This window comes from Perognathus longimembris, chromosome 4, assembly GCF_023159225.1.
Source record: "Perognathus longimembris pacificus isolate PPM17 chromosome 4, ASM2315922v1, whole genome shotgun sequence".
Taxonomy (NCBI): Eukaryota; Metazoa; Chordata; class Mammalia; order Rodentia; family Heteromyidae; genus Perognathus; species Perognathus longimembris.
The window spans coordinates 83,595,143-83,883,500 of NC_063164.1; the positions used below are offsets into that span (position 1 = coordinate 83,595,143).

Consider the following 288,358-nt stretch of genomic DNA (forward strand, 5'->3'; position numbering starts at 1 on the left):
AATCCTACCTATGTCTTCCCGCATAGCTGGGATCATAGGTTCATACCACCATACCCATCTTGTTGATTGAAATTAGGTCTTTCTATCTTCCTAGGCCAGCTTCAAACTTAAGTCTTCCCAATCTCTACCCCCTAAATATCAGAAGCTCAACTTTTATGTCTGTTTTTTATATCCTGCCAGGGTGTATACAGTGTAGTAGACACTGCAGAAGTTTTTCCTAAATTTAATCCACGCTAAAAATACTATGGACTGCTTGCTATCATTTTTTTTAACATGGTGTATTTCCCAGTTCTAAAATAATAATGGCCTTAGTTATTGTCAATTTTATATAATTTTGGTTTCAAAATAAGTAGTCTATAGTCTCAAGATGATTTACAATATTATAAAACATTTCAAACATGCCAACCACATTAAGTCAAGATGAAATTGAGAATGTATATCTATGTTCACACCACTGAGCTTCATCAAATCTTAGTATTGCCATATTTGTTTCAAATAATTTGTTTTCTTTTTTGTTTGGGAAAGGGTTGGTAATTTTGTTGTTGCTGGGGGTCTAATAAAGGGATTGCTTGTTTATTTGTGGTAAAGGAATTGAACTCACTTGTTGATCAGGTACTTATCACTTCAAACATAACCTCCAGCCCTTCTTTCTCTAGTTAATTTTGAGATAGGGTCTCATTTATGGCAGTTATTTTTTGAGATAGAGTGTCATTTGTAGCTTTCACAATGATCTTCCTACTTACACTTTGCCTAACATAGCTGGGTTAATGGGCAGACACTGCCAAACCCACTTACTGATTGGTGGCGGTGGGGGGGGGGGGGGTCTCAAACTTTTTGCATAGGATAAGCTCAAATAATTCTCTTTCCAGTCTCTGCCATCCTAATTGATAGGTTTATAGCATGATGAACCTGTGCCCAACTTGTCTGCCTTTTGGTGGTAGTGGTGTGGTATGTGCACATGAGCATGTACATATGGTCTGAGGCTTGAATTCAAGATCTGGGCACTGTCTCTTGAGCTTTTGTGCTCAAGGCTAGCATTCTACCACTTGAGCCACAGCTTCGCAATTGGCTTATGAAAGGTAGGATAGAGGATATGGGCCCAACATGAGTTTTCACCTGTAGGGGATGGCTATGCCTTTAAGACCTGGGGTCACTCCCACTTCCTTCTGGTTTCTAAACCGGAAGCCGTGGAGAGCATGTGTGTCAGGATGGCACCGGTTGAGCCAGAGACCTGGTCTCCACCTCTGCGGGAAGTTCCGTGACATCACCGTAATGGACAAGCCTATCGTTGGCACCTGGCCAGCCCCTCTCCTTCGCAAGTCACTGCTGGTATAAGTGTATTTGCCCTCCCCCTTATTAAACCAGAACACCCTTGAGGGTTCTCCGAGAAGTCCACTTCCTTGGGAAATATAGGGAGGGGGCAGGACATGCTCGGGACCACACGCTGACCGAGGCTAGACGTGGCCTTCGCTCCAGCAGTTAATCCCTACTGGCCAGGGGATGCGTTGAGGGCAATAGAGGACCACACGGAAGAGGCAGAGAGGCCCAGGACCTCCACGCGGATGAAGGTAGAGCTAAGCCTGGCAAACTCACCTACCAACAATAGCAATCAGTTGTTGATCCCCAAGTATGGCACCATCCCTGGAAGAACCTAACAGTTTTTTAGGAAGTTGATAATAATGGACACTTCTAATCTGTAAGGGACAGACTAGACTCAACACATATTCGAGCTATAGGTTTTCTTTTCCTACCTATAAAACCTCATCTAGCAGCAATATCCAGAGGCTTACAAAACAATGTGCCATTGCAGAATCCCATACCAGAGTACAAACTTGAGTCTCAGTCTATTACAAGCAAGAGGCATAATGCTATCAGATGTACTGATTGAAGAACCCAGCTTTTGGCCAAACATTTGTGTGTGGTTTTTTTTAGGCTTGACCATAGATGATTACAAAGCCATTTCTTGACAGGTTTCTCAATGACAGTTGTTCTATCCACTACCACACTTGGTTCACAGCATGTGCACTATGGTCTTTGAAGAGGGTTGCATTCAAAGACTCAGGCTCTCCTGACTGGTCATGTTCTTTGGACACGTAACTTTGTGGCCCTGGGCTGGGAATGTGGCTTAGTGGTAGATTGCTTGCCTAGCATGCATGAAGCCCTGGGTTCAATTCCTCAGTACCACATAAGCAGAAAAGGCCAGAAGGTGCTGTGGCTCAAGTGGTAGAGTGCTAGCCTTGAGCAAAAGAAGCTCAGGGACAGTGCCTAGGCCAAGTTCAGGCCCAGGACTGGCAAAATAAATAATCGTGGCCCTGGTCCTTTGTCCCTGCATTTCCATCTAAGACTGGGGCAGAGGTCCTCTACATGCTTATCTGCTAAGAATTCCTTGTACAGGGAGAAGGAGGAATCTTTATGGCACTTTTCTCCACTGTAACTCAACACCAAGGATGTATCACTCCTAAATCCTCTCTTCTCACTTCCCTATACCAGAGTCAATAAAACTACCAGAGTATCTTGCCCAACTCCCATGTCTTTGCTGATTCAACTAACCCGGAACACTGCCATTCCATGGGAAATGGCTTTCTCTGACTAGACTGACTTTACTATCACAGTGATTAAGGGCTTTCTTCTTTTCGCTTGCTCCTTTTTGCTTTAATTAATTACTCTGACAGCTCTCTCCCAGCTTAACTGACTTGTGACACTTGATTCTATTACATACTGTACTATCCAGAATCATTATGCCTTAGAGAATGTTAGACCTTTTAAAGGCTTCCACCAGGGCACCGCCTTGAAGATGTTACTATGGAAGAAGACACCACCTCTTTAACCCAGCAACCACTTTAAGATGTATAGTCTTTATTAGGTAGAATACAAGGATCCAAGATGACAAGTAGAAAGAGTGGCCCTCTTCATCATCCCTTCCATTGAATGATCACTTGAGAAATTTGTTCTTTGTTCCCCACAACTGTTAGCTTGAGGATCTAGATGTTTGGGTTCCTGGAGGGTTAACACCCACCAGGAGATACAGACAGAGCACCTGAAAACTTGAAGCTACAGCTGCCATTTGAGGCTCCACTTGCCACATACCAGCAGGCAAGGAACAGAATCACTATACTTGAAGGTGTAACCAACTTAATCAGCAGGGAGAGGGTTGGAAGATGGAAGTAGGGGGCTGGGAATATGGCCTAGTGGCAAGAGTGCTTGTCTCCTACACATGAAGCTCTTGGTTTGATTCCCCAGCACCACATATATGGAAAACGGCCAGAAGGGGCGCTGTGGTTCAGGTGGCAGAGTGCTAGCCTTGAGCGAGAAGAAGCCAGGGATGGTGCTCAGGCCCTGAGTCCAAGGCCCAGGACTGGCCAAAAAAAAAAAAGAAAGATGGAAGTAGGGGTAAATATCTTAACACTCAGATAATCTAGTAAGGCTTCTTATACAACCATCAACTATTTTTGACAACTGATAGACCAGTACACTGTTCATAGCCTGGTTGATATAAAGAAGTCTCAAACTCTCAGGAATGAAAGCCCCCACCTCACCCTTTTTCCCTGTCTTTACTCTCTCTCCCTCTTTCTCCTCTCTCCCACCTAGACCAGGCTGGCAGAAATTAAGTCCTTTCTCCCCTCCCCCACCACACACACGTAAATCACATGTAAGGTGCTGTCTGGAAGTGAGAGGAATCTAGATTGTATCCATAAGTAAAGACGGAGATAATAGAGGAGAGAGTCACAATGATAGTAGTAGCCTCCATATTAACTCCAGTTGTGGGACCAGAACGTTCTATTAACTCTTTTCCTTTAAGTTTCTCTAGGAAAAGAGGCTAACCAGAATCCTAGAAGTGCTTTTCTGAAATGCAGTGGAGTAACTGTCAGGAGCAAGGGGACCTAAGAAGTACAAGGGTTGCCTGTATAGAATGCTATGATGTATCTGTAGGTGTCACAAAGATACCACTTTAGGAACTTACGAATTGCTGAGAGCGCACAGCCATATCTCTCACTGGGAAATGCCCTCAACAAAAAGATGAGGGCTGGGAATGTGGCTCAGTGGTAGAGTGCTTGCCTAGCATGCATGAAGCCCTGGGTTCTATTCTTCAGCACCACAAACAGAAAAGGCCGGAAATGGTGCTGTGGCTCAAGTGATAGAGTGCTAGCCTTGAGCAAAAGAAGCCCCAGGACAGTGCTCAATGCTGAAATTCAAGCCCCAGGACTGGCCAAAAAAAGAAGCTGATTCACGCTAAGAGACACTTCCTCCCTAAGAGCAGCCTATATCCATTGACAGTTAAAGCTGAGAAACCTTGAAGGTTTGTGCAAGGAGAGGCTACAACTGGATAGAGATCATCCTGTGTTCTCTGTCACTTGCATTGAGGAATTTGCAACAATTGCATGGCGCTAATTTCTCCCTCTAGGTATTGAGAGAACCTCCCAAGAAATCTGCACACAAATCCCCATCTGAGATTCCATCTCTGAAAGAAAGATGCCATCTCAGAGTTAGTACCCTTTGTGTGAAATGCAACAGAATAAAGCACATGGGTGAGCCATGAGAGAGCAACCCACTGAATTAAATTTATGCAAGCTGACAAGGTACCCTAGGAAGCACCTTGTTGTTGTTGGTTGTGGGGCCTGAACGCAGGGCCTAGGTGCTGTCCCTGAGTATTTTTGCCCACGGCTAGTGCTTTACCACTGAGGAGGCTACTACAATACACAGAAAATTTAACTGGGCTGGGAACATGGCCTAGTGGCAAGAGTGCTTGCTTCGTATACATGAGGCCCTGGGTTCAATTCCCCAGCACCACATATATAGAAAATGGCCAGAAGTGGCGCTGTGGCTCAAGTGGCAGAGTGCTAGCTAGCCTTGAGCAAAAAGAAGCCAAGACAGTGCTCAGGCCCTGAGTCTAAGGCCCAGGACTGGCAAAAAAAGAAAAACAAAAAATTAACTGTTCCATTTCATCCTTTTTTATGCTGACAAGGAAAAAAACATGGCATCAGCATTACCAGAATGCTGGTAAGACGGTATAGGCTTTCTGATTAATAGTTTGGCAATACGTATTAAGAATGTTAAAATAATACTTCCTGGCTCAATTGATTAAAAAAAATAATAAGCTTTTAGGAAGAGGAGAGGGGAACAGATCGAGTCAGGGACATAAACTCTCACTATATAGCTCAGGCCAACCTCAAATTATCCATCCTCCCCCAAAGCCTCTGGAATTAAAGGCATTTTCCTCCAGCTCAGAAATAAAATCTTACAATTTAAATTTAGCTGAGTACTGGTAGCTCACATCTGCAATCCTAGCTACTCATGAGGCTGAGATCTAAGGTTTGCAGTTCGAAGCCAGCTTGGGCAGGAAAAATCCATGAGACTCTGTGATTAGCCACAAAAAGCTGGAAGTGGTAGAGAATTAGCACAAAAACTCAGAGACAGCACCCAGGCCCTGAGTTCAAGTCCTAGAGCCAGCAATAATTAATTTATAAAACATACTGTATGAATGGTCTTTATAGTAATGTGCATTAGCCATTAAAACAATACAGAGGCTGGGAATATGGCCTAGTGGCAAGCGTGCTCGCCTCATATACATGAAGCCCTGGGTTCGATTCCCCAGCACCACATATATAGAAAATGGCCAGTGGTGGTGCTGTGGCTCAAGTGGCAGAGTGCTAGCCTTGAGCAAAAAGAAGCCAGAGATGGTGCTCAGGCCCTGAGTCCAAACCCAAGACTGGCAAAAAAAAAAAAAAAAAAAAAAAAGATATATTGGGGCTGGGGATATGGCCTAGTGGCAAGAGCACTGGCCTCATATACATGAAGCCCTCGGTTCGATTCCCCAGCACCACATATACAGAAAATGGCCAGAAGTGGTGCTGCGGCTCAAGTGGCAGAGTGCTAGCCTTGAGCAAAAAGAAGCCAGGGAGAGTGCTCAGGCCCTGAGTCCAAGGCCCAGGACTGGCAAAAAAAAAAAAATACAGAAATGGAAAGATGCGATATATATTGAGCATAATAATTATGGAAGGATGAGTGTCATCAGAGTATTAAGTAATATTTCTAGCTGATAAAATGTGTGGTGGTTCTTTTCATCTCTTTGCTTCTCTGTATTTCTTTGCTCCCATGGATATGTATTATTTGCGACTGTAAAGTTACACATTTCCTGGGCCTGACATGGCATGTACAGCTGTAGTTCTAGCTGTTTTGGAGGCAGTGATAGGAGGATCCCAGTCTAAGACCAGCCAGAGCAACATCTTGAGACCCCATCAGAAAATCTAGTTAAAGCAAAAAGGGATGGGGGCATTACTCAAACGGTAGAGTACTTGCCTACTCAGTATAAGTACTTGCCTACTCAGTATAAGACCCTAGTTCAAACCCTAGTACTTCCCAAAATATAATACTTTTCTATAAATGAACCAATGAGCTTTGCCTCCCAATGGATTTATCTTTTTTAGTATTTAATTAGAATCTTCCATTTATACTTTGTACATTTCAGTATAGTTTTATATATCACTCTGAAAATTATAGATACATTTATATTTTGCGTCACTATTAGATTCTAAGTTTCTAAGTAAGTTTTTAATAGTCTCATCCACAGCTGCCCACTTTAGAAGATACTCCAACACAAGATGCACTGACAGACAGATACACCCAGTGAAACATCATGGAAGGAGCCCATGGTAGCACAGAACTTTCCAGTCCTTTGATGGCTCCTGTTAATTAGAAACAGCAACAAAACATGCCTTTGGACATTAAGGTTATAATCACACTATGCAGCACACACTGCATCCAATGCACTCTGTAGTGTTAACATTCATGTAACCTTCTCTGGAATTGCAGAAAACCAGACAGGCTCTTTTTGGCTTTTTGTTAGTTTTCTGTTTTGTTTTATTTAGCTAATTCATAATAACTTGCACTCTGATCAAAAATTATTTCACTTCACTGTCCAACCAAACTGGTTATAAATGTGCCTTTTTTTTTTTGAGCTGCCTGTCAGCACACCAGTCAGTCAGATATACTTAGCATGAGTCTGAGTCTCCTGGAGCTAAAAAGATAGGACAGTCGATCCACAGTGCCTTACAGCCTGCTACATCTGCACATGAAGACTGGATCTCCTTTATGTCTCTGCCTTCTTTATATGAAGTTGTCCTTTTCAATCTCAGGCCTAGGACATGGATTTTATCTCTCTGTGAAATCCTGGGTAATTATTGAGCTCTATATTTTAATAGAAACAGGCATGAATTATATCAATGTCTTTACTGTACTCTAGTATGCCCAAGCCTCTTAGGTACTTTAAGCAGATTTTTTTTCACTGCCCCAGAGCAGGTACTCAGTAAATATTGTCACATGACTGAACAAATGAATAAATGGAGTGAAGTCTGCAGTGGCTGAGATTTTAGGGGCACCATGAAACTTCTAATGCCCAAGTAATTCTCCCCCAATAACTAACAAGCCTATTTAATTGTAAAGTTAGAACTTAATCCAGCACTACATGAAGCCCCACAGCAAGTCTGTGTAGAATGCGTTCTGGCACATCAGTTATTGCACTAAAGCCTCCTCAAAAACAAGTCCTGATGTGATTTGGGCCACAATTTTTCCCAAGTGTATAGCATTCTCAGTCCCCCAATAGGTGGCAATTAAGGTAACCTTCACAATACCCACCTTTCCTCAATCTCCAATTATGAGCCCTAAATCCAGCTGAGTAGCAGAATATATTCAGCAGATGGTAGAATGTGGTTTGTGTGGAGAGCTAACCAATTTTCACAGGTGTAGTGTACACAGTCCTGTGGGCTTCAGTGACTGGCTGATCACTGAGTCACTCATGTATAGGAACAAAGCATTCTGCTCCCTTACTGCCCTTCATTCCCCTTCAGTATGGCTTGTATGCCTACTACACCTCTGAAACTTCTCCTACCATATTCAGTTTCCTATTTGACTGCTCTGCAGCATTCACCATGGACAATGACTGGTTCTAGAATCTCCTCTTTTTTTTTGCTTTTTCTAATTCTCCTCTTACTTCTCTGACTGTTCTTTCCCAATCTTCCCTATGGCATTTTTCTCCTCAGTCTCACTAGAAATGCCTTCTCCCCATTCTGTGGTTTTTCAGGATGGACTTGTTTTCTTCTTCCTCAGAAGTAGATTGAATAATCTAAGCTTCTCCCCAAACTTCCCCATAATCTGTTGCCCAAATCTCTCTCCTAAACTTGAGGGAAACAAAGAATCCATGGATTTCAACATACATTTTTCAAATCATAAAATGCTTTTGTTTCAGCCAGGCGCCAGTGGCCCATGCCTATAATCCTAGCTACTCAGGAGGCTAAGATCTGAGGATTGTGGTTCAAAGCTAGCCCAGGTAGGAATGTCTGTGAGACTCTTATCACCAATTAGCCACCAAAAAACCAGAAGTGGTGCTGTGGCTCCAACACCAAAAAAAGTTCTAATTTTATAATATCCTTTAATATATTTTGGTCAAAACCTTAGAATAGAGCTAGGTGTTGCAGTGCATGCCTGTAATCCCAGCACTCAGAAGGCTAAGCTGAGAGGATCACCTGAGCCCAGAAGTTTGAGGCCTCATCTTAAAAACAAAACAAAGTGAGACAAAACAGCCTGAATATTGAGGGTATTTAATGTGTAGGAAATGCTCAGCATATAACCTAGTTAGAAACTTCTTTTCAGACAGGGAATATGGCCTAGTGGCAAGAGTACTTGCCTCCTACACATGAAGCCCTCAGTTCGATTCCCCAGCACCACATATATGGAAAACAGCCAGAAGGGGCGCTGTGGCTCAGGTGGCAGAGTGCTAGCCTCAGAGCGGGAAGAAACCAGGGACAGGTCCTCAGGCCCTGAGTCCAAGGCCCAGGACTGGCCAAAAAAAAAAAAAAAAGAAAAAAGAAAGAAACTTCTTTTCATTATACATGTTTTGCTAGAAACAGAAAAGTGACTTTGCTTTTTAGTTCAAGCAAACATTCTAATATTTGTTTCAAGGAACAGTCTGAGCCAGGTGCCTATGGCTCATGCCTGTATGATCTACTATACTACACTACCTGAGTAGCCTAGCTGCTACTCAAGAGGCTGAGACCTGAGGATTGCAATTGGAAGCCAGCCCTGGCAGGTAAGTCTATGAGACCTTTATCTCCAATTAACCACTAAAAAGCCAGAAGTGGAGCTGACATTCATGTGGTGGTAGAGCACTAGTCTAACTTTGAGCACAAAAGCTCAAGGACAGAGCACCTAGGCCCTGAGTTCAAACACCAGGATTGGCAAATACCCTCACACACCCCGCCAAAAAACAAACAACGTTTGGAATGTATTATTAAACTTAGCTGACTGCTAGTTTCCACAAACTTTAAACATCAGAAACCTATAGAAGAAATTCCTTGAGCCATGCACTAGTGGCTCAAGCCTGTAATCCTAGGTATTTGGGAGTCTGAGATCTGAGGATTGAAGTTCAAAACCAGCCTGGGCAGTAAAGGCCATAATACTCTCACCTTCAATTAACCATTAGAAAACCAGAAGTGAGGGAGAGGGAAAGGGGGAGGGGGAGGGGGGAATGAGGAAGGAGCTAACAAACAGTACAAGAAATGTACCCAAGGCCTAACGTATGAAACTGTAACCCCTCTTTGACAATAAAAAATAGAATAAAATAAAACAATGCTTATTGAGATGAAAAAAAGAAAACCAGAAGTTACACTGTGGCTCAAAGTGGCAGAGCACTAGCCTAGAGCAAAAAAAGCTTATGTACAGCACCCAGACTCTGAGTTCAAATCCCAGAACTGGCACAAAAAAGAAAAATTCCTTGGTCTGCTATAGCCTACCTACCTAATGATCCCAGCAATATATTTGGTAAATATATTGATTACTAACTTTATTTTTTTAATCTCTCCACATTTTAGTAGTGCATATGATTGTACTATATAGGAGGTTTCAGTTCCATCCATGCTGTCCTTGAGCTTTTTGACTCAAGGATAGCTTTACTAACACTTGTTCCACATCCAGCTTTTTGGTGGTTAATTTGAGATAAGAGTCTCACACAATTTCCTACCCAGGTTAGCTTCAAACCTTGGTCCTCAGATCTCAGCCTCCAGAGTAGATAGAATTCTAGGTGTAAGCCATCAGTGCCTGGCGCATTTCCAAAGTTTTGTTTTTGCTGGTCCTGGGGCTTGAACTTAGGGCTGGGGCTCTGTCCCTTAGCCTTTCTGTGCTCAAGGCTAGCACTCTACCATTTGAGCCACAGCCTTTTCTGTTTATGTGGTACTGAGGAATCAAACCCAGGGGCTTCATACATGCTAGGCAAGCACTCTACCAATAAGCCACATTCCCAGCTCCCAGTTTTAAGTAGTAGTCAAAAGGATGTTAAGTCAGATACTGAGAGAGATTGGTGATAAATGTTTAATATTTTGTGCTGGTAATAAACCATGAACTTCAGGCTTCTGCTCTCCTTAGCTTTTGTACAGGATAAACAGCTTTTGTAAGGATAAACTTTAGGGATATATGTTGATGGTTGTAGTTTCACTTCTGTCATTTTTCTGGTTAAGTGTGTTGTGCCAAGTCGCGAAACCACCACCAAGAAGACCACCGAGACTCAGACATTTCGAAATGCAAAAGCAAGGCAAGGCTTTATTTAAGCGAGCTGCAACTCGGGCCTCGTCCTACCCACCGACACAGCGGAGGTTAGGAGGGAGCCTCCAGCTGCGATTACACAGGGCTTATAAAGGCAAAGAACAAGGTTACAACAATCAGGTGTTCAAGCAAGATTAGGACACAGGTACAAATCTGATTGGCTCAGGGTTCGATTCTAAAATGGGGTTCATGTGGTAAAATGAGGCCTGACTTCAAAGTCTGGTACTTCATTTCCCCCTTTTTCTTTTTGTACCTTGGGAGCCAATCATGGCTCCATTCTGTCCATTTCAATGGCTTGCATGTCTAGGGGATGATATAGAGGTAAGGCATGGGCCAGTAGGGCCCAATGTAGTAACCAAAGGGCCTGTCACCATTTCTTACAAGTATAGTCTCTATACCTCTGTTTTGCATGCCTCTAGTTTATCCTGCCTCATCTTCCCAAAAACAACTCTGGTCCCTCGGTTTTAAAGGGGGGCTGATGGGTGAAGATAATCTTCTCTAACTTCTTCAGGCTGACTCAGGGGCGTTGACCTTACCTAGCCAGGAACCTATAACCTTAGTCTACTTTACCAAGGGACTGCAGGATTACTGCAAACTGAAAATTAACTTTCAGCTATACAGACTTACTATTAGCTGTATAGGGTTTAGTATCCAAATGTAAGCAACAAAATAATACATAAACTTCTCAGCTCTGCTCTAAGGGTCGGGTGGCTATACCCGTATTCCTGAGCAAGCCCAAAACTCCATAAAATAAGGGGGTCACCTCACTTTGGAGTGAGCTGCCAAAATAACATCAATACTAGCCAGGGTAGTAAGGAAAGAAGGCAAAAAGAAAATTATAACAGTATTCAGTCTAACTTTCTTTTCTTGAGGCGAAGGCGAAGTAGCTGAGTTGGGTGCTTGGAGACATCCCATGTTCCACCACGGTAGTCGTTGTCCAGGGCAAAGGGGTCAGCTGGCCTGGCGTGGAAGCAATGAACCCAAGTGGCGATGCTGTCTAGGGTTCCTTCTACCGTGGTTCTAAGGATTTCAGTCCCCTGGTCTGAATAAATGGGGGGTAGGGACAGAAGCAGAATCATATAATGCCTTAAGTTGGGGTCACATTCTTGTGCATGAGCTGCAAATAATCGAGTTTACACAAAAATTCAGCATCATCCAAATCAGCAAGCAATTCAGTCTGAAGGCTAGGGATAATGGGCGGGGTGTACCCGTACATTATTTCAAGAGGAGTAAAGCCAAGTTGATAGGGAGAATTTCTTACTCTAAGCAGAGCAAAAGGAGTGACACCCAGTCTGTGCCAGTCTCTAAGGCCAGTTTAGTTAAGGTTTCTTTTAGAGTCTGATTCATTTTCTCTATCTGTCCTGAACTCTGGGGTCTATAAGCACAATGCAATTTCCAATCCGTCCCCAGTGCTGCCCTTGTGGCAGGATAAGTTTCCCTTCACAAGTTTTCCACCAGTCATTGTTTCCTTCTCTCCGGGGTTTTGTGGGCCATGGGAATTTTCTTTATCCACTTCAAGTCTTCTTGGGAATACTGGGGCACAGGAGGCAAAGCTCATGGCCCTGGGTCTACTAGAGTCAATACCTCTGTTCATATAGAAGCTTGACCATCTCAGCAAACCCAGGTATCCACAGCCGGCAAAAGCCTGCTGTTGATGTTCCCAGGAACTCTGACTTGTCTGGCTGGTTTAGGCACAGGGATTTTTCAGGACAGTCTCTTTATGTGCATCTGACAGCCAACGCTTGCCCTCTCTTAATATGAAGCCCAGATAGGTGACTTCAGGTTTACAAATTTGTGCCTTTTAACATTCTAGTTTGTAAAAGCTTTTTCTTGACTGGCTGGGGAACTGATCTCTGATGACCTAAAAAAAATTACCTTTGCAGGCCTTTAACAGGTCTCAATAAGGACACAATCTCAGGTCTACAAGCTTTCTTTCCTAAACAGATGTATCAGCTTAAAATTCTCACTGCCAGTCAGAGCTTTGAGTAAATGCAGGGGGGGGGGGTGAGATTTTAATCTATCCTCTCATTTGACAAACTTACCCTTACTAACCACTATCACAGATGACTGGCAAGTTCCTGCCCAGTAGACAGACATGGGCATTGGAAAGGCATGCTTACGAACTATTCTTCTAGGACTTCTCGGCTTTGATTAACTTTTGAAAGGCCAAACAGGAGTGACTCTAGGATCTGAAACCATCTCTGCCATCCAAGCAGTGGCTTACTGCCTCTGGATGCTCCATCACTTTTGTCCCAGGAGGAGTGACTTTCCACTGGACTTGGACTCAGGGCCTGAGCGCTGTCCCCCAGCTCTCCAGCTCAAGACTAGCACCCTACCACTTTGAGCTCCACACAACTCCATTCCCAGCACTCTGCTGGCTGATTAGAGACAAGTCTCTCACAGGGACCTTTCTCTGCCCGGGCTGGCTTCGAACCGCAGATTTCAGATCAGTGAGTCTTACAAGAGGCCACTTTACTCCAATTAGAAGCAACAAGGTGGTCCGCACAGAAGTAGTTTTTAAGCATGCTCTCTTACCTGGAACTTATTAAGGGTCAGTATTAGATCTCGACAAAATTGTAGGAATCACCTGTGTTTCTCTGTGGGCCTGCTGGAAACTGTTACAAAAAACCTACAAAGAAGCTGGAATGGCAATTAAACATTTTGGTAGCCATAATTCTCCTTTTCTCACTTTGCAATAATTATTTAGGACAATTTTACTTCCAAATTTCTTATCTAGAAATGTATTCTTGATTTCCAAAGCCTTTTTAACACTAACATTAACACTTAACACTAACAACATTTTAGCTTTTATCTGCATCGGAAAAACTGAAGCTCACAGGCATTCTGAAACCAGGTGCCGCCCTTTGCCTACGGGCTGCTTGTTTCAAAAGAGCATCTTTTTTTTTTTTTTTTTCTTCAGTCCCAGTTACTGCATGGCATGAAGACCTTTGAATTTTTCCTTAATGCAAGAATTACAATTAGAAATACTTATTCATTCAGCTTTCCAATATATTAGTGAGAAACATTGGCCCATTTTGCCATTTCTTCCTACATACATAGAGTTAATGAGAGTTTACGTCTATCCCCATTAGTTTAGTATATATATATATATATCCTTTTAAATCCAAATTTCAGACACTTAGCTCTGATTTTTTTTAACTTTAATTAAAGGACCCTGAGAAATCATTTAAAGCATTTGGTAATGCCCAAACTTGATGACCCTTTGACTTTAAACTTAAACTTAGTTTTGCATCATACTGCAGTCTTGAACATGTTCACACTCACACCTGCACACACACATACATTTTCAAAAGATCTTAAAGCGCACAGAATAAGCATCGGCCGTACATTTTAAGACAAAAACCTTTGACAAATGATTTTAGCATTCTCCAGCCTCATTTTCCAGGGCTTGATAGTTTTTTTTGTTTGTTTAGTTGTTTGTTTGTTTTTTTTTTGGCCAGTCCTGGGCCTTGGACTCAGGGCCTGAGCACTGTCCCTGGCTTCTTCCCGCTCAAGGCTAGCACTCTGCCACTTGAGCCACAGCGCCGCTTCTGGCCGTTTTCTGTATATGTGGTGCTGGGGAATCAAACCTAGGGCCTCGTGTATCCAAGGCAGGCACTCTTGCCACTAGGCTATATCCCCAGCCCTAGGGCTTGATAGTTTTAGTAAAACATTTTTAGTCTTAGTAAAACATTTTAGCGCACCAAACAATTTTCTGCTTAAGAAGGCTGGGTGGGGGTCCCCCTAGAGTTCTTTTTTGCGGACACTCTCACTGATTGACTGATTGTGGGCTGTCACCTGTACATCTTTCCAGTGAGCTAAAGTCAAGTCCAGGGGAGTGGAAGGAACGTTCCCCATCATCCGTTTGTCAGTCAGGCACAGCGCAAGAAAGAAACACACAAAAATAATCACAGGCACAAAGACCAGACAACACTTACAGACAGACTTAGGGAGCCGCGGCTTATAGGTTCGACTGTGTCTCTCCTGCCCCTGTGATGGGACAGACCACACAGTCTCACTGTCTCTCTCCTGCCCCTGTGAGGGGACAGACCACAAAATCTTAAGGCTCTCTCGCTCCGGTTCCTGTGTAGGAGCGGACCAGACAACCCTGAATATAGAGTGGACCAGTCGGGCGCCCGTTAGAAGGGCCTCCCAGTCCAGTCCTTCAGGTTCAGGGTAGTAGTGGGAAGCCTGAGCCCCCTGTGGAGGGCTTGAGGTGTTCCCCAAGTCCTCCAGGACTGCTCATACGAGCGTGTCCACTCCGGCTGGTCCTTCACTACCTACAGGTTCAGATTCAGGCGGCTGATCAAAACAGAAAACAAAACTACAAATCACACAGACACAGACACACAGAATGAACAGCGCTATTTTCTTACCTTCGGAGTCTGGGGTCTCGGGGGTCTCTGGGGCCATCCCGGACGAAACCCCAAATGTTGTGCCAAGTTGCGAAACCACCACCAAGAAGACCACCGAGACTCAGACATTCCGAAATGCAAAAGCAAGGCAAGGCTTTATTTAAGCGAGCTGCAACTCGGGCCTCGTCCTACCCACCAACACAGCGAAGGTTAGGAGGGAGCCTCCAGCTGCGATTACACAGGGCTTATAAAGGCAAAAACAAAGTTACAACAATCAGGTGTTCAAGCAAGATTAGGACACAGGTACAAATCTGATTGGCTCAGGGTTCGATTCTAAAATGGGGTTCACGTGGTAAAATGAGGCCTGACTTCAAAGTCTGGTACTTCAAGTGGAGGTAAGAGTCTTAGATTTGTTTTAGATTTAAAGCCTGGGCTGGCTTTAAACCTTGATGCTCAGGTCTCGGCCTCCAGCTTAGCTAGGATGTCAGGGTGAGGCCATCAATGCCTATCAGTAAATTGCTAAAGATAAGTCCTAAAGCTAGCCTAAGCTAATTTTGGCTCTTCATCTCTTCACAATCACATTCTAGTCTTCCGATCAGTCCGCTGGATCTTCAACATAGGTGTAGTTTCCTCAGAGAACCTCATTTCACAAGAACAGAAAGTTAAATCAGCTTAGGAAAAAAAGAGAGAGGGCTGGGGATATGGCCTAGTGGCAAGAGAGCTTGCCTCATATACATGAGGCCCTGGGTTCGATTTCCCAGCACCACATATACAGAAAACAGCCAGAAGTGGCGCTGTGGCTCAAGTGGCAGAGTGCTAGCCTTGAGCAAAAAGAAGCCAGGGACAGTGCTCAGGCCCTGAGTTCATGGCCTAGGACTAGCCAAAAAAAAGAGAGAGAGAAGATGATATAAGTTCAAAGAGTAAGCATATGCTTCCTAGAGTCCTGTCTCTGAAAGTCATGTGGGATGCATTTCATTCCTTCCTAGCATTAAACTGTGACAAGTCTCCAAGTAGGCATCTTTTGCCTACAAGTTTCTCAAACTTTGAGAAACTACAAGTTTCTCAAAAGAGTTTATTCATCAAGTAGCCAAATAAAGCAACTGGAGAACAGGTCTCAAATCCACTTTCCTAAGGATAAAATTTAGGGATATATGTTGCTGGTGGTGGTTCTTCTCTAATTTGGGAAGAAGGCCAAAGAAAGATGCCACACATGAGACTGTTGTCATGTTTATAAGCTCTCAGTCTCAGCAACAGCAGTAGCAGTAGCACAGGCTGTGAAATAGCAGCAGACTTACTCTGTTCACATGCTCACATTCTGTTCACCAGCAACACCACCCACTGTCCAACAATGGTGCCTCTTTATATCCCCTTTAGACAAAAGTGACATCTGGCCAACCATGATCATAGAAGGCAGCATACGCACACCTAGTCTCAACATTACATGCAGGGTTACCTTGGTTAGTGCATGTATACATGATTTATTACATGAACTGCTAAATTGGCTAAATCACAGTTCTTGGGAGGGCCTAAGCCCTCGGGATGTTGATGGGATGAAGGCAGTGTGAGCTAAGGCGAAGGGAAATATGATTAGAGAAAAGGAAGATGTGTGTGGTGGTCAGCACATGTGTAATCAATCAATCCTAGCTCATGTTAAGGAAATAATGGGACTAGTATAATCTAGAAGTGTTTGGCTCTTTGAAGTCAAAGACATCACCATTAACTTTTAACATTTGCACAGGCCCAAGTGATAAGTTGGGAGTTTTAACCAGTATGAAGGCAGACAAAAGTGGCCTCCAAATTTCTGACAAATAAGGCAGGTATCTTCATCAGGGCCCAAATGTATGAGGTGTTACTTGCAGCAAACCTAGTGGTAAACATACATGATTACTTGGAAGACCTCTAAAATTGGTGATTGTTTCTTAGGCCCACAGAAAGCAAATGCAAGCTGAGCTCCAGTGGCTCACACCTGTAATTCTAGCTCCTCAGGAGGCTGAGATTGGAGGATCAAGGTTCAAAGGGAGCTCTGGCAAACAAATCCAAAAGATTCATCTCCAATTAACCAGCAAAATACCAGAAGTGGAGCTTTGACTAAAGTCCTAAAATGCCAGCCTTAAGTGAGATAAAGCTAGGGATAGTGCCCAGGCTATGAGTTCAATCCCCACTATTTGCAGGGGAAAAAAAGTCATCAGCACCCAGTCATTAATTAAAGTCAAATCAGTGAAGGTTCTCCCTAAGAGAGCCTTTGTCATGGCTGGGTGACAGTGGCCCACACTTGTAATCCTAGCTACTCAGGAGGCTGAGATCTGCAGATCATGGTTCAATGCCAGTCCGGGCAGAAAAGTCCTTAAGACTATTGACTCCAATTAACAACGAAAAAAGTCAGAAGTGGTGTTGTGGCTCAAGTGATAGGATGCCAACCTTGAGCAAAATAGCTCAGGTGGGGATGTGGGAAAATCAAAATCCTTATGTGGGCTGGAAATATGGCTCAGTGGTAGAGTGCTTGCCTAACATGCATGAAGCCCTGGTTTCGATTCCTCAGCACCACATAAACAGAAAAGGCCGGAAATGGTGCTGTGGCTCAAGTGTTAGAGTGCTAGTCTAGAGCAAAAGGAAGCCAAGGACAGTGCTCAGGCCCTGAGTTCAAGCCCCAAGACTGGCAAAACAAAACAAAACCCTATTGCACTGTTGGTAGGAATTGTAAACTAGTACAACCACTTTGGATAGCAGTTTGGAGGTTCCTCAAAAAATTAAACATAGATCTTTCCTACAAGCCAGCCCTACCATTCCTGGGCATCTATACAGAACATCACAATCCAGGTTGCACATCTATGTTTATGGCTATAACTATTCACAATAGCCAAGTTATGGGAACAGCCCAGATGCCCCACAATAGATGACTAGACCCCCCCAAAAATGTAGCATCTATACATAACGGAATTTTACACAGCCATCAGAAAAATATGTCATTGGCAGGAAAATGGATGGACCTAGAACAAATCATGTTAAGCTAAGCTCAGAGAGACACATGGCGTGTTTTCTCTCATATGCAGGACTTAGCTCTAATATACACTGGAACATAATACAGGGCTCTATACATTCACACACAATGAGACCAAAGGAGGATATTCTTAAGCAAGACAGAGGGGCACTGCCTAGGTGCATCTGATCATATACAATAGTATTTATTTAAATGAACTCCAGGAAATGAGGTTTTTTTCTTCATTTCTGTTTTGTTTTCTTTTTGTCATGTTGTTTATCTGTCTTTAAGAGGGTAAGAGGGGCAGAAATGGTGAACAAATAAATGCAGCAGTGGTACTCAGGAGACCCCCTGTACATCTCCTCTATAATAACAATAAAAAATAAAATTGGCAATAACTCTGTAGGTCTAAAAAAAGTGTTCCAAGAAACAATGGAAACAATACAGAAAAAAGGAGCAAAGAGCCAATATAGAACTGATGTTAAATTCCAGTGAAGAAAGTCCATTCTGACAGCTTGCAATATTAGATTGGAACTTTACCAAGGTTAATAAAAGGCATGGGAAATAATTTCAAAGGGAAGGGGAAATTTTAAATAATTTTCTCTGTTTTTAAGAATAATACAGAGTTCCGGCCAAGAGCGCGGAAAGGGACGAGGGACCGAGCTCGGCATGCTTCGGAGGGCCCTGGGGACCGGCCTAGACGCAGCCTTTGCCCCGCAGACACTGGGGCACTGGGCGGCAGCGAGCTGCCCGCATCCCTGCGCCCCACCTCGATGACTTGATGGCGGCGGTGGCCTCTGGGAGCCCGGGCTCCACCTTGCCGGGCCCAGACGAAGGCCTCGCCCGGCTGCTGAGGGCGTGGCGCCCTTAGGGGGCGGCGGCGGCGGACAAGGCGCAACAAGGCGAGGAGAATGGCGGAGGCTTTCGCGGGCTGGAGGACGGAGACCGCAGGCGGCCTTGGAAGCTTGCCGGTATTCTGGGCCGCGGAGCCCGCCGATTCGGGGTCTGGGGTGACCTCCCTGCCCCGTAGGGGGGGCGGAGAGACCTCACCTCGCGACCGGGACAGACGAAGGCCCAAACGGTCCTGGAAGATGAGCGGAGCCCCGGATGAAGGCAGGTGTAACGGTTGGCGGCCCGGGCGGTTGGGCTGTTGCCTGCGGAGAAACGGTAGAGTGACGACCACAGGTGCGCGCCGGAAGCCCCCGAAGATTTACTGGCCGCTCGCAGGCCTGTGTATATAATGTGAAAAAGCTGCTCTCAACTTCCCCCAACCTTGTAAAAGACGACTTTTAATCCATCTGGACATCCCAGATGTGAAGAGGTGGCCGACGTATGATAAAGTAGAGGTAGAAAGTCACACTTGTCAGTGCCCATTTGTTTGTAAATGCCCATAGAAATGTCTTCTGGAAGTGACTTGCCACGGCGATGTTAGACCACCGGCAGGCCAGACAGCCGGAGCGACACGTCCGCGTTTGTTCCGTGGATGGAGGGACGAGGAACCGAAGACCGGTCAGAAGGAAGAAGAGGCTATCGGCGAAGACGTTTTCCAGTGACAGCCATTTATCTGCATTCATCGGCATTCCCCTTGCTATATATAGCGTTGATTGTGCTTAAGTACCTTTGATGTTGAAGTGCCTGATGTGTTTTTAAAGTAGGAGTAGGAAAATAACACGTTTTTAAAATGTCTTTTTGTTAAAATTCTTTTTTTTTTTTTTCCCCCATACAGCAAAAGAAGTTTCTTGTTAGCAGGGGCTGACAAGGCCAATTCTCTCATGGGAGAGGGAGAAATGGCCTTTTCGTTAAACTTCTTGCATTTGGGGGAGAGGGGGAACGGTCCACCACTTGAGTTGTAGGCATGGTACTTGTGCCCTGGTTCCCAGGAGAGAGAAATGTAGAGGGCCACACCAGTGCTTACAGTGAAGAGAAACACTGTCTCATTTTGTTCTACTTTCTTGTGTACATAGTGTATATAAAGGACAAGGGAGTCCTAACTTACATCTAGTCTTTCTAGGTGTTAAGAGAGGTTGCCAGTGTATGACAAAAAGAGAATTAGGGGGGCTGGGGATATAGCCTAGTGGCAAGAGTGCCTGCCTCGGATACACGAGGCCCTAGGTTCGATTCCCCAGCACCACATATACAGAAATGGGCCAGAAGCGGCGCTGTGGCTCAAGTGGCAGAGTGCTAGCCTTGAGCAGGAAGAAGCCAGGGACAGTGCTCAGGCCCTGAGTCCAAGGCCCAGGACTGGCCAAAAAAAAAAAAAGAGAATTAGGAGACTTTGTATGTTTTGTGTTAAAATCCCTGGGAAAAGTCTTCTGAAAATCTGAGCATTCTAGCCCACTGGGTAGGTAGACAAAGGTTCTAGAATGCTCATATTTTGAAGACACTTTTCAGATTATAATTAGTTACATATGTGCAGCCAGTGAAGACTGCTCTGTATATAGTGGACAAACTGAGTCCTTACTTGAAAACATCTAGTCTATCTAGATGTTTAGAAGTGCCCAACGTATGTTAAATGTAGAGATAGTAAAAATGTCACTTTTTAGATATCTTTTTGCTAACATTCACATGAAATACTGTCTTCAGGAAATAGAATGGGGAAACTACCTCTGTAAGCAGAATGGCAGGTACTACCTGTACTCATTCATTGCTTTGGAGGAGGTGAAGGGAGCAATTGCAAGAAGTAATATGCTAGTGTGCTCATACCTGGACATCCGCAGATGCCATTTTTCTATATTGTGCATTTTGTTTTGCTGTGTATATAGTGTATATATAATGGACAAATAAAGTCCAAATTTTGTGACATCTAGTCTCTAGATGTTAAAGAGGTTGTCAGTCTATGACAGAGTAGTAAAATTAGCACATTTTGTGTACTTTGTGTTGAAATGTCATAAGAGGTTGTCAGTCTATGACAGAGTAGTAAAATTAGCACATTTTGTGTACTTTGTGTTGAAATGTCATAGGAAGCTTTTTCTCTATATATTTATTTATTTGGCCAGTCCTGGGGCTTGGACTCAGGGCCTGAGCACTGTCCCTGGCTTCCTTTTGCTCAAGGCTAGCACTCTGCCTCTTGAGCCACAGCGCCACTTCTGGTCACTTTTTATATATGTGGTGCTGGGGAATTGAACCCAGGGCTTCATGTACATGAGGCAAGCACTCTTGCCACTAGGCCATATCCCCAGCCCAGGAAGCTTTTTCTCTAAATGGCATTTGGATATGAATTTGTTTAACTATCTCTAAGCATTACATATGCCTGTACTTGTCCACTGGCTTGAAGGCAGAAAGAAGGAATTGAGGAGAGGATGGCCTAGGGCCAAAATGGCTACATTTAGAAGATACCTCGGTTCATAACCACTGCTGCGTGTGCAATTGTTTTTACCAGTGCTGTGAGCATAGCAGGCAAGTTCATATATGAAATAGCCAGTCCTACATACTTAGAAGTGCTTGCTGTACTTAAAAGTAGAAGTAGAATAACTCTGTAAATAGCTTTGCAAAATAGTGTGTTCAGAAATGTCGCATGTTAGGCCACCTCTATGAGCCGTGTACTGTCTGTACTTGTTCACTGCGTTGAGGAAAGTGGCGGAAAAGAAACTGCTGCGAAAGTTATTTTGTTAGTGTGTGTGAGAAACTTCCAGCTAATCCCTTACCCTGTATGTTATGTACATTTCGTGTAACTTTATTGTATACATTGTATATAGATGGGACAAATGAGTGCTACTTTTATAATATCTAGTCTCTAGATATTAAAGAGATTGCCAGTGTATGTCAAAAGTAGAGTTAGTAAACTAACACATGTTGTATGCATTGTGTTAAAATTCATTGAAAGGCTGTCTTCTGAAAAATACTTTAGAAGCAAATAACATCTGTACATATACTTGTGTCAGCTGTGATACTGGAGAAGAATTGGAAGAAATGAAAGGTTCTAGGCTAGAACGCTCCCACTTAGAAGACACTTTCAGATAGAACCATTGTTACGTGTGTGGTTTATTCAACACTACTGTGTATATACTGTGTATATAGTGGACAATTAAGTCCTTATTTGAAACATCTGGTCTCTCTAGATGTTTAGAAGTGCACAAAGTATGTTAAAAGTAGAGGTAGTAAATAATTCATTTTGTAGATACTGTTCTGCTAAAATTCATAATGAAATTTTGTCTTTTGGAAACTGAATGATGAATCACTTCTTTTTTTTTTTTTTTTTTTTGTCAGTCCTGGGGCTTGGACTCAGGGCCTGAGCACTGTCCCTAGCTTCATTTTTGCTCGAGGTTAGCACTCTGCCACTTGAGCCACAGCACCGCTTCTGGCCGTTTTCTGTATACGTGGTGCTTGGGAATTGAACCCAGGGCTTCATGTATAAAGGCAAGCACTCTTGCCACTAGGCCATATCCCCAGCTCCATGAATAACTTCTGAGCAGTACACGAGGTGTTTGTACTGACTCAGGAAGGGAGGAGAAGTGCTGAGGGCTTTCTACCAGTGGGTTTATGGTGAAGCAAGATTGACCCTTGTCTCTTGCATCTATTCATTTTGTTTTGTATATAGTGTATATAAAGGACAGATGTGTCCTAATTTACAATGTCTAGTCTTGCTAGATGTTAAAGAGGTTGCCAGTGACAAAAGTAGAGTTAGTAAACTAACACATTGAGTACATTAAATTTTAATGAAGTTATTAAAAATCTTCGTGAAATATTACAGATGCATAAATAACCCTGACATTGGATTGATGGAGACAGAAGGGTTCTAGGCCAGAATCTTCCTTTAAATTAGCTTTTGTTAAGTGTGTGTGCTTTATCTGGAGATACTTGTATGTTTGGTGGGAAACTTAAGACCTTACGAGAAACATCTAGTCTTTCTAGATATCTAAATGTGCATAACCTTGTAAAAGTAGAGGGCTAACACATGCTCTTGAAGTATTTTTTTGTGGTTGAATTTGGGAATGAATTGTAATGTTTTAGACTATGCTGTTCACTGGGTGGCAGCAGGGGTGGGGTTAAGGGAAGAAGTGTGCAAAGAGCGGGCTATCTTGTGCCTATTCTGTTAGTTCAGGTTGTCTAGACTTTGTTCTATATGTGTATTTTAGTTAATATTGCTAAGTATTAAGGGTTAAGTCTTAATGCCAAAAGTAAGAAGTAGAAAATAATCCCTATATAAATGTCCTTTTGTTAGTTTGTAGGAAAAACTGTCTTCTGGGAGTGAAGTTAATATTAAGTCTTTATCTCAGAGTTAATATCTAGAGTGACAGAGAAGAGGAAGATAAGAGAAGGGCTCTGCTAGTATCACCACATCTCGAAGATATGCATTTTTAGTAAAATACTTATATTCATACACAAAGTTCATTATTTCAGACCATCTAATCTTTATGTGTCCTGAGGTGAGCAGTATATGGTAAAAAGTAGAACTAGTGAGCTAGCTGATTTGTACATAATCGGTTACATTCAGCAGATCCATCCTGGATGCATTGTGCCATCTCTGGGCAATGGCGGCAGGACTTATTTAGAAGCTGGCAACAGGGGAGGAAGAGGAACCTGCAGAGAGGCTATGCATGTGTGCTTAGTTTTACACTTTGACTAGAGCCATTGATGTATATGGTTCTGGTTGTACCATAAGGATACATACACATTAGCAAGAAACATTCTTGCTAATATTTTGATAGTATACTATAAACCTACTAATGAGCTTAAAAATTGCTTAGTATATCTTGTTTTATATCTCATTTTAAATTGAAGGAAATGCAGCATTTTAATTGTAACTCTGCCAATACTTCTGTCTTAGAAGCCTGTTGCTGTTTATGTCTTCAGTGAAATTTTTATCCCTAAGAAAAGCAGGATTGCAATTTTTTTTTTTACTAAACAGATTGAGTTTGTGTAGTTTATTCTTGGTTATCAAAATATTCATGTAGCTTTGGGATTTTGAACTGTTGAATGCATAACATTTGGAAAAGCATGAGACATACCATGCGATCTCAGTTACCTAAAAGGGATTGGTGTGTGTACATGGAGGATCTAGACAGTCATGTCCAACTGAACTGCTATGGCAGTAATGCTTTGCACTTTGCTTATATGTTTTCTGTAATGCACGTTAAATAAAGGTTATTAAAAAAAAAGAATACAATCAAAGACCAAGGGGTTCTTGAGCATTGCCATGGAAGAAAAATAACACAAAATATGTTATTCACACAGATACCAGGGGCTGGGAATATGGTCTAGTAGCAAGAGTGCTTGCCTCCTATACATGAAGCCCTGGGTTCGATTCCTCAGCACCACATATATAGAAAACGACCAGAAGTGGTGCTGTGGCTCAAGTGGCAGAGTGCTAGCCTTGAGCAAAAAAAAAAAAAAAAAAAAAGCCAGGGACAGTGCTCAGGCTGAGTTCAAGTCCCAGGACTGGCCAAAAAAAAAAAAGAAGAAATCACAGATACCAGTTCAGCTAATGTTGTATTGTCAAGTTCAAGTGATTTGAAGTACTCAAGAAATACCTACACAAGGGGCTGGGGTATGGCCTAGTGGCAAGAGTGCTTGCCTTGTATACATGAGGCCCTGGGTTCAATTCCCCAGCACCACATATACAGAAAATGGCCAGAAGTGGCGCTGTGGCTCAAGTGGCAGAGTGCTAGCCTTGAGCAAAAAGAAGCCAGGGACAGTGCTCAGGCCCTGAGTCCAAGGCCCAGGACTGGCCAAAAAAAAAAAAAAGTTCTTCAGTAATTTCACCGATACTGAGCTGTAGGAGTAAGGCTCTATGGAAATGAAAAATGAATTTTAAAAACTCCTCCCAAACTGGTTGGAGGGAGTAAACTGTAGAACCACAGGATGTAGTCTTATAAGAGTGCAAGAGATGTACCACCTTGCTGGTGGGGGGGGGGTGGTTGGAGTTTCCAGGTGCTGTTGACTGAGCAGTCATGTTTGTTTTTTAATGAGGAAAGATCAGGTTTGTTAATCAGATATTACAAAACAATTTACACGCAAAAGTAAGAAGTATATTAAAGTACAGTTTGTGTAGGTATTTCTTTTCTTTTTTTTTTGGCCAGTCTTGGGGCTTGGACTCTGGGCCTGAGCACTGTCCCTGGCTTCTTTTTGCTCAAGGCTAGCACTCTGCCACTTGAGCCACAGCGCCACTTCTGGCCGTTTTCTGTATATGTGGTGCTGGGGAATCGAACCCAGGACCTCATGTATATGAGGCAGGCACTCTTGCCACTAGGCCATATCCTCAGCCCTTACTGAAGAACTTCTGACGAAAAAAAAATCACTTAAGACTAAGAACCAATCTTCATAACCTTGCCGAAAGCCCAGAGAACACTTAGGACGCGACCCGCGGCGCAAGCGCACAGGCAGAAGCCTGGCTTTCTTTTGGTCTTCGCATTTGGCGCGAAATCCACGCTCAGTCGGGCAGAGCTCTGAGTGAAGCCGTCATTTATTGGTCAGGTTTGGCGCGAAATCCCTCAACTCCTGCGCTACGATTGGCTCCAGCTGTCCCGTTCTGCGAGGGGGGCGGGACCGGAGCGGCGGCGGCGCGCGCAAAGCTGCGGCGTCCTAGAAGAAGCGACTCGTGGCGGTGGAATTTGGCGGCGCTGGTTCTGTAGGAGAAAGCAGCCATGGACCTCGCGGCGGCCGCGGAACCGGGGGCCGGCAGCCAGCACCAGGAAGTGCGCGACGAGGTGGCCGAGAAGTGCCAGAAACTGTTCCTGGACTTCTTGGAAGAGTAAGTCTGTGGCGCCCGGGGCCTCCCTGGTCGCCCGCCCGCCCGCGGTCTCGGGGCCGGGCGGGGCCGGCAAGCAGCCGCGCGTTCCGGAACCGAGGGGTCGCGCGCCGGGGAAGAGCGGCCCGGGCCCATTTTAGAACGCAGTCTAGGCCGCTGCGGGTAACCTGAAACTGGTGGGCTCGCTTCGGGGGCAGAAGCCATTTGGAGCCTTGTGGTTCCGTGTTTCATGCTCGCACCGCTGCCTTTTAGCTTTTCGCTCGCAGCCCTGCGAGACTGGTGTTACCGTGGTCCTGGTGAGGCGTGGGGGAAACGGAGGCTCGACAAGGCTAAGCAACCTGTTCGTCGGGCCTCTTGAGCTCCGCGTGGTCAACGGAGGCGGAACTGGCACGGATTCGTGGTGGAGCCGCTGTGCACCGCACGGTCTCTAGACTGGGGCTGGATTTTGAGGGTGCCGCAGCCCTTGGTGCCTGTCCGTTGATGATACTTACAGCCGGCACGTTTTGCTGTTCCGAAGGCCGACCTCTGCACTGCTTTTAAAGAAAAGTAACTGAAAAACCACTAGCTGCTTTCGCCACCTCGTTGTCACCTTTTTTTCCCCCCAGTTAAATGGTTAGGTTCCCGGGCCACTTACAGCTCCTCTTCACCTACACCACTTCCCAGTTCTCCCGATGCAGATAAGCTAGTGCTGCCCTTCGGTGTGGGACTCTCCTGACGCCGAGAAGAAATGTCAACAGTTAAGAGATGCCTTAGAAATTCTATTCTTTTTAATTATGGCAGTTACATAACGTGTGTGTGTGTGCCACGTGCACATATTTGAAGCACAAAACTTTGCTATTTAACCATTTTTAGTGCGTATTAAAAAGCCTTAAGTGCGTTCACCAGGAACAACCACTCATGCCCAAAACTTAGCTCGGAACTCATTAGCCCTGTTACTCCCTTCTAGCTATCACCACTTTACCCTGCTACTATAAATATTTCTTTTTTGTGTTGGCTTATTTTGCTAAGCATGAAGTGTGTTGTAGCTTTTTGTCACCGATTTCTTTTTAAGAGTCAATATAGTTGATTATATAGCACCTTTTGCACATTCATCAGTCACTGGATACTTGAATTGCTACTACTCCTGAGCTATATTCAGCTCAAAGCTAGCACTCTAACACTAGAGACACAGCGCCACTTCCGGTTTCTGGTGGTTAGTTGGAGATAAGAATCCCAAGGACTTTCCTGCCCAGGCTGGCTTTGAACCTCGATCCTCAGATCTTAGCCTCCTGAGTAGCTGGGATTACAGGCATGAGCCATGGTCACCAGGCTCCTGTTTCATTTTTGAAAAGCAGCTTCAGTCTGTGCACACACCTCTCATTCTTTCCCTGAGTTTGCCACATACTTGCTATCATCTGTAGCCACTTTTAACCACCTGTTTTTCTTTTTTTTTTTGCCAGTCCTGGGGCTTGGACTCAGGGCCTGAGCACTGTCCCTGGCTTCTTTTTGCTCAAGGCTAGCACTCTGCCACTTGAGCCACAGCGCCCCTTCTGGCCATTTTCTGTATATGTGGTGCTGGGGATTTGAACCAAGGGTCTCATGTATATGAGGCAAGCACTCTTGCCACTAGGCCATATCCCCAGCCCTCACCACCTGTTTTTCTTTAAATTTTATTTTTAATGACTTCTAGACAGAATTGTAGTGCATCTTTTTTTTTTCTTTTTTTTTTGCCAGTCCTGGGCCTTGGACTCAGGGCCTGAGCACTGTCCCTGGCTTCTTTTTGCTCAAAGCTAGCACTCTGCCACTTGAGTACAGCGCCACTTCTGGCCATTTTCTGTATACGTGGTGCTGGGGAATCAAACCCAGGGCTTCAAGTATATGAGGCAAGCGCTCTTGCCACTAGGCCATATCCCCAGCTTCATGTAGTGCATCTTGTATATTGTATATATGTGAATCTTTTCCAGATATTCCTATCCACAGAATTGATTTATATTATATGAACACCTTTATTACAGTTCTCATTAGTGGGAACCTTTTTCTTCTTGGTAACATGACTACCACCTGTGTTATAGCAGTTTATATCTAGAAGAGTCAGAACATAGTATTGGAGAAGTTGGTTTTTGCCTCAGAACTAATCTGCATATTATGATAAAATGACAGTAAATTTGTGATGCTCTGCTGACCTTTTTGGAGGAAAAATCACAATTTTATTTTCCTGAGGTCTTGCAAGGTGACAACCCTTTTTTGTGTATTATTATTCTGCTTTTAAGATTTATTTACTTTTTTTGTGGTATTGGGGACTCTAAACCCAAGAGTCTTGATGTACATGGTATCCAGTCATTGGACTGTACCACTGAAGTGCATTTTTAAGCCCCCTTTCCACTGCTATATCAAGGATTAATGGAGACAGAATCTTTGTTTTGAGACTAGTAAGCTCAAAGACTCAACATTTTCTGATCTTATACAGATGATTTTATTTTTTTGTTTTATGTGCTACCAGGAAATTGAATCCACGACCTCATGCATGCTACGCAAGCACTGTGCCACTGTGCCACATTCCCAGCCTTGGAAAAAATGTTTTGATTGAAGGGCTTGAATCCAGGGCCTGGGCACTGTCCCTGAGCTTTTTCACTCAAGGCTAGTGCTCTACCACTTTGAGCCACAGCGCCACTTCCAATAATTTTGTTTTAAAAGACAGTATATTGATCAGAAAATGTTATAAAAAGTGAGGTTAAATCTGAAGCCTCAATTTTTCCAGTATCCCAAATATTTAATCTCCACAACAGTTTTATGACATATAGTGATGTCTTAATTTGTTTATTAAAAAGTGACAAAAACAAAGATTAGAAGGGTAACTTGCCCTAAGCTACAGAAGTACTAAATATGGGCTTCTCTAACCCTAAAGCTTACTGTCTTTAATGATGTACTGAATTTTCAAGTATTTGTATTCTTATTTTCACTGCCTAATTTCTCATTTTAATCTTATTTGCATATGTCTGTAGGTTCCAGGGCAGTGATGGAGAAATTAAGTACCTGCAGTTAGCAGAGGAACTAATTCGTCCTGAGAGAAATACACTGGTTGTAAGTTTTGCAGACCTGGAGCAATTTAACCAACAACTGTCCACCACAATTCAAGAAGAGTTCTATAGGTATGGGTGAATTAATCTCCTTTACTATGGATAGAGGTAGAGCCTGGGAAGCCAGCTGTACTTGAACTGGACTTGTACTTCAAGGGAAAAGGACAGATGGCTAACACAATTACTATTTCCTTCCAGAGAGAGACCTTTTGATAGTCAGTGGTCCTTTTAGTGCTTCTCTGAACTCCATCTAGGCTGAAAACTTTTGCTTTCTACACTCAGTTTGTGACAGGCATTTGGTGCTATTGCTTTGTCATTTGGTCCTTTTCTGTAATGGGGTCCGAGGGAGGGGATTCCCCGTCCCTCCAGGAGTCCACCACTCACTCAGAGACAGTCTCAAGTAAAAAGATGGATTTATTGGGGAAGTAGAAATCAAACTGACTGGCCAGAGCCACAGCCCAGACCTGGCGGCGTGCTCACGGCTGGGCTATGAAGACCAAGGCTGCATGGTCAAGCTCGCCACACACAGGTGGCCAGTAAGGTCACAACACCTACGGAGCATGCCAGGTCACACGCAGGTGGCCAGTGGAGTTAAAACCTGTTACAAAGTATCTCCTTGAACCAACTTATCACTCTAGTTAGAATTGGCACCGGATTTGGGGGGAGGATGGTACTATTGTTTACAGCGAGGGAGAATCTTCCCAGCATTCCTAGCAGACAGGAGCAGTCCAGATAGGAGCAGTCTGGTTGGGGGCCCTGCTCTGAGGCAGGGGAGATAGTGGAGATAGAATCAGCTTCTGCCCTCTTTAACTAATCTGAGATGGAGTCAATCTGACACCCCTCAACAGCCAATGATGGCCCTGGCCAGATCTGACCTCCATATTACATTTTCCACTAAGAATAAATGTTTTTTCAAAGTATTTAGTAGGTGTAGACATAGTTAAATATGAAAGTTACATATCTGTGTGAATATATATATATATATACATATATATATATATATATATATATATATATATTGCCAGTCCTGGGGCTTGGACTCAGGGCCTGAGCACTGTCCCTGGCTTCTTTTTGCTCAAGGCTAGCACTCTACCACGTGAGCCACAGCGCCTCTTCTGGCCTCTTCTGGCCATTGTCTATATATGTGGTGCTGGGGAATTGAACCCAGGGCCTCATGTATACGAGACAAGCACTCTTGCCACTAGGCCATATCCCCAGCCCTGTGTGAATATATTTTAAAATCAAATCTTATATATGCTTTCAATCCCACCACTTATGGAAAACCACCAGTGTTAGTTTGTTTTAACCTTCCAGGAGCCTTCCAAATTTGCAAGTGCAGTGTTGTGTAAAGACCTCATTCAATTTGCTTTATTATATGTATTTCCAGGATCATAATATAATTAGGAAAATACTCCCTTTTTCCCTTAACAGAATAACATACTTTCCCATGTTATAAAAATTATTTTAAAAATTGTAATTGGGGCTGGGCAATGGTGGCTCAACCTAGCTACTCAGGAGGCCGAGATCTGAGGATTGCGGTTCAAAGCCAGCATGGGCAGAAAAGTCCCTATGAGACTTAGTCCCTCCAATTAACCACTCAAAAACCAAAAGTGGTGCTGTGGCTAAAGTGGTAGAGCTCTAGCCTTGAGCACAAAGAAGCTCAGAGGCAGTGCCCAGGCCCTGAGGTCAAGCCCTACAACTGACAAAAACAACAAAGAAACTGTAACTGGGGGAATAGAAATGAGGTGATTAGACGTTAATATCAGACCCTCATTTTGTTTTTAATTATGTCAGGAAAATTTTCTTCATCTATAGGTATTTGTCTACATTGAATAAATGATAATCTAAGTACAAACAGATTAAATGAATATTGTACATAGTTGTGAGTAGAAATGAAACCTAGGATAAAGAGCACAGTCTTGTTTTCCTGTTAGATTAGAGATGAGAGGCTTTATATCTTTTCAGTGTTTCTAATCATAGTAACCATCGATAATGGTTATAGAGTAATGATGGTTTATTGTGAAAGCATACAGAGGAAAACTGTAGTACTGATAGATGAGGTACAAAATGAGGCCTGAAGTAGAAGCAGCTGAGCTGTAGCTGGTATACAAGACAAGTAGCTGTTCTCACCTGAAAGTAGCTGTTCTGTCAGAAGGTGGTTTTAATCAGGCTGCAGCACACACCTGTCTAACCAAGTAGAGTAGCATTTATGTCAGTTTGTTCTTAGATTTGTGCTACTTAGTTACATCACCTGGCCTCATCCATTTTTCCTCAGTTAAAAAAGTATATGGGCCACAGTAATGTAGTTCATGCTGCTGAAGAGTTGGAACTTAAGATGATCATGTTTTGATGCTCACCTGGGAAAAAATTTAGAATGATACTGTCGGGCTGGGGATATGGCCTAGTGGCAAGAGTGCTTGTCTCGTATACATGAGGCCCTGGGTTCAATTCCCCAGCACCACATATATAGAAAACGGCCAGAAGCGGCGCTGTGGCTCAAGTGGCAGAGTGCTAGCCTTGAGCAAAAAGAAGCCAGGGACATTGCTCAGGCCCTGAGTCCAAGCCCTAGGACTGGCAAAAAAAAAAAAAAAAAAAAGAATGATACTGTCTCAGCAAATAAACTGGACACGATGGTACATGTGTTTAGACACAACTGCATGGGAGGTATATCAAGTATGAGATCATGAGTTCACATACCAATGACCCCACCTACCAAAAAAATTAAACCAAGAAAGTGTACATTAGGACTTAACACCCTAAACCAGTAGTCTGCTTTACTAGATTGTAAGCAGCCCAGAGAAAACTCAGTACCAGGCAACTTGGTATTAGAAGTGCCTTGTGAAGTTAAGACTGTTAAGCTTGATTTTGACCAGAAGAAATTCTTTAGTCTCAGCTATTGGCAAGCATAAAAAAGGAAGGAGGCATTGATAGGATTTCCAGATATCGGTTGACTGTTTTTGTTTTTCAGAGTCTACCCATACCTGTGTCGGGCATTGAAAACCTTCGTCAAAGACCGGAAAGAAATTCCTTTTGCCAAGGATTTTTATGTAGCATTCCAAGACCTACCTAGCAGACACAAGTAAGAACCCTTTTAGAAGAAAAATAGCTCACCAAATAGTGTCAGTATCATTTAGTAGTCAAGAAGCCTTGGGAAAGCTCAACAGCTATGTATATATGATATAAGACAAGGATAAGCAAACTCTATTGTTGACATTATATTTAAAGTTCTAGGTGAATTTCCTTTGGCGTATGCCATGTGGCTACTGTATATGACTGGGTATTGTATATATGCCTACCTGATCTAGGGAAGGGAAAGAAAAATGAAGGTCTAAGATATCACAAGAAATGTACTCACTACCCTATTATGTAACTGTACCCCTTTTGCATAACACCTTGTCAACAAAATTTAATTAATAAAAAAATACTATTAGATCAGGGCCACACTCTTAAATCTTCATTTAGCTTTAATAACTTTCACTAAAACCCTGTCTTTAAATATAGCCACATTGGGAGTTAGGATTTGGACACAAAAATTTTGGAGAGACACAAATATTCGATCTGTAACATTGATCACTTCCAAATACAGAAAAACTGTTCAATAGAACTTTTGTAACAACTCACTTTCCTGGTGATTAAATGAGCATTGGAAAAGAATTTGCATTGGCACAAACATGAATTGGCCTACAAGACAAAATACAGTAGCATTTATATCATTCACTCATGGATTCTGATAGCCCTGTGTACCTAAAAGCAAATAAGTATGATAAGTAGAATGCCTTGATGCATATGTAATTTAAATTATTTAAATGAATTTTTCATCTGATCTTTCCTTTGTTTAATAATAAACTATTCATCAGAAAAAAAGCCTTAGGAAGCCAGCTTTTAGTGGCTCACACATATAATCCTAGTTACTGAGATCTGAGAATCAGGAGTTTAGAGGCAGACTGGGCAGACAAATCCTTAGGACACTTTATCTCCAACTAACCAGCAAAAAAGTGAACTGGAAGCTTGGCTCAAATGATTAGAGCTCTATTTCTGACTGGAAAAACCAAGCAAGAACTTGAGTATCCTGAGTTCAAGCCTCAATACTGGCATGAAAAAAAGAAAAGCTAGGAAGGTTGCCCTGATTTTGGGGGGGGGGGGGGCTAAGTATTTTTTTCCCTTTTTTTTTTTTTTTTTTTTTTTTAGCAGTCCTGGGGCTTGAGCTCAGGGCCTGAGCACTGTCCCTGGCTTCTTTTTGCTCAAGGCTAGCACTCTACCACGTGAGCCACAGTGCCACTTCCGGTTTTTTTCTGTATATGTAGTGCTGAGGAATCAAATCCAGGGTGAACATTTTACCCAGCCCTCTTGTTTTTCTAAAGATAGAATTAATACTTAAAAATTGACCCTGGGAATGTTGCTTAGTGGTAGAGTACACACTTACCATGCATAAAACCCTGAAGCTGATCCATGGTACCACAAAAACAAATAACTAGGAGGTTGGTGGGGATTTTGTTTTTGTGGGTTTTTTTTGGAGATAGAATCTTACCATGTAGCCAGGCTACCTCAAATTTCTGATCTACCTGCCTCAGCCTTATAAGTGAATTATAAGCATGTGCCACCATGTCTGGCTCAGGTGGTTGGCTTTTTTGAAAAATGAACACCTCTTTGCAACAAAAGTTTAGCTTTGGAGGAACTTGTTTTTCTGTGGAGATGTGATTGGAAGAAGGTAAAGTGAAGTAGGTAGATGGTTAGGGTTTTTTGTGTGTTTGTTTCTGTTTTGTGAATGATGTGTGCCAGTCCTGGTGCTTGAACTCAGCATGGCCACTGTCCCTGAGCTTTTTTGCTCACAGGTAGTGGCCTACCATTTGCACCACAGCTCTACTTCCAACTTTTTTTTTTTAAGATAATAGATATAAAAGTTTTATAGAATTTCCTGCTCAGTGTGGCAATGAACCATGATCCTCACATCTCAGTTTCCTAAGTAGCTAGGATTACAGGTTTGGGCCATTAGTGTGTTTGTTTGTTTTGCCAGTTGTGGGGCTTGAACTCAGGGCCTGAGCACTATCCCTGGCTTCTTTTTACTCAGGGCTAAGACTCTACCACTTGAGCCACAGTGCCCCTTCTAGCCTTTTCTAAATATGTAGTGCTGAGGAATTGAACTTAAGGCTTCATGTATACATATGAGGCAAGCACTCTACCACTAGGCCATATTCCCAGCCCCCCCACCTTTTTTTTTGTGGGTCGTGGGGCTTGAACTTTGGGCCTGAGCGCTGTCCCTGAGCTCTTTTGCTCTCATGGCTTGTGCTCTACTGCTTTGAGCTTTAGCCTCACTTCTGGCTTTCTGGTGGTTATTTGGAGATGAATCTCACAGAGTTTCCTGCCTGGGCTGGCAGATCTTAGCCTCCTGAGTAGGTAGGATTACAGGTATGAGCCACTAGCACCTGGCATTGGAGACTCTTGTCTCTAATAAATCACCAGAAACCAGAAGTACTGCTGTCGCTCAAAGTGGTAGTATGCTAGCCTTGAGCCAAAAGAGTTCAGGGATAGTGCCCAGGCCCCAAGTTCAAACACTACGACCAACTAAAAAAAAAGGAAAACTGAGAACAGCTGAAGAAATTCATGAATATTAGGACCTTTTTTCAGCTTTCATGCAGAACATTTAAGTGTCTTTTCAGCAATTATTTTAAAAATAAATTTATTTGAAGACTGAGAAATAAGTTCGTGGGGCTGGGAATATGGCCTAGTGGCAAGAGTGCTTGCCTCATATACATGAAGCCCTGGGTTCGATTCCCCAGCACCACATATATATAGAAATCAGCCAGAAGTGGCTCTGTGGCTCAAGTGGCAGAGTGCTAGCCTTGAGCAAAAAGAAGCCAGGGACAGCACTCCCTGAGTCCAAGGCCCAGGACTGGCAAAAAAAAAAAAAAAAAGTTCGTGGAAGAAATATTTCTGACCTGAATATAAAATTTTCTCATAGCTTTCTATGAAAGCAACTTGTTTTTTAGAAATAGTAGAAAATGGGGCTGGGGATATAGCCTAGTGGCAAGAGTGCCTGCCTCGGATACACGAGGCCCTAGGTTCAATTCCCCAGCACCACATATACAGAAAACGGCCAGAAGCGGCGCTGTGGCTCAAGTGGCGGAGTGCTAGCCTTGAGCGGGAAGAAGCCAGGGACAGGGCTCAGGCCCTGAGTCCAAGGCCCAGGACTGGCCAAAAAAAAAAAGAAATAGTAGAAAATAAAATACTTGCATATAAAAAGGAATCATATAATTTTCTTTTTTTTGCCAGTTCTGGGCCTTGAACTCGGCCCGGGCACTGTCCCTGAGCTTTTGATCAATGCTAGCACTCTACCACTTCAGCCACAGTGCCACTTCCAGCTTTTTCTGTTTATGTGGTACTGAGGAATTGAACCCAGGGCTTCATGTGTGCTAGGCAAGCACTCTACCACTAAGCCACATTTCCAGCTTAATTTTCATTTCTCTGATAGCTTCAAATTGTGATCCTCAGATCTCAGCCTCCTGAGTAGCTAAGATTACAGGCGTGAGCCACCAGTACCTACCTGGCTTTTTGATTTTTTTTTTTCCACTTCTTTTTTTGTGCTGGGTTTGGAGCTTGAACTCAGGGCTTGGGCTCTGTCCCTGAGCCTCTTTGTACTCAAGGCTAACACTCTACCACTTGAGCCACAGTGCCACTTAGGGCTTTCTCTGTTTATGTGGTAGTGAGGAATCAAACCCAGGGCTTCATGCATGATAGGTAAGCACTCTACCACTAAGCCACATTCCTAGCATCTTTTTTAAATTTAAGCATAATGAATACTTAAATTTTTTTTCCTTAAGTTTTCAAAACTAAGGGTGGGGAAAGGAATTTTTACTAATGGGCATTTGTCTTTAACCAGGATTCGAGAGCTCACCTCATCGAGAATTGGTTTGCTCACCCGCATCAGTGGGCAGGTGGTCCGGACGCACCCAGTACACCCAGAACTTGTGAGCGGAACATTCCTGTGCTTGGACTGTCAGACAGTGATCAAGGATGTAGAGCAGCAGTTCAAATACACACAACCAAACATCTGTCGGAATCCAGTTTGCGCTAACAGGAGGCGATTCTTGCTGGATACAAATAAATCAAGATTTGTTGATTTTCAAAAGGTACTTATTCCTGATTTAGTCAGGTTCAGTCTGCTATAATTCATCCCTAGGCCCTTGTAATGGCTTATTTAAATTTTAAACTCAATTTTAATGTAAGTCAAGCATCATTAAAAGTCACTAAATTGTACTCGCTTTGGCAGCACATATACTATAAATTGGAATGATACAGGGAGGATTAGCATGCCCCTGTGCAAGGTTGACACACCAATTTGTAAAGCATTCCATTTAAAAAGGTCCCTAAGTTTAAGCCCTAAGCTGCTGCTACTTTGGTGGGGGGGGGGGGCGGGGGGAAGGCGGGCATAGACAGCATTGGGGATTGAACTTGGCTTTATGTTTGATAACTATTACCACTTGAGCCATGCTGCTTGACTGTGCTCAAACTTTTTTTTTGGCCAGTCCTGGGGCTGAGCACTGTTCCTGGCTTCTTTTTGCTCAACGCTAGCACTCTGCCATTTGAGCCACAGCGCCCCTTCTGGCCATTTTCTGTATATGTGGTGCTGGGGAATTGAACCCAGGGCCTCATGTATACGAGGCAAGCACTCTTGCCACTAGGCCATATCCCCAGCCCTCAAACTTCTAATGTATATTTCATTGGTATATAATTGCATTTAAAATTTTTATTAACTTTAGATTGAAATTCCTTTAGAATAAAATTGTTCAAAAATGTTATAACAAATTGAAAACAAGAAAACGGGAGAAGTAACAGTGTATTAGTGTAAGACTTCAAATTGGTTTTTTTTTTTTTTTGGCCAGTCCTGGGCCTTGGACTCAGGGCCTGAGCACTGTCCCTGGCTTCTTCCCGCTCAAGGCTAGCACTCTGCCACTTGAGCCACAGCGCCGCTTCTGGCCGTTTTCTGTATATGTGGTGCTGGGGAATCGAACCTAGGGCCTCGTGTATCCGAGGCAGGCACTCTTGCCACTAGGCTATATCCCCAGCCCTCAAATTGGTTTTTGTAGAAAGGAGAAATTATGAAGGAAAGGACAGACCAGGCTGAAAGAAAAGATTTACCTTGATAGGAGTAGAGGTGGCAGATAAAAAAGATCATCTGAAAGGGGTTTTGATATTAAGTCTGGAAATACTTAGACCTTTTATTAATCTGAGGCTAAGAAATTATAAGCAGTGGGGGTATGTTTTGGGGGAAAGAATAGGGGCACAGGTGGGTTTAGGTTTTCTCTTTCTGTATTTTGAGTTGAGACAGGGTCTCACTGTGAAGCCTGTGCTGGCCTAAAAGTGAATCCTCCTGCCTCAGCTTTCCACATCATGGGGTTAGAGGCATATACCACTATGTGACTTTTGTTTTTTAAAAGTCACTTATTGGAACAGTGGTTTTATGGTATTAAAGACTAAATGTGAAGTTTTAGTTACCTAGGTGGTAAGTGGTAGGCGGTGGAGAGTACAGTGATAGAATAAAGGAGAATAAAACAAATACAGTTATGAGTATGCAAAGAATAAAGAAAAATTGGAGCATCCCACAAGCAGAAAAATAAATAATACTGAATTTAGTCCTTAGTATCTTTTTCTCAGTACTAAAAACTCAGTGCCTTACACTTGCCAGGAAAGAATTGTACCAATTCAGCTACACTCCCAACACCCTTACTTAAGTTTTCTTATATTAACCTGGCAGGTTATAAGAAGCATGTTCTACCAACAACTCTGAGCAAGAGATGTTTTTTGTTTTGTTTTTGTTTTTAAGAGATGTATCATGTTCTTTCTTTTAAGACTGTAAAACAACCAAATCAGTATGACTTTAGATTATTGGTGGGTCTTAGAGAAAACAGTTCTAATAAGGAGTATTTACAGTTGTGAACATTTAAAGATGGACTGGATGATTAAAAGACAATATTACTTTGTGTTTATTTTTGCATGGTTGGGCATGACAATCATGCTCCATTGCACACAGTGATTGTGTTTTTTATAGCTGGGATAATAAGCACATACCACCTCTGTATCCAGTCATTGAGGGAGTCTCTTGAAAATGGCCAGTACAAGCTTGAGCCAATTATTCTGAGAAATCCTAAAATATTTAGGTGTGTGACCTTTTTTTCTTTGCCAGTCCTGGGACTTGAACTCTGTCCCTGAGCTTCCCTTTGCTCAAGGCTAGTACTTGAGCCACAGTGCCACTTCTGGCTTTTTCATTTTATGTGGTGCTGAGGAATCAAACTCAGGAGGACTTCATGCATACTAGTTAAGCACTCTACTACTAAGCCACATTCCAAGCCCTATATTTGACATTCCTTGATGTTTACGATTTCCAAATACTATAGTTTTTTAATGCATGTGAGCCACATACTGATGGTTCATGTAATTCTAGCTACTCAGGAGGCTGAGATCTGAGGATCACAGTTAAAAGCTAGCCTAGGCAGAAAAGTTACTGTGAGACTCTTATCTCCAATTAGCCACTCAAAAAAACAGAACTGGAACTCTGGGTCAAAGTAGTAGAGCAGCTCTAGCCTTGAGCAAAGGAGTTCAGGAACAGTACCCAAGCCCTGAGTTCAAGCCCTATGAATTCCCCCCCCCCAAAAAAAAAAAAAACACAAAAAAGCGTGTAGCTGTGATATTAACAATTGAAAAATTTGAGGTGGAGGGTATGTTGAGTATAGTGTGAGGACTCATGCCTATAATCTTAGCTAGAGGTGGGGGATCAGGAAGACCATGGTTTGAGGCCAGCAATCTTCTGTCTAAACCAATAGCTGGACATGGAGCCAGGCATCTGTGGTTCCAGCTACAAAGTAGACCAAAGGTAGGAGTACTGCAATCTGAGGCAGGCCCTGGTTAAAAATGGGAGAATCTGCCAAAAAGTAAGGCAGAAATAGAACCATGTGTGGCTAAAATAGTAAGAAAACCTGTCTAGCAAATGTAAGATACTAAATTCAAACTCTAGTACTACCTTCCTCCCAAAAAGTATGTGTAAGTTTTTTGTATGTTTCATTTGAAAAGTTTAGGGGGAAAATGGAAAGAGAACAGGTATTTATATAGTCACTTTGAATAAAGGTTCAAAATATTTTTCCATGAGAATGAAAGTGATGTTTTAAGTATATGTAATCTGACAAAATTGACCTATTTGAAAAGTTCTAGGGTAGAGAACTTGGTTTTTGGTCAGTCATGGGGCTTAAACTCAGGGCCTCCGTTATGTCCCTGAGCTCCTTTTGCTCAAGACTAGTGCTTTTACAAAACTCTTTGAGCCACAGTGCCACTTCCAGTTTTCTAATGGTTAATTGGAGATACAAATGTCAGACTTTCCTGCCCTGGGTGGCTTTGAATCATGGTCCTCAGATCTCAGCCTCCTGGGTAGCTAGGATTATAGGCATGAGTCACTAGCACCAGCCTGGGTAGAGAACTTTTTAAGGTAAATGTTGGTACATGTCAAGTGCCTACAAAGGTTATGGTAATAGTTTTTACTGTACAGCATATGAGGGAGATGTCTTATTCTTTGTCTGTTACAGGTTCGTATTCAAGAAACTCAAGCAGAGCTTCCCAGGGGAAGTATTCCTCGAAGTTTAGAAGTAATCTTGAGAGCTGAAGCTGTAGAATCAGCTCAAGCTGGTGACAAGTGTGACTTTACAGGGACACTGATTGTTGTGCCTGATGTCTCCAAGCTTAGCACACCAGGTTGGTCATGTGTGGCCCAAATTTTAGTGTCTTGGTTGCCTGATCTGCAGGGTATCTAGTTTTTCACGTCTTTCCTGTCAACTTTTTGACTGCCAGTCACAGAATTACAAAATTGAAGATGCTGTTCTGATTGGAAATTTTTAAAGTTTGTAAACTTTACATATATATAGCTTATATATAGCTTTGATTTAAGCAATATTACTTTTTAGTAATTTTTAGTACTTTTAGTGTTTAAAATATGAAAAAACCTGCCTCATCTAATCATTTAATCTTGATCATTGAATCTTTTAGGAGCACGTGCAGAAACAAATTCCCGTGTTAGTGGTGTTGATGGATATGAGACAGAAGGCATTCGAGGACTCCGGGCCCTTGGTGTTAGGGATCTTTCTTATAGACTGGTCTTTCTTGCTTGTTGTGTTGCACCAACTAACCCACAGGTAAGTCTCTTTGTGTATTATGACACTGGAGATCAAACTCAAGGTCTTACACATGCTATTGTTAGGAAAACAGTGAGCTACATCTCCATCTGTGGCTCATTTTTATCTTCAGATATCTGTGGCTCATTTTCATCTTCATATTAGGAATTAATATTCTACTTTTGTTCACCTCTTGAGCATCCAGATACATGTACATACAGAATAAGCCAATATAATAATGATGGTTTGGGTTAGCTGAACCCTTAATATTTTTTCTTTTTTTTTTTTTTATTGTCAAACTGATATACAGAGCAGTTACAGTTTCATACTTTAGGCATTGGACACATTTCTTGTACTGTTTGTTACCTCTTCCCTCCTGAACCCTTAATATTTTAGGGAGTTTTGTGTTTGGCTTTTTTCTGGTTGCAGAGGAAATAGGGTTTGAACTCAAGATCTTGAATTGGCCTGGCTTGCTTGCTCCCTTGACCACGCGAACCGCTTCTCTGACTTGGCTTTTTGGTGGTTATTTGGAGATGTAATCTCCAGAACTTTTCTGCGTAGACTAGCTTTGATCCATTCATATCTCAGCCTCCTGAGTATCTAGAATTAGAGGCACCTGATGGTTTTTTGATGTTTTTGGCATATATTAGGTTTGCTGTTTTAGGGGGGAGGGATAGAGAGTATGGTTGGAATTTATTATGACATTTCTGTGCAAATACACACACAGTATATACCAATAAACTTTACCCCCTTTATCATTCTCCTTTACTTCCTGTCTTTTTTTTTTTTTTTTTGGCCAGTCGTGGGGCTTGAATTCAGGGCCTGAGCACTCTATGAGCTTCTTTTGCTTAAGGCTACCACTCTATCACTTGAGCCAAGTGCCACTGCTGGCTTTTTTTGTTTATGTGGTACTGAGGAACCAAACCCAGAGCTTCATGCATGCTAGGCAAGCATTCTACTACAAAGCCACATTTGCAGCCCTTCCTCTCTTAAAACAGGTTTGATTGTTCTGTTTTCATACAAGCAAACCTCCCACACTAGTCTCAAAGTTTTTTTTGGCTTCTGTACTAACTAGTTTTTTTTTGTTGGTGGTGGTGGTTTTGTTTTTTTGCCAATCATGGGGCTTGAACTCAGGGCCTGAGCACTGTCCCTGGCTTCCTTTTGCTCAAGGCTAGTACTATACCACTTGAGCCATAGTGCCACTTTTGGCTTTTCTGTTCATGTGGTGCTGACGAGTCAAACCCAGGGCCTCATGCATGCTAGGCAAGCACTACCACTAGGCTACATTCCCAGCCCCTAACTAGTATTTTTTTCTTTTTTTCTCCACTACTCAGTTTGGAGGGAAAGAGCTCAGAGATGAGGAACAGACAGCTGAGAGCATTAAGAACCAAATGACTGTGAAGGAGTGGGAGAAAGTATTTGAAATGAGTCAAGATAAAAATCTATACCACAATCTTTGCACCAGCTTGTTCCCTACTATACATGGTAAGAGTTATATTTGTTCAAAAATCAAATCAAAATGATTATAAAGAGCAACAAGTAGTTTCTTCTTTTGTTGACTGTGGGGCTTGAACTTGGGATCAGGGCGCTATCCCTGAGCATCTTTTGCTTTCAAGGCTGAAAGTCTACCATTGAGCACCACTCCAGCTTTTTTTTTTGAGTAGTTTATTGGAGGTAGAAGTCTCACAGATTTTCCTTCCTGGGCTGGTTTTTAACTGTGATCCTCAGATCTCAGCTTCCTCAGTAGCTAGGATTACAGGCATGAGCCACCAGCACCCAGCTAATAAATAGTTTCTTAATGCATATGTGAGATCATGAAAGTTTTAGCATTGGCTTAGAAAGGGTCACGTAAGAAAGGAAACATATCCAGGTTCTAGTGGCTCAGACCTATAATCCTAGCTACTCAGCTGAGATCTGAGGATTGTGGTTCAAAGCCAGCCCAGGCAGTAAAATCCCTATATTTATCTCTAATAAACTACTCAAAAGCTAGAAGTGGAGCTGTGGCTCAAGAGATAGAGTGTTAGCAAAAAAGCATGGGACCATGCCCAAGCTCTGAATTCAAGCATGAAAAGAAGAATATGCTTTAACCTCTGTGAGAGACCTAGACATATTCATGGAGACAGGTAGAATAGAAGTTATAAGCAACTGGAGAATTGGGAGAAATGGAGTTGTTTAATGTACAGAGTTACTGTGGTGATAAAAACAATGTAGAGGGCTGAGAATATGGCTTAGTGGTAGAGTGTTTGCCTTGAATGCATGAAGGCCCTGGGTTAAATTCCTCAGCACCACATAAACAAAAAACCAAAAGTGGCGCTGTGGCTCAAGTGGTAGTGTGCTAGCCTTGAGCAAAAAATAAGCCAGGGACAGTACTCAGGCCCTGAGTCCAAGCTCCAGGACTGGCAAAAAAAAAAAAGAAGAAAAAGAAAAAAAATTTACCCGAGAAGTGCTTTAAAAAAAAAAAAAAAGGCTGGGGATATGGCCTAGTGGCAAGAGCGCTTGTCTCGTATACTTGAAGCCCTGGGTTCGATTCCCCAGCTCCACATATACAGAAAATGGCCAGAAGTGGCGCTGTGACTCAAGTGGCAGAGTGCTAGCCTTGAGCAAAAAGAAGCCAGGGTCAGTGCTCAGCCCCAGGACTGGCCAAAAAAAAAAAAGTAGAAAGGCATGGTTTTAACAGTAAAATGAAAGAAAAATGCATGAGTTGGGCATTGGTGTCTCAGCCCTGTCCTAGTTACTCAGGAGGCTGAGACCTAAGGATTGAGGTTTGAAGCCAGACCAAAAAAAAAAAAAAAAAAAAGCTCTTACCTGCAATTAACCAGCAGAAAGTTGGAAGTAGAGGTTTTGATCACCAGCTGTGATCAAAAAAGCTGAGTGAGGCCAGGCGTGGATGGCTCATACCTGTAATACTATTCTCAGGAAGCTGAGGTCTGAGGACCACGGTTCAAAGCTAATCTGGGCTAGACAGTCCATGAGACTTTTATCTCCAACTAATCACAGAACAAGCCAGAAATGGCTCTGTGCCTTAAGTATTGTACCCAAGCTCAGAGTTTGAGCCCTACCACTTGCCCCCCCCCCCAAAAAAAAACCAAAAAAGGCTGAGTAAGGCCCCTTATTCAAGCCCCTGTGCCATTAAAAAAAGAAAATGTAACTAGTATAACTGAACCAAACACAAATCATTAAACTGGCTTAACTATGTAACCCAGGCTGTCTGTAGTCCTCCTGTCTCAAGCCCTCCCAAGTGTTAAAACTGTCTACCTGTCCTTGGTACTGGGGTTTTTTATTCAGTATCACACTTATTATGCCAGTGTTCTCTCACTTGTGCCATATCTTCCAGCTCTTTTTTTTTTTTTTTGGCCAGTCCTGGGGCTTGAACTCAGCCTGAGTACTGTCTGGCTTCTTTTTGCTCAAGGCTAGCACTCTGCCACTTGAGCCACAGTGCCACTTCTGCCTTTTTTCTATATATGTGGTGCTGAGGAATGAACCTAGGGCTTCATGTATGCAAGGCAAACACTCTACCACTAGGCCATATTCCCAGCCCCTCTTCCAGCTCTTTTTGCTTTATTTTTCAGATGGGTCAGCCTCATCGTGTGTGTGTGTCTGTGTGTGTGTGTGTGTGTGTGTGTCTGTGTCTGTGTCTGTCTGTGTGCGTGTACTGGGGAATTGAACCCAGGGCTTCGTGCATGCTAGGCAAGCACTGCCACTAAGCCACATCTCAGCCCATGATATTCTTGATGATATACATTCATATTTAGGGGAACTGCAAAACTGCATTGGAAAGACCTAGCAAATGAACTGGAGGGTGTAGTGCTTACAAATGTTCATATCTGGGGGCTGGGGATATGGCCTAGTGGCAAGAGCGCTTGCCTCATATACATGAAGCCCTGGGTTCGATTCCCCAGCACCTTGAGCAAAAAGAAACCAGGGACAGTGCTCAGGCCCTGAGTCCAAGCTCCAGGACTGGCCAAAAAAAAACAAATGTTCATATCTTTGTGGAGGGAAGTCTCTGAAGGCTAAGGCCTTGGGCAAGATTTTGTGTAAAAAAATTAGCACTTCAGGACAAAGAAAGGCTCTTAAAAGGGTGAGCATTAGCTTTTAACATCTATGATATGGAAGACATGGCCACTATGGCTAATAAGTCCACAGAGGAAGAACCAAGATCATCAGCCAGGTATTTTTGTGCCAGTCTTAATGCTTTGCTTGAGCTGTTTCTGCATTGTGGTTGGTAAACATGTCCTCTGTAATTTCCTTTGGAGTGACTTCATTTTAGTTTTTCATCTGTGGCTTTTCATTTCAGGCAATGATGAAGTAAAACGGGGTGTTCTGCTGATGCTCTTTGGCGGTGTTCCAAAGACAACAGGGGAAGGGACCTCTCTTCGAGGGGACATAAATGTTTGCATTGTGGGTGACCCAAGTACAGCTAAGAGCCAATTTCTGAAGTAAGTGTTTGTCTAATGGAGAAATGCAGTTCCAGGTTTGCTGTATTACTAAGAAAAGCTGACTGCCTATGTAACTCACTGATTAAATACTATAAAATTTTTTTTGTCTTTTCTTTTTTGGTACTGGGGATCGGACCCAGGACATTGCACTTTAGGCAAATGCTGTGTTTCTGAGCTACATCCCAGTCCCAAATTCATTTCTTAAAAGATGTAAAACCGCAAGTTTTTTGAGATAGGAAATTGCCTATAATCTCAATCCTACATAGAAGTCTGCTTTTGCCAAATATATATATGCCTTTGAATATATGCATTTGTATTTTCATTACTGTCAATCAGAGCACATGATTTTTAAGTTTACTTTGCTCTAAACATTTGAGAAATTTTGGGCTCAAAAGCAGTTTTGGAAAATCGGCTGTTTCCAATGCTGTGTTACATCTTATTCTGTTGACACCAACAAATATGTGATACATCTCAAGGAGGTGAACAAAACTTCTTGCCCAACTTCTTTGGTTTGTTTTGTTTTTTGAGACAAGGTCTGCTAGCTTGGAACTTGGTGATCTTCCTAGTTCAGTCTCACTGCAATTACACATGTATGCTACATGCCTAGCTTCTTGCCCAATTTATAGATGAGACGTGATTCTTTTATACTACATTAGCTGCTTTTTCCTGTAATTTTTTTTTTTTTTTTTTTTTTTTGGCCAGTCCTAGGGCTTGGACTCAGGGCCTGAGCACTGTCCCTGGTTTCTTCTTGCTCAAGGCTAGCACTCTGCCACTTGAGCCACAGCGCCACTTCTGGCCATTTTCTGTGTATGTGGTGCTGGGGAATCGAACCCAGGGCCTCATGTATACAAGGCAAGCACTCTTGCCACTAGGCCATATCCCCAGCCCCTGTAATTTCTTTAAATGATTTGTAACAAGGATTTTTGTGGGTTTTTTTTTTTTTTTTTTGCCAATCCTGGGGCTTGAACTGAGCCTAGGCTCTGTCCCGAGCCTCTCTGTACTCAAGGCTAGCTCTGTATCACTTGAACTACAGCACCACTTCCACCTTTTTCTGGTTATGTTGTACTGAGGAATTGAACACAGGGCTTCATGAATTCTAGACCAGCACTCTACCACTAAGCCATATTCCCATCCCAGCCCCACATGGTGCATTATTGTTGTAGAACTTGTTTTTTGTTTTGTTTTGGAAAAACTGTGATTTGAACTCAGGGTCTTGCACTTGTTAAACATGTATTCTACCCATTGGACCCGTGCTTTCAACCCTTTTTTCTTTAGTTACCTTTCTGGTGGGGTCTTGCTTTTTTACCCAGGCAAGTCTCTTACACTTTCTAAGTCACTATTTGACAGGTATGTACCACCTGTGCCCAGATTTTTAATGGTTTGAAGGGGTCTTGCACCTAGGCTGGCCTTAGGTAATAGAATCTTAGTCCTCTCCATCTCAGTAGCCACAATAACCTGTTGAAACAAACTTGGCGGATGGTAGCACCATGTCTAGCTGTTCTGAATTTTATGACTATTTCCTTCAAGTATATCACAGACTGGATTGTTTTGTCTTCGTGGTGCTTGGGATTAAACCCTATCCTTCTGCACACTGACTGAGTTTTAGATTTGAAAGTAACAGTTCTTTGTTTAAAAAAAACACTTTTAAAAGTCTTTTCATTTCCTATACCCCTGCCTTTCCAAAACAAACAAAAGATATTCACTGTATTGCTTCTGATAACAGTATTGTACTGTATATGATTTTCTTGGGCCTTTTATATATACATATACATATATGTACATATATGTATACATATGTATGTATATAGTGAGGGTTTTTTTAGCATGTTTACTGAAATACAACTTAAATTGTGTACCATAAAGTTCACCCCTTTAAAGCATATAATTTAATGTTTCCAATGTCATTACGGGATTGTAAAACCATCATTGAACTAAGTTTAGAATAGGATTTTTTTTTTGGTGGGCGGGGGCCAGTCCTAGGCCATGAACTCAGGGCCTGAGCACTGTCCCTGGCTTCTTTTTTGCTCAAGGCTAGCACTCTGCCACTTGAGCCACAGCACCACTTCTGGCCATTTTCTGTATATGTGGTGCTGAGGAATCGAACCCAGGGCCTCATGCATACGAGGCAAGCACTCTTGCCACTAGGCCATATTCCCAGCCCCTAGAATAGGATATTTTTATTACCCAAAAGAAACGCTTTCAATTAGTAGTTACTCCCCATTTTCCCTGGTAGAAACAGGTAATGTACTGTATCAACTTGGACGTTCCATGTAAGTGGAATTACAATATATGGTCTTTAGGCTTCTGCTTTACATAAAGCTTTCAGAGTTTCATCATGTTGTAAAATTTGTCAAAATTTTATTTCATTGCTGAATAATATTTCATTACATTGTTAGTTTTCTCTCACTATCACAAATAACAAATAAACAAAGGATTCAGTTTCAGAGGTTAGTCCAAGATCATTTGACTGCACAGCCTTGGGGCCTGTGGTGAGGTAGAGCATTGTAAAAGACTAATCAATTGATTAGGTCAGAGCCCTCATAATCTAATTCCTTCTTCATGATTGGAACCAGCAGTTAGGAATCAAGCCTTCGGGGCCACATAAGCCTTTGGGAATATGCTTCATACAGAACACAATTCTCATAGGTCACTCAGCCCTAGGGGTCAGTATTAGAGCTTGTAAGACTAGTTGCAAAATCTTGAAGTAGATTATTGTTCCTAAAGTGTTATAAAATTGGTATTTTTACCAGTTGTATGGTGTTCTTTATTTCCTGCTTGACAGTAATAGATCTATTTAAAAAGCCAAAGGAGTTGAAGCTTCCCATTTATCTGTGGCATGTCTTTACAAATTGCTTGAGCTTAACAGATGTTCTCACAGAATTTTGAATTGTTGAGGGACATAACCGCTATCAGAAATATTTTTGGAAAAGATGCTATGTAATCACATACTAATGAGTCTATTTGGTAATGTTGAACAGGCATGTGGAAGAGTTCAGCCCCAGAGCTGTCTACACCAGTGGCAAAGCATCCAGTGCTGCTGGTTTAACAGCAGCTGTTGTAAGAGATGAAGAATCTCATGAATTTGTGATTGAGGCTGGAGCTTTGATGCTGGCTGATAATGTAAGAACATTTTGTACTCTTGGATATAAAGAGTCAATACCCCTTACTCAACTCATAAGATTAAGTAAGATCTTTTGGTGGGAAAAAAAAGCAGCCTTTAGTACATAATTTAGTTTTATTAATCTAGAATTAATTTGTGATTGTCAACATTAATCAGTACTTTTGAGTATCTCTAGACAGCTTCTCTGAACTCTTAGTTTTTGTTTTGCAGACTAACGTCTATATAAATAATTCTGTATACTGGCATATATTTCATTATTGAGTAGACAGCTTCTCTGAACATGTGTGATGCTTGATTAGTGCTTCTCAGTTTTTGTTTTGCAGATTGACATCTATATATATAAATTCTGTACACTGGCATATATTTCATTATCCATGTATTTTGTATTGATCACTTTAACCTATGTATGCATGTAAGTTATGGTAATACAAGTTTATATTCATTATATTCCACTTTCATATCCGAAAAATTAATGTTGAAGTGACCCTGGCTAGGCTACTTTGACACTGAGGTAGTATCAGTATATTTATAGTTAGCTTTTGCTCTGAGGTCTATTGAACTAGCTAGCTTTAGCTCTGAGATCTATTGAACTATTTTCCACTTGTTTGATTGTCTGTGGAGATAAACTTGTTAGTCATTTTTACATCTTCAAGGCAGTTTTTAATGCTAGATGTGTTTGTTATAGGGTGTGTGTTGTATTGATGAATTTGATAAGATGGATGTGCGAGATCAAGTTGCTATTCATGAAGCTATGGAACAGCAGACTATATCCATCACTAAAGCAGGTGTAAAGGTATGTGTATCCACTTTTGTTCCTCTGCATTATGCTTAAATTTTGTAGATTAGTATAGTAATAGAGGATCTGTTGCTTCAACATTTGTTTTTTTTTGTTGTTGTTGTTTTGTTTTGTTTTTTGCCAGTCCTGGGCCTTGGACTCAGGGCCTGAGGACCATCCCTGGCTTCTTCCCGCTCAAGGCTAGCACTCTGCCACCTGAGCCACAGCGCCCCTTCTGGCCGTTTTCCATATATGTGGTGCTGGGGAATGAACCGAGAGCTTCATGTGTAGGAGGCAAGCACTCTTGCCACTAGGCCATATTCCCAGCCCGACATTTGTTGTTTTTAAGATGGACAGTATAACCCTTAGAACTATCCAAAGTAGAGATTAAGGTACTGTGTAAAAGTATTTACTATGTCAAAATAGTAGTGCTAACAAAATGTTTATTAGCATTTCATTTCTCAAAACTTGTTGTGGGGGAACTGGGGATATGGCCTAGTGGTAGAGTGCTTGCCTCATATACATGAGGCCCTGGGTTCGAGTCCTCAGCACCACATATATAGAAAATGGCCAGAAGTGGCGCTGTGGCTCAAGTGGCAGAGTGCTAGCCTTGAGCAAAAAGAAGCCAGGGACAGTGCTCAGGCCTGGAGTCCAAGCCCCAGGACTGGCAAAAAAAAAAAAAAAAAAAAAAAAAAAAAAACTTGTTGTGGACAAAAGTTTACATATTCTTTGAAGCATGTTTCTTGCAAAAATAACTCGTCAACATTGCTAAAAAAAATTGACATATTTAAATGAAAAAAATATTGTAGCCCTATTAGAAAGAATCTTAAACTTTTTAAATACAGCAATAAATTTGAGAAAGAAAAAATTAAGTATTACAATAAAGTATAAATCTAGTGACAATATTCCCCTCTAACTTTTTAGTACAGTAAACAGGTATTGAGTATATGTCCTACATATATAGAGAGTACATGTCCTATTAGGGATATTTATTTCATTTCTGTCAGTCTTTCCATATCAGCACATTCTAGATCAACTTTTTATTTGTTTGTATGCCGTGATATTCAAGTGTAATATATCATAGTTTCGTTCTTTAGATTTTGAAAGAGTGCCTTTCAGTCTTTTGTATTATGAACTATAATGAACATTCACAAACACATCTTCTTTTACCTAGTTGTAAGATAAATGCGTAGCAAAAGTTCTTGTTTAAAGGGTGCACATAAATACCACTAGCGTTGTTTGTGTAGGAGTGCCTGTTTGCTATACTGTTGATTTACCAGGCTTTAATTTTTATATTAGTAGGTAAAATATTACTCATTCTTTTAAACATCTTTTTTTTTTTTTTTCTTTTCCGGTCAGGCAACTTTGAATGCCCGGACATCCATCTTGGCAGCAGCAAATCCAGTCAGTGGACACTATGACAGATCAAAGTCATTGAAACAGAATATAAATTTGTCAGCTCCTATCATGTCTCGATTTGATCTCTTCTTTATCTTGGTAGATGAATGCAATGAGGTAACCACATTAGCTGTTAGTTTCCTTTTTTTTTCCCCTCCAATTTTGATAATTGAATGAAACAAGCCTGAAGGGTCAGTGCTCAACAGCTGGTGCATGTACATACATTGAGCTTTTATTTCCTTTAAGTAGCATAAGAGTGAGCAAAGGAGTTAGTAAACAACTCACAATGGTCATTTTAATTGATGCTTCGGTACAGTGGCATTGAAAATAGTGTTTTGGTTTTGTTACTGTTTTTAATTCTCAGAGAAAAGAAACTACAGTTGATTGCCAGCCACACTGATTCCCCGCCTTGTTTTTGTTTTGTTTGTGGGAGGGTTCAGTATAGGTCTAGGTAGATTCTCTGTGTAGTCCAGGCTGACCTCAAAGTTAAGATTCCCTTGTCTTAAATTATGAAGTCTTGGGATTATAAGTGTACGTTGCCACACCTGGATTCTCTGAATTTTTTGTTGTTGGTGGTTGTGGGGTTGAACTCTGGGCCCTGAGCTCTTCAGCTCAAGGTTAATGCTCTACCGCTTGAGCCACAGTGCCACTTCTGGTTTTCTGGTAGTTAATTGGAGATAAGAGTCTCATGGAGGACTGGGAATGTAGCTTAGTGGTAAAGTGCTTGCTTAGTATGTATGAAGCCCTGGGTTTGATTCCTCAGTACCACATACACAGAAAAAGACAGAAGTGGCACTGAGTGCTAGCCTTGAGCAAAAGAAGCTAAGGGACAGTGCCCAGGTTCTGCCCTGCTCTGAGTTCAAGCCCAGGACTGGCATAAAAAAGAGTCTCATAGACTTTTCCTGCCCGAGGTGGCTTTGAACTGCTGTCCTCAGATCCCAGCCTCCTGATGAGGTAGGATTACAGGCATGAGCTACTGGCATCCAGCTTCTCTGAAATGTTTATTTTTCATTTGAATTTCTAGTTAGCTTAGAAGAAATTAGGATATCAATTTCCTTATTCCAAATAATTAGTCATTCATCCTCTTATTTTTTCCCAAGCTGTTGGATATTACCTTTTCTTAGCTGATAATTCAGTACTTTTAACATTTAAATGAATTTCTTTATTCTCTCTTTCCTCCCCAAAAAACAAAATTAAATGAAAAATTCTAGGATTATTTTTACTTAAAAATAGAAAGTGCTAATGTTGTAAACTGTACTTTAAGTTGTTCAATGTGAAGATTTTCCATTTGAGCAGGCAGTGTAAAACATGGAATGGAACTTCAGATGCTATCTAAATAAAACCTGGCTTTCATTGTGTAAATGGAGGACTTTCTTTTTTAAGTACATAGATCTATATTAACCTAATAATGAAGAATTGTCTTTTCATACTTTTCTGTTCATAAATGAGTTATTAGAGGATCAATTCATAAACTTTCTAGTTAGTAATATTTTTCTCAATTAAAAAAATTTTTTTTGATTGGTTGTGAGGCTTGAACTCGGGGCCTGGGCTCTGTCCCTAAACTTTTCTCTCAAGGCTATAGTGCTCCACCACTTTGAGCCCACAGTGCCACTCTGATTTTCTGGTGGTTAGTTGGAGATAAGGGTCTGATGACTTTCCTGCCTGGGCTGATTTCAAACTGCCATCCTCATATCTCAGCCTCCTGAGTAGCTAGTATTACAGGAGTGAGCCACCAGTGCCTGGATGAGTGATTTTTTTTTAAGTTTTTTGTTTGTTTGTTTGTTTTATGGTAGCACTCTACCACTTCAGCCACAGTGCCATTTCTGGCTTTGTCTATATATATGTTTCTGAGGAATCGAACCCAGGGCTTCATGTATACAAGGCGAGCACTTTACCATTAGGCCATATTCCCAGCCCCCAGTTACCATTTTTTTAATTTAATTTTTTTTATCTTTTAAGTAGTTGTACAGAGAGATTTCAATTCAAAATATTTACAAGCTCAGTGCATCTTGATCTGTGTTGCCCTTAGTAGTTAAAAATACTGTAATCTTAGCTACTCAAGAGGCTGTAGGCTGAGATACAGAGGATCACTGTTCAAAACAAGCCTAGGAAGAAAAGTCCATGAGACTCTTTATTTCCAGAATAACCAGGAAAAATCTAGACTAGAGGCATGGCTCATGGGGTGGGATACCTACTAAGCAAGCACAAGGCACTGATTTCAACCCCAGTACCCACAAAATAATTTGTTAAATGTTGTAAGAAATGTATTATGTAGAACTGGTTTAGAAGAGGGCTGGGAATATGGCCTAGTGACAAGAGTGCTTGCCTCATATACATGAAGCCCTGGGTTCAATTCCACAGCACCACATATATAGAAAACGACCAGAAGCAGCACTGTGGCTCAAGTGGCGGAGCAAAAAGACGCCAGGGACAGTGCTCAGGCCCTGAGTCCAAGGCCCAGGACTGCCCCCCCCCCCCAAAAAAAAAAAAAAGAAAGAACTAACTTGGAAGAAATAGTGTATAGAAAACTAAGATGGGAATGTGGCTTAGTGATAGAGTGCTTGCATTGCATGCATGAAGCAAGCTGTAAGTTGCATTGTGGCTCAAGTGGTAAAGTGCTAGTCTTGAGCAAAAGAAGCTTAGAGACAGTGCCCAGGCCCTGAGTTAAAGTCCCAGGACTAGCCAAAAAAAGAAAACTTAGATGGCCTTTATCTGATTCACGTATTAACATTTCTCCCTGTTTTCTTATTTGCTATCTCTATATATTTTTTCCCCTGATGCTAACAGTTTTGGAATTGTCTTGTAATTATCTTTGTGATGTAGCAGCTAAAACTGAAGCAAGACTATTTAAATCCTATCTGTGCTACTTATTGTACCTGTAGATAAAATCAGTAAGCTTTTTGGCCTCAATTTACTTATCTATAAAGTAAGGTTACTATTATTTACTTAGCATACTAGAACATATAACAAGAGCCCAATAAAATGTTGGCTCTACAAAGGTTATTATTACTATTATTATTTTATTTTTATTTTTTGCTCAAGATTAGCACTCTGCCACTTGAGCCACAGCGCCACTTCTGGCCGTTTTCTATATATGTGGTGCTGGGGAATCGAACCCAGGGCTTCATGTATACGAGGCAAGCACTCTTGCCACTAGGCCATATTCCCAGCCCAAGTCAGTTCATTCTTTTGGTATATTTTTTAATTGAACTTTAAAAAGTTTCCCCAAGAACTTGATTCCTACTCATTTTCAGTGACATATTAATATTAGAGTTTGTTCTTATTGCCTGAGATAGTCTGGATTAGATAGTGCTGTGACCATTTTTCTTGTTTTTAAATTAGGTTATAGATTATGCTATTGCCAGGCGTATTGTAGACTTACATTCGAGAATTGAGGAATCGATTGATCGAGTCTATTCCCTTGATGATATCAGAAGATATCTTCTTTTTGCGCGACAGTTTAAACCCAAGGTAACTTGCCCTTTTGTACTGGGATAGGGAATAATACATATATTAAAGTTGGGTTTAAACAAATGGGTTATGTGGAAATTAAGTGAACTATACTGTTTGTCTTCTGTTTGGATTTAGGTTGGTTTTGGTTTTGAGATAGGCTTTTGCTATGTAGCCTTGGCTGGATTCAAACTTAATCATACCCTAGCCTCTTGAGATTACAGATGTACTGCCATTATAGGTGTGCTACAAAATCCAGCTATTCTGTTTTGTAAATCTCCCTAAGTTTGGCAAGGATTTTTTTTGTCTGTTTTATTTCTTATATTTTTAGAGCTTTTTACTAGATACTCAGTACTTCTATAGAAGAGTTTTGGGAAACTGAACAACATCCTTTTATTTCAACTATTAATACTAGGAATCTTGCCTATATCAATAGATTAAACAAATGATCCTAAATCTTTCTCTGAAGAAAACAGTGGAGACCTTTGGGATGCTATGGTGAATTTGAACTCTTATTTTATTATAAAATAGTAATTTTATATAATAGATTTGCTGAATTGAATTTGTATTGGGTCCAGGATACTCAACTAGACAGTTTTTTGCTTTTAAATGTTCCAGTTCTTGGTCTTAAACAACATCCAGGGCTTTTCTGCTAAAGATTAACAGGTCAGCTTCTAGCTTTTTTGGTGGTTAACTGAAGTTACGATCTTAAAGACTTTCCTTCCTGGGCTGGATTCTAACTGTGATCCTCAGATTTCAGCCTCCCAAGTTTCTAAAATTTCAGGCCTGAGCCACTGGTGCTGATTTAGAAATTTATTTGTAAAACTTCTACATTGTGCATCTGGTTCATTGCTTGGCATTTTTGGAAATTGAATATGAGGAGAAATTTTGCTTTGTTCTAATTAAGTTTTTACATTATTATCTGACTTAAATTTAAAGTTATTGTTAACTAAGGGTTGGCCAGGAGCTGGTGGCTCAGGCCTGTAATCCTAACTACTCAGGAGGCCGAGACCTGTGGATCACAGTTCAAAGCAAGCCCGGGAAGGAAATTCTTAGAGGCTTTTTTTCCCCCAGTAAACTCAGAAAAAAGCTGAAAATGGCTTTGTGCTCAAGTAGTAAAGCACTAGCCTTGAGAAAAAGAATCTCAAGGACAATGTCCAGGCCCTGAGTTCAAGTACCAGGACTAGTAAAAAATAATAATAATAAGGGTTGGGACAGGCAGAGTGGCTCAAGTAGTAAAGCACCTCCCCTAGCAAGTTCCCAAGTTTTGAACTCTTTGCTCTGAGAAACTAAGCATCTTTCAAATATAAGCCAAAACTAGCTTAAGGAAATAGCTGCTATAAAAACACATGCTGACATCCTTTTCTCCCAAAGACAACATGTACTTAATACTTTAGCTTCAAGAACAGTCTGACCATTGATTTGCTTAATGGTTTTTTACATCTTACTTTAGTTTCTTTAGACATCCTTTAGAAATGGTCCTTGGCTTAAGTCTGCTGTGTTCATATCCATAAACTTCTACATAAAATTCACAGGCCTCTCTAATATTTATTTTCAAAAATATTTCTGTAGTACTTCATTTCAAAAGTTTCAACCTTCTCAGTTCTTAAATATTTTCATCTGGAATATTCTTAATTGTATATTTAATACAGCTCTCCTGAAGTAGAAATGTTTCTCTACTTTGATTACTGTTTTGAAACAGATTTCCAAAGAGTCACAGGACTTCATTGTGGAACAGTATAAACGCCTTCGCCAGAGGGATGGTTCTGGAGTAACCAAGTCTTCGTGGAGGATTACAGTGCGTCAGCTTGAGAGCATGATCCGGCTTTCTGAAGCTATGGCTCGAATGCACTGCTGTGATGAGGTATCGAAGTCACTGTGACCTGATGAGAACAGAGAAATTGATTTCTTGGTTTGTAGGCATATTATCATCTTTGCCATGGGACATTCTATAATTAGTCATAGATTGTTTTATGAAACTGTTGGAATGCTCACAAAATATATGACATAATTCCCTTGGGGGGCTGCTATCAAGCATTTAATGTAACCTCAGGACTCAAAACTTCTCATTGGGTTTGTTACAGTGTGTCTTGGTTATTCTTTTTGTATGTGATGAGGATTTAACCCAGGACCTTTTACACATGAAGCACACATTGAACTTGAGCTATATCTGCAGTCTTGGGGTTGATTGGTTGGATTTTGGTTGGTTGGTTTTTGTCTGAGACAAGATCTTGCTATGCAGTCCAAGCTGGCCTAGAACTGAACATCTTGTGTATCAGTCTCCTGGTTGCTGGGATTCTAGATGCACACCATCATTCTCCATGGTTTTTATTTTCCTATATTTTTTACTATAATTTTATTGTTACTAAGCTGTTGTATAGAGGGGTTACCATTTCATAAGTGAGGTGATGAGTACATAACATTTTTGGGACAATGTTTCTAATGAGTCATTAAAATTCTGTTTTGTATATGCACCACATTTTATTGATCCACTCATCTGTTGTAGGGCAGCTGGGCTGTTTCTTTTTTTTTTTTTAAGTTCTTTTTTGGGCTGTTTCTATAACTTGGCTGTTGTGAATACTGCAGCATGAAAAAGCTCTATGGTTTTTAAATTGCTCTTAGAACTAAGAGTTTCACAGGCATATGTCAGTGAGTATTGAGGGGAAAAGGGATTGTAGAAGTCCTTCATCTGCTTCAACAAAAGTTGCTTTTCTTCCTTTAAGTCAGAAGAAAGATTTGGGTATTTTGTTTTTATGTGTGTGCATGTACATACATGTACATGTGTTCTAGTTGTCTTGCTTGCCTTTTTCTGCTTAAGGCTGGTGCTTTACCATTGCACCAGGTCTTCTCTCTCTTTTTTTTTTTTTTTGGCCAGTCCTGGGGCTTGGACTCAGGGCCTGAGCACTGTCCCTGACTTCTTTTTGCTCAAGTCTAGCACTCTGCCACTTGAGCCACAGCGCCCCTTCTGGCCATTTTCTGTATATGTGGTGCTGGGGAATTGAACCCAGGGCCTCATGTATACGAGACAAGCACTCTTTTTTTTTTTCCAGGCAGGAGAGAAAGTTTATTACCGAACTGCTGGCCTGTGGCCAAGATGATCCATGGCCAGAGAGAAGGGAGAGAGAGAGAGAGAGACCCCCACCCAGCCCTGCTTTATTTAGGGCAGGGGCAAGGGGTGTGGCCAGGTGGATTAGGAGGTGACCTCAGGGAAAGGGGAGGTAACTGCCTCCAGGTCTGCAGGTTACCCAGGTAACTGGGTGGAGACTTAATGAGGTGGGGGCATCTGCATGTAGCCCTCAGGGAGAGGACCTAACATTCCAGCCTTTTAATAGTAATGAAAAGGAACTGGGTGGAGACTTAATGAGGTGGGGGCATCTGCATGTAGCCCTCAGGGAGAGGACCTAACATTCCAGCCTTTTAATAGTAATGAAAAAGGACGAAGACTCTCTCTGGCTGCTTCCTGCTGACAAGGGGCGTCGGCATTAGGGGTAAAAGGCAGAAATGTGGCCTCTCCTGGAGAAGGCGAGCAGCAGGGTCCCTTGGTGGTAGATGCCAGTCCTTGAATGAAGCCTGGAAGAAGTCTCATGAGGCAGGGGATGGACAGAAAAAAAAATTAAGGCAAAAGGAAGGGTTTAGGGCACAAAATTAAAAATTGGATTACTTGGACAGTTCTTATACTCAGGCATGGACATTAGATGGACAAGCTACTATCTCTTGATCCCCCGGCTCTGATTAATTTTGAAAGGGCGAGACAAAGTGACTCCATTTAGGATGTGACATAATTCTCCTCTTACTCCTCTCCCTGATCCTTGTTCCCGGAACTGGCTGAGTCCCAGTGGTCTAGGTGCTTGTTGCTGGGGTGGCTTGCCCCCATTGGCATTCACTGGGTTTGAACTCAGGGCCTGGGCACTGTCCCTGAGCACTTCTGCTCGAGGCTAGTACTCTACCACTTGAGCTCCACTTCCAGCATTTGGCTGGTTAGAGATCAGAGACAAGCACTCTTGCCACTAGGCCATATCCCCAGCCTACACCACCAGGTCTTCTCTTAGCATTCCACATTAGGTTTCCTCCTTATTGGTAAAAGTTCAGCCTACAGTACAAGCAATCATGGTTTTAAGAGAGAGAGCTCTGAGCACATAAACACTAAACAGAACTTTTCACTTTAAGTTCTATTAGTATATAACTATCTCATACCTACTACCTATCATTGACTCCTCAAGGACTTGAAACCTTGAAATCTTAAGGAATGGAGAGTTGCAGTCTGTCTTTGTGCTGCCATAGGGTACAGCTCTGGGTCAAGAATCTCTAGAGCTTTCCTTTCTATTGTTGGGGACAACTGAGATCCCAGGTCATAATGATCCAGTGAACCCCATGTAGAGTTGCTGTAGAAAGAACGTCTTTTAGAAATTGTAACCATCATTAATGTTTTGAGGAAGAGAAGCCATACTCATATTAGTAGAGCTAGCTGGCCCTTGAGTCATATCATTTGTAGTTCTATATATAGCCTGGCATTCTGTAGGTGATAGATAATAGCCAAACATTTTGCTCAAATTAGTGTTAGAAGTTGTACTTGATAGATTTATTTTAGTATAAGGTTAAAGTCAGGAGAAATAGAGTTTTGACTAAATCTATGTCTTTTTATTTTAAATGTAGAATTAGCTCCCCCTTCCCCTTACCACTTTGTTACTGGTACTTAAACTCGGAGCCATGAGCACTTGCCCAGCTTGCTCTACCAGTTGAGCCCCACCTCCAGCCTGACTTGTGCTAATTAATTGAAGGTAGAATCTTGAGACTTTCTGACAAATTAGCTTAAAACCACAATCCTATACGTCTTCTAGGACTATAGACACGAGCCAGTGGTGACTCAAATCATTATTTTCTTTTCATTGTTACAAACGTGTGTGTGTGTGTGTGTCAGTGTCAGTGTGTCAGTCAGTCCTGGAGCTTGGAATCAGGTCCTGGGCACTGTTCCTGTGCTTTTTTGCTCAAGGCTGCCACTGGAGCCACAGCTCTACTTTTAGCTTTTTGGTAGCTAATTGGAGATCAAAGTCTCATGGCTCTCTTTGAACCTCAATCCTCAAGATCTCTGCCTCCTGAGTAGCAAGGAATACAGATGTGAGCTATGGTGCTTGGCAGTTTATTTGTTTGGGGTTTTTTTTGGTTGGTTGTGGGGCTTGAACTCAGTGAGGGCCTGGGCACTGTCCCTGAGCTCTTGTGTTCAAGGTTCATGCTGTACCACTTTGAGCCACAGCTCCACTTGGTGTTTTTTTAGTGGTTAATTGAACATAAGAGTCTCAAGGACTTCCCTACCCAGGCTCGCTTTGAACCTAGACCCTCAGATCTCACCCTCTTGAGGCAAAAGTCCTAGAATCCTCTAGGATTAGAGCATGAACCACTGGCACCTGTTTTTTTTTTGTTGTTGTTGTTTGTTTTTACCAGTCCTGGGGCTTGAACTGAGGGCCTCAGCACTGTCCCTGGCTTCTTTTTGCTCAAGGCTAGCAATTCTACCTCTTGAGCCACAGTGCCCACTTCTCGCCTTTTCTGTTTATGTGGTGCTGAGGAATCGAACCCAGGGCTTCATGCACGCTAGGCAAGCACTATACTGGAAGCCACATTCCCTGGCCCCTGGTTTTGTTTTTTCTGTTTGTGCCAGAGGCTTGAGCTTGAGGCTTCCCTCTCTGGCTTGACCTTTCCCATCCAAGGCTGCAACTTTAGCCATACCACCACTTCCTGCTTTTTGGTAGTTCATTGGAAGTAAGAGTATCATGAACTTTTCTTGGCTGGCTTCAAACCACAACTCTCACATCTTAGCCTCCTAAGTAGCTTGTTTCACAGGTGTGGGCCACCAGCACCTGGCTAAATTTGGTAAGATTGCTGTTGTTGTTTTGGGTTTGTTGTCCTTTTTGTTTGTGCAAGTCCTGGGGCTTGAACTCAAGGCTTAGATGCTGTCCTTGAACTTTTGTGCACAGATTTTTGCCTTACCCTTTGAGTCATACCACCACTTCCAGCTTTTTGGTGTTTAATTGGAGATAAAAGTCTTGGGCTTTCCTGATCAGGCTTCAAACTGTGATCCTCAGATATCAGCCTCCTAAGTAGCTAGGATTACAAGTGTGAGCTGCTGACACCTGACTAAGTTGGCATTTTTATTGTATAACACTCCTTATTATATCCAGACATGATGTGACATGCCTTAGCACTCCAGAGGAAGAGAGGGAAGAGGATTGAAACTTCAAGGTCACCCTGTCATAGAAAACCAACTGGTAGAGTATTTGTTTATTAGTATGTATAAAATCCTGGGCTCAAGCTCTAGAGTTACAAAAAAGTTAAATTCACATTTTTGCTTGCCAATACTTGATATTGTCAGTCATGTTATCCATTCTGGTGAGCTTATTGTATGTGTTTTTATTGACATGTCAAATGACTGAATTACCTCATCATTACTGGTTTAGGTCCAACCTAAGCATGTGAAGGAAGCCTTTCGGTTACTGAATAAATCAATCATCCGGGTTGAAACGCCTGATGTCAATCTAGATCAAGAGGAAGAGACCCAAATGGAAGTAGATGAGGGTCCAGGAGGAACCAATGGTGAGATATTAGGGACTAGTTTTTTGCAGTGTCTTGTAGTTCAGTTGAATTTATCAGTGGTTATGAGATGATTATAGCAAACAGAAAAAACTGGGTGTTGTGAAAGTATAATGTTTAAAAGTGAAATTAATGAAGTGAAAGTAGTTTATATAAAATACATATGCTTGAAAGATAAATATACCAAAATGGCATAGTAGGCTTAAGTCCTTTGACCAGCACCCTCATTTGTAGTATTTTGCTCTTGAAATATAAATATTTTTCAAGCGTATTATTAGAATTTTTTATTTAGTACATAATACTGCAAATTGATTTAATATTAAATCTCATCCCTCATTCTTCCCAATGTAGTTGTTTTTGCTAGTAGAGTTGATAAATTTGCTTCTAATTATTTGTAAAATTATTATATTTTACATTTCTGAAATTCATATTAAACATTTAGAAGTCGATGCTTGGCAAGTAGATACTAAAGCACAGAAACAACTGGTTAACTTTTCACACAGGTCATGCTGACAGCCCTGTCCATGTGAATGGAATTAATGGCTACAGTGAAGACATAAATCAAGAGTCTGTTTCCAAACCCTCCTTAAGGCTGGGCTTCTCTGAGTATTGTCGAATCTCTAATCTTATTGTGCTACATCTCAGAAAGATGGAAGAAGGTGAGGCTGTACTTTTATATTGCTCATACATGTTATATTAAATGGTATGTGTATGGCCACTTCTGATTGCTGAGTAGTGCATTGTTCTGTCAGAAGACCTGATAAGTTGTTATATAGGCTCATTTTAGCAAAATAGAGTTATGTGGGATGTCAGTGTAGCCTGACAGCCTAAAGATTTCTCCACCAAGTTAACTAATTGTCAGGTAAAGGTTAAGAGACCATTTTTGTTAGTGTCTTCAGCCTATTTTGACGCAGAATCTTTGGATCTGATAACGTATAAAGAAGCACAAATCTTTTTGCAGATACAAAATTACTACAATGGCTATATTTTAAAACAGGTGTTCTCCTAGAGTATTGATATTTCATTGGAGACTTGGAGTTGTGGTACATGCCTGTAGTTCCAGCTACTTGAAAGGTAGAGATTGAGACAATATTGGTAGAAGGCCAACAGAAAGTTAGCAAGATCCTAGCTTAGTGAAAGACCATAAGTAAGAGGATTGAAATCTAAGGCTACCCCTGGATAAAAATTCAAGATACTACATGAAAAATAAAGCAAAAAGTGCTGGGGACATGCTGAAATAGTAGAGTGTCCACCTATTAAGTATGAGGCCCTGAGTTCAAACCCTAGTACTGCCAAAATGTAAATAAATATATTCTCTAGGCACATTGAGTCCAAGAAATCTATACTTTCATTACAGGTTAAAATGAGTAAAAGTACAAATATTGCTTTTGGAGTCATTTGTCTTTTTATCCCTTGTCTCTCGATTTTGATATTCCCTTTCACTTCCCTAGTTCTAATACCAGTATATACAGTTTCCAGGATACTCAGATGAGATACAGTGATAGTGCGGGGAATGAGAAATAGACTCAGAAGAACTTAGGCATATATTTTTTTAATTGTAAAGGTGATGAACAAGGGAGTTACAGTTACATAAGTAGGGAAAACAATACATTTCTTTTTAGACATTGTTACCCCTCATTTTCTCCCACTTAACACTCCCTACTCCCCTCCCACCCAAGTTATAAAGTTCATTTCCAACATGATGTCTAGTGAGTATCATTGGTGCCTTATGTTCACTTGGTCCTGCTGTTTCTGTGATACCCTTTTCCTTCCACAGTTCAGATAAGCTTATATACAAGACAAAGGGCACAGAAAACAGAAAGAAAAAAATAGGGGGGCTGGGGATATGGCCTAGTGGCAAGAGCGCTTGCCTCGTATACATGAGGCCCTGGGTTCAATTCCCCAGCACCACATATACAGAAAATGGCCAGAAGTGGCGCTGTGACTCAAGTGGCAGAGTGTTAGCCTTGAGCAAAAAGAAGCCAGGGACAGTGCTCAGGCCCTGAGTCCAAGGCCCAGGACTGGCCAAAAAAACAAACAAACAAACAAAAAAATAGGAATGACTGCATACTAAGAACCTCTTACTTCTGATTCCCAGAGTTCATTTTGATATGCTGGTTTTTGGAGTTGTACCCAGGTCCTTGTGCATGCAAAACACATAGCTACCATTGAATTTCTCCCCCCTCCCCAACCAACTAAAATTTCTTTATTTTGATTTTACATTTTATTTGTAGTTGTTAGAATGTAAACTAAGTAAAATTTTCTGTTAGTATCTTTTATATCTGTGATAGCTAATACTATCGAGATTCCGGCTTTCTTATAAATGGAGACTTATACCTTGGACTTTCTAAAGCAAAAATTAAGTCAGTATGGCTAGACCTTGCCAGAATAAAATTTTAATTTGTTTATTTTCAGTAGCCATCTCTGAATTTCACTTGTGAGTTGGCTCTAGTTCCATAAAGCCTTTCCCTTCCCAAAGGGGGAAAGTTACATTTAAGAAGATTTGTTTTCTGTTGCTTCATTCCTAACTTAGGCTTTCAGTTGTTGTCAAATATTCTCATAAGCAATGAAATATGTGATGAAGTTCTTCACGATTTGTGAAATCTTAATAGCTTCAAGAACTTGTTTTCTACAATTTATTTTATTAGGGTTTTTTTTCCCCTCTTCCAGATGAAGCATGATGTACTTTTAGGTAATGTAATAGGTTATTTCAGGAACATTGCAAACCTTCTATGAGCAGATGTGCTGTCTGACAGATTGATGGTTATCTAATCTGTATGTTATCTTAATGTGTATATAAACTTCAAGGATGAGCAATACAGTTTACTGGAAAGATTAAAATATATTTTTTGTTGCAGAGGAAGATGAGACAGCGTTAAAGAGGAGTGAGCTTGTTAACTGGTACTTGAAGGAAATCGAATCAGAAATAGACTCTGAAGAAGAACTTATAAATAAAAAGAGAATCATAGAGAAAGTCATTCATCGACTCATACACTATGTATGTACATAATTGCATTTGCTTTCTAGTATTAATGAGGGAAGAAGTTGGATTTTTTAAGGATTGAGCATTAAGAATTTTTTCCTTTACATGAAATCTGGGAAGAAGACTTTAGAATCTTTTTGGGTAGGGCTGTTGTTGTTGTTGTTGTTGTTGGCAATCTTAGAGATCCAGCCCAGGGTCTAAGTGAAACTAGGGGAGCACTCTCCTATTGTGTTATATCCTATCCCTGTTTGGGCGTTTTTCTTTTCTTGTAAATGTTTGTATTATTATAAAGGTGTTGAACAGAGGGGTTACAGTTACATAAGGCAGATAAAGAGTACATTTCTTTTTGGACATGTCATCCCTGATGGGGTATTTTTAACCATTTACTTTTCCTCCTGATTAGCCATATGCATATAGTGAGCTTGTAGGCATCCTGCCAGTTTCACCTAATTTCTTTGTTTCATCTTCCTCATATTCTTATTTTTTCCCTTTACTAAGCCTCATAATCATTCTCTTATTTTTCAAACTTTACTCTCTACCCTTAGGTAAATTTAATTTTCCTTGTACCTATATCTCAACAGTTCAAATTGTTGAAGGGAAAGTGTGCAGCCAGGCTTGGAATGTGGCCTAGTGGTAGAGTGATTGCCTAGTATACATGAAGACCCGGGTTTACTTCCTCAGCACCACATATATAGAAAAGGTCAGAAGCGGCGCTGTGGCTCAAGTAGTAGAGTGCTAGCCTTGAGCAAAAAGAAGCCAGGGACAGTGCCCAGGCCCTGAGTTTAAGCCCCAGGATTGGCAAAAAAAAAGATGAAGAAAAAGTGTATAGCCACATGCCCAGTTCTGTTTAAATTCATGATGAATCCCAAGTGGTCAGTCCTGTACAAGTGCTATTCCTTAGTTGTTTTCATGCTCCCACTCTTACAGAACCATTACACCACTTTTCTCCATTGGAATTACCTAGCCTTTCTCCTACTCATCCTGTCAGTTGTATTTATCACAGCAGTTCACTTCTACAAAACTTCTTCACTTAGTTTTTTACCATGTTCTCTTGACTTCTGTAGCCCAGATTATTCACTCTTAGTCTCTTTTCCTGCATCTTTCTCTTATTCTAAGGTTACTCACATACATTAGTTAAGTTATTCATTTGATCTTATAAATTTATCCATCTGTGACCATTCCCAAATCAACTACTTGTAAAAAAATAACATACTAAAAGCCCAAGAGACTGATGTGGGATCCAGTGGCTCATACTTCTGTCCAGGCCAACCTCAGACCTTGGTCTTCCTAGTACTGCCTCCCAAGTAGTTGTCACTCTCATCCAAACTCTACATGTGCATAGCCAGGAAATTAATAGTTCTTTTATACTTAATTTGATCAAAAAGAGTGTATCTTTCTCCATGCTCCTATTTATTCAGTTCTTATTCCTTCTGTCTCTCTCCTAGTACCTTTACCAGCCCATCCAAGTCACCTGGCCTGTGTTCCCACAAGAGCTCTATGGGTACTCTTTTGTTTGGGCTTTTTGCCAAGTGTTTGAATAATAAATTGTTTTTTTCCTGCCCTAACTCACAGTGCTTTACTTCCATTTTGAAAAATAAAGTCCAGTCATTACTGTGCCCATCTAAACCCACTCCAATCTCTCATTTTCATTTCTTACTATTCTTCCTCATTGCATCCTGGTAATATTAGCCTTATTGTTCTACCACACAGCAACCATGGAGGGCTTTGTACTTGCCAAAGGCCACATATTTGTTGAGTGATTGGATTTTCTAGTTCAGTGACAGAGAGTCAGTCATGTCAATTCACTTCACAGGGCTCACAATGTAAATATTCCACATTCCATGTCAGGGTTGTATCACCTGAAAAACTTTACCTGTGAGGTTAGATAACTATGTAATTATCAGTGTTGGGGGGTGTAAAAATTGTAACTCAGACCGAGATATAAATATATGAGCCATGCTCCAGAGGCTCACACCTGTAATCCTAGCTACTGAGATCTGAGGATCTCTGTTCAAAGCCAGCCCAGGCAGGAAAGTCCATGAGACTCTCATCTCCAATTAACCACCAGAAAAACTGAAAGTGGTGTTGTGGCTCAAGTGGTAGAGGCCAGCCTTGAGCTGAATAGCTCAGGGACCGTACCCAGGGCCAGAGTTTAAGCCCCGTTACCGACTTAAAAAAAAAAAAAAAGTACAAGACAAGCTAAACTGAATTCGTTTGCCCCCTTCCCCCCAGCATGAGGTAAGCTCAGATGTTCATACATGCCTTACCACTTGAGTAGCAGCTCTAGTATTTCAATCTGTGTGTGTGTGTCTGTGTGTGCGCGCGTGCCCGTGCATGTGTGTGTGTCCTGTGGCTTGAATTGGTCCTTTGGCTTGAAACTGTCCCTGAGCTTTTTTGCTCAAGGCTAGTGTGCTGCTTGAACCATGGGTCTACTTACAGCTCTTTGCTGGTTAACTGGGGATAAAAGTCACACGGGCTTTCCTGCTGCCTGCCCTTCATGTTCAGATCTCAGCCTCCTAAGTAAGTAGGATTACAGAGCCACCAGCTCCCAGATCAGTCTCTTTGGCTTTTTTTTTTTTTTTAACTTAAGATTTCATGTATCTGTACAAGCCAACCTCAACCTTGGTCTAACTGGGTAAGTTCAATAAAAATTGTTCTTTCTTTTTGCCTGCCTGCCTTCTGCTTTCTTTGTTTTATCTTCCTCATATTCTTATCTCCTCGAGGCAGTTTCATGGCATAATAGCCTCAAAATTGCAATATAGCTCAGGCCATCTTCGACTTCCAATTCTGGATCCGTCTGCTTTGAGTTCTAGGCATGGTGGCACACACTTATAATTTCAACAATAACGAGGCTGAGGCAAGAGAATCTAGAGTTCCAGGCCAGGCTGGACTAAATTAGAAAAAATTAATTTTTGGTGTATGAAAATGTCCAGTGGTTAGTAATTAAGAATTCACAGATAATACTATATACTTTTAAAATATAGATAATAGAGAATATTTTGCAGTTGGCATAATCTTAAAATTTGAACAGTTTTTTGAAGGTATATTAGTGTAATATCAGTGTATTAAAATTACAGTATTAGCGCATATATTTTAAAGGAGGTTCATAGTGTGAGAAGGGCTTAAAACATTGGTAGTAATTTTAAGACAGTCTTCAGATTTTCAGTAGGGATAATGCTCAGAAGGGTCAATGTTTAGTGTATGTGGACATTTTTGTAACATTGTTAAGAGACTGAGGACAAATGCTTTTGTTCTGCAGGATCATGTTCTAATTGAACTCACACAAGCTGGATTGAAAGGTTCTACAGAAGGAAGTGAGAGCTATGAAGAAGATCCCTATTTGGTAGTTAACCCTAACTACTTGCTTGAAGACTGAAATACTAAAAGTAAATGACAAGAGCCAAAGAGCTTTGGCACAGCTTTCTTGTCTGGAACCTGTATGGAACTCTTAAGAAGAAAAGCTATGCTTTGGAGTTTGTTCCAAGAATAACAGTGGAGTCCTATGTGTCACATTCCTATCGTATGCATTTATACCAGCACAGGCTTTAGTGTGTTTATTGTCCCAGTAAAATTGGAACTGAGTAATGAGTAGTTTCTGTAAGTAAGGCCTTTGCTTTGTTTTCACAAATGTAGGAAAAAGCCTGTTACTTTTATGGTGGTATGCAGTATCTTATCCAATCAAGTTAATAAAACTTTCTTCAATTGCTAACTACTGCTTTTATTCGGGAAATAAAATAATTTGATCTGAAATTGTATATTGGATTTATTTCTGCACTCTGATTATTCATGTACTTGTGAATGTGAATCACAAGCTGTAGTAAAGGGGTAGAAATAAGATATGGATTTAGAATACAAAGCTTACTGGGTGCCAGTTGTTCATGCCTGTAATTCTAGCTACTCAGCAGGTTGAAATCTTAGGGTCAAAGCTCAAAGCCAGCCTAGGCAGGAAAGTCCCTGACACTTATCTCCAGTTAACTTAAAAAAAAAAAAGCAAGAGGTGAATATGTTGCTCAAATGATAGAATGCTAGCCCAGGTAGTGCCCAGGCCCAGAGTTCAAGCCCCACACAGCCAATAAAAACAATAAAACACCTCAGGTACAGTGCCTGGATTTTTTGAGTTCAAGCCTCAGAACTGGCAGAAACAAAAGTATTCTGAGGTAGAACACTGTTTATGGGGCGGGGGGTAGGGGTGGGGAGGGGAGGAGGCAGACAGCTATAGGACTGTGGCATTAAATTGTTTTGTGTTGAATACTTTTTTTTGCATTTGTCTAGAACTGCTTATCATGGAGCCATATGTAACATGTTAACTTGATCCTTTAATAGGGATGGTGAGGAAATGGGCACAAAAGGAGCTACTTTGCCACATGAGATTTGAATGTGTGCTGAAGAACCATAAAGCTGTGAAGGGGAAATGCGCATTGACAAAAGTGTCCTAGGAAGGGGAAGGAGGTAGACAAAAGGGGAATTTGAGGGATTTTTATGAATGTTCCTGTTTGAATTTTTAAAGATGTTAACATGTTTTCAAAGGAGTGGAAGAAAAAGGTTGGGGAGTAAACTATGTCTCTGCTACACGAAGTACATTTAAAAGTAATTCATCCAAGAAAAATGCCTTCAGACATTTTCCTGCTCTGCTTAAATCAGATGGAAAGTTGAAGTTTTTGTATTATCTGTTAAGGTGTTTGAACTTTTAAACGTTGCGTGAGTGAGCTATGTTGTGATTTCATTATCATAGATAACTGAGTTAAACAGTATATTGGTAATCAGTAACATTGCCTCAGCTGTAGTTATAAAAGCATTCCTCCTATGTACCTCTTAACAGCTCTTTGAAAATGGAGCTGTCTGGGAAAGTGGTCTTCATTGTCCTCCTAAGTTTTTCATGCCAGGGGGAAAAGTGGGAATCTGTTGATAGAAATTTCATTTCAGCTGCTGGTCCTCTAACCAATGGCTTACTGCACAACCTGAGCCACCCTCTGGGAAACCAGGGTTCTCATTTGGTAGCTGGCAGTAGTGACATTTATGTTTGTCAACAGCCCTTGCCCTCTTTCCTGCCAGAGTTGTTTAGCAGTCTTCATACCAATAAGATTACGCATTATAAATTATTCTTATCATGGGCACAACTTCTGCCATCAGGAAGCTCCAAGAATCCAGACGAGGAGGCAGTGCAGTGCTACCGGCACCTCCTTGAGGCCCTCAGGGCTGCAGAGCTTCAGCCTATGGTCATCCTGCATCATCAGACCCTACCTACCAGTGCAGTCCAGGGAACTGAAGTGTTTGTCGACCTCTTTGCTGACTATGCCTCATTTGCTTTCCACTCCTTTGGGGACCTTGTTGGGATCTGGTTCACCTTTAGTGACTTGGAGGAAGTGATCATGGCTCTTCCCCACCAGGCATCAAGAGCTTCCCGCCTCCAGTCCATCACTGATGCTCACAGAAAAGCTTACAACATATACCATGAAAAATACGCATCTCAGGGTAAGTATACACTGGCCCTGGTGGCTGGTCTGCAGTCAGCCTTCATCTACCTTGTCCTACACTCAAAAGTAGCTCTTGGCATTTCTTTGCTCACTTTGAGTAGGACCACCCCATCCCTGGCCTAAACATTAGTGGCAAGTCAATATTTTGTATACCTAGAGGAGGCAAGAAGGGATGGCTTACTTTGTATAATGCCTGTTCCTGTCAATCACTGTCACCTCTGTCTTTTCTTTTCCCCTTCCTGTCTCCTCCCAGGAAGCACTATCTGACAGTATCAAAATTACTTTTTCCTCAGACTCCTTGAACAAAATACTGGCAGGTAATGGAAAGACCATTTGTGTATGTGTGTTTGTGTTTGTTTCTAGGGATTGATACAAGATCTGTACATGATGGGAAAGTGTTCTGCACTACATCTGCAATCTCATAAGCCTATTGTAATTTTTACATTACAAATTGTTTTGCAGTAAAAATTCCCATATGTGGGCTGGGGATATAGCCTAGTGGCAAGAGTGCCTGCCTAGGATACACGAGGCCCTAGGTTCGATTCCCCAGCACCACATATACAGAAAACGGCCAGAAGCGGCGCTGTGGCTCAAGTAGCAGAGTGCTAGCCTTGAGCGGGAAGAAGCCAGGGACAAGTGCTCAGGCCCTGAGTCCAAGGCCCAGGACTGGCCAAAAAAAAAAAAAAAAAAAAAATTCCCATATGTAAATTCTGACCCACCTCAGGTAGTCTTGAACTTTCTTGAAATGAGTAAGTGCAAATAGCTGTGTTCTTTAAGACTTTATAAAGTATGGTGCTTAGTACCAGTAGTTGTAAAATCACTCTCTGCCAGTTGCAAATAATCAGTTGTCATTTTGTGCCAGTAGTGTGGCTTAATCCAGGTCCTAGGTGCTGTCTCATGTGGTAGAGTGCTAGTCTTAAGTGAAAAATCGAAGTGATAGCTCCCAAGCTTAGTTCAAGACCCATTACTAGCACAAAAACAACCATAATGGGATAACACCTCACTTCACTTAAGAATAGCTATCTTCTAAAAGACAACAGGGCTGGCATATAGCTCAGTGGTATGGCATTTGCCTAGCATGCCTAAGGCCATGGGTTTAAGCCCTACCACCCCAGATAGGTAAAAGACAAAAAGTAAGGGCTAGCAAGGATATGTTGTTTTTTTTTTTTAAGAAGGGAACTTTTAGGGGCTGGGGATATGGCCTAGTGGCAAGAGCGCTTGCCTCCTATACATGAAGCCTTCGGTTGGATTCCCCAGCACCACATATACAGAAAATGGCCAGAGGTGGTGCTGTGGCTCAAGTGGCAGAGTGCTAGCCTTGAGCAAAAGGAAGCCAGGGACAGTGCTCAGGCCCTGAGTCCAAGGCCCAGGACTGGCAAAAAAAAGAAGGGAACTTTTATACACTGTAAAGAAAATACAAGCCTGGGTCTGGGAATGTGGCTTGGCAGTAGATTGCTTGCTTAGCATGGATGAAGCCCTGGGTTCATTTCTTCAGCACCATATAAGCAGAAAAGGCCAGAAGTGGTACTGTGGCTCAAGAGGCAGAGTGCTAGCCTTGAGCAAAAAGAAGCCAGGGACAGTGCTCAGACCCTGAGTCCCAAACCCCAAAACAAAACAAAAATGCAAGCCTGTAATCCTAGCTACTCAGAAGGCTGACATCTGAAGATGGAATTTCAAAGCCAGCCCAGGCAGGAAAGTCTGTAAGATTCTTGTCTCTGGTTATCCACCAAAAAAATCAGAGGTCGCTCAAAGTGGTAGGGCACTAGCCTTGAGTGAAAAAGCTCAGGATACACACACACACACACACACACACACACACACACACACACGAGTCATCATGTCAGACATCTAACCAAGTTTATTGCAGCACTGTTCACAATAGCTAAGAAATGAAGTGTATGTATATACTAGCCATGAAATTCTGTCATTTGTGACAAAATAGATGAAAAACTTGGAGTCATCATGTTAAATGGGCTAGGTACATAGTTGAATATACAGTGGTCATCATTAGAGATGGGAGTGTAGAAGGAAGGGAGGTGAGGATAGGATTATTGATGGGTATAAGTTGTTTTTTTATCCTCATGTCCATTTATTCTTTTTAATTGTAAATGTGATTTACAGAGGGGTTACAGTTACATAATCAAGGAAATGAGTACTGTTCTTGTCAAACATTGACCCCCCCCTTAGAGATCATTTCAATATGCATCATTTTATATACTCATATGTACATAGCTATTATAGCATATACATAGCCGCCATTCACTTATATATTTTAAAAAACAAAGCGGAAATAATTTAGAATATCACTCTGAAGAAGTTAAGTAAAAAGCCTAAGTTTAAGAAATAACTTTTTTGAAACATATGAGGAAATGCTCAACATCCCTGCTAGTAAAGGAAATGCAAATAAAAACAACCCTGAGATACCACCTCACCCCAGTTAGAATGGCCTATACTCTGAACTCAGGAAACAACAAATGCTGGAGGGGCTGTGGGGAAAGAGGAACCCTTCTCCATTGTTGGTGGGAGTGCAAATTAGTACAACCACTTTGGAGAACAGTATGGAGGTTTCTCAAAAAGCTCAACATAGACCTACCCTATGACCCAGCCATACCACTCCTAGGCATCTATCCTAAACAGCAAAATCCAAGATATCAAAAAGGCATTTGTACTTCCATGTTTATCGCGGCACAATTCACAATAGCTAAAATATGCAAACAACCCAGATGCCCCTCCACAGACAAATGGATCCAAAAAATATGGTACTTATACACAATGGAATACTACATAGCGATTAGGAATGGTGAAATACTGTTATTTGCAGGGAAATGGTCAGAACTCGAACAAATAATGTTGAGTGAGACAAGCCTAGAACACAGAAAACAAAGGGGCATGATCTCCCTGATATATGACTGTTAAGAAAGGGAGACGGAGAGACAGTAGAGACCAAGTCTGTGAATACTGTATATGTTCTTGATACATTGTATATTGCATATATGTCAACCTGACCTAGACAAGGGATAGAAAAACAGGTCGTAAGATATCATAAGAAATGTACACACTGCCCTACTATGTAATTGCACCCTCTTTGCACAACACCTTGTAAAAAAATTTATGTCCAATTAATAAAATAAATAAATAAATAAAAGAAATAACTTTTTTCCAAGGCATTTCTCATTCTAATAAATAAAAACGAAAATCATTTAAAATATAACTGTTAATAGGGCTGGGAATATGGCCTAGTGGCTAGAGTGCTTGCCTCATATACATGAAGCCCTAGGTTCAATTCCTCAGTACTACATATATAGAAAAGGCCAGAGGTGCTGCTGTGGCTCAAGTTGGCAGAGTGCTAGCCTTGAGCAAAAAGAAGCCAGGTACAGTGCTCAGGCCCTGAGTTCAAGCCCCATGACTGGCAAAAAAAAAAATATATATATATATATATGACCAATGATTAAATTAATGCCTTAATCTTTTTTTTTTTGTCAAATTGATGTACAGAGAGGTTACAGTTTCATATGTTAGGCATTGGATACATTTCTTGTACTGTTTGTTACCTCCTCCCTTATTCCCCTCTCCCCCTCCCCGTTTCCCTCTCCCCCCATGAGTTGATGAGTTGTTCAGTTGGTTTACACCAAACAGTTTGCAAGCACTGCTTTTGTAGTCGTTTGTCTTTTTATCCTTTGTCTCTCAATTTTGATATAGTTTTGATGTGCTATGACATAGGTTGATAAAGATAATGGTATAGTACTATTTACTTTTTTATTTATTAATTCAACACAAATTTTTTGACAAGGTGTTGTGCAAAAAGGGTACAGTTACATAGTAGGGCAGTGTGTACATTTCTTGTGATATCTTACGCCCTGTTTTTCCATCCTTTCTCTAGGTCAGGTAGACATATATACAATATACAATGTACTGCATAGGCAGTAGCCACGTGGCCACGCCCAAGAAAGTTCGCCTAGGGCTTTAAATGTAATGTCGATATTAGACAATATGTTGACAGTAGTTATATGAACGTACATACATAGCTTTTGAGCTATTGTATTCCCCTGAGAGGTCAATTTTTGACCTTTATATGTTGAATAATTGTTTGGTTTTAGTTACATACTGTTGGGTCGCTGCCCCAATCCTGTGGGGAATACTATTTGACAAGCAGTTTTTGGTTTCACAGACTTGGTCTCTACTGTCTCCCCGTCTCCCTTTCTTAACAGTCATATATCAGGGAGATCATGCCCCTTTGTTTTCTGTGTTCTAGGCTTGTCTCGCTCAACATTATTTGTTCAAGTTCTGACCATTTCCCTGCGAATAACAATATTTCACCATTCCTAATCGCTATGTAGTATTCCATTGTGTATAAGTACCATATTTTTTGGATCCATTTGTCTGTGGAGGGACATCTGGGTTGTTTCCATATTTTGTCTATTGTGAATTGTGCCACGATAAACATGGAAGTACAAATGTCTTTTTGATATCTTGGGGTTTGCTGTTTAGGATAGATGCCTAGGAGTGGTATGGCTGGGTCATAGGGTAGGTCTATATTGAGCTTTCTGAGGAACCTTCATACTGTTCTCCAAAGTGGTTGTACTAATTTGCACTCCCACCAACAATGGAGAAGGGTTCCTCTTTCCCCACACCCCCTCCAGCATTTGTTGTTGCCTGAGTTCAGGGTATAGGCCATTCTAACTGGGGTGAGGTGGTATCTCAGGGTTGTTTTTATTTGCATTTCCTTTACTACCAGGGATGTTGAGCATTTCCTCATGTGTTTCTTTGCCATTTTTATATCTTCTCTTGTGAAGTCTCTCTTTAGCTCATTTGCCCATTTCCTAATAGGTTTATTGGGCTTGGAGGGGCTTAGTTTTTTGAGTTCTCTGTAGATGACAGATATCAGGCCTTTGTCAGTTGCTGTGCTGGTAAAGATCCTTTCCCATATGGTTGGCTGTCTTTCTGTTTTGGTGGCTATGTCCTTAGCTGTGCAGAAACTTTAATTTGTAGTAGTCCCATTTGTCGAGTCTTTCCCCTATTTGTTGTGCCCCTGGGACTATATTCAGGAAGTTCCTTCCTGTGCCTATAAGTTCTAGCGTCTTTCCTACTGTGTCCTTCAGTAGTTTCAAGGATTCAGGTCTGATGTTGAGGTCCTTGATCCGTTTTGAGTTGATCTTGGTGCATGGTGATAGGCTTGGGTCTACTTTGAGTTTTCTGCATATGGCTGCCCAGTTCTCCCAGCACCAGTAGTTGAAAAGGCTGTGTTTATTCCATTGTATGTCTTTAGTTCATTTGTCGAATATCAGCTGACTGTAAGAGTGCGGTTTTATTTCTGGATCTTCAATTCTAATCCATTGGTCTTCCAATCTGTTTTTATACCAATACCAGGCTGTTTTTGTTATGATGGCCCTGTAGTAGAGCTTGAAGTCTGGTATTGTGATACCTCCTGCACTGCTTTTTTTTGCCTAGAATTGCTTTGGCTATTCTAGGTTTTTTGCTGTTCCATATGAATTTATGGATTGGTTTCTCTATTTCAGTGAAGAATGTGGCTGGGATTTTGATAGGGATTGCATTGAATTTGTATAACAATTTGGGCAATATGGCCATTTTCACTATATTGATTCTGCCTACCCATGAGCATGGGAGGTCTTTCCATCTCCTTGTGTCTTCTTTGATTTCCCTTATTAGATTTTTATAGTTTTCATTAAATAGGTCCATCACGTCCTTGATTAAGTTGATCCCTAGGTACTTTATTCTTTTTTTGGTTACTGTAAATGGAATTGTTTCCATAATTTCCTTTTCTGTTTGTATATTGCTGGTAGTACTATTTACTTTCAAAAGAAAGATTTTGACCTATATACATTGGAGTTTTACACAGCCATTGCTGGGCTAAATCTATCCTCCTTTGTGGAGAGACCAAGCCTTTTATCCCCTATGTGTTCCCTATCACTCTCTTCCTTGGCCGCCTGACCTGTAGGGGATCCAAGGTGGAATGGGGCCACAGGTCGTCTCGGAGGCATGTGGCTGCGAGAATGCCCTTCCCCTCCCTATACTCGCCAAGGAAGACAGGTACGCATGGGCTCTCGGAGAAGCTTCAAGAGCTTTCTGTTTATTCAAGGGAGGGGCAATCAAACTTATAGCAGTAATGACGAGGGAAGGAGAGGGACTACCAGGTGCTAACGATAGGCTAGTGAGCATGTCCGTCCAAGAGCAGCTCCATAGGACCTCCCCCAGGGGCTAACTTCATTTCCCACAGAACAGCCCTCTGGGCGCCTGAAGGAGGGGGGGGGGGCTGGTTTGACTGCCTCTTCTGGTTTCAGACCCTGAAGGAGGTGGGAGTGGCTAGCAGCCAACAGTCCCAGGTCTTAAAGGTATAGCCATCCCCTACAAGCCATTACAAATGATAAAATAATGGCATTTGCAGGGAAATGGACAGAACTAGAACAAATGTTGAGTGATAGGCCAAGATCAGAGAGACAAATGGCACATGGTCTCCCTGATATGTGAGTGTTAGATTTAAAATGCAATGAGAGGGGCTGGGAATATGGCCTAGTGGCAAGAGTGCTTGCCTAGTATACATGAAGCCCTGGGTTCGATTCCCCAGCACCACATATATAGAAAAGGCCAGAAGTGGCGCTGTGGCTCAAGTGACAGAGTGCTAGCCTTGAGCAAAAAGAAGTCAGGGACAGTGCTCAGGCCCTGAATCCAAGGCCCAGGACTGGCAACAACAACAACAACAACAACAAAAAAAAATTAAATTAAAAAAAATAAAGTGCAATGAGATATGACAAAGTAAATAGGACTCAAGATACCAATACACAGACCAAAAGAGAACAGTCTTGATGGAAAAGCACCAAATATTAAGACCCAAGCACCTCTTCATATGTACATAAAATAATATACAGACTGGGGCTGGGGATTTAGCCTAGTGGCAAGAGTGCCTGCCTCGGATACACGAGGCCCTAGGTTCGATTCCCCAGCACCACATATACAGAAAACGGCCAGAAGCGGCGCTGTGGCTCAAGTGGCAGAGTGCTAGCCTTGAGCTGGAAGAAGCCAGGGACAGTGCTCAGGCCCTGAGTCCAAGGCCCAGGACTGGCCAAAAAAAAAAAAATAAATAATATACAGACTGAAAAGAACTCCAAAGATAAGGAATTTTTAGATGACTATATTATTTACCTCATATACCTCATGGTATATATACGTGCACATCTGAGGGAAGGTGGGAGGAAGGCACGGAATGAGTGGTAAGCTGTGAAAAAATACAGCAGATGGCTCAACAGCTGCAATGGACATTGATGAAAGTGAACTAAACAACTCAAGAGTGGTGATGGGAGGGTGAAATTAGAGAGAAAGGGGAAACAGGATACTAAGCAAAAGGAAAGAAATATATATCTCACCCGATCTGGAATAAATAGTTGTTTGTTTTTTGCCAGACCTGGGGCTTGGACTCAGGGCCTGAGCACTGTCCCTGGCTTCTTTTTGCTCAAGGCTAGCTAGCACTCTGCCACTTGAGCCACAGCACTACTCCTGGCTTCATGTATATGAGGCAAGCACTCTTGCCACTAGGTCATATTCCCAGCCCCAAGAAACAGTTTTATTGTTAATGTTAGTAGAGTTCATAAGCTTGGTAGGTTAGGATGATAATGTTAATCATTGGGAAGGTTAAAACGTGTACTGTGAAATTCATGTAGTTAATCTCTAGAAAGAAAAATAAAGGAGAATTTAATTGGGAAAAACAATTTTGAATATTTTCATCATAAATGAGGGATGTACACTGATTGAACATTACAGTGTATGAGTTTTTCAAAACATCTGGCATTGCTTCAAAAATAGGTATAATTTTTGTTCAATTTTAAGAAATTTAAAGGCTGAGTAAAGGGAAGAAAGTGTGGAGACTGTTGGAGGTGGTTTTTGAAAGGGTGATCTGTGTTTTGAGCATCTTGTAATGAGGGCAGGGAAGAAAGCCAGGAAATGTGGAGGGAGACCTTGAGCTGAGAAGAGAACAGAGCCCCTGAAGTGGAAGCAGTTCAGGAAACTCAGAAGTAGAGATGAAGGTTCTTTGGAAAGCCTGGGGTTGGGATGAGTGTAAACAAATACATAACAGAAATGTTTCTTGGCTATAATTATAGGAAAGCTAAAACGAATTTTGAAAGAAGGCAAAACTAAACTTAAATCATCCGATATATATGACAAATATGTGCGGAAATGGTGGAATCAGAGTCCTTATGCATTGCTGTCAGGTTGTAAAATTGCAGTTTCTATGAAAATAGTATGGTGGATTCTTGAAAAAAATTATTTTTTGTCGGTCATGGGGTTTGAACTCTGGGTTTGAGGGCTGTCCCTGAGCGCTTCACTTCAATGCTAACACTCTACCACTGTGAGTCACAGTGCCACTTCCAGTTTTCTGGTGAATTGGAGATAGGAGACTTCCCTGTCTGGTATGGCTTTGAATCACGACCCTCAGATCTTAGCCTCCTGAGAAGCTAGGATTACAGGATGGAGCCACCAGCACCCAGCTTTCTTAAATTTTTACAGTTAGCTATATGAACCATCAATCCCACTGCTGGGTATATACCCAAAAGAATTGGAAACAGATTCTTGAACAAGTAAGTTCATAGCATTATTCAAAATATTCAATAGGTAGAAACAACTAAAATCGCCATTTAGAGATGATGGATAATATATGTTATGTACATACAATGGAAATTCTAATATGGCTAGGATTTATAAATTCTATATGACTTTGAAGACATTTTACAGGGCTGGAGAAAGAAAATTAACTTGTTTAATGGATACAGAATTTCAGCTTCAAAACTTGCAAAAATCCTGGAGATGGATGGTGGTAATAGTTATACAAACTTGAGTATAGTTTATGCTAGTCAACTGTATGCTTAAACATGACTTAAATGGTAAATGTTCATTTTCTTATGTAATTGTGTGTGTGTGTGTGTGTGTGTGTGTGTGTGCATGTGTGCATGCCCATCCATACACCTGTCCTGGGGCTTGAACTCAGGGCCTGGGCGCTGATCTTGAGCTTCTTTTGCTCAAGACTAGCACTCTACCACTGGAGTCTTGAGCCATAGCTCCATTTCTGGCTTTTTTTGGTAGTTTATTGGAGATAAGAATCTCACAGACTTTCCTGCCTGTGCTGACTTCAAACTGAAATCCTTAGATCTCAGCCTCCTAAGTAGCTAGGATGACAAGTCCAAGTTGGCCGTACCCAGGTTGATATGTAATATTTTACCACAACTTGCAGCAACTCCAAAAAGCATTATTTTCTATATAACATGGCATTATAGAACCTATTGATGGGTTAGATGGCTGCCACTGAGAGTATATAAAAGAAAAGATGAGGGCTGGGGATGTGCCTTAGTGGTAGAGTGCTTGCCTAGCATGCATGAAACTCTGGGTTCGATTCCTCAGTACCAAATAAACAGAGCACAGAGAGGCTCAGAGACAGTTCCCAGTCCCTGAGTTCAAGCCCCAGGAATGGCAAAAAAAAAAAAGGTGATTCTTGGCAGAGTTGGAGAGACAGGAGTAGACCCACAGACAGCAGCGTCACCTGCTTAGCACTGGGTCACACTCAGAGTAACCTAACCTTACTTCACCTTGGCAAAAGTGACTTTTTTTTTCAATGTTAGCAGATTAATACTGGCTAGATAACTTTCATTGAAACATTTAGGGCAGAATGGGAGGGTGTCATTCTATGTGGATGACTGCATCAATTGAGATAAGAAAATAAAACTATGTTTAGTGGAAACAAATGAGTTAGCTTTCTCTAAGGCCTGTACTGAGTAACCCATCTATGGAACATGAATTTAACACAGTATAAGGCAGTTATTTTCTTTACAGGCTGAATTACTGTTAATTCTCAACTCAATTTTGAATCCTGTGAACCTGAACCAATTATGTGTAACCATAACCAGCGAAAATTGGAAAATAATTAAAACTAGAGATTGGGTGCCCACTTTTGTTTTGATCCTATGGTCTATAGATAACACTAAATTGTACATTTTGAACTGTTAATCACAAGCAGAGATTGTTCCATGTGTGCTGATGTGATAATTGGCTGAAGTGTGGAAATCTGTGGAAGGTAAAATGGATCCATTGGGTCAGTCTTTATGTAGCTATGTTATGTTATCTTATCAGACTAAGTAATATCTCCAAGTGGTATTCCCTACTCAGAGGTTTCCAAAGTCTGTTATGCTTATCAGAATAAACCCTGGAGGCTGGGCTTTGTTAAGCTGTAGAGCACTCAGTACTAGCACTAGCAAGTTTAAGTCTTTGAGTTTAATCTTCAGCCCTACCAAAAAATTGTCATAATTAGTAATGGTTATTAGTGGCTGGGGATGTCTTCCTTTTATAAGGACTTCAAATGGAAGAGAGAAATCAGTTGTGTGGTCTTATAGTTCAAGCCTTAAATTGTTTTTATTCAATTTCTGTTGAATATTCCCCAATCGCAGTGGATTAAAGGAGTACTTATGATTTTGCTTCTCAAAATACATACAAGCCAATACAGGATGAAGGTTTATATACACCAAAGAGCTGGATAGCAAACAGAACAGCTGAATCCCATTCTGGCCACTGTTTCTTACTCTGTGGTCTGGGAGCACTACATCAGAATTAGGGTTTCCGGGGCTGGGAATATGGCCTAGTGGCAAGAGTGCTTGCCTCTTATGTATGAAGCCCTGGGTTCAATTCCCCAGCACCACATATATAGAAAATGGCCAAAAGTGGCGCTGTGGCTCAAGTGGCAGAGTGTTAGCCTTGAGCAAAAAGAAGCCAGAGACAGTGCTCAAGCCCTGAGTCCAAGCCCAGGACTGGCAAAAACAAAAACAAAAAACAAAATTAGTGTTTCTGGGCTCACTGCAGTCTGCTAACTTCAGATCTGAGGGTGAGCTCAAGAATTGTCATTTTAAGCAATTTCAGCAGGTGGTTTTGATGCACACAAAACTTCTAGAGCCTTGTTAAACTTCCCAATGTCAAAGCAAAACAAGCTATACATAGATCCCCTTTGTTTTCCTTCAGTGCACAGTAGGAGCTTTACTGATATTTGTACAGTGATTAAGGGTGAAGTGAGAGCATGTCCTTGGATGTACCCTACCTTTAAAGAGAAGTTTAGAGTCCTCTCCTTGCCACCGTTTATCTTGCTGGTGATAGGGCAAGGCACTTACTATTTTTTTTTCCAGAATAAAAAATAAGTATATTTAGAGAAATCTGACTTCTATCCTTGTTGCCTTTAATGTGTTCTCTGTAGATTAGCACTTCAAAAGTAATTTAACAAATAGCCATTTATTACAGTTTAGAACAAACGCGTAAGAACAAGTCACAGGCATATAGGGCAATGAATTTTCAACAAGATAAAATAAATTCAATAAAACTACTCACTTGGTCAAGAACTAGGACATCACCAGCATATCCAGAAGATCTTTCTCTTAATCGTCATTTATATCTTACCAAACTTAATATTGTCCTGACTTCCAGAATTATTGATGACTTTGCCTTGTTTATTGGCTTCATATAAGTGGAATCATATGGTATATATCCTTTTGGGTTTTATTTCTTTAATTCAACACTATGCTTATTAGATGCAGAAAGACACTTTTATTCTAACAGACTTTCCCAAGGTGATTTCCATGTCCTAATTCATACAAAATTATCTCTACAAGGGATTTTAAAAAACAAAACACCTTGTTTTCTAAATGTTTCAGCTAAATTAGGGCTGGTGTATATTTGTAATCCCAGCACTGGAGGGCTAAGGCAGTTGGAATGTGAATTCAACCCAGGTTACACAGTGAAAGCCTATCTTAAAAGAAAGAGGAAAAAATAATTCAGCTAAAGTCATGTGAGTACTTTCCTTTTTTTTAGTTGGTAAACCTCTAATAAAAAGGGCAATAGGAAATGAACACCCTTATGGCTTCCTGTGGTAAAGGCCTTCTGACACCACTCACCCACTCTTTTTTTCCTCTGGTTGGTTTTAGGGGGAAAGCTCTCTGTGGTCCTACCAGCTGAAGACATCTCAGAGTTTCTGCTAAAGCCATCCATATCTGCACTTGCCAAGGTGATGATAGCCAAAATAAAAATAGCATTTGTAACATTTGAGAAAAGTTAACAATTCTTTGGTTAACAAATTGCTGGTGAAAACTTTTATAAATGCCTTTCCTGAATGGTATACATTCTCTAGAATTACCTTAAAACAGAATCTCAACTACTGTAGCCAAGCTCTTGTTTGGTCAAATTTCAGCCTTCATTATGAAGCCAATACAAAGCTGGGAGCTGGTGGCTCACACCTGTAAGATCTGAGGATTGCCACAGTTCAAAGCCAGATAGGTAGGAATGTCCATAAGACTCCTTCCCCTCAAGCAAGGGGCTTGAACTCTGGGCCTGGATGCTGTCCCTGAGCTTCTTTTGCTCAGGGCTAGCACTCTACCACTTGGGCCACAACTCTACTTCCAGCTTTTTTTGAGCAGTTTATTGGAGATAAGAGTCTCATGGACTTTCCTGCTTAGGCTGGGTTCAAACCTCCATCCTCTGATCTCAGTCTCCTGAGATTAGCATTACACACCTGGGTCACCAGCGCTTCCCTGAGATTCTTATCTCCAATTAGCTAGCAACAAAACAAATGAAAAGGATGGCTCAGTGGTAGAGCATCAGCTCTGAGTGGAGAAAGCTATGCAAGTATTCAAGGCCTTGAGTTCAGTCCCTAGCACTAGTGTGTGCACCCATACATGCAACGGCAAAAATCTCTACTTGCTTTTTTTTTTTTTTGCCAGTCCTGGGGCTTGAACTCAGGGCCTGAGCACTGTCCCTGGCTTCTTTTTGCTCAAGGCCAGCACTCTACCACTTGAGACACAGTGCCACTTCTGGACTTTTCTTTATATATGGTGCTGAGGAATCAAACCCAGCACTTCATGTATACGAGGCAAACACCCTTGCCACTAGGGCATATTCCCAGCCCTTGCTTTGGTTTTTAAGAGTAAAAAAAGACTCCCAGCGCCAATGGCTCACACTTGTAATTCTAGCTACTCAGGTGATTGAGATCTGAGGATCGCAGTTCAAAGCCATATTGTGCAGAAAAGTCCCTGTGAGACTCTAATCTCTAATTAATCACTCAAAAACCAAGTGGCGCTGTGGCTCAAGTGGTAGAAACTAGCCTTGAGCACAAGGAGGCTCAAGGACAGTGCCTAAGCTCTGAGTTCAAGCCCTTCAACTGACCAAAAAACTAAGTAAAAAAAAAAAGCTTATTTGAAAATCACTTCATAGCAGAATAGACACTACAGTAAATGTGAAGTTTTAGGTTTTTGTTTTGTTTTGCCATTCCTGGGGCTTGAAGTCAGAGCCTGGACAGTGTCCCTGAGCTTCTTTGGCCACAGCGCCACTTCTGACTTGTTCTGTGTATGTGGTACTGAGGAATCAAACCCAGGACTTCATGCATGCTAGGCAAGCACTCTACCACTAAGCCACATTCCTAGGCCCATAAAGGAAGTTTTATAATATATTCCTTGTATTATCCATACTTAATTCTACATGCTTTATAACTTTTTAATTATGTATACAGGCTTTTACAAAATAGTTTCCTACCATGTAGCACAGACTGGCCTCAAACTCTTAATCCTGCTGCTTCCCAAGTGCTGGAATTATAGGGGTCTACCATCTGACTTTATAATTTAAAACAAAACATCTGAGCAGTAAACGGCTTGGCTCTGTTGCCTGCTAAACAGTGTGGAGAAGTGTTAGAAAAGCCAGCTATATTTGTAGTGATATTGCAGAGGTGCTGTGTCAAGAGCAACCGTGTACTTGCTGGTATCTACGTTGTTTACAGAAGACACATGTCAAGGTCCAGTTTTCAGATTTGCTTCCTCAGCAACTTAAAACCGGGATACAAGGTTCTGAATAAACATTTCACAGGTTGAATGATGGACAGAGTGCCACCTAAACTAATTTTCAAAGAGTGATTACTGCTATCGTTATTAATCCAAGAGACCAAAGTGCTAATCAGGAATTACTTGTCCAGCAGTTTGAACTGGTCTCTCTGCCCTCTCTTTGAATTTATCTGTCCACCCAATCCCTCAGTCCAATGATTCACTGTAAGTTTTATTTTTTGTCACTACTGGGGCCTCACGTATGTTAGGTACCCAGATCTGACCATTTTATTTTTATTTTGTTTTTGATAGAGGGTCTCCCTTACTAGTTGGCCTCAGACTTGTGATCCTCTTGCTTCAGCTTGTGAATTGCTTTAGAGTAATTTCAGTTTTATTTTTGTTTTAGTGAAAGGATTGGGGCTTGAACTTGGCTCTTCTCACTCACTGATGGCATTCTACTACTTGATTCATACCTCCACTTTTGACTTTTTGCTAGTTGATTGGAGATAATTTCAGATTTGTCTGTCCAAATGGCTTTACACTGAAATCCTCAGATCTCAGTTTCTTGAGTAGTTAGGTTTAGGGTAATTTTCTAAAAGCACAATTGTGACAAGGTCCCTCACTGGGAGGACACCCTCCTCTGAATCAGTATGAGTTCCTCATGTCTTTCCAGTGCATGTATGAATCTGTCTGTCCTCACTTCCGGTTTTACCTGAGGTGTAGTCTCTGCTTGTCCTTCCTATCATCCTATATTCCTGAAATCTCCTTCTAGCAAAATTTTATTGATTGTTAGCTCTCCTTAATTGTTAGCTCTTTTAATAATGCTCCTCACTTAACCTGATGAACCCTTTCCCCTTGGAACCACAGCAGTTCCCATACTTTGTTGTATGTCAGCCACCTGGAGGAGCTGGTACTGAGGAGAGCAAGGGTTAGTGTGATGGAAAGGTCTGGCCCTTCAAAGGAATCTGAAGCTCTCCTAATAACAATTCTTTCTGTCAATTCTTTTTGCCTTTTTTTTTAAGTTTAGTTTTGAGATATAGTGTTCTATTATTATCTGGGCTGCCCTTGGATAGCATTTCTCCTTCTTCCACCTTCAATAGCTGAGATTGAGAGGCATATTTCACCACACCTGACATTTTAATTTAATTTATTTAGTGCTAGTCCTGGGGCTTGAACTCAGAGCCTGAGCAATGTCCCTGGCTTCTTTTTACTGAAGTCTAGTACTCTACCACTTGAGCCACAGCACCACTTCTGGCTTTTTCTGTTTATGTGGTGCTAAGGAATCAAACCGTGGCTTAATGCATGCTAGGCAAGCCTTCTACCACTAAGCCATATTCCCAGCTCCATTTTTATTTTAGAAAAACTTTTTTTAGATAATTTTATTTTCCTGGACTAAGATCTTTCATACCTTATGAGTAGGTGGAATTACAGATGTATATTACCACACCTGCTCCCTCATGTGTGCTTTATCAGTTATGGGCCTTGAACTCAGAGCCTGGGTACTAGTACTCTACCACTTGAGCCACAACACAACTTCTAGTTTTTGAGAGGCTTATTGGAGATAAGAGTTTCATGGGGACTTTTCTGCCCTAGATAGCTTCAAACTAAGATCCCCATATCTCAGCCTCCTGAGTAGCTAGGATTCCAGGCATGAGCCAATGGCACCTGGCTTGTGTGCTTTTTTTGGTGATAGTGGGCTTTGAATTCAGGGCTTTAGACTTGCTCACTGGAGCCATACCCCTGGGCCTATGGTGCCTTTTCTTGCAGCATTTAATTTTTTCTGGCTTTTCTTCGCATAGTTGGTATATTTCATAACCCTCCTAATTAACTTAAAAGCTTCTATGGATCTTACTCATCTTTAAATGTAAATCCTTTATGTACTTATCCAACACAGTGAGTTTGAGCTGTAGTAAAGCATTGCTTATTGTGCAGAACTAACTGAGGTAAGAACTGAAAAATGGGCAGGGTAACCTTCTTTTGAGGATACTTCTAGCATGGAAGAAGCATGTGGCATCTTCAATAAACACAGATAGCTTAATTGGGAAAGCAGTGAGGATCCAGGGGTGAAAGAGTGTCAGAGATTCTTGTACACTTGGTTCTCACAAGATGCCAGAATCTACCATCTTTGTTCTACAGAAACAGCTGGTCCGTGGGAGCGAGAAGGCAGGAAACTATGTGATCACAAGGCTAGAAATAGAGCAACTATCCAGACGCACTGAGGGAAGCTGGAATGACTCACCCTGGTGTCTGCATATGTTTAGATTCTGAATCTGACATACTTCAAGTACAGTTTGGCCAGAGACAGGACAGACAGGGGGTCTATCCTAAATAGAACTGTGAATGAGAGTAAGGTTACCAGAACTGTGAGGATTATGTTCTTAGAGATAACTGGTGTTGATGTCAAATTCACCTAAACTTTAAACTCCTATTACTTCCCTTCTTCCAGTTCATCTCCTCTGGAGGAACCCACCATCGCTGACATACTCAATCATATACATTTATTGTTTCTATGTGCCAGGCTGTTGGTAGAACACATACATAGATGATTTATTCCCCATAACACATGCATACACACACATCTCCAGCTTTTTCAAGTCTGCATTTGGAATACTCCACTTTCAGTTTAATCATAAGAGAAGAAAAACAATCTGAACAGCGATTTATCTTGAAATTACTTGTTCTGTAACGATCCTATGTTCTTATTTCTAGGACTCAGTTGATTTCCTCTCTCTTGATTTGTCTTACAAATGTCAAAGTGAGGCGACTCTACCACAAAAGTTGAGTAACCTACAGGTAAGGTGATCCCTTTTCCCTATTAATGATGAAGTTCCTGAGAGCATGTTGGACATTCAATGCTTTGGCTAATATATTAGTGTGAACTGAACTTCCACCAACAAGCAGGCCTGCTGATTTGCATCTAGGAAGGCCTCCATTGAAAGCTTCTCAAGAGAGCTTAGGAATTTAGGCAGTCTTTCCACATCAAGATAATAAGAGTTAGCTTGTTAAGGTAAATATTCACATGGGCTTTTTGCTCTTGTGTAGAAATCTTTTGAGAATTGAAATTTCTGAGTTCATTGAGTTTTAAAATGACACCTCACTGCTGATAGTGATAGCTGCTGTTTTAGTTTATTTTATATTACAGAAACAAAATACGTGAGACAGCTTCTTTGGTAAAGAACATATGTTAATTTAGCTTACAATTCTGGTTATTAGAGGGCATGATATTTCTTTGACTCCTCTCTGATGAGGACTCCCCTGGTCATGTCATGTCAAAGAAAGAACACATATATGTGGAAAGATTTATATAGTGAAATAGAAAGCCAGACAGGGGCTAAGGTAGAGGTAGGATTTGAACTAGAGTTTTCTCATTCAAAGACGCTTACACCACTCTCCATGAAGTCTGAGAAGTTGGGAGCATGGTTATGAAGGTTACACTTTTAAAACTCACGGATGATTTTCATTTTTATAGACATCTCCTCACTCAAGCCTGAACCTCAACCCAGAGTCTATCTACATTTCTAGACTTGTTGGTGGGTCTTGGTGGTCTTGAGTAGCAATGTGGTGTCTTCATGGTTCCTGATGCCTATGAGTGGTCAAACCAAAGCTGAGCCCAGCCTAAGGGTTTCAGATGCTACTGATATTTTAAAACCATTTTGGTTCTGCAGATGCACCATGCCTCTGGGATTAGTGAGTAGGAGCACTGGAACAGCTTGTGCTTGTAGATGAGCTTCAGTGCTTCCCTTTTAACGTCAAAATATGTTCAAGACAATCTGCTTGTACTAGAGTGGGGCTAATGCTGTGAAGCCTCAGTCCATTACTAGCCAGCCACTGAGTAAAATAGTTTTTGGACAAACTTAGATGCCCTTTGTTATACTTCGCAACAGTTCTTTGTCCTCTTATTTTTTATTCAGGTCCCAAGGCTTGAACTCCGGACTTGGGCCGGGGCACTGTCCCTGAGCATTTTTGCTCAAAGTTAGCACTCTACTATTGCACTACAACTTTACTAGAGCCTCATGGACTTTCCTGCCTGGGCTGACTTAGAAGCACAATCCTCAGATCTCAGCCTCCTGAGTAGCTAGGATTACAGGCATGAATGAGTACCTGGCTTAAATTTTCTTTTCTTGGAAGTGGCACTGTGGCTCAACTGGTAGAGTGCTAGCTTTGAGCTGAAGAACTCAGGAACAGTATCCAGGCCCAGGTTCAAGCCCCATGACTGAAACAAAAATCTTTTATTTCCTTTTGTAATTTCTGTTTTTTCTCCCTTGTATTTGAAAGTGGAAGCCAGTTTGAGATGTTGCATTGGACGGTTTAAATGCAGTCTCAAAATGCAGAATGAAGTGGGGCTGTAGTTCAGTGAAAGAACAAGTGTGTTTTGTGTGCATGATGTCATAGGTTAAGTCTATAATAACAAAAAAGTCAAAACAGCAGCTGACAACTGAGCCAGAGATGAGACAGTCCTTCTCTGAGATTGTAGTTATATGCCTGATCTCATGACAACTGAGCCAGGGATGAGACAGTCCTTCTCTGAGATCGTAGTTATATGCCTGGTCCCATTTCCCACTCCCAGAACAGCAAAGAACAGTTTTTCCTGAGGAGAGGGGCTGAGTTGTATCCTGCTCCAGCTTTCCTTCTCACCTGTCCTGCCTCAATCTCAGGTGTCCCATTCTCCCTCTTAGTGGGCCATTTTCAGGGAAAAGGGGGCTGTGAAGGTAAAAGGGGGAGGCAGTACCCGAACAACAGATGCCACCTGCATGCCCTGCACCAAGCCTCAGGGCCCTCAGCTGCACTCCTCAGTGCAGTATTTACTTGCAGGGTGTGAGAACACTGTGATAAAGAGCGTGGGCACATGCTGGGGATATGGCTTAGTGGTAGAGAGCTTGCCTAGCATACATAAAGCCCTTGGTTCAATTCCTCATACACAGAAATAGCCAGAAGTGGGACGGTGGCTCAAGTGGTAGAGTGCTAGCCTTGAGCAAAAGAAGCTCAAGGACAGTGCCCAGGTCCTGAGTTCAAGCCCCAGGCAAAAAAAAAAAAAAAAAAAAAAAAAAAAAAAAAAAGAGCATGAGCACAGCTCTAAGTTCTGAATCCTGTAGGAGGCACTCTAGTTTCACAACCAATCCTCAGCAGGTTATATTCACCAGTTCCTTGAGTCAAGAGAGGCCTCTTAGGTTGTGCTAGCTCACTGGTGCTGGGATGTAACACACCATTCTACCCACAATCTGGATCATCAAGAAGAAAAAAACAACCCTAGTTCCAAAAGCATGCCACCCTCAGGGCTTGCCTCTCATGTATTGACCCTGTGCAGGGCAAGGATGAGGGCTGTATGGAGTTGCATCTATGAAGAAGGGATATTGTCACAAATAGCTATGAGAATATAAGGACACACTTGAGTCCTAATTATTTTAAGAGTTTACATTATATATTTAGCCAATTTACTGTTGGTTGCCTTTAATAGCTCAGGGGAGGAAAAACTGTGTGGGAAATGACCAAACCTGAACCTCCTAAAGGTAATTTAAAGAAAAAGAAAAAGCTGGAAGATAGAGATATTGCTTAAGTGGTAGAGTGTCAACCATGAGTGAAAACGCCAAGCAAGAACACAAGACTTGCAGAGTGCCAGTGGCTCATGTCTCTAATACTAGCTAATCATGAGGCTGAGATTAGAGGATTCCAGTTTGAAGCCAGCCTGGGCAGGAAGGTTTTTTGTTTGTTTTGTTTTGGTGGCCAGTCTAGGGGCTTGAGACTCAGGCCCTGGGCACTGCCCCTGGCTTCTTTTTGCTAAAGTCTAGCACTCTACCTCTTCAGCCACAGTGCCACTTCTGGCTTTTTCAGTTCATGTGGTGCTGAGGAATCAAACCCAGGGCTTCATGCATGCTAGGCAAACACTCTACTGCTAAGCCACATTCTCAGCCTGGCAGGAAGGTTTTTGAGACTCTTATCTCCAATTAATCACAGAAAAACACAAGTTCTAATCTTGAGCAAGAGGAACTCAAGAAGAGCAGCATCCAGGCCCAGATTTCAAGCTCCAGTACTGGCACACCAACAAAAGAAAAAAAAAAGTAAACATGTTAGCCGCTTAGACATAATTTCTTGATAATCAAGTGGCTAGAACAATGAAGTAATCACACATGCTTTGAAGTTTTTGGTGTGAGTGTATGCACACACATGTACACATGTATGCTTATGCACAGGAACTGGAGCTTAAACTTGACCTGGGTGCTGTCGCTGAGCTTTGTTGCTCAGGGCTAGTACTCTACCACTTGAGCTACAGTTCTACTTCTGCCATTTGTATGGTTATTTGGAGACAAGAGTCTCACAGATTTTCTTGCTCATGCTGGCTTTAAACTTTTTTTTTTTTCCGAAATGCAAAAGCAAGGCAAGGCTTTATTTAAGCGAGCTACAACTCGGGCCTCGTCCTACGGCTTTAAACTTTAATCCTCAAATCTCAGCCTCCTGAGTAGCTAGGATTGTAGGTGTGAACCACCAGTGTCTGGCAACCTGCTTCAATTTCATTTATTTATTTTTTATTTTTTTGGCCAGTCCTGGGGCTTGGACTCAGGGCCTGAGCACTGTCCCTGGCTTCTTTTTGCTCAAGGCTAGCACTCTGCCACTTGAGCCACAGCGCCACTTCTGGCCATTTTCTGTATATGTGATGCTGGGGAATCGAACCCAGGGCCTCATGTATATGAGGCAGGCACTCTTGCCACTAGGCCATATCCCCAGCCCCCTGCTTCAATTTTAACAATGACAGTTCCATTAAATTATTATTATTATTATTATTATTATTATTATTATTATTATTAGTACTACTACTATTTGTCTAATAGTATTATTACTATTACTACCACCAGTCCTGGGACTTGAACTCAGGGCCTGGGCACTGTCTCTGAACTTCTTTTGCTCAAGGCTAGCACTCTACCACTTGAGCCACAGCACCACTTCTGGCCTTTTCTGTTTATGTGCTACTGACTAATCAAGGGCTTCATGCATGCTAGATAAGCACTCAACCACTAAGCCACATTCCCAACCATCCTTTAACTTTTTATTATGGAAAATTTCAAACATATCCAGAAACACAGCAAGTAATACAATGAGCCACTATGAAGCCATTTCCAGGTTCAGGTTTGGTTGCTTCACCCATACTCCCCTCATTCCATACATTCACAGATATGGTGTTGGCAGCATCGTCTTGATGCTTAAGCTTGGTGGGCAGATAGCCATGTTCCTGATTCTAACATGTTGCCTAGCTCTCTAGGAGGTCGTAGGTATACCTGAGATGAAGGAATGGGAGCTTTAGTGGGAATGAGAAGTGTGACCTATGTAATTGAACAAAAGTGTAAATTTCCTTCAGAGTCTAGGCCAGCTTCTTTAGCTACCTGAAAGCTACAGGTCAGCTCTACAGGCAGAGTGTTGGTAGGTTTTTACATCTTGAAACACTATCCCCATTATCAGAAGTTACTTCCTTAGTAGTTTCAGTTCACTTGGCAGTCTATATCTTTTTCAGACCATTGAGCCCAAAGTGGATATTTTCATCTTCACCCTAAAACTTCAGGACTGCCCCTCTAGCCGGAAGAACCCTACCAGACAGTTTTTCAGCCTTTTTGAAGGTGAGTGAACTGTAAACCAAGAGGTTTTAGCTTGATGGGTAGCAATCTGAAAAGCCAGCCTCATGCTTCTCTGCAGATACTGCCTTCTGCTGATCCATGTCCCCATTGCCTCAACTTGCACATGGTCCCCTGGCTGGCACCTAAAGTACTAAAGACTTTCAGATTTAGGACCTGTAGTGCAACTTAAGGAACATCTTTTTTTTTTTTTTTTTTTTTTTTGGCCAGTCCTGGGTCTTGGACTCAGGGCCTGAGCACTGTCCCTGGCTTCTTCCTGCTCAAGGCTAGCACTCTGCCACTTGAGCCACAGCGCCGCTTCTGGCCGTTTTCTGTATATGTGGTGCTGGGGAATCGAACCTAGGGCCTTGTGTATCCGAGGCAGGCACTCTTGCCACTAGGCTATATCCCCAGCCCTTAAGGAACATCTTTTCAGTCAGTGTCTTAGTTCAGATTCTTGAGAATCTGCTCCTGGTCCAATCCAGTCAGAGGAGACCCAATCTTCTGTTAAGGCTTGAGGCTATGAAGATGCCACAGAAAGTGGCAGAGGGACATATGCTGTGTGCTCTGCTACTCAGTCCAGTCACCTTCACATAGGTGTGCGAGAAGTCCATGCTGTTCTACCTCCTGTAGCCCCTTCCTATGCTGTATGCACTGGCTCCATTGGCACCTCAGCTTGTCCATAGACACTGCTTCATACCTTCACTCTAACACTCCTTTGTTGGCAAAATGAGTACTGTTTTAAGATTTTACTTCTGGGTGACATTGATTAACATACATTGTACTCTTAACCTAACTTGCAGAATTGAAACCCCTTTGTATAACTACTTAATAAGATAATAATAATTACTTAGGGAGTAAAGAGGGACACAGAAGTGGATGGACAAAGGGTGAATAAATGCAGCAGTGGTCCTCACTAGGCGCTATGTGGAAAATGAACTATACAACTTGTGGGTGAGGACAGGAGGGAAAACTAGGAGAGAATGGGGGAAGTGGTGATGTTGTCTAAAAAGAAACCTACTTATTACTGGACTTATGTATATAACTAACCCCTCTGTATATAATAGCAATAAAAATTTTTTAAATACAATAATATTAAATCCTACTTTATGAATCATTAAAATGGTAACTTTTGTTTGTTTGTTTGGTTAGTCAAGGGGCTTGAACTCAGGCATGGGCACTATCCCTAAGCTCTTCAGCTCAAGGCTAGCACTCTCTCACTGGGGCCACATCACCACTTCTGGTTTTCTGGTAGTTAATTGGAGATAAGAATCTCATGGACTTTCCTGTCCAGACTGGGTTTGAGCTGTGATCCTTAGGTCTCAGCCTCCTGAGTGGCTAGGATTATAGGTATGAGCCACCAGAGCGAATGGTAACTTTTTCTTTTCTTTTTTTTGCCAGTAGTGGGGCGTGGTCTCGGCCTGAGCACTATCCCTGGCTTCTTTTTTCTCAAGGGTAGCACTCTGCCTCTTGAGCCACAGCGCCATTTCTGGCCTTTTGTACATATGTGGTGCTGTGGAATCGAATCCCGGACTTCATATATACAAGGCAAGCACTCTTGCCACTAGGCCACATTCCCAGCCCCTAATGGTAACTTTTTTTATGAACATTTAAATCACAAGTTTTATGAACTTCCATTCTTTACTGAGATTTGAGTTCTCTAAGTCAGCGATTCGCAAAGTTGCAGTATCTAAACCAGAAGCATCAGAATCAGCCAAATCTGGAAGCTCTTTGAATGTATCCTCTGACATGTAACTGTAAACCCCTCTGTACATCACTTCTATATTAACAGTAAAAAATAAAAAAATTTAAAAAGGAAATGGCTAGAAATGTGGCCTAGTGGTAGAGTCCTTGCCTAGCATGCACGAACCCCGGGTTCAATTCCTTAGCACCACATATACAGAAAAAGCCGGAAGTGGCACTGTGGCTCAAGTGGTAGAGTGCTAGCTTTGAGCAAAAAGAAGCCAAGAACAGTGCTCAGACCCTTAGTTCAAGCCCCAGGACTGGCAAAATAAGACGCATCTTCTAAGCCAGGTGTCAGGTCTGTAATCCTACCTACTCAGGGACAATGAGATCTGAGGATTGTGGTTTGAAGCCAGCCTGGGCAGGAAAAATCCATGAGACTCCTGCCTCCAGTTAACCACAAAAACAAACAAACAAACAAAAACCCACCAAAAAACAGAAGTGGAGCTGTGACAAGTGGTAGACTGCTAGCCTTGAGTAAAAGATCTCAGGAAGAGTGCCCCGGGTGCCAGTTCAAGTCCCAGTACTAGCACACACACACACAAAAAGTGAAAACATCTTCTAAGTCTTAACCAGCTCTGGATCAGAGACAGTGTGTGTGTACCCAGCAAAGTTAAGTTTTCACTTTACTCTGATTTATGCTGACATTTGAGAATTACTCTTTTTAAGTCACAAGCCGGTCAAAATGTCCAAGAACTTTTCCAGAAGGGAAGTTGGGTTTTTTTTTTTGTGTGTGTGTGTGTGTTTGTTTTTTTTTGCCAGTCCTGGTGCTTGAACTTGGGGCTTGAGCACTGTCCCTGGCTTCTTTTTGCTCAAGGCTAGCACTCTACCTCTTGAATCAGAGCACCACTTCTGGCTTTTTCTATAAATGTGGTGCTGAGCAATTGAACCCAGGGCTTCAGGTTCTGAGGCAAGCCCTCTACCACTAGACCATATTCTCAGCCCTAGAAGGGAAGTTCTTAGTCCATGGTAATTTCAAAAGCATTTGAAATTCAAACATATTGCTTGAATTTTAGTGGAGTTTTATTAGTGACACATATGTTCTTGGTTGAGTTACTCATCAAGTAAAAATTTCTCTTACAGCCATAAATCAAGACCAAGTGCTCACCATTGGGTTTGATATTAATGCATTCCTGAATTGCTCAAGTTCCAGGAAAAGGTAATATTACTTTGTATGTTGACCAATAACTGTGGTTTTTAAACTACTCTTCTGTTCTTTACATGAGAAATATTTGAGGGTTTTTGTCCTTGCCTCTTAGGCCAGCATTGTTATTCAACAGAGAAGGAGGCTCAGAGCAAAAGCCTGAATGAGACAATCTAGGTCCCACTCCTATAGCTTGGCTTCTCATCTTTTAAGTTACCCAGCTGCATACAATCAGCACTGCTGGAATATGAGTTTAAGACCTTGTCTTTGCCTTTTACAATGTTGAAGACAATGTGAATATGTGGAAGAAATGTCAGGTTAAAGTTTGTCTGACCAGCCTACTGAAGCTACCAGCTGCCCCTATTTCCCCAGTGTGAAATGTGAAACTTTTGTATAGGAGACAGTAAAGACAAGAAAACTTGCTCTTGTGAAAGTGTAACTCCACAAGTGTAGAGGCTTTCATCAACGATGGGGTTGCAGATAATATTTTAAGTTCCACTTCTGGCTTTTGATGATTAATTAGAGATTAGAGTATCATTGACCTTTCCTGCTTGGACTCACCTTTGAGCCTTGATCTTCAGATCTGAGTCTTCTGAGTAGCTAATATTACAGGCCTGAGCCAACAGTGCCTAGCTGCAGATAATTCCTTGGTAACTGAGATACTAAGGTTTATAAATAATATACCCTTATATAATTAGAGTCATTGGAGGTTATTTTCACAGTTACACCATGTCCTGTATGACATCAGCAGGAAAGGGATGGTATGGGAAACAACTTAGGAACTCCTCAGAATCTCAGTGTTCTGGGGGAATGTTTTACACATGCACTTTACACACATACAGTAAAACAGCATGGGTCAGAGGTCATCATCCACCATGCAGACCCTCCTCAGTGCCTTCCTATTCCTGCCTTCCCTCTTTCATCACTCAGCTATCCTGAGCCATAACCTTCCAGCGTCCATTCTGTCAACTTGTTTCAGATCAAAAGACTCACAGGGCTTCAGGATGTCAGGCTTTGTGCTGTGATTATAAGCAGTGTGAACAGACTGAAATCTGCTACACATATGAAGTCAGCCTAGGAAAGAAAACCCAGGAAACTGAAACAGTGATTGACCTACTTAATGATTCCCATGTAACTGAAATTAAAGACATGCACCTATGCCCAGCCAAGAGCTACACTTCTGTGTGACATATTATCTTAAATATATAGTATATATAATTAATGGACATAAATATGTACACACAGATGTACTGATACTTATCTGATACATATGGTTAAATACATAGGCTCTGTCCCATGGCTACAAGCTATGTGATCCCGGAGGCAGTACAATAGTCCAGAGTTTAGGCTTCCCTCTTGTTACTTTGTCATCTTTAACATGGTTGGATAGTTGAGCTTCTGACATTATGCGTATAATTCAGGCTGCATGAAGACCATTGTAGCCAAGGCTGATACTGTGTATAATAGTGGATACATACCACTAGTTCTATTGCTGAAATCTGCTGAAGCAACTGGTCCAGAAGTTACTCAACTCTGTGATTGTGTTTCTCCTTCTACAGGATGTAGAGAAAGGGATTGTAGCACCTATCTCATAAATTAGCTCTGAAAAGTAAAGGATACCACTGTAAAGTATACCAAAAGTAAAGGATATCACTGGCCAGCACAGAATCCAACTTGAATTAATGAAGCCATCATTATTAGCTGTGTTTTATAAATAATAAGCGTAGCACCAAAACTGCAGACAGTATTCAAGGGTGGTCTCATCCCAGAGTAATCATAGTACTGATATTCTCACACAAGAGCAGTAATCACTCATCTAGAAAGGAGTCATAAATAATGAGTCTTCCCAGCTAAGTCACTTCTTGCCAATGACTTTTTGGACTTAACCTTTCTTTATTGATTAAAAATGTTGGCCTATTCATTCCTTTGGGGACATTTGTAACTCAGAGTCATGAGTTATCTCCCTTTGTGTTTCTTCAATTCCACAGCACCTCTTGTTCTCTGACTGAGAGCCCAGCTTTTCAGACTGAGCAGCAGCAGGACCACAGGACACTTGGACCCTTGTACCCTGGCTCAGCCTACCAGAGGGTCTGGGAGACCTTTGGTAACCAGTCCAGGGTAGAAAGAGATTCCTTCCTGAAGGATGTTTTTCCAGAAGGTTTCCTCTGGGGTGTCTCCACAGGAGCCTTTAATGTGGAAGGAGGCTGGGCTGAAGGTGGGAGGGGAGCAAGCATTTGGGACCAGTATGGACACCTGAATGCTGCCATGGACCAAGCCACGCCAGAGGTGGCCAGTGACAGTTACCACAAGCCGACCTATGATGTGGCCCTGCTTCGAGGACTCAGGGCTCAGGTGTACAAGTTCTCCATCTCCTGGTCCCGGATCTTCCCTACTGGGCATGGGAGCAACCCCAGCCTCCAAGGTGTGGCCTACTACAACAAGCTGATCAACAGCCTGCTGGACTCCCACATCCAGCCCATGGTAACACTGTTCCACTGGGACCTGCCCCAGGCCCTGCAGGACTATGGTGGGTGGCAGAATGAGAGTGTGGTGGATGCCTTCCTGGACTACGCAGCCTTCTGCTTCTCTACTTTTGGGGATCGTGTGAAGTTGTGGGTGACGTTCCATGAGCCCTGGGTGATAAGCTACGCAGGCTACGGCACTGGCCAACATGCACCAGGCATCTCTGACCCAGGAGTGGCCTCTTTTAAGGTACTTCCCATTCCCTGAGTGCCTGCTAGTCAGGCCAATTGGTTGGAAGGATGTAATTTTGTCTTGCTCCTTTCCTCAGCAGGACTTTACTTTTGCTTCTTTAAAGGAAATCAACAGAAAGAAACCATACATTGTTAATCATCTTATTTTGCTCAGATACTGTCCTGGCACTTTAAAAATAGGTATCACATCCTCGGGATATAGCTACTGGGTGAGGAGTTGGGGGTTAGGATAAATGATGCCGTCATAATGGCATCACTTTTGGGTTGCAGACTACATTTCATTCCAAGTTATTCTGATCCTGAAAGAAATCTGCAGGCTGGAGTTGTAAGTCAGTGGTAGAGTCGTTGCCTCTCACACATATCCCCCACCCAGGACTCGGTATGGCAGCTTGCTTGCCAGATTTCCTTATTGCTCTGCTTTCAGATTATAAGGCCAGCAAGAAAGAAATCTTGCTCTTACACCTTCTGATTGCTGGGTAGGCACAGGTCCACCGCTGAATCTACTGCTGGGTCTCGGCTGGGGAATGGTGGTGACTGACAGGGATTTACAGCAACAGTTTTGTTGTTGGTGGTGGTTAAAACTCAGGGTGGTATCCCTGAGCTGTTTTGCTCAAAGCTAGTGTTCTACCACTTGAACCACAGCTCTACTTCCTGCTTTTTTGGTGATTAATTAGAAATAAGAGTCTCATAGACTTTCTTGCCTGCACTGGCTTTGAACAGCGACCTTCACATCTCAGCTTCCTGAGTAGATAGGACCCGTTTCCATTGCAGCTATTAAGGTACATGTCATTTTTCATATTTTCTTCTAGTCTTGGATATTTTTTTAATCTTCTTAGCATTCACAAGGTGGCTCAGGTTAGTGCTGATACCACACTTGACTTTGTATCATTAGTACTTCTCCTCATTTACATGGTCACAGTGATGGTTCCTAATTCTTTGTTAAAATTGTATTTATTTATTTATTGTTAAAATGATGTATAGAGGGGCTGGGGATATAGCCTAGTGGCAAGAGTGCCTGCCTCGGATACACGAGGCTCTAGGTTCGATTCCCCAGCACCACATGTACAGAAAACGGCCAGAAGTGGCGCTGTGGCTCAAGTGGCAGAGTGCTAGCCTTGAGCGGGAAGAAGCCAGGGACAGTGCTCAGGCCCTGAGTCCAAGGCCCAGGACTGGCCAAAAAAAAAAAAAAAATGATGTATAGAGGGGTTACAGTCTCATATGTAAGGCAGTGCGTACATTTCTTATCAAACTTGTTACCTCCTCCCTCATTTTTCTCCCACTTTCCCCCCACTCCCCAGATGGTTCCTAATTCTTGCCTAATATTCCTTTGGGTACCCTACCTGACCTGGGCTAGCTTAGAAGGGATGAGTTCCTTTTGGAAAGGAGTACAATTTGCCATTGGAGTTCAGGACTCAATTAAATACTAACATGAGAAAAACCAAGAGTTTGCCTTCCTATAGCATATTTTTGATAGGAAATTCTTCAGAAGGGTCATCCTTTTCAGATGATTAAAGAAGAAAAGGAATTAAGATTTAGCAAGGTCTCTTCTGCACATCAAGGATTTTGTTGTTCTTGTTATTTTGTGGGGGTATTACAGTTAGAACTCAGGGCCTTGAATTTGCTAGGTGGGTGCTATAATGTCCATACCTCTAACCTCCAGCCTTTCTTCTCCTTGCCAGTTGTGAGGCTAGATCTCAGGGTTTAACAATCTTGTGTGGCTTGCTTCTCCCTGCTGGTGCTCTACTACTTAAACCATACTTCTCGCTCAGCTTTTTGCTGTCTAATTTGGAGATGGAGTCTCACAGACTACTTTTCTCAGGGTGGTTTCCAGCTATTATCCTAGCGATCTTGGTTTCCTGAGTAGCTAGGATTATCGGCATGTGCCACTGGTGCCCCCCCACCTTTTTTTGTTTTTTTGCACTAGTTCTTTTCTTTTCTTTCTTTCTTTTTTTTGTTTCTGCCAGTCCTGGGCCTTGAACCCAGGGCCTGATCACTATCCCTGGTCTCTTTTTACTCCAGGCTAGCACTCAACCACTTGTTCAGAGCACCACTTCTGGCTTTTTCTATATATGTGGTGCTGAGGAATAGAACACAGTATTTCACGTATGCAAGGCAAGCACTCTAACATTAGGCCATATTCCCAGTCAGTAGTTTTTTTTTTAATTGTCAAAGTATAATACAGAGGGGTTACAGATTCATATGAAAGGCAGTGAGTACATTTCTTGTTTTACTTGTTACCTCCTCCCTCATCTCCCCCCACCCTTTCCCCTCCCCCTTTCCCCCCAAGAGTTGTGCAGTTGGTTTACACCAAATGGTTTCTTTTTTTTTTCTTTTCTTTTTTTTTTGCCAGTCTTGGGCCTTGAACTCAGGGCCAGAGCACTGTCCCTGGCTTCTTTTTGCTCAAGGCTAGCACTCTGCCACTTGAGCCACAGCGCCACTTCTGGCCATTTTCTGTATACGTGGTGCTGGGGAATCGAACCTAGGGCTTCATGTATGGGAGGCAAGCTCTCTTGCCACTAGGCCATATCCCCAGCCCCCATATACCAAATGGTTTCTAAGTGTTGCTTTTTGAATGGTTTGTATTTTTGTTCTTTGTCTCTCGATTTTGGTATTCCCTCTCCCTTCCCCAGTTCTTTTTTTTTTTTTTTTTTTTTTTTTTTTTTTTTTTTTGGCCAGTCCTGGGCCTTGGACTCAGGGCCTGAGCACTGTCCCTGGCTTCCTTTTTGCTCAAGGCTAGCACTCTGCCACTTGAGCCACAGCGCCACTTCTGGCCATTTTTCTGTATATGTGGTGCTGGGGAATTGAACCCAGGGCCTCATGTATACGAGGCAAGCTCTCTTGCCACTAGGCCATATCCCCAGCCTTTTTTTTTTTTTTTTTTTTTTTGGTTTTTTTTTTTTTGGCCAGTCGTGGGCCTTGGACTCAGGGCCTGAGCACTGTCCCTGGCTTCTTCCCGCTCAAGGCTAGCACTCTGCCACTTGAGCCACAGCGCCGCTTCTGGCCGTTTTCTGTATATGTGGTGCTGGGGAATCGAACCTAGGGCCTCGTGTATCCGAGGCAGGCACTCTTGCCACTAGGCTATATCCCCAGCCCCCTTCCCCAGTTCTATTACCCATATCAGACAATATCCAGGGTACTCAGATGTAGTACAGTGGTAGTGAGGTTACAGCCACAGAGAGAAACAAAACTAGACAAACCACTCAGTCAAACAAACTGACCAGGAAAAAGAGGGGAAAAAATGTAGACCAAGTTCACATGGCATGTTGAGAATAATTACAACAGTGGTGGCTAGTCATGGTAGGAGACTAAAATACCCCAAAAACTACACTCAAATGACCACATAAGAAGATGCCAAGTGAATGAACTCCATGTTATGGGAACAAGAGTATACCACTAGTTATTTTTAAGATAGAGTATTACTTTCTGCCTGGGTGTATGCCTGGGTGACAAGCCTATGTTAGGCTTCCTGTCTTAACAACAGTTCCATGCCACTTTACTTGGCTCTTGGTTGAAAAAAGGGTATCACAAATTGCTTTGTGCTTGGGTTGTCTTCAACTCATGATCCTCCTGATCTCAGCTAGGATTATATGGGAAAGCTACCAGTGTCAACTTATTTTTGTTGTTGTTGTTTTTTGTTTTTTTGTTGATCCTGGGTCATGAACTCAGGGCCTGGGTTCTATCACTGAGCCTCTCTGTGCTCAAGGCTAGTGCTGTACCACTTGAGCTACAGTACCACTTTCAGCATTTTCTGAGTAGCTTGTTGGAGATAAGCATCTCATGGCTTTCCTGCCCAGGCTGGCTCTGAACCACAATCCTCGTATCTCAGCCTCTTGAGTAGCTTTGAGGCTTTTTAAAAAACAAAATAAATTCTGAGTAGCCCAGGCTGATCCTCCCTGCCTCCGTCTTCCAAGTATTGGGATTATGGGTATGTACGATCATATCCTACATACTCCAGGTTTTTGGCCAGTGCTTTGTATGCACTAATCTTAATCTTTCCAGATGGACCTATGATGATCCGCTTCTTATTAATATTATATACTTTGTTTTTATAAAGTTTGAGTATGGAGATATGAAAATATATGAAACTTTATAAAGCATTATCCAGGAATATGTCAGTGTATTATCTACTTCTAACAGACCAGAAAGCTGAAATTAAGAGACTAGATTGTATGTTTACAGAGCAGATTAATTGGTAGCAGAGTCTAGATTTTCTTGTAAATTGTTTATCCTAATACCCCCTTTTGTCTGCTTTTCTGTGATATTCTACCAGAGAACATAGATGACTTGTAAGACCATGGAGTTATGTATACAGAGAGATTGTGGAATTGATATAGAAAGGAAAACAAGTAGGCTAAAGAGGTCTCCCTTTTTCAGTTGTTCAGAATTGAGTATGGAGGCAGAATGTGTACAATAACAACAGCAGACCTAGATCTGATTGCTTCGTTTATGTCTTAGCTCTTCCTTCCCTTTCTTCCTTCCTTTATTTTTCCTTCCCCCCTCCGTCCCTCACTTCCTTCCTTTTAGTCCCTCCCTGCCTTCCTCCCTCCTTCCTTCCTTCTTTCTTCCTGAAGTAGGGTTTCACAATTAATTTAAGCTGGCTTGTAACTCAAGATTCTCCTGCCTCATCCTCCTTTGTGCTGAAATTACAGGTTTCCTCCACTGTGCACAGGTCTGTCTGTCTGGGTCTTACATTCTCAAATGACTCCTAATTTCAGCCTTGTAGAGTTATTATACCACTATGGATCTTGTCTTTTTTATATGTAAAGTGGTAGTAAAAATTATACTAGCCCCATGAAGTTTGTATGAGGATTTCATGAAAGAATCTATTGAGCAGTAAAGGCTCAATATGTGTTGTTATTGATACTGAGCTTGTTGATGCTGTTGGTATAAATATGCTGATACTGAGTTGTCCATTTTCTTGACTTGTTAACATTGGTGTTGAGAATGTTAACAGCAACATTATTGATGTTGCCTTATGGTCATGAGGATTAAGTTCTTTTTTTTTTGGCCAGTCCTGGGCCTTGGACTCAGGGGCTGAGCACTGTCCCTGGCTTCCTTTTGCTCAAGGCTAGCACTCTGCCACTTGAGCCACAGTGCCACTTCTGGCCATTTTCTATATATGTGGTGCTGGGGAATCGAACCCAGGGCTTCATGTATACGAGGCAAGCACTCTTGCCAATAGGCCATATCCCCTGCCCGAGGATTAAGTTCTTTACATTGTGGTTGACTTGATGTTGTTATTGACTTCCTGACATTGTTAGCATGAGTTTGTTGATTTGTTGATGTTACTTGTTGCCTTATAGGATAATGGTCTTAATGTTGTTGAGTTATTGAGGACTTGTTGGAATTCATGTTGTTAGGTTGACATTGTCAGTCTTCATTGACTTGTTGACATAATTGACATTAGTATTAACATGTTGCTGTTGACTTGTTGGCTTATTAGTGCTGTTGCTGACACCTTTGATATTGGGCAGTATATTTCTGTCTCCATACCAGGTGGCCCATTTGATCCTCAAGGCTCATGCTAGAACTTGGCACCACTACAACCATCACCATCGCCCACAGCAGCAAGGCCGTGTGGGCATCGTGCTGAATTCAGACTGGGCGGAGCCCCTGTCTCCAGAGAGGACTGAAGACTTGGCTGCCTCTGAGCGCTACTTGCACTTCATGCTGGGCTGGTTTGCACATCCCATCTTTGTGGATGGAGACTACCCAGCCATCCTGAGGAGGCAGATTCAACAGAAAAATGAACAGTGCCCCAGGCCTGTGGCCCAGCTCCCTGAGTTCACCCAGGCAGAGAAGCAGCTCATAAAAGGTTCTGCTGACTTTCTGGGTCTGTCTCATTATACCTCCCGCCTCATCAGCAAAGCCCGACAGCACACCTGCATCCCAAGCTATGAGAACATTGGAGGGTTCTCCCAACATGTAGATCCTACTTGGCCCCCAACCTCATCTCCTTGGATTCATGTGGTGCCCTGGGGTATACGAAGGCTGTTACTGTTTGCATCTGAAGAATACACAAGAGGAAAAGTTCCAATCTACCTGGCAGGGAATGGCATGCCCATAGGGGAAAGTGAAAACCTTTTTGATGATTCCTTAAGAGTGGACTACTTCAACCAGTACATCAATGAGGTGCTCAAGGGTAAGCATAGTGAATATACTGATGATTGGAAGATGATTGGCTTTTCTCCAAATCTTCAACGTTCTGATCACTAGGACAAATACAATCTCCAGGGAAACAAAACGAAAAGCATATTGGAGGCAATAGTGAGTAGCTCTTCCCATCATCCTGTTAACTTCCTTTCCCAAAGGCTTGCATCCTCTCCCTCCTTCCTTTCCTCCTTGCCCCCCTCTTGCTTGCCTGCTTGCCTGTTTTTGGCAATACTGAGGTTCATACTTAGGGCTTTGCACTTACTAGATAGGCACTCTACCACTTGAGCCATGACTCCATTTCCTTTTACTCTTAGTATTTTCGAGAAGCATCCTGCTTTTTTTCTATGCCAGTCTGGACCATAGCCCTCCTATTTATGTTCACCACTGTAGGTGGGATATCAGACATGAAATCACCATGCCTGGCCATTTTTGTTGAAGTGGGGTCCCAAGTACTTTTTTGCCCAGGCCAGAGTAGAATGGTGATCCTCCCCACTTTTGCCTCCCACATAGCTGGCATGAAAGTCATACATCACTAATACAGTCCTCAAATTGTTTTCTTCCAGGTTGGCCTTCAACTATAATCCTCCTGTTATGCTAGGATTACTAGTGTGATCCATTGCACCCAGATGTTTCCTATGTGTTTCCCTAAATGTTTTCCCCACCTTTCAGTTTTCTACCCATTTACATCCTAGCTAGGCATCAAGCCCTATCATCTTTTCTTTTTTTTTTTTTGCCAGTCCTGGGCCTTGGACTCAGGGCCTGAGCACTGTCCCTGGCTTCTTTTTGCTCAAGGCTAGCACTCTGCCACTTGAGCCACAGCGCCACTTCTGGACTTTTCTGTATGTGTGGTGCTGAGGAATTGAACCCAGGGCTTCATGTATGTGAGGCGAGCACTCTACCACTAGGCCATATTCCCAGCCCAAGCCATGTCATCTTATGAGCACAATATTGAGCAAACATCCTTTCCACAGAAGACTTCTTTAAAGAGGGATATAGGCAGACAATTGTATGGTGATAATGGCACATAGCTGCTTAGGACAGGACTCCAACCCATTAATTCCTCCCTTATTGCCCCAGCCCCATTAATCTCCATCTCCTTTACTTGGCTAGAAAATTTATATTTCAGCCTGGAGGCATTAAAATACTTGCTTAGCAATAATAAGGCTTGGAGTTTAAACCTCAGTCCCACCCAAAAAAAAAAATCTGTATTCCATGTCATTGATTGTGATCCAATTGGCTCATATCTACAGTTTCATTCTTATCATTTGTACATCTTTTTATTCCAAGAAGAAAAGGCTGATAGGTGGGTTGTATCTCATAAGTCTCTCAATCACAGTTGGTCATGCCCAGCTGTGTTTCCAGAGGGCTTCAAGGTCGAAGAGATTTTAAAGCTTGACCCCTAGCATTCCAGGAAGGACAGTTTGTGAGGTCAGACACCCTCTCCTTGATCTATATGTTGGTTGTAATTCTGTCATTACTTTAAGACATTATCTCAAGTAGTAGTTGTTTTCTTCATAGGACACCAGAAAGAAACACAATCTAATACTCTGAGTGATTGACACCCTCGAGTAGGCATTGAGAAGAACCAGAAACCTTTCTACTCTGCCTTATTTCTTCAGTCTGCCCACTAGCTATGATTGTTTTATTCATCTTCATGTCCCTAGAATCCAGCACAGGCCTGGGATGTTAGGTGATTACTAACTTATTTATTGACTAAATGAACAGGTGGGCCTTAAATTGTGATCCTCTAGATCTGCTAGGATTACAGGTGTGAGCCTCCAGTACCTAACTAACCCTTTTTCTAAACAAGGTTATCTTCATTAATAGCTGTGCTAGAACTTAGACGTATCTTTTGGAGGTCCCCATTCAGTCTAGGAATATTACTTTCTTTTGACTTTATTCCTTTTAAAAAATATCGAATGTCATCATTTTATGTTGAAATTACTGAGGGGAAAAGCAAAAACATATTTTTTAAAGATTGTCAAGGTGCCAGTGGCTCATACCTGTAATCTTAGCTACTCAGGAGTCTGATATCTGAGAAGCATGGTTTGCCTATTCATGAAAGTCTGTGAAACTGTTGTCTCTATTAATCACCCAACAGCCAGAAGTGGTGCTATTGCTCAAGTGGTAGACGAGCCTTGAGCAGAAAAGCTCAGTGATAGCACCCAGACCCTGAGTTCAAGCCCCAGGCCTAGTAGCACCACCACCAACAACAAAAGATCAAATGATTTATATATTATATAGAAAATCAAGTCGTCCTGACATAAGCAGATGGAGTATATGCTATACGAATTTTAAGATAGGGATGCTTTGTGGAGTTGAGATTTGTGGCCATGAAAGTGGACTGATGTTTTGTGAAGCCTTCTAGGTTTTCATTTTTATTCATTCTGAAGAGAAAAAAAGTTCAGTTTTGTGGTTAGATAAGTAACTTCCAAAACTACTAGCTAGCCCTAAGCAAGAAAAATGAACTAGCAAAGGTCAAGTTCAAGCCCCAATACCAAAAGAAAAAGGAAAATGTTTTTTGGCAGTAGGAGAACTTGAACTCAAGGCCTCATGTTTGCTAGGCTGGCAGTGCTTTAGGACTTGAGCCATGTCTGCAGACATTCTTTTTGCTAGTTAATTGGAGTCTAGTGAACCTTTTTTTTTTTTTTTTGTAAGTCGTAAGGCTTGAACTCTGAGCCAGAAGTCTGGGCCTGGGTGCTGTTCCTGAGCTCTTCAGCTTAAGGCTAGCACTCTACCACTTGAGCCTCAGGATCACTTCCGGTTTCCTGGTGGTTAATTGGGATAAGAGTCTCACAGATTTCCCTGCCTTGGCTGGCTTTGAACCTCGATCCTCAGATCTCAGCCTCCTGAATAACTTTACAGGCTTGAGCCACCAGCACCCAGCCAAAGGAAAACTTTCTAAAAGTGACATTAGTAACATGCACTAATAATTTTACAAGAAAAATCATCTTATTTCAAAATATTCAGTTTTTGTTTTCCTTCATAGCTGTGAAGGAGAACTCAGTGGATGTTCGTTCTTACATTGCTCGTTCCCTCATCGATGGCTTCGAAGGCCCCTCTGGGTACAGCCAGAGATTCGGATTGTACCATGTCAACTTCAATGAGAGCAGCAAGCCAAGGACCCCCAGGAAATCTGTCTACTTTTTCACCAGTGTTATTGAAAAGAATGGTTTCCTTGAGAAAGTGGTAAAAAGACTTCAACCACCATCGACGGCCCACTTCCCCTCCAAAGCTAACACCTTTTCATTTCCATCCGAGGTGCCCTCCAAGGCTAAGGTAGTATGGGAAAAGTTCTCCAACCAACCCAAGTTTGAAAGAGACTTGCTCTACCATGGTACATTCCGGGAGGACTTTCTGTGGGGCGTGTCCTCTTCAGCCTATCAAATTGAAGGAGCTTGGGATGCTGATGGCAAAGGCCCCAGCATTTGGGATAACTTTACCCACACACCAGGGAGCAACATCAAAGACAATGCCACTGGAGACATAGCCTGTGACAGCTACAACCAGCTGGATGCGGATCTGAATATGCTTCGAGCTTTGAAGGTGAATGCTTATCGCTTCTCTATCTCCTGGTCCCGGATTTTCCCAACTGGAAGAAACAGTACTATCAACAGTCATGGTGTTGATTACTACAACAGACTGATTGATGGCTTGGTGGCAAGTAACATCTCTCCCATGGTGACACTGTTTCACTGGGACCTACCTCAGGCCCTCCAGGATATTGGAGGCTGGGAGAATCCTTCTTTGATTGAGTTGTTTGACAGCTATGCAGACTTCTGTTTCCAGACCTTTGGTGACAGAGTCAAGTTCTGGATGACCTTTAATGAACCCACATTCCAAGCATGGCTTAGTTATGGCTCAGGGGTATTTCCTCCAAATGTGAAGGACGAAGGCTGGGGCCCTTACAGGATCGGTCATGCAGTCATCAAAGCTCATGCCAGAGCCTATCACACTTATGACAAGAAATACAGGCAGAAACAGAATGGAGTCATCTCACTGAGCCTCAGTGCACACTGGGCAGAGCCCAAGTCCCCAGGAGTCCCCAGAGAAGTGGAAGCAGCTGATCGAAAGTTACAGTTCGTCCTGGGTTGGTTTGCACACCCCATTTTTAGAACTGGAGACTATCCTAATGCCATGAAGTGGAAAGTAGGAAACAGGAGTGAACTACAGCACTTAGCCACCTCTCGCCTGCCCAGCTTCACGGAGGAGGAGAAGGCATACATTAGGGGCACAGCTGATGTGTTCTGCCTCAACACCTACTCATCCAAAATCGTGAGTCACAAAACACCCAGGCTAAACCCACCCTCCTACGAAGATGATCAGGAGATCACAAAGGAGGAGGATACTTCGTGGATTTCATCAGCATTGCACAAAGTAGTGCCCTGGGGAATGCGGAGGCTGCTGAACTGGATCAAAGAAGAGTATGGAGACATCCCTATCTATATCACCGAAAACGGAGTAGGGCTGGAAGATCCCAATCTAGATGATACCGACAGGATATTTTTCCACAAAGCCTACATCAATGAAGCTTTGAAAGGTATGTGAGAATTCGTTTCATTGAACGAATTCTTTCAGCCTTCCTTCTGTATGTCAGGTGCCTGAAATGGATTGACACAATACATTTGAAGATTCTCTTTTATGCTCTGACTTCATAATTCCTTACCCATTTGGGGATTATATATTCCTTGAGAAGCTTGGGGGTGGGGGCAAAGCTGTGATCTTTTTCCACAGAAAATGGACAAAAGTATACATAATCCCCGCCTCCCCCAATTTTCTTCTTGGGTCCAATTTTTCATTACCATGTATCACAGGGAAAAACACCAACCACCCTCTTTGTTTTTTGCTTTTTTTGGGGGGGTCAGTCATGGGTCTGGGCTGGGGCGCTGTCCCTAAGCTCTTTCACTCAAGGCTAGTGCCCTAACACTTTGAGCCATGGCTCTGTTTTCGGTTTTCTGATGAGTAATTGGAGGTAAGAGTCTCATGGACTTTCCTACCTAAGCTGGCTTTGAACCTCTATCCTCAGATTTCAGCCTCCTGAGTAGCTAGGATTATAGGTATGAGCCACCAGTGCCTGGCAAAAACCAAAACCAAAAACCTCTTCTTTAAATTCTCTCTCCTGTGCTTACTTTCTAAGGCAGGCTGTGGCTTGTGAATTCAAGCTAAGTCCCTTTACCTTAATGAGTTTGATTTTGTAAAGATAAGTACTAATACTTGCTGTAGGGTCATCAAAGCTAGCAAAAAAAGAACAAGATGATCTGCATCTGTACATGTCTCAGTGTATAAGTTGATGGTTTAGGACCCGTTGCCTTGAGGAATCAGCACATAACTAGGCTTGCTAGAGTTCCTGACTTCTGGTCTAAAGTTCTCTTTGTCCTTTGGGATGTTTCTAGCCTACAGGCTCGATGGTGTAGACCTTAGAGGGTATTCTGCCTGGTCGGTAATGGACACCTTTGAATGGTTGTTTGGCTACTCAGTCAAGTTTGGACTATACGATGTCGACTTCAATAATGTGAACAGGCCTCGGACAGCAAGAGCCTCAGCCAGGTACTACACAGAGGTCATTACCAACAATGGCATGCCACTGCCCAAGGAGGATGAGTTCCTGTACGGACAGTTTCCTGAGGGTTTCCTCTGGAGTGTAGCATCTTCTGCCTATCAGGTAAGGCCTTCAGGGTCATACTTGCCATGTGCCAGAATTCCCACTCAATATTGAAGAGGCAGGAGCATGAGTAAGGCCGGGGGAGGGGGATCCAACAAACCTCTAGAGCCCAATGTGTATATTGTACAGGGGACAGGGAGTTCTTTTTTGTGTGCAGTCCCACTGCTTCACCTCCTCAAGTTTGGACAGACCATCAATTGGTGGACTGTGCTGAGATGGGTGTTTGCAGGGCCAGAAGGAGTAGACAGAACCTGGACAGAAACACATGGGCAAAATAAGCAAATAAATATTCTGAGCCTCTGCTGGATGCCTTTACTCCTCATCTACCTTTCTGAGCAAGCAGTTTCCCAAACTGGCTTCAAACATGAGCCTGGACTTTTTCATTCCTTCTTTCTTCCTTCCTTTCTTTTTTTCTCCCTTTCTCCCTCCCTCCCTTCCTTCCTTCCTTCCTTCCTTCCTTCCTTCCTTCCTTCCTTCCTTCCTTCCTTCCTTCCTTCCTCCTTCCCTCCCTCCCTCCCTCCCTTCCTTCCTTCCTTTCTCTCTCTCTCTCTCTCTCTCTCTCTCTCTCTCTCTCTCATCACTGTTCAAAAGGATTCTGAGGCCTGTGAGGGGTAGCGGGTCAGACTGCCTCCTGCCCAAGTTCTGCTACCAATAGACATTTATTAACTAAAAGTTAATAGTGGGAAACCACAAAAGGCACTTTGTGTGTCCTGTTCTGTGGACACAAGGAGGCCCCAGATCTTGGTTTTCTTAGGTCCTCTGGTCAGCATGTTACACAAAAGATTCACGGAGGCAAATGCCAGGATTTCAGAGGCTGTGTCCTGTTGTGTATCAGGCACTCAGAATCCTCCAAAGCAGGTTTTCTCAACCTGGGCCTGAGGTTGCTTTACATGGAAAATCCTTGCTTATGGGGACTATCCTGTCACTAGGGGCGGTTAGCAGTACCCATGGTTTCTCCACACCCAATGCCAATAGACCAACCCCAACTTGTAACAATCAAAGTATGCCTGGAGACATCACTAACTGCCCCTTTGAAAGCTAATTGGAACCCGCTGAGAAGCATTGCTCTACAGGTTTATCTGGACACAGGATTAGGAATTCTTCCTTGTAGGGCAGAGGATACAAACTTTGCTTGATTTTAGACTCTGTCCATGCAGAAGCAAGGAGATGTCTTAAAAGTATTTTAACAGGGCTGGGAATATGGCCTAGTGGCAAGAATGTGTGCCTCCTATACATGAAGCCCTGGGTTTGATTCCTCAGCACCACATATATAAAAACGGCCAGAAGTGGCGCTGTGGCTCAAGTGGCAGAATGCTAGCCTTGAGCAGAAAGAAGCCAGGGACATTGCTCAGGCCTTGAGTCCAAGCCCCAGGACTGGCAAAAAAAAAAAAAAAAAAAAATATATATATATATATATATATATATATATATATATATATATATATATATTAACCAACTCGCATCTGATTTTTTTTCTTCCAGTCCTGGAGCTTGAACTCAGGGCCTTGGCATTGTCCCTGAGCTTCTTTCTGCTCAAGGCTAGCATTCTGCCTCTTGAGCCATAGCACAAGTTCTGGCTTTTTCTGTGTATGTGTTACTCAGGAATCAAACCCAGGGCTTTATGCATGCTAGGCAAGCAATCTACCATTAAGCCACATTCCCAGCCCATATCTGAATTTTTTGTGTGTGTGGGTACTGGGGCTTGAACTCAGAGCCTTGCTCAACTTTTTCACTCAAGGTTTGTATCTACCACTTGAGCCATGCCTCCACTTCTGGCTTTTTGTTGTTTAATTGGAAATGAATCTTTTTGGATTTGTTTACCCAGGCTGGCTTTCAAAACTCTATCCTGGGGCTGGGAATATGGCCTAGTGGCAAGAGTGCTTGCCTCGTATACATGAAGCCCTGGGTTCAATTCCCCAGCACCACACATATAGAAAACAGCCAGAAGTGGCGCTGTGGCTCAAGTGGCAGAGTGCTAGCTTTGAGCAAAAGGAAGCCAGGGACAGTGCTCAGGCCCTGAGTCCCAAGGCCCAGGACTAGCCAAAAAAAAAAAAATTGAAAAAAACACACAAAACTCTACCCTTAGATCCCAACCTACTGAGTAAGATTACAGGTATGAGCCACTGGCACCTAGTTATCTGTGGAATTTTCTGAGTCCCCATTTCCATTCATACATTCAGTCAACAAATTTTCATCATTGTGACCATTGTATATTCTGATTAGCAACGTGTGCTGTATGAGTGAAAAGAAGCAGTTGTGTTTCCTGACCAAAGTGCTACGTGATACCCCAGGACCTTGTGTTCTTTTAAAAAACTCTTGTATTTGGAAATCTTATCAGACAGTTGTAAAATAATACAGAAATCTCTTATATAATCTTTCTCAGCCTCCTTAACTGTTCCCAATTTTTTTTTTACCATATTTGCCTTTTCTATGAGTTATTTGTATATGTATACGCATATATATGTGTGTATTATATATGAATGTTTGTTTGTGCATTACTGAAGCATCACTTGAATAAACAGATGCCCAGATTTTTAAGGCCCCCAAAGACAACCATCAGAGTCCAGAGTCAAAGCCAAACCACAAGGGTTGTTTATTACGAGTTCGAACCCGGTCCCCCCAGCGCACTCATTGTCAGTGACACTGAGAGGCCCTGAGCACAATTCCAGCACAGCTTTTATAGACAAGTACAGGGAAGATGAGGAAGACCCCTGGTTATGAGTACATGATTGGTTGACATTTGCCCTAGTTTACAGGTTGTCTCAGGATTGGCCTGGGTCTTCCCGCCAAAGCATGGGTCAGATGGCCTTAACCTTGGGGGTAGGCCTCCAGGAGTGGTCATGTAGCCACATTCCTGGAGCCAGGCGGTTCCTATCTCCTTTGTCCAGGTCCGGGCTGGGGTCTGAGAGCTGACACTTAGTTATGTCCAACCTTGAGTGGGCTCCAGACGTGGACAATTAATCACATCCCGGCGCCAGATAATGCCCAGAGTCAGGTAGTACAGAGTTCACAGAAGGGGTGTGTGTGTGTGGTGGGGGGGGGGCATGTGGTTACAGAGTAGCTATCCACTTCCCCATGGGTTAGCAAACAAAGGTACAGAAGCAAAATAGCTATTAGGGGCATAATGGTCATAATTTTATTCTCTACACTCTTCACCTACTATGCTTTTTCATCTAAAGATTAACTTTTTTTTTTTTTGCCAGTCCTGAGGCTTGGACTCGGCCTGAGCACTGTCCCTAGCTTAGTTTTGCTCAAGGCTAGCATTCTAGCTCTTGAGCCACAGCACCACTTCTGGCCATTTTCTATATACGTTGTGCTGAGGAATCAAACCCAGAGCTTCATGTATAGGAGGCAAGCACTCTTGCCACTAGGCTATATTCCAAGCCCCTAAAGATTAGCTTTTTTTTTTTTTTTTTCTTTTTTGGCCAGTCCTGGGCCTTGGACTCAGGGCCTGAGCACAGTCCCTGGCTTCCTTTTTGCTCAAGGCTAGCACTCTGCCACTTGAGCCACAATGCCACTTCTGGCCGTTTTCTGTATATGTGGTGCTGGGGAATCAAACCCAGGGCCTCATGTATCCGAGGCAAGCTCTCTCGCCACTAGGCCATATCCCCAACCCCAAGATTAGCTTTTGTACTTTAAAGAAAACAGTATTTTGTGGGTAGCTAGTTGGACACTTAGCTAAATACCTATTCCTTAGCAAATTTCTACCCATTACATTTTGCACCTGCTGACAGTTTTTGCCTGAGCCAATTACTACTATGATGACTGACAAATGTTGATTTGGTTTTTTTTTTTTTGGCAGTACTGAGATTTGAACTCAGGGCCTCTCACTTGCCAACATGGCACTTTACCATCAATATGAGCCATACCTTTTTTTTCTGATTATTTTTCTTTTTCTCGTTTTTATCGGAGATTGGGACTCAAACTTTGTAACTGATACTTTTGCTCATTGACTAGCTCTCAACCAACTGAGCCAAGCCTCTAACCTCTCTGCCAGTTAGTTTTGAGCCAGTATCATTAACTTTCCTGCCCGGTCTGCCCTTGAATTTTAATTCTTCTATTCTCAAACTCTTGAGGAGCTAGGGTTAATGGCTCAAATATTGATTTTTTTTTAATTCCAGCATTTTTGCATCAGGTAACAATCTAGAGAAAGACAATTTTTTGTTATTTTATTAATGTTGTTTTTGAGGTGATATACAGCAGGGTTAACCTAACATATATCAGGTGATATGTACGTTTCTTTCCTTTTGCTTTGTATCAGCCATTCCCGCTTTCTCTCATTCCCTCCTTCCCATCACTATCCTTCAGTTGCTTGGTTCACTTTCATCAATGTCCAGGGAAGCTGATGGGCCCCTCTGTCATACTTTTTCACCTGCTTTCCACTGATTCTGTGCCCTCTTTTCACCTTTCCTCAGATGAACACATGTATACACCATATATGAGCTAAAGAATAAAGAGTTATCTAAAAACAGTAGGACAGATTAAGAACAGGTCCTTTCTATCCTTATCTTTGGGGTTCTTTTCAGTCTGTATATTATTTTATATACATATGGAGAGGCGCTTGGGTATTAGAAATTGGTGCTTTTCTCCTAAGACTGTCCTCTTTTGGCCTCACTGTGTATGGCTATCGTGAGTCCTGTTTACTTTGTCATATCTCATTGCATTTTAAATCTAACATCTGCATATCAGAGAGTACACATACTGTTTGTCCCTCTGATCTTGGCTTATCTTGCTGAACATGATTTGTCCTAGTTCCATCCATTTTCCTGTGAATGCCACTATTTTATCTTTACTGATGGCTGTGTAAACTTCCATCTACCACATTTTTTGGATCCATTCATCTGTAGTGGGGCATCTGGGTTGTTTCAGTTTCTTGGCTGTTGTGAACAGTGCAGCAATGAACATGGAAGTGCAGGTGTCCTTGTTGTATCCTAGTTCTTATTGCTCAGGGTAGATGCCTAGGTATGTCTATGGTTAGTTTTTTTTTTTTTTTTTTTTTTTTTTTTTGCCAGTCCTGGGCCTTTGACTCAGGGCCTGAGCACCACTGTCCCTGGCTTCTTTTTGCTCAAGGCTAGCACTCTACCACTTGAGCCACAGCGCCACTTGTGGCCATTTTCTATATATGTGGTGCTGGGGAATTGAACCCCGGGCTTCATGTATACGAGGCAAGTGCTCTTGCCACTAGGCCATATCCCCAGCCCTATGGTTGTTTTTTGAGGAACCTCCAGACTGCTTTCCAGAATGACTGCATTAGATTACATTCCTACCAGCAGTGTAGTAGGGTTCCTCTTTCTCCCCATCCCTACCAGCATTTGTTACCTGAATTTAGAATATTAGCCATTCTGACTGGGGTGAGGTGGTATTTCAGAGTTGTTTTTATTTGCATTTCCATTACTGGCAGATATGATTAACTTTTTTTTTTTCTGCCAGTCCTCGGGCTTGGACTCAGGGCCTGAACACTGTTCCTGGCTTCCTTTTGCTCAATGCTAGCACTCTACCTCTTGAGGCACAGCACCACTTTCAGCCTTTTCTGTTTATGTGGTGCTGAGGAATCAAACCCAGGACTTCATGCATAGAGTGCTAAGCAAGCACTCTATGACTAAGCCACATTCCCAACCCATCATGAACATTTCCTAATGTTGAGAAAGGCAATTTTCATCTTTTGTCCTGTTTGTTTATAGTTAGTGTATTATACATATGTTTTTATCATGGGTATGGCCTTATAGAGTCCTCTTTTGTTCAGTGGATTACTTTTTATGAGTATTTATTTAGATGTGGAGATTGTCCCAGATTTTACCAGAAATAGTGGATTTTAGATGGATCCTATATATTTTTGCCATGGTCTACTCTTTAGTCTTTTTCCTAATTTTTATTGGTGCAGGCTTTTTTTTTTTTTTTGTATCTCCAAACTTTAACCTGTCATTTCTCTAATGAGCCCTTCTCCTTTTAGTGCCAAAATGTTTAGAAACAATGGTCTGCATTTTGGGTGTGTACACTGCTCCATTCATATCATTTCTTCTAAGCCCTCCAGTGGACAGAACTAAGAATTGTAGAATTGTATGTATGCACATACATACATACAGCTTACCTAGCAGCTGTGTCTGGATGTACCATTTGTTCTGTTTTGTTTTCTGGCAGTCCTGGGGCTTGAACTCAGGGCCTGAGCACTGTTCCTGATTTCTTTTTGCTCAAGTCTAGCACTCTACCACTTGAGCCACAGTGCCACTTCAGCCTTTTTCTATTTATGTGGTACTGAGGAATCGAACCCAGGGCTTCATGTATATGAGGTGAGCACTTTGCCACTAGGCCATATTCCCAGCCCTGGCTGTACCATTTTTTTACAGCCTTGTTTGGATGTGTGTCCTTGGTTAGAAAGCCAGCACCATCTTTGCTGTCCCAGTTACATAGTGTCACGCCATATTTGTTTCAGAACTTGAATGTAGCTTGCAGAAATCGTGCCCCTCAGACTGCCTACAACTATTATACACATTTTTCTTGTTGATCACACAAGGTATAGTAAGAGGTAAGGAGGGAGGTACAGAAACAGTGTCATATTTACAAAGTAGAAATTCTGCCTCCACACCTAGAATTTTGCAGTTTGTGTGTTTGGCTGTGTGTTTAGGGATGGTAGAGAGGCATGAAATTGTTCACTCAAACCTATAGTGAGTACCTGGCATACACCAAACTTTGCTGTAGTAACTTCTGGGACACTTAGGTGAAGGATAGTTCTTAGAGCACACACAGGTCTTGTAGGAAGCCGCTCAGCCAGTGCAACAGTTCATGATGCGGTGGTACAGTACTGCGTGTGTATCATTGGTTCAAAAACCAGAGGGAGGATGGGCTGGAGAAGGAGAAATGTCCTAACTTGGGACTTTCTGATCGAGACAGGAATTTGTGCATATGCCATTGAATGGCCTAATGAGTCATGTTTTGTCTTGAGGTTGAAGGTGCATGGCGAGCAGATGGCAAAGGACTTAGTATTTGGGACACATTTTCTCACACACCCCTGAGAGTGGAAAATGATGACACTGGAGATGTGGCCTGTGACAGTTATCACAAGATTGCTGAGGATGTGGTAGCTCTGCAGAACCTAGGTGTATCCCACTATCGCTTTTCCATCTCCTGGTCTCGAGTCCTCCCTGATGGAACCACCAAGTATATCAATGAAGCGGGCCTGAGCTACTACGTGCGTTTCATTGATGCACTGCTGGCCGCCAACATTGCACCCCAGGTAAGGGCAGGCCCTGGCCAAGCTTTTGAAAGTCCTCTTGTGGGAGGCATCAAAGCTGAGGAGCACCCTAAGCTTCCCAGCACATGTCAGCGAGGGAGCTTAATTGTTTTTAATTATTCCCAAATCCAACTGGTTCATAAATCCATCTGGTGCATGGAAGATTTTCTTCCTAATCTTGACCCCAGCCATCCAGTTCCCTCTCTTAGAAGAAACTTAACTCCCTCTCTCAAAAAATCAAAACTCTGAGCTGTAATCTCCCTTCAGGTTTAGTAGCACTTTGTGCTGGCCCATCTCACTCAGTGCTTCCCTTTGAAAGCATGACTGACAGATCTGCTCATCTGTCTTTGTCACAGGTGACCCTGTACCACTGGGACCTGCCCCAGGCACTCCAGGATATGGGAGGCTGGGAAAACGAGACCATTGTGCAGCGATTTAAAGAGTATGCAGATGTGATCTTTCAGAGGCTGGGAGACAAGGTGAAGTTTTGGATCACGCTGAATGAGCCCTATGTCATTGCTTACAATGGCTATGGCCTTGGGATAGCAGCTCCAGGTAAAGGCCCCAGGCCTGATTGGCCAGCTTTTTGGAACATACCATTCTTATTATGATAACATTCTTATTATGGCACAAGAGGGAGTGGCCAAAATAGCCCCATGGCAGAGCCTCAGAAACCCTGTCCCTTACACACAGTTCAGAGGTTTCCTTTTTCATCTCATATTTGAGCACCTCAAGGACTTATTATTTTGCTCTGTCTCTGCCTCAGGAAAGATCAAGCATGTGAACATATTGGTATAGGAAAGGACAGTTTTTCAATCTCTACAGGCCCACAGTCTGTTGTCACAATTTCTAAATCCTATAGGTATGAACTGGAGATAAAATCTGATCTTGTTTCCCATGCTGAAAACTGCAGGAATGACTGTGTGGGACTATGGAGAGCTGAACTGGCTCTGCTGGGGTGATGCATAATGGGTGTTTTATACAAGTGAATACTTTTCTAAAGTACAACATTTCTTTCTAAAACTCACCTGACAGAGCTTTGATGAAGGGATTGTGGACATTTATTGTCTTTGACCCTTGGAGACTGTCCAGTTTCTTTCCTGTGGTCTACCTGTGAGTCGTCATCATGACTGTTTGTCAAAATGGACAGAGCTATGGTGATGTGTGCATCTCCTGTGGGTCCAGGTTGCCAATTTGGTTTAGGCAGTTCTACTCCCCATAGTATTTTCTAACAAGTGTTTATCTGCATTAACTTCCACGGTGGGGTCCTTAAGCTCTGAGGTGAAAAGTATTGTGTGGACATTTTTCTTGAGACACAGGAGTCATTTTTTGGAGAAGTGTCAGCAGGTGGCTTGCCCTACATGCATTTCCTTCTCACAAGCTCCCAGCACTGCTGAGAAAGAACCTAAAAGGTCTGTTTCCCACAAACAGACGGGACATTCATTTTCTGTTGACATCCATATGTCTATTTCCAGGAATCTCTTTCAGGCCTGGCACTGCTCCCTACATTGTTGGCCACAACTTAATTAAGGCCCACGCTGAGGCCTGGCACCTGTACAATGACAAATACCGGGCCCATCAAGGTGGCATCATCTCCATCACCATCAGCAGTGACTGGGCTGAGCCCAGGGACCCCTCCAACCAGGGAGACGTGGAGGCAGCCAGGAGATATGTTCAGGTCTGTTTTTCTTCTGTACTGTTTATTCTGTCTTCCTCTCTTGTCATGATCTAATGAGAGTAGAATTAGACTGAAAATAAAAAATTTAGTGTCGGGCTTCACGCTATCCCTCCCCATCCACGTGGGGAGGGTCCTGGGCTTATCTATCTCTTCTGTCTGGGATCCATACTCACTCTCTCACATTCCCCCCCCTCCCCCGCCTCCCTGGCCGGTAGGGATTAGACGCGGAAGCGGGGTCCCGGATTAGCCTCGGTTCGCCTGTGGTTGCGAGACCCCCTTGCTCGCCAGCCCAAGGAAGACACCGGCGTGTGGTGGTCTCGGAGACCGTCTCTGGGACGATTCTAATTTATTCAAATGAGAAGCCACAAAGATATCAAATGAGAAGCCACAAAGATATACCCCAAAGGCGGGCACAGGAGAGGGACAACAGATTGGCCACAAGAGCTATCCGTCAAGTGATGTCAGGGGACTTCCCTTGTGGACGGAGGCCCAGTCCCCCAAGGATTAGGTTTCTGGGGTTCCCCCGCCATTGCACACGTGCTCGCTCCAGGAGCAGGGGGAAGAAGAGGGGATGGGCCAAGCCAGCTGTGGCCTCTTAAAGGCACAGCTGACCCCAACAATTTAGGATGTAGGCTCAAGTGTTGAGATTACCTATCCTGTGAGTTTAGGAAAACCTAACTTGTTTGTTCAACCTTAGGTTTTTCATCTGTGAACCAGAGATGTCTTACCTTAGGTGATTAGGTGATGCCCTATGTGCTTGTGACAAAAGGTCATATAAGGGATTAGATCATTCCTTAGAGGGATAACTTTATTACATTTTCTCTTAAGTCTTTTTTTTTTTTTGGCCAGTCCTGGGCCTTGGGCTCAGGGCCTGAGCACCATCCCTGGCTTCTTCCCGCTCAAGGCTAGCACTCTGCCACCTGAGCCACAGCGCCCCTTCTGGCCGTTTTCCATATATGTGGTGCTGGGGAATCGAACCGAGAGCTTCATATGTAGGAGGCAAGCACTCTTGCCACTAGGCCATATTCCCAGCCCTATCTCTTAAGTCTTAAAGAAATATTTTTGTCCATGCAGTCCTCATTGGATGAAACAATGGTTTGAAGCTAACTACTCCCAACTCTTCCATCTCTGCTTTGTCTATAGGGCTATAAAGCCAGACTTCACGCACGCTTGCTTGCAAGCTTGTATTCTTCAAACTCCATGACAAGATTTCCTTTAATTGTAGATTTTAAATTCTGTGATACTGGGGCTGGGAATATGGCCTAGTGGCAAGAGTGCTTGCCTCGTATCCATGAAGCGGTGGGTTCGATTCCTCAGCACCACATATATAGAAAATGGCCAGAAGTGGTGCTGTGGCTCAAGTGGCAGAGTGCTACCCTGGAGCAAAAACAAGCCAGGGACAGTAAATTCTGTGATGCTGCTAGTGCCCAATTTGCTAATTTCTTGAGTTTAAACAAGGGCATGAGCTGAAGTACTGGTGGCTCACACTTGTAATCCTACCTACTTGGGAGGCTGAGATCTGAGGTTCACAGTTCAAAGCCAGCCCCCACAGACAAATCTTATCTCCAATTAAACAGCAAAAGGCTGGAAGTCAAGGTGTGGCTCAACTGTCAGAGCATCAGCGTGAGGGAAGGACAGAAGACAGAGAAAGAAGAGGGGAGTGAGGAGAGAAACGAGGAGAGAGGAGAGAGAGAAAATAGCCCTTGCCCTTGATCCTGCTGTCACTTCTGAAGGAGTAACCAAGCATGTTTTGGCAAGAGAGAAAAGCAAACACGGAAAAGTGCTCCATCCTTCAGATTAGTACCCATATTTGGTTCTATATAGTTTGCAGATTGGTACTTTGACTTTCTTGGGGAAACACAAAGGATCTTGATTTGTGAAATTCTTCACAAGAGATCTCGATAAAGGTGGCCCTAATGCATCCTTCATTTTATATTGTAAATCCCCGAAATCAAAATGAAAGTAATGTTAGACTGTAGTATGATTAGTTTGAGCCATTTGTTGGGAAACTGTGATACTACAGTCCAGAACTACGATGGACATATCTCTTTGAAAAGGTTTCAGTAAAGATGCCTGATTTGGGCTGGGGATATAGCCTAGTGGCAAGAGTGCCTGCCTCGGATACACGAGGCCCTAGGTTCGATTCCCCAGCACCACATATACAGAAAACGGCCAGAAGGGGCGCTGTGGCTCAGGTGGCAGAGTGCTAGCCTTGAGCGGGAAGAAGCCAGGGACAGTGCTCAGGCCCTGAGTCCAAGGCCCAGGACTGGCCAAAAAAAAAAAAAAAAAAAAAGATGCCTGATTTGCCTGTATGTGTGAGTCCTGGGCCCTGAACTCTGGGCTGCCTGCTCTCACTTGGCTTTTTCACTCAAAGTTGGCACTCTATCACTTGAGCCACGCCTCTCCTTTCAGCTTTTTGTTACTTAATTGTGGAGAAGAATCTCAGGAACTTTTCTGCCCAGGCTGGATTGGAAACCAGCAGCTAGGATTACAGACAGGAGCCACCAGCACTGGAGTTTGAACTCGGTTTGCTTGCCTCAGCAGGCACTCTACTACTAGAGCCACACCACCAGCTCTGCTTTTTTTTTTTGGCCAGTCCTGGGCCTTGGACTCAGGGCCTGAGCACTGTCCCTGGCTTCTTCCCGCTCAAGGCTAGCACTCTGCCACCTGAGCCACAGCGCCCCTTCTGGCCGTTTTCCATATATGTGGTGCTGGGGAATCGAACCTAGAGCCTCATGTGTAGGAGGCAAGCACTCTTGCCACTAGGCCATATTCCCAGCCACCAGCTCTGCTTTTTGATGCTTATTTTTGGAGATGAGAGTCTCACAGACTTCTTCCCAGGCTGGCTTTTAATCACAGTCGTCTTCTGGATCTCAGCCTCCTTAATAGCTGGGACACTGGCTATGGGCTCCAGTTTGTTACAGTGCATTTAAAACTTTACCATGGTTACATGCGCTCCAAGGTGTTGGGGTCTTTTGCCCCCAGCACTCTCCTGGCCAGCGTGAGAGGCGGGGAGCATACCCCATGGGGCCAAGACAAGGTAGAGTCATGAACTGCCCATGCCCAGCCCCCTCCCCCCCCCTTTGCCAGAGGACAATCAGGCGGCTCGGGAGAAGGTTTCACGCAGTCTCGGTTTATTCAGGGAGGAATCACATCCAGGAGAGTGCTGGGGGTAAAGGACCTCAACACCAAGGCTTACCTGTGAGTAGAGGGCTTCACCTACATTCTAGGTATCAGCCTGAAGAGAACAACAAAGCCTCTCAAGTTTCATGTATTTGGATGCTGTGTATGATCTTCCTGAAAATAAGGATAGCCTTGTCCTCTTTAAAGAAATAGGCTTTGGGGCTGTGGGGCTCAGTGGTAGCATGCTTGAAACCTTAGGTTTGATCCTCAATATTCTTCCCTGCAAAAAGGAGTTGAATAGCTCCCAACCCTAGAGCTCTAAGCCTCTAAGCCATCTAGGCAGCAGGAAAGCTCCCCAGGATGTTTCCTCTTCAGGCACTTTGATGAGAAAAGGACCAGAATAGCTGCTCTGTGGTGAGAGGAGGAATCAGCCTAGAGGCTCTAGTGTCTGTCTGCTGTCAGACCTTCCTAAGGGCAGCAGGAAGCACTTGTGGAGAGACAGTGGTCACAATCCCTCGTCACAATCCCTGGGGGTTCTGCTGCACCCAAGCAAATGATAAAGCTGGGAAGACCTATGGGCACCTGTGCAGCCACAGGGGAGAGCACAGCTACCTTTGAGGGTTGGAGAAAAGAAACAGAGGTTCTGAGGCAGTGACTTGGGAACAGGGATGTTGCTTGCTGTCCCTTGGTGTACCCAACAGTAATGACTGTCCCACCCCACCCTTCTTTTTGCAGTTTATTGCAGGCTGGTTTGCACATCCTATTTTCAAGAATGGAGATTATCCCGAGATGATGAAGAAACGGATCAGTGAAAGGAGCCTGGCTGCAGGCCTCAACAGGTCTCGGTAAGGTCCTGTGCCCAGCGGTAAGCACATAGAGGCTGAGGGGTATGTCTCAAGTACATAATCTTCTTTGTTTGCTGGGAGGATTTTGTGTGATGCTAAGGGAAGTTGTTATTGCCATGTTTATAATTCAAAATAGCCAGGATATCTTCCCCCCAGGGTACCCGCTGCCCACTACTTCCCCTAGCACATTCTATCCTTCTTCATTCCATTAGGAGTCAACGTATACAGCAGCTGGGGACTGACAGGCACATATGTTTAAGCAGGCAGCACCTTTGAGGCCCAGTCAACCCAACCCAGTTAAGAAAATAACATCAAAAGCTGCAATCAGCTGGTGGTTTATGCCTATAATCCTAGCACTCAGGAGGCTGAGATCTTCAGAATCACAGTTCAAAGCTAGCCAGGTCAGGAAAGTCTATCAGAATCTTGTCTCCAATCATCCCTAGCCTTGAGTGAAAAGCTCAAGGATGGGGCTGGGAATGTGGCTTGGCTGTAGAGTTCTTGCCTCACATGCATGAAGTCCTGGGTTTGATTCCTCAACACCACATAAACAGAAAAGGCTGGAAGTGGTGCTGTGGCTCAAGTGGTAGAGTGCTAGCCTTGAGCAAAAGGAAGCCAGGGACAGTGCTCAGGCCCTATGTTCAAGCCCCAGTACTAGCACCAAAAGAAAGAAAAAGAAAGCTATAATTTCTCAATCTCCCATTGGTATTGTTTTGAGATATTAAGTGACTTTTGTTGTTGTTGGTTGTTTTTTTTTGTTTGTTTTTTTTTGGCAAGTCCTGGGTCTTAGACTCAGGGCCTGAGCACTGTCCCTGGCTTCTTTTTGCTCAAGGCTAGCACTCTGCCACTTGAGCCACAGCGCCACTTCTGGCCGTTTTCTATATAGGTGGTGCTGGGGAATCGAACCTAGGGCTTCATGTATATGAGGCAAGCACTCTTGCCACTAGGCCATATTTTCAGCCCTAAGTGTTTTTGTTATTACCATTATCATTACTTTAAAATGTACAGAAGCCATTTTTTTTGTAAATTGTGTGTATTTATATCTTGTGTACATCTGGTGAAGCAAGAATGTACCATCAACAAAGTAGAAATTTACTAATTCCAATCAACTGCCAAAAGCCCATTGGTACTTTTATTTAAAGATGAATAAACAGGGGGCTGGGGATATAGCCTAGTGGCAAGAGTGCCTGCCTCGGATACACGAGGCCCTAGGTTCGATTCCCCAGCACCACATATACAGAAAACGGCCAGAAGCGGCGCTGTGGCTCACGTGGCAGAGTGCTAGCCTTGAGCAAAAGGAAGCCAGGGACAGTGCTCAGGCCCTGAGTCCAAGGCCCAGGACTGGCCAAAAAAAAAACAAAAAAAACAAAAAAAAAAAGATGAATAAACAGGAGAACAAAAACAAAACCCAGTTATTAAGTGTGCAGTGGGGGTTGAAACCAAGCTGTTTGCCTCCAGAGATCAGTGTGTGTGTGTGTGTGTGTGTGTGGTGTGCATACTCACGCACGCTCATGTGTGCCACATGGAACCCAAGCTGGAGTTTGTTTTTTTTTGTTTGTTTGTTTTTGGCCAGTCCTGGGCTTGGACTCAGGGCCTGAGCACTGTCCCTGGCTTCTTTTTGCTCAAGGCTAGCACTCTACCTCTTGAGCCACAGCACCACTTCTGGCTTTTTCTGTATATGTGGTGCTGGGGAATCAAACCCAGGGCCTCATGTATATGAAGCAGGCATTCTTGCCACTAGGCTATATCCCCAGCCCCCAAGTTGGAGTTTTTTGCTCATACTACTAATTGAGTCATACAGCCAGTCTGGTATTTTTCTGGTTAATTGGAGGTCTCATAGATTTGTCTGCCCAGGCTGGCTTCAAACCATGACCCTCACATTTCAGCCTCCTGAGTGACTAGGATGACAGGTGTGAGCCACTGCCACCTGGCTCACATTCTGCAGTTGGCATTTGAGATGTGGTGTGTGGAAGGGTACAATGTAAGTCTCTGGCCTATGACAACATAAAAGCTCTGTTATTTTGTATGACTTGATGCAGGGGAGATGAACAAGTATTGTTCTAACATAGCCTAGGAGTCTTTCACCTAAACTCCCCTATAAAAGCCCAGCTTTAAGGGTTCAAACTCCAGTTTCAACTTACAGTCCTGACCTACGAATAGAAGCCTAAATATCTGCTATGCCAATTCAGGTCTCCAGTAAGCGAGTGAGTATTTTGGTCCATCAAATACCACTTAACTGAGCAGGTGTTTGTGATTAGAGGAAAACGTCTCATGTCTTGATTTTAGTTGCTGACAGACCAGCTCAAAATACTTCCCTAGTTTCTTAATAGGGAGAAAATTCAGAAGATGAGATCAGGATGAACTGGGTAGATATACATTTCATGAACCCAGAAGGATTCTGAGCTGGGATTTGACAATGAAACCCCAGGAAAGGAAGGTGTTGATGCTTCTGACAGTAGAATTGACATTTCAGTCCAAAGGAAGGTATCAGGACCTACGTAGGGCAACACTGAGCAACATCTAAACAAGAAGCAGGTACAGTTAGGATTTGGCAGAAAGGAGCTTGTACATGCTGTGGCAGGTATATGTTTATCATGTTTTATATAAAGGTCCATTGACAGGCCAGGAATGGTTTGCTCTGGCCTGTAATCCTATCTGTTCAGGAGGCAGAAACTGGGAGCAATATAGTTTAACCCCAGCCCCACCAAAAAGTTAGTAAGACTATAGCTCAACGAACAAGCCAGGCATTGTGGTAATCCTAATTACTGGGAATGTGTATGTAGTAGGATCATGGTCCAAATGATACTTTATCTAAAAAATGACTAAGGCAAAATGGGCTAGAGGTATAGCTCAAGTAGTATAAACGTAACTAGCAAGCTAAAGGCCCCGAGTCCAGTACCAGAAAATAAAAATTATAAAGTCCTATTGAACAAAAAATGTGGAAGGTCCTCCTAGGAACACAAAGGAGTAGTCTCAAGGTATACCTCAGACATACCTTATTGCTGTTGGTTGTGAGGCTTGAACTCAGGGCCTCAGCACTGTCCCTGAGCTTTTGTGCTCAAGACTAGCACTCTACCACTTTGAGCCACAGCTCTACTTTGTTTTCTGGTGGCTAATTGGAGAGGAGTCGCATAGCCAGGCATTGGTGGTTCATCCTAGCTACTCATGAGGCTGAGATCTGAAGATTATCAAAGCCAGACCAGGCAGGAAAAGTCCCAGTCAGACTCTTATTTCCAATCAACTACTCAGAAAAAGCTGGAAATGGTGCTGTGGCTCAAGTGGTAGAGCTAACCTTGGGCACAAAAACTCAGGGAGGGCACCCAGGCCAAGTTCAAAGCCCAGAACTGGCAATGACAACAACAAAAATGGTTGAATGTGTATGCTAATGTTAGAAGACATAAAGTGTGTGTATGTGTTAGCGTCTCAGTCCCTATGGTAGAGTTATAAAAGGGAAATGTTTCATTTCGCCATCAGGTGAAGTGGCTCCTTAAGGGAAACAGGGAAAGGAGGTTGGGTGCACGAGGAGTCTCAGTTGTTTCCGACACTACCTGAAAGGTCTTTCCTTCCTGGCAGCTCTTGAGCTTAGAGTGCTCCCTGGCTCTGTCCCCCCGCCCCCCAATATTCAACAAATGATTCTTCCTAAAACTCTTTACCCTTAATGGTTCCTTCGACCTAGGCTCCCTGAGTTTACAGACATGGAGAAGAAAAAGATTAATGGCACCTATGACTTTTTTGGATTTAACCACTACACCACAGTCTTGGCCTACAATCTCAACTATCACCCTTCTATCTCTTCCTATGATGCAGACAGGTAAGTCTGCCAATGGGCACGACACAAAGGTGTTTTTAGTCCAGCTTGAACTCAGAGGCCTGCCCAGCCTCTGATAAAGGGTGTCCTGGAGCCATATATGCCAGGGTTTGCTTGTAAACTGAGACCTCAAAACCTGTACCAGTTGAACATCGCAAGATGCTAAGGCTTCCTAGGAGCTGCCCTTGAGACAGATGTGCTTTGTTTTAAAATGTTTTCAAGAAAGTTTTCCTTTTTTTCCCACCCAAATTTGTCTCAATTCTCAGATTCTAGACAAGTAGCATTAGATTCTTCTTCAAGGCGAAAGCCAAACCATTACATTATGCAAATAATTAATATTTGTTGTATTTATTATATATAGATTTCTCATACATAGTATGTGGTAACTGAAGTTATATGAGAGGAACATTTATCTCTTTATTGGTGGGGACCAATACAGGGGTTTGAACCTAGCCTTGCAAATTGCAAGGCAGATGCTCTACTGTTAAGCCACATGTCTACCCTGTATATATTATCTGTAATTTATTACAATAAATATAATTGTGCTCCTCTTCAACAAGCATCCTTGGACACTGTTGTGTCAGTCACGCCCCTCTGCATATTCTGGCTCTCTTGGTGCCTGAGGTCTTCCTATATCAACTAGCTTATGAAATGGCCACATTCAGTTCCAGTAAGAGAAACCAGATTCTGACAAAAGCAAAATATTACCCAAGGGTATAGTGTAATCATTTAAGTGGCTAGTCTGTGTTAGAGATGTGGTTTTGGGTTATATCTCAGCTTTCTGTCCTCCATCAGTAGCTGCTTCTCTGGCAGAAACAGTCTTCCTCTCCTTGTCCATTGCTGGAGAGGGGTTGAGGCCTTAAGACAAAGCACCAGGAACCAGTGGCTCACCCCTGTAATCCTAGATACTCAGGATGCTGAGATCTGAATATCAAGGTTTGAAGCCAGCCCAGGCAGAAAAGTCCCCATGAGACTCATCTCCAATACACCCCCAAACCAGAAGTGGAGCACTTATCCTTGAGCAAAAAAGAGCTCAGAGACAGGCACCCGGGCCCTGAGTTCAAGGCCCAACCCCCCCCATAAAAAGACATTTAAGGCAAGTACCAGTGTGCATCCACTGCCTGTCACCACATGAAGGAGGGCCCCAAATCATGCACTGTGGCTTACACTTGTAATACCAACTGAGAGAGCTGAGATCTGGTGATCATGGTTTGAAGTTAGATTGGGCAGACGAGTCCATGACACCCTATTTCCATTAACCAGCAAAAAGCCAGAAGTGGAGGATGGATTAAGCAGTAAGAGTAACTGAGGGAAAAAAGTCAGGCAAGAGTGAAATGCCCTTTCAAGCTCCAGTAGCAACACCAAAAAATAAAAAAGAGGGCCCAAGTATGTGTGCCTGTGACATCACTTGTGGCATTTTCTAGACATAGGTGAGGTGGGGGTCCAATCTCTTCACAGTACTTGCATCCCTTTGGAAGGTGGGAGTTGAGGATGTGCAGGGTTTTCACATTAGTGTGATAGGACACCTATGCAAAAACCCATGGAAGGTGAGGCTCAGGAAATGACAGCACTCCTCTACACAGGTGGGGAGATCAAAGAATGGAGAGACTGAGTCCAAAGTTACATCAGCATGAGGAAATGAGTAGGAGTGAAGATTCTGAGGCAATCTGATTCTTTTGATTTTAGTATGACCCTTAAGTCTAAAGAAAACCTAACGTGTCAATGGCATCTTAGAATTTACAAGATCTAAACTTTGGTTTTTGAACTTGTAGAGGAGTTGCCTCCATCTCAGACCGCTCTTGGCCAAACTCTGGCTCTTTCTGGCTGAAGATGACACCTTTTGGCTTCAGGAAGATCCTGAATTGGTTGAAGGAAGAATACAACAACCCTCCAATTTATGTCACAGAGAATGGAGTATCCCAACGGGGAGAAGCAGATCTCAATGACACTGCCAGGATCTACTATCTCCGTGGTTATATCAACGAGGCTCTTAAAGGTAAGATGGTGGCCCTAGCTCTCTGTTTACTGTGAGAAACACTGCCTGTGTCCATAGGAGGGTAGCACTGCAACCTGAACCACTGAAACAGAAAGTAGCTTATAAGCCTTTCTTTGGGGCTGGGGGCCTAGATATACAATGAGCAAGCAAACCAAGCCAGAGTTGTCTGTTGTCTGCAAGGTAGTGCCCTTCTCAATAGGGCGGGAGGAATTGGCTGGATGGGTGTCTGGATAGGTGCTTTTGTTCCTCAGGCAAAATTTTGTGACCTTGGGTTCTACTCTTAACTGGATGGGATAGAGTGTAAAGGGATTGAGTATAAGCCACATTAGCTAAGGAAACAGGAATTCCTACTTGAATTAAAGTAGTTTCTGAGAGCTACAACTTTCATGTAGGAAGGAAAATTGACATGCCAATGCCTTGATGCAAACCAATGTTCTGTGATAGAGAATAGATGGCTTGGTGCACTCATACTCCATTGAGGGCTGAACCTTTCTGGAAAAATGCTAGCTCTGCAGCTCTGCCAAGGATGACCCACCTGCAGTCATGCAAAGGAAGGAGCAGGTCTTTATGAGATGCAGCCTAAGCTCTATCTGCAAGCTGTGTGCAGCCCAGCAGAGGGGTTTTTGCTGAGGTAAGGAGAGCTAACCAAGTCTTTGCTTGTATAGCTGTGCAGGATAAAGTGGACCTTCGAGGATACACGGTTTGGAGTGTGATGGACAATTTTGAATGGGCCACAGGCTTTGCAGAGAGGTTTGGTTTGCATTTTGTGAACTTCACTGACGTTTCCCTGCCAAGGATCCCCAAAGCATCAGCCAAGTTCTATGCCTCTATAGTCCGGTGCAATGGTTTCCCTGATCCTGCAGCAGGACCTCATCCTTGCCTCCAACAGCTAGAAGGTGAGAGGTGTCTCTGGGAGGGACCAAAACCAAAGGATGAGTAAAAGGGCCTTTTCCAGCCTATCCTCCTCTAGTTTGCTGCCTTCCTCTGTGGCCTTCTTTCATTTAGCCAAGATTTATTTGAGTGCTCCAAACATGTCTAGGGTGAAACAAAGGATACTCAGGGCTGGGAATATGGCCTAGTGGCAAGAGTGCTTGCTTCGTATACATGAAGCCCTGGGTTCGATTCCCCAGCACCACATATGTAGTAAACGGCCAGAAGTGGCACTGTGGCTCAAGTGGCAAAGTGCTAGCCTTGAGCAAAGAGAAGCCAGGGACAGTGCTCAGGCCCTGAGTCCAAGGCCCAGGACTGGCAAAAAAACACCAAAAAAACAAAAAACAAAGGATACTCATAACTAATTAGACCTAGGAACTGGAGTACAAGTGTAGGAAGGAACAGAACTAGATTCTTCTTCCAGTCCTAACCTCCAACAAGTGCTCAGGGCAAATATGCAGACCAGATGAAAGTGCTGAAAAAGTATAAGTCACTATGCAAATTTAAACAATTATCCATTGTAGATTAGATGTCTAAAGTATAAAACAGATTCAGTCTTCAGAGAGTCTATTCTGAGGGTGATGGGTAAGTATGTTAGCAGTGAACTTGCTCTGTCCACGTAGGTGTCAGGTACTTGTACTCCCCAGACCAAAGCGCTCCAGTGATCTGGTAACTAAATCAGCATAGGAGCATGAACTGTCCTCTATTCCCACTCTAGATGCTGAACCAACCACCAGCCCTGTGAAAGAAGAGGTGCACTTCCTGGGGTTAAGACTCGGCACCACAAAAGCACAGACAGCTCTGTATGTACTCTTTTCTCTTCTACTTCTTGGAGTCTGTGCTCTGGCAATTCTATCATTCAAGTACTTCAAGCATTCCAAACAAAGGAAAACACAACCAAGCCAACAGGAATTGAGTACTATTTCTGCCTTCTAACAAGTTTATTACCTCTTCAAGGTCTTCGAAGTGGCCTAGTCTTTGTAACTGCCTTTGTTATCATCAAAATTGAATCCTAAACTCTGTCCATGTTGAAGGAGTTTGAGTTGTTCATTAAATAGGAAATAGCTTCAGTATTGGAAGTCCATTAGGGCAAGGGTCTCTTATGGAAATGTCCAGATACTAAACGGGCCCAGTAACTGATCACTTAATTGAACTTAACAAAGCTGTTGTTTCAGAGTTTTTAATGCAGAAAAAAACCCAGAGAAATGCTTTTAATTTGAAGAAATAGTTGAACTACAACGTCATCTGTCTCCTTTTCAACCTTCCTTCTTGCCTCATGCCATGACTTTCAGAAAATAAAATCAGTACTATGTCAAATAAAATTTAAAAAAAAATCAGTGTCTAATCTTCTTTGGCTTCTTACTAAGAAGTAGGTTTAACAACTTAGTAAATCACAGAAGTCATTTGAATTTGTAATCTTTTCAAACTAGACCAAGACTTTCTGCTTATTTTTCCTGGACCACCAAAACCTACAAAAAGAGATGGCCTTTGGTCCACTATTCCCTAGCTTCAAACATCTCTACTGCTATCTTTTATGTCCTTTGCTTTCCCAATACTGATAGGCTTCAAGGCTCAGATCAGCCTGTTTCCTTCCTTCTTTTCCCATCTGTGGTAGCTCTGAGCTTCAGATACAGTATTTGAAGTTCCACTATGTCTTTGCTACTGTTATTTACTTTGCCTATACCTTTAACTATCAAACATTTAACACTTACTTGTTCCATATGTTGTTTGTTTCTTTTTCCTTTTGTTTGGTGGTGAGATTTGAATTCTAGGCCTGGGTGCTGTCCCTGAGTTCTTCAGCTCAAAGCTAGCTAGCGCTCAACCACTTGAGCCACTTCCGGTTTTCTGGTGGTTAACTGGAGAATCTCATGGACGTTCCTGCCCAGGCTGGCTATGAACCAAAATCCTTAGATCTCAGCCTCCTGAGTAACTAGGATTACAGGCATGAGCCATTGGCACCAGCATCATTTATTGTTTCTAGGTATCTGGGAAAACCTTTTTTAAAATCAGTAAGTAGAAATCCTGCTGTGCACTGGTGGCTCACAACTGTAATCCTAGCTACTCAGGAGGCTGAGCCTTGAGGGTTACACTTTATTTTTTTGCCAGTCCTGGGGCTTGGACTTAGGGCCTGAGCAATGTCCTTGGCTTCCTTTTTACTCAAAGCTAGCACTCTACCACTTGCACCACATCGCCACTTCTGGCCTTTTCTGTTTATGTGGTGCTGAGGAATCAAATCCAGGTTTTCATGCATGCAAGTCTAGCACTCTACAGCTAAGCCATATTCCCAGCCGAGGATTATAGTTTGAAGCCAGCCTGGGCAGGGGAGACTCTTGTTTCCAATTAGCCACCAAAAACCTGGAAGTTGAGCACTGGCTTAAGCGATAGAACACTAGCCTTGAACAAAAAAAGCTCAAGAACAGTGTCCAGGCCGAGATTAAGTGCCAGGATTGGCATAAAAAACAAAACAAAACCCAAAACAAAAAAATACAACAAATGGCAGGGAGCCAGGCATGGTAGCTTAAGCTTGGTCCTAACTACTACAATGCCCAGCACCACTTACACCAGCATGCAAGTATTTGTGGCTGGTGTTCATTAACTGAGTTATATGTATAATTCAGATACTTCACTGCTGTAATTCTCAACCTGGTAGTAGCTTGGAATATATGATGTAAAATTTATTTTTTGCAATTCATAAGAAAAGTTTGTCCAATGAGGAGAGTTCAAACTGATATTAAAGACTTTGTTTGGGTTATGGGGCTTGAACTCAGGGCCTGGGTGCTGTCCTGAGCCTCTTTGTGCTCACGACTGGTGCTCCACCAATGGAATCACAGCACTACCTGTTTCTGAGTGTTTAATTGGATGTAAGAGTCTCATGGACACTTTTCTGCCCAGGCTGATTTTGAATTGCGATCCTCAGATCACAGCCTCCTGAGTAGCTAGGATTTCAGGCATGAGCCACTAGTGCCTGGCTAAAGACATTTCTTTTTTTCTTGTTCCTTTTTTTTTTTTTTTTGCCAGTCCTGGGCCTTGAACTCAGGGCCTGAGCACTGTCCCTGGCTTCTTTTTGCTCAAGGCTAGCACTCTACCACTTGAGCCATAGCCCCACTTCTGGCCTTTTCTATATATGTGATGCTGAGGAATCGAACCCCGGGGCTTCATGTATATGAGGCAAGCACTCTACTACTAGGCCATGTTCCAGCCCTAAAGACATTTCTTAATGAAGATCAAATGCTGTCAATCCAGAAATTCAAAATAATATTTTTTGGAGAAGAGTCAGAATAAATCTGGGGCAAAAAAGAAAGAATATTGAAGCAGATTATAAAGCTAGGTAAAGTTGTATGCTAGTAAAGAAATAGCAAAATCACTAATAGAAAGTAGACATAGCTCCTACTATGTATGAGAAGGAAGTTCAAGGCAAAGATAGCAGGCCAAATTAGATAGGACAGACACGCATGTCCCCTTAACTAGTAGTTGCCAATTTAGCCATAGGCATGGGAGGTAGCCAGAACCTTTCTTGGATATTAAAGTGGGGTACTAGATTTTTAAGTGGGAAAAAGATTTATGAGATAGATCAGGACCCACAAACCTTAAAGAAAGAAATATTAGGTGAGATTACCAACTATGGATTCATCACAAGATAAAGTATTTGCTGGTGGCTCAGGCCTATAACTCTATGACTCAGGAGGGTGAGATCCTAGCAGCTCAGGCAGGAACGCTGTGAGACTTTTACCTTCAATAAACCACTCAGAAACAGGTAGAAGTTGGGCTGAAAATGTGGCTTGGTGGTAGTATGCCTAGCATACATAAAGCTCTAGGTTTGAATCCTCAGTACCACATAAACAGAAAAAAGCTGGAAGTGGTGCTGTGGCTCAAGTGGTAGAGAGTGCTAGTCCTGAACAAAAGGAGCTCAGAAACAGTGTCCAGGCCGAGTCCAAGCCCTAGGACCGGGGGGGGGGGGGGTGGGGTGGGGGGGGGAGAGGGAAGGGAAGCTGGAATCTGGAAATCTGGAAGTGGTGCTGCGGTAGAGCACTAATGTTGAGCAAAACAAGCTTAGGGACAGTATCTAGGCCCTGGATAGGGTCAGGGAGGGGTGGGGAATGGGGGTGGGAGGAGGGAGACAAGATAACCAAGTATTGGATTGAGTGCAGTAGCTAGGATTATAGATGTGAGCCAGTAGGCCACTACCACCCAGCTTCACCCTTTCTAAAGGAACCAACTTACTATCTTTCATAACCTATACATATCATTTAACCTAGTAATTTATACAAATACATTCTACAGGGCTGGGGATATGGCCTAGTGGCAAGAGCGCTTGCCTCGTATACTTGAAGCCCTGGGTTCGATTCCCCAGCATCACATATACAGAAAACGGCCAGAAGTGGCGCTGTGACTCAAGTGGCAGAGTGCTAGCCTTGAGCAAAAGAGAAGCCAGGGACAGTGCTCAGGCCCTGAGTCCAAGGCCCAGGACTGGCAAAAAAAAAAAAAAAAAAAAAAAAAAATACATTCTACAGGTACATTTTCACTGCAACAATATACTTTGCCCTCAAGTATGTTCATTGGAGCAGTTTCTCATTAAACAAATTATTTTTATGTAATGAATGAATACCACTCACATGAAGTTGAATTAAGCCATTCAGAAGAATGGGATAGCTATGTGTTGACATAGATCTTCAAGACTAAGTGAAAAAGCAAGATCCACGGTAGTATGATTTTTGTGTGTGTATATATATATATGATCCCTTTTATTTAAAAATAAAGATTACATATTTGCTTATATATTCATAAAACTTTTCTGAAAATTACATAAGAAACTGTTATAGAGGTTTTTTTCTGGGGGAAAAAGCAGTTGAGGAAAGAGGCCAGGATAGAGGCTTCATTTTCATATGTCCTTATCTATACCATTTTGGATTTCTTACCATGTGTACTTTAAAAGATAAAATTGAGGAGGACGTCCCTGCAAAGATTTTGAAATATTCCTTACTGTACATTTTCCAAGATTTTATTTTATTTTCTTCAAGACAAACTGACGTGAGGTACTCATTTTTGGAAAATATATTCCTAATATAGTTACTGATTAGTATACTCACATCCAACCGTCCTGGGTATGACTTTAAATCACATATTGCTGCAGTTTTTAAGATAACTTTAAATAGAAGCTTATTAAAGAATTTCTTTTTCAAACTTACTCTTCAAATTATGGAAAGATCACTGTAAAAGATTGGAAACATTTAAGGGTATAAAAAAAGAAACTACGATCACATATAACCACTCTTACCATTAATGTTTTGCTGTTTTTTTCTTTCTTTACATATATATTATGACACCGCTCTAGCTATACATATATATTTACAAGGCTGAGATCATATTGTACCTACATCTCTGCATCCTGCGTCTTCCCCAACATATAAGTAAACATACTAAATTAGTATTGTACCATTTTTCTGCACCAAAATTACTTCGATAGAAGCATTTAGTTGTATCCAGTTTTTAAGTAACATAAATACACTTAATATGTTTATTACCTCAACTCTGTCTGCACTATGATCATTCCTTAGAAAAAGTTTATTGCACCAAAGAGTATGAAATATTTAGTTTCTGACCATATTTTTCAGAAAGATTGTTTCCATTCCTACTAACAGCACTACCTGTCTCACTGGCTCCTTGCAATCAATGACTTTTATTTTTAAAAGTCACTTTATATGAAAAACAAAGGTTTCTGAGAAAAGGTTTTCCTGTTACAAAATAGTCAGATTCCTCTTACACTAAATACAATCTAAACACAGACTCTACATCCATACTTCCCTTTAAAACATTATTAGTTTAGTGTCAAAAATATGCATAAAGTAGCAAGTGATCAGATTCAGAATATCTTTCAAGTTGTTAACAATAACCAAATGAGTAAAGATATATCTTCATTCTATACCACAGGTACTTTAGGTCACAGAATTGTGATTGCTGAGTACAAACCTTTAGTACAAAGGTGAGAGAAAAAAATGAGTTGTAGATTAGTACTTTTTATCCATTTTGCATGAGATGAAGACAAAGATCAAAGCTTATGCAAACAAAATGTCTCACTGGTCTAAGAGAGAGAGTAATGTGGAATCACCATGTATCAGAAATGGTTCTTGTCTAGAGATATGTAAAGAAGAGTAACCAGCTATGTTGCTGAGACAGCTTCAGAGAGGACTGTGGGGAAAAACTCTGATGCGTGACATCATCAAAGCCTTCCCTGTACAACAAAAGATGCTTACAGCAAAAATAAGAGTGTTCTGATCTTTGGAAAATTTTTATTCAGTTTAGATGAAAAACTACAAGACTTTACTTGCAGCTGATGAAAAGGGACAAAAAATGTTAAACCTGTTATCATCTGATTGGCTAGTTAAAATTCTCTAAGATTGAAGTTAGTGACCTAGCTTTACTTTGTGTGGAATCTTAAAGCAAAAAGTATTCTAAACAAAACATGTCACGTGAGAGCACATGGCAAAAGATCTATGAAAATAATTAAAAAGCTGATGGAGGCTGTGGCAAATCTTTTAATTTTTTAGATTTCTAGCAGTTGGTCATTCAACCTAGCAGCCAATCATTTTGTCTTGATGTTTCTGAGTTAAACAACTTTAACCTACAGCCATAAAGCAGGAATAAAGAAACCCTTTATACGTAAGTTGGAAAACAATGCAGACCCACTTCTCCAGTAGAATTTTAGTTGAATTAAATCATAAGAGAAAAAAATGATCATTGACATATTGTACTTATTGCACTACATCTGCTGAGTAGAATTTCCATTCCAAGTGTTGTTTTCATCTTCACCATCATCTTGAGTCCTCAATCTATATATCTTCCCCTCCTTTTTAAAGTCTTCCCCTCGTTTCTCCAGCACTCTTTTTCTGACCGGTTCCCTAATATAAAAGAAGATACAAGATGACATAAAATGAAAACAATAATATAAATAGTGTAACAAACCTATCCCTTCAAACTTCTATTAATATATTTTATTTTTAACTCCAATGTAAAGAAGTCTATGGGAGATAACTGTATCTACTAATGGAATTGGAGCTGTAATTGAGGGCCTCATGTTCTTGCTCAGCTTTTTCACTCATGACTTCAGCTACTACTCCTGCCTTGAAGAAAAAAAAAAAGTCTTTTAGAAATACATTTAACAGTTGGGCATACATGGTTCACACCTGTAATCCTAGCTACTCAGGAGGCTAAGATGTAAAGATAGTGGTTCAAAACCAGCCAGGGAAAGAAAATCTGTGACTCTCATCTACAATTAACGACTAAAAAGCCAGGACTGAGGCTGTGTCTCAAGTGTTTATGCACTAGCCTTGAGCAAAAAAGCTCAGGGAAAGCACCCAGGCCTTTAGTTCAAGTCCCATGAACTACCAAAAATTTTAAAAAAATTAAAAAAAGAAAAAGAAAAAAGTAAAGAAAAAAATGGCCTAATTTGAATGCCATTCTACCTTTATGTTTTTGTTTTTTTTTTTGCCAGTCCTAGGGCTTGGACTCAGGGCCTGAGCACTGTCCCTGGCTTCTTTTTGCTCAAGGCTAGCACTCTGCCACTTGAGCCACAGCGCCACTTCTGGCCATTTTCTGTATATGTGGTGCTGGGGAATCGAACCCAGGGCCTCATGTATATGAGGCAGGCACTCTTGCCACTAGGCCATATCCCTGCCAGCCCTGAATGCCATTCTAGGATTGGAAAATTACCCTCATCTTCCTTATTGGCCTTGTTGCCCGAAAGTCAAGAAATAACTCAAGGCCAAGTCAATCCAATCACAGTATTTCTGTAAATTCACCATACACAGAAATCGGTAGAACACCAAATTAGGTATCTTCATACTGACATTAGACACAGGCAAAGGTGTTTTAATATTTATCACCTAGGGTGGATATATTTGCTATAATGCCTATTAAAATGTTTATCCAAGTCAAATGTGTAATAAATTATGCAATTATTTGTTAAAAGGTAATAATTTGTTATAATCGCACCTTCTAGAATAATACTTTTTGTTAACCTGTTTCAAATATGCACATCAGAGGTCTGAGCTAAAACTGTCAGTGTGTATAGTAATATTCAAATCTTTGATCATGGATAAAAGTAGGACCTCTTGATTGAAAGATTATTTCAAAATATTTACCGAATGGAGTCACCATCTCTTTTTTGCATTTTTTGAGATAGAGTCTTATTGTGTGGTTCAGCCTGACCTCAAATCCACCTGCCCCTGGGCTCCTGAAACACACCTCCATCAGAGGCACCATTCTCAAGGGAAGATCTAGATTTCTCAACCTGGTCCTTCTCTGAATACCATAGTCAAGACTGTCAGCCTATTTACATCAAAGAACAACCAGGCTTAAAATTATTTGGGCATAAGCCAGGTGGCTCATGACTGTAAGTCCTAGCTACTTAGAAGGCCGAGATTTGAGGATTACAGTCTGAAGCCAACCTGGGCAGGTAAATCCAAGAGATTTATCTAAAAGATTCAGCCTTGAGAGGAAAAGCTAAGAGATAGCACCTAGGACCTAAGAGTTCAAGCCCCAGTAGAGGCACCCCCCCCCCCCGAAAAAATCATTTAGGCACAATTCCTCTAAATAAATTATGCAAGACCATATACAATTAGTGGTCCCAGGCAATACAAGGTTCACAAAATTTAAAACAAATTACATAGTAGGAAAAAAATCTTGATTACTGAGATATGGAAAATTCAATAGTTGAAATAATTTTCAAAAATAAAACCAGAAGTAAAGCCAGGTGCCCATGGCTCATGCATATAATCCTAGGTACTTAAGAAGCAGAGATCTGAGAATTAAACCAGCCGGGGCAGATAAATCTGAGACTCTTACCTCTATTAAGCAGCAAAAAGCCACAAGTGGAGGTGTAGCTTAAGGAGTAGGGCACCAGCCATGAGCCAGCAAAAAAGGTGAGTGAGAGCTGAGGGCCCTGAGTTCAAGTGTCTTAACTATCACTTAAAAACAACAACAACAAAAAAGCAGAAGTAAAGTTGCTTTTAGAAAGCTGGCTGTGAAAACTCAAGTAATGAGCTTCCAGAACATTCAAGGGATTGACTGGGAAGGACAAAAGGCAAAGTACCCATGAACACTATTTTTCACTAAAAACAAACCCAAAACACTTTACATTATCTGAATATTTTACATTATGCAAAAAAAAACAAACACCTAGATACCTTTTTTCTGATTTGCTAGACGATGCAGGGTTTAAAGGTTCGGGTGATGCTGCTCTTGCTGAAGTCCGTGCAGGAGGATTACTAAATAAGAAATTGCTAATCAATCTCCAGATGGCAAGGAATGGATAAAGTACTGTCCCCAATAATGTCCAAATATCTCCACTAGAAGAGTGTACAACAGATGTAGTCGGCCGTCCTGCCTAGAAATTAAAAATAACCCAGGTAAAGACAACATCAGCCCAATCATCACATTCAACATTCCAGACACAGTTTTATCTACAAAAGGTGCTACTAGCTTTAGTTTGCTGCAAGAGGGTAAAATTGTCTTTGCTGTTTTCTGAGTGTATATAAAACTTTTAGAAGCTCCTGGAAGTGCTCCTTCCCCTTAAAAGTAATTATAATGAGCTGGTGTTTATTGGTGAATAAATCAAGGAATTATTACTATTTTTGAGTCGTGGGAATTGGACTTAGAGCCTGAGTGCTGTCCCTAAGCTTAAGGATAGCAATCTACCACTTTGAAATACAATGCTACTTCTGGTTTTCTAGTGGTTTAACTGGAGAGTCTCATGACTTTCCTGCCTGGGCTGGTCAAAGCCTGGTTCAAAAGCATTTTCCTCAGAATTTAGCCACCTGGGTAGATAGGATTATAGGTGTGAGCCACTGGGACCCAGAGAACTCAAAGAATTAGGAAAAAAAAAATGTGTACAATGAAACATCTCTGACAAGAAAAGGCTTTCTTGCTGATAAAGGCTTCAAATGCTACTGAATACAATGAAATCCTATCATAATTTTTTTTTTTCTTTTGCAGGGTGGATGCTCTAATTTATTGTGGGGAAAACCATGCAAAATTCAGGCTCTAATCCTAGCTTTGACACTTAAGATGGGACTTTGGCACCATCTACACTTTCTGAACCTACTTTTCTAAATCAGAGAGCAAAACGTACTTCTTTTCTGTCTTTTTTTTTTTTTTTGCCAGTCCTGGGACTTGAACACAGTCCTTGAGCTTCTTTTGCTCAAGGCTAGCATTCTACCACTTGAGCCACAGTGCCCCTTCTGTATTTTTCTGTTTTGTTTTGTTTTGATTTTGCCAGTCCTGGTGCTTGAACTCAGGGCCTGAGCACTGTCCCTGGCTTCTTTTTGCTCAAAGCTAGCACTCTGCCACTTGAGCCACAGTGCCACTTCTGGCTTTTTTCTATATATGTGGTACTGAGGAATCGAACCCAGGGCTTCATGTATAGGAGACGAGCATTGTTCCACTAGGCCATATTCCCAGCCCCTTCAGTATTTTTCTGTATAAGTGGTGCTGAGGAATCAAACCCAGGGCTTCATGTATGCTAGGCAAGCACTCTATCACTAAGCCACATTCCAAGCCCCTGAATAAACTTTTTGTTATTAATCTGTTTCAAATACGCACATCAGGGGCTGGGGATATGGCCTACTGGCAAGAGTGCTTGCCTCGTATACATGAGGCCCTGAGTTCAATTCCCCAGCACCACATATACAGAAAATGGCCAGAAGTGGCACTGTGGCTCAAGAGGCAGAGTGCTAGCCTTGAGCAAGAAGAAGCCAGGGACAGTGCTCAGGCCCTGAGTCCAAGCCCCAGGACTGGCCAAAAAAACAAAAAAACAAACAATCAAATACTCACATCAGAGGTATGAGGTAAAACTGTCAGTGTCTGTAGTAATATTAAAATCTTTGATCATGAATCAACAAAAGGATGAACAAAAGGATATCATGTAAAAACTAACACTATTTTTGTTCAAATATTTTTAAATGTGTAAAGCAAGAGTCCTAATAGAAGTAAATGACATTAAATGTATACAGTAAATCACTACCTTACTTTCTACCAGTGGTTGGTAAAAGTAGGTAAGAAAAAATGTTGAAAATTTCACGTAGTGTTCCCTAAGAATATTAGCAATACAAATACATAAAACAGAATAAATGGACAATGAATTGGCCTAATTTTTCAATAATCTGGATTTATTCACAGTACACCTTCTAATTTTAACAAATGATTGAGAGAAGAACAATTAGCATAATGTAAAAGCAGAAAAAAATGCAAATACATACTGGTAACAGTACCACTGAAGCACTTGGAGCAAGTTCCAAATCCAGTAATTTTCTTTTGTAATCTTCTTTGGTAAATTCCCTCCTGGGAAACATGGTTGCTAGTGAAAAATTACCATAAGTATTGCCAACAGTCTGTAAGAAAACAAGTTTAAAATCTTTTAAAGGTGTTTTAGAAGTAGGACATTAGATAACATGCATCCAAAATTGCTTTTCTTTAAAGTTAAATATAAACTGAATTAACTTACTTTCCAAAATAAGCTGAAAATCAATTATTTCCACATTGTTGGTTATTTATTTGGGGGGAGGGTAGCTGGTTATTTTGTGTGTGTGTGTGTGTGAGAGTCTTGGAGCTTGAACACAGGGTCTATTCATTATTCCTGAGCTTCTTTTGCTCAAGGCTAATGTTGCCCCACTTGATCCTCAACTCCACTTCTAGCTTTTTTGAAGTTTACTGGAGATAAGTCTCACAGACTTGCCTGCTCATGCTGGTTTCGAACCACAATCCTCAGATCTCGGCCTCCTGATTAGCTAGGATTACAGGTGTGAGTCACTGGCACCTGGGTCAAAGTAGTTCTTAACAATTTTTGTGGGGCTGGGGATATGGCCTAGTGGCAAGAGAGCTTGCCTCGTATACATGGAGGCCCTGGGTTCAATTCCCCAGCACCACATATACAGAAAACGACCAGAAGTGGCGCTGTGGCTCAAGTGGCAGAAGTGCTAGCCTTGAGCAAAAGGAAGCCAGGGACAGTGCTCAGGCCCTGAGTCCAAGGCCCAGGACTGGCAAAACAACAACAACAACAAAAAACAACTTTTGTAAATCTACAATGACCACAAAATAGAAAGAATATAGTTTCAAGAAGTGATATAAATGCTCAGGATAAAAATGATGATTATAGCCAGGCACTGGTAGCTCAGGCCTATAATCCTAGCTCCTCAGGGGGCCGAGATATGAGGATCGCTGTTCAAAGCAAGTCTAGACAGGAAAGTCCATGAGACTCTTATCTCCAATCACCAGGAAACCGGAAGTGGTGCTGTGGCTGAAGTGGCACAGCTCAGGGACAGCACCTAGGCCCAGAATTCGAGGCCCACAATTGACAAAAAAAAAAAAAAAAAAAAAAAAGATGATTACAGGCCAAGGGTAGACAGGTTGTTTTACATGTACCTGGCACTAGTTTGATCCATAGCACTGCCAAAACAAACAACACTGCCTCCCCCACAAAAAAAGTAGTTGGAATTTACTAAATATAAAATGATATAAGACATTTAGATTTCAAGTAGGGTCACATTGTACACATTAGTCTAATATTTTTTAGTGGTACTGAGATACTCAGTGGTACTCAGGGCCTTACAGTTGCTATTCAGGAGCTTTATCACTTAAGCCACATCTCCATCCACATGTAAGAAGTAAATTTCTAAGCCAAGTTAGTTGTCCAAGATCACTAATCTGCCTTGGCCAATAGGCAGATGATGGGAAAATAGCTAGTCTCTAAACAACCTGCAGAAATGAAGAGGACTAAGAAACACGACTTCCTTTTCAGGGATATGGGACAATGGACCTTTAGGAAACCATTTGCTTTTCTTTCTTGCACAATAAAAAGATATGCTGTTCCCATATGCACGCGTGCGCGCACACACACACATACAAAGACATGTTACATAATATTTTAAGCAGTGTCTTATGCTAAACTCTGGGAGTAACAAGATTTACTCACATTCCAAGTTGAAATTTGCCTTCTAACATTTTAATAACGTTGTCACTTTTTCTTTACTATAACTCAAGATATATACTCACTTGTGCAGCAAACTGTCTTGCTTCTTCTAGTGGAGCATCAGAAGGAAATTGATTTGTAAAGGAAGACCCATCAGGCAGGCGGAATTGAATTCTTGCAACAGTGCTATGAAAAGGAAATTAAAGTCAGTACTTTAACTTTATACCCTCTCAAAAAAGTATCATTATAATTGGAAATGAAAGTAGAAACCCATAACATTGAAACTTTTCATTTTTTATTATTTCTTTTTCTTTTTTCTGATCCTGAGGCTTGAACTGAGGACCTAGGTTTTGTCCCTGAGCTGCTCAAGTTAGCACTCTACCACTTGACCACAGGTCCATTTGACTTTTTGGTGATTAGTGGAGATACGAGTTTCACTGACTTTCTTGCGTGGGCTGGCTTTGAACTGTGATCCTCAGATCTCAGCTTCCTGTGTAGCTAGGATTAATAAGGTGTGAGACACCAGCACCCAGCAATATAGTAAGTTTTAAAGTTTGAAGAAATAGAGATGTGGCTCCAGTGATAGAATGTTAGACTTGAGCAAAAAAGCTCAGGCTCCTAAAGTCATTCATTCACACACACACACACACACACACACATATTCATTTTCTCCCCCTAGATTATTTTGATTATTATTCTAGTTCCCTTGCATTTTCACATGAATTTAAGAAAAAAAGGCCAGCTGAAGTTTCAACAGTGATTATATTAACTCAATAGATCGTTTGGGAGCAGTATCGTTTTAATATAATTCTGAGCTATGCAGATAGAGTATTTTACGTGTATTTGGCTCTTTTTGTAACATTTTGCACTTCAATTTGTTTTTGTGATGGTTCTTGGGCCTCAGGGCCTGGGTCCTGCTCTTGACCTTTCTTGTTCAAGGACATCACTCTACCACTTGAGCCACAGCTCCACTGTCAGCATTTTTTAGTGGTTTGGAGTCAAGAGTCTTTGAACTTTTTGGCCTTGGCTGGCTTTGAACCATGATCCTCAAATTTCAGACTCCTGAGTAGGTAGGACTAAAGCATGAGCCACTGGCACCCAGCCTATTTGGCACTTCTTATTGTTCAAGATTGACACTTTGTTTAACTTACCAAGTATTTTCCAAATTTGTTTTTATAAAGTAATCCATAAGCCAGGCACGAATAGCATATGCATATATTCTTACTATTTTGAGAAGCTGAGATTGGCAGAACTGTCATTCAAGGGCAGAGCTGGGTATGGTGGCAAGTGCCTGTTCAATCCCTGGCTATACTGAGAAACAAAGTAGTTATATGACCAGAGAGTAAGCAAGACCATATCTCAAAAATAACCAGGAAGAAAAGGGCTTGAGTTGGTGGCTCAGCAGTGAGAATGCCAGTCTAGCAAGTTGAAGGCCAAGCTGAAACCCAAGTAATACCCCCCAAAAGTAATTTTTGATTATAAAAGTTAATACTTATCATCTAAGTATTAACCAGCCCCCATGTGCACATCAATATTTCAGGATGATACACATCAAGAAATACCTTTTTTCTCGTGCATAAGATTCCCTCTTCACTTCCATTTCTGCCTGTTTGGACAACAAGGCAGCGGCAGCTTTGGCAGCCTCTACTTCTTCCTTTGTCTTTGCAAAACGAGCAGCTCTCTCTGCACGATCCTTTCAATCAAAACCGCATTGGATATAAATTATCTTTACTGCCAGAAAGAGCTATTTACATACTTCCAAACAAAGACGTTAAACACAAAAAAGCATGAAGTTCCTTAAAGCTATTTTATGAACTTCAGTCATTCATCATGTACTTTTAAACTTTATCAAATGTCAGAAATTAGGAGTTACTATTAGCCAGATGCCAGTGGCTCATGCCTAGCTACTCAGGAGGCTGAGATCTGAGGAGCAGAGTTTGAAACCAGCCAAGGCAGGAAAGATTTTGAGACTTATCTCTAAGTAACGGAAAGTAGAGCTGTGAGTCAAGTAGAAAAATGGTGGAAAAAAAGGCTGAGGGATAGCAATCAAACACATGTGTACATTTGCACATGCATGTGTGTAGTACTGAGAATTTAGAGAAAAAGTACTTTAAGAGGACAGAGATAGTAGGAAGATAGAAGAGTAACAGAGGAAGTGAATTTGATCACCTTACATGGATGTACGGAAATATTAAAATGAATCTACTTTGTATAAATAGTACACGCTAATAAAAAATGTGAGTCAGTCAGTCTGGTGGGATATGCCTGTAATCTCAGCATTTGGGAGGCCAATGCAGGAATGACCCAAGCTAACTTGGCTATAGAACAAGACAAAAAATAAAACAGAAAAAGAAAAATGCTAAATGTATGAATGAACAAATTAATGAACTTAAACTCACCAATGCAATTTGCTGTTTTATACGCTCTCGAGCTGCTCTGTCTTCTGCCTTTTCTCTATTTCTTTCTTCTAACATTCTTTTTGTTAATTCTTCTTCTTGCTTTCTTTTATAATCCAACATTTCTTTTCCAGTTTTTCTTCTTTCAATTTCCTTCTTAATCTCTCTCTGAGTCAAAGACAAAGTAAGTTTTATGAATCAAAACATTTTTGGATAAGCTGTTCCAGACATTATTTTGCAAGTAGAGCAAGCTGATTATAAGGTGTTAAAAGAGTCTTACTTCAGGGCTGGGAATATGGCCTAGTGGCAAGAGTGCTCGCCTCATATATATGAAGGCCTGGGTTTGATTCCTCAGCATCACATATATAGAAAACGGCCAGAAGTAGCTCTGTGGCTCAAGTGGCAGAGTGCTAGCCTTGAGCAAAAAGAAGGTAAGGAAGTGCTTAGCCTCTGAGTTCAAGGCCCAGGACAGGCCAAAAAAAAAAAAAAAAAAATTCCTACTTTAGCAGGTGCTGGAGGCTCCCAACTACAATCCTATCTACTCAGGAGGTTTAGATCTGAGGACAGCGGTTTGAAGCCAACTTGGGCAGAAAAGTCCCCATGAGACTCTTATCATCAATTAACTACTCAAAAAAACCGGAAGTGGAGCTGTGGCTTACAGTGGTAGAGTGCTAGCCTTCAGTAAAACAGTTCAGAGATAGTGCCCAGGCCCCACGTTTAAGCCTTGTGACTGACCAAAAAATAAAGAATCCTACTTAAAAGCCAAGTGTTGGGGGCTCACTCTTATAATCCTTGACACACAGGAGGCTGATCAAAGGATTGAGGTTCCAAGCCAGCTTGGACAACAAAGACCATGAGACTCTTATCTCCAACTAACTAACCACCAAAAAAGCCAGAAATGAAGTTGTGGCTGAGGCAATACACACCAGCCTTGAGCAGAAAAAGCTGAGAGACAGTGTGCCAGGCTCTTAGTTCAATCCCCAGAACCAGTACACAAATGTACGTGTGTGTGTGTGTGTGTGTGTGTGTGTGTATGTGTATTCATCACTTCCTAAAATGTCAAGGTTTCAGGCACGTACTGGTGGCTTATGATTATACTCCTAGCTACTCAGGAGGCTGAGATCTGAGGATCATGGTTCAAACCCAGTCCAAGCAGGAAAGTCTGTGAGACTCAGCTCCATGACTGACAAGAAAATAAAATGTAAAGATTTCATAGATTTTGTTAACTGCATGGTTAATGAAATGTATATGTTTTTACTAGTGGTTCTGATACGAATATAATGTAATCTATAATCTAATGGCAGGTAGAACTACTTGTCTTTTTCTAAGAAAGTATGTTACCCTGCAAGATCAGCATAAAAGTCATTGATTTGCCTGGAAGGAAATGATAAGCCACCAACATCAGATGAGATAGATGCAGGGTGCTCTAACATGCAATAACACAACAGGAAAAAATCAGAATTCTACATGATTTTTTTTTTTTTACAAAGAACTAAAAATATGATCTGCATCAAGTAAAGTGTAGAAGATTGACTGTAGATTTGAAAGAACATAGCCCAGGTATGGTGTTGCATGCCTGTAATCATGGCAGTTTGGGAGGCTAAAGCAGGAGACCTGAGAGTTCAAAGCTAGCCTGTACTACAAAGCAAGATTTTTGTCTATAAACAACCAACAAAGCAAAAATAACAAAAACGTATACACTGGGATCTAAATATACAGACAAGAGACTATTCCCTCCATTATAACACTGAACTCTAGGAAACCATCCTAGTTCAGTCAAATCAAACTTTACCTGTTCTTCTTCTTTCCTCTTCTCTTCTCTCCGATCTTCAAGCTTTTTTGTTAATCTGTATTTAAGATAAAATGTATTCAAGACACATTATACTAATACGAAACACATTAAAGAGTTTTGTATTGCTAGGTGTCAGTGACTCACACCTATAATCCTAGTAACTCATGAAGCTGAGATTTGAGGATCTCGGTCAAAGCCAGACCAGGCAGGAAAGCCTGTGAGAATCCTATCTCCAATTAAGCACCAAAAAAGCCAGAAGTGGAGCTGTGGCTCAAGTCGTAGGGCATTAGCCTTTTTGAGCAAAAGATCAAAGACCATACATCATCCAGGCCTTCACGTCTGAAGACAGGATTAAAAAAATGTTAATTCAGGCAACAACAAATGCTGGAGGGGGTGTGGGGAAAGAGGAACCCTTCTCCATTGCTGATGGGAGTGCAAATTAGTACAATCACTTTGGAGAACAGTATGGAGGTTTCTCAAAAAGCTCAACATAGACCTACCCTATGACCCAGCCATACTACTCCTAGGCATCTATCCTGAACAGCAGGTCCCAAGATATCAAAAAGACATTTGCACTTCCATGTTTATCGCTGCACAATTTACAACAGCCAAAATATAGAAACAACCCAGATGCCCCTCCACAGATGAATGGATCCAAAAAATATGGTACCTATACACAATGGAATATTACATAGCAATTAGAAATGGTGAAATACTGGTATTCGCAGGAAAATGGTCAGAACTTGAATAAATAATGTTGAGCGAGACAAACTTAGAACACAGAAAACAAAGGGGCATGATCTCCTTGATATATGACTGTTAAGGAGGGGGAAGGGGGAGACAGTAGAGACCAGGTCTGCGAAACCAAAAACTTCTTGTCAAATGGTATTTCCCACAGGTGTAGGTCAGCGACCCTACATTATGTAACTAAAACCAAACAACTACTCAACATATAAAGGTCAAAAATAGACCTCTCAGTGGATCACAATAGTTCAAAATCTATGTATGTACGTTCATATGAGACTATTGTTGACATATTGTCTACTGTCAACATTACATTTAAAGCCCTAGGCGAATTTTCTTTGGCGTAGGCCACGTGGCTACTGTATATGTTCTTGGTACACTGTGTATTATATATATGTCTACCTGACCTAGGGAAGGGAAAGAAAAACAGGGTGTAAGATGTCACAAGAAATGTACACACTACCCTACTATGTAACTGTACCCCTGTGCACAACACCTTGTCAAAAATTTTTGTTTAATTAATAAATAAAGTATATAAAAATGTTGTTAAAACAACTCAGGAAGCACAGAAAACTGAAAGACAAAACAAAGCTGGTGGCTCATACCCATAAATCCTAGCAGCTGAGGAAGCTGAGAGCTAACTTTGAAGCTAACCTAGGCAGAAAAGCCCCGAGAGACTTAAAGCCAGAACTGGTACTGGGCTCAAGTGGTAGAGCCTTGAGCACAAAGAAGCTCAGGGACAGGGCCCAGGTCCTGAGTTCAAGTCCCAGGATGGACAAAAACAAAACAAAATCTCCCTCTCTCTCCCACCTCTCCCCCTCCCCCCCCCCATGGATTTTCCTGCCTGAGCTGGCTTTGGGTTGCTATCCTTGGATCTCATCTTCATAAGTAGGTAAGATTACAGGCATGAGCCACTATCATCCAGTTCCAATAAAGTTATTAATTAGAAAGGGAAAGGGGCACGTTTGTAATGGAGTCATCTAGTTGACATCAAACAAAATGACTAAACTGATCATCATCTCTGCTTCTAAACTGGTGCATATATCATATCTGTTATTGACTTTCCTGAGTCAAGTAATAGGAAGGACAAAACAATGCCTAAGCCAAGAGGTGGTGGCTCTTGCCTATAAACCTACCTACTCAGGAGGCTGAAATCTGAGGATCATAGCTTGATGTCAACTAGCAGAAAAGTCTTTAAGACTCTTATCTGTAATTAACCATCAAAATGCTAAAATATATGCTTCAAGTGGAAGAATACCAGCCTTGAGCAATAAAGCTGAGGACAAGGCCCTGAGTTCATGTGCACGCACATGCACACATACACACAAAGATTGCGCACACACAATCTGAGCAACAACAAAAGGACAGGAAAGCCAGGCATCACCATGCCTATAATTCTATCTACTCAAGGCTGAGCTGATTTCATATTTTAGCTACAGTAAACAATGCTGCAACAAACAGTTGTGCTGGTAGCTTCAGTGTGGCCTTCTTTGTGGGCTATTGGATAAATGCACAGGAGAGGAACTGCTGGGTCATATGGAAGTTCTACTTTTATTCTTTTGAAGAACCTTCATATTGCTTTCCAGAACAGTTGAAAAACTTTGTATTTCCACCAATATGTAGTAAGGTTCCCTTTTGGTCACATCCTCACCAACATCTGTTACTGTTATTTTTCCTGATAATGGCCCATTCTAACTGGGGTGAGGTGGAATCTCAATGTTGATTTGACTTGCATTTCTTTTATGGCTAGAGATGCTGAACATTTCTTCATGTGTCTATTGGCCATTCTTACTTCTTCTAAGAAGTCTCTCTTTAAGTCTTTGGCCCAGATGCCCCTCAGTATATGAATGGATAATGAAAATATGACATATATATATATATACATACATATATATATATATGTATATATATATATATACACATCAGAAAGAAGGATATTGCACCATTGTAAGGAAATGGAAAGACTTGGAAAAAATTGTATTAAGCAAAGTAAGCCAAACCCAAAGAAACCTAATTTGCATGGTTTCCTTCATTTGTAGTAATTAGAATGTGTCTATAAATCTATTAAACAGAACTGATGGTAAAAGACAAACAAATTACACATGGAGATGATAAAGGACTTGCATTCACATAGTGAGACCAAAGGAGGATATTCTTAGGAGAGGATCATGAAGGCTCAACAGCTATGTGTATATGATCATATACAATGATGTTTAAGGAACTCCAAGAAATGGAAAAAAAAAGTTTTGTTTTTTGTGCCAGTCCTGGGGCTTGGACTCAGGGCTTGGGCTCTGTCTTTGAGCTTCTTTTGCTCAAGGCTAGCACTCTACCACTTGAGCACCACTTCTGGCTTTTTCTGTGTATGCGGTAATGAGGAATGGAACACAGGCATGTAGGTGAGCACTCTACCATTAACCCATATTCACAGCCTGGAAACAAGAGGTTTTTAAATTTTTGCTTCTGTTTTCTTTTTTGTCCTTTATTGCTGTTTTTGTTTTTGTGCAGTCTGTCTTGTATGTAAGTTCATCTGCTTTCGGGAGGTTAAGGGGAAACACAGAAATGGTGGGACAAAAGGTAAACAAATGCAGCAGTGAGGGGCTGGGATATGGCCTAGTGGCAACTAGAGTGCTTGCCTTGTATACATGAGGCCCTGGGTTCGATTCCCCAGCACCACATATACAGAAAACGGCCAGAAGTGGTGCTGTGGCTCAAGTGGCAGAGTGCTAGCCTTGAGCAAGAAGAAGCCAGGGACACTGCTCAGGCCCTGGGGCCAAGGCCCAGGACTGGCCAAAAAAACAAACAAAAAAAAAAAAAAAACACACACCAAAAAAAACCAAACAAATGCAGCAGTGACACTCAACTAGACACTATGTTGAGCATGAACTTGACAAGGGCTGGGAATGTGGCTTAGTGATAAGAGTGCTTGCCTAGCACACATGAAACCCTAGGTTTGATTCCTTAGCCCCACATATACAGAAAAATCTGGAAGTGGTGCTGTGGCTCAAGAGGTAGAGTATTAGCCTTGAGCAAAAAGAAGCCAGGGACAGCGCTCAGGCCCTGAGTCCCAGCCGCGCAAAGCCAGGGAAATTCTTGAGAGTCTTTACATATAATTAACTACCAAAAATGCCAGAAATAGCACTGAGGCTCAAGGTGGTGGAATAGTAACCTTGAATACAAAAGTTTAAGGACATTGCCCAGACCCTGTTAAGCCCGAGGAGATATGTATGTATGTATGAATAGACAACCCCAGCCCTGGCTCAAATTAGAGCTCCTCTCATAGCTGACAGTTTGAGCTATTATCTTTATTAAGACATACATGTTAAGGTATTCATAGTGAAATTAAATGTCTCCTGCAAATTTTAGATGAATCAGGAAAACAAAGTGAGCTGAACCAGTTGCTCATGCCTACAATCTGAGATCTGAGGATAGGGTTTGAAGCCAGCTAGGGCAGGCAAATCTGACAGACTCCAATTAGCCAGCAGAAAATCAGAGCTGGAGGTGTGGCTCAAGTGGTAGAGCACCATATTTGAGCAAAAAAGCATAAGGCCCTGAGTTCAAGCACTAGTACCAACACAAAAAAAGAAAAAATGGTCTTCAAACATTAGGCTACACCTTGTCTTAAAAAATTGGCATATTACCTTTCCCTTGTAAGACTTTCAGGTGAATTTTTTTTTTTTTTTTTTTTTTTTTTTTTGGCCAGTCCTGGGCCTTGGACTCAGGGCCTGAGCACTGTCCCTGGCTTCCTTTTTGCTCAAGGCTAGCAACTCTGCCACTTGAGCCACAGCGCCACTTCTGGCCGTTTTCTGTATATGTGGTGCTGGGGAATCGAACCCAGGGCCTCATGTATACGAGGCAAGCTCTCTTGCCACTAGGCCATATCCCCAGCCCCTATTAAAGTGTTTTTTTTTTTTTTTTTTTTTTTTGCCAGTCCTGGGGCTTGGACTCAGGGCCTGAGCACTGTCCCTGGCTTCTTTTTGCTCAAGGCTAGCAACTCTGCCACTTGAGCCACGGCGCCACTTCTGGCCATTTTCTGTATATGTGTTGCTGGGGAATCGAACCCAGGGCCTCATGTATATGGGGCAAGCACTCTTGCCACTAGGCCATATCCCCAGCTCCTCAGGTGAATTTTCAAATGACTCATTTCATATTAATGTTAGTGAAGCACTGGGTATATTTCAGCATTAAAAAATAAAAACTTAGGATTGCAAAACTAAAAATCATCTGTTTTAGAAAGCCCACAGATTGGGGAAAGATCCTTATTGGCCATACAATGGACAAAGGCCTCATATCTAAAATATATGCAGAACTAAAAAAATTAAATTCCTCCAAAACAAAACCTCAAATAACCAACAGCTCCCTCAACAAGTGGGCTAAAGATTTAAGGGAACCCTACTTCATTGTTGGTGGGAATATAAACTGGTTCAGCCACTCTGGAAAGCAGTATGGAGATTCCTCAGAAGGCTAAACAGCTCTTCTATGACATAGCAGCCCCACTTTTGGGCATCTACCCAAAAGACCACAAACAAGAACACACTAAAGCCACCAGTACACCAATGTTCATCACAGCACAATTTGTCATAGCTGAAATATGGAACCAACCTAGATGCTCCTCAGTAAATGAATGGATCAGGAAAATGTGGTACATATACACAATGGAATTTTATGCCTCTTTCAGAAAGAATTACATTGCCCCATTTGTAAGGAAATGGAAGGACTTGGAAAAAATTATACTAAATGAAGTGAGCTAGACGCAAAGAAACATGGACTCTATGGTTTCCCTCACAGGGAGAAATTAGCACAGGTTTAGGCTAGTCACAGCAGAGGATCACAAGAGGCCAATAGCTATGGCCTTATGAACACATAAGATGATGCTAAGTGAAATGAACTCCATGTTATGGAAACGAGTGCTATATCACTGTTGTAATTACTTTCAATATGCCATGTGAAACCATAGCTTCTTTTGTTGATTGATGATCCTCTTGTCTCCCCTTCCTGTGGTTGTACCCGTGTTATCACTATCTCATCTGATACTGTATATACTGGTATTAGAACTAGGGAAGTGAAAGGGAATATCAAAATTGAGAGACAAAGGATAAAAAGCCCAACGACTCCAGAAGCAATACTTGCAAAACCATTTGGTGTAAACCAACTGAACAACTCATGGTGGGAGAGGGGAAGGGGGAGGGGGGAATGAGGGAGGAGGTAACAAACAGTACAAGAAATGTACCATGGCCTAACGTATGTAACTGTAACCCCTCTGTACATCACTTTGACAATAAGTAATTTAAAAAATCATGTTTTGAGAAAATATACTCATTTTCTCAAAGTACCTCAAGATAACAGAAGGAAAGATGAGTTTCTGAGCTCCTTATTTGACTCAGTTACCTTTTCCCTCAAGATTAGTGTTCGTTAAATGACACTTATGAAAATGAATTCCAGAAAATGGAAACAAGAAGTTTTCTCTTTGTTGTTCTTGTTTTCTTTTTCTATTGATTGTTTAATCTGTCTTTGGGAGGGTTGAGGGGCACAGAAATGGAGGAACAAAGGGTGAACAAATGCAGCAGTGGTACTCACTAGACACTGTGGAAAACGAACTATGCAACTTGTGAGTGGGTAAGGAAGGAAAAAGTGGGAGAGAGCAAGGAAAGGGGTGACACTGCCCAAAAAGAAATGTATTCATTGCCTGACTTACCCAAGCATAATCCGTGTGTGTGTGTGTGTGTATGTATGTATGTATCACCTTTATAATAAAAAATTAAAAATGCAGGAATTTAGCTTCATACTTCTTGATATTGTACTATTTAAAAATTTTTTAAATTGTTATTGGGGCTGGGAATATGGCTTAGCAGTAGAGTGCTTACCCAGCATGCATGAAAGACCTGGGTTCAATTCCTCAGCACAACATAAACAGAAGCTAGAAGTGGCGCTGTGGCTCAACCTTGAGTAAAAAGAAGCCAGGGACAGTGCTCAGGCCCTGAGTCTAAGCCACAGGACTGGCAAAATAAAAAAAAAAAATTGTAATCATAAAGGTGATGTACAAATGGTTATAAGTATTTTTGTTTGTTTGTTTTACTCAGTTGTGGGGCTTGGACTCAGGGCCTAGGTGCTATCCCTAAGCTTTTAGCTCAAAGCTAGCACTCTTATCACTTTGAGCCAGAGCACCACTTCCAGTTTCTGGTGATTAACTGCAACTAAGTTTCTTGGAATTTTCTGCTGAGGCTGGTTTCAAATTGCGACCCTCAAATCTCAGCCTCCTGAGTAGCTAGGATTACAAGGTTTGAGCCACCAGTGTCTGGCATATTGTATTATTTTTAAACATAGTATTACAGAATATGAATTTATGGGTCCAACTTACATGAGCTGAGAAAAAGCACTTCAGCTATAAGGTAGGGAAACAGCTCTGCAGAGGATGATAAGGGAAAGGTAGTTATAGGTGTTTAAGAGTGTCACAGAGTCTATAGCACTGGGTGCTATAGAAATCCTGATAGAATCCTGATAGGTGATAGAAATCCTGAGTATAAACCATGACATTTGGACCACATTTGCATTGTTTGTGTTATTGTCAAGATTCAATACAAGCATTAAGAGTAAATGCAGCAGTGGTACTCACTAAACACTGCTGAAAATGAACTATACAACTTGTGGATGGGGATAGGAAGGAAAAACTGGGAGAGAGCAAGGGAAGGAGTGACAACTGTCCAATAAGAAATTTACTCTTGGGCTGGAGATATGGCCTAGTGGCAAAAGTGCTTGCCTCGTATACATGAGGCCCTGGGTTCAATTCCCCAGCACCATGTATACAGAAAATGGCCAGAAGTGGCGCTGTGGCTCAAGTGGCAGAGTGGTAGCCTTGAGCAAAAAGAAGCCAGGGACAGTGCTCAGGCCCTGAGTCCAAGCCCCAGGACTGGCCACCCCCCCCAAAAAAAAAAGAAATGAAATTTACTCTTTACCTGACTTATGTAATCATAACCCCTTTGTATAGCACCTTCATAATAATAAAAATTATAAAAAATTTCTTATAGGCTATAAATGCGGATTAATACAATGAAGGACAAACTCAGCTTGTGAATTATTAGTACTAAGATATAGGTAGGATAGGTTAATCTGATCAATTAATTTCAGCGAGGCACTAGTGACTGTCTGTAACTCTTCACTCAGGAAGCCAAGATTTGATAATCATAGTTACAAAACCAGATGGGGCAGGAAGGTCCATGAGACTCTTATCTCTGATTAACCACCAGATATTACATTAGCCTTGAGCACAAAAAGCTCTGGGGCAGTGCATAGGGACAGATGGCTCATCCCTCTAATCCTAGCTGTTTGAGGCTACCTAAGGATAAAGGTTTGAAGCTACCCTAGCCAGAAAAGTATATAAGACTCTTATCTCCAGTTAACCAGTAAAATCTTAGGTGTGGCTCCAATAAGAACGTTTGCCACCCCCCCCCATTGACACTCACAATATATGATATGATTTTTGTTTGCAGAATTACACATGTAGGTATCAGAGAACATTCTGTCAAAATGAAAGATATTAACAAACAGTAAAAACAGAAACTGCCCTCTATCTTGCAATCTTGCATCTAAATAGCACTTGACTCATCTGGAAATAAAGACGTGTGTGTGTGTGTGTGTGTGTGTGTGTGTGTGTGTGTGTGTGTGTGGGCCTCTTATTCTTGGTTTTTCGAACTCAAGGTTAGTGTTCTAATACTTTTTTTTGCCTCTTATTCTTGGTTTTTCGAACTCAAGGTTAGTGTTCTAATACTTTTTTTTTTTTTGGCCAGTCCTGGGCCTTTGAACTCAAGGCTAGCACTCTGCCACTAGAGCCACAGCGCCACTTCTGGCCGTTTTCTGTATATGTGGTGCTGGGGAATCGAACCCAGTGCCTCATGTATACGAGGCAAGCTCTCTTGCCACTAGGCCATATCCCCAGCCCTGTTCTAATACTTCTTCGCACCTCAAATTCTGGCTTAAAAAAAAAAAATTCCCACAACTTTCTCTACCACTTGTTTATTGCATACTTCCTTGTTGCAGCAATGATTTCAGAGTTTACCAGGGTATGAAGCTCCCCGTCCTTCCACACCAGTTTCTATCTTTTACGTCATCTGTAAAAGATAGATTTACAGATAGCTTTACATATCTGGCTTGACAGTTAATTGGAGATAAGAGTCTCTTGGATTTATCTCCCTGGGGTGGCTTTGAACTGCAAGCCCCCAAATCTTAGCTTCCCTGAGTAGCTAGAGTTATAAGCATCAGCCACCCCTGTCAGCTTGGCCTCATGCTCTTATTAAATTTTTCATTCAAGGCTGGTGCTCTACCATTTGAACACACTTCTATTCCTGGCTTTTTGCTGGCTAATTAGACACAAGAGTCTCTCAAATTTGTCTGTCCAGACTAGTTTTGAACTTCAAACATTAGATCTCAGCCTAAGTAGCTATGATTACAGGCATGAACCACCAGCACCAACTCATGCTTGTAATGAGAAGAATCCGAAGCTATTATAATTATTAGATAGCTCATAAAAAAAGACATTTAGGGGCTGAGAATATGGCCTAGTGGCAGACTGCTTGCCTTGCAGACATGAAGCCCTGGGTTCAATTCCTTAGCACCATGTATATAGAAAAAGCCAGAAGTAGTGCTGTGGCTCTAGTGGTAGAGTGCTACCCTTAAGTAAAAAGAAGCAGCCAGGGACAGTGCTCAGGCCCCAAGTCTAAGCCCCAGGACTAGCATTCAGTTAAACAGAACCCCAGCTCAGTACAGTTGTAAAATGAGGTAATGTTTATGGCCATCTGAAGTTGTTATCCTTGTAGCATACAGGTAAAAGCAGAAATGATACATGGAAGCACAAACATACTAAAGTAGCTGTTAAAAAAAAGATTCTTGGAAATAAATAATCAGACCTACAACTACCTGACTGATAGGAAGTTTTACTTCTAAAGTGCAATTTTTGCCAGGGGCAGGTGGCTCACACCTGTAATCTTAGCTACTCAGGAGGCTGAGATCTGAGGCTTGCGGGGTCAAAGCCAGCCTAGGAAGAAAAGTCTGTGAGACTCTTATCCCCAATAAACTACTCAGAAAAAGCTGAAAGTGGTGTTGTGGCTCAAGTGGTAGAGGCTTGAACACAAAGAGGCTCAGGGACAGCACCCAGGCCCAGAGGTCAAGCCTGGAAAAAAAATGAAAAAAGCAATTTTTTGTAGACACAGTTGACTCAGGATATCAAAAATTTCAATCCAGAATTCTAAAACTTCATTGTTGCAATTTTAGCATTCAATTTTCTTTTTTTTTTTTTAAAAAGGAAGTTCTACTTGCAAAAATACAAACCTTTCCACTCTGATGGTGAGGTCCTCAGCAGATCTCTGATTTGAACAACCACTATTCTCTTGAGAGGGAGTGGCATGGCTTGAACTTTCTCCTCCTTAATTATGAAAAGAAAAGAAGAATATTGCATTTAATTTTTAAAAAGGTTTAAGTCTTTTAGGTTAAAAACAAACTTGTTAATGAGCATTTTTTTGTTTTGTTGTTTTTTTGCCAGTCTTGGGGCTTGAACTCAGGGACTGAGCACCACTGTCCCTGAGTGGCTTTTTGCTCAAGGCTAGCACTCTACTACTTGAGCCACAGCACCATTTCCAGCTTTTTTTTGTCTATGTGATAACTGAGGAATCAAATCCAGGCTTCAGGCATGCTAGGCAAACTCTCTACCACTAAGCCACATTCCCAGCCCCATGGGCTTGTTTCTTAAGCACTATATAAGTATGCTACATTGAGAATAGTGCAAGAGATAAGGGGTTATCTGCCATTACTCCTGAGGGTTGAATCTGGATTTAAGTGTATCAATGGAAATAAAGTAGTTATGTAATACAAGGTCATCAAAATAAAAGATGAACAATATGAAGAAATTATGTATGTAGTAGGAGACATGTAAGGGCATCAATAAGCCTCACAGAAGAACAGCAATATACAATTATCCATTTTGTCCAATATATTAATCCGAAGCCAAATATGGCTGTTGGTCCAATATATTAATCCGAAGCCAAATATGGCTATTAAAGGGAAGTGATTTTTTTTTTTTTTTCCAGAACCAGGGCTTGAACTCAGAGTCTTGAGCTTCCTTCTCAGGTTGCTTGTTCACAGTTCATACTCTACAATCTGAGCCAAACCTCCAGTCTGACATTTTGTTAACTGAAGGTGTAGTCTTACAAACTTTTCTGCCCAGACTGGCTTCAAATGGTCATATTCTAGAGATCAGTCTCCTGACTAGCTAGGATTACAGGCATGAGCCACTGGCACATAGTGCTAATTTTTCATTATACTTAATTTTAACTGAAATAGCAACATGGGGCTCTACATTATCGGACAGTGCTGCTCCAGAGGCCAATTCTGATCCTGGGAATTCACTCTAAACAATCATTGGCTCTAGAGTGATTCCTTAGAATCTTTGTATCTATACTAGTTTGTCTAAGGTTTTCCAAAGGATAGAATTTTATCCTGACCTGTTGTAGAGCATAGATACTTCCTTTTGGAACTTGTTATTTCCCTCCTTATTACTTTTTTTTTTTTTTTGCCAGTCCTGGGGTTTGGACTCATGGCCTGAGCACTGTCCTGGCTTCTTTTTGCTCAAGGATAGCACTCTACCACTTGAGCCACTTCTGGCTCTTTCTGTTTATGTGGTGCTGAGGAATTGAACCCAGGGCTTCATGCATGCAAGGCAAGCACTCTACTGGTAAGCCATATTCCTAGTCTCCTTACTACCTTTTTTACAGTTATAATCTTTGGAAGATTATGGAACACAGAAACACACAAAACAAATCAAATACACAGAAGTATATATAAATACAACATAAACTTCACTGAAAGCTGTGGATCAAGAGGGGGATGGGGAGGGGTAGGCTCTGTGGAGCAAAGTATTAGCAGGAAGGTATTAAGATAATAAGGAGGATGAAAAAGCACTATATTGTTTGCAATTATATAAATTAACCATGAAACCTGCTGAAATTGTTATCAAAAGAAGGGGAAGAAAGAGTGATAGAGATGAACTTAAATATATACTAAACGTGAAATCCAGACCTCTGTATAACTAATATAAGCTAATAGCAAAAAAATAAATAAATACTGACATAGTCATGTTACTTTTTTATGTTGGCCAGTCCCAGGCTTGAAATCATTGCCTAGGCACTGTCCCTGAGCTTGTTTTGCTCAAGGCTAGCACTCTACCACTTAAGCCACAGTGCTACTTCCAGGCTTTTCTGTGTATGTGGTACTGAGAAGGCAAACCCAAGGCGGCTTCAGGCATGCTAGGCAAGCACTCTACCACTAAGCTACATTCCCACCCTCATGTTACTTTTAGCAATGTTTATTTGAATATAAGAGAAAGAAGTATGTTCCAAGCTGGATGCTGGTGGCTTAAGCCTATACTGTAATCCTAGCTACTCAGGAGGCTGAGATCTAAGGATTATGGTTTAAAGCCAGCCTGGGTAGGATAATCAGTGAGACTATTTCCAGTTAACCATCAAAAAGCCAGAAGAGTACAGCTGTGCCTCAAGCAGTCAAGTGCTACCCTTAAGCACAAATGCTCAATTAAGCCTCAGGACTAGCACAAGTTTGTTCCAAAGAAGTTTTGCTTTATGTTCCTCAACAAAATATAAAAATATATTGCTACAAAACAAACTTTAAAACAGCGTTCTTCTACAACTATGAATGCTGATCAAACAATTTCCCTGAATGTTCCCTCCAGTTTTTGTGTAATTTTCAAGCTTTTCACAAGTTTGCCCTGAACTATTACACTGACAAGTCATTTCTGTCTTTCCCTTACAGGGCTACAAAGTAAAGGCCTTCTAAATCATTATCCACAATTGTAAATGATGCTATCTGTACTTAAATAGCTTTGGCAAAATGTCTTAAATTGTAGTCTATTTTTGTACTGTTACTTATACCTGGAATAAACATGTAACTTTTTTTTTAAGTCCAAACACAATGAAAATGTATTAGGAGTCTTAAAATAGGCTCAATATGTCAACTGCCTGCCATGGTGGCACATGTCAACAATGAAGATGAGGCAGGAAAATCATGAGTTAGAGACTAGTCTGAGTTACACCTTTGCTCGCCACTGGTGGCTCACACAGATCTCAGGAGGCTGAGATCTGAGAATCAGGGTTTGAAACCACCCTAGGCAGAAAAATCCATGAGAGTTCTGTCTTCAATTAACCAAAAAAAAAGCTGTAAGTGAAGATGTGGCTCCAGGAGTAGAACACCTTGAGTGAAAAAGCCAAGCAAGTATGCGGAGCCCTAGATTCAAGAACTGGTACTTGGGGCCAGGTGGTGGTAGCTATGAGCAAAAAAGCTGAGTGAGAATAGGCACTAAATTCAATCTCCAGATTGAGAGGTAAGGGGAGAGATGGAAAAAACAAAAACAACAAAAAACAAATGTTGAAATTCTTATTTCAAAACAATGTGAGAGGGTTGGGAATGTGGCTTAGTGGTAGAGTGCTTGCCTTTCATGCATGAAGCCCTGGGCTCAATTCCTTAGTACCACATAAACAGAAAAAAGCCAGAAGAGCTGTAGCTCAAGTGGCAGAGTGCTAGCCTTGAGCAAAAGAAGCTCAGAGACAGTGCCCAGGCCCTAAGTTCAAGACCCAGGACTGGCAAAAACAAACAAAACAATGTGAGTGTGGTTCTGTAAGTTCAACAAAAACTGAGCTGATGCTGACAAATTATTGGAGCTAGATGACAGGTATATTGCGGGTTCGCTGTTTTCTGCTTTCTGCTTCAGAATGCTTATAAATTTCCATGATAAACAATTTTTGTTATGGGCTGGGAACATGGCCTAGTGGCAAAAAGTGCTTGCCTCGTGTACATGAAGCCCTGGGTTCAATTCCCCAGCACCACATATATAGAAAACGGCCAGAAGTGGCAGTGTGGCTCAAGTGGTAGAGTGCTAGCCTTGAGCGAAAAGAAGCCAGGGACAGTGCTCAGGCCCTGAGTCCAAGGCCCAGGATTGGCAGAAAAAAAGTTTTGTTTTGGGGTGGTAGAAAAGGGGTAATACTCAAGATCTTACACTTGCTAGGCATGTACTCTACCACCTTAACCACATCCTCAGCCCTTTTTACCTTTAGTTACTTTATAAATGAGATGGATCTTGTGTTTTTGCCCTTGTCAGCCTGCATTGCAATTTTCCTATTTATCTTTCTTCCTAGCTGGGATGATGAGCAAATCACTATGCCTTAGTTGAGATAAGGTCTTTTTTTGGCCAGTCCTGGGCCTTGGACTCAGGGCCTGAGCACTGTCCCTGGCTTCTTCCCGCTCAAGGCTAGCACTCTGCCACCTGAGCCACAGCGCCCCTTCTGGCTGTTTTCCATATATGTGGTGCTGGGGAATCGAACCGAGAGCTTCATGTGTAGGAGGCAAGCATTCTTGCCACTAGGCCATACTCCCAGCCTGAGATAAGGTCTTTTTAACTTTTTGCTTGAGCTAGCCTGATATAGCCAAATATATCTGTCCAGCTCAAAAATTATAAGCTAAGAGCTGTCATTTTGTACATCTAACTCCATTTCCTGATTATGAAGCAGGAAATGTTTCTCTTCTCCATTTCTGCCTACTTTAGCTCTGTCTAACTAAAATAAATACTTGCTAAAACAAGCCAGATGCTGGTGGTTCAAGCCTATAATCCTAGCTACTCAAGAGGCTGAGATCAAGCCAGCCTGGGCAGGAAAGTCCACTGAGATTCTTATCTCCGATTAACCATCAATTAACCACCACAAGACTTCTGCTGGGGCCTCAAAGTGGTAAGAGTGCTAGCTTTGAGCAGAAAAGCTTAAGGACTGTGCCCAGGCTGAGTTAAAAAAAGAAAAAAAGAAAAGAAAAAATGTATTTTATTGTTTTCTGTGCTGGTACTGTGACTTCAATTCAGAATCTCATGCTCTCCCTTGAGTAACTTGTTTCCTTTTCTCTCTCTCTCTTTTTTATTTTTTTTGGCAGTACTGAAATTCAAACTCAGGAACTTCCATTTGGTAGGCAGGCATTCAATTGCTAAGCTACCCCTTCAGTATCATACTTTCAATTTGGATCTTTTTCTGGGCTGCAATACAGTTCTCTATGCTAGGAAGCAGCACAGCTTCCATTCAACACACAAACGTAAGGGTAAGCCAATACTCTACAATGTACAGTATTATGAAGATATATTATTCAGTAGGCTGAGTATATTAAATATGAGTTTTGTTTTGGCTTTTATTTTATTTATTTATTTATTTTTGGCCAGTCCTGGGCCTTGAACTCAGGGCCTAAGCACTGTCCCTGGCTTCCTTTTGCTCAAGGCTAGCACTTCTGCCACTTGAGCCACAGTGCCACTTCTGCCGTTTTCCATATATGTGGTGCTGGGGAATCAAACCCAGGGCCTCATGTATACGAGGCAAGCTCTCTTGCCACTAGGCCATATCCCCAGCCCATTGGCTTTTATTTTTGAAACAAGATCTTGATATATAATCCAGGTGGCCTCAATTCACAATATTCTTCAACCTCTTGACTGATTAGAGGCAAGCATCACTACTTCATGCGTGGCTTTTTTTTTTTTGGCCAGTCCTGGGCTTGGACTCAGGGCCTGAGCACTGTCCCTGGCTTCTTTTTGCTCAAGGCTAGCACTCTGCCACTTGAGCTACGGCGCCACTTTTGGCCGTTTTCTATATATGTGGTGCTGGGGAATCGAACACAGGGCTTCATGTATGTGAGGCAAGCACTCCTGCCACTAGGCCACACTCCCAGCCCTAAATATATTTTTAACTTAAGGTATTTTCAACTTAAAATTGATAGGTTTGTCAGAGTATAACCTCATCTGAAAAGCCTTAGATGACTCTCGGATTCTATAGTAAGATTATCTGTTAGGATACTAATATAACATCACACAACAACTTCAACTACAGTTTCATAATACAGTAACAAACTTCTCTTTGGGGGTTGGGAATACATAGCTCAGCTCTAGAGCACTTGGGGTACCATGCTTGATGTCCTAGTTCAAAGTTCATTACAAAGTAGGGAAGAAGGAGGAAATTTCTCTCATCTTCTCTACTTTTTCCATCAGCTCTGTTTCCCCCCCAGTTCTTAAAAAGCATGAAAATGTCCACTGACACATTGCTTTAACATAGAGCCAAATAGTTTTAGAGATGTAAAACAAGCTATTTTATAACACAGTGTCTCCGAGTGTTCTAAATACTACATCATCTCAGACTTGAAGGGAGATAATCAAGATTAGATCTTGTATATGGGGCTTGGATACCACTAGCTCAAGAAACTTACCAACTCACTATTTTAGGGCTGGGAATATGGCCTAGTGGCAAGAGTGCTTGCCTTGTATACATGAAGCACTGGGTTCGATTCCCCAGCACCACATATATAGAAAATGGCCAGAAATAGTGCTGTGGCTCAAGTGGTAGAGTGCTAGCCTTGAGCAAAAAGAAGCCAGGGATAGTGCTCAGGCCCTGAGTCCAAGGCCCAGGACTGGCAAGAAAACTAAAAAACAACAAAAAAAAAACCTCACTATTTTACAAATAATGAGCCCTTGTACATAGATTGTTCTATGAAATACCATTCTCTAGACTATAGGCATGGCTCAAGTGGTAGAGTGCTAGCCATGAGCAATTAGGCATGAGCATGAGACATTCAAGCCCCAAACCAGCACTAAAAGAAGTGAAGTGGGAAGAGGAGAAAAAAACAAGACAAAACACCAAACTAGACTGTTTTCTTTAGCATGTATAGAATCTTATTTTATTTTGTTGGTCATAGGGCTTGAACTCTGGGCCTGGGTGCTGTCCCTAAACTCTTTTGCTCAAGGATAGTGCTCTACCACTTTGAAACACAGCATCACTTCCACTTTGTTTCTGTTTAATTGGAGATAGTCTCACAGATTCTCCTGCCCAGGCTGGCTTTGAACCAGGATCCTCACATCTCAACCTCCTGAGTAACTAGGATTACAGGTGTGAGCCACCAGGACCTGGCTTGTACAGAATTTTAGATATTGTAAGAATGATTGCAAATATAGTAGCTCATTTGATCCATTCAATATTCTCTAGGCCTGGAGTAATAAAATTGCTAAATGTCATAATGACATTTCCTGAAGTACATATCACATTAAAAAAAAAGGCACATACACTGATTTTATCTTCTGACATTAAATAACACCCATATATTTAATAATACTCTAAATTTTAACCTACATTTAAAGTTAAATGACCATAGAACTTCGTATAAGTAGTGCTGGAGATCAAATCTAGCATTTGTATATGTTACAAAAGTACCCTAATACTGAACTGAGCTGTATCCTTTATTTTGTTTTTGTTTGGTCAGTTGGTTTCTTAGCAGAAATAGGGTTTGAACTCAGCACTTCATGTTAGACAGGCAGGTACTCTACCACTTGAACTGTACCTCGAGCCTCAACATTTGCCCTTTAAAATGAAATAAAGGAAAACCTTTATTGTACACAAAAAGGTATAAAAAGGTTCACCTGTTAAAGCTAGGTGTGATAATACATACCCATTATTTTAGCATTTGGGAGGTAGAAGCAAAAGGACTCTTAGTTTGAGACCACACTGTCCTATATAGTGAAATGCTGTCTCAAAAGGAAAAAAAAAATTACCTGTTGCAGTATCTAATTTTGTATCAGGAGCAGTATGTGATGTTTCACAACCTTCTGCATTTCTTGACTGAGAATTTTCACAAGCGTTGTTAGGTTCAAATGAGGCAAATGAAGTGGACACTGGACTTTCTGACTGGCTGCCACTTGCCACTGATGTTTCACCTTTCAGTAAGTGCATCTGAGGAGCAAACAAATTGGAACTCAAAAAACTAAGCAGCAAAAGAATAGTCCAAATTAACACATGGACAAGTGAACTGGACAGTTCTTGGAAATAAAAACAGCTGACACATGAAAAATGTTTTATACCCAAGTCAAAACCATACTAAGATTTTATCTCATCCCAATCAGAATGTCAATCATCAAGAACAAAAAACAATATTGGTGAGGATTCAGGGAAAAAGAAATTCATACACTGTTGGTTGGAATGTAAACTAGTGTGATCACTGTGGAACTCAGTATGACATCTCCTAAAAAACAACAACAAAAAAAACTCCTAAAAACAGAGCTCCTCTATGATCCCACAGTATCACTATCCAAAAGAAAGTAAATCAATATACAAATGTGCAAATGTGAAAACCTAGGTTTTTGCAACCCTGTTCACAATAGCCAAATGATAGTATAGTCAAGGTACCAAAATATGAGATGTGTGTATATACTATGTGTGTGTACATAGCCACAAAGGAAAAAATGAAATCATGTCATTAAAACAAATGGATACAATTGGAGGATATCATATCTCACAAGCCAAGCCAAGCTCAAAAAACTTGAATATGGGGCTGGGAATATGGCCTAGTGGCAAGAGTGTTTGCCTCGTATACATGAAGCCCAGGGTTCGATTCCCCAGCACCACATATCTAGAAAATGGCCAGAAGTGGCGCTGTGGCTCAAGTGGCAGAGTGCTAATCTTGAGCAAAAAGAATCCAGGGACAGTGCTCAGGCCAAGTCCAAGGCCCAGGACTGGCAAAAAAAAAAAAAGAAAAGAAAAAAACTTGAATATGTTTTCCCCCCATCGGTATAATTTGTACCTGAAAGATATACATATTCATGATCATGCATGAATGAAGAACCTCTTTTGGGAGGTAGGTACTAGCAGCAGCAGATTAGGGTAATAGGAAGTTTAGATAAACAAGGATGAATAGTCTGTTTACATGTATGAAAATAGATAATGAAGCCTGTTGAAAGTGTACTAGGAAGGGGGTGAGGGTAAGAGAGAATGATAGAGTGGGGGAGTTCAATTGGATAACACTATACACATGTGGAACTATAACAAAATTCCCTGGTATATCTAATGTATGTTAACGGCAACAATAAAAAAAAGAATGTCAGGTTCAAGTGGCTGAAGCTTATCCCTAGTAGGGTAGAAATTTCTACAAGACTCCATCTCCAACTAACCAGCAAAACTAAATAACTAGAAGTATGGCTCAAGTAGTAGAGTACCAATGGTTAAAAAAAAAACCAAGAAAGTCAAGCAAAGAGCTCAAGTCCCTAGTTCGACTCTAGTATTATCCCTGAAAAAAAAAAAAAACAATTAAAAAAAAATTAAAACAACTAGATTTCTAAAAAAACAAAACTAGATTTCCCTTCAAATCAGAATTCAAACAAGTTATAAGCTATTATATCAAGCAATACACAGCTAAAATTTTGATGTGTCAGCAACTCTCTAACAAAGTAATGATGAGGTACATTACGTGACTAGAATAGGGAAAACAGAATATTCAAGTGATAGTTGATACTATAGGGCATTTGTATCATCATAATGCTATTTTCAAAACCAATCCAGAGGCCTGGAATCCCAGCAGGAGACAGAAAGATCTCAAATTCCAGCCAGCCTCAAACCCTTACTACTCAGGAAGCTGAGAACAGAGTTCAGGAATCTGAGGCCAGCCTAGGAAATATTGTGAGACTATGACTCAAACAAACAAACAAAAAAAGGTTTTGTAAATTCAGGAAGCTTTATTTACTACTTTTTAAGGTTAATGACATAAGCCAAGAGTGATGGTATATGCCTGCAATCCCAGAACACAGGCGGCCAAGGAAGAAATTCAAGAGTTTAAGGCCAGCTACATAGAGAGTTGCAGGATCAGTCTAGGCAGCATAGTGAAACCCTGTCCCCCCCAAAGCCAACAAAACATACAAAGAGAGAGACAGACAGACAGACAGACACAGACAGAGAGGAGGGGAAAATAGGAGGAAAGAGAAAAAAGGGAAGTTTAGTAGAACAGCAAATTCTTGAATATACAGGGGGATCCAAAAACATCCCAATGTCAAAATTCTGAAGATTTTTCCCCCATATATTTATGCAAAGAATAGTTCTAGCTTTTACTCACCTGTTGGACTTTGTGAATTCTTGCAACAAGTTCATCTGCAGAAACACTTCCTGCTATTACTTCCAAAGGAATTCCACTGTCACCAATAAAGAAACTAGATGGAATACACACTACAGGATCTGTACAGTTTGATTAAGTCTAACAATTCATGTGAAATAAAAGGCTTTATAAAATGCTATTGATAAAGAAAATATTTTTATATTTTCAAAACCTGTAATATTTATTAAATAAGTCCTTGCCTAAGGCTGGGGATATGGCCTAGTGGCAAGAGTGTTTGCCTCATATACATGAAGCCCTGGGTTCAATTCCCCAGCACCGCATATACAGAAAATGGCCAGAAGTGGCGCTGTGGCTCAAGTGGCAGAGTACTAGCCTTGAGCAAAAAGAAGCCAGGGACAGTGCTCAGGCCCTGAGCCCAAGGCCCAGGACTGGCAAAAAAAGAAAAAAAGTCCTTGCCTATAATCCGGTTGTGAGAACCAGAAGGGTAGGAAGATACATATTTGTATGGCATATTTGAGTAAAGAATGTTTTCCTCTATCCTTTTTTTGCCAGTCCTGAGCTTGAGCTCAGGGCCTGGGCACTATCCCTGAACTTCTTTTGCTCAAGGCTAGAACTCTATCATTTGAGCCACAGTGCCACTTACAGGTTTTTCTATTTATGTGGTACTGAGGAATCGAACCCAGGGCTTCATGCATGCTAGGCAAGCATTCTACCACTAAGTCACATCCCTAGCCCCTCTATTCTTCTACATTCACCTTGCTACTGCCTTGCCCATTCCTTCTAACATTTCAACTGCTCCGCATTGCTTGCCCCCTGCAACAACTTTGTAATATGAAGTTTCCACAAAGAAGATAAAACAATAATTTCTAAATTTTGAGTTGACAAGTTAAGAGTTAAAATGTAGCATGTGTATACATCTGTGTACAAAAAACAAACCCAGTACTTCACTGGAAGGATACAGATTTGTGAAAATTGTAGACAGGCTTCACTGTAAAACAAAATCAAACAAACAAAAAATCACTAGGCTAATAGAAGTATTTCCCAAATGGGTTGTTTTTGAAAGTTTTTACTGTACCAATCACTAGTATCAATCTACCAAGCAGCTTCCTGAATAGCTTATTATTATCTAATACCAAGATTAACCTGTATCAAGAAGACTAAACGATCATGACTTACTTGTATATGTGATAATAACAAGTAATAAAATGATTTAAAAAACCCTTAAATGTCCAAGCTGGGTGGCAGTGGCTTATACCTGTAATCCTAGCTACTGAGGAGGCTGAGATCAGAGGATCACAATTCAAAACCAGCCCTGGCAGGAAAGTCCATTTGACTCTTATCTCCAATAAAACACCAAGAACCAGAAGTAGAGCTGTAGCTCAAATGGTTAGAGCCTAGCCTTGAGCCAAAGAAGCTCAGAGACAGTGCCTGGGCCATGAGTTAAGCCCTAGGACCAGCACCATTAAAAAAAGAAAAAAGGGCTGGGAATATAACCTGTGGCTAAAGTGCTTGCCTCATATACAGGAAACCCTGGGTTAGATTCCTCAGCACCACATATATAAAAAGGCCAGAAGTGGCACTGTGGCTCAAGTGGCAACAACCGAGACGGTCACGCTCATCCATTGGGCAGTAAGGTCCAACAGCCAAACTCAAACCCAGAGCCAGGACACAAACAAGTCTCTCACTGACGGACCAGTGGGAACCAGCACAGAGCAAAACCAGGGAAGCCACCCACAGATCTCCAGATGCGCAAATCACAAAGAAATATAACAAATTTCATCAAAGGGCAAGCCAACTCGCCAGCCCCAAAAAGCAGTATGACTGAACAGGAGATGGAGAATAAAAAATCAACTGAGACTATGATAGCAGAAAGGATGGAAAGCCTTAGAAACAAAATCAGAAAACAATTCCAGGAGTTTAGAGTGGAAGTCTCGAAGGACATGCAGGAAGCCAACAAGGAAATGGAAGCAAAAATGGATACAGTGCAAACCTCCGTTAAAGAAGACCTTAACATCCTGAGAAGTGAAATGAATGAAAAAATAGATTTAAAATACAACTCTTTAAAGGAAGAAATTTCCACGATCAGAGCTGATCTGGCAACCATAAATAGCTCCATGACATCCATAAACTCTGCACTTGAATCCACACCACAAAGGATTGGCCATATTGAAGCCAGAATATCTCTCTTGGACGATGATGCAGCCGATAAGGACCAAAAAATTACCACAATCCAAGAAATGGTAAAGCTCCAGGGCAGACTAATCCAGGAGCTAGTGGACAAAGACAAGAGATATAATCTGCACACAATTGGAATAGAAGAAGGAGTCCAATACCAGAGCCGAGGGCTACAACATTATTTTCAATAAAGTGATTGCAGAAAACTTCCCCAGTCTCACAAGGGACCTCATCCAGGTAACCGAAGCCTATAGAACACCAGACCCTAGAAAAGCCACGCCCAGGCACACAATAATCAAGACTTCAGATCTCAAGAATAAAGAGCAAATTCTGAATGCAGCCAAAGCTAAGAAAGAAATTTATTACAATGGGAAGAGGATCCGAATAACAGCAGACCTCTCCACACAAACCTACTACGCGCGAAGAGAATGGAAGAACACCATCCAAGTCCTACAGGCCAACAACTGCCAACTTAGAATAAAATATCCAACGAAGCTAGAGTTCATATTCGAGGGAAAACCAGATCTTTCCATAGCAAAGAGAATCTAAAGGAATATGTGAATAAAAAACCAGCCCTACAGCAAATTCTAAGAGGGGAACCCCACCCAACAGAAATTGTACAGGACACACAGACAGAAACAGAAAGAAACTATAACAGCCAGAGCCCAAGAGAAAGAGCAGCTCACTAAAGATAACAAAAAAAGAGGAAAAACAGCCTAACAAGAAAATGGAAGGAGGGGCTGGGAACATGGCCTAGTGGCAAGAGCGCTTGCCTCCTACACATGAAGCTCTCGGTTCGATTCCCCAGCACCACATGTATGGAAAACGGCCAGAAGGGGCGCTGTGGCTCAGGTGGCAGAGTGCTAGCCTTGAGCGGGAAGAAGCCAGGGAGGGTGCTCAGGCCCTGAGTCCAAGACCCAGGACTGGCCAAAAAAAAAAAAAAAAAAAAAAGGAAGGAGAAAAAACACTCTTATCCTTGATCTCTGTGAATATAAATGGTATAAACTCTCCAATAAAGAGGAGCAGACTGGCAGAATGGATCTGCAAACAAAAAGGTGCCGTCTATTGTCTACAAGGGACCCACCTTACAGAAGGGATAAAAACAGGCTCCGAATGAAAGGATGGAACAGGGCTGGGGATATGGCCTAGTGGCAAGAGTGCTTGCCTCGGATACATGAGGCCCTGGGTTCGATTCCCCAGCACCACATATACACAAAATGGCCAGAAGGGGCGCTGTGGCTCAAGTGACAGAGTGCTAACCTTGAGCAAGAAGAAGCCAGGGACAGTGCTCAGGCCCTGAGTCCAAGCCCCAAGACTGGCCAAAAAAAAAAAAAAATGAAAGGATGGAACAAGATCTTCCAAGCAAACGCACCTACCAAAACAGCAGGAGTAGCCATCTTGATCTCAGACAAGCTGGACTTCTCATTAAAATCAACTCAAACAGACAAAGAAGGTCACTACATTTTAATACAAGGAAAAATCCAGAATCAAGACATCACAGTGATAAATGTATACTCACCGAACAAAAGAGGCCCTACATATGTCAAGCAAATTCTCACAGAACTACAGAACAAGATAGACCCAAACACAATCATAGTGGGAGACTTTAATACCCCACTCTCTCCAAGAGACAGATCCAACACCCAGAAATCAGCAAGGGAGCTGAGGACCTAAGTAAGACCATATCCCAAATGGATCTGACAGATCTATACAGAATCTTCCACCTTACAGAGACCCAATACACCTTCTTCTCGGCAGCCCATGGATCATAATCCAAATAGACCATGTCATAGCCCACACAAAGAACCTCAGCAAATACAAAAGTATTGACGCCATCCCATGTATTACATCTGACCACAGTGGATTAAAGGTAACCCTCAATAACAACGGTTACCACAGAAGCTATACACATTCTTGGAGGCTAAACCCCACACTGTTATCCAACACTTGGACCGCAGACCAAATTAAAGATGAAATTAATGAATTCATAAGCCACAATGACAATGAAAATACATCACAAAGAAACCTATGGGACACAGCTAAGGCAGTACTCAGGGGCAAGATCATCGCCCTCAGCACTCACAATAAAAGAATGGAAACAGAGCAGGTGAATAACCTCACGATGAAACTAAAACAACTGGAGAAACAAGAAATGATCAAATCTAAAATGACTAGGAGGAGAGAGATCACAAAGATTAAAGAAGAGATAAATCTGATTGAAAATAGAAAGACTATTCAACAAATAAATAAGACTAAAAGCTGGTTCTTTGAGAAAATAAATAAAATTGACAGACCCCTCGCAAGACTTACAAAAAAAAGAAGAGACTCATATACGTAAAATCAGGGACTCCACCGGAAAAATAACAACAAGTACACACGATATTCAAACAATTATAAGGAACTATTTCCAGAACCTCTACTCACTAAAAAACAATAATTTTACAGAAATGGATCAATTCTTAGAGAAGTATAAACTGCCCAAACTGAACCAAGAAGAAATAAATCAACTAAATAAACCAAAAACTTACAGAGAGATACAGGGGGTAATCAAGAACCTCCCAACAAAGAAAAGCCCAGGCCCAGATGGATTCACCAACTATTTCTATAAAACCTTTAGTGATGAGCTAATACCAATACTCCTCAAACTCTTCTGTGAAACAGAAACAGAGGGAGAAATAACAAACTCATTCTATGAAGCTAATATCATACTCATCCCAAACCAGGCAAAGACCCAACAAAAAAAGAGAACTACAGACCATTATCACTAATGAACACAGACGCAAAGCTCCTCAATAAAATATTAGCTAACAGGATCCAGAAACTGATCAAGAAAATTATACATCATGACCAAGTAGGCTTCATCCCACAGACACAAGGATGGTTCAACATCCGTAAATCAATCAATGTAATTCACCACATAAACAGAACTAAAATCAAGAATCACATTGTTGTCTCAGTCGATGCCCAAAAAGCCTTTGACAAAATACAACATCCAGGGCTGGGAATATGGCCTAGAGGTAAGAGTGCTTGCCTTGTATACATGAAGCCCTTGGTTTGATTCCCCAGCACCACATACATAGAAAATGGCTGGACGTGGCGCTATGGCTCAAGTGACCGAGTGCTAACCCTGAGCAAAAAGAAGCCAGGGACAGTGCTCAGACCCTGAGTCCAAGCTCCAGGACTGGCCTAAATAAATAAATAAATAAATCAATCAATCAATCAATCAATCAATCAATCAATCAATCCATACTTATTAAAAGCTCTGGAGAGAACAGGAATAGATGGAACATTCCTCAAAACAATAAGAGCCATATACAACAGGCCAACTGCTAATATCGTATTAAATGGAGAGAAACTAAAATCATTCCCTCTAAACTCAGGAACAAGACAAGGATGCCCACTCTCCCCACTTCTTTTCAACATAGTGCTTGAATCCCTAGCCACAGCAATATGGCAAGAGGACGACATCAAAGGGATCCACATCAGCAAGGAAGAAATCAAGCTATCCCTATTCGCAGACGACATGATCTTATATCTGAAGGACCCAAAAAACTCAGTCTCCAAACTCCTACACCTAATAAACCATTTTGGCAAAGTAGCAGGATACAACATCAATCCACAAAAGTCAGCAGCTTTTCTGTACACCAGCAATGTACAAGCAGAAAAGGAAATTATGGAAACAATTCCATTTACAGTAGCCAAAAAAAAAAAAAAGTACCTAGGCATCAACCTAAACAAGGATGTGACGAACCTATTTAATGAGAACTATAAAAATCTAATAAGGGAAATCAAAGAAGACACAAGGAGATGGAAAGACCTCCCATGCTCATGGGTAGGCAGAATCAATATAGTGAAAATGGCCATATTGCCCAAATTGTTATACAAATTCAATGCAATCCCTATCAAGATCCCAGTTACATTCTTCACTGAAATAGATAAAGCAATCCATAAATTCACATGGAACAGCAAAAGACCTAGAATAGCCAAAGCAATTCTAGGCAAAAAAAGCAGTGCAGGAGGTATCACAATACCAGACTTCAAGCTCTACTATAGGGCCATCATAACAAAAACAGCCTGGTATTGATATAAAAACAGACGGGAAGACCAACGGATTAGAACTGAGGATCCAGAAATAAAACCGCACTCTTACAGTCAGCTGATATTCGACAAAGGAGCTAGAGACATACAATGGAATAAACATAGCCTCTTCAACTACTGGTGCTGGGAGAACTGGGCAGCCATATGCAGAAAACTCAAAGTAGATCCAAGCCTATCACCATGCACCAAGATCAACTCAAAATGGATCAAGGACTCAATATCAGACCTGAATCCTTGAAACTACTGAAGGACAGAGTAGGAAAGACGCTAGAACTTACAGGCACAGGAAGGAACTTCCTGAATATAGTCCCAGGGGTACAACAAATAGGGGAGAGACTCGACAAATGGGACTACTACAAATTAAAAAGTTTCTGCACAACTAAGGACATAGCCACCAAAATAGAAAGACAGTCAACCATATGGGAAAGGATCTTTACCAGCACAGCAACTGACAAAGGCCTAATATCTGTCATCTACAGAGAACTCAAAAAAACTAAGCCCCCCCAAGCCCAGTAAACAAATTAGGAAATGGGCAAAGGAGCTAAAGAGAGACTTCACAAGAGAAGAGATAAAAATGGCAAAGAAACATATGAGGAAATGTTCAATATCCTTGGTAGTAAACGAAATGCAAATAAAAACAACCCTGAGATACCACCTCACTCCGGTTAGAATGGCCTATACTCTGAACTCAGGCAACAACAAATGCTGGAGGGAGTGCGGGGAAAGAGGAACCCTTCTCCATTGTTGGTGGGAGTGCAAATTAGTACAACCACTTTGGAGATCAGTATGGAGGTTTCTCAAAAAGGTCAACATAGACCTACCCTATGACCCAGCCATACCACTTCTAGGCATCTATCCTGAACAGCAGGTCCCAAGATATCAAAAAGACATTTGCACTTCCATGTTAACGCTGCACAATTCACAACAGCCAAAATGTGGAATCAACCCAGATGCCCCTCCACAGATGAATGGATCCAAAAAATATGGTACCTATACACAAAGGAATACTACATAGTGATTAGGAATGGTGAAATATTGTTATTTGCAGGGAAATGGTCAGTACTTGAACAAATAATGTTGAGCGAGACAAGCCTAGAACACAGAAAACAAAGGTGCATGATCTCCCTGATATATGACTGTTAAGATGGGGTGATGGGGAGACAGTAGAGACCAGGTCTGTGAAACCAGAACTTTCTTGTCAAATGGTATTTCCCACAGGATTGGGTCAGTGACCCAACATTATGTAACTAAAACCAAACAACTACTCAACATATAAAGGTCACTCAAAAGCTATGTACGTACGTTCATATAAGACTGTCAACATATTGTCTAATGTCGACATTACATTTAAAGCCCTAGGCGAATTTTCTTTGGCGTAGGCCACGTGGCTACTGTATATGTTCTTGGTACATTGTGTATTGTATAAATGTCTACCTGACCTAGGGAAGGAAAAGAAAAACAGGGTGTAAGATATCACAAGAAAGGTACTATGTAACTGTACCCTGTTTGCACAACACCTTGTCAAAAATTTTTTGTTTAATAAATAAATTACAAAAAAAAGGAAATGAATCACAAGTTATAGTATTATAGGTAGCATGGAAGCTGGTGCCCATCAAAGACTTACTAATCTGTGAAATTTAAAAAGGAACAAAAGGAAAACAAAAGAAGAAAAAAAAAGAAAGAAAGCGGAGCTGTGGCTCAAGTAGCAGAGTGTTAAAATTGAGCAAAAAAGCTCAGGGGCAGTGTCCAGGCACTGAGTTCATGTCCCAGGACTGGCACACACATGTACAAACCAACCAGAAGTGGCACTATGGCTCTAGTGGTAGAGTGTGAGCCTCAAGCAAATAAGCTAAGGGATAGCACCTGGACTCAGTGTTAAGCCCCAGTACCTGTGTGCGCACGTGCGCACATACATGTACACACACACAAATTCTAGAACATCCTCTTGCCCCATTTTCTTCAAAGTAAAAGGGGCTGGGAATATGGCCTAGTGGTAAAGTGCTTGCCTCGTATACATGAAGCCCTAGGTTCGATTCCTCAGCACCACATATGTAGAAAAAGCTGGAAGTGGCACTGTGGCTCAAGTGGTAGAGTTGCTAGCCTTGAGCAAAAACAGAAGCCAGGGACAGTGCTCAGGCCCTGAGTCCAAGCCCTAGGACTAGAAAACAAGAACAAAAAACAAACAACCAACCAAACAAAAACAATACAAAAGTTCTTCAAAGTAAAAGCCAAAGTATATTCATAAGGGCCCACAAACACTACACTTGAGGTCTCTAAATACATCTCCTAACATAATTTCATTTTACATTCTTGCTATTTCTTTGCAGTGTAGCTCAAGCAACAGAGAACCATGTGCGAGCAAAAGAGCTAAGTAAAAGCACCAGGATCAATAGCAAGAAGTCCATGAGACACTTATCTCCAATTATCCACCAAAAATCTAGAAGTGAAGCCCCAGGGCCTAAAACACCAAAGGGGGTGGGGGTGGGGGTGGATGGGAGGGAGAATTAACTGCACTTTTACACAGCATGCCACATGTCAGTGTTCAAAACCTAAAGATTTTGTAGTCTAATGTTAACCAAAAAAGACCATCAGTAGTGTCTGACAGTAACCAATTTTGGTCTGTCTCACAACACGAAGAAATAGATCTTTGCTTCTGGGTTATTGTCAGATTATTCTACTGTAACAAATCATCTTTTTCACACTTTTTTAAATTTAAATATCTACAACCGGAAATTCTTGTTCATTTCTGGTTTTGATGTAGTAATATCTCTATAGTCTCCCAACATCAACTCTAGATTAATTCATCCATGAATGACAGTGTCAGCCAGGCAGGCCTAAGTGGCTCATGATGGTAATTCTAGCCACTCAGGAGGTTACAATCTGATAATCAAGCCAGCCAGGGGAAAAAGTCCACGAGATTATTTCCAAATAACCAGCAAAAAGCTGGAAGTGGAAGTGTGGCTCAAGTGGTTGAGCACGAATGGAGTACACACACAAGACTCTGAGTTCAAATTCCAGTCTGGCACTGGTAATAGAGTACACACACGCATGCACGCATGTATGCACATGCACACACAAACAATTACAGTGTCAGCTACTTGGGAGGCTGAAGCAGGAGGAAGAGTTATGGCCAGCCTAAGCAGCATTGAAGGACCCCGTCTCTCAAAAGAAAATTAATAAACTATAAAGTTTCCTAAAAGGTTTTCCCCTTAAATACTTTCATAAATCAACATATGTGCTTAAGACTACTTCTTTCAACTATAAAGATGTCTTTTAAATTTTGCATTAAGTTATTATATTACTGTTGTTGTCTGATATATAAGAAAACAAGTTCTAAGCCTGGCACCAGTGGCTCATGACTCTAATTCTAGCTACTGAGGAGGCTGAAATCAGAGGACCATGCCTCAAAGCCAGCCCAGGCAGGAAAATCTGTGAGACTCTTCTCTTTTTTTTTTTTTTTGGCCAGTCCTGGGCCTTGGACTCAGGGCCTGAGCACTGTCCCTGGCTTCTTTTCGCTCAAGGCTAGCACTCTGCCACTTGAGCCACAGCGCCACTTCTGGCCATTTTCTATATATGTGGTGCTGGGGAATAGAACCCTGGGCTTCATGTATACAAGGCAAGTACTCTTGCCACTAGGCCATATTCCCAGCCCTCTGTGAGACTCTTATCTCCAATTAACTACATCAAAAGCCAAAAGTAGATTTGTGGCTCAAGTGGTAGAGCATGAGTCTTGAGCAAAAGCAGAGCAGGGACAGTGTATAGGCCCTGAGTTCAAGCCCCAAGATTGGCAACAAAAGTAAATAAAAAAACTCCAAAGGTTCTGGATATATTCCTCAAAGTTATGAAAAAAGTTTGAGGCAATTTGCTATAGTTTTATCAGCCTACTGTCTATATATATCCACAGTAACAAGAATTAGCTAAAAAAGTTAAAATTAATTAGCTAATGCCAGGAGCTGTTGTTCACACCTATAATCCTAGCTACTCAGGAGACTGAGATCTAAGGACTTTGGCTCAAAGCCAGCCTCAGCAGAAAAGTCCCTGAGACTCATCTCCAATTAACAACCAGAAAACCGGAAGTGGTGCTGCGGCTCAAAGTGGTAGAGCACTAGCCTTGAGCTGAAGAGCTAAGGTACAGTGCCCAGGCCCAAAGTTCAAGCCCCACGACAGACCAAAAACCAAAACCAAATATTCTGAAATAGGTCAACTCCACTGTAGACTACTAAGAGTCTCCTTTGGCATATACTCAATATTCTGAATGCATATAACATGTGCTAATCAGTAAAAAGTTAATTGAAGAATGGATACTTTTTTTGGTCTTTTCTTTTTTGGTACTAGGGATCGAACCCAGGATGTTGCACTTGCTAGGCAAGCACTTTGCCACTGAGCTACATTCCAGCCCATACATACATACATACATATATGATATACACACTATGAGTATATGTGTATCTCTATATGCACAAAGTCTTAGCAGAGTTCTTGCTCAGCATACAAGAGGGCCCTAGGTTCCAACTTTAACACTGGGGGGGAAGGGGGATAACAGCACTTGTTTCAAATTTACTGATAGCCTCGAGTGTTTTTGAGATGAACACAGTGACTCACACCACCTGTAATCCTAGCTATACAGAAGGCTGAGATCTAAAAAGGTAAGTCATGATACTCTTACATCCAATTAACAAGCAAAAAGCCAGAAGTGGATCTGTGGCTCAAGTGGTAGATAGCCAGCCTTGGGCAAAAAAGCTCAGGGATAGTGGATAGGCCCTGAGTTCCAGCCCCAGGAATGGATGGGGACACACTCATCCCCCTAATCTCTTTCCCACACATAAACAAGAGTACTTTTTGGAATGTTTAGAACCATCAATTTGGGATTTTTTTTGTTCAAAAACATGGCTACCATTGTCCTAGATTTCTTCATTTCCTAGATTTCCTCACCACTAATTTAAATGACTACATAAACAGTAGTTTAGTTTTTCCCAACAAAAGCAAGACATCTGTTTTTTTTTTTTTTTTTTTTTGCCAGTCCTGGGCCTTGGACTCAGGGCCTGAGCACTGTCCCTGGCTTCTTTTTTTCTGCTCAAGGCTAGCACTCTGCCACTTGAGTCACAGCGCCACTTCTGGCCATTTTCTGTATATGTGGTGCTGGGGAATCGAACCCAGGGCTTCATGTATACGAGGCAAGCGCTCTTGCCGCTAGGCTATATCCCCAGCCCCAAGACATCTGTTTTTTAAGTGTCTAAAAATTTTGGCTGTTAAGATGTAAATTATTTTTGTGACTCTGGTATAAGTTACTTTATGATTTTGTAAATAAATTTATCATCTACAAAGGGTTAATAAACCTGCTAGCCATAAGGACCAATTAAAATTTTACAAGAACACAATTTAAGTACCATAAACCTATCACTGAACTCATAATGAACACCATGTCATAGAACTTTCATTTTAACCCACTTTCATCTTTACTGGATTATAGCAACAATTTGTTAGTGTATAAAGTATAATATAGCTCCAGAACAGACAACATATCAGAATCTAAACAACTAAAAGGACTGAAAATATGGGCTTAGTGGAGTGCTAGCCTTGAGCAAAAGCAGCTCAGGGGCAGTGCCCAGGTTCTGAGTTCAAGCCCCAGGCTACCCCCCAAAAAAAAAGCAATTAAAAATTTCAAATGTTAGGCTACATTAAATTCTATTTCAGGAATCTGTTTCTCACAGCAGCTCATTAAAGATGTGTGAGAATTATGAGTGAACACCTCAAATTAGTCCCTGTCACAATCAAGTCTCAGTAATAAGAACAATTGGGCTGGGAATATGGCCTAGTGGCAAGAGCGCTTGCATCGTATACATGAGGCCTTGGGTTCGATTCCCCAGCACCACATATATAGAAAATGGCCAGAAGTGGCGCTGTGGCTCAAGTGGCAGAGTGTTAGCCTTGAGCAAAAAGAAGCCAGCCAGGGACAGTGCTCAGCCCCGAGTCCAAGGCCCAGGAATGGAAAAAAAAAAAAAAAAATCTCTCGAGGAGATGGCTTACTGTAAATCCACAAAATTTCAGTCCTACAACAGAATACGTGACAAAATAACCCAGAGTAGGCCAGGCGCCTCAAATCCTAGGTACTTAGGAGGCTGAGATCTGAGGATCATGGTTCCAAGCCAACAGGGGCAGGAAAAGTTCTTGAGATTCATCTCCAATCAAACATCAAAAAGCTGAAAGTTACTCATTATCTGCGCCTCTGTACAACACCTTAATAATTAAGCAACAAAATGTATGTGTGTGTATACACACACACACACATACTCCTAAAGTGGAGCTGTGGGCTCAAGAGGTACAGCATTAGTCTTGCTCAGAAACAGTGCCCAAGCAGAGTTCAAGCCCCAGAACCCGCACCAAAAAACACAGAGCAACATAGGATAAGTGTAGTTTACGTTCTGGAAAACTGTAGACCTTAGGCTAGAAAGATACATAAACGGAAGAATCACAAACTCAACGTTTACTTCTCTAATGGTTTAAAAAAAGATTAAAAATCAGTCTGGAACACAGTAGTTATTCCACCTTAGACAACCTCCTTCCTGGCACTAATACAAAGAGAAAGAAAGAAACCTATTTAAAGCTGGAAAGTGTACGCCGTAGAAACACAGTACCACCGCCAGCAACCGTGACTATCAGGTGGTTTCTCTTTGTTGCGAACCGATGACACAGCTTTCTGACAGTCCACTACTACTTGGGAAGCCTACCGCACAGTTTTCACGCCAGCCTCGGACGAGCTAAACCTGCGTCCAGGCACCCCACGGGGGCAAAACAGAAGACCCGGGAGGGGGACCGAGGAAAGGGACTGGGGAGGCGGGCCGGGTCCGCTGGCGACCACTCCTCCGGCGGCCTGGCTGAGAACCGGCTGGGACACACCGGGCTAATAACTAAGCTCCCGGTGAGGGCCTGCTGGTAGCTTCTCTTGGCGTCGGGCTCCCCGCGTTTCAGGGCCAGGACGGCTCGGCGCGGCCTGCCCGGGCCCGGGCCTGCAAGACTCCAGACCCGCAGGGGAGGATCGGGGATAGGCTGCGGCGCTGTGCAGGAGCTCAAGGAGCTGGCGCGCGGGGCTGAGGGTCTGAGTTCCCGAAGGGGAACTGGCGGCGGGTCCTGGCTGGCTGAGCCGTGAGGGCCGCCTGGCGTCCGGGATAGCAGGGGAGAACCGGGACCGCGGCTCAGGCCCCCGCCCCCTTCACCTGCCACAAACACCACGAAGACCGAGCCGCTCCTCTTAGCCGACGCGATGGCGGCCGGAATGGCGCCCTGGAACCACAGCATGTTTCCGCTCGGCCTCAGGCGCTGGCTCGAAATGTCGTTGTCGCGATCCCGGAGCTGACCTCACCCACCCACTCCGTCGGGCCCGGCAGCCCTCGCAACCCTCGGCTGGTCCGGCCCCCCCCCACCGCCTCCGACTCTTCGCAAGCGCGCACTCGCGTCAGCGGTTCCCTGGGACACGCGCAACCGCGCGCTTGTCCAGGCGCGCCCCGCGTCACGTGACACGACTCGTCGCCGCCGGCTCGGCACCTCAGTGCTTCACTTCCGTGGACAGAGGGTGCGTGTACACGAGGCCTCATCCTCCGAGGACAGGAAGCGGAAGCACCGGGCGATGGCTAACCGCTAAGACACGTCGGCGTCCGCTGCAATGAGGCCTGACGGGAATTGTAGTCTTCTGAGGCTTGTTTGTTACCGTGCCTTGGACACGTAACCCTGGTTTCCGGGGCAGGACCAAAGAAGCTGTAGTGAGCCATTACAGGGCCATAGAAATTAAGGGGAGGGCTGGGATGTAGTTCAGTGGCAAAGCACTTGCCTAGCAAGTGGAACATCTTGAGTTCGATCCCCAGTACCAAAAAAGAAAAGACAAAAAAAAAAAAAATATTTACAAAAAGAAATTAAGGGGAGTGGAGAAGTGTCACCTGAACGCAGATGTGCTATTCTTGTCCTCAATGAGACTTTAAGTAATGTGGAACAAGTAATGTTGAACAAAAGGGGATTTATTCCAAGACTGGTTTCTATTGAATTTTGCCCAACCTTGTAAAAAAGACGGTCACTTTCTGTAATACCATGTGGCCCACAGGTTTGAGGTGGAGGTATTGATAGGAAAGCTTGTAAGCTTTCAGTAGTATCCTAAACATTGTCAAGAACTTATTCTAAAGCCTCAAAAAGCACTAGATAGAGATCGCCTGTGGTCTCAGGTCTATGAGATAAAATATTGTAATTGTTATTATGCCAAGTCGCAAAACAACCACCAAGAAGGCCACCAAGACTCAGATATTCCGAAATGCAAAAGCAAGGCAAGGCTTTATTCAAGCGAGCTGCCTCGCCCTACCCACCGACACAGCGGAGGCTAGGAGGAAGCCTCGAGCTGCGATTACACAGGGATTATAAAGGCAAAAAACAAAGTTACAGCAATCAGGTGTTCAAGCAAGCAAGATTAGGACACAGGTACAAATCTGATTGGCTCAGGGCTTGAGGCATAGGCTCGAGGCATTCTGGGGGCAGTCAGAGTTAAGCATGACCAGCGGTTAGAGTTCTAGACCAGTTGGGCCCTAATAAGCTTGTCCTGGGTTTGCTCACAGGGCCTGCTTATCTCAGGTTCATGTGGTAAAGTGGGGGTCTTCAAAGTCTGGCACTTCAGTAATTACATCTTCCAAGAGGCTGGGCAATGTGGCTTAGTGGTAGAGTGCTCGCCTAGCATGCAAGAAGCCCTGGGTTCGATTCCTCAGCACCACATAAACAGAAAAAGCCAGAAGTGGTCTTAAGATTGGATTGCTTATTAAGGTATACCTCACACCTAAGGATTTAAAGATGGGCTTAATTCTATTCCAGGGTTCTGAAACAGTAGGCATTGAATATATCCACTCAGGACAGTAAACCATGTCTTAGAAGTCAAATGTGATTCAGTAAACATCCAACAGCCTTGAAATAGTGACTTTGTCTGGAGAGGAATTTAATGCTCCAACTCCCTTACACTTAATTAAAACTTGTGCTAGGTGAAAATAATTCATTCTCCCCCTAGAGACAACTCCAGTCACAAGAACGTGTATTAATAAACTTTCCTATCTCTCACACACACTTGAAAAAAAAACACCACCAACAACACTACTATGTTTGCTACAGCCACAGCTGCTTTGTTTGGTTTATTTAATCAGCTAACCTCAGAGACTGGGAACTGTCACTAGGCTTTTCTCCTCAAGGCTAGTGCTCTCCCACCTTAAGCCACAAATCCAAGTCGGGTTTTCAGATGGTTAATTGGAGATAAGAGTCTCAAGGACTTTTCCTGCCCAGGATGGCTTTGAACTGTGATCCTCAGAGCTTGAGGATCCTCAGAGCCTCTTGAGTAACTAGGATTACAGGCATGAACCACTGGCACCTGACTTCATTGGCTTATGTTTTAAACAAGTTCTACATAGTCCAGGCTGATCCTGCCTTAACTCCCAAGTACTGCTATTATAGTCTGTGTTACCAGACCAGCCTTACATCACTGCTTACTAAAGTAACAAACCAGAGTAATGATTTTGTTTCCGTTTTTGTGGAGAAGTCCTATGATCAGCCAATGTGTGGTTGGTTGACCTTAAAATGAAAAAATGATCCATATTTAATACCTGCACGAAATTACATGGTCTCTAATAACTTAGCTAAAGGTTTGTATGGTTCATATCTTTTTTTTTTTTTTTTTTTGGCCAGTCCTGGGGCTTGGACTCGGGGCCTGAGCACTGTCCCTGGCTTCTTTTTGCTCAAGGCTAGCACTCTGCCACTTGAGCCACAGTGCCACTTTCTGTATATGTGGTGCTGGGGAATCGAACCCAGGGCCTCATGTCTATGAGGCAAGCACTCTTGCCACTAGGCCATATCCCCAGCCCCGGTTTATATCTTTTTAATGAGTTTATGAACTGAATCTTAATGCTGATTGCTTACATAAAGTGCCATTCCTCATAAACAAGAGTTAAAGCTAGGAGCTGATGGTTCACACCTGAAATTTTAGCTCTCAGAAGGCTAAAACCCGAAGATAGGATTTGAAGCCAGCCCAGGCAGGAAAGTCCATGATTTTCTTATTTCTAATTAACCACCAAAAAGCTGGAAATGGATCCTGTGGCTTAAGGGGTAGAGCTTCAGACTTGAGCAAAAAGCTATAGAACAGAGTGGAAGCCCTGAGTTCGGTGTATGTGTGCGCACGTGCACACTGACACAAGTACAATTGTTTTTCAAATTACAATTAATTTAAATAAAAAATTAATTTGAACAAAAATTCCTTCAGAGTTCATTCTATTGAGTAGCTAGGATTGCAAGTGTGAGCCACCAATACCTGACTTACACCTAATTATTCCTAATCTTAGAATTAAATATTCATAGCTCTTCATTCTTCTATTTAGTTAAATCTAGGCATTTTGTAAGTGGCATTGATGAGACAGGAAGGGTGACTGCAACTGTACAGTCCAGTGAGGTGATTTTTGTGATCAATGCCACAGAAGAGAAATTCCAAATGCTGCAAAAGTGGGTGATGATGGGACCAAGCACATACTAGAAAGAAGCCAGGCACTGGTTACTCATACCTATAATCCTAGCTACTCAGGAGGCTGACGTAAGGATCCTAGTCTAAAAAATAATATACGAGAAAGCTGAATCCACAGGAAAGGAAGAAGGCTTTATCAAGATATTAGGCAAAAACAGGATGTAAGATATCACAAGTAATGTACACACTGCCCTACTGTACCCTTTTTGCACAACACCTTGTCAAAAAAAACCTTTTCTTTAATAAATAAATTACACACACAAAAAAAGATATTAGGCAAACTGACAAATCCTGTTAACAGCTCACCCAGCAGTTATCCTTCTATGGCGCATTCCATTATTCCTCACTAGCTGAGTCTACTTACCTAAACCCCTCCTAGCCTCCAACCTCTTGCAAACAGCAGAACCTTGTAGAAAGTAGGAGCTGCACTGTTTTTGGTGTTAGTTCTGGGGCTTGAAATCAAGTGTTGTCCCTGAGCTTTTCTACTCAGAGTAGCACTCTACCACTTAAGCCACAGTTCAACTTTCAGCTCTTTGCTGGTTAACTGAAGGTAAACACACACACACAACACACACACACACGAATATTTACAGGTACATAGGAAAAAAGAAAATGTTTTATTATATTCTGAAGTTCACTCACAAGAACTAAATTTGTGTAAATCAGAATAGAACTCCTTATTTTTCTCAGCTAGGGCCAGGTAAAGACTGAGGCAATAATGTATGTAACTAAACCCACAAAATCCAGAAACAGCCTGCCCAGTTCATGAATACAAGGCCATATATTAGCTGTATGACCTTTAGCAAATTTCTTCACCTCTCTGATACTTCAGGTTGACCCATCAGTAAATTGGGTTAACAATTCCCTAAGGGCATGGTAACACTCACACAGACCCTCACAGGTATATAACAAGTACTTTGTATAACAAGTACATGATAATTGCCAGCTAATTAACTGCTTTACAGGGCTGGGGTGTTGCTTTATTGGTAGTGCCTGCTTAACCAGCTTGAAGCTGAGTTCAAACCCTACTACTGTCACCCACCCACCAAACAGCCACCCAAATTAATTGCATTATCAATGAGAGCAATTAATTCTGCCTGCCCACATCATACTTAAGAAAATCACATATTGGGGCTGGGGATATGGCCTAGTGTCAAGAGTGCTTGCCTCGTATACTTGAAGCCCTGGGTTCGATTCCCCAGCACCACATATACAGAAATTGGCCAGAAGTGGCGCTGTGACTCAAGTGGCAGAGTGCTAGCCTTGAGCAAAAAGAAGCCAGGGACAGTGCTCAGGCCGAGTCCAAGGCCCAGGACTGGCAAAAAAAAAAAAAAAAAAAATCACATATCTTTCATGATTCAAAGTATCTATTCAGATCATTTCTTCATCCAATCACTGAACACTTACTGAGGAAGGTCCTATTGGTGGAAGAAATGTATCAGTAAACACAAGCAATAGTCTCCTAATTGCATTCACTGGGTAAAACACATGAGCAACTTAATTGGTCAATTACTTCTGTAATTACCATTATAATAAATGATTTGAAGAGGAAGTACAGTACAGGATGCTATTAGAGTTTACTACCAGCAGAAATTACTATTGTGCACAGTACCAGGGAGCTCTGGAATAAGATCAGGCTATCTGAAAGAAATACCAAGGCCTGGGAATGTGGCTTAGTGGTAAAGTGCTCGCCTACCATGCACGAAGCTTTGGTTTGATTCCTCAGTACCACATAAACAGAAAAAGCTGGAAGTAACAAAAGAAATACTACTTGAGCTGAAGTTAAATTACTAGAAGACATCAGGGCAGGAAAAAACAAATGCCCCAGGTAAAAGTTACAATTGTTTGTGGAAGCAAACAATCCTCAAATTTTAGTGGCTTAATACAACAAAAATTTCTTATTCACTTTATATATTGTCATCCAAAGGTAAAAGGAAATAATGGTGCAAGGGGCTCTGCTCCTGTCATTTAAGAACTTAGTAACTGCCTATTTTTCCTTGGCATTTTGGAAATCTCTATTAAATCTTCTACCTATTGCCAGGAAGCAAATTTCAATGTTCAGAAATTCTTTCTGGCTTAAACTCAGGCCTCACACTCTTGCTTAGCTTTGTCACTCAAGGCTGCATTCTACCACTTGAGACATACCTCCACTTGTGGCTTTTTGTGGTAACTGGATGTAACAGTTTCATGGACTTCCTTCCTGGGCTAGGTCAAACTGAGACCCTTAGAGTAACTACCAGCCCCCAGCAGTGAGACCTTACTAACAATATCATAGCCATATATGGTTACTGAGCACTTGAAATATAACTAGTACAACTGATATATTACTTTTTTTTTGTGCCAGTACCAGGGCTAGAACTGTAAGGGCCAGGGATGGGCTGGGAATATGGCCTAATGGTAAAGTGCTTGCCTTGTATATGTGAAGCCCTGGGTTCGATTCCTCAGCACCACACATATAGAAAAAAGCTGGAAGTGGTGCTGTGGCTCAAGAGGTAGAGTGCTAGCCTTGAGCAAAATGAAGCCAGGAACAGTGCCCAGGCCCTGAGTTCACACCTCAGTACTGGCAACAAAAACAAAACAAACTATAAGGGCCAAGGGTTAGCTTTTCTGTTCAAGGCTGGCACTCTACTTGAGCCTCAGTTCCACTTCTGGATTTTTGGTGGTTACTTGAAGATTAAGAATCTCATGGACTCTCCTGCCTGGGATAGCTCCCAACTGAGAGCCTCAGAGTAGTTCCCAGCAGTGAGACCTTATTAACAGGATCATAGCCACACATGGTTTGAGCATTTGAAATGTAACTAGTACAACTGATGAACTGAATTTCTATTTTATACTAATTTCCTTTGTGCCAGTACCAGGGCTTGAGCTCAGGGCGGGCCAGGATGCTTAGCTTTTCTGTTCAAGGCTGGCACTTGAGTCTCAGCTCCATCTCTGGCTTTTTGGTGGTTAATTGGAGATTAGGAATCTCATGGACTTTCCTGCCAGGGATGGCTTCCAACCCTGACCTTAAGATCTTAGCCCTCTGAGTAATAGGATTATAGGAGTTAAGTACCAGCACCTGGCTCTTCTCTGACTTTTGATGCCAGCTTGCAGGAAGCCTTGGTGTCACTGGGTCCAAGGAATTTTCCAAATGCTCTACATTGAGTGCATTAGCGTCTGATGCTTTTCATAATAAACACTTAGTCTAAACTTGGTGAAAACAGATTAACAGGAACATCACAGCTGCCAAATGTCAACTTTAGAGTCCCAACAGTGTGACTGCTTGGGGTAACAATGGAGAAAGATGTCTGGTAAAGTATTTATGCCCAACTGGATAGATGTTCAACTGGATAGCAAAATATATAAGCTAAAATCAAATTATGCACTATTTTTAATTGTCTAATTAGAAAGGTATTATAATTAAAAAAGACAAAGTAACCTGTATTTGTAAACATTTATTCTTTGAACTGAAAAAGGCTTGCATCAGCACACATTGTACAGCCTTGCAAATTACACAGAAATTGAAAAGAAGGTTCCTAAGTGCAATGAATTTTTGATGTCCAGTAATCCGCTGCAAACAATGGAAACAAAATTTGAACCACTTAAGAAATTTCCAGCACTCATCAAAGGCATTTCCATAGGTGACCAAAAAAAAAAAAAAAAAACACAAAAAAAACCAAAACCCAAAGGAGGGGAATGCAGGTTAAGTGGCATTTAGTTATTGGAGGGACACTTAAAAAAATGGAAATATTTTCCTGCCTAGGATGATTCCTATTTCCCCTTTGAATATAAGTGGTTTGATTAAGAGGCATTAAGAACATAATTTACTTTACACTTAACATTCATACTACCTAAATGAATAAGGACCCTACAAGGAAGTTTTGTATTTTCTGAAAAAGTTTGTGTTTATAGAGATATAGGGAAAGAGTAATCTTCTATTTGTGGGCTCTCCTTAGCACCCTCAGCCCCCCAAAAAGATGTACATGGTTTTGACTTGGTTATTCCACTCCTGCATTCTTTTTCCCCCAAATTCTCAGTTGGGTCATACTGTGCTGGCTGCAAAAAGAAATACAGGTGTAACTGGTTATAATCACTTTGAAGAGTAGTTTGCTGTACAATAGAGCTTTGGATCTGATACAAGAATTCAGAAATATAAAACAAAATAACTATAAAAGTTAGGAGGCATCTGAAGAGCATTTCCTTGGAAAAAGCTAACTGTATCATTCCTGTGTGGATTCCTCTAGTCAGTGGGGTAAAATGTGTAATTTTTCCTCCTTTTGCTGGATCACTGGCCTTCAAAAGCTATACCACAATGACCAAACATTCTAGGAGTCTCTATAATCTTAAGAGAGCTCCAAATACCAAGCCAATCAGAGATGAAAGAGGGCAGGGGAACCATAGACTGAAGGGTCCAAAGGGGGCTGTTACTGAGAACTTGCCCTTTCCAAAATGTGAAAGTCATAGTGCTTCTTGCTTGTTCTCAGCTTAAACTTGTTAACCGAGTTAATTTGTTTCTTCAGGGCATTCTGTGCAGCCGAAATGGAGGGGAATGTGGCTAAGACTGTGTATGTAGAAGCCAAGTCACTGGGTTTAGAGCGTTCAGAGTTGACAGTGCTGTCTCCACTGCCACAGCAGAGAGGGTGACGATGCAGCTGAGACTGTGGGTCCCGAAGCCACCGGATCTTGGCTCCAATTTTAAAGAGTTCCCCAAAAAGTTTCTCAGCTTCCATGCGAGTTATTCCATCAGGTAGTTCAGTAATTTCCAAGACCTTTCCAATAACTAGAATGGAAAAAGTGTAAGATTAATACATCCCCGTTACCAAAAAAGTACTGTAGACCCAAAAATGACATAGAAATTAACAGATTTTTCTGATGCTATTTACAAAACACAAATTGTCATTATTACAGCTACCCTTTAAATAATTTCTACTTATTTGTTATGTACGGGGGTACAGAACTAACATTGTTAAGCTGCTGATATCAGTTTTCAATGATAGCTGCATAGATAAAAATATACTAAATAGTAGCTTCCCTAAGCCAACTCTCTGTTACCATTGTAAAGTAAGTATAACAACATCCTAACCACCTGACGGCTGAGTAGAAAATTCGAAAGTGAAGGCACTTTGCTTGCTTCTCCTTCATGGGTGTCATAACAACCTCTTTATCAAAGAACACAGAGGCTTTTCACATTAAGTGCTTCTCTCAGACACCTCTTTTCCATAAGCTCCTTTCATTGCTCCTAAACTCCTCTGTACCTCTATTATTCTCACATCTAGTGGAGAAAGAGTTACAAAAACACATCCCTCAGGAGGCTGAGATCTGAGGATTGTGATTCAAAGCCAGCCTGGGTAGTAAAGTCTGCAACTCTTATCTCGAGTTAATAAGCAAAAATCTGGAAGTAGAGCTATGGTTCAAGTGTTAGCCACTAGCCTTGAGGGAAAAAGCTCAAGGGACAGAACCCAGGCCCTAAGTTTAAACCCAAGACTGGCACAAAAAACAAAAAAACAAAAAACAAGGAACTGGGCACCAGTGGCTCACACCTGTAATCCTAGCTACTCAGGAGGCTGAGATCTAAGGATCATGGTTCAAAGCCAGCCAGGGCAGGAAAGTCCATGAGACTCTTAGCTCAAGTTAACTACCAAAAAGCTGCAAGTGGTGATGTGGCTCAAGTGGTAGAGTGCTTGCCTTGAGCAAACAGCAGATCAGTGACAGTAACCAGGCATTGAGTTCAAGCCCCAGGACTGGCAAAAAATAAAACAAAACAAAAAATAAAACATAAAAAACCAGATCAGGTACTCAACATAAAAGATTGCATAATTGTCAGGGATGTTTCTTTTTCAACCTCTATGGTGAAGAAAGCTTATTCCTACAGTGTAGTGTATTTTCACACTATCACAACTTTGCAGACACAGATCTAGTTGCCCCTTGAGGACACACCTGCCTCTCCTGCTCCAAGGTCTGTGGATGCAGCTTTTTTAGCTTGTCTCCTTCCTCGGTTTCCATGTCTGCTGCCAGACTGACCCTGGAGACACAAAAATAGTTGGGAATCAAATTTGATAATGCTAAAATATGTGTTTGTAATCTTAAAAACTTAGCACAGAAACATACTTAGTTTGGGTTTTGTACTTCAGCAGAAATAAACCACCTACTTCTGGACTGTGCTCTTCAGAGATTCTCTGTCTCTCACTCTAACTTGTCACCTGAAGGGAGGCTCTAGTCTTGCCTACCTATCTTTTGGTAGCACTCTGAGCTCCCCCCCCCACCCCCAGAATATAAACTATTAACAAAAAAGGACCACAGACTCATTTTTTCTTGGACATACCCACAGTATGAACACAGCATCTGGTGGTCTTAGTGTGTTGGCTTCTGACTCAAAAGCTCCAGGTGTGAAGCCCTCTATGGACTCGAATCTTCTTCAGCCATTCCAGGTCTTCATGGAGCTTATTATCCAGACCATTGGCCAGAACCTGGCTATCTTTTCCATCCTGTACCTCCTTCTGTTTAAGAACCAGTCTGGAATCTTCTGCATAATTGTGATCACACATTCTACCTGTGAGTTCTCCAGCCCTCTTGGCGAGGTCTATGTCTGCTTTCCTCAACACTACATGAGCTTATCTTTACCCCACACCCTTAAAGGCAGTGATGGCAAAGGCTATTTTTTGCTGCCCATTGATGCTAGTGTTGAGTATTCACAAAATGTGCCACCAGAACTTCTCAGGTATCACTAAAGACATGGTGGCGGCACCAGCCACTCCTAGCTTTTTGAAGCATGGCTCAGCCTAGCAGCTGCCACTTAATTCCCTTGCACAGCTCTTTTTCTTTTCTTTCTTTCTTTCTTTTTTTTTTTTAAATCACTTTACCCTCTACCATCTATCATGCTAAGAAATTAAGGTAAGAAAACACAGTGACCAGCCAGGGATACTGCACGACATGTGCCAAAGGCAAAAGCTAAGTAGAGAAACCTGACTTCTTTTAAGTACACAAAGATTCTCAAAGCCACTGTTCAGATAAACTCACAATAAAAAATGACACAACACACAACCCCTATCTTGTCCCATGAGTATAAATAGTAGCTATCATAACAGAGATGCTAGTCAGAAGGTACAGCCCAGAGAATAACCTGAGAGTGATCACAAAACAAGCATGTCTTTTTCTTTTTTTGCCAGTCCTGGGGCTTGGCCTCAGGGTTGAGCACTGTCCCTGGCTTTTTGCTCAGGCTAACACTCTACCACTTGAGCCACAGCACCACTTCTGGCCTTTTCTGTTTATGTGGTGCTGAGGAATCGAACCCAGGGCTTTATGCATGCAAGGCAAGCACTCTACCATGAAACCATATTCCCAGCTCTCCTTGCTCGCTCTTGATGGGGACAGTGCTTACAGGCATAAAGCAGCTACTTAAGGCACACACATCACTTCTTGAGTAGTGCCAACAGCGGGGCAGTCCTCAACATTCCTAGCAACAGAGTATGTTCCGTGGCGAAGCCTACAAGGTCAGAGCGCTGTCTTTCTTACCTGTTGGTTTGGAATGTGTCCGTGTAGAACTGCAGGAGGGTTGTATTGCAGAGGCTGGCCAAGTAATGGATACCTGGTATCTCCTAAAAGCCAACAAAAACAGTTTTACGGTTTTTCTCTCCTAGTTAGACAATACCTTCTGTACTTTCCTAAATTGTCCAAAATAAAGAGCAGGAGAAACAAATTTAACAGTATAAAAGAAGTGTGGATAATTGATGTATTTAAAAAACAGCTTGGTGATGGTGGCTCATGCATGTGACCTTAGCTACTTGGGAGGCTAAGATTGGGAGGAGTATGGTTCGAGGCTAGCCCAGGTAGAAAAGTTCAAGAGACTCATTTTCAATGGAGAACTAGATGTAGTGGTTGTGTTTATGGCAGATGTACCTAGGCACAAACTCAGGCAGAAAGTGAGACTATCTCAGAAATAACCAGCAAAATACAAGGCTAGAAATACAGGGCTAGAAGTATGACTTCCTCAATAAAAACACCTGCATAGTACATTGAGAGGCAATGAGTTCAAACCCTAGTACCATCAAGAAATTTGCCATATAATTTTAAAGAGTCAAGGTAAACTTCTGAAATGATTAGAACTAACAAAGTTATGGAGGATAAATGGTGAAAACTAAGTATTTAAAAACTGCTCATTTGGAGCCATTAAATTATTATTACGGTGATATACAGATGGGTTATAGTTACATAAATCTAGTAAAGAGCACATTGCTTTTTAGACACTGTCACCCCTTCCTTCACACTCTGTTATTAACTTTTTTTTTGTTCAAGGCTAGCACTCTACCACTTGAGTCACAGCACCACTTCTGGACGTGTGTGTGTGTGTGTGTGTGTGTGTGTGTGTGTGTGTGTGTGTGTGTTGCTGAAGAATCAAACCCAGGGCTCCATGTATATGAGGTGAGCATTTTACCACTAGGCCATATTCCCAGCCCCTAACTTTTTTTTTTTTTTAACTAGATAACAGTGAAATGAAAGCTGGGCACCAGTGGCTTATGGCTGTAGTCCTAGCTACTTAGAAGGCTGAGATCTGAGGATCTCGGTTCAAAGTCATTCTGGGTAGGAAAGTCCATGAGACTGTTTTTTATTTTGTTGTTTTTGCCAGACACAGGGCCTAGGCACTGCCTCTGAGCTTCTTTTGCTCAAGGCTAGCACTCTACCACTTGAGCCACAGGGCCATTTCTGGCTTTTTCTGTGTATGTGGTACTGAGGAATAAAATCTAGGGCTTCATGTATGCCAGGCAAGCTACTCTACAAGCCACATTTCCAGCCCCATGAGACTCTTATCTTAAACTAACAACTAGAAAACCAGAAGAGGCTGTGGTAGAGTGCAAGCCTTGAGTGAAAGAACTCAGGGACAGCATCCAGGCCCTGAGATCAAGCCCTATGACTGACACACACAAAAAAAAGTAAAAAACTTGAAGATATAGAAGAACCTAAGAAAAATTTGATATGAAATCAAAGTTATAAAATAACATAAAATCCAAAGTAAGTATAATACTCAGTCTACCCACTAGAAATGCTGGAATCTACATTTCTGTATGATGATCAAGAACTGACATTTTAGGAGAAAAAGAACTCAGGAAAACATATTCTATCTACCCAATTCACTATTAATTATATACATCTGAGTTGTATTCACCAAAAGATATATTTATATTCTAGGCTTTGAGTCTGTTCTTTTTTTCTTTTGTGCAAGTAATAGTGCTTGAATTCAGGGCCCTTTGTTCTCATTTGGTTTTCTTGCTGAGAGGCTGGTGCTCACCACTTGAGCCACAGCTCCATTTCCGTCTTTTTACTTTTTTTTTAATTTATTTTTTATTTTTATTTTTTGGCCAGTCCTGGGGCTTGGACTCAGGGCCTGAGCGCTGTCCCTGGCTTCTTTTTGCTCAAGGCTAGCACTCTGCCACTTGAGCCACAGCGCCACTTCTGGCCATTTTCTAGATATGTGGTGCTGGGGAATCGAACCCAGGGCCTCATGTATATGAGGCAAGCACTCTTGCCACTAGGCCATATCCCCAGCCCATTCCGTCTTTTTTTTTTTTTTGGCCAGTCCTGGGCCTTGGACTCAGGGCCTGGGCACTGTCCCTGGCTTCCTTTTGCTCAAGGCTAGCACTCTGCCACTTGAGCCACAGCGCCACTTCTGGCCGTTTTCTGTATATATGGTGCTGGGGAATTGAACCCAGGGCCTCGTATATACGAGGCAAGTGCTCTTGCCACTAGGCCATATCCCCAGCCCCCATTTCCGTCTTTTTACTAGTTAACTAGAGATAAGAGCCACAGACTTTTCTGCCCAAGTTGGCTTTGAACCGTGATTCTTAGATCTCAACCTTCTGAGTAGGTAGGATAGAGATATGAGCCATCAAGCACCTGGCTTGAGTCTGCTCTTAATTTCTCTTTAAACAAAATTTGAATTTTCAATGTACATTTTTTTTTTTTACACTGAGGGCTTAGGCATTCAGTGCCTATATGTATTCTTAAATCTTTGTTGCTCTAAGAATCTTTGTTGGGGTAGTATTTCACTTAGAAGTGACTAAAGCCATCATACAGTAATGGCTTAATAAATGCTGGAAAATAATTTAATTTGGGTTACATGGTCATTTAAACCATAATTGGAAGAGGGTTATCAATAAGTGCTAGAAAAATATGTTCATAAAATCTATTTTTTTCCGTTTTCCACCATTTACTCATTAGCGAAAATAGTTCAATTCTTCTTGCAAAACAAAAACAAAACAGTATGTACTGAACACGTACATTACATTTTTCTTCCTATGGCTTTAGCCCACTTCAACCTTCAGGAAATCTTATACCCCTTTCTCCTCATTCCTAATTGTAACAAAGAGGAACAAGGTATGCACTTTCAACTGTAAAGTTCTTGTATTTTTTTTTTTTGGCCAGTCCTGGGGCTTGGTCTCAGGGCCTGAGCACTATCCCTGGCTTCTTTTTGCTCAAGGCTAGCACTCTACCACTTGAGCCACAGCACTACTTCTGGCCATTTTCTATATATGTGGTATATATGTGGTGCTGGGGAATCGAACCCAGTGCTTCATGTATACAAGGCAAGCACTCTTTGCCACTAGACCATATTCCCAGCCCTAAAATAGTGAGTTGGTAAGTTTCTTGAGCTAGTGGTATCCAAGCCCCATATACAAGATCTAATCTTGATTATCTCCCTTCAAGTCTGAGATGATGTAGTATTTAGAACACTCGGAGACACTGTGTTATAAAATAGCTTGTTTTACATCTCTAAAACTATTTGGCTCTATGTTAAAGCAATGTGTCAGTGGACATTTTCATGCTTTTTAAGAACTGGGGGGGAAACAGAGCTGATTGAACAGAGCTGATATATGAGGCAAGCAAGCACTCTTGCCACTAGGCCATATCCCCAGCCTCAACTATAATGTTCTTTCTCACTATGTTGTCCAGGTTAGACTTGTTGCTATCCTACCTCAGTCTGTGCTGGAATTACAGGAGTGTGATACTACATATGGCTTGTCAGGTTTAAATTTTTTTTTGTAAAAACATAATGCCTCTGACATTCATCTGTTGCTGTGCATAAGCCTGATGTGTACATGATGTGTACACTTTTACAATTAAGTAAATCCATTGTAAGGAGATATCACAAATTTGGCCAATTTCCTGTTGTTTGTCATGTCCAGTTTGGGCTACTATAAAACAAAGTTGTTATAAAATATTCTTGTATAAGTCTGTATGAGTAGGTTTTCAATTTCTTTTTCACCTCAGAATGAAATTGCTGTGTTGTATACCAAGTGATTAATTGCAGAAAATTGCCACTACTTTTCCCAAAGTGGATTTATCATTTTATAGCCCTAGTAGATATGAGTGACATTTCATTCTTTTTCTTTTCTTTTTTTTTTTTTCTTTGCTGGTCCTGGTGACTGAATTCAGGGCCTGGGCACTGTTTCTGGGCTACTTTTGCTCAAGGCTAGCACTCTACCACTGGAGCCACCCACAGCACCACTGCCAGCCTTTTCTTCATGTATGGTGGGCAAGCACTGTCCTGCTAAGCCACATTCCCAGCCCCTTATTCTGGTTTTAACATTAATTTTCCTAGCAATTGACAATGTTGAGTAAGTTCTTTTTTTTTTTGGCCAGTCCTGGGCCTTGAACTCAGGGCCTGAGCACTGTTCCTGGCTTCTTTTTGCTCAAGGCTAGCACTCTGCCACTTGAGCCACAGCGCCACTTCTGGCCATTTTCTGTATATGTGGTGCTGGGGAATTGAACCCAGGGCTTCAAGTATACGAGGCAAGCGCTCTTGCCACTAGGCCATATCCCCAGCCCGTTGAGTAAGTTCTAAAAGGGTTATAATTGGATATCTTCATTTTTGAAATACCTGTGTTACTTTTTTTTTTTGGCCAGTCCTGGAGCTTAGACTCAGGGTCCGAGCACTGTCCCTGGCTTCTTTTTGCTCAAGGCTAGCACTCTGCTCTGTCACTTGAGCCATAGTGCCACTTCTGGCCATTTTCTATAAGTGTGGTGTTGGGAAATCGAACCCAGGGCTTCATGTATACAAAGCAAGCACTCTTACCAGTTGTAAGGCCATATTCCCAGCCCCCAGGGGCTGTGTTACTTTTTAACCTTTTTTTCTTTTCCAGTACTGGGATTTGAACTCAGAGGATTGCGCTTGCACTGGACCTTTAACTACTTTTTTTCAGGAAGGGCCTTGCATTGTTGCTTGAGTTTAGTCCCAGACTGAATTCTCCACCTCATTATCTACCACACAGTGTGTTATCTTCCTAAGATTATGTATTGAGATGAGGTTTTCTTTTTTTTTTTTAATTTAGTTTTATTGTTAAGGTGATGAACAGAAGGGTTACAGTTACATGTGTAAGGTAGTAAATACATTTTTTGTCAAAGTTGTTACCCTCTCCCTCATTTTTCTCCCACTTTCCCTCCTTGAGACAGGGTTTTGATAAATGCTTACTTTGGTTGGCCTCAAACTGTGAAAACCACCAGATCTCATTGTCCTATATAGCTGGGATTACAAACATGAGGGCAGCCAGTGTAGTTATTTATGTGTTGGTTTGTTTATTCAATGGCGGAGTCCTGGAGCTTGAACTTGGGGTCTGGGTGTTATTCCTCAGCTTTTGTACTCAAGGCTAAGCTAGTACTCTACCACTTGAGCCTCAGCTTTACTTCTGTCTTTTTAGTGGTTAATGCTGCCAAGGTTGGTTTCCAATCACAATCACTAGCTCTCAGACTAAGTAGCTAGGATTATGGGTAGGAGTCACTAGCACTCAGTTTGTGTAACTTCTTTTTAAAATTGCTCACTGTATTTTGATGCCAAAATTCCCTTTTTAATTTTTGTAGCAGTACTGAGCTTTGAATTTTAGAGCCTCTAGCTCAACAGATATTCTTAATGGTTTTTTTTTTTTTTTTTTTTTGCTTGTCTTGGGGCTTAAACTCAGGGCCTGGGTGCTATCCCTGAGCTTATGTTGCTCAAAGTTAGTGGTCTAGTACTTGAGCCACAGCTTCATTTCTGGCTCTTTAGGTAATTAATTAGAGATAAGTCTCATGGACTTTCTGCCCAGGCTAGATTCGAACTACAGTTGTCAGATCTCAGCCTCCGCAATAGCTAGGCTTACAGGGGTAAGCCATTAGCCACTGATTCTTTAAAACATGATTTTAAAAGATAGACACTGGCAGCTCACACTTGTAATCCTAATTACTCAGAATTAACAATTAATAGCTAACAAAAGAATATTAAGATTAGAAGAATTTATATATGGTAGTAAATAGATATGCTTGGGTGAAGATGAAAATGCAGCCCTGTGTATAACAGAAAGGTATTATAATATCAAGATAAGTTATCAGATAACTGCGAATGGATGACTTAAAAGTTTTCTGAAGCTATGCCTCATTGCACATAGACTTACCCTGCCCAGGAACAAAAGGTCTAGAAAACTGGGACATGATGGAAAGTGGTGGTCCAGATGGACGAAGACTTTTTAGGGTGGACAGCTGAGCTGGTGCTGGCGACTGTGCTGGTGAAATAATGGGACTGCTGAGTTGAGGGTTATGCTGAAATTGCAAAACATTGAGAAAGTGGGTTACACTTGAGCAGGCTGTTTGCAAGTTTTCTTTGGTCAAAATTTTTTATTCTTCCTAATTATAAATATGTATTCATAAATGAAATAAGAAAACTCACTGGGGATGCTATTTTTAGAGAGGAGGGAGGCAGGGAGTGTGATGGAAGGGATGAGCCTGATTGGAATATAGTGTAAACATGTATACAGATTTAACAATGAAATAATCCCCTATATAAATAAGCTAATAAAATAGGTTTTCATAAAAATTAGACATTATAAAGGTATCTAATCAACTCCTAAAAATAAACAGGAATATTATTGTTGTTAGCATTTTTAAAATAAATATAGAAATGGACTATATATAGGTGTGTGTGTGTGTGTGTGTGTGTGTGTGTGTGTGTGTGTGTGTTGGTCCTGGGGCTTGAACTTAGCTTAGGTGATATCCTTGAGCATTTTTTGCTCAAGATTAGTGGTCTACCACTTGACTCATAGCTCTAATTCAACTGTTTTGGTGTTTAATAACTGAAGATAAAGAGTCTCACAGTCTTTACTGCCTGGGCTGGTTTTGAACCTCAGATCGCAGCTGCATGAGTAGCTAGGATTATGGTGTTAGTCACAGAAAACCAACTTGGTATAGGTTAAAGCTGATTTGAACCTTGGCAATAATACCGTTCTCTCTTACAAAAGAGAATATAAATTCATCTCATTCTTTCTTTCCTACACGAAAGCAATATTTATGAATAAAATGAAATGAAGCATTTCATTTTAAAATAATTTCATCCATAGAGCATAGTTGAAGAGAATTTCTTAATTTCCGACATGATGTTAAAATTTAATTACATTTGTTTTCTTTCTTTTTATAGAGGATTTTAAGACAGCTATAATGTTATTAGGTGATAAGAACTTTTCGGCTTTGCTATAATTTGGAGACAGGTAGTGCTGGGAATTAAATCCAGGGCCTCCTTCTTCCTTGCTAGACAAGTGGTCCACCACTGAGTTTCATCTCTAGCTGCAAAGTGTTATTTATTTACATATTTTTGCAAAGCTGAGGACTGGACTCAGTTTGCTGATAGTAATTTTCTAACTGTATGATTACTTTTTTTATTATTACTTCACAGTCTTCTGTAAGTTTCACTTTTCTCCTTCATTTATTCATTCTCCTCCATTTTTTAAATTATCAGTGTGGATTCATGGATTCTTATTTTATTCTCTAGATGGTCATTCATTTCTATTGGTTTTTATCTTCAAGCCTACACCTGTGTTCTTTGTCACACCCTATCATTCTTCCAGTCTTTCCTTACTTTCTGACAACTTGATGGTATAAGCACATCTTGAATTTCCCAGCATCCATCCTGGCAAGTTATTTTCTCTAAGCAGTCCTAGTTCCTTTTAATGAAGAAAGACAATTAAAACTACCATCTGAGCTAGGTGTCGGTGACTCACACCTGTAATCCTAGCTACTCAGGAGGCTGAGATTGGAGGATTGCAGTCCAAAGCAGGTAAGTAAGGGCTGGGAATGTGGCTTAGTGGTAGGTTCTGAGTTCAGTCCCCAGGACTGGCAAAAAAAAAAAAAAAAAAAAAAGAAAGAAAGAAAGAAAAAAAAAGCAGGAAAGCCTATGAGACTCTTATCTCACTCCAGTTAACTTCTTAAAAAGCCAGAAGTAGAACTGTGATTCAAGTGGTTGCTAGCCTCCAGTACAAAAGTTCAGCATCTTGGCCCTGAGTTCAAGCCCCAGGACTTACACACACACAAAAATAAAACAAACTACCATCTGGGTCGTAGGTATTTCTTATTCATTTTAGTGTGAATACTTAAGGATCTTCTAAATGGTACAAAACTTCATTCATGTAGTTATATAACCCTTTAGGTAATATCAGGATTATAAACAATTTTCTTTACTTCTTTTAAAATATCCCACTAGTATATGTTATCTTTTTTTGTGTGTTTGTGTGACAGTACTGAAGCTTGAACTCAGAGCCTTTCCCTCAATCTTGGCTGTTTTGCTCAAGGCTGGCATTCTAATTACTTGACCCATACCTCTACTTCCAGCTTTATGATGGTTAACTGGAGATAAAAGTCTCTAGTTCAGGCTGGCTTTGAGCTTGAATCCCTAGATATGAGTCTCTTGAGTAACTAAGATTACAGGCATCACTAATGCCAAGTTAAACCTAGAGTTTTTTGTTTTTTGTCAGTTGTGAAGCTTGAACTCAGGGCCTGGGCTTGATCCCTGAGCTTTTTGGCTGGGTTGCCTTTGAATAGTGATCCTCAGATTTCAGGCCTCCTCAGGATTCTAGGCATGAGCCACCATTACCCACCACAAATCTAGAATATTGATTAAATTCAAGTTCAAATTATTTTGGCAAAAGTACAATACAGGTGATGCTTTCTTTCATACTACATTAAGAGGTAAATAATATTTGCTTTAGTATATCACTTCATCAGTGAGTACAGCTGATAACTAGGTTCAATGGTGTTTGCCTAATCTATCAACTTTTTTTTTGTCAGTCATAGGGCTTGAACTTAGGGCCTACATGGCATTTCAGAGATTTTTTGCTAAAGGCTAGTGCTCTACCACTTTAGAGCCACAGCTCTACTTGCAGTTTTCAGGTGGTTAAATGGAGTTAAGAGTCTTACAGACTCCTGCCTGGGCTGGCTTTGAACCATGATCCTTAGATTTCAGCCTCCTGAGCAGCAAGGATTACAGGCCTGAGCTACCAGTGTCCAGCTCTAATCTATCAACTTTAAAGTTCTATAAACTTACCCTAGTAATATTTTTTGCCAGTCCTGGGGCTTGAATTCAGAGCCTGAGCACTGTCCCTGGCTTCCTTTTCCTCATGGCTAGCACTCAACCACTTGAGCCACAGTGTCACTTCTGTCTTTTTCTGTTTATGTGGTGCTGAGGAATTGAGCCCAGGGTTTCATGCATGCTAGGCAAGCATTCTGCCACTAAGCCACATTCCCAGCCCTCCTTAACATTTTAACATCTCATTTTTCCCATTCCCTCATTTCAGTAGGGTTCCATAACTTCAATCTCTAATTTTACCATTGCTTTTTTTTTTTTTTTTTTGCCAGTCCTGGGGCTTGAACTCAGGGCCTGAGCACTGTTCCTGGCTTCTTTCTGCTCAAGGCTAGCACTCTGCCACTTGAGTCATAGCACTACTTCTGGCTTTTTCTATATATTTAGTACTGAGGAATTGAACCCAGTGCTTCCTGTATGCAAGGCAAGCACTCTACCACTAGGCCATATTCCCAGCCCCCCAATGCCTCTTTATTTTTATTTTTGTTGGTTGCAGGGCTTGAATTCTGGGCCTAGGTGCTGTCCTTCAGCTCAAGGCTAGCACTCTACTACTTGAGCCACAATGCCACTTCCGGGGAGATAAGGGTCTCCCGAACTTTCCTGCCTGGGGCTGGCTCTGAACCATAAGCCTCAGTTCTCAGCCTCCTGAGTAGCAAGGATTAAAGGTGTAAGCCACTGGTGCCTGGCCTACCATTGCTTTTATACTTACTTACTATATTGCTTTATTAAAAAAATTTTTTGGGGGTGGTACTGGGCTTAAACTCAGGGCTTAATATTGTCCATTAGCTTTTTCACTAAAGGCTGACTTTCTGCCACTTGATCCCTACCACCCCTTTGGCTCTGGCTTCAAATGGAGATTCCCCAGATTCCAGTCTCCATAGTAGCTAAGATTACAGACATGAGCCACTGGTGCCTTGGTGATTGGATTCCTTTATGAGGAATGTTTTATCAACTAATTGGTTGTTAACACACACACACACACACTCACTCATATGGGAAAGGGAGGATAAATGGTTTACGTCTTTTTCTTTATGAAACTTTAGTTTTTTTCTCTTCATGTGCTAAGTATGAAACCAAAAGCCTTCTGCATGCTAGGTGATTCTTCTATCCTGAGTGCTGGGATTATAGATGTGAACCATTAAAACTAGGTAGCTCTCTTTATTTGTAAGGATACTATTTGGTGAATTTATAGGAGTTACATAATATTGACACATAATGTTGATGAAATACAGATTAAGATATTTTTCAAACATTTTTATCAATCTTCTAGTATTTCAAATTCAAATGAGATGTATAGTTCATTTATCTGATAAAAATGTAGGTTAAAAATGACAACAAATAAAGTATCTTACCTGGACAATATTGTCTACATTGCTAAATTCCACACACTTCTGTCCTCTCTGATGGTCACAGTAATATTTGTTTTGCTTCCACTGAGGGGGTGAGTGGGCACGAGATTGTGGATTGTTCGGTACACTGAGCTGCATCATTACCATTCCTCCACCAGGTGGCGGCATGGCTAAAAATCAGATAAGGACAGTGCAAATCAGTGTTATTTTAGCAACTTGTATTTCTGAAGCTAGCTAGGATAACAATAATTTCACATTTCTGAACAAAATTTTACTATTAAGTACATCTAAGCTCAAATATTTCAGCTATCCTAAATTAAATATAGGCCTACACTTACTCAGGAGAGTTAATTACTTCTGGCAGCACCTAGTAGATACTAGAATATGTACATAACCAACAAAGGTTCTTTTCCTCCTTCCCTTTCCACATCTCATTTATTCCCTTTGCTCCCTGTTGCAATGTACCACTGAGTGATATTTCTAGCGCTTAAATTTAAAAATATATAATTTTATTGTTATTATACATATCATTTTATTTTAATCTTTTGCTGGTACTGGGACTTGAACTCAGGGTCCAGTCCCTGAGCCTCTTTGTGCTCAAGGCTAGCACTCTGCCACTTGGGCCACAGTACCATTTGTGGCCTGTTCTGAGTGGTTTCATGGACAGAAGAATCTCACAGACTTTTCCCTGCCTGGGCTTAGAACTTTGAGATTCCACCTCCTGAGTATCTAGGATTGCAGGCATGACAAAAAGCAGCACCTGGCTTATTGTTATTATTAAGGTTTACCATTTCCTAAGTCAGGGAAGGGGCACATTTCTTTTTCGGACAATGTCACCCTTCCATTTTTCCCCTACTGTCCCTGACCACAAGTAATATAGCTCTCTCTTTTTTTGTTTTTGGTCAGTCACGGGGCTTGAGGCCTGGGCTTCTTTTTGCTCAAGGCTAGCATTCTACCACTGGGGCCACAGCACCACTTCTGGCTTTTTCTGTTTATGTGGTACTGAGGAATTGAACCCAGGGCTTCATGCATGCTAGGCAAGCACTTTACCACTAAGCCACATTCCCAGTATATACTGGATAGCATGATTACATTTGTTCATCCTTCCTCTTTCCCATTCTGGACTCCCCTTAGGCCCTCCTCCCTCCCTCAAAAAACCCCAAAGCATGGGGCTGGGAATATGGCCTAGTGGTAAAGTGATCGCTTTGTATACATAAGGCCCTGGGTTCTTCGTATACATAAGGCCCTGGGTTCGATTCCTCAGCACCACATATATAGAAAAATCCAGAAGTGGCGCTGTGGCTCAAGTGGTAGAGTGCTAGCCTTGAACAAAAAGAAGCCAGGGGCAGTGCTCAAGCCCTAAATTCAAGCCCCAGGAGTGGCAAACAACAACAACAACAACAACAACAACAACAACAACAACAACAACAGCAAAAAACCCCACAGAAAAACAAAAACACCACCACTACCACCAATAAAAATCCACATTTCAATTTCCTGGGATTTGTGTCAATAAATAGTATTTTAGATGTCTACAGGAGTTACACCTTTGGGTTCTTCCCCTAAAGGTATCCTTCTTTAGTCTGTGTGTGAATGTCTAGAGTCTTGTAGTATAGGTTATCAGGTCCAGTTATTTTTTAGATCCAGTTTCTACCTAAGAGAAAACATGCAGCACTTTTCTCTCTGAGTGGCTTATCTCACTTAGCATGCTTTGTTCTAGGTCCACCCATTTCCCTGCAAATGACATCATCTTATACATCTTGATGAGATGTATGTACCACATTTTATCGATCCACTCATCTACTGTATTTAAGGGTGTTTTTTTTTTTTTTTGCCATTCCTGGGGCTTGAACTCAGGGCCTCAGCACTGTCCCTAAGCTTCTCTTTTGCTCAAGGCTAGCACTCTACTCCTTGAGCCACAGTGCCACTTCTGGCCTTTTCTGTTTACATGGTACTGAGGAATCAAACCCAGGGTTTCATGCATGCTACTAGGCAAGCACTCTACAACTAAGCCACATTCCCAGCCCTGTATTAAAGTTTTAAAATAAAAATTTCCATTTGCTTTGTGTTTTTGAGGAACCCCTTGGAAAGTAATTTTTATAGAGTGAATTAGTTAAAAAAAAGTGGGCATGAATGGTACAGAGCAAAATTTTTGCATCCTGAAATGTTCTACAACTCTGGAAAACTATTTTCATCCCTTTAATTGTGTATTCTTACCAGAAGGGGAACAATAAAAGGGACCCCTGATTCTCTTCAGGATTATATATGTGTAAAAGCACTTTGGAGAGCAGAGAGAAGCAAACTAATAACTTTATTCCAATGTTTCTCTTTTGTGTTAGTATTGCAGTATTAATTGTGCATAGCTCCCATTTCCCTACAGACTAAGAATATGGTTGGCTAAACCATGGAAGGGTTAACTGCTTAGATAGATCTTAAAAAGTTTTTCCCAGGGCTGGGAATGTAGTGTAGTAGTAGGGTGCTTGCCTAGCATGCATGAAGCCCTGGGTTCGATTCCTCAGTACCATGTAAACAGAAAAAGCTGGAAGTGGTGCTGTGGCTCAAGTGGTAGAGTGCTAACCTCAAGCAAAAGAAACTGAAAGATGGAATTCAAGCCCCAGGACTGGCAAAAAAAGAAAACAAAAAAGCTTTTCTCTGCCAAAGTGGCTAATCCTGGAGGCACCCAAAAATAGCTACTTATTTTTTGGTGGTACTTGGGGTTTGAACTCAGAACCTTGCTTGTCCTTGCTAAACTGGATCAATACTGCTAAGCTTATGCCTCCAGTCTTGTTTTTCTTTTAAACTTAAACTCAAGACCTTGGTTCTTGCTTAGCTTTTTCTATCAAGGCTGGTTCTCTATCACTTGAGACCCCTTTTCACATCTGGCTTTTTAGTGGTTAATTGGAGATAGGAGTCTCATGGACTATTTTACATGGGGTGGCTCTCAACAGTGATCCTCAGATCTCAGCCATCTGAATAGCCAGGATTACAGAGCACTCACAGTATAAGTTACCACATGCCCAATGTCCAGCCCTATTTTTCATCGGTCATTTTTAGCACTGTGTCTTGCTTTCTACTTAACTGCAGCCAGGTACTACCATGTCCATTTTGCCTCTGCTGGGGCTGTTTTCGAGCTCCATCATCTTTTGTTTTCACTAACCCAAGTACTAGAATTACAGGCATAAGCCACTGGGTACAGGGTCTAATAGTCATTTATTGATAATCACTTACCATTTAACTTTTTTCCAGGACATTATATATGTCAACAAATCATTACAGTAAAATATAATACAATCCTAAATGTTTCTGTAAGAGTATATGTATGGAATACTGAGCATTGGTGGCTTGTACCTATACTCTTAGCTACATATGAGGCTGAGATCTGAGGATTGTGGAAATGGAACTGTAGCTCAAGTGGTAGAATGCTAGCCTTGAGCACAAAAGCTCAGGACAGCATCCAGACCCTGAACTCAAGCCCCAGGACACAAACACACACACACACACACACACACACACACACACACACACACACACACACACGATACCTTTTTCTTAAAGACTGCGTGAATGGAGCTGGGAGCTTGTGGCTCAGGCCTGTAATCCTAGCTACTCAGGAGGCTGAGATCTAAAATCACAGATGGAAGCCAGACCAGGCAGGAAAGTCTGGTAGAATGCTAGCCTTGAGAGAAAAAGCTCAGGGATAGCACTCAGGCCCTCAGTTCAAGCCTCATGACCAACAAAAAAACAAAAACAAAACAAAAGAAAGACTAGGGAAATTCTTCGTAAAGCAAGTGAGTTTTCTGAGCCATATTTTAAGGATGAGAAAGACTTTGGCAAAAAAAGATGATGGATGAACTTTATAGGCAGAATGAAAACTAAGCACACAAGTACTTTGGGAATGAAAGAGTATATTATTACAGAAACGAAGTTTTGTATGACTTAAACATATATATATATATGTATGTGCGTGTGTGTGTGTGTGCGTGTGTGTGTGTGTGTGTGTGTGTGTGTGTATTAGGGAGGCTTGTTAGACTTACTGGAATGGATCCAAGTTTTATTTTAAGAAGAACAACATGAAGGGATTTCTGTTTCAAGAATAAACACACACACACACACACACACACACACACACACACACACACACACACACACAAAATTTTAGGTTTTTTTGCCAGTCCTGGGGCTTGAACTCAGGGCCTGACCACTGTCCCTGACTTCTTTTTGCTCAAGGCTAGCATTCTGCCTCTTGAGCCATAGCGCCACTTTGGGCTTTTTCTGATAATGTGGTACTGAGGAACCGAACCCAGGGCTTCATGCATGGAAGGCAAGCACTCTACCACTAAGCCACATTCCCAGTCCCTCTCATGAAGTTTTTCTGCCAAATTTGGCTTATTTCCTCCTATTTCAGCCACCTTAGAAGCTAAGACTACAGCTCTGTTTCACAGTGGCTAGCAAAACGGTTAATTATGTTTGTGAAATTTCTGTTTCAATTATTAGGTGAAATCTAAGGTAACAGAAACAGAAAGAGGAGGAAAATATTTTGCTTTTGAACATCTCGGTAAGTATTTCCAGTAGGTAACAGGTTATGTGATCTTGTCACAGCAGAAATAAGATGTATGGTGTTGTCAGAAAAAGCAGTGAGGTTCAAACCCTACAACTTGTTGGATTAGTCACAAAGGGCTGAAGAATGAGAAAAAGGCTTAGGACAGACTCTGGAGAACACCACACTTCTACGGAGGAAAATGAAGATAGCAATGTGATTGCAGTGGCAAAAAAGGAAGATGTGAACTGTACCTGTTAACCTGATTCTGCAAGGCACTCTAAACATCCTGAGTAAATCTCAGCAAAGCAGAAGTTGAGAGATTTTTGTAGAAATAAGAACTTTATTGAACTATTTAGACAGACCATTACTGTTTTTTAGTGATCTATTCCTACCTGCACACTGGTGGCCTTGGAGTGGCTGGGAACTGCATGGTGATGTAGTTCGAGGAAACTGTACTTGTTCTGATCCTGGATGTTGCAAGAAACCCACTGAAGAGCTGTGGACCAGAAGTCAAAAACAAAAACACCACAATGGGACATAGTCTTTGAATAAACATTCCTACAAATTTAAGTAAAACTATTTTATCAAATTGGAAGGCAGTAAAGGTCAAACCCAATTTAATTATTTTCTTTGTGAATTACAATTAAATTTTTGAATAAAAATCTATTTTTTTTAATTGTTGTTTTTGGCCAGTCCTGGGGCTTGAAGTCAGGGCCAGAGTTTCTTTTTGCTCAAAGCCAGTACTATAACAGTACTCCAAAGTGCCACTTACTTCTGTTCCCCCCCCCCCCCCCCCCGTTTATGTGGTACTGAGGAATTGAACTCAGGGCTTCATGCATGCTAGGCAAGCATTCTACCACTCTCAGCCAAAATCTAGTTTTTATATTCATCTCGACATATCTGGAAAAAAGCAGCCACTTCCTAATTCTACCATTACTAAAATTTTACAAATTCAAAATGTCTTTTTCCCCCTCCACTGGAAAAAAAAAATTATTGAGCTCCTTTTGGAAGCTTGGGTGTATTTAATTATAGGTTTGTTTTAAAAAATGATATATTTATTACCTCTAAGTAGTTGCATGAAGAGGTTATCATTCAAGAAATCAGCTTATGAATACAATGTATCTTAATATCAGTATTCATCATTTTCCTCATTTCAACTCAGCTCCCTAAACTGTCTTTATTGCTAAAATAATTATTTAAAAAAGGAATACAACTCATTTTACAAAAGAAAATTCATTAGTGTAAAATCATTGAGTTACTATTATACAGTCATTCACCCCTCCACCCCGGGGTTCAACCCCCTGGGGCTTGAACTCAGGGCCTGGGCATTGTCCCTGAGCTTCTTTTGCTCAAAGTTAGCACTCTACCACTTGAGCCACAGCACCACTTCCAGCATTTTCGGTGTATGTGGTACTGAGGAATCAAACCCAGGGCTTCATGCATGCAAGGCAAACACTCTACCACTAAGCCACATTCCCACCCCATTATTGTACTGTTTTAAAATTCAAAATAATATGAGGTTTGTGGTAGTGCATCTTTAAAATTGTCTCTCTTTAGCAAATTCTTTCAGGATAATGGTTTATAGAATGGTATTACAAAGTTTGTAAATAAACAAATATTTAATTTATATGTAAAGTAGTATTAGTTAATTTTTCTTTTCTTTCATCTTCCATGGGGCTTGAACTCAGGGCATTGGGCACTGTCCCTGAGCCCTTCTGCTCAAGGCTTCTGCTCTACCACTCTGAACCACAGAGCTACTTCTGGATTTTGAGTGGTTAATTGGAGATAAGAGTCTCATGAGGAGTTTCTTCCCTGGGCTGGCGATGTACAGACGGGTTGTAGTTACATTAGTCAAGTGAAGAGTACATTTCTTTTTGGACATTATCATCCCTTTCCTCACTCCCAGTTTTTCCCTTCAGTTTTCTGCTTTTAATAAACCTACTAGTAAGGCAGTATTTTTTTTTCAAATTTTTATTATCAAACTGATGTACAGAGAGGTTACAGTTTCATATGTTAGGCTTTGGATACATTTCTTGTATTGTTTGTTACCTTCTCCCTCATACCCCCCCTCCCACCACCCCTTTCCCTTTCCCCCCCTGAGGTGTTCAGTTCACTTTCACCAAACAGTTTTGCAAGTATTGCTTTTGTAGTTGTTTGTCTTTTTTTACCCTGTGTCTCTCAATTTTGGTATTCCCTTTCAAAATGCTATTGTTGTACTGTGTCATGTAATTACATTAAAAATACTACTTTTCTTCTTCTTCTTCTTCTTTTTTTTTTTTGGTTGCTAGTCCTGGGGCTTGAACTCAGGGCCTGGGCACTGTCCCTGAGCCTCTTTTGCTCAAGTCTAGTGCTTTACCACTTGAGCCACAGTGTCACTTAGATTTTCCTGTGTATGTGGAACTGAGGAAATGAACCCAGGGCACTCTACCAGCAAGCCACATTACCAGCCCCTAAAAGTATTCCTTTAGATTTAATACTGAATGAATTTCAGAGAATACAAGGAGTCATGTCAGATGACACTATGACGATACAATCAATCAAATTCCAACTATGGGAAACTTAAGAAATTCCTTAAGAATATAAGCAATATTTGTGGGAAATAAGATTTCTCTAGTGAATCATAAAAAAAATTAAGATGTGAAATGAAACTACATTTAGATTTATTTATTTAATTAATTATTTTTTCCTCCTCCTTGCCCTGGGCGGCCTGGAATCACCTCTGCTGTCCCCTTCTCCACTCTTGCCACCCCACCCCCCCTGTGGTGGATGTGATTGTCCCTGCCACCTACACTGAAATAGCCATGACTAAATATGATACCTGTACTCTATTTCAAAATAATGTGAGAGGAAACAAAGGCAGGTTTAGATGATAATAAATCAATCATAAGTTGATAATTGTCAAGTGTGAGCTCATGAGGGTTCAGTACAATTCTGTGTAAATATATATATATATATATATATATATATATATATATATATATATATATATATATATATATAAAGATGCCCAAGGCTGGAGAGTAGCAAACTTGCAAAAACCATAGGTTCAATTTCAGCCTCACACACATTTTAATAAAATGTTAATGGAAAGTGACTTGGGGACTTTATGTGAAAATAGTACTTTCTGAATTTGGTGACAGGCACATGGTAAGAGAACACTGCCCAGACAAGGGAGGAGAATATTTAGGCCAGTGAAGTGAGTAATATGTATCACACTACTAAATTGTAAATGGGTTCTAATGGGTTTTACTTGGAATTTTAATATAAAATAGTTTCCTACCACTAGACTGTATGCTACGCAAATGAATAAAAATCAGGGCTTGAGAATTATAAAGCTGATTACAGGCCTCTATTAATCTCCCCAAGAACACAGATGCTTAATTTAAGGACACATACTAGGTGATAAGCCATGCTCTAAAATCACTTAAAACATTCTAGAAAAGAAAAACAAACCAATAGCCTAATGCAATGGCTCACATTTATAATCCTAACTGAAGAGTTAAAGTAAACCCCATTTTCAGGCAGCCCCCGTTTTGTTGTCTGTTTAAACTATGAGTAACCCAGGCCACCAATTATCCCGGCTAGCAGGACAAGCTTATTAGGGCCCAGCTGGTCAGGAAACTCTAACCGCCTGGGAATGCTCAACTCTAACTGCCCCGGAATGCCTCGAGCCCTGAGCCAATCAGATTTGTACCCGTATCCTAATCTTGCTTGAACACCTGATTACTGTAACTTGTTTTTTTGCCTTTATAAGCTCTGTGCAATCTCAGCTCGGGGCCTTCCTCCTAACCTCCGCTGTGTCGGTGGGTAGGACGAGGCCCAATCTGCAGCTCGCCTGAATAAAGCCTTGCTTTTGCATTTCGGAACGCCTGGCTCTTGGAGGTCTTCTTGGTGGTGGTCTCGCGACATGGGCATAACACTAACTACTTAGGAAACTGAGATTATTAGGAGGATTTCAGTTTAAAGGTGATACAGGCAAAAAGTCTGCAAGACCTTGTAAAAGAACTAATAATAATAATAATAATAGAAACACACCAATAAAGTTGGCCTCTGGTGGCATATGCCTATAATCCTAGCTACTTAGGGGAGGGTAAGTTCGAAACAGTTTGAAGCCAGACCAGGCAGAAAAGTCTGTGAGACAACCAACCAGCTAGACTGGTGGTATTGCTCAAGTGGTAGAGGGCTAACCAAACAAGTAGAGCAAGAATGAGGTAAAAACAAAATGAAACAAAACAAAACAAAAGCTGGGTATAGTAGTGCATGCCTATTCATCCTAGCTATAGAAGCATAATTACATAGACAGTGGTCCAGACTGGCCCAGGCAAAAAAAGAGACCTTGTTCAAAAACAACAAGCTGGGCACTGGTGGCTTGGATATGTAATCCTCAGTCCCAAGGAGGCTGAGAACAGAGGATGTGGTTCAAAGCAAGCCTGGTCAAGGAAAGTCCATGAGACTCTTCTCTCTGAGTGCTAGGTTTGAGTGAAAAAAGCTCAAAGGCAGGGGCTGGGAATATGACCTAGTGGCAAGAGTGCTTGCCTCGTATGAAGCTCTGGGTTTGATTCCTTAGCACCACATATTGTAGAAAAAGCCGGAAGTGGCACTGTGGCTCAAGTGGCAGAGTGCTAGCTTTGAGCAAAAAGAAGCTAGGGACAGTGCTCAGGCCCTGAGTTCAAGCCCTAGGACTGGCAAAAAAACAAAACAAAAAAGCTCAAAGACAGTTGAAGCCTCAGGACATGCACACACATTACCCCACCCCCCAATAAAAACACAAAACCCCAAGCCCCAGAAAACAACAAAAAAAACCCAGGGTTGAAGATGTGACTCATGATAGCGTGCTTGTACAAGTGAAAGCAAGGCTCTGAGTTCAAATCCTTCTATTGCCAATACAAAAATAGTTGCTAAAATAGTATTATCTCCATTTTATTTTTGTGATGCTAGGGATTGAATTCAGAGGTTTATTCATGCTATTTATTACCCTTTGTACTTTTTTCATGGTGCTGGAACTGGACTGAAGGCCTGGGCCCTGTCCCTAAGCTTTTGTGTTCCTGACTAATGCTCTACCACTCCACTTTTGTCTTTTTGCTGGTTAATTGGAAATAAGAGCCTGACAGGCTTTCCTGCCCAGGCTGGCTTCGAGCTGTGGTCCTTGGATCTCAGTCTTTGAGTAGCTAGGATTGCAGGCCTGGGCCACATTCACTTGACTAGACCTCTAGTTCTGACTCTTATTTTCATCCTCCCTTTTAGAATTACAAATGTTTACCCAGTGTATCAGAAAGGACAGCTTTGCAGGTTCAAACGTTTTTCTTGGAAGATGGAAGAGAAAGGAACAATTTAAAAAAAAAAATTTTTGGGGTGTGTGTGTGCAGTACTAGGGTTTGAAATCAGGCTCTGACATGCTTGCTAGAAAGGCTCTCTACCAATTAAATCATGTTCAAGAAAGGGGACTTTTAAAATACCAGGCCCAGGATGGCATGCCACATGTCTCCGTGGTCCCATCTTGTGTCCTGTCTCCTGTCTCATCTCTGGTCACCATGCTGTCCCACTTCAGCTCTCCATTGGAGCTAATTTGTTTGTTGGTGTTGTTTTTGTTCTTTCTTCTCTGGCCTGTTTCCTAACAGTGTTAAGTGTATTTGAGGGCCGCAGGCCTCTGTAAGAACTAGCTGCCTGCAGACTGCTAATGCTCTAATAAAGACTCCAAGATTCGATCCTTAAAAAAAAAAAAAAAAACCACCAAAAAACTAGGCCTAGTCCTTTATAGGAAGCATGTATGTTACTTTTTTTTGGTTTTTATTTATTTATTTTTTATTGCCAATCCTGGGCACTGTCTCTGAGCTTCTTTTGCTCAAGGCTAGCTCTCTACCACTTGAGCCACAGTGCCACTTCTAGCCTTTTCTGTTTAGGTGGTACTGGGGAATTGAACCCAGGGCTTCATGCATCCTAGGCAAACAATCTACCAGTAACCCACATACCCTGTTCTTTTTTTTTGCGCCAGTCCTGGGCCTTGGACTCAGGGCCTGAGCACTGTCCCTGGTTTGCTTTTTGCTCAAGGCTAGTACTCTGCCACTTGAGCCACAGCGCCACTTCTGGCCATTTTCTATATATGTGGTGCTGGGGAGTCGAACCCAGGGCTTCATGTATGCTAGGCAGTTTGGTGTTCCTTTAAGAATATCCTGTGGTTTCACAGTGTGCGAATGCCTAGTCCTGTACACTTTATCATGTTCCAGTATATGTTAGATTTAGATTCTGAATATTAGAGAAAACATGGGCTGTTTATCTCTTTGAGCTTGGCCTATCTCACTTAACATGATTAATCTTTATATTTTTAAAGAACTTCAAAATAGTTACCTACTTTTTTATAATATACTTCATAAAATCAGATTTTTAAAATTTTTGATTATGTCTATCCATTAACTACTATATCTTTTCCTTTATACTTTGCTTGATCTCACTATCCATGTAGCCTCTGCACTCTTATTTAAGGCTAACTGCTGCCATTTGTGTGGTAAATCTGCTCTCCCAACCCTAACCCTATGGAAAGTAGTGGCAAATTACTTTATACTATGTTTTTTCCTTCAGGATTACAAACTTACGATTTATCTTTCATTTTTGTTGGTTGTAGGGCTTGAACACACAGGTCCTGGGTGCTGTTCCCTGCACTGTTTTTACTTAAGGCTAGCACTCTACCACTTTGAGACACAGCTCCAGCTTTCGGTTTTCTGGTGGTTAGAGATAAGAGTATCACAAGGACTTTCCCATCTGGCCTGTCTTTGAAACGCAATCCTCAAATCATAGCCTCCTGAGTAACTAGGATTACAGGTATGAGCCACTGGTGCCCAGCTAAGCCTTTTCTTTCAACTAAAAAAAAAAAACGCTCCTTCTTCCAGCCCAAGCAGGAAAGTCCATGAAAAAGAGAAAAGGCTCAGGAAGAGTTACCAGGTGCTTAATACAAGCCCCAATGACTGACCAAAAGAAAAAAAAAAAAAGCTGCTTCTTAATCTCATTTCAGTAAATTAAATTGTAACAAACAAAACTCAACTAACATTAAAAAGATCAACTACAAACAAGACCACACTAAAGCCACCAGCACAACTATGTTCATCGCAGCACAATTTGTCATTGCTAAAACATGGAACCAACCAAGATGCCCCTCAGTAGACAACTGGATTAGGGAAATGTGGTACATATACACAATGGAATTCTTTTTTTTTTTTTTTTTTTTTGGCCAGTCCTGGGCCTTGAACTCAGGGCCTGAGTACTGTCCCTGACTTCTTTTTGCTCAAGGCTAGCACTCTGCTACTTGAGCCACAGTGTCACTTCTGGACATTTTCTATATATGTGGTGCTGGGGAACTGAACCTAGGGCTTCATGTATAAGAGGCAAGTACTCTTGTCACTAGGCCATATTCCCAGTCCCTACAATGGAATTCTATGCTTCCATCAGAAGTAATGACACTGCCCCATTAGTAAGGAAATGGAAGGACTTGGAAAAAAAAATCATATTAAGTGAAGTGACCCAGACCCAAAGAAGCATAAACCCTATGGTGTCTCTCAGAGGGAATAGCTAGTACAGGATTAGGCTAGTCATGGTAGAATATCAAAATACCCCAATAGCTGCACCCATATGATCACATAAGATGATGCCAAGTGAAATGAACTCCACGTTATGGAGACAAGAGTGATACCACTGTTTTAACTATTATCATCATCCCATGTAAAACTGTACATTTTGTATTTATTATTTTTTCTTGTCTGTTTGTTCCGTTTTGCTTCTCTTGTATTCCCTTCCTGTGGTTGTACCCCCCGCCCCCCACCACTATATCTCATTCGAATACCGTGGATACTGATTATACAGGTATTAGAACTGGGGAAGGGAAAGGGAATACTAAAATTTAGAGACAAAGGACAAAAAGACAAACCATTCCAAAAGCAATACCCACAAAACCATTTGGTGTACATCAACTGCTGCACAACTCGGGGGGGAAGAGGTAAGGGGGAGGAGGGCGGGGATGAGGAGGAGGTAACAAACAGTACAAGAAATGTACCCAAGGCCTAACATATGAAACTGTAACCTCTCTGTACATCACTTTGACAATAAATAATAAGAAAAAAACCAGAAATGTACTCACTGCCTTACATATGAATCTGTATCCCCTCTGTACCACACTTTGACAACGAAGAAAAAGTTTAATTAAAAGTAAATAAAAATAAATAGATCGTATACTATGGCCAATTGGGTATTATTAGGGTGAAAGTATGGTTCAGTATATGTGAAATCAATAAATGTAATACATAACATAAATAAAATCAGGAACAAAGACCACACGATCATCTCAAATGCTTCACAAAAGGCCTCTGACAAAATTCAAAGATCTGAAGAAACTAGGAAAAGAAGGAATGTATATGAATTTAATAAAGGCTATGTATGACAAATCTTGAGGCAACATCATATTAAACATCTAAATTTCAGCTAGGTGTTGGTAGTTCACACCTAAAATCCGAGCTACTCAGGACCCTGAGATCTGAGGATTGCAATTCAAAGCCAGCCCAGACAGGAAAGTTCGTGAGACTTTCATGTCCAGTAACCACAAAAAAAGCCAGAAGGTGAGCTGTGGCTCAAGTGGTAGAGCACTAATTTAGAGCAAGAAAGCTCAGGGGCAGCCCCAGGACCAGCACAACAAAACAAAACATAATCCAAATTTTGTATGGAGGTATAAAATACCAAGAATAGCGTAAAACAATTTCCAGTAAAAGGTTTAACACTGGAGACATCACAATACTAGATTTCAAATTGTACTACACAGCCTTAATAACAAGAATGGTTTGGTGTTGGCACAAAAACAGACCTCAAAGTTGGGCACCTGTGGTTCATACCTATAATCCTAGGTATGCAGGAGGCTGAGATCTGAGGCTCACAATTCAAAGCTAGCATAGGCAGGAAAGTCCATGAGACTTATCTCCAGTTAGCCAGCAAAAAGTCAGAAGTGGAGCTTTGGCTTAAGTGGTAAAGCTCCAGATGCCCAGAAGATGGAACAAGAATTGACAAATGAGACTACGTATATCAAATTAAAGAGTTTCTGCACAGCAAAATAAAGTTATCACAGGGCTGGGAATGTGCCTTAGTGGTAGAGTGCTTGCCTGGCATGCATGAAGCCCTGGGTTCAATTCCTCAGTACCACATAAACAGAAAAAGCCAGAAGTGGTGCTGTGGTGGTAGAGCACCAGCCTTGAGCAAAAGAAGCTCAAGCCCTGAGTCTAAGCCCCATGACTGGCAAAAAAACCCAAACAAACCCAAAAAACAAAAAACACCAAAAGAAAACCCACAATCTTGGTTAGCTTTTTTTTTTTTCCTGTCTTGAGGCTTGAACTCAGGGCCTGAGCACTGTCCCTGGCTTCCTTTTGCTCAAGGCTATCACTCTACCACTTGAGCCACAGCGCCACTTCTGGCTTTTTCTATATATATGGTGCTGAGGAATCAAACCCAGGGTTTCATATATATGAAGCAATCACTCTATCATTAGGCCATATTCCTAGCCCCCTTGGTCAGCTATGTAACAGAGAATATACAAAGAGCTTAAGAAATTAAAATAGCAAGAAAACAAATAATCTAAAAAAATGGGCAAAGGAACTAACAGTTCTCATTAAAAGAAATAAAGATGGTTAACCGACAAATGAAGAAATGCTGAGATCCGAGGATTTCAGTTCCAAGCCAGCCTAAGCAGAAAAAAGTCAGTGAGACTCTTATCTTCTTCAGCTGACCACCAAAAAGCCAGAAGTAGAGCTGTTGCTCAAGTGGTAGAGCACTGTCCTTGAGCAAAGAATGTTCAGAGGCAGTGCTCAGGTACTGGGTTTAAGCTCTAGGTAGGACTAGTACCTGCCCCTCCCCCACACTCATTCCTGAACTGAATACACCAAAAGGAGAGTAAATCAATATACTAGAAAGCCATGTAACTGTTCACTGCAGCACTGTTCACAAAACTGAAGTAATGGAAATTAGTTGATGTGTCCAGCAATAGGTAACAGATAAAGAAAATGTCACACTCACACTCATACTCTCATATTCTACCTAGAAATATAATGGTAAGGTTATAGGACATAGGGAAAAAGTGGTAAATAACTTAGAAATACACTGTAATTACGTATGAAGAAAATACAAAGAAACTTAATGAAAGCTATTGGTCAACAGGGTGTTGGGGACCAAAGGTAGAGAAAGTTTAGGAAGTGGGAATTAGTAAGAGGTTTGGCTAACAAGGAGGGTGAATGAGGATGAATATGCATGGTCAGAGTAGTTTATTTGCGTTTATGAAAATTGAATGAAGGGGCTAGGAATATGGCCTAGTGGCAAGAGTGCTTGCCTCGTATACATGAGGCCCTGGGTTCGATTCCTCAGCACCATATATACAGAAAATGGCCAGAAGTGGCGCTGTGGCTCAAGTGGCAGAGTGCTAGCCTTGAGCAAAAAAGAAGCCAGGGACAGTGCTCAGGCCCTGAGTTCACGGCCCAGGACTGGCCCCAAAAAAGAAAATTGAATGAAACCTGCTGGAATTGTTTTAGGAAGGTGTGAGAGGGATAGGGGTTAAGAGAAAGTGATACAGGAGATAAGACTGATTGTAATATATCTTATACATGTGTGGAAATATAACATTGAACTCCTGTCTCATACAACTAATGTATGCTTACAAACAAACACTATTATTACTTTTGGTGGTAATGGAGTTTGAACTTAGACCTCCAACTTGCTAGGCAGGCACTCTACCACCTGAACCACTCAGCCAGCCTTTGTTGCATTGGCTATTTATTTTGTACTGATCCTTGGACTTGAACTCAGGCACTGGGCACTGTCTCCCAACTTTATGGCTTAAGGCTTTACCACCTGAACCATAGCTCTACTTGGCAGGAATGGGATAGAGAGATTAAATGTCAGAGAAACTTGTCTGTATGATGTAATCTCATCTAGAAAAAAGTGTGAAGAAGTTACAAATGAAAACAATGTTTAAAAAGGTTTCTAGCCAGCAGGTAGCTCATGCCTACAATCTTAGCTAGTCAGGAGGCTGAGATCTGAGGATCCTGGTTCAAATATGTTGAGACTCTTAGCTCCAATTAACCACCTGAAAACCAGAAGTAGTGCTGTGGCTCAAATGGTAGAGTGCTAGCTAGCCTTGAGCTGAAGAGTTCAGGGACAGCACCCAGGCCCAGAATTCAAGCTCCATGACTGATAAAACAACAAAAAAAGTTTCTTTTTTTCTTTCTTTTCTTGTTGGTCATGAGGCTTAAACTTAAGGCCTGGGCACTGTCCCTGAGTTCTTTTTGCTCTAGGCTAGTGCTCTACCACTTTGAGTCACAGCTCCACTTCCAGTTTTGAGTGGTTAATTGGAGATAAGAGTCTCATGGGACTTTTTTGCTTGGGCTGGCTTCAAAACTCAACCCTGAGGTCTCAGCCTCCTGAGTAGCTAGGATTATAGGTGTGAGCTACCAGTGCCCAGCTCAGAAAAATATTTATCTAATGTTCATAACATAAATAAGGGGAAAAGTGCAAGATGACATGTATTTCATAAAAACCGATTATCATCCAATTCCTATCCTTGTATTTATTCAAGTATTATTATGGCAAGAAGTCCAATGTGACAGAATGCAGACTAACTGGTAAATAATGGCTATGTGAGGGTGGGGTGAAGTGATATGTGAGGGTGGGGTGAATTGAAGCATGATGATTACCATTCCTTTGAAACATTTTATATTCATGTACATCACTATTATTCATTTGTGATTAAACATTGGAAAAACACTTAAAAGTACACTCTACAGAAATAAAATAAGATTAATGTCAATAGTTACATGTGCATATATACATACACACATGTACACATGTGTACATAATACACATACACTACCCTTTGTGGCTAAGAAATGTGTTAAGTTTGGATTTACAAAGCTACTGTTCTGGGACAGGCTTACTCTAGGTGGGAATTTGGAACAATATCTGCTTTTCATGTAAGTATATACTAGAATAGTGAAGATAAAATACAATTTATATAAGCTACTCAATCTAGGTATATGAAGAAATGGCCTCAATTTATTAGCCTTTAGATAATAGGTAGAGTAATAAAAAGGCCATAATTGAACTTTAATCAATGGCCTAATAATTATTACAGTATTTTTCTACCCAAAGTGCCCTTCATTAATTCTGTACAAAACAGGGCTTACTGACAAATAAATTGCCCAAAATGTACCTAGGACACAAGTTTGACAATACAGAACACACATTTCCTGCTTCATGTACAACTCACTTCATTTCTCACACTGGTAATCTAAAATTAGAATAGATCATTGCCAGCCTGTCATATACAGATCAATTGCTATTATCAACAGACACAGCTAGCTTATTTCAAAGTGCATCAGCCTCATTTGGGTCATATCCTTAATATTGAGTGATTCTAGAAAAGATTCAAGACAGAATTTGTTGGGGAACCTCACTTATCTTAATTGCTGTGTTCTAGTCCATTTCTCAGGCAATAATAGGTGTGTACATATTTGTTTTCTTTTCAAGAACAAGCCCAGGGTCTAAAACTATGGTTCTTTCCAAATCACAATCATCAGCAACTGACTGGACCGGCTTTAGGATTCATCCATCATGCAAACACAAGGCTGACTGTAGAGGAGAGTACAGAATTCTGCTCTCACTTCCACTCATACTCTTTCAGAGTTGGCCTCTCAAAAGTCAAGCATATAAGATATATCTAAACCTTTATCAATTTGATTGATTTTCTAAAGGAGCCAATATTTGGGATCTGTTAAACTAGTAGTAGTAGTAGTAGTAGTAGTAGTAGTAGTAGTAGTGTGTGTGTGTGTGTGTGTATGCTGGTCTAAGGCTTGAACTCATGGCCCCCAGTTCATACTGGGTTTGTTTGCCCATGGCTGGTGCTCTTATTACTTGAACCATCCTTCTAGCCTGAGATTTTTTCTTTATTAAACTTTTTTCTTTATTGTCAAAGTATGGTACAGAGGGGTTACAGATTCATATGTAAGGCAGTGAGTACATTTCTTGTTCAACTTGTTACCTCCTCCCTCATTCCACTCCCCCCCCCCACCTTACCCTCTCCCTCTGAGCTGTGTAGTTGATTTACACCAAATGGTTTTGTGGATATTGCTTTTGGAATGGTTTGTCCTTTTGTCCTTTGTGTCTCAATTTTGATATTCCCTTTTCTTTCCCCAGTTCTAATTCCCGTATAAACAGTATCCAGGTACTCAGATGAGATACAGTAAGGAAATGGAAGGACTTGGAAAAAATCATACTAAGTGAAGTGACCCAGACCCAAAGAAACATAAACCCTATGGTATCCCTCATAGGGAGTAGCTAGTACGATTAGGCTAGTCATGGTAGAAGATCAAAATACCCCAATAGCTACACCCATATGATCACATAAGATCATGCCAAGTGAAATGAACTCCATGTCACGGAAACAAGAGTTATGCCACTGTTGTAATTATTTTCAGCATGCCATGTGAAATGGTACCTTTTTTTTTTTCTTGTCTGTTTGTTTGATTGTTTTGTTTCTCTTGTATTCCATTCCTATGGTTGTACCCCTGAGATATTTTTGTTTAAATGTATTTGACAAATAAAACAAATGGAAAGTTGTAAAACCTAAGCCATTTTATATGGATTTCTATAGGCTTGATCATCTAGTATGAAAGCCCCCTTTCAGCATGAAGGACTACAGAAGTAACTTAGGAATATAAGAATCTTTTGGTTTATAGTAAGTCACTAGATCAAGTGGTATGTACTTAGTTCTCTAAGTTTCTGCCCTATTTAGGAATGACTGTTTCGGTAATTTTCTCTAATAAAATATTACACTGTTTAAAAAGCAAGTAATTTAGCAATTTTCTCACCCTTCATTTAATTTACGTTAGCAATGCATTATGCATATAATGGATATTTTAGAAACTTAGTTGGCATTTTAGACCCAAACATATGTGAAAAATGGACTCAAGTTCTAGGATTTATTTAAACTCATATAACAACAAATAGAATTCAAACTCATATACCAACTGGCCAAGTTTAATCCAGGACCATTTCTATTTTCATTATGTAGCAGGTCTACCTCAAAAGAGGCATCCATATAACATAAAATTCCAAAGATGCCTGCAAGACTCATAGCTAACTTAACATTTAAAAATCCTAGGGGCTGGGAATATGGCCTAGTGGCAAGAGTGCTTGCCTCCTACACATGAAGCTCTCGGTTCGATTCCCCAGCACCACACATATAAAAAACGGCCAGAAAGGGCGCTGTGGCTCAGGTGGCAGAGTGCTAGCCTTGAACAGGAAGAAGCCAGGGACGGTGCTCAGGCCCTGAGTCCAAGGCTCAGGACTGGCCAAAATAAAATAAAATAAAATAAAATAAAATAAAATAAAATAAATAAAATAAAATCCTAGGCATCCTTAACCATACAATCTAATACTGAGATGAAAAAAGAAGTTCTATTTTCCAAAGCAAATTTCAACAAAACAAGGTATATCAATCCCTTTCCCATCCTTAAATGCCATCTGTAACCATAACTGGATGACATTCTTATGAATGATAATAACTTAGGTTCCCATTCTTAAAAGCACCTCAGCTGCCTTTCTAGTAATATCACAGGGATGGTAAGAGCATAAAATAAATGTTTTGTAATAAATCCTCAATATAGGCTATAGAAACCCAATTAAAAAAAAAGATTACTATTTTTTAACAAATTAGGTCCATCACAGAAGCTTCCTTCTCTCCTTTAAGCTCAAATAGCTGATGGAACATTTGACAACTTGCTTTAACTTAGAACTTCTATCATTTACTTTTCTTACAAGCTCTTTGTCCTTACTGATGAAAAAAAAAGAACATTTCAGACTATGATATTTTGTTGTTAAGATTATACAGAGGAAACAAAATCTTTTTAAACTTCTCAAAACCCTTAAACGAATGCTCTAAGTCCAAAGGCCTGTGGGCAACTATTACTTAAACAAAACAAGGTATATCAATCAGTAATGGGAGACTGGTCTAATTTTTAGGCACAAGAGAGATTTGAGCCTTTTTAAATTTATTATGAAACAATTCATTTATATGATTTTGTTTTTTAAAAAAATTTTTAGAAAGACAGTATATCAAACCTCTTCCTTTCTATACAGAAAATGCATTCAGTAATTTAGTCAATCACAGATCTTTTGTTAACTTTAAAACTAGCAACAGACCATAATCCCAGTAAACAATGAAAAGCTAGAGGATAAGGTTTATCAGATACACTCACCTTAAATTATTTTGTTGGCCAGGTGGAATGACGCTGTAGTAAACTGGCATTCCTGTTGTGGGCATAGATCCTTGATTAGACTGATTAGGAAACACAACAGGCTGTTGATAAGTCTGATGGGCAATTCCTTGAGAACCTTGAGGCAGTGAAACCTAAAATTTGAAAGAGAAAGGTTTTCCTAACCTTGCAAATGTTTGTTATTTCCAGCCTCCATAAACTTTCAGGGCCTGGGAGCTGTCCCTGAGCTCCCCCCACCACCCCTAACCCCCAAGCCTAGCATTCTACCACACTTGACCAAAGTGCTACTTTCAGGTTTCAGGTCAATTGGAAGTAAAGAGCCTTCATGAACTTTCCTGCCCAGGCTGGCTTTAAACCGTAATTCTCAGGTCTCAGCCTCCTGAGCAGTTAGGATTATAGGTGTGAACCACCAGTGCCTGGCTTACAAGTTATTTTTAAAAAGAAACTTTCTGGGGCTGGGGATATGGCCTAGTGGCAAGAGAGCTTGCCTCGTATACATGAGGCCCTGGGTTCAATTCCCCAGCACCACATATACAGAAAACGGCCAGAAGTGGCTCTGTGGCTCAAGTGGCAGAGTGCTAGCCTTGAGCAAAAAAAAGAAGCCAGGGACAGTGCTCAGGCCCTGAGTCCAGGCCCCAGAACTGGCCAAAAAAAAAACACACACACACACACACAAAAAAAGAAACTTTCTACATAAAGATGATCATATAACTTGGGAAAAAATCCAGTTTATTTCAGGCAGAGTTAGGTAGGACTCAAGGGAAATATGTGGGATCAGAATCAAAGCTTTGATTTTCAGTTACATGAGACATCAGCTCTACCACTTTACTATCTATCTGACATTGGGCAAATGACAACTATTCTGAAGATCACCAATTCCTAAGGGAAAGGGGGAGAGGGAGAGGGGGAATGAGGGAGGAGGTAACAAACAGTACAAGAAATGTATCCAATGCCTAATGTATGAAACTTTAACCTCTTTGTACATCAGTTTGATAATAATAATAAAAGATTTGTTAAAATTAAAAAAAAGCACACGTAACAAATCATTCTCATTCACATCTAATATCTATGTGTTTTCTTTTGTATACTTAGGATAAATATACTTTAGATAATTACAAATCTTCCTTTCTTGTTCCCCAAATCCTCACAATTATAGTAATTCTTCTATATCTTCTTACCTGGGTCCTTTAAAATTCCAATAAACAAATTAAATCACCATAAAAAAGATCACCAATTCCTTATATGAAATACTAGAAACACTGTCTGCAATAAAGAGGAGATGGTATTGCTTCCATTATGATATAGCACAACTTAAGAATCTAGTACAGCAGGAATAAAGTGTAAGCAGTTCTTTTGTTTTCAATATATCTATAAGAACCTTATGGGCATAAACTGATCCTTCAATTCTCTAGTTTCTGAAACAGAAATGCCTATTTTGCAAATATGTCATAATTTTATAGATGGATTACAGCAATTCTGTTAAGATGACATGGTGGTAAGTGAATATTACTGAGTGCTTATTGTCATGTATGATGTTTTCAGTGCTTACTGATATTGTTTCATTAGAGCATCTTAAAAACCCAAGAAGGTACTTGGGTCACCCCAGTTTTATTTATATTTTAGTGTCAATACTGGGGATTGAATTTAGGACTTCATGCTTTCACGTGGCTATATTGCTCGAAGATGGCACTCTATCACTTGAGCCACATCTCTACTTCCTGCTTTTTTTTGCGGTTAACTAGATAGGAGTCTCATGTACTTTCCTGTCTGGGCTGGCTTTAAATTTTGATTCTCAGATCTCAGCCTTCTCAGTAGCTAGAATTATACTATGAGCAACATGATTACTGTGTGTGCGTGCGTGCGTGCATGCGTGCGTGTGTGTGTGTGAGATCTGGGGCTTGAACTTAGGGCCGGAAAGGGGAGGCAAGATTGTGGGATTGAAGCCAGCCTGGACTACATAATGTGACTGTGTTTCAACAAAAATAAAACCAAGGGCTGGGGATATAGCTTAGTGGCAAGAGTGCCTGCCTCGGATACACGAGGCCCTAGGTTCGATTCCCCAGCACCACATATACAAAAAACGGCCAGAAGCGGCGCTGTGGCTCAAGTGGCAGAGTGCTAGCCTTGAGCAAAAAGAAGCCAGGGACAGTGCTCGGGCCCTGAGTCCAAGGCCCAGGACTGGCCAAAAATAAAAAAAAATAAAAAAAAAAATAAAACCAAGGTATGTGTGGTTTGAGTGCCTGCCTAATAAGTGCAAGGCTCAGAGTCCAACCCTAGTTATGCCAAAACCAACATAACAACGAAACACCAAAACAACCAAAACCAACAAATAAACAGAGAAGATGCATTGTAGCTATGTTTTTTCTTCTTTTTTTAAAAGACAAGGTCTCATTATAATAGCCCTGGCAGGTCTATAATTTCTATAACTTGTTTTGTAGACTAGGCAGGCATTCAAGCCATGATCTTCCTAATTCAACATCCCTGGAACTACAAATGTGTGCCACCCTTTTTGGTGTAGCTATTCATTTATCTGAAATCATCTCTAGCTAGAGTAGGGTAAGAGACAACATACCTGATATGATGGCACTGAAGGATAGGGGATGACTACTCCTTGAATCTGATTTCCAAGGCTGTTGGGTTGGCCTCCAACTAGGCTCTGACTCTGGGGCTGCTGTACGCCAACTATTCCCTGGTAAGTTTGCTGCTGGTTGGGCATTACTTGAAAACCTGTAATGGCAAAGTGAGTTAAACCCTGCTTTGAGTTAATTTCATCTAATACAATGGTTATTTTAAGGAAGTTCTCCTATGTTCTCAAATGACAGAATTTTATTTAACTGGCAAATCTTAAAGACTTTCTATTGTGTAACATTTGAAACATTTTCAGCTGGATGGTGGCGGCTCATGCTTATAATCCTAGCTACATAGGAGGCTGAGTTCAAGGGACTGTGGTTTGAAATCAGTACAGACAGGAAAGCCCATGAGACTCTTTATTTCTAATTAATTACCAAAAGAGCTGGAAGTGGGGCTGTAGCTCAAGTGGCTCAGGGACAGTGCTTAGGCCTTGAATTCAAGCCCCATGACTGGAGTGGGTAGACAGACAGACAGACACAGACACACACAGACACACAGAAAGCCAAAACAAAAAGCATTTCCTATGTAGGGAAAGTCAAAATGACTCCTTCTTCATCTTCAAAATAACTAGCAAAAAGCTGGACTATACATGATGCTCAAGTGGTAGCGACATTCTGACTTAAAACAGAAAACCCTCAAAAAACAATCTATAGATTTCTTCTACAGTTGAGACCTGTTTAACACAGGACAACAACTATAAAGTTTGCATTCCAATTGTTTATGACAACTAATCTCTCTAGAGGATAAGATTTGTGGGGCCCAATACAAAAGAAAAATATGCTCCTTGTTAAAAATTAAGAATTTCAAATGAGTAAGAGTAGAACATCAAAGTAAGCATGACATTTCTGTGTAAGTACAGACGTTGCATGCTAGGAACAAAAATGAGCGTGTATGTATGTATTGGGAAGTGGGAAAGTTTTTCATAAGATTTCTTTTTCTTAAAAATAAACATCAGTAACATAAGGAATATATTTCTTGTATTAGGAATGTGTCAAAGACAAAGCAAATTGAATTCTTCAGCGACTGTAATTTTTAGATTATTTTTGAATATTATTAAACTCACTTGACAAGTTATTAGGAATTAAGTAATTAATTAATTTAGTCTCAAAGTTGAAGATAGTATTCATAATTCTTTTTTTTTTTTTTTTGGTGCTAGTTATGGGGCTTGATCTCAGGGCCTGGTACTGTCATTAAGCATTTTTTGCTCAAGGCTAGTGCTATACCACTTAAGCCACAGCTCTACTCTGGCTATTTGGTGGCTAACTGGAGGTAAGAATCTCATAGACTGCTATCTGGGCTGGTTTCAAACCATGATTCTCAGATCTCAGTCTCCTGAGGTAGCCAGGATTGCACGGTTGAGTTATCAGTGCCAGGCCAGTGTTGGTAATTTAAGGAGTAAATTAAGAAGATACAGAGCACAAGCCAGGCATGAGTTCATGCCTGTAATCTAGCTATTCAAGAGGATGAGATTGGAAGGGCTGTGGCTCAAAGTTACCTTGGGCAAAACATTGATGAGAATTTCATCTCAATTGAAAAAGCTGAGCATGTTGGTAAAAACTTGTCATCCCAGCTATGAAAGAATGCATAAATAGGATTGTAAATCCAAACTGAGCAAAGAGTGAGACCACATCTCAATCAATAAGCCAGGCATTGTGCTTCACAAATAATAATATGTGAGGTGAAGATAATAGAATTGTGGTCTAAGAGCACATATTTTGTTATATCAATTTTTACCTCTTTAAATCCTGGGCAAAACCATGAAACTCGATCCAAAAAAGAAATAAAGCCTAAAAAAGGCTGGAGGCATGTTTCAAGTGGTAGAATGTCACTTTTATGTAGTGAACTCATTATTTATTTAAATAAAAATCTATAATAAGCTTTGAGTGGCAAGTATCACTTGCACTATGTTTCCTAATCTTTTTTTTTTTTTGGCCAGTCCTGGGCCTTGGACTCAGGGCCTGAGCACTGTCCCTGGCTTCTTCCCGCTCAAGGCTAGCACTCTGCCACTTGAGCCACAGCGCCGCTTCTGGCCGTTTTCTGTATATGTGGTGCTGGGGAATCGAACCTAGGGCCTCGTGTATCCGAGGCAGGCACTCTTGCCACTAGGCTATATCCCCAGTCCTGTTTCCTAATCTTAAAAGTATTCTTTTAGGCACACTGAAGAGATCAAGCTTCATAATTTTTTTTTTTTTTTTTTTTTGCCAGTCCTGGGCTTGGGCGCAGGGCCTGAGCACTGTCCCTGGCTTCTTTTTGCTCAAGGCTAGCACTCTGTCACATGAGCCACAGTGTCACTTCTGACCATTTTCTATATATGTGGTGCTAGGGAATCGAACACAGGGCTTCATGTATAAGAGGCCAAGCACTCTTACCACTAGGCCATATTCCCAGCCCAAGTCTCATAAATTTTTTTTTTTTTTTTTTTTTGGCCAGTCCTGGGCCTTGGACTCAGGGCCTGAGCACTGTCCCTGGCTTCTTTTTGCTCAAGGCTAGCACTGTGCCACTTGAGCCACAGCGCCACTTCTGGCCATTTTCTGTATATGTGGTGCTGGGGAATCGAACCCAGGGCCTCATGTATATGAGGCAGGCACTCTTGCCACTAGGCCATATCCCCAGCCCTCATAAATTTTTAACATTACTACAAACTCTTAAAAAAAAAACCCAAAAAGAATGAAAATAACATCATTTACCTTAGAGGAAATGAATTGAATTCTAGTACTCACTATCTGTACAAACTTGGACAAGTAAAGACTAATTAAATTAGCCAGGTGTTGGTGGCTCCTGCCTGTAACCTTAGCTATTCAGAAGACTGAGATCTGAGGAGAGATGTTCAAACCCAGCTGGGGCAGGAAAGTCCATGAGGCTCTTATTTCCAATGAATGACCAAAAAGCTGGATACAGAACTGTGTTTCAAGTGGTAGAGTGCTAGCCTTGAGCAAAAAAGCTTAGCAACAGATCCCAGGCATGGAGTTCAAGCCCTAGGACCAGAACCAAAAAAATAAATTACACCCTGAAACACATATTTGCCAGTCCTGGGGCTTGGACTCAGAGCCTGAGCACTGTCCCTGGCTTCTTGTTGCTCAAGGCTAATACTCTACCACTTGACTCGCAGCACCACTTCTGGCCTTTTCTGTTTATGTGGTATTGAGGAAATTGAACCTAGGACTTCATGCATGCAAGGCAAGTGTTATACCACTAAGCCACATTCCCAGCCCATATATTTTGTTATATCAATTTTTACCCCTTTAAAGGGAGAGAAACTATAAAGATGCCTCAGATATTGATTACTGACAAAAAGCATTACAGTAGTTGCTTAAAAACCTTACTGATTTTGCCCAAGGAATAGTTGAGTAAAATCTAGTATCATTGATGATGACAAACTAAGCAACTCAAGGGCAGTAGGGATGGGGGGCGGGGGGGGGTGAATTAAGAGAAAAAGAAGAAACAGGGCTGGGGATATGGCCTAGGGGCAAGAGTGCTTGCTTCGTATACATGAGGCCCTGGGTTCGATTCCCCAGCACCACATATACAGAAAAACGGCCAGAAGTGGCGCTGTGGCTCAAGTGGCAGAGTGCTAGCCTTGAGCAAAAAGAAGCCAGGGACAGTGCTCAGGCCCTGAGTCCAAGCCCCAGGACTGGCAAAAAAAAAAAGAAAAAAAAAAGAAAAGAAAAGAAGGAACAGATTACATGTAGCAAAAGAAAAGAGATGTATATATGTATCACCCGATCTAGAAGGAATTGTTTTACTGTTACTCATCGTAGAGGACATAAGCACTGTAGACTAGAGTGACAATATACATTAAGGATAAGATTTCTGTTTATTTTATTTTAGTTTATTTTATAGTTTTTGAAAAAATAATTACAAAAGCAATGGGGTTGAGGTAAGGGGGCGGGAGGGAAGGAGGAGAAAAACGAGGAAAGGGATAACAGGTATGACAGAAAATGTGTATGTGTTCACTACCTTAAGAATGTAACTGTAACCTCTCTGTACATCATCCTGACAATAATAAAAAAAGTTAAAAAAATCAATAAACAAAAGGGATGGGGACACAACAAGTGGTAGAGCACGAGGCCTCTAGAGTTGATTCCCAGAACCACAAAAATAAAAACATTTTAAAACAAACAAAAATAATAAAATCTAGCATCCTTTCTCTAAAATTATCAAGTTTTTCTGACAACTAAGCAATATGTTAACAAAGTACAAAAAGAGTAAAAGGGTCTTGTGAAATAATGTTATATCTATGGAAACTGATAAATAGCCATGTTTTAAGTGACTTCTTATTATTCTAACTTTGTACAAAAAATGTACATCTAACTCCTTGTCTATGTAAGAAATTGATATGTGATTCAGTAAACCCTCTCTTTTATCTCTTTCTATACTACTTGAACTTACAGGCTGATTAAAGAGACAGCAGAAGAAACTTCTCATTTTTTTTTTTTTTTGGCTAGTCCTGGGCCTTGGACTCAGGGCCTGAGCACTGTCCCTGGCTTCCTTTTTGCTCAAGGCTAGCACTCTGCCACTTGAGCCACAGCGCCACTTCTGGCCGTTTTTCTGTATATGTGGTGCTGGGGAATCGAACCCAGGGCCTCATGTATACGAGGCAAGCTCTCTCGCCACTAGGCCATATCCCCAGCCCCCGAAACTTCTCATTTTTTAGCCTAAAAATTAACATGAATCTCAAAAGTCAGCTAAGACAAGTATAGAAGTCACACACACACACACACATACACAGACACACACACAGAGACATGTTTCTATGTTTAGGAAAATAAAGGACAGGAATGAAGGGAATTTGATGAAAAGATTGCTGAAAATGCCACTTCTCAATGTACATACACACATAGCTTATATTGCAGTGTCAGAATGTAAGTTCAGCTCTGTACAGATTGGGAAAATGGCCTTTTGACAATGGAATTGGCTGATGTACAGTATTCTAATAAACACAAGAAAACAAACTGTATACTTGGTAGAATTTACTGTTATGATCACACTTAATATGGTTGCACTCTCACAAGAAATTTCAAATGTTTTCCATGCTACATTTTTTGGTGGTATTTGGGATTAAGCAGCCTAACATTGAAGTAAATATCCAGTTTGCATATTACACATTCAGTTTATAATAACAAATAAAACTTAAACAGACTTTATTTAAAAAAAATCAAAATGAAACCCAAAAAACCCTGTCAGTAATCCTACCTACTAAGAAATCTGAGAACTAAGGACCATGGTTCAAAGCCAGCCTGGGCAGAAGACTTTTATCTCCAATTAACCAGTAAAGTGCTGGACCTAAGTTATGGATTAAGTGGTAGAGTGAAAAAGCTAAGGGATAGTATCCAGACCCTGCATTCAAGCTCCAACAGTGGCACAAAAACAAACGAACAAAAAACACAAACAGAACCAAACAACTTTGTGCTAGTCACAGGTGGCTTATCATGCATTGGCAGAATATATGCCAAAGACTCTTACCTCCAAAATATCCAGCAAAAAGCTGGAATAAAGGTATGGATCAAGTGACAGGATTATCAGCTGAACAAGATGAGTACAGAACCCCAGTACAAGCAAAATCCCCAATTTTGTAAAATTAAAAGGTTATTTGTATACAAATGTGGGGGTTCTGATTTTTTTAAACTTACCTAAATTTACCAACGTGGGAGGAGTTGTCTTAGAGGTATTCTGCCTCAAATTCTCTTATGAAAACAAAGTCAGGCATACAAAGTTTTTAGTATATCACTATAGAAATGATGTCACAATGATTTAATGTGGAGTCATTTGGATATGATACCACAAAGTTTCTATTAGTGGATACTCATTAATATCCATACTTAATTGCAATATGTATATATACAACACCACACTAAACTATCCATACTTTGAAAATGTGACAATGTAACACAAAATCTAAAATAATTGCCTTTAGTGAACCTGTTCTTAGTTACAGAGAATGCAGTACTTGCCAGCTAGGTTATAGAAAGATGAGCCTAACATAGCTCTGTTTTAAAAATTAGAATTCATAGTATTTTTAAATAGTTTTGAGAAAGAAAGACATTAATTCTGACAGACATGAAGGTTGTAGCTATATGAATAAAGAAAAAGAAAATTCCAGCAAAAAATGCAAAAAGATTTTTTGAGAGAATGGATGACATTTCTCAAATATACTTATTACTTGACGTATGCAACTGTAACCCATCTGTACTTTTACCTTTATAATAACAGTAAAAAATTTAAAAAAGAATTAAAGATAAAGAACAACTGTAGCAGTAATATTGAGGAAAAATAATTTTGAGGACTAGGAATGAGTAACTGAATATGGTACGTAAAGTGAAAAGCAGGATAGAAAAGAATATGTGTGGAGAACCAAAAATTGTACATGTAGAGCTGTTAAAAACTTGCCAGGGGTTCCAGATTAATAAGATTACAAAATATAAAAAAGACTTCTGTAGTACTTCATTCAGAAGTACAAGTAGCACATATATAGTGGGACATATTATTCAAGGACATATCTATGTATCTATGTATATAGATATGTCCTTGAATAATAGTGAGTCTATTGAAAATAAGAATGCCAGGTGATGGTGGCTCAGTCTGCAATCCTAGCTTCCCAGGAGGCCAAGATCTGGAAATTACAGTTCTAAGTTAGCTAAAACAGGAAAGTCTGTGAGACATTTGTCTCCAATTAACTAGGAAAAAGCTAGAAATGGAGGCGTGACTCAAGTGGTAGAGCACCATTATTGAGAGTACAAAAGGTAAGGAGAGTGAGAGGTCCTGAGTTCAAGCCCTAGTACCAACACATTCTTTCTGTTTCCTAAGAAGCACTTTCGAATCTTTTCATAATTTTATTGTCTTATAACATCTCTTAAACTTAAACATTTTTCATTGTTATTATTAAGCAGTTGTCCTTTAATTTTTTTTTTTCACTGATAATTCTCCCTTTCTGGTTTGTGTAGACTTTTTTTTTTTTGGTAGTAGGAGGGGTTGAAGTCAAGGCCTTGTGTTCAATTATTACAGCCATGTTGTCAACCTTTTTTACCTAGGCTAGCCTGGACCTAGATCCTTCTGTTTGTGTTTCCCCACATCACTTGGATGGCAGATACACACCACTGTTCCCAGCCAGTGATTGATCCATGTCAGCAACCTAGGAGACTGATACCTGGAAGATGCCAGTTTGAAGCCAGCTCTGACAGAAACATCTGTGAGACTCCAACTTTAAAAGAACCATAAGAAGCAGAGCTGAAGCTGAGGCTCAAGTGATAGAGAATCAAGACAGTATAAGGCCCTGAGTTCAAGCCCTCATACCATCACTAATTAAACAAATAAAAGGGAAAATACAAATAGAATCAAACCAGAATAATATATACTTCTACATAAATTCATAAGCTTATTATGTGCTTACTGGTTCAGAATTGCTAGTTTCTCACTGTTCATGTTTAGTGAATGGTTTCTGATAGCAAAAGGTTAAGGTAACATTAGTTTCTAAGATTGAACATAATCATCTTTTCATTAAAATTACAATTCCACGTTAATATAGCACCTATCTGGCAATCTTTGGGTTTTTTAGGTTTTATCCCTAGCATCAAGGAAAATAAAAAGAAAGACAGTTATGTGAGTAAAAATGACAACAGTCTAGAATTCATTAATAACTAAACTTATAAAAAACTACATAGCAGCTGAACCACAAGTTTTATGAAATTAACCCCATAGTACTTATTTAATAAGGAAGAACATAAAACTTAATTTATATATAATATGTAAATTTTGAGAATTACTGAAACATTTCTGAAGCAATGTGGACATTAGAAAAGCTTTAAGGGGCTCAACATAGTGGCTTATGCGTGTAATCTCATCAACTCAGCAATTGGCCAGTCTGGATAAAAGTTAGCAAGACTCATTCCTAAATATAACTACAAGCAAACTGATAGGGAATGTGTTTCTAGCAAACTACAAGCTCTGGGTTCAAAATCCCAGTTCTGACAAAAAAAGTTAAAGCTGGGTGTTGGTGGTTTACACATGTAATCCTAGCTACTGGGATGAGATCTGAGGATCACAGTTCAAAGTTAGCCCGGGCAGGAAAGTCCATAAGACTCTCCAATTAACCACCAGAAAACCAGAAGTGGCACTGTGGCTCAAAGTGGTAGAGTGCTAGCCTTGAGTAAAAAGAGCTCAAGGACAGTGCCCAGGTCCTGAGTTCAAGCCCATGACTGAAGAAAAAGAAAGTCAAAAAGAACCTTACTTGATCATAAAACATGTTCATGGTAGAAAGTATACAAATTTACACAAAAGAAATTTACTGAAAATATCACTTGTGAAGCAATAAAAAGTCACCAATTACACATTGTATATCACTAGTCTAACTTTCATATTACTTATACAAATGAAATCATATGTCATGTTGTCTAAAAAGGCTTTTTTCCATGTAAAGCTTCTATATGAGAACAAACAAGATTTCACAAAGAAATGTTGGGAAAGAAATGTTCAAATAATTTTTCTTGAAACATATTCAATTGATTAATACTTTACTTTAAGGATTATAGGCATAGGCCAAAAAGACTAAACATTTATTTAAGACAAATTATGTTAGCTTCATACATTTGGTATGGGATTAGGCCCAAAATTCAGGATGAATACTATAATTATAATTGTTTCAACAGTTATCACAGGTAATATTAACAGCCAGTACTCATTTGACATTTATGAGGTTCCAGGCACTAAGTATTTTATATAATTCATTTGATATTCATATAATTCATTTACTATTTACAATCTCATGACATAGGTACAATTAATCCTCATTTTCAGACGAGGAAACAAAGGCACAGAAAGGGTCATACCTTGTCCAAGGTCACCAGCTGGTAAGTGTGTAGCTGTGATTTGCACACAGCAGTCTGATTTTAAGATTTACTTTTCCCAGGGACAAATGTTGAAGTAGAAATAGTATTATAGCATTACTGAAACAAGCAGGACATGCTCAAATAAGCAGGATCTGGCCTTCTTCAATTTTCTGAAAATTTTGATTAATGAAGACTTTACTGTAGTATAAGTAAACAAAACTAAGTTTCCAAACAGATTTAGTTGATGGAAAATAGAGTTATTGTAAATAAGGATAAAAAGTTAAGTGCTTAGTTCAGATGGAAATTCTATGAACTTAACAGCAAAAAACCAAACCAAACCAAATCAACAAACAAAAAACCCAGGTGTAAAAGTTCATACAATCGGCCTATTTTCTCCTTGGGAAGAATTTTCCTTCAGTTGTTTTGCCCACTACTCCAAGATACATGTTTTGTGATCTAGGTACGTCAAAGCTATACTTCCTGTCTTATTATGATTACATATCAATAAAGAAATTGGGAAGGGAAGGCTCCATGTCCCATAGTTCTGTGTCTCTCAGCCTTCATGTCAATCTCCAGTGTTCCTCTTTGGGCTTTAGCTTTTCTGTCTTGTCTCAGAAGCTGCTTTTGCTCAAAATATATATTCTTGTCATATTCCAGAGGAGTTTAAAAAGATTGTTTTAGAACAATTTTTACAGTTGTTGGCTGTCTTCTCCATAAAGTCAAGCTGTTGTGTCAAGAAATTAAGACTTTACCTACTTGGACAATGCCAGCTTTACCTGGACACCTTGTATGCAAGGAGAGCTGTTTTGTTTCATGTATCAAGTCTTCAAGTTCTGTGAAGCAATGTTCCCGCCCCCCCCCCCCCCCCCCCCCGCCCTGAGTAGCTTTTCAGTCATGTTTACTCTTGAGGCAAGAAACCTACCAGTTTTGAACCATATTGGGAAGGAGCAAGCAGGGAATGAGAACCTTTCTAATACCACCATAACTAAAAGAGCCACTTACTATTTCATGCTTTATATGACTGGCACCTGAAGGGAAATTAATAACATTAGCACAGGTACCTATACTCTTTTTCTAGAAGTCATGATAATGTTTGACTACTCATTCCAATAATTTTAACATCCAACCAAACTCAGGACCTGGCTAACAAATATATACTCTCTCTCCCCCCTCCCCCCTCTTCTCCCCTCTCCCTCTCTCTCTGTCTCTCTCTTTTTGCCAGTCCTGGGGCTTGAACTCAGGGCCTGGACACTTTCCCTGAGCTTCTTATGCTCAAGACTAGTACTTTATCACTTGAGCCACAGTGCCTTTCCTGTTTGGGTGGTACTGAGGAATCAAACCCAGGGCTTCACACCTGCTAGGCAAGCAATCTACCACTAAGCCATATTCCCTGTATTATATGCTCTTAAGAACACGGTATTATTATTAAAAATTATTAGAGTAAGTTTCTCTAATGAAGATGATTGTGGGATCTATGATGGCTGAAATTAATATAATCATAAGCAAAACTAGAAATATGTAATTGGAACTCACTAAAGACAAACCTTGCCCCATATCTCATTCTCTTTCAATCACAAACAAGTATCTTACTGTTACTTATGTGGCAAAAGCATAAAACATAAAATAACTTTAGATCAACACAAAATAAATTATAAGAAATCTTTTGCTTTATGTGAATTTGCTTTATAAGATTTATATGGTCAAAGGGAAATAATTTTTTTCTTTTGCTCAAAAATTCCTTTGAGCTTTTATTTAAATGGAACCATTTTACACTGCAGAGTAGACTATAAAATGAGTGACACCTGTAAGAGATGTGGCCCTGTGTTTCAGATCCCTTATCTAATTATTTACACAAATTGAAGAGGGGTACATAGTTCTGATTAAGTTTCAAAAGTATAGTCTGAAGTCTGCCAAGTATGAGAAAAAAATCCAATGATCTGGAAGAGAGGGAGAAGGTTGAGGATTAGGAAAGAGAAATAGATTTCTAGAAAATGAAAAGTTCCATTTTAGGTTTAAAAAGTGCCACACGAGTATTTCCAGTATCAACAATCTATGTATTACAAACCTGGTTACAGGTAAATTATTCTTTCTTCATTAAAAAGTACATTTTAGCATATCAATATTAAGAAAATAGTGTATTAAAAAAAAGATGTGTCTTAGTGACATATCTATGTTTTACCTGGAAGGTAGAAGATAGGCTATCCTTTACAGAAATTTGTATTAATCTTGCAGGCAAACAACTACTTTGAAAACCAAGTAATGCCAACAGCAAGTGATTACAAACAAAATTAATATCCAGATCTCAATATAGGTGTTTTAATGAACATTACCATTCTTCTTTGTTAAAAGACTGCACTGTTGGAATAGTATCCCATTTCTTCTAGCACTTTCAGAGGAAAGCACACTCATTTCTTCAAGCTGAGAGAACCAGGACAATATAAATTGATAGTTCAGACAGTTCATTGGAGCGTTCCAAAAAATATTCTATGTTTAACTCATTTTCATTTCAACAGAGAAGAGAGCAAGAAAGAAACAGTACTACTCAGCAGATAAGTGTTACAGGGCTATTTTAATTTTATCTAGGTAATCTGACCTAGCTATTGTGGTAAACGAAAGCATTCTTAACAATACATATAGATAACATAATCAGAAAGATAATAAGTATTGAAGAATTGCTTAGTCAGACTAGCCACAAATCTAAAGTTATACTACTAAAAATTTTCAAGACTGAGCTTGTATAAAAAAGCATTATGAAGGTACCAGTCTTTTGTAAAAACTAGAGTTATTTTGCTAAACATAAATATATATGAAAGAAAGCATCTATAAGATTATTTAGAGGAAATGTTTGTAAATAAACCATCAAACTTTCAAGCTTATATTCCTGTGGCACTATTTTAGTTCTCAGGCCAAACCCACCTAAGGCTAGCTCCTAAGATGTCTTTGGGAGGAGAGAGTTATACCATTCTGCTCTCCCTATTTTTCCTTCTCTGTCACTCTTGGGTCTCTTACTTTTGAGCCTGAAATAATACAAATAGCTACACATATATTATACATAGCTCCCAGCTATTTAAAATGACTACCCTATTTGAAGAGCATATAATTCATGGAAATCTGTGGGTACTTACCAAATATATTTGGATCCAGATTTCGGTGGTAGCAGATTAATGGAGAAGGGAAATGGGAAATAGGTGGATTTGTAGGTATTACATAATGTTTGAATCTGTATTTGTCACACAGAAAAATGCTAAGAAATGCTCATACAATTCACAAAAAATAAGGATAGCCAGGGCTATCACTTAGTTATTCCAACAAAATTTCTATTACTTGGGTCAAAAACTATCAATAAGGAAACTTTTAACCTTGTCCTGGCGGTTCCTACTTGAGATGACACTGGATCCTAATGAATAAGCCCCCTCTTCTGCTCACCCAATTCGGCTGTTTCTTCCTTGCTTGCCTTTTGTACTTTAGTTCCTTTTAAAATTGTGCCCTGCAGTACAGTCTTTGTTGAACATACTTCATAGATCTTTATTTTTTTTTAACTTCATAGACTTTTTATCCTAAAAAGTTTTTTCTTTTACATTGTGGTTCATTAGGAGCCTCCCATAGTTTGCTAGTAATAACTTAATAAATTTGGAGTCGCACCTTCATAAATTTGGAGTTCTGAGTTACTTGAAAAACTAAGGCTGCAGCTGTAATTCATTGACAGAATTGAATGTATTGAATGGCTGCAAAACTAAAATTACATTTAGTTTCACAGAATTATTTTGTTTCTTATAAGCATGTAAAAATAACAGTTGTGGGCTCCTAGTAGTATCTTAGATTCAAATTTATATACATTTAATAGGCCCATTTGAAAGCATGCACTAACGAATAATAATGCCCTTAAAAAGAGAAGCTTGACTTCTGTTAATGAGTTTGGCGTGCTGAGATATATTAAACATTTTTTTAAAAGATAAGCTTAAACTAAACTAAATTTGCCACCTAAATATGCTTTGGAAAAGAAATTAAAGTAATAGGTTTCATTCTTACAAGTTGATTTTAGCTAGCCAAGCCTGTCAATTAAATTCAAAATCCTTATTTTGCAGTATGATGCATGATTAAAAGGCAATTACAATTAATAAAACTATAAGCATGTTAATACTTTAATAGAACATAATGAAAACTTAAAAAAAAAAGCCAAAAGAAAAAAAAAGCCGTGGAAACCTGAGTAAAAAGAAGCTAGGAAGCAGCTGAAAAAGAGACCGGTTCACTGTGAGAAATGTAAACCTCTCAGACAGTGCTACGGCCCCGAATCCAACAGCTCAGGAACAAGGCCAATTATTGTAAAATACTAAACATATATGGGTGAAGCTGCAAACTTTTCCAAAAGTGATACGAATAAAAGCAGCTACATATTAAAGAGCCAGGGCTTCATAAACCCAGAATCTTTACTACAATTACTACCTGAAGAAGCAGTATACCAAATTCCTTGTATACTGTATTTTATAGTATTTAAGTTACATATTGTAAGAATGAGTTAATATATCTTTTCATTGGAACTGGTATTAGGTCTTGATCACATGACTCCAGTTACTGACAGTAAGCTGCAAAGCTACTGCAAACCAATCCTCTAACATTCACCTTTCCTGAATAGAAGATGACTAAGAAGAAACACAGAATTATGAATTGTTTCTTTTTTTGCTTGTTGATCCTGGGGGCTTGAACTCAGGGCCTGGGCACTGTCTCGAGCTTCTTCTATGAACAGCTAGTGCTCTACCACTCTACCACTTGAGCCACAGCTCCACTTCTAGATTATTGGAGAGAAGAGTCTCATTGACTTTCCTGCCTGGGCTGGCTTTGAACCGAGATCATCAAGTCTCAGCTTCCTGAGTAGCAAGGATGACAGGTGGTGCCTCACCAATAGTACCTGGCTGGATTAATGGAATTTAAAATTCTAAAATCCATAGAAGCTTCAAAAGATAAAACAGGAAAACTCTCATAGTTTGCAAGTGAGTAAAATGAAACTCAGTGGCTTTAAATGATACAAGTAATAATAGTTAAATATAACTTAGGGTCATCAGGGTTGTGACTTAGTTTGTTGTTCTTTCATATTATACATTGTACAGAAAGTTTATACAGCCAGATTTGTACTCTTTGTCAACAGGGATTCATACAATCTTATGGTTCACATCAAACATAGATAGAGTTCCAAACTATTTTATCATTGAGAAAATTTCTAAATTTTCCCCAAACTTAAAAGTGAAAAGTAACAGAATTTTTTTTATTTCTACTGTCCATATTCTGGTCTAAGAAGAGTTCACTAAATTGGTTAATGTAGGATAAACTTTTTTTAAATCTACATAGAAATATTTAGACATTATTTGTTCTGTTCTATAGTGAAGAATATTTGTTCCTAATCTACCAATGTTTTCATTATTTGGCCAAATAATTTTGGCCGAATAAAAGGAAATAATATACTTCTTGATACTTTGTAGAGTACAAAGTTGTACAAAAAGAAAAAGAGATCATGAATTTTTCATTTTTGACCAGACTGAATGGAATGTAAGAAAGTATGATGGAAAAAAAATCCAAGAAAGGAAAATACAGAAAATATATTTGCAGATGAAAATGAAAGTTACTAGGACTGAAACTGCTACTAATCTGTAAACAAATAAATAAAACCAGCAAGAGAAAATTGCCTTATCTTATAGTGCATTTCCCTTTTCTATAAGGATACAAACAAATGCATACTTTTCTGTAGTGTATGCAATAAAAAATAGACATTAGCTAATTATAAAATGTTTATCTTTCACATAATAATGCTTTGAAGATTTCTCTTAATTTTTCTAATTGAGATACAAATAATTTGTGCTGCATCTGAAAACAACTGAGATAAGACAACCTCAAGTTCTAAAGTATTATGATTAACCTAGAATCAAATATGTAAAAAAAAATGATTCAAAGACACAATTTTCTTTTCTGTACCTGAATTATCCAGATGTAACCTAGCTTACTATTTCTTTCCCTTTTACTATTAACCAACATTAGAAAGAACCCACATTAACTAGTAATAGAAAGAACCTGATGATAAACACATGATGTATGACATACAGATATTTTGGTCCTGGAAGTTTTTAATTGTGCTCCATTAAATGGAAATATTTGTTTGCAGAGATGCATTTGTACAAGCATATTAGCTCCAAATTGTGATTAGATGTCTTTATTTTGTAGGCAGCTTGACCATAGAAAATAGATTTTACCACAGAAAATAAAAAAACTAAACAGCTTATAAAATGCAGAATATATCACTGTTTGCCTCCTTACCAGTGTGTAATAATAAGTAAACTACATTAATTAGTCATATAAAAGGTATCTAAATGAGTAGCATGAGGATAAATGTTTTTAATTTTCCTGATATCAACTATGATCTATTATAATCTTAGAAGACAACAATCAGACATAAACAATAGGAAAAGCCAATCAGTGAGGCCCAGAAAAGCTCAGAAAAATAAATTTTTCTCTCTCTTTTTAAAGGAAATTATTATTTTTGCTTGTGTGTTATGTGAGACGGGGTCTTGCTATGTTGCCTTGGTTAGTTTGAACCTGTGATCCTTGTAGTTTATCTTCCCAAATTTCAGGATTATAGCAGTGTACCCCTATGCCTGCCTAAACAAATCATTTTTATTACACCAAAATAACAGGATATCAACACCAAGGAGCAGTAGCATGACCAATTTTCCCATGTATAAAGGATAACTTTTGGAGTGGATGCATCAGCCTAGCAACCTTAAAGCCACAAGTTCAAATTGAGCATCACAAAATAAAAGGGAGCATCTTTTGATGTCTTTCCAAATTATAGAGACCAGATTAGGTAGGTTGTGTGTGTGTATGTGTATGCACACGCATGTGCATGTGCCAGGAATGAGGCTTGAACTCAGGGCCTGGGTATTTTCCCTGCAACTCCTCCACTTTTGGATTTTTGGTGGTTAATTGAAGATAAAGTGTCTTACAGACTTTTCTACCTGGGATGGCTTGGAATCACAATCCTCACATCTCAGCCTTCTAAGTAGCTAGGATTATAGGCATGAGCCACCAGCGCCTGCCTAGTTTATTTAGCTTGATGTGGCTAATGGCTATATTATAAATGTAAGGTATACCTGATGCTAAATGTCATTATTTGAGAGAGAACCAATTACAACTCTACTAAAAATGGTTTGTAGTCAACATCCTTTGGAAGAACATTTGTCACCTATATAATATAGGTACAGAAAAAGCAAAGAACCTGCCTACTTAACACAAGACAACTCCCAACAGTACAGATTAAGAACTAGAAAGTCCCACTGCAAGTTATACTGGGTACTGTTAAGTACTACTCTTAGCTGCTAAAGAAAATTAGTGAATGATGATGATAACTGGCATTGCACCAGAAGGAAGTAAGAGCACTTACTTCTCATCAGATATGAGAAATGAAGTGGAAGTAACCCAGATGAGTTAAAACATTATCAAGAGCAGAAAACTGCTGCGGTGGAGATGATGGTCATACTCAAAATAGTTTGAGCCCCTGTAATAGTAACAAGCAGCCTAAAATTTTGCTTCTGTTTAGCCATTCAGAAAGACATCTTGTTCTTGCTTCTTCCTGCTGTTATCACAAGTGGTTTATCAGTTGCTTTCTACCATGGCAGTTGAGTGCTGGCTATCTGTTTACCATACTATTTTCCACATAGATTCTGACAGTGTGGAGTTTTCTGCAGAACTCTGAGATTTCTCTGATCTTTCCATCTTACCGGCTTGCATATTTGTATGCATGCATACTGTAAAATCCCAAACTGTATTGCAGTATCTTAATATTAACCTTGAAATAAAGATGAGCAAAAATAATGTACACATCTAAGAATTTATGGTATCAGAAATATGACTCACCTGTCTGCTGTGCAGGCTGTGGCAGTGGTTGGTTTAGATGTGAACTGTAATGGATAGAAGGGACAGGGCGATACTGAGGCTGACTGGAGTGAAAATGGCCTGGAGCACAGTAACAGGCTGGCATCTAGGATTGTAAACACCAAGGATAAAAATTACTTAAAGAATTTTTTTTGCAGGGGGCGGGGGGAGAGAACATCATAGTTTAATGAATAACAATTTCTTTTTAGCATCAACTATCTCAAAACTAATTTACTATTTTTTAACTTTTAAAAATTCACTGAAAAATTAATAAGCAGTATGATTTAAAAAGTATCTACTAAAGTTGGGTGCTTGTGGCTCATGCCTATAATCCTATTTACTCAAGAGACTGAGATCTGAGAATTATGATTACAAAGCCAGCCCAGGCAGGGAAGGGACTCTTATGTCTAATTAACCATCAAAAACACTAGAAGTGGCACTGAAGCTCAAAGTGGTAGAGCATTAGCCTTGACCAAAAAAGCTCAGGGACAGTGCTTATTCCCTGAATTCAAGCCCCAAGACTGACAAAAAAAAAAAAATCACCAACAAAAAATATCTACTAATGTGCCCAATAAAAATATTTAGCTTTTTTCTTGTTTTTAAAAAAGTTAGCTTACATTAGTTACACAGAGAAAGATTTCATTACATTTTCACATTTACAATAACGATTAGATTTTAATTTTCTTGCCATGTTTCAGATTAAAACTAAGCAGGGCTGAAATAGGTACAGGTAAATTCTAATCCCTTTATTCTACCTTTTATTAAAAAACACCATCATTATCCTAAAAAAAACACCATTATCCTGTGTGTGATATATAACATTTCTGCAAATGCTTTTCAACTTCTACCACATATTATACATATACTGCTGATTAATTTGAAAAAGACACATATATATGTATATGGTACTTTAGTATGTATAACTTCACAAAACTTATTTTGCTATTAACATGGTTTTTGAGACATTTGTGGAAATATGGATGGCTAGATCATTCAATTTAACTGCAGAACAGCATTTACTGTTGAAATGTAACTTTATTAATTCTCATGTTAAGTATATTGTTACACTAGCTCTGTTCTTTATTTTTTCCTTGTATCTATATCTATATATTTGTGGTACCGCGGTTTGAACTCAGGACCTTGTGTTTGATAGGTAGGTGCTGTACTTCTTGAGCCATGCCTCCAATCCATTTTTGCTTTATGTTCTTATTTTTTTGTGTGTGTTTTGCCAAAGACTTGCTGTGGATTCTGATTCCCCTATTTATGACTCCTGCAGAGCTGGGGCAAGAGATGTATGCCAGTATGCCCACCTTGTTGGTTGAGATGGGGGTTAGCTAACTTTGTTCCAGGACTGGCTATGAACTGCCATCCTCCAGAGTAACTGGGATCACAAGCAAAAACCATCATGCCCACTTTCCTCATACTTCTAATGAAGATTAAAATGACAAGTATGTAAGGAAGCTGACAAAAGACTGAGAGATAGTATGTAAGTCAGGAAGGAGAGAATTTAAGGCATCCTCAAATGGTTGAGTGCCTTCTTATTTTGTTCTTTTTTGGTCGGTCTCCCAGGGTTTGAACTCAAGGCTTGGATGCTGTGCCTGAGCTCTTTTGCTCAAGGCTAGTGCTCTATGACCTTGAGCCATAGATCTACTTCTGGTTTTTGAGTGCTCAATTGGAGATAAGAGTCTTGTGGAGACTTTTTTCCGGGCTAGCTTTAAAACTCAATCCTCAGAGCTCAGCCTCCAGAGTAACTAGAATTAGTTGTGAGCCACTGGCATCATGCTTAGTAAGTACGCAAGTCCAGAGTTCAAATCACAAAACAACAACAACGACAACAAATCAACAAAGTTGATAAAACATTATCTTGACCAATAAAAAGAGACTAAGATTTCTATTATGAAGAATTAAAGCCAGGTGCTGGTGGCTCATGCCTGTAATTCCATCTACTCATGAGGCTGAGATCTTGAGGAACTATGGTTCTTGTGCTGGGGCATCAAATTTTGCTAGACTCCACCTCAAAAATAACTAGTAAAATGCCAGACTATAGAAAGAAAAATATTATGTCATTTGCAGGGAAATGGATAGACCTAAAACAAATCACATGAAGTTAGGTAAGCCAACTTCAGGAAGAGAAGACAAACCGTACATGTTTTCTCACCTATTGGGGAAGCTAGATCTAAAATACACTGGGACATGATAAAATATATAGGACTCTAGGCATTCACACACAGTGAAACCACAGGAAGATACTCTTAGGAGAGTAACACAAAGGCTCAATATGCCTTTGTGCATCTGATCACATAAAATATTATTTATTGAAAAAAAAAAAAAGGCCAGGCTACAGGCCTGTCTCAAATGGCAGAATTCAAGGGCATGGGTTCAAACACAAGAATCATTAAAAAAAAAAAAGAGAGAGAGAGAGAAACATGAAAGATAAAAAGAATTAAGAGAAATACCATAGTAGTTGGTAAAAATACTGAAATTATTGTAATATGGAGGTCAGATCTGGCCAGCGCCATCACTGGCTGTTGAGGGGTGTCAGATTGACTCCATCTCAGATTAAAGAGGGCAGAAGCCAACTCCATCTTCACTAAGATCTCCCCCACCCTATCCAGGGAAGTTCTCCTTCGCTATGATAAGACTGTGTAAACTGCTTGACCACCTGAGTAGTGGAACATTCAAGGTTAAATCTGTGCTCTCCCATGAGAAGGCGTATCCACCTGCATCATGTGAGTCCTGCCAAATCCATGTGCCCAGCCTAACTAAAATGGTAGGTTGGTTCAAACAGTTACTTTGAGACACACAGTAACTCCATTGGCCACCTGCGTGTGGCAGGCTTGACCATGTGGTGTTTGCCTTTATAACCCGACCCAGAGCGTGGCCCAGGGCACGTGGTCCCAGCTCCCCAGGCTGGGCCGAGACCCTGGCCAGACAGTATATTTTTTACTTCCCAATAAAACCATCTTTTTACTTGAGACTGTCTCTGAGTGGTGGACTCTTGGAGGGATGGGGGATCCCCCCCTCTGACCCCATTACATTGTGGTCCCCTCCCTTGGGGGGGACCTCATTACAATTATAATAAGGAATATTATGAACAAGTTTTTACCAATAAAGTCATAGTACAAATGAAATGGATATAAATTAACAAATTTGATAAAAATAAATTGGAAATTGGAATTAAGAAGTTGAATATGTTAACTAATAACCTTCACTGAAACAAAACTTCAGGTGAAGATAAATTCGTTGGTAAATCTGAGCAAAACATTTACAAAGAAACAGCCTCATTCCTACACAAGTTCCTTCAGAAAAAAAGGACAAGGAACAAAGCTTAATTCATTTAAGGCTGGTATCATTCAAATACTACAAACAAAGATATTACATGCAAGTGACAGAGCAACATTCTCCATGAATATAGACAGAAAAATTCTTTAACTAATACAAAAAGCTAGCCTAGCAAGACACAAAAAGATCACAATATTATTTCTAAGTGAGGTATGTTCTGGAAATTAAAGTTCAATGAAACATTCAAAAGTCAGCCAACCTCAACAAACAAATATTTCAAGATGAAGGGTGGAAGGCATGGCTCAAGTGGTAGAGCACCTGCCTAGCAAAATGTGAATCCAAGTTCGAACATCAGTACCACCAAAACAGCAACCAGAAAGCATGTTGAATGTTCCTAATACAAAGAAAGGATACATGTCTGATGTTATAGATATGTAAATTATAATTTTAACATGTAGAGAAATATACTCAGTTCCATAATATGTACAATTACATATCGGTTTAAAATAAAAAGATTTGAAAAGTCAACACGATTCACCCTTTATTAATAAATGTAAAAAAATCCTATCATTATTTGAACAGATACAGACAAAATGTTCCAAGAAAATGAACAGCTTTGCATTGTGAACAATCTCAGAAAATTAAGGAGGTGGGACATGACGGCAGATTAGAGGCATCTGTCACTTTCACACCATGAATAAGAATCTAATGACACCAAAAAAAGACTAGATTCTGAACAGAAAAAGGAAGAGAACCAAGAACTATGAAGGAGGGTTGGGAAGAGGCAGCAAACTACAGAGAAACAAACCCAACCAAAGAAAAGTAGCTCTAAGCTTTGGATCCCTGGTGGGAGGAGAAGAAGCATACTCTGTAACAAGATAAATCATATGGTCCTGTGGATTCTAGGACAACCCCACACATCCTAAAAGCTGTAATACTACTATAGGGATTCTTTAGGCAGGAACTAATTACTAAGGAAGGTTAGTTGTGGTGAAGACAGGCATTCTGTTGTTCTCCTTATCTTGGAGAGTGAGAATAGAAGATTAGGTTCCCAATAACTGTGGGAGCCTCTGCATAAGGAGTAACCACAACTTAAAAGAGACTTGTAACTTTCCCTACAGTCTAGGTAACAAAGAGGCAGTCCAGGAGAGGGAGAGAGTACAATAGAATCCCCAAAGAAACTTAAATGGCAGTGAACTAACCCAGTAGCTTAAATGCCTGAGGCACCATGGCTCACATCAGAAATCGTAGCTACTCAGGAGGCTGAGATGTGAGGATCATGTTTTGAAGCTAGTCAGGGCAAGAAAGTCCATGAGATGCTTATGTCCAATGAACCAGCAAAAAGCCAGAAGTAGAGATGTGGCTCAAGTAGTACAGTGCTAGCTAGCCTTGAATATAAAAGCTCAGGGACACACACCACACACACACACACCACACACACACACACACCACACACACACACACACACACACACACACACACACACACACACTTACTTGGGTGCCAGTGGCTCATGCTCCTCATACTCCATGTTACTCAGGACCAGAGGCTCAAGGTTTGACACTGAGTACAGCACAAAACTATGTGAGATTGCCCCTTATTAAGTGATAGAACACTAGCCATGAATAAGAAAGCTGAGTGAGAATGTTAGGCCTTGAGTTTAAGATAGAATACAACAAAAACCAAAACAGTAACAAAATAAAACCACATCTCTCAGAGTAAGAGAGAAATAACAAATGTTCACATACTTTAATCACAGAGTTGAAGTGTTAACTTGTGGCTTTCCAGTGTATGCTTAAAAATCTCCTGAGAGTAAGATAACTTACAGACTTGTGTACTATTCTGTCCATGAGAATTTAAAAATAAGGTCTCAAGTTCAAACCGACCTTAAATGAGAGGGCCCTGTGAGGGAGAAAAGATGAAAGAAATACACTGTACCTGTGGTGAGGACTGTTGAATATATCCCTGTTGCTGGAGCACAGGTTGGCTGACAGGATGAGCAGAGGCAGGATAGGCAGTTGAAGGGACGGGCTGCCCAGGAGGTAGTGGGGGAGGAGGAGGTGGTGGCGGAGGTGGAGGAGGATGTGGTGGGGGTGCTGCTGTCATGATGTAACCAGACTGCTGGGGAGACTGAAGAACAACAGTGGACTGGAACATTGTGGCATGAGGGTCAGTACTATCAGCAGATGGCTGGCGGGCAAGACTCATGTGGCTGAACTGAGAACCAAGGTTATCCTGCTAAAAAAGGGAAAAATAAATAGGCAATCAGTAAGCCTTTCAAACATAACCAAATTTATCAATGAGAGTACTTACATATATATTTTACTGGGTTGCAATAGTATCATCTGCACATACAACAGATAAGATGTAACAGAAGAAGTTTCAACAAAACAGAGTTCTAAGGCAGAAAAATAGGAATATTAAATTGCTCTTATAAATTTAGAAAACACACTAAATTGAAATGATAGCATGCAGATAGATTAGGCTACATTTATTTAAATAAAATTAAATCCAATTATGATCTGGAAGATCATAAAATGGAAGATTTTATATTACATAATTAACTTTTTCTGAAAGGACTTCATAGACTACGTAATAAATAAAGTGATAATTACTCCTTAAACTATTTCTTCTCTTCCTAGAAAGTAGGATTTCAGTACTGTGCATTTCTGTATCCTTTACAATCAGAAATCAACCAAGCATTTCCTTATTCTAATCTCTCAAAATAATTTGCTCATAAATTCCGTTCTTTATTAATATTACTGAAGTTAGATAAATATAATGCAAACAGTAGCTTTCTACAGTTTAATGTTGCTCTGACTCTAGAGAAGGATAGGCTTAAATTGCTCTAGAAAAAGTCCATAGATTCACAACATATTCCTTTTGTTACAAAGGTCTGCAATGAGAAAAGCAGCTTACAAAGGCAAGGTAATCAAATTGTCTAATCAAAGTTGATAATGCCTGCAGTTTCTAGAATCTGTTGGTTTTTGCAAGTAAATTAAAGCTTTAAAAAAGTTAAAGGACAAAACAGGAAGCTTGACTTAATGACTGAAAATACATGGTTTTACTTTTTCCCCAAAGACACAGTAATATACTCTAGTATAACAGCCTAAAAACACAAGAGCTCTAAAAGTGATAAAAAACAAAACAAAACAAAAATATCTCAAAAAAATCTACTAGTCAACTAATAGTTAACATGTAACTAAGTAACATCTTACAAAAAACTGTTTAAATTCATATTTGGGGCATAGTCAAGGGGTTCAGTATTTGCCTGGCATGTACAAAGCTCCTAATTCAATTCTTAAAAACCCAGGGCTGGGAATGTGGCCTAGTGGTAGAGTGCTTGCCTTGCATACATGAGGCCCTGGGTTCGATTCCCCAGCACCACATATACATAAAATGGCCAGAAGTGGCGCTGTGGCTCAAGTGGCAGAGTGCTAGCCTTGAGCAAGAAGAAGCCAGGGACACTGCTCAGGCCCTGAGTCCAAGCCCCAGGACTGGCCAAAAAAAACCAAAACAAAACAAAACTCAGGGACAGCACCCAGGCCATGACTTAACTCCCCACTCTCCCCCTCAGCAAAAACACAAACAACAAAAAATGAAAAAAGAGAGTCCATAAATACATATTACTCTTAGAATCACCTTAATAAGTAATTTTCTTATTTCACTAAAAAAATGTGACTTTTTGCTATTTTTTCCTCAATTTTTTAAACCTTGTTAATATTTTCATAATATTTTGCTCAGGCTGGAAGTGATTTTGGAAAATTATTTGAAGACTGCTAAATAATGTTGCCACAGGTAAAAATAAAACCACTTCTAAAAAAAGCCAAAATGCTTCCAAAAAGTGTTGAAAATGATTTGAAAACACAGTTTGAACATGTCATGGCTAAATAGTCTGAAAAATAACAATTCCACTGAGAAAAATATATACTAGGAAAATCATCTTGAGGAAAATAAACTACTGTGTATACCAGCTACTTCAGGATGGGCACTAGGGAAAGGTACTTTACATTGTTCAGGGTCACACAGCCACTACATGGTAGCATGAGTCGGAAATCTTTCTGAGTTATAATTTGGATCCAAAAGAAAAGTGCTTTTATATTTATCGATTATTTCATTGAAATATATATATATATAAAATGGGTATCAATAAATGTATTTACTCCAAAAAAATAATTGGGGCATATTTTGGATGAAAGAAGGTAACACTATTTTAGTCTGAAATTCAGTATCTAGAGATCTTTGAAGTATTATTATACTCTGTAGCTATAAGCTACAATTTATTTAAAATAACTGTTACTGAGCCTACTGTACAGAGAGAATACAAAGTCTGAACCTAAATGGAAGCTGCCATCCCTGGACAAATAGCTAAAGTAGCTAAAATATCTCAAGACTAATAGGTAACCTAAAGAGGACCTTAGTAAGTCAAAGTAAATAAAGATTAGGGTGTAAACAGTGACTATAGTTAGCTAATAAAACTAGTTTTATGGAAAAGAATTATGACTAATGTGGATCAGAAAACACTTTTTTTTTTTTTTTGGCCAGTCCTGGGCCTTAAACTCAGGGCCTGAGAGCACTGTCCCTGGCTTCTTTTTGCTTAAGGCTAGCACTCTGCCACTTGAGCCACAGTGCCACTTCTGGCCATTTTCTATATATATGGTGCTGAGGAATGAACCCAGGGCTACCTGTATATGAAGCAAACACTCTTGCCACTAGACCATATTCCCAGCCCCAGAAAACACTTTTGATACATTTGTAGTTGACTTTTAGAAAAAAAGTCACAAAACATTACATCACACTGATCACGTTCTTAAGCATTCATCACACATCTACCCACAGAAACAACCAGGAGGTGAATAGAGATACAGTACCACGGAGTACTGCTGGGTGGGTGAGACTGGCAGGAGCGGGGATGGGTAAGGGGCTGTAGAGCACTGAACAGGCTGAGAAGAGGACTGCAGAGGACGAACAGGCTAAGGAATAACAGGTGGGCAAACAGTGTTAATGTCAGAATAAAATGTTAGAGAAATGCATAAATGGAAACTGACACATTTTGGGGCAATAGATTTAATAACATTTTAAAAGTAATTTAAAATACAGGATTATAGGAAACCATAAAACAGTACCAAATGGAGAAACTATTTACAGTAAAATTTGAAAACATACCTCATGCCTAATTCATTTCATAATTAGAAAAATTATTTGTGATAAAAGTTATTTTTAAAAAATTATAGGTTAATAAAAACAGGTAATCTAGCCATTTCAAATCTTATTTTCTAACAAGATCTTTGAGTTAAGTTAGTAAGAGCAAAACTTTATTTCCTGGTTGTTATGAAGGGGCTGCTCTAATTAGCTCTATAATACTAAATTATAAATTAAAAATCATTACTCATTATCAGACAGTAAGAACCTAAACCAATTACCAACTCCCCTATTAGATTTGATATGATTATATATTGTTTTAGGGCTTAAGATCCTACATTTTAGTAATTTTGTAAGAAAAATGTACTTTACTTTGGGTATACTAATAATTATAACATCAAGAATAACATATACCAGGGGCTGGGTATATGGCCTAGAGGCAAGAGTTCTTGCCTCATATACATGAAGCCCTAGGTTCAATTCCCCAGCACCACATATATAGAAAATGGCCAGAAGTGGCACTGTGGCTCAAGTGGCAGAGTGCTATGCTAGCCTTGTGCAAAAAAGAAGCCAGGGACAGTAGTCAGGCTCTGAGTCCAAGGCCCAGGACTGGCAAGAAAAGAAAAGAAAAAAAAAAAGAATAACACATACCAAAACACAGACACATGCCCAAACACAAACACTTGTCTTTTAGACACTTTCCTTGTAACTGTTAAATACTTCGTATTTCAGAGAAGTTTCTGTGTTTCCAAGAGGCACTCAAAAAGATGCACTATAAAAACAAACAAATATGGGGCTGGGAATGTGGTTTAGTGGTATAGCGCTTGCCTGGCATATATGAAGCTCTGGGCTCAATTCCTCAGTACCACATAAACAGAAAAAAACAGAAGTGGCGCTGTGGCTCAAGAGACAGAGTGTTAGCCTGGAGCAAAAGAAGCTCAGGAACATTGCTTAGGCCCTGAGTTCAAGCCCAGGAGTGGCAAAAACAAAGATATAATCCCCTAATAAACAAAACAAAAACCCCACAAATAAACAACAGTGACAAAAAACCCAAAGTTTTTTTTCCCAAATAAATATGTATATATATTTTAATTAATTTACTTTATTGTTGTAATAAAGGTGATTTACAGATGAATTATAATTATATGAGTCAGGTAATGAGTAAGTTTTAATCATTTCTAACCCTTGGGAATATTGCTGATTGTCTATAATCTAACACTGACATCTAATTTCCCAATCCTATGTATTTGGCTCAAACATTATTGTAATCTATTTTATAGATGACAATGAGATTAAATGACTTATAGAAAGCCTTATAAATAAACAGATGAGGAACATAGAGACTCTTACCTGATGAAAATTCTTACTTTTGGTCAAAATGTACAAGCATAAATCATTGCTCTATCTTTTTTTTTTTTTTTTTGGTCAGCTCTGGGGCTTGAACTCAGGGCCTAGGCACTAGACTCAAGGCTAGCTACAGTGCCACTTCTGGCTTTTTGTTTATGTGGTATTGAGGAATAGAAGCCAGGCCTACGTGCATGTTAGACAAGCATTCTACTACTAATCCACATTCCCAGACCTGCTCTACTTTTTATATGTAACTTAAAATGCAAGATAAGCAAAAAATGTACATTAAAGCAAAACACCAAAAAGAAGTTAAAGAAGAACAATTTATAGGGTAGCCTCTGGTTCCTTACAGACCTCTCAACTAGAAATGAACAAACTAATGGGAGGATAACAGGATACAGCAGCTTTAAAATTCGGAATAGAGTTGACTTGTTAAGACAATCAATCACTAAGATAGAACCTTCAGAACTAAAGGAATGGTTCAAGTGGTAGAGGGTCAGCCTTGAGTAAAAAAGCTAAACAAGAGTAAAAAAGCTAAACAAGAGCTTAGCCCTGAGTATAAGCTCTTAGTTCAAGAGATATCCTTCTTTCAAAAACATTCAGGTAAAACAAAAAATGTGGATCTACTGGGGGACAAAAGAACCAAGAATATGAATTAATGATTCCGAGTGTCCAATAGTAAACAGATCCTTCGCCCTGAAGACTGGTTGATCAAAATGAAATTCTGACACCATTTAAAGAAAAAAAAATTTCATTTCATTTTCCTATGTAGACTGTGACTGACTGCAAAACAGCAATCGCATAGTGATTGGTTTATGAAGCTGTATGTTCAAGAAATGTTGTTCATCTGAAAACACTGGAATCTGGAAGCATTAATTTGCTTGGTTATTTGAAATTCCATGAATGAACTGACTTAGAATGTGCAAAAGATAGTTGTTGGCACCATTTGTTCATTTGGTGTTTTTTTTTTGTATATGTGATGATGAATCACCTGTATGCCATACTTAAAATGGTACCAGTAAAATCAATTATGGAGTTTGAAATAAGTCAGGACTGGGCTGGGAATATGGCCTAGTGGTAAAGTGCTCACCTTGTAAAAGTCAGGACTTCCAATTATAGCTCATTATGGCTTTTTTTTTTTTAAACTACAATTCCAAGACTATAGGATTATCCCTATCTTACAATTTTTTGTTAAGGAGAACTCAAACAGCTTCACATAAACCCATTAGATACTTATTTGGGCAATCTCAATTACAATTAGTGAACTTAGTCCTAAATATGCAAAGACAGATAACAGAGCATTATATAACTACTGGTATTCCGTACCTGTGAGAAAATGTGATTAGCTGCTGGTTGTTGAGGTGGTGGGGGTGGCAGAGGTGGCTGTGGAGGTCCAGGCACTTGGGATCTAACTGGTTGTTGAGTCATAGGAGGATTATACACAACTGGACTCCCATCTGGGTTTATGAAGGGCTGACCTGAAAAAGTGAGAGTACAGTGGCCAATTTACAACAGAGATTGGAAATAAGTCATTTCTATTAACAATTTACAAAATATGTTCATAAATCTATCAGCAATTCCAAAATTCTCATTAAAAAAATAAACAATTTTCTTAAGATTTGGAAATAGACTGATTGGACATGAGCTATTAAATAACCTTCATGTATCCCCCTTAAGAGTTAAATATTCAAATGTTTTGCTTTTGCATTTTGTAATAGTGTATTTTCCCAGACAGACCCTACAAAACTGATGTTATAATTAAAGTATTTTCTGAAGAATTCTGAGTTATACAACAAATTCTGCTCAAGACATTAAGTTATATATTGTGGTCTTGTAGGGCAAGAACATTTTCAATGCAAAGAGAAAATGCTTGCCTTAGGGATATTGGAAATTTATTCAGCAGTTTTAAAGTGGGTGGAAAATAATCTCACTTATAGGCCATACTGCATATATTTCAATAAAAATAAACACAGAATGAAAACTTTGACAGTTTCAAATTTTGAATTGTGAATTCAAATGGCAGTGTCCTAATTTTACAGCTTCTAATTTGTTGGAAATTGAAATAAGTATTTCTGATAAGTAATTTTGTAAAACTATTTTGTAAAATTTCAGGGAGCTTTAATTATTAGTAAGTGATAAAACTAGGGTGATCTTTAGTACTGATTCTTTTCAAGCTCTGTTCTTACTTTTGCTAAGTATTGAGTAATTTTTTTTTTTTTTTTTTTTTTTGCCAGTCCTGGGCCTTGGACTCAGGGCCTGAGCACTGTCCCTGGCTTCTTCCCGCTCAAGGCTAGCACTCTGCCACTTGAGCCACAGCGCCGCTTCTGGCCGTTTTCTGTATATGTGGTGCTGGGGAATCGAACCTAGGGCCTCGTGTATCCGAGGCAGGCACTCTTGCCACTAGGCTATATCCCCAGCCCCAAGTATTGAGTAATTTTAAAAACTTAAGTATAATACTCTTTCTGCACGTATTCTAAACTTTAACATTCTATACTTTTTCAGATTTTTTTTTTTTTTTTTTTTTTTTTTTTTTTGGCCAGTCCTGGGCCTTGGACTCAGGGCCTGAGCACTGTCCCTGGCTTCCTTTTGCTCAAGGCTAGCACTCTGCCACTTGAGCCACAGCGCCACTTCTGGCTGTTTTCTGTATATGTGGTGCTGAGGAATCAAACCCAGGGCCTCATGTATACGAGGCAAGCTGTCTTGCCACTAGGTCATATCCCCAGCCCCAACTTTTTCAGATTTTAAAAACCAAAATAATAAATTCAAAGTACGCTGTTTTTCTGTACTATAACTAATCATAAAAGGAAAAAAAATACTATGAATGCCACTTAAGTGAGATGAATACAAAGATATGACTAAATATCTTCTTTGTTCTTTTACATAGGTAAATATCAACAGCACCTTTATTCATGTTGCCAGCTAAATAATGAAGCAATACAAATTTCCTTCAAGTGTGATAGACATATAGTGGAATACTACTTGGCAATACAAAAGGATGTTATTTAATTCATACATGAAACAACTTGGATGAATCCCCAAATAATGTATCCTAAAAGTGCCTTAAAATGACTTATTAGCCAGGTGTTAGTGGCTCACACCTGTAATCCTAGCTAGAGTTCAAAGTCAGCCTGGGTAGGAAAGTGTGAGACTCTTATCTCCAATTGACAACCAGAAAACTGGAACTGGCACTGTGGCTCAAGTGGTAGAGTACTAGCCGTGCGCTGAAGAGCTGCTCAGGGACAGCGCCCAGGCCTATGACTGACAAAAAGGGGAAAAAAAAAAAACAACCCTATATATCAGTAGTTAAGCCCTCAGTATTAGTAAAGGTATCAGAAGATATTTCCATTGCCTTGTCAAATAACTAGGCTATTTTGAATAGGACTAAGACTTCTTGTGATCTTTTTCAAAAGATCAAGCATTCTCTGCATAAATACCTTTTGTCAAACTATATAGCAAAAAGTATAATTATGGTTTCTGCACTTCATTAACATTCAATTTCCTTATCTGTAAATGGGAATTTCATCTAACAGACTTTTTATAAAAGTTATAAAAATTATAAAGTTTAAGCACCTAACACAACATATGGTAGTTATTATATTTAACTGCAAGGAATACCACATGGGTTGTCAAGATTAATTCATAAGTACCACTTTTTTATTTTTTGGTGCCAGTCTTGCGGCTTCAACTCAGGGCCTAGGTGTTATCTCTGAGCTTTTGTCCTTAAGGTTAGCACTCTACTACTTGAGCCTAGCTCTACTTTGGCAAAGAAATTTTTATTTTTATTATACAGGTAATATACAGAGGGCTTACAATTATATAAGTTAGGTAAAAACAAATTTCTTTTTGGACAATGTCAGCCCTTTCCTGTCTCCCAGTTTTCCCCTCCCCACTTCCAGCTTTTTTGGTGTTTAATTGAAAGTCTTGTGGACTTTCCTTCCTAGGCTTGCTTTGAACCACGATCTTCACATCTCAACCTCCTGAGTAGCTAGGATCACAGACCTGAGCCACTGGTACCTGGCTATCTATTTTATTTTAATGAAAACAGTCACCATATTCGAAAGGGCAGTTAGTGAAAGTCCTTTATTATTTTTTTTAATAATGATTATATAATGATTTAAGAGCTGCTTACTCAATTCTTTTTCTTAAAATACATATTGTTTCCCTAGAACAAAACTGTGGTATCAAAGTTCTCTCAAAGGCAGTTATTTCACTTTCAGAAGTAAATTGTTTTAAAAACTGTTTTCCAAAATATTCTTTTGAACATTTTCGAGCATAAATACTTAAATTTCTCAGACAAATGCTAAATCATTAAGAATTGTTAGAACACATACATAGACAATATGTTTTAAAAGTTTTCAGATAATTCCTCGTATCTCTGCTGAAACAAATACTTTTTCTGGATACCAACCTGTTTGTGGGTTGATCAGAATACTGCCAGGTGGTATGCCTGCCGCTTCCAAGGGAAGCAAAAAGAAGCTAGTGCTAGGAGATGCGACTTGCCCATTTAGGCCACCATCAAAGGAAAGAGAACTATGAGTGCTGACAGTTGGATAGACGACAGGTGCGCCATGAGAAGACTGGCTGAGAGTTGTACCTGGAAGAGGCTGCTGGATGTGAGAAAGAGAGCCCGTAGATGACCCTACACTACCAGAAGACTCAGAACCTAGGGAAGGAGTAATGAAAAATATGGATTTTTTAAACCTCATATAAAAACACAGGTTTTAAAAAATGTAACAAAATTTACATTGCATAACATGCAGTTACCACATAAAAGCAATGGCTATTGATTTACTGTCCATTACCCTCCCAAACACAAACAAATTTAGTGCAGCAAACAAATCACATAAATCATCAGAAAAATCATAGCCAGAGCATGCAACTTAAGCAAGTTTATAACACCAGCCACAGACAGCCACAAAAAGCACATTACCCACATTTTCAAAAGGACAAAGTTATATACATTTTACCTTTTAGATTAACACTTAGGAATATACAGATTACAATTTTCCCCCAGCAAAAAGAACTTAACACGGCAAATGCCCAAAATTTCTTATATCTGAAACCCTTTGCTATAAGAACACAGAAAGATTAAGAATAGGGTAGGAAATAACAGAAATGATAAATTCTCTAGTAAGAGAAATAATTGTCAAGTGTCATTGCAGAATTTCATTTCTCAGTTTACAATCATAACATCATCCTGTAATCTCACTTTGAATTTTTTATTAAAGCAAATAGCATGAAAAATATTTCATATGCTTATATTAAAAATTTTCGCTGAATAAATTTGACAATTAAATTATAACTGTGTTTATGCCTAGTCGTTTTCATTTTCTATTGTATTATACAGGGTCTGAAAGTGTTCTTAAATTTCAGCATAAAGGCTAACAGTGGCAAAGAGACAATAAAGATAGGAAAAAATTTTGATGATGTACACAGTTACTTAGTTTCTGAATAAAAGGGTTGACTCTGGGATAGATTATCTATAATAAATGACATAAACAACTGTTGCACACTATTACCATCTCAAAGTTAGAGTCTACTTAAGTTGCATCAAAATCACTTTTAGGTATTCTAGCAATTGACACAGAACTAAACAACATTTTTCCCTGTTTTAAAAGGTTACAAGGGGCTGGGAATGTGGCTTAGCAGTAGAGTGCTTGCCTAGCATGTGTGAAGCCCTGAGTTTGATTCCTCAGTACCACATAAACAGAAAAAGCCAGAAGTGGCGCTGTGGTTCAAGAGGTAGAGTATTAGCCTTGAGCAAAAAGAAGCCAGGGACAGTGCCTAGGACCTGAGTCCAAGCCCCAGGACTGGCAAAGAAAAAAAAAGGATTACAAATATTTATTTTTTGTCTCTGAAGATAAATAACATATGTTTAAAAAATATTTTCATTTGGTAGGGTGTCTGAATAACCTACTCATGATACAGCAATAGTATTTCTTTTTATGTTATGATGACCAAATAGCCAAATTTTCCAGTTATTCCAATATTTGAGACATACATGGATTTTTCAAGATTCCAAAAAATTTGCCTATCTTTAGCAACATCTTATCATAGCCACCAAAACATCTGCAATATATCCATATTTTAAGTGAAAAAGTAGCAACTGCAACTCACAAGCACTAGCATACTAAAGCACTAACTATAATCAGGTAATTAAAAATACTTTAAATATACCCTCCAATCTTACAAATATTTGTAGTCTAAAAAATGCTAGGAAGAAATAGCTATTTCTAACTTTTATCTTATTTTGGGATAAAAATAAATATCTATAAGAGTCCTAAAAGACACATGAGATCCTTCAGTGTTGAATTAGGTTAGTGAAAATAAAGAGAAACCGTTAAAAGCGATGTATTCTGAATGCAAAATAGCTAAGAGAATAATGAAATTATTGAACTTTCCATTTATAATGGTCATTTTTCTTTGGTTTTTAAATTCATCAAAAATTTGTCAGTAATTTCATTCACTGTTAGAATGGTAATTGCTTTATCATGGAAAATGCAATCAATGTTAGTTATATAGTCCTAGATGAGCAAAGAATGATTTCCAATTACCTCTGGGCACTCAAATAAGAGATTGTGAGTCATTGAACCTACCTGATTAAGTTCATGTCACAGATAGAGTAATTTTTACTTTAGCGGGAATTTTTATCATCACTATGACAGGACTATGAGTAAATATATATTACCCCTTCAGTTGTATAATGGTGGTTAGTAATTTTTATGATAGTAGGTAGTAATTTTATATTTCTGAATAATCAAAAGCCATATGATAAACAGATAAGACATTAGGCAAAATAATGTTGGACAACATTGTTCTAGGTAGAGAATCATACCTGTTTTTGAAAGCCTGCCTATACTTTTGCTGCTTCCAGAACTATCACCTCTTGTCAGGACTGAGATTCCACTAAAGCTGCTTGCTTTGGTTACAGCAGGCTTCAAGTTTCGGAGGGAGCTATCTGAATCTGTGCTGCTCCATGGTCGTGGTTCTGAGTATTTCAACTCATTCTCAGTGCTGCTTTGATGGCTATTTGTTGATCTTCCTGAAGCATCTTTATTAACTCTGTAATTTTAAAAAATAAAACTTTCAAAAGCTTATGGGGGAGGGTAGAAAGTAAAGAAATACTTTAATTTTTCCAAGACTGTACTGAAAACACGTTTCCAATACCTAAATATCTGGCGCCTCTGCTGGGTGCTACTAGCATCCTCGTCTTGGATTCTGTTGGCATTTTAATAAGACATTTTTATTTTTATTACCATCAGTCAGAAAGTTATCAAAATATATGTTAAAAATTCCCTCACCTTTTGTCAATAATATAATTCTCTTGGGAACACAGGGACTAGAAAGAAGGAAGAGATATAAAAGTTGAGCTTCTGTCAAACACATAATATACCACCTGAAAATCAATGTTTACAACAAAAATCAAACGAAGTATTTAAAAAGCACCGACACACAAAGTCCAAACTGGAGACAGAATGAAAAAAACGATAATGGATTTTTTTTTTTTATGCCAGTCCTGGGGCTTGAGCTCTGGGTCTTAGCAATGTCTCTGAGCTTTTGTGCTCAAGGCCAGCTCTCTACCACTTAAGCCACAGGTCCACTTCTGGTTTTGGTATTTTATTGGAGGTAAGAGTCTAAGAACTTCTCTTTCCGGTTGGCTTGAACCATGATCTTCAGATATCATCCTCCAGAGTACTAAAATTACAAGTGTGAGCTACTGCTGCTCAGATCAAATAGCCTCTTTTAAACAAGCACCTCATTTCTTTGGTCATATTGAAGGAATTTGTTTGCAGATTTTACTTCATTTTCTTAAATAATTGATCACTAGTACTTTTCCTGTGGATATAGTAATAATCCTTAATGGAGCAATGGTCAAATTCTACTGTTGTTGAACCTCAGTCAAGGCAATGATCATTTGTTTGTATTATTATAAAGTTTTCTAAATGGTTTTCCACATACCCAAAATTTCTCTTGAATTTATTTTACAGAAAAGCCAGATTTAGAAAGCTTCTCTGTGAATGTTAAAAAGGTGATACTGTTCAAGATGCATTTGTAAACTGCTATGTTAAATAGAAAGTCTTTTGTTGAAAATGAACTATATACAACTTGTGGGTGGGGAGAGAAGGGAAAAACTATGATGGAGGGAGGGAGAGAAGAGGCGACACTGTCCAAAAAGAAACGTATCCTTTACTTGACTTACATAACTGTAACCCTTCTGTATATCACTTTTAATAACAAGTTAACAAGTTAAAAAAGAAAAAGAAGCCAGAGCAATCTAAAAAGTTAATTGGATTGGATTACACTTCTTTCAACTTGTACAGCTCCTGGTATTTCAGTAGAGGAAACTACAGCCTGCTTCAGGAAACAAAGTTTTAATGGAATATAGTCATGACTATTTACTAATGTATTATTTATGTCAGCTGTGATATTTGACTTGATTTGCAACTGATTTGAATAGATGTGATGAAGTCTATGTGGCTCAAGAAAATTTAAAATATCTACTTGATGGCCTATCTTTCTTTTTTTCTTTTTTCTTTTTTTTTTGCCAGTCCTGGGCCTTGGACTCAGGGCCTGAGCACTGTCCCTGGCTTCTTTTTGCTCAAGGCTAGCACTCTGCCACTTGAGCCACAGCACCACTTCTGGCAGTTTTCTATATATGTGGTGCTGGGGAATTGAACCCAGGGCTTCATGTATGGAAGGCAAGCACTCTTGCCACTAGGCTATATTCCCAGCCACTTCTTTTTCTTTTTTGATGCTAGCACTGAGGCTTGAGCTCAGGGCCTCCTACTCTCACTTGGCTCTTTAGCTCAAAGCTGGCAATTTACTATTTCAGCAACACATCCACTTCTGGCATTTTGCTGGTACACTGGTATTAACACATGGACTTTCCTGCCTGGAATGACTTTGAACTGTGATCCTCAGAACTCAACCTCCTGAGTAGTAAGGATTCAGACATGAGCCACTGGCACATGACTTGATCTTTCTATTTTTTGATGGGGGGGAGAAAGAATAAAGAAAAAGAAAAAGAAGTCATAAGTCTAACTTTTAAGGCTAAGTCATCTGGTTGCTCATTTCTCATGTCTAAACTTTTCTTCCTTGCTTCCTCTACCAGCCAACTTATCATCTGGCTATTCCAAACCATTTAATTCTTCACATGAAAGTTCTCCTTTACCTCTGGCTTTTTGTATTTACTCATCCTCTACTCTGAGCTCTTTACTTGTGTTGGGAAGTTCACCGTCACCCACTTCCCTGATTCTGGTTTATATTGCTTCTCTACTGTCTCCTTTCATGGCTCTCTACAAACCAGACCATACTGCTGATATCTGACTACTTATCAAGGACAGAGACATTATCAATCTTAAAAACTAGTGACAAAAATACATATTCAGTGTAGGCTTTCAGTTCAGCAGATTTAGGATGAATTCCTAACTGTCATTTTTAGGTGTGTGTTCAAACTCTGGCTGTTTTGCTTAGCCTCCTGGTGCTTCCATTTCCATAATAGAAAATAAAAAATGATGTAATACTGACCATGTGGGGTTGTTTTTTGAAACATATTATTTTTAACTGCCCACAGATATATTCTTCTGTGCTTAGCATAGCACTTACTGTAAGAAATCAATAAAATTTATTAAATATTATAAATTATTTTTGTGTGTATATGTCAGTTGTGGGGCTTGAACTCAGGGTCTGGGCACTGTACTACGCTTTTTTGTTCAAGCTTAGTACTCTATCACCTTGAGCTACAGTGCCACTTCCCATTTTTTGGTGGTTAATTGGAGATAATAATCTCATGGACTTTCCTACATAGGCTGGCTTTGAACTGTGGGATCTCAGCCTCCTGAGTAGCTAGGATTACAGGCATGAGACACTGGTGCCCAGCAAATATTATAAACTCTTAACTGATTTTCTAAATTTTAATGTTTAGTTTAAGCATAGGAAATATTTCGACCTGTGATGGTAGTAATACATTATATACACTCATATATCCTTGAAAAATACTACAAGGAACAAGGGCTTAAAAAATGTTGGTAAATCCAAATTGATTCTCTTCTGGCAAATACATACAAAATCATTAGTCATTTAGAAACCTCTCTCATATAATCACTTGTAAAATGTAAAATGGTGATTAACCTAAAAATCAATTATATTTGTTTTAAAAATAAATGCATTATAAACAAGCAAAGTTTAAGAGTATATGTTCTTTACAAAGTCATCAGTGTGGGACTGGGGATATAGCCTAGTGGCAAGAGCGCTTGCCTCATATACATGAAGACCTGGGTTCGATTCCCCAGCACCACATATACAGAAAATGGCCAGAAGTGGCGCTGTGACTCAAGTGGCAGAGTGCTGGCCTTGAGCAAAAAGAAGCCAGGGATAGTGCTCAGGCCCTGAGTCCAAGGCCCAGGATTGGCAAACAAAACAAAACAAAACAAAACAAAGTCATCAGTGTCTCAAAAACCTCAAGCTGTCTGTCAGAAGCCTTTAAAGAAATTATGCAAATATATACTCAGTTCACTATTCAGTAACTCCTGCAGTCTACCTGCATCCAACTTTTTAAAAATTTATACTATTGTTGTAAAGTAGTATTCTATTTTTTATTTATCTATATTCATTTTTAAACTATTTTCATAAAATCAAGACTTCTTGACATTTCTAAAAGGTGACCTCATATGAAACAAATGTGGTTAAAAATCAATGTGATCAACTGATTAAAGGAGGCTTGAGACCCTACAATGCAACTCGAGTGTATTCTAATATGAAGTCCTAAATATAAGTCAGCACATACATCTTGGGAAAATATTCGATCTCTAGCTCTCTGGTATTCTTCTTCTCTTTCTTCTATAGATTTGCTTCTTCTGTCATCTTTCAAACGTATTCTCATCTAAAGAAAAGAAAATAATTCTTGGGAAAATGAGCTATTAGTGTAAGCCTTACATTATAAAAACATCATATTTGGTCTGGATTACCTGGTTATCATCTTTGTCAAAGCTAGAGTTATCTCTCTTAAGGATATATCGTTTCTGAAAGTCTTCACCTCTATCATCCTTAATATGTTCATTAAATTTCTGATCAGGTCTGAAACAACAAAACAAAGGTAAAAATAATGCATAATGTCAACATAACATCTTATGAAAAGTAATAAAAATACTACTTGTTAGTGTCATTAAGAGATACTTATGTTATCTCATTTCATGCTGGCAATAAATAACCTCATAGGAAAAAATATTCCATATTACAATGGAGGCTATATACAAGCATCTCTGGAGTAAGACTGCTTGGGTTCAAATACCCAGTATGAATGGCTTTAGGACTTGCATTAAGATACTTAACCTTTGTACTCCTTAGTGTTCTCATCGGTCAAATGTGAATTATACTGTACCCACCAAATAGGGTTGCTCTGAAGACAAAGTAACAGTTGATGCTTTCATAAACACTGCGATAACTGAGGTTCAAATGACTTAACTAACTATGCAGAGATTTAAAAAAATGAGAAAAGAAGTATTATGAGTTTATCACAAACATTATACTTAACTAGTATCATGCCATACGACTAAGAGTAATCAAATATTTTGGGTGAGTTAACTAAAATGTACTCGTTATTCATTCACCCCTTGTCATATATATAGCCTCACACTTGAACTCAAAGTTCCACACTTGAAATACTGATGTCCTACCACTTGAGTGACATTTCCAGTCTTGCATTTTGCTGACTATTTTGGAGATGGAATTGAACAACTTTAACAGACAGAACACTATGGAAGAATAAACAAAATTTAGCCCAACTTAACTAGCAATACACAAAACAGGAAGGAGATATAGCAATAGAGATGATATATCTTAACCAAGAGTCTAGTTTTCTTGAGATTTGTGGGAGAATGGAATAAATATAGGGGTTTCTAAAAATGGACAGAACAATTGTATAAGGTTAACTAAATATGAGAATATCAACAAACTCATCTTTTTAAAGAAACAAATCTGACTATAGCTGGCTATTGCTATCTAAACTACATTAATTAAAAATATCCACAATAGAGACGGTGAATAAATATGAACATGATGGACATACTCTCATATGCATATCTGGGAAAATAGAACAATGAAACTGGAGAAATAGGGAAAGGGGACAATAGAGGGGGTATGGTTAGAGTGAATCGTTATATATGTATTAAAATGGCATAAAAACCTCTTATACAACCAATACATTCTAGTAAAAAAAAAATCTTTACCTGGACATTGGTAGCTGACACCTGAAAACCTAGCTATTCAGGAAGCTGAGATATGAGGATAGAGGTTCAAAGCTAGCTTGGGCAAGGAACTGTGTGGGACTCTTAAAAAGCTGGAAATGGCACTGTAGCTCAAAATGCCTTGAGCACAAAAGTTTAAGAAGAGCAGGCTAGGCTTTTGAGTTCAGGTCCAGAACAGGTGCACGCGCGTACTCACATGTGCGCACATACACACACACACACACACACATCTTAAAAAACAATCCATTGATGGGGCTGGGGATATAGCCTAGTGGCAAGAGTGCCTGCCTCGGATACACGAGGCCCTAGGTTCGATTCCCCAGCACCACATATACAGAAAACGGCCAGAAGCGGCGCTGTGGCTCAAGTGGCAGAGTGCTAGCCTTGAGCGGGAAGAAGCCAGGGACAGTGCTCAGGCCCTGAGTCCAAGGCCCAGGACTGGCCAAAAAACAAACAAACAAAAAAAAAAACAAAACAAAAAACAAAAAAACAATCCATTGAGATGGACTGAGACAACAAACATGTTACACAACATGGGCCAGTTTTTTCCCCTCAGACAATTCTCATCCATCCTTCTTTTTGAAAATTCTTGTCCCAGCACTCCTAGCTCATTCATCTTCCTTGTTTGAGAGTAGGTTTGTAAATCTTGCTTGCAGTGAGCAAGTGAGTATTGGCCCTATTAAGAAAGGTTATCATGAAGCTTAATTAAGACCGGTAAAACTTATGGAAAACGTCAGATGAAAGGTACTGTAAGAAAGCAAGCATTAATATACATATATATAACATTTAACTATATATTTGTCACTTACATTCTTGTATTGCTTGTTTTGTTTACTATAACGGACTTCCCACTCTGATCAACATTGTGGTCTAATCCAAAGTAAGCGGCTACTCTATGTAATAGCATTCTATGGTAAGATGTCATTGGGGGAAATTTTTTACGTGGAGACCTAGAAGTGGAAGAAAAGCCAATTTAGTGAGTCAAAGAGAATTGTGATGGCAATTTCATTTATTTTTTATTTATATTTTCATTCATTTATTTATTTTTGTCAGTCATTGAACTCAGGGTCTGGGTACTGTCCCTGAGCTTTTTTGCTTAAGGCTAGCACTCCTTTAGGCCACAGTGCCACTTCTGGTTAATTGTAGATTAGTTTCATGGAAGAAATGGCACTGTGGCTTAAGTGATAGAGCATTAGCCTTGAGCACAAATAGGCTCAGGGACAGCACCCAGGCCCTCAATTCAATCCCCTTAACTGACAAAAAAAACCCAACAACAACAACAAAAAAACAACTCATGGGCTTTGCAGCCCTGGCTGGCTTTAAACTGCAATCCTTAGATCTCAGCTTTCTGAGTAGCTAAGATTATAGGTGTGAGCCACTGGAGCCAGGTCTTTTAATTTTAAATGTCAGGACTTACTCATTATTTCCAATGAAATCTAAAATTTCTTGTTCCAATTTCAGCAGCATCATTCTGTCCCTGAAACAAAATATGAAAACTCATATGTAAAATTTAAAACTAAAGTAATCCAAATGTCAATAAGGTTAAATGCATATAGCTACTTTTTAACCTAAAAACTGCACACTGAAAAGTAAAACAAGCTTAATACTAGAATATTTACAGGCTTTAAAAAAAGTTTTAAAAGGAAAGGGTTTATAGATTTAATGTTTATCCCATGGAAAATTTCTCACATAATGTACAGAGAATAATGTAACATAGCCATCAAACAACTTTAATAAGAGTATACTAGCTTTCTCTCTTCCCTTCCTTCCTTTTCTTTCTTTTTTTTTGCCATTCCTGGGGCTTGAACTCAGGGCCTGGGCACTGTACCTGAGCAAAATTCTTTAGCTCAAGGGGCCACAGTGCCACTTTCAGCTTTTTCTATTTATATGGTACTGAGGAGTTAAACCCAACAAGCATTCTACCACTAAGCCATATTCCCAGCTGCTATCTTTTTTTTTTTTTTTTTTTGCCAGTCCTGGGGCTTGGACTCAGGGCCTGAGCACTGTCCCTGGCTTCGTTTTTTTGCTCAAGGCTAGCACTCTGCCACTTGAGCCACAGCGCCGCTTCTGGCCGTTTTCTGTATATGTGGTGCTGGGGAATTGAACCCAGGGCTTCATGTATGGAAGGCAAGCACTCTTGCCACTAGGCCATATCCCCAGCCCCACAGCTGCTATCTTTTATTTCTGCATTAAATAAAGCTAAAAGGTAACAGGAAAACATTTTTAGTTAAGGGTATAACTTTGTTATGCTGAACTCCATAGAAATAGTCCTCTAAAGAACTTGTAATGCTAGTAATAACAGAAACACTACTATAGGATTCCAATGCTAGTACACTAATGGAACTATAGCAGAGAAGTGAGAAGTATATATTACTATTTCAGAAAAGAACTCAAACTTGGGCTGGGAATATGGCCTAGTGGCAAGAGTGCTTGCCTCCTACACATGAAGCTCTCGGTTCCATTCCCCAGCACCACATATATGGAAAACAGCCAGAAGGGGCGCTGTGGCTCAGGTGGCAGAGTGCTAGCCTTGAGCGGGAAGAAGCCAGGGATGGTGCTCAGGCCCTGAGCCCAAGGCCCAGGACTGGACAAAAAAACCCCAAAAAACTCAAACTCATTCTCAATTGCTATTCTTTGCTGTGTGTTGTGTTCTCTCTCTCTCTCTCTGTGTGTGTGCATGCGCACACAAGTGTAGGTCCTGGGGTTTGAACTCAGGGCCTCTGTGCTGCAACTGTCTCTGAGTTTTGTTTTTTTTTTCCTTTGCTTGCTGTTTTTTACTCAAGGCTAGCTAGCACTCTATTGCTTTAGCCACAGCTCTACTTCCGGATTTTTGGTGGTTAACTGGAGATAAGACTCTCACAGATTCCTGCCTGTGGTAGCTTTGAACAAGTATCTTCAGATCTCAGCCTCCTGAGTAACTAAGATTACAAGTATGAGCTACCAGCACCTAGCTGCTATTGTACACTTGTGAGGTTTTGAGAAACATTTCGATAAAATTGCAACGAAACCAAAAACATCCAAAATATAAATCTTAAGGTCTTTTTTAGTACACTCAGGAGTATAGCAAATTAATGACAATGCTCTTAAAAAACCTCCTTGCACACACAAAGAACATGTCTCTGGAGTTCTATGCTCTTGAAAATTTCATGCGCACAGACCCTTGAAGTAAAATAACTTACTTTCCTTCTCCAAAATTTATAAATAAAAAAAATGAAGCCAAGTCAGACATGGGTGGCTCATGATTGCAATCCTAGTTATTCACAAGGCTGAGATCTGAGGACTGTGGTTCAAAAAAATCCAAGAGAGGAAAGTCTGTGATACTCTCAATTCCAATAACCACCAAAATGCCATAAGTGGAGCTGTGGCTCGAGTGGAAGAGCACCTTGAGCAAAAATGGCCAGGGACCTCTACCAAAACCCATGTAAGGACCCAAATACTTAAGGATTGAAGAAAAGTTGTCTTCTGGGGGGAAAAATAAAATGGAGATTATAGTTAAAGGGGGGGGGCAGCGCTGGGAATGTGGCTTAGAGGTAGAGTGCTTGCCTAGCATGCATGAAGTCCTGGGTTCGATTCCTTAGTACCACATAAACAAAAAAAGTCAGAAATAACCCTGTGGCTCAAGTGGTAGAGTGCTAGCCTTATGCATAAAGAAGCTAGGGACAGAGCTGGGAATATGGCCTAGTGACAAGAGTGCTTGTCTGGTATACATGAAGCCCTGGGTTTCATTCCTCAGCACCACATATATAGAAAGGCCAGACGCGGCGCTGTAGCTCAAGTGGCAGAGAGTGAGCCTTGAGCAAAGAGGCCAGGGACAGTGCTCAGGCCCTGAGTTCAAGTTCCAGGACTGGCCAAAAAAACAACAACAAACAAACAGCTAGGGACAGTGCTCAGGCCAAGTTCAAGCCCTATGACTGGCAAATAAATAAGGAAAAAACTTTAAAAAAGGTCAGGGACAGCACCCTGGACCTGGGTTCATGCCCCAAGACTGGTACATGTGTATGCTCCAACCTTCCCACTAGGGCATATATACTTGTGACAAAAAGGTAATGATTCTCTCAAACAGTGCCTAGTCTAATCTTCTTGTATTACATAGAGGAGTTAGTAGTACCTGCTTAGATCATCTGAAAGTCTATGATTCAATTTTGAGTTTGATCATCCGAGTACATGGTAAAAGAGGTTTCATAAAATGGAAAATCACTTTTCAACCCATCCACTTATTCAGTAGATTTAATTAAACATTTTTATCCTAGATTAAAAGAATTAAAAGAAGACCATGATGGTGATTTCAAACCCAAAGCTGAAAACGAGATTATACTTTTTACTATTTTTTTTCCTTAATTTGTGTGCATGTGCATGTGTGCGCGCATGCCTGCCTGTCCTGGAGCTTTTAACTCAGGACCTAGGATTGTCCCTTAGCTTTTTTGTTCAAAGCTATTGTTCTACCATTTAAGCCACAGCTTCACTTCTGGCTTTTTGTTGTTTAATTAGAGATGAGTCTCAGAGACTTTCCTACCTGAGCTGGCTTCGAATTACAATCCTCAGATCTCATCCTTCCCAATACCTAGGATTAACTAGGAAGCAAAAAATGCCTGGCCTAATCTCAATTTTTACCTCAGATGTGAATCTCCTTTAGCCCTATTTATTTATTTAGCCAGTCCTGGGCTTGGACTCAGGGCCTGAGCACTGTCCCTGGCTTTCTTTTTGCTCAAGGCTAGCACTCTGCCACTTGAGCCACAGCGCCACTTCTGGCCATTTTCTATATATGTGGTGCTGGGGAATCGAACCCAGGGCTTCATGTATATGGGGCAAGCACTCTTGCCACTAGGCCATATTCCAAGCCCCTAGTCCAATTTTAGTATCTCACTAAATGCACGTACAAACAATTTTCCTGGGGCTTGAATTCAGGGCCGGAGTGCCGTCCATGAGCATTTCTTGCTCAAGGCTAACACTACCAAAAGAGCCACAGTTCCACTTGCATTTTGTTTTGTTTTGTTTTTGTGCCTGATCTGGCTGGCTCCAAACTATTATCCTCAAATTTTAGTCTTCTGAGTAGCTTAGAGTACAGGCATACTCTCCTCCATACCTCCCCTCCTTCCAAAACAGGGTTTCACATATAGGCAACCTGAAGGGTGTCCCCCCCCCACCCCCAATCTTAGCCTTTTAAAGATGCATACCCTTTCTAATCATATGCTAATAGCTGCCCAGCTGGGATGGTGGCATGAGTCTATAACTCTAGCTACTCAGGAGACTGAGATATGAGGATTACAGCTGGAAGCCATCCTGGACAGGAAAGTCTGTGAGACTCTTATCTCCACTAAATTACCAAAAAAGCTGGAAGCAAAGCTGTGGCTCTAGTGGTAGAGCGCCAGCCTTGAGCAAAATAAGCTCAGGGACAGCATCCAGGCTCTGCGTTTAAGCCCCAGGATGAGTACCAGAAAAAAAAAAGTTCTAACAGCTGTCTTAATGATGGGTTTTTCTGTAAATATACAAATATTAAGTTGTACACTTAAAATTTGGGCAGATAAATTAAAAAGCCTATAGACTTATAAAGTACTGAACTGTATAATAGAACACTAATTCTGCTATCTTCAGGGCTCAGATCCTGTTCTTTTCATCTACTCTTTCAATTTGTATGATTTCGAGAATTTTGTCCATGTCATTTATTCTCATTGGGCAATCCCACAGAAAACAAACTTTATCTCTTTTTGATGACTCTTGAATTTATAAATCAAGCCCAAATCATTCACTTGAAAACCAGAGCCACTTAAATGTCCATCTTCTTCTTCTTCTCTATTGGGTACTTCAAACCAAAGTTACAGTATATTATCATTCACTCACGCTTGTCCCTTATTTTCATAGTTATTAGATTGTTAAACCAGCCAGAAACCTAAGAGCTACTCTTGACTTTTTTTTTTTTTTTGCCAGTCCTGGGCCTTGAACTCAGGGCCTGAGCACTGTCCCTGGCTACTCTTTGCTCAAGGCTAGCACTCTGCCACTTGAGCCACAGCGCCACTTCTGGCCATTTTCTATATATGTGGTGCTGGGGAATCGAACCCAGGGCTTCATGTATACGAGTCAAGCACTCTTGCCACTAGGCCATATTCCCAGCCCCTAAGAGCTACTCTTATCACCCTTTAGTACATAAATAATCATCAAGACGGGCCATTTTATTTCCTAAGTATCTTTCAAATATCTTTTTCCTCTAGTATTCTTTATGGTCTCCTATCTAGCCTTCAAGGGCTCTATGTCAAGAATCCTTTTTAAATTCCCAAATAATCTTTCTTTTCTTTACCAAGATTATTAGCATGTATTAGTTGTACAAGGGGGTATTTTATCGTAATATTTCCACACATACAATGTACCTTAATCAAATTCATCTATTTTATCTCTTCCATTCTTTCTTTTTTTTTGCCAGTCCTGGTCCTTGGACTCAGGGCTTGAGCATTGTCCCTGGCTTCTTTTTGCTCTAAGCTAGCACTCTGCCACTTGAGCCACAGCGCCCCTTCTGGCCGTTTTCTATATATGTGGTGCTGGGGTATCGAACCCAGGGCTTCATGTACAAGAGCCAAGCACCCTTGCCACTAGGCCATATTCCCAGCCCCTCCTCTTCCTTCTTTTAGAAATAATTTCAATAGCTGTCCTACTTTCATACATGCATATAAAGTAGTTAGGCAATACTGGCCCTCTCCCCTTTTGCTGGTTTTAGTTTACTGGGATTCTAAGTAATCTTCCTTTGAAATGTTTAAAATCCTGAAATTATTCAGCATGACAAACCCAGTATTTTTTAATGGCACACGAGTAAGATACATTATCTTATTTGAGAAAGCTAGGTTTTCATTGTTCATTTGATATCGTATACTTCTTTTCAGCATTTGCTACTTCCCAATATCACTTTGCCATTACTGGGATAATTAAAAGTCCTTGCACATCTCCTATCATCCTATGGTGTTGGTGTTATCATGGGTTAAAGACAATCACAAATGGTTTGTGCTTCATACTTCGCCAATATCTTCCTCATCACTTCCTACAATAAATTCCACATGCCACTTGCTATAACCAGAAGGTATAATTTTGTCTTTCAGAGGGCACAACACTTCTTACAAGGCTGTGGTCTTAGCAATGCAGTTTGAGGACAGCTCAGGCAAAATGTTAAGTGATAGCCCATTTAATGGGATCACTGTGGCACTCACCTATAATTCCAATTATGTGGAAAGTATAGTTAGGAGGATTAGTCAGTAGCTGCTATTGTGCAGAAACATCAGAGGGTATATAAAAAAGAACTAAAGTATAAAAAGAGCTAGAAGTTCAATGGTAGAACAACTGTCAGGCAAGTATAAGGCACCATGTTCAAACCTCAGTATTCGAAAAAGGAAAAAAAATCTCATTATACATAAATATACTGAGCTCTTATTTTTGTTGGAATGTATTATGACAAAGTATCTATTTTATTTTTCCTTCATGATTGTTATATCTGAATTTCAATACAAAGACTAAACATTTCTCTTTGAAAACTCATAGAGAATATGAATTAATTTTTTATCATAATGACATGCATAATGCAAAAGTATTTATACATGTGCACATAGTAGACCACAACATCTTAGCCCCCTAAGAAACTAAAATGTTTCTGGTGTACTTCAAATAACTACAATCTTACTCTAGTACTCTATTTCAAAAATGAAAACATACATAGCAAAATTATGGAACTCTAGAGCATTGTAAGCCTTATAAATTTAATTTTTACCTGGGATTGTTTTTTAATGTATTTACTAAAAATTCATGTAGATCTATGCCAGTTGAATCAGTGTATTCTTGACTGGAATCTAAAAAACAACAACACAAAAACCCAGTATAAAGTTGTTTGAAAACCAATCTCTTTTCCTTTTTTACACGATGTATGTCTTATATAAAATGCCATTCCCCACAATCAAAAAGAAAATAGACAAAGTAGTAAAAGGGAATTTATTATGAACTCAGAAGATCATAATTTTTCTTCTCTGATATAATGTTCATGAAATAGGTTTAAATAATTCCACGTTTGCACATTCTTCAAGTCAGTGTCTCATATGTCAGATTAATTAATTCTGAATAATTTGAAGATCTTTTCACAGACACACCAAACCTTCATGTTTAAAAACTGCCTCCTTAAGTGAAAAAAAATCACTCTAATGACTTAAATAACTCTATTTGTAGAAAATTAAAACAGCTTAGTAGACTTATAAGAATGTAAGTAGAGGCAGTAATTTGGAGGCAGATGATAGGAATTTTAGTTAAGAAACAATGTACTTATTTAAGTAAGATTGTATCAGGTTTATTACCAAAGGTTTTCATCCAAAATAGTGTTTGAATACTCTTGTTTATCTTTTCCTTTAAATATAATGCTCTTATGCTGTTTATAATAATGGCTAACACATCTTTATTAAGTTTCTAAACTTAATAAAGCATTTTTATTGTTTTGTGAGGAAAATGATGGCAAAGATCCTTAACTTTTTTTCATGAGAGATAAACATTCTGGGATTTTTTTTTTGGGGGGGGGGGGAGAGAGGAATGTGGGTTCTGAGGCTTGAATTCAGGGCCTGGGTGCTATCCCTGAGCTTTTTTGCTCAAGGCTAATTGGATCTTTTAATTGAGCCATAGCTCCACTTTCAGCTTTTTTAGTAGTATAGTGGAGATTAGTCTCATAGACTTTCCAGCCAGGGCTAGCTTCTAACTCTAATGCTCAGATCTCAGCATCCTAAGTAGCTAGGATTATAGGTGTGAGCCATTGGCCCTGGGCACATTCTGTTTTTGTTTGTTTGTTTTTTTGGTGTGTTGTTTTTGCCTGAGCACTGTCCCTGGCTTCTTTTTGCTGAAGGCTAGCGCACTCTGCCACTTGGGCCACAGCGCCACTTCTGGTCATTTTCTATATATGTGGTGCTGAGGAATGGAACCTAGGGCTTCATGTATATGAGGCAAGCACTTTTGCCACTAGGCCATATTCCCAGCCCCACATTCTGGTATTTTTAACATGAAAGACAGATCAGTAAGTAATAACCTTAGTTAGTTTGGTATTGCAATTTTTGTTTGAAGCATCTCAGTAATGTACAGTTCCATGTTATTCCACGAGTAAATACTGTATCATCCTTCCAGTCTACTCTGTTGTTTTCAATATAAATAAACTGTGTATAATTATTTTAGGGCTAAATTTAGGATGGAATTACTCAGAGTAAAACAAAAATTTTGTTTTAAAAAAATAAATTGCAAACCTCTTGATAACATTTTTCTGGGTAACTTATCACTGGCTTTTTCTTTATCTGCTTCATCTCTTGAGGGCTTCTCCTCTTTTTCAAATGATTGTGTTAACTGGATCTGAATTTTTTCCTGTTGGAAGGTAAAATCAGTTATTCAATGTAAATGTAAAGTAATTCACTTAACACATAGATTTCTTCAATGACACAAAATGTATGGAGGAAAAGGGAAGATTTTTATTTTACGAAAGTAGATTCCCAAAAGTAGAAAAAGATTTTACTGTTTGTATCAAAGTCCTGGGTAAAAAGGTTAATATGATGTTTTCATCTATAAGTTGAAACATCTTCTCAAAATTATTTTGAAGAAAACAAACACTTCTAATTAGTTTAAGTGCATTTACTTATAAGACCCTTGAAGGGTGTGAGAACTAAGGTCTTTTGGTTTCTCATGGAGATGCTAAGCAAAAGCACCATAGTTCCTGTCAATCAATAGGAATATAAGAATATCAAGTCAATGTTTAATCAAGTTTAGTTTTTGAATATCTAATGTAAGCACACATTGCCTTCGCTCTGCTGCAATTACAAAATGTAAGTATAAAAATTACTGAAACCATAGGGATATGGTTTGATTTGCCATTTGGAATTTATATGTAATTATCATTATATAAAAATACCTACATAAGTAAAATAATTTATATATATATAAACTATCTGTGGTGAATTTTATGTATTTCTCACAAATTCATTTCAGAAAGGTTTTAAATAAGACTGTATTCCTTAGATAGGTAATGTTTAATTGTAATAGATTTTACAAGAATAAAACAGAAATGATTTCATATTTTATTTAAAAAATAATGTCACGGGGCTGGGAATATGGCCTAGGGGTAAAGTGCTTGCCTCGTATACATGAAGCCCTGGGTTCGATTCCTCAGCACCACATATATAGAGCAAAAAGAGGCCAGGGACAGTGCTCAGGCCCTGAGTCCATGCCCCAGGACTGGCAACAAAAACAAAACAAATAAACAAAAAAATAATGTCATTACAGGCAATTACTGTCATCAATGGAAATTTAGAAACCAAAGGGATTACTGGAAATTAACATAACCTGAAAAGGTAAAAATCATGTTAATGTCTGTTTAGTCAGACAAAATTACAAAGAAAGCTGAAAGAAATTTCAGTTCAAAAGTGTAGCTTATATTAAGAATTACATATATACACACACGTATATATATGTGAGTGTGTATATACATGTATATATAAATTTAGTGATTAAAAATGTAGCAATTCTATATGGTAGTGGTAGAGGCATAATTATCACAAGGGATATATATTTCAGGACTGTCAAACTTGTATCTAGCAAATTTTCTACTATACTACTTCCTCTTGACCCCTACATAATTAGTTCCAAAACAATCTTTAGCAGATTTTTTTGTTAAATAAACTTTTAGTCCAGTAAAATTCCTACCCATTATTTCACCTCTTCTGAATTTTTTTCTTCTCAATTTATCTCAGTTCTAATTTGTACTTAAAATTATACATAGCAAATGCTAGGTTCTGACAATTTTTACCAGGAGGATGGACACTTGTTTTAAGATATCTCTGCTTTATCTATCAGACACAGGCAATATTCAATTACCAGTAATTCTTATTTCTCATTCATTCACTTTTTCAGGATTTTTCTTCATTATTTTCCATAATTTTAAAAGATGATTGGAAATAAGTCCTAGAACCACTTTTTGTTTTGTTTTGTTTTGTTTTTTTTGGCCAGTCCTGGGCCTTGGACTCAAGAGCCTGAGCACTGTCCCTGGCTTCCTTTTGCTCAAGGCTAGCACTCTGCCACTTGAGCCACAGCGCCACTTCTGGCTGTTTTCTGTATATGTGGTGCTGGGAAATCGAACCCAGGGCCTCATGTATACGAGGCAAGCTCTCTTGCCAATAGGCCATATCCCCAGCCCCCCTAGAACCACTTTTTAAAAGTAGTATATTCAAACTTTCTCTGACTTGAAGCTCTGTTTCTTGTTACTCAGAAAGATAACTAATAGACAACAGTTGGGAGAAAAAAAAAATCTCTTAGTACCTCCTTTCAGACTCTCATTTAAAGGAATCTCCAGTGACTAGAATATCTCATTTCTAAGTATTCACCTCAAATCCATATTTTAACTATAGACTTTAAATTACTTTATCAAGATGAACTATAGAGAAAGCTTGGGGCTTTTCTACAGTTGGCCTATTCTCAAGTAGGTAATAAACAAGACTTTTAAAATGCTAAACTATTTATACATAAATCTTTTATAATATTGAACTCTGTTCCATACTAATTCCCCCAAAATCACATTCAGAATTAAGCAAATTAGTTGAAAAGTTCCTCTACAATCAAGTATTAGATGGTAATATACTTCATTTATATTTAAATCCCATTCCAGTGAAACAGTTAATTCAAGGCATGAAAAGAAAATTCTACTAAAAGAAGCCCCTTTTTTCTAGATGGGTATTACTAAAGGGAAAACTCCTCACAAAACTACATCTGAGAGAACCAATGTGTTAAGTGGAATAATTAAATTCTGCCATAATTATCTTATTCATTGAATGATGCAACTACTCTTTGAAATGCAAACAAATGATCTGTGATCAATAGTAGATATATTAACACATATCTCTTATGTTAAACTTTTCCTCCTATGGATTTTCACTAGCTTGATTTATGTAGATTTCTTCTCCAACAGTTTCACATAAGGTAAAATATACTGAAAAGAAAAAAATCACAATGCATTTTTTTTTCTAAAAAAGCACACACATTTTCTAAATAAACCAACACTTATTTCCTCAACTCTCTTGATTACGTTATCAGGCTAAGATGGTATAACTGTTTGGTCAAAGAATGAACAAATGATTTAAAAATCTCTGTACATCAGTTTGATAATAAAAATTGGAAAAAAAAAGAAATGATAAAAAAAAAACCCATCTACCACACTGCTCTCCAGGAATAGGTATATTCTTCTCTTATTTAGTACTGGGGTTTGAACTGAGGGCTATGTACTTGTTAGAGAAATTCCCAACCACGTGAACCCCATCCCCTAGCCACTTTCTGTTTTAGGTGATTTTTTTTTTTGGGGGGGGGTGGGGTGGTCATGGGGCTTGAACTCTGGGCCTGGGTGTTGTCCTTGAGCTCTTCAGCTCAAGGCTAGCGCTCCTGAGCCACAGCACCACTTACAACCTTTTCGGTCTATGTGGTACTGAGGAATCAAACCCAGGGCTTCATGCATGCTAGGCAGGCATGCTACTACTAAGACACATTCCCAGCCCTTTAGTTGAGTTTTTTAAAGTATTATCTTGTGCTTTTGCATAGGCCCAGCCTTATACTGCAATTCTCCTACCTCTCTAGTAGCTGGGATTATAGATGAACATCACCAGGTATTTTGGTGGTACCATGGATTGCATTCAGGATTTTGTTGAGTTTGCTAAGCAGTTATGTTTTCATTTAAGACACATCTCCAGCAGCTTTCTCTTTGTCTTTCCTTATTTTCCATAGGGTTTTGTGTCTGGGCTAGCCAGTGCTAAGATCCTGCTTCAATATGTTACTGGGGGTGAAAGAGGTGTCCCATTGTACCCCAGTCACTAGCTGAGATGGAATATTGTGAACTTTTTGTGTAGGCTAATCTTGAAGCACATTTCCAATCTTTGATTCCTGTCTAGCTAGTATTACAGGGTTTTTGTTTTTTTTTTATATTTAAAGATAAGGTTTTGCTAATATTTTTATTCAGGATGCTTTTGAACCATGATCATCTCATCTCCACTTTCCACAGACTAGGGGTTACAGGTTATGTGACACCATACATACATTCCTTTCTCTAAGGAAAATATCTTTTAAAAACTGCTGTTAACACCCTAGTCCCATCAATTTTACCAAGTGCTGGTTGCTACTCAGGAGCCTAAGATCTTAAGATCGTGGTTTGAAGCCAGGCCAAGCAATAAAGTCCATGAGACTCTTAGCTCTAATGAACTTCTAAAAATTCAGAAGTAGAACTCCGGCTCAAGTGGTAGAATGCTAGCCTTGTGTAAAGAAAGCTCCGTGATAATGACCAGGCTCTGAGTTTAAGCCTTAGGATTGGCACATGCACATGCGTGCGTGTGCGCACACACACACAAACACACACAAAACCAAAACCAATTTTTTTGAGCATGTCATGTTTTTATTTCATGCCTTTAGTTTATATTTGAAAGTATTCTCTAGATTATATTTAGTAGAAATATTTTAACTGTCATTGCTAGAACACATAGCTATCTTCTATTGTGATTTTTATTTAAATTACAAAAGAATTTTGAATTCTATACCCTTGACACTTGAATGTTGAAGGAAATTGAGTTTTGAGACCTTTCCATTACCAACGAAGAATATATTTTAAAACTTCCATTTCCTTGCATCTTATTTTTTTTTAAAGTATGATACACTCTAAATATGTAACAACTATTTTACCTATTGTAAGCTTTGGAAGGCATTACCTAAGTCATGAGAAAGCATAACAATTTTTTCTGTGAATTGTCAAATTCACAACTGGCACTTTTTTATTCTTAGGATGCATAATGTACAATAGTTTTTTCTTCTTAAAAGATTAGTCATGGTTTCTTAAATAAAACACATTGTTTTGACTCTTTGGGAATTTAATGTTGGAGTACAAAGGCATTTTAGACTGCTTGAATTCTTAGGATACAGAACAAACCACTAGAGCTCAAGTTAGAACATGGAGTAAAATTCAACAAATGTCCTAATTTTACATGAAACAAAGATCAATAGAAAATTATCTCAGTCATAACATGAGAGTATAAAAAGCAAAATAGATTGTCTGCTTAACTCTCAAGCAATAACTTAAAAGAGGAGATGAGAATTAGAAGATAACTATTAAAAAGTCATATGAAATGAAAATTGGCTATTTATGCATTCAGATTAAATCAAATAACATACAAGTAATGTGCAAAAAGTCAAAATAAGTACTTGAAAAATTTCTATGATTTAAAACTAAAAGGGCAAATTTCATCACAATTATTTCTAGAAGTATTACTTTAACATTTTATAACTTTACAATACTAATTCATCACTCTCTTAAGGTCACATTTTCAGTTAATTGCATGATTTCCAAGTCTTCCAAGAGCATTTTCAACTCTGCATCTGTATCTTTGTTTCCAAGTATTATCAAACCAGTTTCACTGCATAAAAATGAAACACACACTGAACTTTTACTTAACCATATGAAAAAACATCTCCAGTTCCACCTTGTCTCCAAAGAACATTTTCTGGGGGGAGATTGTTTTTTGTTTTTTTTTTTTACCTGGTTCTCCTGTGATATCTCTGCTGCAGGAGGTGGTGGAGATTCTTCACACACTGCAAGGCTCCGAACTAGCTTTAATTTTGAGCTTGACTAGAGAGAAGTATTTAAAATTAACACTACATTTCATAAATCTAGGGCTTATCTACCAAAAGTCCCATGAAGAGTGTTTGCAAATTTCTTTATAGCTTTGCCATGTATAAAATTGGGTGAAATGTACAAGTTAAATATATAATTAAACACTACTAAAGTCCTTTGTTAGAGGAAAAACAACAGTTGATGTCTTGAAAATTATAGCAATAGCAAGAATGAGAATAATTCCAACTTCAAAACCAAAGAATGGTGAGAAAGCGATTTATTCTATAGAAATACCAAAGATAAAAAAGCAAAGCATAAAAGCGACTTGGCAAGACAAAAACCCCAAATAAAACAAAACAAGCGTTTTGCTCCCCCAAAAATACGAAAAGTAAAAAATAAACTAAACTGAATGTAGTGCCATATGAAAACAAGGATTCATCAAGCATGAAGGAAGGCCCTTGGCATGCCAGCACACCAAAATATTTACTATACCTTAGACCTTTTTCCTGTCTGTCCAAATGACTGCAGTGGCCGCTGAATACACAATAAGAAAGATTTTTATTAAATTCCATACTGAGACAGTAAATTTGTTCTTATTTGTAAATCAAAACCACAGGAAAAACTAACTTTGCACAAAGTATGCAAAATGAGGAAATCAGAGTAGGTTCTCGAGTAAGTAGATTCTTCCCCAAATGACACTTGTAAAAGATTCTTTAAAATACTTCTGTGGGTTGACATTTTTCTTTAGGTCAGTAAATGGCCACAATTTCTGTTAACTGAACACAAGGCAACTTGTAAAGTGACTTGTAATAGCAAAATAGAACACATTTGTTCAGTCTTTTATATTACATTTTAGGCAGTGTTCAATGTATGGAGGAATGACACTAAACAACTCAATTTTAAATGTCAGAGCTCAGAAATATTCCTATCTTTCTGTATATGTGGTGCTGGGGAATTGAACCCAGGGCTTCATGCATATGAGACGAGCACTCTTGCCATATCCCCAGCCCTATTCCTATCTTTCTAAAAAGAATGCTTCAAATACACAAAGAATCAGAATCCTAGCAAATACCTACCAACTACACCTTTTTGACACATTAGGAAGTACTCTACCAGTTTTAGTAATAGAATCCTACCCTCTGTAGTTTGGGGGCAGGTCAATGAAACAGAAACGAAGAAGACAGACATACAATAGAAATGTTTAAGCATGACTGACAGATAATGAGTGCCACAATCTGGGAACTTAGTAAGAAAATTAGATCTAAACATCAGGCTATCGTTTGTGAAATCAAGTGACTGTAACACAAAACACCCTTCCTATTTCTATCTCATCTACATTCCTAAACCTAGTACCAAATAGTGAAGGGTCAATCACTTATAAGACTATAACAAGAAGGAGCTAGTTTGCTGACAAACACAAAATATACTAAAGTCCTTCATTCTCACACTAGAATATTTAACATAAAAAAGAAAAAAAATGCCTCTATTTTAAATGTACCCTAAAACCACTTCTCTGGAAGCCAATGAAAACAAAAGTCCACAGTAACAATACATATCATAACCCATATTTTGAATTCAAAGGTAAGAAGCACAGTATTCTGGGGATTTTTGACTTCAGATCACCAAATTGCTGATAAAAGCGATGGGGTTGGTGGGGTGGGGGGGAGGAATGAAGTCAAGATCGGGTGGCTCTTGCCTATAATCCTAGCTACTCAAGAGACTGAGATGATCATGGTTTGAAGCCAGCCTGGGCAGGAAAGTCTGTGAGATTCGTATCTTCAATAAGCTACTCAGAAAAAGCAAAAGTGGCCTCTGGCTCAAGTAGTCGAGTGCTAGCCTTGAGCACAAAGAGGATCAGGGACAGCACCCAGTCCCCGAGTTTAAGCCCCAGGACTGGCAAACAACAACAACAACAAGAAAAAAAAACCTTTCTGCTTCTTAAAGAGAAGAAAATGATATGTATATATGTCTACATATGTACACACATGTGCTTTGTAGTAATGCAAAAGAGGGCACCTGCAAGTTGGTACTGTTTTGTTTCCACCTGCTTTCTTCTTTAGTTAGATGGAAACTCTTCACTGATTAAAAATTACACCAATAAACAGAAGAAAAAGAAGTTGTAACTGGACAACACTTGTGGCTCATGCCTGTAATCCTAGCTACTCAGGAGGCTTGAGATCTGAGGATTGTGGTTCAAAGCCAGACCAGGAAGGAAAATCAGTGAAACTCGAATCTCCAATTAACCACCAGAAGACTGAAAGTGGAGCTGTAACTCAAAGTGGTAGTATTAAGCCTTGAATGAAAGAGCTCAGGGACAGTGACCAGGCACTGAGTTCAAGCCCCATGAGTGACCAAAAAAAAAAAAAAAAAAAAAAAAAAAAAAAAAAAAAAAGTTTAGGGTCAGATTAAATACTTAAAAGGAAAAAAGTGAGAGAAAAGTAATGGATGAAAACTAGGAAAATGTACATGACTAAGAGAGCAGAAAAGAAAAATGTTAGTGAATGGCTCATCCTTTAATTTCATTAATCTCTTGCAATTCTAAGTATTAATGATATAATTCTATATACTAAAAATGTCTAAGAAGTGATTAGCTAAGAAAGTCAATGCTGTATGCACATGCAGAAGAACGAGATTTAAAATTCTAATTTTGTTTCTTACTAGTAGGTGATTTATTTTTCAGTTTACCCTTAACTATACAAAAATTCATACTATTTGTATTTCAAGAACAGGTTCTTGAAAATTTATACCATGGGACACAAATAAATTTTTCTTCTAATGAAGAAGAAAATAAAGAAAGATTCCAAAGTTCTTACTGTATACCACACACTGTGCCAGTTACTGAGGAACTGAAGACAATTCCCACTCTCAAGAATATGACAGAATAAATTACTAAATAGCAAACAACCAGCTGGGCACCTCTACTCAAGAGGCTGAAGATCTGAGGGTCCAAGTTTAAAGCCAGCCTGGGCAGGAACGTCTGTGAAACTCTTTATTTCTAATTATCTATTAAAAAGCCAGAACCAGAGTTGTGGCAAAAATGTTATAGTGCTAACCTTGAGGACAAAAGTTCAGGGACAGGGCTGGGAATATGGCCTAGTGGCAAGAGTGCTTGCCTCCTACACATGAAGCTCTCGGTTCAATTCCCCAGCACCACATATATGGAAAATGGCCAGAAGGGGCGCTGTGGCTTAGGTGGCAGAGTGCTAGCCTTGAGCGGGAAGAAGCCAGGGACAGTGCTCAGGCCCCGAGTCCAAGGCCCAGGACTGGCAAAAAAAAAAAAAAAAAAAAAAAAGAAAAGTTCAGGGACAGTGCCCAGTTCCTGAGTTCAAGCCTCATAACTAGCACATGCATGCTTGCACACACAACTAGCAAACAACCTAAGAGCCTTAGAATCTTAGTCCAATGCACTTCACTTTTATAAAAACAAACATTGAGGTATATGTCTGTAATCCTAACTCTTCAGGAGGCTGAAATCTGAAATTCTAGTTCAAAGCCAATGCAGGCAGGAAAGTTTGTGAGACTTTCACGTCCAGTTAACTACTAAAATGCCAGAAGATAAGCTGGAGTACTAGCCTTGAACACAAAAGATCATCAAAGACAGTACCCAGGCCTTGAGTTCAAGCCCCAGGACCAGCACAAAACCAAAGAAACAAACAAAAAAACTTGTTGTGAATTACATATTCTTGTGGTAGACAGAATTTCAAAGATGGTCCACAAGACAATACAAATTTAGGAACAGCCTGTATATGATGAAATTTTACAGAATTAACCAAGACTTAAGTCCGCTGATTTTAATATAGAGAAAATGAAGTGAAGCCTTTTAAGACCACAAGTATTTCTGGTTTGGAAACAGAACAAGTCAAGACAGATTTAAAAAATTCAATACAATGCTGTTAGTGTTGCAGATAAGAGAAACCATCTCTGAACTATGGTTAGTTTCTTGGGGCAGAGCCTGAAAGACATCCTAGAAACACATCATATTCAAACCATTAGGGAACAGCTAGAATGAGCCCTAAAAGCAAATACTTCTTCTCAGCATATTTTAGAGAAGGGCTCAGCCTGGCTGACAGCTTTGATTTTGGTCTTGTTAACATAAACACCAAGTACAGAACCCAGATGAGTCTAAACAAATATTGCTTTATGTCTCTCAATTCATGATAATTTGTTACACAGTAAAAGAATATATTACTATAGAAGTAAACCTTAAAGAAAATGAATCATTTCACTTAAAATAGCAAAGAAGAGGAATTATATAACATACACCAGAAAATGTGGCATTCACATACATATGTACAAAGAAGGAAAAACTAGTTCTGTTTATTAAATACCTTTTATTTCCTACTTTTGTTATGTTTGGCAGCCAGATTTGGCTTTAAATAGAAATTCTCTCAAATGATTTTGTGTGTGTGTGTGTGTGTGTGTGTGTGTGTGTGTGTGTGTGTGTGTCTATGCATGTGTGTGTGTGTCCTAGGGCTTGAATTCAGGGCCTGGTACTGTTCCTGATCTTGTTTGTTCAAGGCTGGTGCTCTAACACTTAAACTACAGTTCCACTTCTGGTTTTTTGATGGTAAATTGAACATGAGTCTCATGGACTTTCCTGCTCCAGCTGAGTTTGAGTCATGATCCTCAGATTTCAGTCTCCTGAGTCAGTAGGATTACAGGCATGAGCCACTGGTGCTTGGTTTGATATTCAAGTATTTTTCAGATGGACTTTACATATTTACAACCTACTTTTCACATGTGACAGGTCTTCATTGTCACGGCAAAATTTTGACAGCTTACTTAACAACTTTTACTAGTCCAGAGAGATACTAATTAAATTGAAATTTAGAAGGCTTAAGGACCAAGCCCTCAGTTTATAGTTCATACTGTTTATATTGAATTACATAGAAACGATGTCAACAAATAGCTACATAATATAAAATATTCTTAGTGGAATCTCAGGAAAACTGAAAAAAGATCAGAATAATCTTTATGAGTTATACTAGGTTTCATCACAAAAATAACTGTCAATGCCAGGCACTGGTGGCTTACAGTAATCCTACCTACTCTGGAGGCTGAGATCAGAGGACAGCAGTCCAAAGCCAGCCCAGGTGGGAAAGTCCTTGAGACTCTTATCTCCAATTAAATACCAGGTAACTGGAAATGGCACTGTGGCTCAAGTGGGAGATAGCCTTGAGTCAAAGAGCTCAAGGACAGTATCCAGGCCCGGAGTTGAAGCTCCATGACCAACAAAAAAAATTTAAAAAGTGAAAACAAAAAGAAAAACTGTCAAATATCACTCAAGATATGAAATTGTATTCATTTATAATTAATATCTATTATGAACAAAATACATTGTAATGGTTGAAAAATAAGAACTGGAGATTTTCAATATGTAATGGAGACTGGAATACTTATTTTCTAGGTAAGAGCAAAGATTAATGGTAAGTTTATGGAAAAGTATAATGAATTCAATGTCTAGCTAAGGTCAGAAGGTAGTATAAACAATTCAAGCCAGACTGCCAATTTTTATTGGAAAACAACAACTACCACCAAGAACAACAAAGTTTTTTGAGTCAAGAGAGCTGACTTAAAAAGAAAATCAAAACAGCAACAAAACACAGTACCTAATTTTATTTTATCACTATTAAACTTGTGGCCCATAGACCACAAGGTTAAACTCCAAAGGTCTAAGTCTCAGACCTTAAGAATAGTCAAGACAAAGCCACAGACTCTCTGGTTTAGTTACTTTGAACATTAAGTGAATGTAAAGGCTAGTTCCAAACTATTGGTTATAGGTATGAAAATCACCCACAGAAGTAAAAACTAGTGTAATTATTTCAATATCTATAATATGTGGTGGCCATATTTTTCCATTTCATAGTAAAGTACTGTGAAACCAAACTATAAGGGCTATACATATGACTCATGTTCAATAGAAAGAATACCAAAACTGAGAAGTAATTTTATGTATACAAGGCAAGCATTCTACCTCTAGGCCATATTCCCAGGCCCCTGAGAAGTAATTTTAAAAAGTAAACTTCATTATGGAACGTGAATTGAAGGATTTAAACAGTTGAGTTTATTAAATGTTAATAAAAACAATAAAAAAACAGCACATCACATAGAGTTAATAGAAACAATCATTATTGTATTGAAATCTGGTAGAATATATGTCAAGAAATAAGCTTTGCTTTTTATTTTCTCCCTTGTCTTACAATAAAAAGATAGATTTCAGAAGCCATTTACCTGCTCATATATAATTGACAATAGTTACTGGTAAGTGTAATGATAATATTCTTGATAACATGTTTCATATTAGGCTCAATGTTCTAGGTTTTGTTGCATACATACTTTTTCATCCTTTGTCTTTCAAAAAGGAACAGAATTAGGAGTACGATCTAAGTAAATTTATAGAGACTTGAATCTTGTCATTAAAAAATTCTTTGCATGTTTCATTAATTAAGAAATTTGGTGATGACTACTGCTGTTACTGATAAAAAATTGTGACCCTGTGCCTATTGATTTTTTTTTTGAGACAAGTTCTTGCTAATAAGTCCAGGCTGGTCTTGAAATCCAGATCCTTCTGCCTCAGACTCTCAAATGATGGGATCACATTATAAATGTGAACTGCTAGATTGGTTTTCTGAGGAAGGTTATTTTTTTTTTTGGTGGTGGTGATGGGGGGGAGAGGAAGACAGACTTATTAGGTTGCCACTGCTTTATTGTTGTCTATCTCCCTTTTAAGAAAAGCATTAACTAACTTCAGAGAAATCAGATCTAAGATTTTCATTTTAATTATCAAAGGGTTTATTATACAAAACATATTCAAAATACTTTCTTGAATTGATCCTGTGTGTAAAAAATTCACTTACATATCAGCAATTATTTGTGTAACTCTAGCAAGCAAGGCCTATCTGTTAAAAAAAGAAAATCAGCTTTCTCATTTCCTCCACAATACAATTTACCAACACAACTTACACAAATTTGATTAGTCCCGTTGTTAATAATGTGTGTGATGGAAAGGGCACTGTTCCAATATATTTTAGCTAGTGTGTATATACAACCTTTAAGAAATAACTTGAAGTTGCCAAAGAAAGACAAAAATATCTAGCAATATATTAGAATAGGCAACTCTATATGATTTAGAGAACTATTACTGCTTTTATTTTTCAGTGTCTGGTAACTATATAGTCCAGACTGTGCTAAAACTTGTGATCCTCTTAGCCTCTAGGATACTGCTAGCTCTCCATGCCGTGCTAACCAGAACTACTATTTTTTTAAACAAAACACCATATTCCTTGTTGATGCTTAACATTATATTGATGCAAAAGCCTATATTTTTTTGTTGATGCTTAAAACAGTTGACTTTTACATCATTTTAGATGAAAAATATACAAATTATTGTGTGTGTGTTGGTCATAGGGCTTGAACTCGGAGCCTGGGCACTGTCTGTGAACTTTTTCACTCAAGGATAGCATTCTACCGCGTTGAGCCACAGCAACACTTCCTGTTTTCAGGTGGTTAATTGGAGAAAAGTCTCACAGACTTTCCTGTCCAGACTGGCTTTGAACCATGATCCTCAGATCTCAGCCTCCTGAGTAGCTAGGATTACTAGGTGTGAGCCACTGGTGCCCAGCTAGAAAAATTAACTTCCTAATGTTATCTATGTTCGTTCCCAATTTTCTATTACTTGAACCTGTTACTTCACTGTAGTAAGCCCTTTCCCATGACACTCTGATGGGGCCTTTGGTTCTTTAAAGCTCATAGTGGAGAAAGTATTCTACCATAGAGTAAACTCTAAAAAACAACTGAAGAAATAGATGAATTAATGAATTAGCATGAAATTAATTACCATATATTCTTTCATCCCTTTCTCTCCAAATCTTAATAGCTAACATCACATATAGAACATGTGGTAAAAAAAAAAAATCAGGTCTTTTTTTGTATACAGTGGTATTTCCTTGGTACAGAGTAGGATTTAAACTAAATTTACTGTAGTATAAACAATTGCCCATCATGTGATCGTAGTCATTAGAATGTTCTTATGCTAAGTATCAAGGAGCATCACAACAGACATGCTAGAAAATGATACAATGCAGATTAATCATTTGTTCATAAGCAAGGCCTCCAAATATGTAGGAAGAGGTTAAAAGGAAATCTTTTATCATTTCAATCACAAATGCAATAGAATTTCAGTCAATTTTCTCCAATGAAATCAGGATACTGGCATAGCAATTACTGAACGGCAATAGTTTGATGTTTGAAAAATACTATTACTGAAAATGACTGGAAAATGGTTTACTCCTAATTTCTTAGATTTATATACACTTGATTGTACTTAATCAGTGGGGCCTGATGGCTATGGTTCAAAATGGTTGAGAGCTAGCCTTGAGCAAAAAAGTTCAGGGAATGCTCCAAGGCCCTGAGTTCAAGCCCCACAACCACCACCTCCAACAATAACAATAACTAAAAAGGAACTCAGATGTTGCAAGCTTTCTTGTCCAGGCTGGCTACAAATCATGACACTCAGATCTCAGCCTCCTGAGTAGCTAGGACTTAGGTAGGAGCCATAAGCACCAAGCAATCTAAATACTTTTAATATAAAGCTATAGGAAGTGCTATCATTGTCTAACATAGCAACTGGCATCTAATTGGGAAGTAAACAGTTTCTGACTGAAAGAATAGACTCTGAAGGAGGTTGCTTTACTTATCTTTAAAAAAAGTAGAGTTTTAAGGTTTTGGGGTTTTTTTTTGGCATGCAGTAATTTTATTGATATATTTTCCTTTTGAGATAGGGTCTTTTAAATATAGTTCAGGCTCAATTTTATTCCTGGGATTACAGGCATGTGCCACTTTATTTACCACAGGTTAGAAAGAATGACAGAACATTTTATCCAAAAGAAAAAAATTCCTTGTTCATAAATGTGAAGACTGATCTTAATTTTCAACTTGATTGGATTGAGAGATGCGTAGGAGATTAAAAAAGAACACCTGTGGGCAACCTGTGGGTAGGTAAGTGCATTATCAGGGCTGGTCATTGACCTAATCAATGGCTGAATCTACTAATGAATTCAAAATATGAATTATAAAGAGTTGGTGAAATTATGGAAGATGGAGCCTACTTAGTGAAAGTGGTCGCTGGGGACATGACTTTTAAGGGTTGGTCTTGACTTGTTACTCCTCTTTGCAGCAAAGAGAAAAACACTAACATGCCCTTTCTCCCTGATATCTCTGTGTTGTCACAGGCCTAACGCAATGGACTCAGCTAAATGTGACTGAAACCTTTGAATATGTGAGCCAAAATAAATTACCATTTTTTTTTTGTCAGTCCTGGGGCTTGAACTCATGGCCTGAACACTGTCCCTGGTTTCTTTTTGCTCAAGGCTAGCACTCTACCATTTGAGCCACAGCGCCACTTCAGCCTTTTTCTATACATGTGGTGCTGAAGAATCGAACCCAGGGCTTCACGTATACGAGGCAAGCACTCTACCACTAGGTCAAATTCCCAGCCCAAATCATTACCATTTGAAGGTGTTTTCCTTAGGAATTTGTCACACCATGAAAAGCTAATTACAAGGTTAAACTAAAACATACTTTTCAAGACAGTATTTTAAAAGCTGGATATAATGGTATACGTGTAATCCCCAAACTAAAGGATAACCAGGTGCTCGTTCCTGTAATCCTAATTATTGAGGAGGTTGAGATCTAATGGTTCAAAGCCAGCCCAGGCAAAAAAGTCCCTGAGAATATTATTTCCAATTAACTACCAGAAAACCAGAAGTGGTACTGTGGCTCAAAGTGGTAGAGCAGTAGCTCTGAGCAAAAGAGCTCAGGGACAGTGTCCAGACCCAAGTTCAAGCTCCATGACCACCACCACCAACAACAAAAAATGTAGAAAATGTAGTTATAAGTTTTCTTTTTCTTTCTTCTCATATATTTTTAAATTTTTTTATTTGTGGGCTTGGACTAAGGGCCTGAGCAATGTCCCTGGCTTCTTTTTGCTCAAGGCTAGCACTCTACCTTTTGAGCCACTGAACCACTTCTGGCTTTTTCTGTTTATGTGGTGCTGAGGAATCAAACCCAAGGCTTTGTGCATGCTAGGTAAACCTCTACCACTAAGCCACATTTCCCAGTCCCTTATAAATTCTTTTTTTTTTTGGCCAGTCCTGGGGCTTGGACTCAGGGCCTGAGCACTGTCCCTGGCTTCTTTTTGCTCAAGGATAGCACTCTGCCACTTGAGCCACAGCGCCACTTCTGGCCATTTTCTGTATATGTGGTGCTGGGGAATGGAACCCAGGGCCTCATGTATAGGAAGGCAAGCACTCTTGCCACTAGGCCATATCCCCAGCCCCCTTATAAATTCTTTTCTATTGAGAGACAGGTTTAAATTTTCATCTGAGATGCTTTCCTGATGATATGAGTTATCAAAATATAGTAAAGATGTTGTAAGATGTCCAAGCTTGGTTCCAGGCTTTGCTCTGCTTTCTTTTCTCTTAGAACATTCTTTCTCTGATTCTTGAGTTGCTACTTAAGTCTGACTTAGCAGGCCTTCCATCACAGAAGGACCATGACTCAGGTAGTGCTGGGTATAGGGTGTATGAACCCAGAGTTCTAGTCAGTTTTACCAAGGTGCCAGACATGTGAGTGAGGAAAGTAGCACTGGGCTGTCGGGGTAGGCCCATTAGCCAATTAAGTATCACTAAGAGACCACTTTGGATATACCTTGTAGAATAGAAAATGCAATCAATCATACCCTGCTCAATTTCCTAGCTCACAAATCATAATATTTAATAAGAAAATAATCATAAAATTGTTAGCATTTCATTTTCATAAAACAAGTAACTGAAATACCTTATAAAAGAGGATCTGTTGTTCAACTTAATTTCCATCTATGTTTGGAAGGCCTTTTTAATGTTAAGATTTTAGTCTTCATACATGCATAAAGTTCTGTCTTTATATGAGCCCAGTATCAAAAGCATCCAATGACATTCCTCTGTCCTTTATTCACCATACTCTCAATCTCTTTACTTAGTCATGGTTGACTGAGAAATTCTCAGAGGGTTGTTTCTGTGAATAGTTTCTGCATATTCAACTACTTCATTTTTTTCTCTTTTAAGACCACTTAGATTAAATTCTTAATTCTCACAGCACTGGTAATTAGGGGAAAGACAGAACCATAAAGCATATAAAAATAACATACACTGGCTGCATACAAATAAAACAAATTATGTTACAATGATAATATACAAACAAATCAAAGAGCTAAAACATAGGAACCTAATCCAGAGAACTCAAATGTAAGAGTCCAGAATGATCAATTTAATCCTTTGAGAATTCTGGAGTGAATTTTATATGTTAAGTAGCATAACCAAGTAATATTAGTTATTTTGTAGGCATAAAGAAAATCCCATTTACCTGCAAATCAATATTGTTGTCAATACAACGTTCATTCTTCTCTGCCAAAATCTTCCCGTAGTTTTCTGATTTGATAAGATTTTCAACTCTGGTGGTATCTTTCAGTTCTGCCTCCAAATCCTTCATTGTTTCTGCTTCATCTTTTATAGTAACAGTATCAGACATCCTCATCAGCAAAGGTTATTTTAGAATTCTACAGGGAACTTGAAGCCTTAGTGAGAAAAGAAAATAATCTTAATTAGATTTGAAATCCTTTTATACTTAATTACTACACAATATTAACTTCTATGTTCCAGGAAATAATGATGAATATACATACACAGTAGCAGGATTCCTGCTTTAAAGAACTTAACTATTTTCTGGTTTATACGTAAAAACGACACAAAAAATCATAATACAATGTAAAAAGATCTCCAAACAAGATATGAGGTGGTTTCATTTGTGAAAATTAGTAAGAGCCAGATTAAGATACAGGGCAATAACTAGATAGTAATGTATGTGCTTCTAAATGAGTGTACAGTTTTCTTTAAGGAAAACTATAATACTTAGTTAAAACAAAATTTATCACAATGTTCATAATATTCCTAAAATTCTAAGTATCCCACAGAATGTCAATATATTTAATGTCCTTAATAAATTTAAGAAAAACAGTGGTAACTTCAAACTAGTTAGCAAATTGAAATGTAGCAGAAATTAATCCTGAAGATAGCTGTCCTTTTAGGGCATGTGAACAATGTGCCCAAACTAGCAGAATTTAATGTAAACAATTCTGAAATTAAAAGATTAAAAAATCAATGTGTACATAGAAAGACAGATGGAAAAATGTCAAAGCAGGTAAGGCAAAATGTTAACAGTAGAATCTCGGGGTGATTATATTAGTGTTCATAGTAAAATTTTTTCAATTACTCCTTTTTTTTGTTGGTTGTGGGGCACAGCACTGAACTTCCAATTTTGTGGTGGTTACTTGGAGCCTCCAGAGTAGGTAGGATTACAGGCATAAGCCACCAATGTCCGGCTTAATTTTTTTTCTTTTTCTTTTTAATGCCAGTACTGGGGCTTAAGTCAAGGTCTCACACTATCACTTGGATATTTTGCTCAAGTCTGGTGCTCTATCACTTGAGATACACCTCCACTTTTGTTACTTGCTGGTTAAATGGTTGTAAAGAGTTCTATGGACTTTTCTGCCCAGGCTGGCTTATAACCTTGATACTCAGATATCAGCCTCCTGAGTAGCTAGGATTATAGGACTGATACACTAATGCCTACATTAAAATTTTTTTCATAACAATTTTTTTGTTGGTGGTACTGGATATGAACTCAGGAACTATACCACTTGGCTCCCAGTTTTTCTTGCTTGGTTATACTTAAGATAAGACTTAACATTTATACCTGGCCTTACGTAGATCACAATCTTCCCAGTTATGCTTTCTGTGTAGCTAGATAACAGAGCTACAGCACACAGCAACACTAACTTTTTAAAAATAAAACAAATCATTAAATAGTTGTACAAAGGGGTTTCAATTCAACTTGTCAGTTTACATGTATAATGCATCTTCATCAGTGTCACCCCTTCTACCACTTACCCACCTTCTCTTTTCTATCAACACATACCCTCCTCAAGCTTTCTGGCTTTATTTTCACACATGTACAGTGAGTATTCTGACTGTATTCATCTCCCCTTCCCTTGTCTGCCACTCCTCTTTCTGTCCATCCTCTCCCTTCCTCTCAATCCCTGACCACTCTTAAATAAGTCATATTTCAGCTTCCTGGTATTAATTTTCTTAAACTGTTAATTGTTTGAAGAAGTTACACCACAGAAATGCACCACTGTGTATACCATACTATAGTCAGTTTGATCATGTATATATGATTTATATATGTTTTTATATGACTATACTTTAGGTGTAACTTTCACATTTGCCCTTAATCTCTGAGTCTGACTCACTTCACTCAACATGATTTTTTCAAGGTCCATCCATGTGTTTACAAATAATGCATTTTTTAAACAAATAAATGAATTCCTCTGTGTGTGTGTGTGTGTGTGTGCTAATCATCTATTGGTTGTAGGGCATCTGGGTTATTTCCGTAACAACTATGGTGAATAGTATTGTAATGAAAATGTTTAGATGCACTTATTGTATCTTGACTTGCAATCTTCTGGATAAATGGCCCTGGTATTGCTGAATCATAGGTTAGCTCTATTTCCAATTTTTTGAGGACTCTCGACACTGACTTCCATAGTGTTTGCACTCATTTACCACCAACAGTGTTAGAGTTGCATATACTTTGTATCTTCACTAGTGTTTTGGGTTTTTTTTTTGCCAGTCCTGGGCCTTGGACTCAGGGCCTGAGCACTGTCCCTGGCTTCTTTTTGTTCAAGGCTAGCACTCTGCCAATTGAACCACAGTGCCACTTCTGGCCATTTTCTATATATGTGGTACTGGGAATTGAACCCTGGGCTTCATGTATACAAGGCAAGCACTCTTGCCACTAGGCCATATTCCCAGCCCTTCACTAGTGTTTGTTGTTATTTGTATTCCAGATAGATGATGGCCATACTGTTTGGAATGAGATAAGCTCTCCATGTTTTTTTGATTTTCACGTGGGCCTATAATGCTATTGTGCAAGGAAAAATAATCAGTACAATTTATCTTATGTTTATCAATTTGGAAAATTCAAGAGATCTTTCCATAAAAGAATTTTTATAATTAGGCTGGCTGCCTCTGCTCATCCATATATTCCGAGTTATTCAAGAGACAGAGATGGAAATGGAGGGACAAAGGGCGAAAAAATGAAGCAATGGTACTCACTGGACACTATATTAAAAATGAACTATATTAAGTTGTGATGGGAGGGAAAAACTGGGAAAAAGCAAGGAAAGGGGTGACACTGTCATTATTTACCTGACTTATGTAACTGTAATAATCTCTCTGTATATAATCTTTATAATAACAATTAATTTTTTTTAAAAGGGAGAGATAGGAGAGAAACAAGGTTTGAGGCCAGCTCAGGCATAAGATTCCATTTCAATCAATAGTTAAGACAAGGTAGTACAAGGCTGTCATCCTTGCTAAGTGGGGAACTTAAATAAGTAGGTAACATTACAGGTTTGCCTGGGCACACATCCAAGACTATATTTGAAAAACCAAGGCAAAAAGGGCTGGGAATGTGGCTCATCAACATAGCAATCACAAAGCATAAGTTAAAAGCGTTAGGTCCACAAAAAAAGGAGTACATTTTACAATGAAGTAAATACACTGCAGGAATTCCTAAGTATTTTTGAAAA

General features: G+C 40.3%; 4 protein-coding genes, 1 long non-coding RNA gene, 1 other non-coding gene and 1 pseudogene across 18 annotated transcripts in view; 3 read left to right on the forward strand and 4 right to left on the reverse strand.

Moving 5' to 3' along the window:
- Positions 1–19,614: 19,614 nt before the first annotated feature.
- On the reverse strand, positions 19,615–27,955 carry LOC125350735. The gene is made up of 3 exons (XR_007210805.1): positions 27,943–27,955; positions 23,549–23,555; positions 19,615–19,726 (listed from the first exon to the last, which is right to left on the reverse strand). It is a non-coding gene; the product is annotated as an uncharacterized LOC125350735 (long non-coding RNA).
- Positions 25,429–66,313, forward strand: Mcm6 (minichromosome maintenance complex component 6). Its single transcript, XM_048345554.1, has 17 exons — positions 25,429–25,612; positions 28,591–28,737; positions 31,634–31,744; positions 35,543–35,792; positions 39,237–39,402; positions 39,694–39,839; positions 41,153–41,303; positions 44,113–44,254; positions 47,233–47,374; positions 48,061–48,168; positions 49,510–49,665; positions 52,891–53,019; positions 54,701–54,862; positions 59,448–59,583; positions 60,084–60,239; positions 62,439–62,578; positions 65,823–66,313. The coding sequence occupies exons 1-17, from the start codon at positions 25,506–25,508 to the stop codon at positions 65,937–65,939; spliced, it is 2,466 nt and encodes an 821-aa protein (XP_048201511.1). The 5' UTR covers positions 25,429–25,505; the 3' UTR covers positions 65,940–66,313.
- LOC125350916 lies at positions 35,917–36,023 on the forward strand. Its single transcript, XR_007210827.1, has one exon. It is a non-coding gene; the product is annotated as a U6 spliceosomal RNA (small nuclear RNA).
- A 1,079-nt stretch (positions 66,314–67,392) lies between the features above and the next one.
- Lct (lactase) lies at positions 67,393–127,823 on the forward strand. The gene is made up of 17 exons (XM_048345553.1): positions 67,393–68,035; positions 80,001–80,080; positions 84,591–84,674; positions 89,383–89,485; positions 92,306–92,381; positions 94,355–95,078; positions 100,577–101,222; positions 104,223–105,773; positions 106,627–106,895; positions 113,836–114,126; positions 114,480–114,678; positions 115,599–115,801; positions 119,660–119,769; positions 123,443–123,577; positions 125,347–125,570; positions 126,236–126,466; positions 127,219–127,823. The coding sequence occupies exons 1-17, from the start codon at positions 67,393–67,395 to the stop codon at positions 127,434–127,436; spliced, it is 5,787 nt and encodes a 1,928-aa protein (XP_048201510.1). The 3' UTR covers positions 127,437–127,823.
- A 3,660-nt stretch (positions 127,824–131,483) lies between these two features.
- On the reverse strand, positions 131,484–177,197 carry Ubxn4 (UBX domain protein 4). The gene is made up of 13 exons (XM_048345763.1): positions 176,373–177,197; positions 171,233–171,236; positions 164,295–164,323; positions 163,336–163,454; positions 161,009–161,186; positions 153,712–153,805; positions 143,650–143,704; positions 141,861–142,025; positions 141,024–141,154; positions 139,545–139,647; positions 137,753–137,884; positions 135,683–135,882; positions 131,484–133,396 (listed from the first exon to the last, which is right to left on the reverse strand). Exons 1-13 carry the CDS (start codon positions 176,902–176,904, stop codon positions 133,258–133,260), a joined length of 1,881 nt encoding a protein of 626 aa, XP_048201720.1. The 5' UTR covers positions 176,905–177,197; the 3' UTR covers positions 131,484–133,257.
- Positions 177,198–183,142: 5,945 nt separating this feature from the next.
- R3hdm1 (R3H domain containing 1) overlaps positions 183,143–288,358 on the reverse strand; it is a 157,923-nt gene continuing 52,707 nt past the window's right edge. Inside the window, exons 3-28 of one of the 13 annotated variants that reach the window (XM_048345568.1) lie at positions 286,462–286,543; positions 285,073–285,283; positions 274,165–274,206; positions 273,598–273,687; positions 268,292–268,406; positions 266,791–266,869; positions 260,464–260,523; positions 259,856–259,996; positions 257,769–257,877; positions 257,588–257,683; positions 254,103–254,140; positions 253,969–254,019; positions 253,637–253,863; positions 251,210–251,464; positions 248,128–248,279; positions 245,184–245,285; positions 242,251–242,550; positions 237,013–237,136; positions 220,233–220,387; positions 217,643–217,794; positions 202,763–202,866; positions 197,834–198,000; positions 193,531–193,675; positions 187,628–187,710; positions 186,053–186,137; positions 183,143–184,895 (exon numbers count right to left, since the gene is read on the reverse strand). In XM_048345568.1, coding sequence (XP_048201525.1) covers positions 184,540–184,895; positions 186,053–186,137; positions 187,628–187,710; positions 193,531–193,675; positions 197,834–198,000; positions 202,763–202,866; positions 217,643–217,794; positions 220,233–220,387; positions 237,013–237,136; positions 242,251–242,550; positions 245,184–245,285; positions 248,128–248,279; positions 251,210–251,464; positions 253,637–253,863; positions 253,969–254,019; positions 254,103–254,140; positions 257,588–257,683; positions 257,769–257,877; positions 259,856–259,996; positions 260,464–260,523; positions 266,791–266,869; positions 268,292–268,406; positions 273,598–273,687; positions 274,165–274,206; positions 285,073–285,243 — 3,399 coding nt within the window. In that variant the 5' untranslated portion in view covers positions 285,244–285,283; positions 286,462–286,543 and the 3' untranslated portion in view covers positions 183,143–184,539. Of the gene's footprint in view, positions 184,896–186,052; positions 186,138–187,627; positions 187,711–193,530; positions 193,676–197,833; positions 198,001–202,762; positions 202,867–217,642; positions 217,795–220,232; positions 220,388–237,012; positions 237,137–242,250; positions 242,551–245,183; positions 245,286–248,127; positions 248,280–251,209; positions 251,465–253,636; positions 253,864–253,968; positions 254,020–254,102; positions 254,141–257,587; positions 257,684–257,768; positions 257,878–259,855; positions 259,997–260,463; positions 260,524–266,790; positions 266,870–268,291; positions 268,407–273,597; positions 273,688–274,164; positions 274,207–274,299; positions 274,449–285,072; positions 285,284–286,461; positions 286,544–288,358 lie in introns of those variants that run through there. The other 12 variants (XM_048345557.1, XM_048345555.1, XM_048345560.1 and 9 more) reach the window with 12 other exon arrangements.
- Positions 186,295–186,890, reverse strand: LOC125350740 (annotated as a pseudogene).

Excerpts from the sequence above, each read along its gene's own strand:
- Mcm6 (XM_048345554.1), top strand. The coding sequence starts at position 25,506 with ATGGACCTCGCGGCGGCCGCGGAACCGGGGGCCGGCAGCCAGCACCAG. Across the intron at positions 60,240-62,438 it reads TCTCAGAAAGATGGAAGAAG|AGGAAGATGAGACAGCGTTA; the intron begins GTGAGGCTGTAC and ends TTTTTGTTGCAG. Across the intron at positions 62,579-65,822 it reads TTCATCGACTCATACACTAT|GATCATGTTCTAATTGAACT; the intron begins GTATGTACATAA and ends TTTGTTCTGCAG.
- Lct (XM_048345553.1), top strand. The coding sequence starts at position 67,393 with ATGGAGCTGTCTGGGAAAGTGGTCTTCATTGTCCTCCTAAGTTTTTCA. Across the intron at positions 95,079-100,576 it reads CAGGAGTGGCCTCTTTTAAG|GTGGCCCATTTGATCCTCAA; the intron begins GTACTTCCCATT and ends TCTCCATACCAG. Across the intron at positions 125,571-126,235 it reads TATCAACGAGGCTCTTAAAG|CTGTGCAGGATAAAGTGGAC; the intron begins GTAAGATGGTGG and ends TTGCTTGTATAG.
- Ubxn4 (XM_048345763.1), bottom strand. The coding sequence starts at position 176,904 with ATGCTGTGGTTCCAGGGCGCCATTCCGGCCGCCATCGCGTCGGCTAAG. Across the intron at positions 142,026-143,649 it reads AGAGGAAAGAAGAAGAACAG|AGAGAGATTAAGAAGGAAAT; the intron begins GTAAAGTTTGAT and ends TCTTTGACTCAG. Across the intron at positions 135,883-137,752 it reads CTTCAGTGGTACTGTTACCA|GCAGGACGGCCGACTACATC; the intron begins GTATGTATTTGC and ends TTTAATTTCTAG.